Source organism: Antennarius striatus, chromosome 21, assembly GCF_040054535.1.
Source record: "Antennarius striatus isolate MH-2024 chromosome 21, ASM4005453v1, whole genome shotgun sequence".
In the NCBI taxonomy this organism is placed as follows: domain Eukaryota; kingdom Metazoa; phylum Chordata; class Actinopteri; order Lophiiformes; family Antennariidae; genus Antennarius; species Antennarius striatus.
In genome coordinates this window covers 6,698,609-6,984,213 of record NC_090796.1, presented here as the reverse complement: position 1 = coordinate 6,984,213, position 285,605 = coordinate 6,698,609, and the positions used below count along the sequence as shown (strand labels likewise).

Sequence of the window (285,605 nt, the reverse complement as noted above, 5' to 3'; positions counted from 1 at the left end):
CCATTCTTGTTTGCAGTGGGGATAGACAGGGTCAAGGGTGTCCATAGTGTAAAGACGTCTGCGGATGACATAGTGATCTGTGCTGAGAGTAGATAGAAGTCTGAGGAGAACCCGGAGAAGTGGAGGTTTGAATTAGAGAATGAGTGTAATGAAAGTTAGCAGGAGTAAAAAACAGATCATGTGTGTGAATGAGAAGGAGGACAGCGAAATACTGGAGATGCAGGGAGTGGAGGAAGCAAAGAGACAAGAGTTAAAGTATGTGGGGTCAACTGTCTAAAGCAGTGGAGGTGTGAAGAGGGACGGTAGTGACATGCATGAACATGCACATGTATGAAAGAAAGGTGGTCACTGTGCAGGGGATGAAGCTGAGGATGGAGCTGCCAGGCTAGAGGGGAAGAGGAAGACCAGTGAGGAGATTCATGGAGGACATGCAGGTGATTGGTGAGAGGAAGGAGGACACAGGAGAGAGGAGACATAAGGTACGGGAAGAAGATGATCTGCTGTGACAACCCCTAACAGGAAAATGCTGAAAGGGGAAGAAGAGGCAAGGCCATTTTCTCATAAGCTGTTTTTTCCCCCCCACAACCAGTGGATTTTTCAATAATGAAGGTGTAAGGCGTAAAAACAGTTGACTGCGCTCTTCACACCTATTTCAGACTCGAGCGTATTTGTGTTAATGAGGGTGTTTCGAGACCGTCATCTGTCTCTTTGGGGAACAGTTCCCGTACTGTCTTGATAACGTGGCTGTAAATACTACAATGTTTAAGTCAGCAAAACAGGTTAATCTTACCAAATCACTAAAGTAAGAACGACCTAACTAGGTACTTACAATTTGACATACCAGCGTGAATATTTTATAAAATATGTAAATTCTACTAATTGTATCAATAATCTAAAGAGCATTGTGCATTTTAGTATAGTGCAGATTACTGTAGGATTCCTTGATATCTTAGTTTCTGAAAGCTGCTGAATATCGCCCCCCTTATAAACGCCTCAGATATTCCTCTAATTACTCCAAACAAGCCACTTTTACTATATTGAAAATTTAATGTGCGCCGTGAGATTTCAAGTTCCTCAAGCAAGTGTTTCTGGCATCACTGGGACCTTGTTAGAGGAATGTGGTCGCAGGAGTTTCTCTTCCAGGACACTAACATTCAAAGCTAATCCGGTATTTAGTTAAATCTCACACTGCACTGATCTGAGGAAGGTCTGTGTAGCTACAACCAATAGAACTGTCCTTTTTCTTATTCATCCCCTCACTGACATCCTTTTCTTCTGTGGGCTGATTTATCCCATTGGAGTGGAGCGTAGCATAAAGCTGAATGTAAAGATGAGCTAAATTGTTCATTATAGTGACACAGTTTCCCTCATAAATGCAAGAATCCCCCCCCCCATTTTTATGTAAAATAAGAGCCCCCCTGTTGTGAGCTTATTCTGGCTGTGTTACACACAGATGGTGTTTAATGTTTTATGTTGTAATCATATAAGCTATAGACTTCTGTCCTGCAAGATAACGCAAGTCCACTATTCAATGTTCATGATGGCAAAAATAATTCCATTATCATAGTAAAGTCATTAGAGAATGTCGGTCTTCACTTGTAATATTATAATTAACTGGAAACATTCAAATAATCCCACAAATTGTGGAGAAAAAAAACAAGTATAGTGAAAGAATCAAGAATAGAGGAAAAACAATTAAGAGCATAATCAGTGAGACTAGCCTCTGTAATTGCTGTCTGTTCCTACTGACCTTGTTATATCTCACACACACACACACACACACACACACACACACACACACACACACACACACACACACACACACACACACACACACACACACACACACACACACACACACACACACACACACACACACACACACACACACATACACACAAAACTTTTGGGTGGTATACTGATGTCACATTGGAGATATTTCAGTTTGACGTCATATTTCCCATCATGCTGTGGTGAAAAGGGACAACAAACTAATGATCTGGTCTCATGACTTGAGTTTCCAAAAGACAAAAAAAACCCCAAAAACAACAACAACTAAAAACAAACAAAAATAAAACTCCATCAGTAAAGACCAGGGTATACAAATAAGAGCGAGTCGTTTCAACAGATGACAGCAATCTCCTGTTCACACACCACCTCTCAATGTTATTTTGTTCCAACTGAAAAAAACACATTACATGACTTCTATTAGAAAAACACCTTCCTCCAAGCATCCAATTTCCTTGCAGTGGTTGGGCAGGCCGACAGGTTGATAGGTTCAACAGTTACCTTGTGGTAAATTGGTTGCTTTGTACTGGTTAAGTGAGTAATCTGAGTGTCTGATTGCGGCCCGAGCACCTTTCCCTATAATTCCAAGGGTCGCAGCATCAAACAGGCCGGTCACACTGCTGGTCAGGTTTGCAGCTGTCTAATTGAGTAGGTCTGGACTTTGAGGATGAAGATGAGGGATCAAAAAGGCTGAGGAAAAAAAAAAGACAGGTGTAGCATGTACAGAAGTAAAAGAGCATGTGTGGTCAGCAACAAATTCTGAATGTGTTCAATTGCTGATGAGACAACAAAAAATTTTCAAAGTCCTTTATGAGTGAAAATTGACTAATAAGACAATTATTTTAGTTGATGTAAACTTAATTTCTGGTCATTCTCGTATGGAAAATAGTTGTAATAGTAGTTCAAATAACTAACACGGCTCAAATTAGTAGCTAACAAGATATGAACAAATGTGGGACAGAAAGTTTTAGATAAGAGAAGAGAGGCAAACAGTAAGGGGACACTTACGTACAGATGAAATGAGGCAGGCTGTGGGGTCACTCAGTCAACACAAGCAGTATAAAAACCTTTGCGACATCCTACCAAACATTGTTTGTATAACCACTGCCTTCCTTCGCCCAACATGACCCCTGGACTGAAGGTCCAAATATTTATAGAGACAACATGCGGTGGAAGAGGCTCTGCTGCACATTATCCCAGTGAGAAATTCATCTGCTATTCCCTTTTGCAGCAATAAATACTTTACAAGAGATTTCTGACCTAATGGAAAATAATAATGCACCACATGCAATTTTTCCCCAGTGGGAGATCCATGTCAGTGCTCGCTGTGGCCAGTTTGCCTTGCTGTGATTATCGCAGTGGCACCGGGTCTTTCACCTTGACTACCAGTAATCCTCAACAGGTAGGTTTTGTTTTGAAGGGCAAAAAGTTTAAAAAGAAATACTGATGGTAAATTATACAAAAGGTTCTTTGTGGTTGCTTTGTCACACTATAATTTTACAGTTTGTATTTTTATTTTATTTTATTTCATCTGTTCGATTTACTTCCTGGATCATCCAGGCAGAAGGCTGAACAAGAGAGACACGTCGGAGTGATCAAATATTCACGCCTTTGGGGAGTCAAGCCGAGTCGGGCTGACAGGGAGTCGAGCCATCCTTTAGGAAGAAATTCCAACTGCTGGCTTCTGAGACAAAAAGGCAGACTTGTCGGATATTCAACGTAAATGCAGTCGGACGGGCGGTTAGATGCAATCAGGTGTCCAGACAGGTGGTCAGTCAGTCCAGCTGTTAGGCAGCGAGCAAACATTTATGCCAGTCAGAGAGACAGGCGGTTAGACAGGTAGGCAGGACGCTGTGTGGGGAATACTAATAACATTCAGTCAGTGTTGCTGCGGCCTTACAAACACAAACAGCGTGGCAGATTAGCCACTCTCCACTGACCAGAAGCCCCGGACGAGCCAGCAGAGTCATAGAGAATGAATGGATCATTTAACAAAAGCTCCCTGTCCCTGAAATGGGTGTGTGTGTTGGGGTACCAATATGGCTGCCAGAGAGACGAGTGTGTACGCTGGAGGATTGAGCATATCGAGGTTTGTCTAGGCAAGGAACACACACTATATTGCTGAGACTGCGGTCAGCATCTGGTAAATTCATAGTGAATACCTTGAGTTTTTGTTAATATGATGAAGAGCTGGAAGTTTTATTTTATTATGATGTGATCATGATTCAATCTGAGGGCTGAATGCTTGGTTAAATTGTCTGGAATGGTGCTGTTTCAGCCTCATTAATTGTTTGCTGCCCATTAATTCTATTAGAGTCAGCGTTGTGATGCAGAGTTTCTGATACGGACATTATCCACTATCTACTCCTCCGCAGCTCTGGTGAGCAGGATATTCTACAATAGATCACTGTGCTGTCTCCAAACACCTTTGGTTGTCCTGCATTGGGTTTCACTGCAGTGAAGAATGAGGATTTTCTATCTATTGCTTTTAAATTCTCAGACCACAGCTGTCAAAAACCTCACTTTCAGCAGAAAGTGGTGGAAATGTGTATTAATATGAATTTTATCCACCATAAATATGTTCCTCTGCATCCTGGAGCTGCTTGAAGCACTCAAACATTGTTTTTTGTCAGCAGTGCTGATTGGATGTATTATGAAACGCTGCAATAGGTGGAACTTGGCTCAACAGTTTCTTATGTTTAAAATGTGTGCTCTTAATTTCCCTTTGGAGATCAGACTAGGATACAAAATTAAAAATGAATAAATAAATAAACAAAAAAATGCTGCAACCAGTCGTGTGTGTGTGTGTGTGTCTGTTTGCTAGCAGGATTTCACAAAACGTAATGGATAGATTTAAAAAAATAAAAAAATAAATAATGAAAGATGGTCCCTACCGTACCCGGAGATGGTTACATTTTGGTGACGTTCAGGACCTGAATCCAGTTATTCTTTAAGATAAAATAATTATTAAAGAATACATTGTAAAATAAAATTCAGTTGTCAGACTTTATAACTAAATCAAATTGCTCATCCACAAACCATTCTAAATGTTACAACCTTCTTTTTTCAAACACTCTCCAATCCCTTTTATTGCTCACTGGCATAGTTATGTGCAGCGGCTCAGAACACAGCGGGAATACCGTCAGAACAGAAGCAATATATACAAAATAAGGTAAATATACATATAAATAACTTCCCAAAACGTCCTTACCTGGTTCAAGTTCTTCAGCAATCCTTGCGGTGAATAGTGAGAGGGAACTAAACTGGCTCTTGGTCTTGATGAGTCTCTTTTACTGCAGACATTGTGACTTGTTTTGGAAGCAGAACCGCAGGTGCAGCTACTAACATTAATGGTGTCCCAGTAAGCCATGACTGTGTGACAAACCAGACTTCAGCCATTATTAACTTTATTACTACACCTGTTTGTCTGGGAAACGGCTCCTGAAAAAGTAGCATAATTAGGAGAGGCTGGCACAATAACGCTTTGCAGAGTTGGCCAAAGTCTCTGAAATACCCTGAAAACTGGTAGCTGTGCTCTGAATTCTCCTCACACACACACACGCCTCTCTATCAGGTTGTTTATTAAGGTGTGAGGGTTTTTTTTTTTCCTGCTTGCAGCCACTAAATGATAGAGAGCAATTCATTCCAACTCCTGCTCAGGTCAAAAGCCTTGTTTTGCTTCCGGATTCAGTTTAATAAGCCCATAATGAGGGGCTGACGGAGAATTAATATAAATTAAAATGGACCAAAGAGTGCCTGCAAACTTGTCTTCATTAATAGGTAAGTGGCAAGATAATTTTTGTAGGACGCTCTTGCCAAGATGATCGTGCAATAAGCTCCACACAATCTGCCATTCTGTGAGTTATTTCATTGTTTTTGAACATAATTAGTTTATGATAAATCTTTATGGGGAGGCGTAGACAAAGGCAGGACAGAAGGTTAAAATCAAACTTTTTTTTAAACTGGGTATTTGCCCCTGGGGGGGTCTGGGATCTTCACCTTGTATATTAGGTTATAGTCATTTTCAGAGTGGTGTCTCTTGCAGCGACGGACGGCCTTTCTTGGACGGGCTCTCTTTCGCGGTTTCAACCTGAACCATTTCTCATGTACACGCTCCACTTTGTATTGATCAGACTTCATAAATGGTGAAAGAGTATAGGGGCGATGGAGGGGCCTAAAAGCTGCCCTAAATAGGTTACTGCAGGACGACGGGAGTCAGCATGGAGGGGAGTATGAACTATCCAGAGCTCATTTGAAAGCACTGCTGAGACCGTGCATAATCCCCTTATGAAATTAACTAAACGTGCAAGGAGCTCTTTATCCAGCCCATGTCTGCCTTTGTCTCATTGGAATGGAGATTCGTGCACACGGCTGCTGGAAGATTGCTGAGATTGAAACCCTCAGATTTACTGCAGATGGACGTATTATCATCATTTTGAAAAGAGCTGCTGTCTTTCAGCTGCGAGTGGGAATAAACTCATCCAGATAAGACTAATACTTGTTCTCCCTCATCAACTATTCCATCTTCATGTCAATGGTTTGTTCTTATTGTTCTTATAAATTCATAATTTCTCATCTATTTAACATGACACATGCAATGATTGCAGAAAGTATGTGGTACTATTTGGACACCAAGTTTTTTATTTTCCCTTCTTAAATGGGAAATTTTGTACCAATCTACTAAAGCATAGGTACACATATGGGTGTTTGACCCAGAATAACATGTGACAAGCTCAGAAAACAAATGCTTGTTTTACTTTATTTTGGTTTTTGTATTGTATCTGTGATTTTCTCACTTAATTTTGAGGGTTACTTGTTTATTGTGCTTTCAACGGTCTTTTCATTGCTGGTTCTTCTGGATTTTCTTTTGTTGTTTTGATGTTATTCCTTTTCTTTAAATTTTTAAATTATTATTATTGTTATTATTATTTTGATATTGCTTGTACCATTTGCTCCAGGGCCATCTGTTGTTTTTTCCCTCGAGCCACAAAGAACATCAGACACGTCTGGTGCAGCACATCTTTCACAGTTACTCCATCCCAGGGAAAGTGTACTACAGTTCAAATCTTCACTGTCAAATTAGTAGTTTTAATTTTGACAATATTATCATCATTATCATTCTGGGTGGGATATTTCTTCACCATTTTGTATTAGAGTAGTCACATTATAATTTAGAAATCATAATTGTCCCATGAGTGGGTGGAAACCCAATCTTTCCAAGAAATCATTGCAGAGCAGAGAAAATAAATATTTTAAGAACTGCTGGATTTCTTTGTGATTACCAGAGAGACTTATTATTTTTGATGCTATGGGAGTACAGTTCAAACGTAAGAGAAAAAAAAATCAGTTTTAATTATGACAGAAACATCCACATATTTCTTTTCAACAGAATATGCCATAAAAAATTCAGCCTGAAATTGAGTTGTTGTGAAAGAAGTAGCAGCTACACATACAGTATATCTATGCATACATGTACAAAACCAGTCATGTGTAGTTCTGTATATCCCTCTTGTTGTTATCTTGTCTGTCAACAATAAATAAATGCCTGCTGTTACTGACATACTTAGATTTAAACCACCTCCGTTCTTTTTATCACACCAGAGTGCAGGCTGTCACTATGCTGGTGCGAGGAGACAGAAAGATAAATGTGTTATTTCCTTAAAGAATGCAGTATTTCAGTGTATGTGCTTCCTGTGTGTTCATGGTGAATGTTCTGTGTGTGTGTGTGTGTGTTTGTATGTGTGTGTGTGTGTGTGTGTGTGTGTACACGTGAATCCTCCGTCTTGTCCCGCCCATGGAAATATGGCGTGAGTTGTAAAGGTGAAGCAGAGAGCTACAGTCATCTGTCGTAGTTCAACGCTGATGTCCTGTTATATATCAGAGGCAAAGATGAATGCAGTTAATAGACTGTGACACAGCCATTAACTACAGCTGTAATAGAAGCGTAATGGAATCAAACGGCCATTTCTCCCCTCAGCATAGACGGGCACAGGTAAATGTTTGAAGACCGGCCACAGCTGAGGCAGTCATCTCCTCCTTTCTCCATTTCTTTCTTGTTTCTCCTGCTTCTTTTCATTCTTGTCCCTACGCCACACGCCTACCCCAGCCCTTCTCAGCCCCCACCCTCCTGTAGCGTTGCAGACATCCTTGAACCTCCGTCAGCAGCTTCCTTTTCAATATCAATCCCTCATAAAAGTGTCCAGTTGTCCGTTTTCCCGCTGATACTTGGCACCGGCAGGCAGATCCACTGACATCTGCTTTTATCCCATGTATCCTGGGGATAATATGTGACATATCTGCCCACACACCCTCTATGTAACCCCATTTGTAACTCCTTGTATATTCCTGTATGAAATTACTGTATTGATTTTTTGAAATTGTCGTTTATGGTTTGAGCTCTTGAGTTTCAGCGGATAATGGAAGGCGTGTTATGCACCAACATGGGACATAAAATCATTGGAAAATGGAGAGCAGTCTGGACAATAATGATATCTATGTATGAACAATTAGGAGGCTCAGTGTGAGCTGTTTCCCATTATCTGCATCAAATGGTTTTATGATTAATGCTGAAATACTACTTTTATGATTTGAAATTTTTTTTTAATGTCCATATACCGTCTGGAATCTCCATCTAAAGCCAAGTCATTTGCAGTAAACTTTCTAAAAATGCTCACCATAATCAATTTACTAAAATATGAAAAAGCACAAACGTGTCAACCAATTCAGTGAAAACAACAACTAATGCAATGTATGAAAGTAAGTTATTTTTCATTTTGAAAGACAAACAGAAGCCTGATTCATATTCATCACATCACCTGTGTCACAAACTGTAGTCTCCTCTTTTTTCCAGATCTCCAGTCCTGAACCAATTAATGCAAAATAGAGGGATGTGCTTTACATCCTGAGAGGTGAGCTGGTGTCTCATCTCAACATGCCCCCCCCCTTCTATATTCTTCTGTTCAAACACCAATATCCACTACATAAGAAAAGAGACTGTCTGAATACTTTCAGTGTTTCATATGCATTGTATTTAAATCTGCCCACATGGGTGTTTTACGAAGCACTTTGGCATTTTAAAGGTCACTTGGTCGGATTTATGCAAAGCCACCTTTTCAAAACATTTTAATGCACTTTATTTACCTTCATACAACACACTAGACAGATCCAAGCGTGGTTAAAAAAAACCAGGAGAAAATAGATGCTCACCCATCACCATTAAAGCCGGTGGAGCAAGTCTGTACTTCACTCATAACCAAGGACACTCCTAGCACCACTCCCAATCCAGACTCACTAAACCCGTGTGAAATCGCCGTCTGTTTTATCCACATTTAGTTCTTCCTGGATACAAATCTGCTCCACATTTGTAGGATTCCCACCAAATGTGTAGCTTTCAGGATACAGGCCTGTCGATACACGGCAATACAGTGTGCCCTCACGCATTCGCGCATCAACAATTGCGACTCCACCTCATCGCTGATTTTTGGTGGGCAGTCATGTGATACCGTATGCGCATTCTATTGGCTGACGGCATCCGGAAGTGTGCTCGGTTCCGTAAATCTCGGACTTTCATGAGACACAAAAGTGCTTTAAACAGTCGACAAGAGTGTGGGAAAAGGTAATACAGAAGGTGGTTTAATATCAGTATGGGCAGGGTCATGAACGTTTAAATTACCGTAAATAATACGATAAATAAATCGCGATCGTGTGTGGTTCCTGGAATGCATTAACCGCAAAGAACGAGGAGCGCACTCTTTATTGATACTGGTGCTCCGTCCAAACTGCGCCTGATCTGAAAAACCCAGAAAATTGAAGAAGTATTCCACAGTAAAACTTAAAATACGTAGTTGCTTTAAGAGACATCCCAGGTACCAACACACACCCACTACCACGACGGTCTCGACTTTGAATTGCCCTTCAGAGACTTGAGACTTGACTTGGACTTGCGCAAACGGACTTCTGAACACTGCTCTCCAAAGCAGCGCAGAATCGATAAGAAAAAATGCCTCCTAATATACACTATTGATGTTAGCTCTGTAATGAGATATGCCTGACCATTGACCATCGTCTCAGCTCTTGTCTGCTCATGGATAAAACTGAAGAATACTCTTAAAATGAAATAGTGTTGATATGTCGGCTGCCGTCCTTGGAGACACGCTCGGAATGAAAATAACTTCAGGTTGATTCTGAATGTATCCCATTACAATGTCAGAAGAATTGTGCTGCAGAGATAAGATTTGTTGATATTTTATTCCAGGGCCACCGTCCTTGACGGACGGCATTGTTTGTCTTGTGTCTTCTGAAGCAGTTGATGTGATTTTTGCTCAATGGAAAAATATCGCCATAAATTTTCTTAAAGCAGTTAGCTAAGTCTGAAAGATCGCTTTCAGAGCAATGCCTCAAACAAAGTCGCTGCTCACAACAAAAACTCCGGAAAGAGATTTTCATCTCTGCATGTTAACAAGGACATATTTCAGAAATTATTGAGGTGAATAAGCTTCATCCCGTCCAGCTGAGAACAATTACGCAGTGAAATATGAATTGTGTCTGCTCAGTGTTTACCGGAGCTGTGTAGCTGCCTCCTGATTAATCAGACTCACCTGTTTTCCACCCCGTCTGAGACTAGGCAAACCGGGCAGGGCATCATTATGGGGTCTGATTAGACCTGCATGGCTGCAGATGGCCACCTTGGGACTTTACAGCTGCTTCCTTGGCTCACTAAAACTAGCGCTCCTTCATTTAGCTACTGAGCTGACTTGTCAGTCCATTGTTCAATTTCGCCTGATTCCGAAGCAAAATTTAAAATGAAAATAATATTAAAGTACGAATTGCTGTCTGTTAGTGGGTTAACACACTCAGCTTCTCTTGCCACATCCTAGCCCTGCGTCATGTTACGAGTCATTGCCCTCTGGTGCACAATCCACCATTCTTGCTGCTTCTGTGGCTGCCAGCTGAGGATTTAGTAGGTTTGAACATGATGTCATCCATAGTACACATGTCGCCAAGGCCCATGGCTGTTAGACAGATAGATGGAGAATTACATCCCTGAAATTTGTGGGTTACCTGCAATCTGTAGTCATTTGTACCAAAACACACTTCGACCATAGCTCACAGGTGGCATCGACTTAAATCAACAACAAAAAATTCCTTGACTGAGATTCTGTGAAAATATGCCATTATATAAGAAGTGAGCTTTTCTTTGACATGTTGCTCACATTTTCCTATTAAGCAGTCAGTATTTATGTAATATAATTTATTCATGTCTGTTGGGCTTCCTCTAGCTCTATAGGGGCAGGTGCTTTTTTATTCAGAGTGTGCAGTTTGAAGTTGCAGGAAATGTCTGTGTCACGACAGCAGGAGGAAACTTGCTTGCAAAAAAAAAAAGACCAACCTTTAAGGTTATAAAGTAATTTTATTCTAGCAGTTTGGCTGCGAGAGAAACTTTTTACAGTAATTCAGTGCACATAATAAATAAATTAAAGAGATGGTCTATGTAAAGATTCAATATTATACTCTTATTTCCAATTTTATGTATGGGCCTGAACTCAAAATGCATCCTCAAAGATTCTTGCCTCAGACTCCAGTCAGATCATTGATTATTGGATCAACAATCAATGATCTTTCTGGTCATGGACCATTCGTGTGTGTGTGTGTGTGCCTTTAACTTAGAGCTATTCAGTTAGTTAGCCACGCCCCTTTTGGGAGTGGGTGTGGCTTGTTCTCGGTGGGGCTTAGGACTCGTGTGAGTGTGGGCAGAGCAAAGTCTGAGCACCCGTGGTGTCTCTTTCCTTGAGGAGGTACAAAGGCTGTTATTACAAATTTAATCGGCAGCAAATCTAAACGGTGCTTTTAGAGGAAATATTTTCTAATAAGAGGGACAAGCAAGAGAGAGAATTTATGTGTTAAGGTCATTCCTGGGTGTCTGTAGAGGCCAGGGAGTTTTATTGGAAAACCTCATGACTAGGTGTATTGTGTTTATCATAGAATCTTTAAGCAGGCCTTGCGTTGGTTCATTCACACGTCACGGAGAAGAAACAGAAGGAAAAGCAAGCCTGTTCACACACACACACACACACACACACACACACACACACACACACACACACACACACACACACACACACACACACACACACACACACACACACACACACACACACACACACACACACACCAGCTGTTAGGCAGCTTCATCTCTGTACTCTATGAGATGTACCATCCTTTCCACCTCAGGATCCTGGTGATTTAAGAGTTTTCAGGGACACGACAGCCCCACACATTGTGAAAATGCGCTCAGGTGAACATCACTGCAGGTGGAGACGCGATTTTAATTACATCGTGTGAACTATGCATGTGTTTGCGTGTTTTCGGTGACATCGTTTCTATATGTGTGGGTTTGACTCTGTGAACGTTTACATGCATGTTTGCAGGTTAAACGTGTGACTCCAGGGAGGCGATGCTATCAAGGAGGCGGGATCTCTCACAAGCATCTTGTTCTGCAGCCAGATTTTACCTACAAGAGTCCAGACCATAAATACAAAATGCAGCATTCTGGCCCCTCTGACACATTTTGTCAGTGTCCATTGCAAATTTAGTTGAATGTGAAATTTGTGAAATACATCTGACTGGTCATATATTGTACATATATTAGCAACTTTACGTAGGGTTTATCACAAAAAAAGTAAAGGAAATGCCAGAGGACTGAGAGGAAACATAGAGAACTAAGAGAAGGAAAGAGTGAGATCGACACCAAACTCTGCGGTGTCTTGAAGATAGTCAAACAATTTTCAAGACCAGCAACTTTCAAGTCTATAAAAATTGATCTGTTTGTCATGAGAGGAGACCGATTTGGGATTCTTCAGGCATGAAATCTTTGTGAAATGGGTGTATCAATCAGAAAAACAGACAGATTGAAAGATGATAGAGGGAAAGAGAGATGAGAATGATGGTGTGAGTTCAGGAGCCAAAGAGGGAAGGGGCAATCTTGCTATAATTTAGTCATTGCTCCAGTTTTCCAAGTCTTCCATACAGATAGTCAGTCTTCCATCTGCCTCTGTTTGAGCTAGAGCAGCAGAATATTGCTGGGCTTTCAGAGCAGATATGGAAAACATTTGGCTCCTATTACATGGAAGTGAATGGTGTCTTGTATCTCCTTTATGCTTCTGATAACAGCTGTTGGATAAAGGTTTTGTGTTTTACAGTATTGTTGTGTAACAGAAGATTTGGCACGAAATGAACTGTGTACAAAAGCAGCACAGTAAGTATGTTGTCATGTTTGCAAAGCTTCTCAAAAACATTCACCAACACTGTAAATTAGCTGCTTATTTATGTACAAGCTGAGTTGAAAATAGCAAATTTACCCGACGTGTACTTCTTTAAGCAGAATACTGCAGAATTTTTTGGGCGCTGCCACTGGAGTTAGTTCTATGTTCATAGCCAGAATAAGATGAAATGCTAATCCTTCATCTCAGCTGACATTTGAATGTTGAGCTTATTCTTCTTAGAAAATAGGCAGTGAAGGCATCTCAACTCCACGCATGATGAAACACTGAGATGCAGGAGGCTAACATGGCTCAGGTACCCTCTGAAATAGGTGGATGTGTTCAAGGTAGATCAGGCTTTACGAGTAAAATAACATCATTATGCAGGAATTGCATCTGGTGAACAAGTTCCTTCAAACTTCATACTATTTTGTGTGTGGAATAAAAAAAAAACCTGAATTCTTTATTAAGGGAGCTTAAGGACTCTGTCTCAAGAACTCAAACTTGTTTTTGTTTTTTCATTTATCCGTCTAAGAGCCAAGATATATAGTGTTTGTCTTTATTTTTTATTGGGTTATGCATCCATCACCACCTGCCATGTCCACTTAAGATGATTTTCAAGTTGATCCCTGTTCTTCTCAGAAGGTTTTACCATCCACACACCTTGTTTCTATATATTTTGAGGGTTTGAGACTACAAATAACTCCCCTAAATTGTTGAACACAAAAGCAACACTATTTGCTATTGTGTGAGTGTCGGGTTTAGTGTGACCTTGAATGCTGGAAGCATAATTTTATATCAGTATGCCTGCAAATGTCAGACGGATAACCTGCATAGGTTGCTGCGAATCTGTTCAGTTATTTCTTAAAACAATTAGGCTCTAAGACTGATTAAAAGGTTTTATGGGGACAAGTATAACAATTGCTCATAGTTATTACACCCACAGTGCTTTTGGGAGAGATTTTTAGATGATTGGATTTCGCACCCTTGTCCTGTTTGATTAAAATACCGTGTAATATTCCAGTGGATGTCATCATCAACTTGTAGTGCATCTCCCTAACTGAGACTGAGATCAGTCCATCAACATATTGTCATGTAAGGTGGATGATTAAGTCAGAAAAGAAACCAAGATCATTTCTGTCTGATCTGACACTGTAATTGACATGGCCTCACCTCCTTGAATTACTGCCAAGTAGCTCAAGGTTACAAATTCATTGTGGGTTTGATGTCACACCCCAACTCAGTCTCAGAGAGATTTCAGGAGATAAACGGCGTCAATATTTGAAGCTTGAATGATTTGCCATTGAAAAGTAATGACGAACCACAGCTACTCTCTCCAGACAGTAAGGCAACAGAAACCACAGCGATGTCAATGACATTTTGGAATATTTATTGCTCATTTTCATGACGTAGCATTATTTTAAGACATTATTTCTACTATATAGCACTAGTAAAGATATTAGAATATCTTAATTCCTCTTACAAGAAGTGACTAATCTATTCAGTCACATGGAGCTGGCATTTTGACATGAATATCTGGTAAAACAGTCAATTCATTCAAACTTCAGTCACACAGAGAGTTTTGGGTTTAATTTGTTCAGGTTTCAAGAAATGTGTCTGAGAGAATTACCTTTGCCTCAACCTGAATGCAGTGGTGCTGAATGGAATACAACATTTGCATTTAGATGTACACTCACAGACATTTCATTCAGACCAGGGGAAACCAATATTGATACTGCAGTACTGATTTTATATTTATATTTTTTATTTAAAAAAAAAAATAGTATCTCTACCCATGCAGAGTTGGCACACACACCGCCACACATTTGCTCTAGGTCACAAGTGATTATTCTGTTGTACACGACTTAATTTTGCCATAATCGTTATGCTTTTTGAAATATATCCAGATATTTAGGCCAGTGGCTGCTGATCATTTTGGAGTGGTCCATTGTTCTTGGCAGGGCTTCCTGCTCTCTACTGTCATAACAACTTCAGCCAGAGTTACAGATGCTCACAAGCTCAGCCAAGGTGCGAGGCTCTAATCTTTGAAATGTGTGTTTTATCATCTTCTGCATGCAGTCCTGCCCACTTAAAGCACTGCGTAACTGGAACAACAGCTGCACATGAGCTCGTCACGGTGATGTTACTGTTACGTCATCTGTGTCTGAGTGCATCATGTACATAATGATAACAAGGGACGGAAAAGCCTTTAGCTTGTTTGTGCATCTCTTTACGGTTGATGCAACCTCAAAATCAAATTTGCTCTCTAAATCTAATCTGGAGTATTAGGGTGGCTGGAAGTCTGGAGTCACTGTTTTTTAAGAGCGACTGAATCCAAAGTCATGAACTCAGTCATGACTAGAAACCACAAGATGATTCATATTATTGCTTTAACTGTTCTATTAGGTATGAAGGAAACATTTTTGAATGATCAAAGGAACAAGGTTAATTATAAGGAAACGATATCTCCTATTAAAAGAAGATCTTATTGAGGAAGCAGAGTGTGGCTGATCTCTCTGATGTGTGACCTTCATGTCTGATTTGAGTAGCAAAAAGTGGCAGCTTACAGCACTAAAACTGTCATTGCTTGTGGTCAGTGTTGCTCCCCCACCATAACATGAGCTGAAATGAAGCATGATCCCCTCCTCCCTCACCACCACCACCACCATCACCACCTGCAGCTCTACTTTCTTCCTCCATTTGTCATCAGCCTGCAAGAAGAAATGGAGTGGAGGAGAGAAGGATGAGAGAGCAAGAGAGAGAGAGAGAGAGTACCTGAAAAGGAGTGTGGTGGTAGAGATATAATTGCTTTCTTGTCTTTCTCGGTTCCCTCCCAAAAGGAGGAGGCATAGCTGTGAGTGACTGAGGTTATCTCCACTGCACTATCTGCTGAAGAAGCACATTAATGAATAGTGCATTAAAAGTTTGAGTCTGTGCTGCTCAAAAAAAGAAGAAAAAAAAAACCTTGCACCATCCTGCAACTACTGTAATTTAAAAACTACAATAGCCACTATGCAATCTTGAAAATGAAAAATAAAGGCCTTCAGGCACAGTGAGCATTTTTTTAAAATCTCAAATAAAGCATAAAAAGGTAACATTTGTTTGTTTGTGGTTACAGCCTAATTGATTCATTTCACAACTCTTCAGCTACTCACAAGCACACATTTTCATTTAAGCTCACTTATTTTCCTTTGACAAAACACACCGTAAACAAATATGGTTTCTCGCAAACCTGGTGTTTGCAACAGGGAAGCAAAGTTGGAGCAAATAATTCATACCTATATAAGATTGCAGAAGGAATTCCTGTAAAACAAATAAAGACATGATGAATAGAATTACAGTTTAAAGAATGATGAATGAAGATCAGGTGGGGGAGCGTGCAGCGCTTTAACCATGGTTTGAAATGGGTTGGTTTGCTCTCTGAGCTAAAAAAATCTCAATTACTGTAGTGTAAATGTGCGTTTAATTAGCCGTGTATGATGGGTTGCACGTCTATTATGTGGCTAATTTCCATAACATCATCCCAAATATAACACGCCATCACATTCCAGAGTCTACATCACTGCACCAGATGATATCATTTCCTCAAGAATCATCTGGATGGTGAAAAGAGGACAGTGACTGGCAAGTGACTAAGTGCGTGCGTGCATGTGTGTGTGTGTGTGTGTGTGTGTGTGTGTGTGTGTGTGTGTGTGTGTGTGTGTGTAAATTGGACTACACAGGGAAATCCAGAGCTTAGATTAGAATCTTTGCGCTGGAATGACAAAGTAGCCATGGCAACGGCTACAGTAGCAAGAGGTGATCATTTGTCTTAATCAAGGATGGGTTGTGGTTTCAGTAAGTGTGTCAGGACCCCATCAAAAGAACCCCCCCTCCTCATTCTATGATCCCCATGGACGATAGTAAGGGCTTCCAGCTCATCTGAAGAGCATTACTGCACTAACAGTCATATTTAATCTTCTTCTTTTTTTCTCTTTTTTTTACTGCAGCCTACATTAGACTTCAGTCAAGAAAAGTTCTGTTAATTTACCCTCATATAGATACGATCTAAAGTAACCTGCCCTCGATTGCTCAGCCAAAAAACTTCCCCTGCTTAAGCCCTGCAGTAATTTACTCCCTTATTTGCTCTTGCAGGGAGCCGCCACAGTGTATTCTCCTGATGAAATTGAAGAAAAGAGCGTCAATGAGTAGATTTTCACATCGGCCGGCCCATGTGAAGTAGAAGAGACTGTCATTATGCTGTTCACTGGAGCAGCAATATCTCGAGCTGCTTGGGGACATTGGTTGCCTGAGCATGGCAAGCCTGCCCTCCTGCCTGTCTCCCTGCCTGACTCTCTGCACGTCTACCTGTCTTTCTGCATGGTTGCTTATGTGTCTCCCTGCTTGTCAGATTATCTCCCTCTCTCCTCCTTCTGTGTGTACTTGTGTGTTTTCACCTGTGTGTGTGTGTGTGTGTGTGTGTTTGTGTGTGTCCGAAGAGACGCACAAGCCGAACCCCGGGGATTGGGCTCTCAGCTCAGAGACAGGATGGAAGATAATAGGAGCTTCTCTGTAAGATTACCAGGCCTTGTTCTGTCCCATCAGACCTTTAGTTTCCCAGTTGGTAAGGTTGTCGAAGCAATTAAACCATCTCCCTCTCTGTTAGGGTCTGTGTCAACCTCTTTACTTTTTATTCTTTCTTTTCCTCACCTGCCATGATTGTCCTCATCTTCTCTTCCTACTTACTAGTTTTCACGCACAATGCATTAATTAGAAAATGTTTCAGGAGGAGAAAAATTGGACAGAATCACTTTTTCATCCTCATTCTTCTTATTTATCATAACCCTTGTCTCTCGTCCTCATCACCTTCTCTTTTTCATTTATACGGGAACGACATAGAAAACGCTGCAGCTGTAATTATGCGTTTTTGTTGCAAAGATTTACTCTAAAACACCCCCCCCCCCTTGTTGATATATTGGCTTCACTTAGTAAAATATTTCACAGGAAGACTGATGAGACAATATTTATGACTTGACTCCTCAGTCCCAGTCCATTCTACTGCTTCTAAAGCTCTTATGCTGAATTTGTTTCATAAGATGGACGGCGTCTATTGGCAGACAGACAACATTCGTGCATCACCTTGTGTAACAAACATACCGTCCAAAGAGCAGGATAGTTTCTTCAGTAGTTGGCACAGATCAAAGTGGGATTAGAATGAGAATAGATATCATCTGTGTATTAATTTTGTGGCTAGACATACGAAATCAATTTTAATGCCGCTCTGTGTCTGCTGGACGTGTAGACGGAAAACTGTTTGATAGCAAGTCTGTCCATCAACTTAGGAGGTCATATCACTTCCATGTTTACTGTCTATTTTCAAATACTGCTGCTAATTGGCAAATTTAAATTTAATCCTATTCGTGAATTTTGGGAAATGAACTAATTTAATTTTATGTATTTCATCGAGAAATTGAGATCCCTGTCATGTCTGTGTGCAGACTTGAAATGAGCTCAACTGAGGGGGTAAAAGAATAAAAGAGTGAAAGCAAGGAAAACTATTAAACTTTTTCTTGGAGACAAACAATCAAATACAGCAAGTCTCTCCTAAACCACATGCAGGTTTAAAGAATACAAAAGACGAATATGTAATCGTGTGTCTAGTAGGTAGAATCATGTTATGGTCAACTGATTCTCCTTCCTTACTTTTGCTCCAATGCACGAACATGAGAATAACATTGCTCTTCTAATGTAAATGACCATATTTAAAAATGTCCAGTTCTTTGTCACCATGAGAGCTGAGAGCAGCCATAGGGATTTGTGCAAGAAATAACTTTAAAATCAATATATGAGATACTATGTGGCATACTTAAATAAGCAATAAAACATTCTTTAGCTAGAGCTTCAATTCTTCTACTAGCCTCAAGACTTTAAGCAACATATCAAAGATAATTTCACTTATTTCTGTTGCCATCAAACTACATAAATGCACAAATGAACAGCAAAACAGCAATGTCATGAAATATTAGTGAATAAAACTGTGGATCAGTCAAATCAATTAACCTAAAACAGTCCTGATCATCATAATGCACTTGTGGATAATCGGATTACATAACATCCACCCAGACCTGTCAGAGTCCTTTACTGTATATTAAAAGCACTTAGTGAAATGAGGATTAACTAATGAAGCTAAAACTATGGAAAATCTCTGCCAGAGGCCTTCATTAAGTCAAGTCTTGATCCAGCTGGGCTGAACTTACATTTAAACAGATGAAGAGGCTTGAATACGGCTGATGGGAGGTTCCTTTTGTTTAAATTAAACACCCATTTTTAATATAGAGTTAAATCGTAGTGAGTTTCTATTCTTCCTCTTTTGCAGGGCTAATCTGTGTCCAGTGGACATTGTCTTGACAGCCAATGAAATCGAGCCTGACACCCACAGCCCTCCATTATTAGCAGGAAACTCAGCCTTTGCCTGCTGGGTCTGTCTCTCCCTCCATCTTACGATCACTCAAACAAGCAGGGTTAGAATTCCCTGCGACATGTTTTCAGCTCCTGTGTGTGTGTGTGTGTGTGTGTGTGTGTGTGTGTGTGTGTGTGTGTGTGTGTGTGTGTGTGTGTGTGTGTGTGTGTGTGTGTGTGTGTGTGTGTGTGTGTGTGTGTGTGTGTGTGTGTGTGTGTGTGTGTGTGTGTGTGTGTGTGTGAGTGTGTATCTGTGTATGTGTGTGGGAGGGTCTGGGTGTCATGTGTACCACGATACCCAGAGCAGCTCTTTGGCTAATTGCAGCTATTAGGCCTCCAGAGAGCGTCTCAGAGTCTAACGTGGTTAATGAGGAGAACACAGTGAGATAAATGAGACATTGTGTGTCACATGTTGGAACAATGATGGAGTGAATTTACGTGTTCAATGAAAGGACAAGGAGCAGCCATGCCCCTCATGAACTTCATCCTGAAAGCGTTTCAGAGGTGTTACTCCAGATTTCCTCATCATCAAATGGGAGGATGAGATCATACTACACACAGAAATTGCGTGAAATTCCACTCTTCTTTTATTTGTGGAACGGGGGCAGGCTATTTAAAATCACCGACCACATGGGGGTTGTTCAACCCTTCTATTGTTCAGTGTGAACACAGGTGTTGTGGGAAAAGGATTTGAAAAGACAACACACTGCGTGATCTCCGTGCGAAAAGAAGACAAAGACGGACGAGACATCCTCTGGCATGTTGAAGGGCAGCTTTCACTTTCGAATGCCTGCAAATAAACGTTTAGACAAAACCAAAGTTGTGTTGACATATTGCAGTGATGAGCTGTCTATCTGTGTGAAACACAATCCAATAAATGTGGTAGAGCGGAAAGTTCAGCAAGCCTGTGGTGACTAAGCAGAGCAGTCACTCGTAGGATGTAACGTTAGAAACACTGCTGGGTTTGTTCTCCCTACCCCCCTGATGAATCATGAATATAAGGGTCATTGTATGGCAAGAGGGTTTCACTGAGCTCATTCTATGTGGAATTAATAAATGTTACAATAATTATAAATTATTACAACTAAACCATAAGCTAAACCTACAAATCTTATGCAGCTAAATTTAATAAAAAATAAATATACCTATTAATCATGTGGTTCTTTTTTTCCAACACCGCACAATTTTTTATTGCGAAGTTCCCAAACATTCAGTATTTAAATGTTTTTAAATTGTGATTCATCATGATTGATCACAGACACTTTTTAAACTTTTTAATTCAATTGGGACCACTCATATGTAGAGTACTGCATACATCTACATATTTATATTTATACATATTTATATATATTGTACACCTATTCTTTCATTTAATTTAAGAATGATCAGAGATTAATCAAACCTGGATGTTCATCTGGTCTGGAATAGGATAAATCTTCTGAATAAATGTCCATATGCCGTTGCTATCATGAAACATCATCCATAACAGCTGGAAAATTCCACTTAAATCCTCTGTCTAATTATTGTTAAATAAATCTCATGAGCTTGTGTCATAATGTGAAGATTTAAGATAAGACTAGCAGGAACCCAACAATTAGTCAGGGCTTAAGAGGTCCATGAAGTTGAACTCAATCTCATGTAGGTTTACTTGTTCAAAACCGGTTCAGGTTGTCAAGATAATTGTGTTTGCATGCTGTGCTTAAGCAGCCTGAGTGGTTCAAACATAGATCAATTCAATCCACCATGACAAACAACAGAGGTAAAAATAGGGCTGGGATGTTCTCGACCACCGACTTTCTTTTAGAGACGTGAAAAATTCAAAACAACAAAAAAATGAAAGAAACGTTGGAAAAAAAGCTAAAAAATTAGTACAAATAGAAACTTAGATAAAATGTGGAGAAAGACTGGCATGGCTTCACATGTCAAGCTACAGCGACACATGGGGCCATGAATAAAACATCAGCTTTGTTCATCACTGATGTCCACTGGAAAACATGTCCAAAGACTGATTTTTACCAAAAGTAAATCTTTAAATTTGTGGAAACATTTCTGACATCTTAGGGTAGGTCCTTATATTTATGCAAATTGTTGGATGTGTAGAAAAAGCAGAGAAAGAATTTGTGTGTGTGTGTGTGTGTGTGTGTGTGTGTGTGTGTGTGTGTGTGTGTGTGTGTGTGTGTGTGTGTGTGTGTGTGTGTGTGTGTGTGTGTGTGTGTGTGTGTGTGTGTGTGTGTGTGTGTGTGTGTGTGTGTAAGACAGTCTCTGGGGGCCAATTTGCAATTAGCGCTCATATTATGACTATTCAGTGGATAATCTTCAATGATGGTCTCAGTGATGATGATAGTCACATAGTGAGGCATTCTAGAGCCATTCATTCCTGTCGCTACTCTCAGTTATAATGAAGTTATACTCTTCAAATTGTTCCATGGAGATTGGAAACATCAAATGTCTGTCTGCTCCCAACTCTGGATGACTACAATGGTTCCTTCCCTCTCAATCTGTTCCGTCACTGTGTTCGCAGTTCTTCTCTGTTCTGCTTCTCTTTCAAGCATAAATTTCCTTGCAGTCGGTCTATTGTTGCAAAGTTTTTCCCCTAAAACCCATCACCATTGGTGTTTCAAAATCCTCATTTTCGACAAAAGGGCGTCTTCTGTTCCTCTTTTCAGTTCAGTATGTCTTCAATTCTTGGATCAAAATCTGGGATGCAGCTGAAGGTGAGAAACCAATCCCTGGCAGCAACATATTAAACTATCTGTAGCTCCTAATTCAACCGAGAGGTCAACCGCCGGCAGCCTTTATTTGTCATCCTCCTTGCAAACACTCTGGACAAATAAACTGATCATTTTAAAGGCTAGCTTGACAGACAGGGCGCTGTTGATCAAAAGGCCTCATTAACATTTCAATCTGCTACTGCCTAGATAAGACAACCACAACCATATTGGGATGAGTGCCGTCCGTCAGACGTGCAGGGCGGCTAATAATGATGGTGATATTTCATGTATGTTATCACATCTCCACACGTTTATCTTTCAAATAACAGATGGCACAAGCTCCATGAGTCAACCGTCCATTTTAATGAAAACATTGGTATCCCGAGTTTACGTGACTTTGTCAGAAGATAAATTAAATGATCATTGCCTTGAAGTGATGCTAGAAATTCAAACACCGGTTATCGATGGCTTTCACAGTCCTTTCATTTTTGGACTTCTTTCCCACTAAAGGTCAGTAAAATATCCTGAGAATAAAACATCAGCTAGTTCTGCCGACAGGACATATCTCCTGATGATAAAACAAGACCTGGAAGTTCAATTTAGCTGAAGGCCAAAGTCAAATTAGTGAATTGTTTATTTGGTTTGTTTTGCAAATAATCTTTATTACCAATAAGGTATTTATTGCCATAAGGCTTTCCTGTGAAAGTTCCTTAAACTCAGACACTAACCAAATAGCACATCCATGTCGCTGCCCTGTAGTAGTTGGGGAAATATGTTAACAGCTAGATTAACTGAGTTGCTGAGCCTCTTACCCTTTCAACACCAGATCACACTGGCTCTGTGGCGACATTGTACAAGCCGACTGTCTGATGCATGAGCACAATCAGGTGGTACACAATAATGAAACACACAGCTATGTGACGGCGGCTGAAGAGACCCAACAAAATAGGCTGTCATTGCCTTGTAGATCAACAAGCCTGTAGGGGGCAATAAGGGTTGTTAATGATGATCAATACTTGGGTCATAGACCCAAGAATTACTCAATGACAAAAGATGAAATGCTGGTAAAGTGTTTTTACCAACAAAGAATTGATACAGCATTGATATCATATGTTCTTCATGCAAGGAAATGTCCCCCCCACCCATCACATCGTCTTATCCGCTGTCATGGGTCAAGGGGAGCTGAAGCCTATCCCAGCTGTAGGGCGTGAGGCGGGGGAAACTCCGGGCACGACACCAGTGCGCTGCAGAGCTACGCAGACACACAGACATACACGCACACACACACTCACACACTACGGGCAATTTGGAACGGCCAATTAACCTGAAGGGCATGATTTTGGAGGTGGGATAAAGCCGGAGAACCCAGAGAGAACCCAAGCAGACATGGGGAGAACATGCAAACTCCACACAGATCGGGACGCGAACCCGGAAACGCCTTACTGTGAAACGCCTTGCTGGAAACGCATTGCTGTGCGGCGACAACACTACCCACAACGCTACCGTACCGCCAGTGATGTGCCCCCACTGAACTAAATATCTCAGTTGAATTCAGGCTTTAAAAATCTTATTCCTGTCTTCTGTGCTGCTTTGAAATGTTCAATTTGTTGAATTCTTCAGTTTTACTGAGAGGCTTTAGGATTAAATCTGTAAGTCTGTTCATTTTAACATTCTGTATATTTTGTTGTCACAGAAAAATATGGATCGGCACTGTTCAAACTGAAGTGTTTTACAAAGTTTGAAAAAAGAACAAATTATACTTAGAGATGTGGAGAGTCAACCCAGTTCAACCCAGGTGATTTTCAACTAATCTGAATTCACCCGAAGGGGGTGCTACTAAATGGAAATGGCTAAATAGTGACTGGACAACAACATTCAAGCTTTCTAGAACTGTCACAGCCAGTAAGATAACTTCAAGATGCAAATGGACCCTTTTCAGTTTCAAACATTTGCTCTGTCTTTAAATGGGGGTTACATGTGGTTTATGTTTATGTGAGTGAATGTCAAGGTGAAAGGAAGTCAGAGGCACCTCTGTGTTGTGGAAATTGGAAGTGATTGGATGCATCAACTTAATCAGCTCCTGTCTGTCTCATTTTTCCAATCAATCCCACTTTGGAAACTGCAGCAGCCCACCATATATGTCCAGAGGCTGGGGATCAATAGTGGGATTGAATGACTGAAGACTACTAATCCAATCTATCTTATTTTTACCCCTGTTTGACCACAACATTAAAAAGCCCTGAATAGTAATTCCTTGTCTTCCCTAATTTAAAGTGGACTAAACTCCAGACAGAGGCTATTCGTTTCTTTGGGCTTGATTCTGATCAGTGGCACAGAGCACAAGCACACTTGGTTTGAATCTGTCATTGCACAGAGTCTCTGCTTTTCACCGATCACGTGTGCTATCTGTAGGTGAGTGCTTTTGTAATCAACCGGCTTTCCATTGTTTGTACCTTGGCACAGCATCCATTGCTCTGAGATATGCTGGACGCTGCCGGCATTTCCTTTGAATTCAAAACCTCTTTGAAAGTCTGTGACATAAAACACAACAGGGCTCTGACTCCATTATGTTCAACAAACAAGCAGCAAATAGAAGCCCTGCTAAGAATTATTTCAACCTCATCCCCGGTTGTGGGTGACTGTGAGTTTCATTCATATCAGTGCTGGTGGCAAACACGGTGCATCGCAATCATTGCTTTGTGCCATTGCTGTGTCACGTTAGAATTTAAATGGACAATATCAGTTCAATATCAGTTTAATGTCATTTCAGCCACTCCGAATCCAAAAAATGAAGACAAATTTGTGTGTCGCTGAATTCCACAAAATGTAAAACCATGGAGGCTACCTGATCCACCTTCACTTCATCCTCTGCATGTCGGTGTTTCGATTGAGTCTTGTCAGCCATGAACTATCAGTGGAAGGAAATGAGATGTGGGAGGAGGCCTAAGAGAAAGCGTTTTACCGATTTAAGATCAGCCACAGGTATTAAGCTGCTCTTGCGGGACAACAAAGATCGAGCAACAAAAAAAACAAAAAAAAACAAAGCTCAGGCAAGCAAGTGGGAGCTCAAACAAAAGGGAATCAGATAGTAAATCAGCAAGATACTTTGAATCAGTGTAATCTGGGGGAAACAGAAACTGGGGGTCTAATGTTTGTTTGTGTTCTGAGGAAAATTAACTTGATTATGCGTCACCATTACATGCGTAAATAAACAATCAGCATACGCTGATACAGAATCTTGTTTCTGTAGGCTCTGAAATCACTATCGCCGTGTGTATCACTCAGCTACATCTGACTTTACTGTCAGTCTACATCTTTAATCTCACCTCTCTACCGTCACCCATGCTCTCCTGTAGCCCACATACCTCTGAGGTTTTCTCCTTTCCTTGGAAACTGCTGGCAGGTGGTAAAAAACAAACCCTCCACCTTTTTTTCCCCCTTCCTCACTGGCATTTCGACTTCGTCATCAGTCTAATGCAATCGGGGCAGACCACCTGCCCCGTCCGCCACAAAGCACCACCTATTACAACGGTGCCTTTGTCTTGACATAAAAACACACAGAGCCTCTGTTTTAGAGGACATGGGGGGGAAAACTGAAAGGAATGAAAGATAGGAAGGAAATTGGAGTCAGGGGCATTATCCAGTCTAGGTTTTGTGACATTTATGTTGCATTAAATTGATTTAAGTAAAACATCTACATTGTGAACACAGCTAATTCACAAGAGTCTGATTTCAAAGCTTCTTCTTTTTTTTCTACATTGTCCTGTTGCCATATGAAAACACCCCCCTGACGGGTGACATGATTGTTTATATGTTTAAATCCCAGCAACCTCTGCATATATTGGAAACTATTACAGGAGGAAATGAGTGTTATCACATAGAGAAAGAGAGATTCTTTACCTTTGAAGAGATGACACGTCCTGTGGGTTAATAGCGTGACGCCAAAGGTGCTTGTGTGCGTTTGTGTTGATCTATTAAGGGTAACAGCTCAATATCTACAATATCTGCAGTCTTGAGGGAAATAAGACAGGAGTGTTTTTGTGTTAAGCTAAATCAATATGTCCTTTGAATTGCAAAACATAGACGGCAGAGTTTTTTCATGCTCTGTCCATCCGGTATGTGTAACCGTAGGAGTCAGATCTATTGGCTTTGTGCAATACTATTAAGTAAAGACGTATTTTATTCAACTGATCATATCCTCTACTGCCTATACGACGGGAGATGTTGTATAGAAAATACAGTAAGCTGTGGCATAAAATCACAAAACAATGAAATAAAGTGCTGATATAAAACATTATGGAATGCATTGGAACATGTCCCACAACCAGGGAGCTGTATAATTTTAATACACATGCCATGACTAACTGATTTGAACGGTGAGACTATTTAAAAGAATCTATTTTCCATTCAAGGTCAAAAATGCGTCCAATTTTTTTTCTTAGCAGGTTTGCACTATATTCAACAGAGAAAGTTGAGGAGAACCAACCTCCTGCTTTCTTTTCACTCCTCTGTGCGATAAGGCACCCACTGAGGGGCGGAAAACAGCAGACGTGTCTTTTCTTTTTACCCTTAGGGGAAAGTACCTCACATTGAGGCTATCACTGAAAGGTCAAGCCTCTCTCTCATGGAAAGTCCATTCAGGATACACATTTCCTGTGCTTTGCCCAGCTATCTTCTCCCTTACAATAACATTTCCATGACCTGCCAGGGGAATATGAGCCCCAGAGGTGTAGAGAATGTCAGAACAACGCTTTGACCTTTTGATTGTTGTGACTATAGATGGGCAGCTAACACTCTGATGATTTTTTTCTGTTGACTCAGTAATGCAACCTGTGTCTTTCACATTTACAGTGCCCTTTCGCTCTGTCACTTCTCTGTGTGACTTTCTTTTACACGCCCAGATTTAACATTTAATATTTAATGTTTTTATTTGTATAGGACCTTTCAAAAATGGAATTACAAAACAAAAGGAGGAACAGCAATATATATGACATTTAATCAAATCTTGGGAGCAACAATTCACCCACAAGCTTCCTCCTGCTCAGTGTCATTTAAAAATAAATACTAAAAAGCTAAAAAAAAAAAAAAAAAAAAAAGTTTCACCCCTTAAAGAGGGATGCTTGAAGACAGAAAATCTGCAGCTGGAACTGTTGGAACCACTGACAACTACAGGTTTGGAACAGAGACTGGTGTGACCCCTACCAGTTGGAGTCTGAAGCAGTTGTTAGGAGAACCACCACTGAGTGGAGACCAGCAGCTGTGTTGGGCTGGTCCACTGACCACTGAGTAGTTAGGTGCCGTACGATTCCACCAAAGCCCCGGGTCATTGAGCAGATGAAAATGAACCTCTATGATACCTTGCAGAGGAGCCTCCATGTTGCTGTGCAATGAGCCAGCAGTGAAGCAGGAGGGCTGAGACAGGGGGGCTGAGGAGCAGTGAGGCTTGATGGGAGCAACACTTCTGACTGGGAAATGGTCTTATAGCTGAGTGTTCCCCAGAAAGAACACACATGGTAATGGTTGGAGTAATTTCAGGAAGGAAAGTCATGACTAGACACTAACATGAGCCTAGCAGACTGGAATCTAACCAGCTTGGAAAATGGAACTAGCTGGTGGCTAGCTAACACAATGGTAGAAACTGTTGTGGAATTAGCAGGACACAGGTGACAACAAGACACAGGTGAAACTAAACAGATAGTCACAATGAAAATACAAAGGGATATGGGTGAATAAGCATGAATAACAAGAAACATGCAGTCTGTATCGGTACATGAGCGGAGGGAAAACACGAGAACTAAAAAACTCACAGCACTAACTGGGAACCAATGACGCAAAATAGATCAGAAGAAAACCAAGAGACACAAAGTATTTAAAAATAAACTATCACAATACAATAGTGTACGAAACTAAATCCAAAACCACAAGAGACGCTCCCACCAGATTATGCTTAAAAAGAAGTGCTTAGCTTGCAAATTGTGTTGTTTCGCTGCTTTGGAAATGAATAATGTTAAAACCAGTTCTAACTGGTACACTTCAGTAGCAGGAATATTCACACGGCTGCTTTTTTGACATAACCAGTTGAATCCCATAACAGAAAGAAAAGTAAATCCCAGCTTGTTGGCTCACCGAAGACAGCTGGACAAATACCATTTAAAACAGATTTGAATGTAACATTAGGCATTTTGGAAGTTCACCTTCACAACTAACGGTAGTGTTGGAACAGCTGGACTGGGGTCGTGTTTGTAGCTAAATCTGCCTCCACTATCTGGTCACCCCAGTGATCCAGGGAGTTTTATACAAATTATTGTGATAAAGATGGTAACTGTTCCTCCACTCATGCACTGGAGTTTCCTGCTGCAAGACTCAATGTTCATCTTGACAAAAGTGAAACAAGCAAATAATTCAATAAGAATGTCACCAGTAAAATGGACAATTGCATAAATGGAGCATTGTTGGTGAACGAGTCATGAATCATAGTGGCTGTTTGGTTAAACAGCCCCTTAAAACAAATAATAAAAGAACAACAATATAAATTTTGATGTGCTTTTTATGGCTTCATGACATAAAACTACAATAAAAACACTCCTTCACGTTCACTCAAACACCTCTAACTGCTGCTTTGTGGCTCTGAGGTGCCTCACTGTGAGTTAGCAAGAAGCCAGACTGGTACCTCTGTGAGAAAGGTATCTTCTGTCTCCATCATCTTTCAGACAGTCACACACAAGCAACGAACAGAATTGTGTGTGTGTGTGTGTGTGTGTGTGTGTGTGTGTGTGTGTGTGTGTGTGTGTGTGTGTGTGTGTGTGTGTGTGTGTGTGTGTGTATGTGTGTGTGTGAACGAGAGACACCTGCTTCTACATGATGGGACTTTGTGGACATGCCAGAGTACTGTAGATGAAATAAGTGAAAGAAAGGGATGAGGAGAGAAGCCCCGTGACAGGTCTACGGTTCAGACGACAAAAAGAAAAAGATGAAGGAGGAAAACCGGGAGGAGAGAAACACAAGGTGCAAAGTCAGCTGTCAGGAGGCAGGTGTGTGTCAGAGCTCCTGGGTGAAGAAGACTGCTGGTATAAGCAAGTTATCCTCCACATGTGTGTGTGTATGTCCATGTGTGTGTGTGTGTGCATTGTCCACTGTGAGTAAAGATCCTGGGTGGAATAGGTTCATATATCATTCTCTAATGGTGTTGGCCTTGAGTCAAATCTTTGAGTATCTCTTTTTCTATCTCATTATAACTTAACGACTTCAGGATCTTTCTCCATTTAGCTCTATTTTAGCTTGGCTGTCATAATTGTTAAGATTTACTGCAGAGTGATTCCTCCACCCCCGTTGCATTTAGAAACCCAAACATGTCCTAGCCGAGCAGACAGCTGGATTAATAGTGAGATTTCAGAGTTCCAAGCCATCAGGGTGTTAATATGCTTTTCAGGTCCCAACATGAGGCTTTGCTTTCACAGCAAACCCTCTACTTGTGAAGGCTGTCTGCACCAAACCCATTAAGTGTTCTAATATAAATGTTGGTGTTGTGGGAGCATATGCGTGAAAGGGGTCAAGCAAAACCATACAAGGGAACAGGAACGTGTTAGTTAAAAAGTGCATGTCACATGATAAGAATGTTTTGGACTCGAATGGTGGTTACAGTGGTTTATTTGCCTATTTGCATGAAAATTAATATGTGAGAATGTGGGAAAAATCATGTTCAGAGTGTAAACAGTTTAACAGGGATGTGCAAAGGTCTCATATCCTAAAAAATGAAATGCAGCAGTGCTGATCGTTTGCTTACTCTTTAAATGAAATTTCAAATTAAACAGTAGAACTGCAGCAAAAGTTGTCTCAGTTTGACATTGAGACATTTCTTATTTCCACTGTGTTCATTTGAAATAAATTGAGCTCAAAATGATGACGCAGGAAAAACTATTTTAAAGACATTTAGTTGGGTTCCACTTCCTCAGTTCAGTTTATTTTTTACAAAATGGGCTGCATTTATTGACTTTGTTTACTTTAGATGAATTTGCAAGGGTAAAAATGAAAAACTAAAAATGATCCATTAGATTTGACTAAATCAAAGTTGACACCTTCAAGTAGTTTGTTTTGTCCAACAAATGGTTTAAATGGTTTTCATTTTATGATAATATACAATTGAGTAGAAGTGTATTATTTCATTCCAGGAACTGAAATGAATCGGATAATAAATAGTGTTATTAATTAATGGACTGATTAAACTATTAATCATCAGTCATTGATATTGATTACCTTACCAAAGTGATTGAGCATGAACATGTTTATATCTGCACCTTTTTCCATTTTGTTTCTGGCACATTTGTGCCCTTTGGTTTTGGATAACATGCTTCTTTGCTTGCCTAAAGTTACAGGAAATTATCAATATTGTCCTCACACCAATAAAAATACCGTAAACCGTAATAAATATGAGCTACACACAGGAGAATTTAAAGATTTTCATGTCTTCCCTTAAAGCATAAAGATTTCCATGAATTAATTTTATCCGGTGCAGGATCATGTGTCTGTCGGTAAGTGATTCACACTTACCGTCAGTCACCAGTCCTCCTGGATTACATATTACATGTTTTTGGGTGGTAAAAGGCAGCTGAAGACCCCTAAGGGAACCCTCGCAGACGTGGGAAGAGCATCCAAGCTCCACACAGGGGCCCGGTCCTCTGCTGGGTTTAAACCTGATACCCTCCTGCTGTGGGGCAACAATGCCACCCATTATCACATTGATGTGCATAAAGCTTTATTTTGAAAAAAATTAAAAAAGAAAAGAAAAATCCTGAAACTTTTATGTGCATTTGCTCCTCAGCCGTCTCCTGCTGTCAAGAGAACGTCTTGCTTACATCTGTATGCTAAATACAAAAAAGCAGCAGTCAGCCCAGAATCAGAAGTGGAAATGAGGAAAGAAGTGGCCTGAATTCATTTTAATAGTAACTCTAAATCATTTTACATTGTTTAATCCTCCAAATAAATCCTGTTATTTCAGAAAATTTATTGGCCAAAAAACACTAGCAAATTGTTGTTGTTTACAGCCTTCTTTGTTCAAATGAAATAAATGGGACATTTCATCCCATCATCTCCCAGCAAGACAACAGAAGAGTGCATTCAGCACAATGATGAGTCAGTCCTTTGTGCGCTGGTTTCTTCATGATGCAGCATAGTCTTTAAGGTTATTAACGTTGGGGAGTATCTCAGGTAATCAGTAAAAAAATATCACAGATGACTGTTATTTGTTGAGGATGAGGAAGAGCGCTGAGGGTCACTGCTATATCTGGATGTGAGCGGTGAGTACTGGGGAGGCATGGCGGTCAACGAAGACGCACTCAAAAATAAATGCATGCTCCCACCAAAATGATCCATACAGGAGCACTCATCCATCCAAGCCAGCCTTCATTAAAGTGGCCCATCCAACCTCCAATTATAGGATTACAGTGCAGCTAGTTGGACAAACTCAGCAAGGCTTTCTGGTTGGATGCAGCTGCCCCAAAACACACTGATTACTGTTCCTAGAGACCTGGGTATCCACCCACAGACACGCACACACACCCCAAACACTCATTTGCACAAGACTTTATTTTCCCTCTCTGCAGGACAACTGCACACAATCAGAGCTTGAACAAACAAACTAACAACACACGGGCCAAAAAAGACATATACCTTGGTAAGTATAGTGCTAACCGTGTGCCTCCCAAACAGACTTAAAAATAACCCCAAGGTGGAGCAGCACCACAGTCTGATAGCAGAGGGAGGCAGACGGGGTCAGGAGAACTCCTCTCAATAACATCTTATAATAGCCACAGACTGTCTGGGCTTTTAAGATGTTTTAAGAGATGACCCTGGGGAGCCTGGATCACCATTTAAAGAGACCTGATTCTTACGGGAGCGCACATCCTGTTATTCCTTTCTCCTTGCTAGAAAACTGGTATAATGCAGGCACCTTCAGCCCATGTGACGTGCTTCTGCCTCAGTTCCTTCATTCAAGGTTGAGATCAATACATTTCCTTCTAGTTTAATGTTATTACTTATTAAAGGAGGAGGATATGAAGGAAGCAGTTATTAAATGGTTTGGCACGCTGCCGAACTGGAAGTCAAATTTTCTTTCAATGTTAATGAGTTGAGGTTTTCACCCACGCTTGGTTGTCATGGTTAGTTAAACTACTTCAAAACTAAAGATCATTTGACGAATTGCTGTGACATTTTACGCTGACAAATACGGTACCCTGAGAGTGAACCACTCGAGGTGAAACCCTACAGGAGACATTTTTCTCTTCTACTTGACTGACTGGTGCAATTTTTTTTTTTTTTTTAGATTTGTGGTTCCTTAACACTGAATCCTTTTATTCTTCTTTTGTGAAATATCTCAACATTGAATGAACTCCAATTAAATTTCATACCGGTGATTCCTAGAAGAAAAATCTTGATGACAGAAAAGGAAATTTGTCTTTCCGAGAAAAAAAATCTCAACAATATTGATTAAATTAAAAACAAAACAAAGCTGCTTAACCCTCTTACGGATTTTATTATATTTTCTACATCTGGTCTTAATTTTAATGATTCCAACAAAAGCATTCCCTTTAACACCATCTGAACTTGTCTTCTGTTTTATTTTGAATATGTTGGCATGCTAAAATTCTAAGCCAAGATGGTGAATATAGTAAACTCTACGCCTGCTCAGCATCAGTATTGCCATTATTGCTTTGCTCACAGTACCATGTCTAAGTACATCTTTATACACAGTGAGCCACTAGAATCACTGTAGTAGAATTATTTTGTGTTAATTGAGATTTTCGGTATTTCATGAATGCTCACAGTTCCCACCTTTCAATAAAACCTAGGGGTTTCAATATATACTAGTTTCATTTCATTTAATGCGATTTATTCTGCTACAGCTTCTTTATGCATGGAATGTCTGCCATTTGTATCACTCAGGCATAAAACATGTGGTAGACGATCATCATAAACTCAATGATTGTGATAAAACTAATGAGAACAATTCACTCCACTTTAATTTACTGTTTTGTATGATAAGTAATGAAAGGATGTGTTGTAACGTGCTAACACTGCTGTAGAGCTACTAATCTGTAAATAGCTGCTGAGATGTCTTTCAAGCCCTTAGGCCTTGTCTTCGAGCACAATGGTTTTACTATGAATATTACATTTATTCTAAATGAGATGACAATTATTTCATCAACAACTGCCATCCTTCTGTAAGTAAGAACAAAGTAATGATCTGAAAGACAGCAAGCGTCTCCCGTGCTCGTCCTTAATATGCAATCAAGAAGAATGTCAACGTTGCTTTGTGCTGACACACACGAATGATAATTGTGTAAACAAAAGACACATCTTTCCTGCAAACATAATAAGAAACTGTATGAAAAGGAGAAACAAAAGAATACAAAAAAGGATGGAGAAAAGTCAAGCAGTGAAAATCAAAGCAGAGAGAGTTTAGGCGACGGTCATTCAGAAACAAGACTGTGATTTCAAAATGTCACCGGGTCTCCTGTGATTGTTATTGGCTTTTTTTTTTCTAGAAATGATTATCGTGACAGTTTAAATCTGCCAGGCAGTTTAAATCAGGCGGTTTCCAAACAGACCAAATGTAAATGGAGGTGAGGAGGTAGTGGAAGAGGACGAGAAGGGTCGAGGAGCCGAGGGAGGAGCGAGAGAGTCGTGAGGCTTATTGGGGCCAACAGAGGGCATTGTTATCTGTAATATCCATTCAAATGTGCCATATCAGATGCAGTGAGAGCAGCGCTTCTCGGGAATGGAAATTAGTCTTGTTCCCCACTCAGCCCTGGTCACACCAAGGGCAAATTCAGACAAATGAATTTACTCAGACGATGCATATGGATTGTTCACAATATTGAAGGATGCATGAATGGGAGAATGGAACCTGCCCCCCAAACTTCACCTAAAACGCCCTCGCTTGCTTTTCTGAAAATCCTAAACAGCTGTCAGCATTTTATTTCCATTCAGCATCAGGGTGACTTTTAAATTTCAGTTCAACTGGAATTTACAGTACATTTCTATGGTAATTAAGAATTGATAAATTTTAAATCTGCTGAAAAAAAATACAAAAATTTCTTTCATTATATTAATACGCAGATTTTTAATGTCTCCCTTGAATAGATGTTGATTAGCAATGATCACAGCTGACACTAAATCAGAGCTTTTAGCAACAGCCTCAATGAGCATGTACATGTTCACACACCTCCTAGTCTGGGTGGGTTCACTTCAGATTCTTCTTCTGAACACCAAAAACTAGGAGAACGGGAGAACAGTCGACCCTAAATTGACTATAGTTATGAAAGTGAAGGTGATAGGTTGAAGCCCTGGGAAAGACTCCAGACACCCCCTCAACAAAAGTTGAACAGTACAGTGTAAATGTAATACACTCTTTTTCCACAACTTCCTTTTTGTGAAAGGTTATCAGCAACAAATTCCTAACTAGTCGTCATCTGTGGCAAATTTTGTCAAATACCTAATTCTACTCTTTTCTTTGTTTCTCCTTCAGCAGAGTCGTGACGCTGTCGTACGTTAGCGCCACAATGATTCATGTGGCAGTTGCTGACATATATATCCACTGACAGGGAGCCCCCCCCCCCCCCCCCCCCCCTCGGTGACAGAAGTATTGATAGACTTGATGTGTTGACGTGTGAACTGTAGCTTAGCATCAGTTTGACTCAGTGTTTGCGTTTACGTCTGAATGAAGTTAATGTCTGTTAGAGAGTGTATGGATGTGTGTGATAAGAAAGTATTATCAGCTAGCTCCTGACTGGCATAATGAACACACACACACACACACACACACACACACACACACACACACACACACACTTGAAGCTGTATGGTAGGCCAATAAGCCCTCTGATGACTGTTTAAGCATCGCCAAGACTCTGATGGTGAACTACACAGAGACAAGTGATGGCGGTAAGGATAACTAAAACATAAAACATATCAGAGTATGGAAATGATTGCAGAAGTGTTTATTCAAGAGATGGATATTGGTTTTTGAACCATAGAAAAAGCCAAAATGTGGCCTGCAAGAAACTAAGAAAAGCCTTGTCAGGCTTGTCTTTTCCAATGCCATAGTATATATCCTAAGGTGGCTTTGAGATAGACATAAATTGGATTTTAAATAATAATTCACTCTCAAATAAGATTCAAAACTAAAGGTTTTGTTGATAATTTGCAACCCCAACCAGTCAGCTAAGAAACAGTTAAAAACACAGCAGTCAATAAAAGATATTTCAAAAAACCGTGAATCACTACTAACATGAAGGTTTGTTGAGCACACGGTCGTAAAGGTGCACAAAAATATTGTCGGCTGATGGGGCGGGTAGTGTGATATACAGTAGTTATGATGTAGTACCACCTGAAAAAAATAAAGTGTCATTTTTCATTTTGACATGATTCCCCTCTTGCCTGGATCTATGTGGAGGACTTTGCACAGTGGCGAACCTCACCCTTCACCGTGATAGTGCAGATGGGAACACGGATCCCTATCTCGCTATCCCCCGTACTATCTCGCTAAGAGACACTGTGAGGTGTAGGGGACGTAAATCTTGTGTGTATTTACAACCTGTGCTGTAGTCAGCTATCTGTTAGGATGCCCTGCCTTCCTCCTCCTCCTCCTCCTCCTCCTGATCTTGTCTGTTCCAGTTCGGAGTGCGTCCTGTCGTCACATGGGATATCAGAGGATGGTGTTTCTCAATCAGCCTGTTGTGTCAGAGATTGTGATCAGTTGAACCTCCATTGAAACAGCTTGGTCACAGGGAATACCAATGCAGAAGACAGAGGTCCAAATGCGACTCCGGAGAAGTGAATTCTTTCGTCTGTGGATTTATTGTTTTCTTACATCGTTGGGACGGCTTGCATTTCTGCCCAGTGATGAAATAAGATTATTAATTTGGAGTTACAAATTGTCATTTCACAACAGTCCACTTCTATTACCAGATCTGAAGCACTAATTTTATATGACAGCACGTAAAATGAGAGTAAAAAAACCCCCAAACAATTGCCTTGACATATCAGACGACTGAGAGAGAAACTCAACAGTCCATCTGTTGACTCCTGGTGAAAAAGCTGAGCTGCAGCTGCACAAGACAGGCCCTGTGAGAAACCAATGACCCATCGACTGCTGTGATCCCTGTCTGACTGACATCAATACACATTCATCTGTGCTTGTTTCACCCCAGGCTATTGTGGACCACAGGCTACAGTGGCTGGCATGAGATTTGGACAGGATCACTTTGTCTTCGACGATCGCTGACATCAAACACCAGAGGAGATGATCTGTTGGACCTTTCTGAGCTTTCCTGGGAATTAGTCAGCGCTGAAGATTAAAGTGAAATGTCAGTAGTCAGAGTATTTTACGTGGGTAAACCCTTCATTACGCAGTAATATCGGCGAGGGGAAGGGGTTACATGCACGTCTGCCACAATAGACAATGTGGTGGTTAGTCACATTATACCTGATTCTTTTGGAAACAAACCAAGCTTCTGTTCCCACACACTAATGAGCTGTGACACTCAGATTAGCAACAGTCTATATAATGCTATTTCAATTTTGCTCCTATATATCTGCCTCATTAACATTCACAACTAGTGTTTTGTTCCACCGGGTAAATTCACACATAGTCTATCTTGAAGGCTTGTCTCCTATGAATCCATTTGTTTCAATGCAACCTCCAGTCCCCCCCCCCCCCCGGGCTCTTTTTAATTATAAACTAATCTAGGGAGGTAATCACAGGCAGCATGATCAGTCACTCATGCATATGTGCCATACTATTAAATTCAAACAGTTTATTACCGTCTCTCCTGCCTATTTACAGCCACTAGGATGCATGGATGCAGACACAGCCTTGTGCCAATTAGCCCTTACAAAAGAAACATAAATGGACCGACTGAATATTGGACACTCATGCGTTTATGAAGGTGAGAGGTCAGGAAAAAAAAAGAGGAATGAGTCTATTTCTCTGTAGTATGATTTTAAAAACGTGTCGAAAGGTGCTTTGGGGTTTTATATCATGAGGCTTTTTAACATTATTGAAGACGTGATTGCGGCTGAGTGGCAGCAGCAAAGGGTAGAAGTGGATCCTCAGACTGATGAGCAATCTAATAGGCCTATCGATGGATTGTCTGCCGTCTCGGAGGAGACATTTCAGAGGGATTCCAAGAGATGAATTTCAGAAACAGACCCCACTTTACCGTTACGCGTGAGCCCAGGCCAAACGATGGGCTGTGGAGAGACGCCCTCTTCTTGCGCAGCCGGGATGTGCAGGGAGGATTTATTCCAAGTGGAATACGGACGAGCATTTATGCCTCACATGCTCTCTTTCTCTCTCTCTCTCTCTCTCTCTCTCTCTCTCTCTCTCTCTCTCTCTCTCTCTCTCTCTCTCTCTCTCTCTCTCTCTCTCTCTCTCTCTCTCTTCCTCATCCAATCTGCACACAGTGACGCTGCGCAAAGGCTGGATCTCGTCTTGGGCTTCATCATCATATTTAACGCACCCTCCCAGATTCATACATGGCACAAAGAGCGCATTCTCTTGTCTCGCTGTTCTCGTAGGGGTTCCCCCCCCCCCCTGTAACCTGTGCGATTTATTCCACTCGCTCGCATCGCGTAATGGCTCTGGACTCAATGTGGAAGAATAACGCAGCTTGACTCGCAGAGGTGAATGACCGCGCGTTGGTCGATTACTTTTTTTTAAAAAAGACTTTCATTAAAAAAAAAAAAAAGAGAGAGAGAGAACATTCAAATGTGTAGTGCTGGACTTCCCGTAGTTGTTCCGGGACCTCGCTGAGCCTTCGCTGTTCTTCACCTCATTGAACCGGATTGCGCGGATGCGCACCCTCAAACATCTTTGACGCGTCCGCCAGAAGGATCGTAACCCCCCCCCACGTGTCAACGCTGTTTTTGGATCTACTCCTTTATCTGCTGCTCGCCGTTACTTCTGAAATGTTTAGCGGTCGACTGGAGACGGGAAAGCAGCAGCAGCGTGAAGAAAATGTGGCTCCTGATCATCGACCGCTGGTCTGATCCGAAGCGACCTGCTTCACCTGGACGCCGGAGGAAGATTTTGCGCGTCTGAAACCTCACTGTCACATCAGCGCCAATAAAAACAGGACTCAGATGTTGAAAATACAAAAGCCTGAACGCTGAATTCTTTACTCAAAACGGCAAGTGAAGATGGGTCCTACGTGTTTAATGTATATTTCATCAGATTGGCGTCCAGTCTAATAAACATAATCAGCGATGTAGTCAGCTTGGTCATCTGCGTGCTGATTATTTGCAGTAAATACTCTCATCTGCTTAAAAAGGAGACAGTGAAAATGATCCTTTTGCGCAAATTTCGATTTTTGATCCTCATGGTGTTTCTTATTGCGTGCTCGATGCACATAATGATAGACTTGTTACCGAAGCTGGAGAGTCACGGCAACAGCGGCTGCTCTTGCTCCCACTCGCCGAGCGAAGAGCCCCAGAGCTGGGGGAAGCAGGTCTGGCCTAACAAGCACACCCTGCGGATCCTCCAGGATTTCAGCAACGAGCCAAGTTCGAATGTTTCCTCCCCCTCCCTGGAAAGGATTCCCGTTACCCGCGACAAAACACAGACGTTCAAGAGGCTGGAGCATCACGGCCAACGTGGTGACAGGAAGAGGCAGTTCATCCAGGACGCAGCGCTGACCAGGAACACACGGGTGAAGGGTTCAAGGTTGTTGGCTCTCTATGACCATCCGTTATATAAAAGACCCGCACCTCCTCTGACGGACGAGGACACGCTGTTCAACGTCAACACGGACATCAGATTTGACCCCAAAGCAGCAGAGGATCAGTCATGGTAAAGTTTCTTTCTTTTTTTTTAAATAAATGAACACTTAATAATTTTCTAAAGATGTAATTAAATGCTTTACAGTTTAGTTCTCTGTGTGTGCAGTCACATTACTGTAAATCTTCCTCCTTATTTGTGGGTTGTTCCACAACACCTGCCACTCTGGATTTCAAATCCTGACATTAAATCCTTGTTCATCTTCCCCCTTTTCCGTCACTCAGGAACACAGAAGGCAACATGGAAGACTTCAGCCCAACAGGGGAGCTGACCACCGACTCTTACCCCAACTGGCTCCGATTTCATATAGGAATTAATCGATTTGAGCTTTACTCCAGACACAACCCGGTCATCGACGCTCTCCTGAAAGACCTGATCACCCAGAAGATCACTAGTGTTGGTGAGTGACAAGCAAACAGAGATGATGTTAGTGCAGAAACGGAGTCAGGAACACATTTCAGTCGGGAGACATCAAACTTGTTCTGACTCTGGTGCCTTGGCCAAAGACCTTTTTACAGTCTGATTTATTGATGTTCATCATGTTAATGCAATAAAAACATGGCTTTTGAGGTTCAGCACTATGCATGTTTTGCAGAGATCCAATGTCCTCCTATACTGGAAACAAAGCCAGTTAGGTTTCCAGATTCCAGATACAGATCCAGTTCACAAATACATGCATCTAGACAACAGTGAATTTGATTTCAGGAACAACAGACTTTGTAATAATAATGAAGGTATTGGCATTATGATGCGACACGAGATGAATGAAGTCTCTTTGAAATGTTTTGTGTTCTGTAAACTGATGGAAAAGTAGAGAAAAGTTGAGTAGAGTGAACTATAAACTATTGTTGCGTAGTTTACGTCAAACGGACGTCTTTCTCCTGCATGGCCTTGCAACTAATAACAAAACAAAAGTGATTTGTTACCGATCAGTCTGCATTCAAACCATTGATCTCATTGTCATGTCAGTCTGCATCATAACAGATCAAGAGGAAAAAGAGCCAAGTGGATATTCTTTATCAGTCTTTGTTGTTATTAAAAGTTTTACAAATATATTAAAAGTTACCTCAAAATGATCTAATCTACCTGTGTAACCAGTAAGTAGACCAGTTTGGTGGAAATCAGCCCAATCTGGTAACACTGACATTCGTATGCGTAACAGGAAATCAAACGTGAATAATAATGTAATTGGATCTTTTGGATTAGAATAAGAGACAACACCGCTAAACAATGAAGAACTGTGCTACCAAAAGCACTGATGTCGTGAATCAACACACAAGTATGCACAGAGATGGAAGTCAGCTGCAGGCTCTTCTAAGGCAGCACCGAACCTGATCAGTCTGCACACTCGGGCCTCGATGCAGATGACGCCTTGATTCAAATCAAATGATGGAATTTTCTTATTTGATTGACAAGTGTACAAGATATCTACCTATTCAGACGGAAAGCCGGTGAATCTTTCTCTAAATGCAAGTGGATATCTAACAGAGGTGATAATCCATTCTGGCTAGTAACTAGGAGTCTATTTCTGCTTTTCTTTTCCTTTTGGAGGGATTGACTTTCTTTTTGGCTCGATCCGGCTCCAGCATTCCAAGAGTGCTAGTCAATTCAAGGCCTTCCATCTTTTGTTCACCATAAATAGTGATTGCAGATTTTAGGTTTGTCTGCCGAATGATGAAACTGTTAGTGGCCCGTAGCAAAGATGAAACACTTAGAGGGGTCAAATCAAAACAACTCTGTTTGCTTACCAAAAGAAGAGTTTGGTTCTTTTACTCCAGGCTGTTGATTTTTCTCATCTGTTTTGATTTTTGTGTCTAAACTAGGTGGAGAAAGGAAGCAGTTCACATACACAAATATGTGTACAAGTAGAAAAAGTACAAAAGCAGCGAACATGATTACTGATATTACAGATAAATGGGAGTAACTGATCGCTCGAAGGCAAACAGAGGTAAACATTTACAGTTTTACACAACATGAAGCCTCATATACAGCATTCTAACTGTGGGTGGAGGGTTAATAAAACATCGTATTCATGGTCCCTGCATGCAGTTGCTCTGCATGCTTGAGGTTTGTGTCACTTTAATTACAGGTAGATTTTCCTTTATTTAAAATGCCACAAAGACATGCAAGATCACAAAGCAGCAGCGAGGTCAGACCAACATTGATGTTTTCATTTGCAATTCTTTTCTCTCGGAGCATTTTCCTTGTTCCGATGTTTCCCATATGTACAAATAAATGAGAGCATTGATTGAGAAGGTTGTTTATTCTGGCAGAAGGCCACCAAAACACAAGCAGGGTGGCAGCGCCGCTCCTTTTTTGAGTGGATTTCATTGTATTTTAGCCCTGTGGTTCTTGAAGCAGCACCAAGCCTGGTCCCACAAGTTCCTTTAAACAGTGTTATCGTGTGTATGAAAAGGAGAAAACATGAAGGATATGAGAATGGATTGAAACACAAAAGAGACGGAGAGAGAGGGAGACAGGCCCTCCAGAGAATACACACACAGAGAGTAAACAACAGAGGAGCGGAGAGCGTTGGTGAAAAACTGTCTGTCCTTCACCTCCTCGCTCCCCTTTCCCTTCAGACAAACACTCTGGCATCAGCGCTCAAAAAATACTCACACACATGCACACAGACAAATGCACACACACAGTTTCACACACATATGCAAACCCACACACACACACCACAGTGCAACATGGCAGAGGATATTGAATGGTCAGGCTTCAGGTGTGTGACTTGTGTGTGTGAGACGCTCTGCTGATGCTGAACAATAACTAATGTGTTTATGTGAATCCGGTCATTAAGGCCCGACAGAAAAATGCCTGATGTCAATTTTGATCATTAATTATTGCCTTTAATCCAAAGGAGAAGGACTCGACTTCTATAATTCGGCTGTTTATTTTATGTGAATATTTAAAACTGCCAGTGCTGATTTTTCTAGCCCTTAATATCCTTAATATGCAGGACGTGACTGCGCTTGTGAGTTCACTTAGAAGAAGCCATGTTGCCTGGTGAACGCGCCACTTTAAATAGGATCGGAAATGAATTTTTTGGTAAGGGTTACGCTGACTTGTTGTTCCTCCTGTTTGGTTTTTCTGGTTTTGATGGCTGATGAAACAGATTGCATGAAAGTGTGCTTCACTGAGGCCTGACTCACATCCCAACTGCATCACACGCCACACATCACAGTCAATAACCTATCAATAGTTGAAGGCAGATGGACTATCGCGGTATCTGAATTATACATTTTCCAAAACACTGCGCTATATTTTGTATTAAAATGTGAATCTGTAACATAAATATTGACTAAAGTGATCAATGTGGTGGATGTGTAGAATAGCATAAAATAGTTGTTTCTATCTGTGTGTTGTTCTTGAGTGCAGAGCTCAGGTGAATACACTGAATGCCTTCCATCACTGGATCTTTTTAAAAGAAATAAAACCTGGAGTTTCCAGTTTCCAGCATACAGGCAGTTTGACATCATTGGTTTGCAGATGCAGAAAAACATTTAGCATCCATAAAAGGCATTGATAAGCAGAGAGGTGGGTGATTGCAGTGGATCAAACTGGTTCTCCTCAGGAACCGGTTCTTCAATCACGACTTTTGACTGTGATTTCAGTGCTTTAACATGCTTTCAATTTTCCACCATGGCTCATTTGTTTTGAGGAAAAAGTTTTCCTGGTAAACACTTGAAACAGTTTTATTGAAAGAGGAATCAATGGAAGTTTTGGATGTGTCAAGAAGATATTTCCCAGAAGCAGACAGCCTCTCGCTGACAGCATTCTGGCTACTTTTAGTGAACTTTCACAGATTCTTTCAGTTCATCCAACATTCAGCTTTTAACTTACTGCATATTTTATAGTTTATAGGTTTTGGATTGTTGGTTAAATCTAAAATATATTACATACACACATAAATACAGTGACCTTTAACAATTTGTCCTGGTTAATTTTTTATGATTAACAGACACATTATAGTCACTAATACCGTTTTTATATCTGAAGTATTAGATCTGAAGGTCATTCACTAACTAACTTACTTATATTAATTATTATATCTATTTTTGCTATTATGAACTATTATTAACTAAGCCAAGCAGTCAAGTTGGCTAATTATTTATGGGGGAAAATTAGTAACCTGTTTAAGGTTAACAGCTGTGTTGTGTGTTGTGTGTTTTGTGCTGACAGCGATGAAGTCCGGAGGCACTCAGCTCAAACTCATCATGACCTTCCAGAACTACGGCCAGGCTCTCTTCAAACCCATGAAGTAAGTCGTTTTTGCTTAAAGACCTTCTCCCATCATCTCTTCTCATGTACTGTCGAGTTCTTGAGAAAACCATTTTTCACATCACTTAAAATTTTAAGCGTAATTTGAGTATGAAACTGTGATATCTCTTCCTCCTTTCCTGATTTCCTTTTCCCATCGCAACACCTCTTCTTCCTTTCAACACCGGTCTCATTTCCTGATTCTCCTGTCTTGCCGCATCATATTACATTCATTTCAGCAAAAACCTTGATATTCAATTGAAGGCCGACATTATTCTGCTGTGTCAGAGTCAAATGTTGAGTGGAGGTTTCACCTCTCGGAGCTGACGGGTGACAGAGCGACCACCTTGGAGGTTCCGAGGCCTCGGTCGACACCGGTTGTGTCATTTTCTGACAGATTCATCTGCTCTTTGTTTTCATAATGTCAAACCGTCTAGTCAGCTAAATGTCACTGTCTTGTTGTCCACATGGGTGATTGGCGGCGTCGCTCCAGCGATGCTTTTCTAAAGATAGGATGGATTATAATGACTTTTTCCTAAAATGCCACCTTGATGTTAAATTTCAAAAATGTCCCCGCTTGATTGCCGAGACATTTGGCACACACACTTATGTTCCCCTCAGGACCTATTGTGCTAACTTTAATGATGCACTGACTTTTCATATAACGCTATCATTTCATTTGTTCATTACGTTTATTCGGAACCACCTGCAAAATTAATGACACTCGTCAGCCTCTGCCATTCATTGTATTCAATGCTAAATAGCGGATATTGGTATAAAATGAACATGATAAATAAACCTGCTAATCACTAACTGGATAATGTCATCACAATGACTTTATCTCAATGAGCTGAGAGAACAGCTGTGTTAGCACGACCACAACTCTTTCTGTGTAATTATATTTGGAAAGACAAAATATTTGCTGTGGAGTTTATTCCTAATCTTGTTTCCTGACACAAAAATACTGCTGAAAAAGATCTTATCTTCCTGTGTAAGTTCCTGCATTTTCCTGCGTTGTCAGATGTGATGTTTAATTTGACTACAGTTCTCTACCCAAAGCAAGCCGCCCAGGAGTCCCTCTGGCTAACCTGGACGCTACGTGTTTTGTCATTAGATTTCTCTGTTGTGAATGTTTTCAGGCATAATTGCGGGAAGCTTTTTGATCCATCTAACAATCCTTTGTCCCTCGCCTTCCCTCGGAATCCTTTTGGAGTTGTTATTTGAGGACACAAACCCTGTGAGCTTTGGTGTATCAGTAACGTCTTCTACAAAGATTTCAAGAAGAACAAAGCCGCCCTGGCTTTCCTTTTAAGACTTAAGTTACCTCTGCGCTCGCTGCCATACCCTTTGGCTTAACTTGTACCCAGAACTGCCCCATTTGGTAGATCCTGTGTGATATTTTATTAATTCACAGAAGATAATGCAGGCAAGAGAAATGATCTTTTTGCCTAATCCTTCCTGGATTGGTGGATTTAAGCATCACCTGCTCATTGTGATGATGATTGTAATTTAATTGTGGATTTATGCTCTTCTAGTCTGGTCCCTGTGTGTCAGCGCCAAGAGGCAGGGTTAAGCCTGGGATGATAGGAAGCAAGGTTTTCCGTGGGAGGTGTAGAGACTGTTGTAATTACTGCTTCGGTCGTACCACACTAAGTCATGCCAGACGCAACAAGCCTGAAATCATCCTGAATAAAGTCACAGAAGGGAAGGAGTGGAGAGGAAGGGAGTCAGATGGGGGGGGGGGGTTGCCATACATGCGCTGAGTCAAAATCCTCAGATTATTTTGGTGCACATCCTCAAAATTTAACCCAGACTTTTTCTGGGGAAAAAAGCATGAAATTAAGGGTTGGGATGTAAATCTGTTGCTGACAGTGGTGGTTGTCAAATCTGCCTTAATGTTTAATAATCCTGTTGGAGGGGTATATGGGAGGAGGGCGGGGGGGGGGTTCATTTCCTTTTGCTTGAATGAACTTGACTTTAATAAAATCAGGCGACCCATGCTGACATGTGTGTTTGGTCTTTTCGCGTTCAATCGAGGCCCTGACAGCTTTCACAGTCACTCCGACGATACACATCATTTCCTTCAGATATCGCACGCAAACGCATCCACTTAACACTCAGCATCGTCTCTGAATTCCTAAATCTGCTGGTGTGATTCCACGCGGTGCATCAAACAGACAGAAGATGAGAGATCAAACGCTTCCCCGGCTGTGCTCTTCTACTCGTCTCCTCTTAACTTCCATGCAAATGTGTGTCAGGGAATCAGGGGGGCAGGCGTGCATGTTGGCGCATAACGATCGACCCACCAGCCACCCATATCTGCTAAAAAACAAACCACACCGTCGCTGTTCTGCTCCTTCTGCACAGCCCCACTGCCTCTTCCTCATTCTTTGTACTCACATCATCATTCTTCTCCTTTATCGGCAACTCTGTATGCGGTTTGTTTTTCTCTCTGGTGCGTTCTTTAATGAACTGCACACATGAGGAAATCTATTAACGGCCTTGTCGCATCAATCCTCAAAGTATTCTCCTTTTTTCTCCTCTTTCTTTCACAGAGTCAAAGGGAGAAAATAACAGATTGTCAGTGTTTGTGGAGGCAGGTTTGCTCTTCATGTGCAGCTGAAGTAAAATACACCTTAGCAGCGTCTGACAGTTTATAAGACAGAGGTTTAGTATGCTACTATTATGATGAGACACCACAAAATGGCCTCTGTTATAGTACATGCCCACTATGATGTAAGTGAGATGATTCAGCCCACTCAACTGCTGTCTGCGGTAAAGTTTTCCAGACATGGAATAAACCAACTCTTAACTAGTCTGATCTGACTCAAGGCTGTTTTTGAAATATTTTAAGACTGTAGATCTTAAAAAAAAATCCCGGCTGATGACCAGCCCTGTGTTGTTTGAGCAGACATTTGAAAACAACTGCTCTGTGACTCACGTAAAGTTTCATGACTCAAAAAATGATGAAAATAATCAAAATGAATTATCGTTTTAGGTGTTTGCTGCTATCATGTACAGGACTGAAATAACTCCCAAAACGAAAGATGTTACACTCTCATATACATATAATATACAGTATTATATCTATACACACACACACACACACACACACACACACACACACACACACATATATATATATATATATATATATATATATATATATATATATATATGTATATATATATATATATATATATATATATATATATATATATGTATATATAATTTGTCTGTGTGTTTGTATATAAAACCATAAGGTTAAAATATAACATAATGGTAGACTGAATAAATAAAGGCCTCTAAAAGGCAAACATCATTAAGTCACATTAAAAGTTTGAGTCTACATTAAAGCCTGACACACAAAACAATTTGAAAGCTTTTATATTGAATAGATGTCAGATTTTTAGACACCATTACTGGCGCTAAATCAATTTTTTTTATTACCCTACAAGTTATGTGGGACTTGCTAGGAAATAAAATTAAACAAACTGGTCCCATTTTTGGTATTATATTTATTCATATTTATGAAACGGCAATATAGTTGAAAGAGAACTCTGCATTATTTTCAAATTATAAAAGTAAAGTAAAGGACAGTGTGGTGAAATGCTAAATATAAATATGTACAGGGAGATGTTTAAACAATCAGAAAATTTTATGAGGAGGAAAAATTCTTCTTTCTTGTTCTAACTTTTAAGTTAAGTCTTAAAATGTTTGTGACGGAGGAGGTATAGAGAAAATAGAATCTGTCCGATGTGTCCAGCAGGCCCTGACTGCAGATGTACGGAACTAACAATATAATAGCTCTAACTACAATACATCACTGCAATTTCACTTAAAACTATGACAGAGGAATTAGACCAAAATATCTGACATCTGTCTCACAAGTATGAGTGAGTCGAACAATCTGCTCTTTACTGCAATAAAAGAAGAGCTTTCTGTTTGGATTTATCCTCGTGTGCATCTCAGCCTACATTTGGGTATTAAGTTTAGGATAGATAGATGAAGCTCAACAGTATAAAGTTTAAATAAAGAGCAGAATGAAACTAAAACCCCAAGAGATACTGTAGAATTTAGGAAATGATTTAGGAAATGAAGTTTTCTTTAATTCCTGTTGCGTGTCTTTAATTCTGCTGCTGCTTCCTCTGTCTTTACTTTGACAAACAACTTCCATTAATGAGGTAAAAAGAAAACAGCAAACTGATCATGAGGCTTAATATCGTTCTGAAGACATAATGGTTGCTTTTTCTTATCTAAAATGTTTATGATCCAAACAATTTAATTCATAACGGATGAGGGCTAACCTACTACAGGACCGTGCTGACCACCAGCTTTAGCAGTAGAAATTGTCCATAGCGTAGTGGTGTGGAGAAAATTATGGTCTTTGAAAATGTACAGTCCCTGTGGGAGGACTGCTCCAGCAATGAAACATTTTGTACCTTTGGAACCTTGCCTTCAAGTTCAAATAATACTAATACATATACTGTGCCTTTAGCTGTCAGAAACATCCATGTACCTTTTAGTGCAATAAAAAGGTGTGCAGCCACAAGGGACCCTTGCTACAATTACCTCTGTGTCCCGAAATACACCTCCTCTCTTTGGTGCTTTTATTTCTTTGTATTTTCTATTTTACTGTCTATCTCTTTTTCTTTCTAGTTGCAGTGAAACTCATCTCAGAGCGCATGAAGCTCATTAGATCATGAGTGCGGATGATCAGCAAAGGAAGGCGGGTTAAGGGCTGATGATTGATATAATGATGGTCTTCCGTTCCTTTTCCCTTCCAATTAATTGTATTGCTTGTCAATCAGATGACTGTCGGCTTGGGCACACACGCAAATCAATCCCAGTATTCCTAGAAGAGATATGTGCTCGTTCCCACCGCTCCTCCCCCACCGAGCGATCTATGCGGATGCTGAGCTGGGGTCCGTGAGTGAAGTTTGATTGACATGTGGAGGGCCACAAGAGACTACAATCACATAATGTCACTTTGTTTGTGGCGGTTACATATCGACAGCCGCACAAATAACGTACTAGAGAAAATGTCTTTGTTAAACACAAGTATCACAGGGTAATGGGCTGCATATGATAGCTGATGTGGTAGCATCAAGCTGCATCAGCAGAGGGAGGTGAAAGAATGAGATTCAGGGAGCTTTGTCTGGAGAAGCAGAGGGCATGTCCCAACAAAAACCCTTATTATCTTTGTGTAAAGCTGCTTAGATTTGTCCTTAAAAAAGGCAAAAGACCGAACAAGAAGACGCTGATTAGAGATAATTCAGCAATTTTCGCTGTATGATGTCAAACAGACCAACTCCTTTGTGGACCAACCTTTTTTTGTTTTTTGCCCCTCTCTCTCTCTCTCTGTCTCTCTCTCTCTCTGTATTTTGTCAGGCTTGTTATTTATTTGTCATCGCGCAGCCTTATTTACTGCACGATACACAAGGTCTTCTGTGCCTGTGCTCTGACTCTGAGTCAGAAAATAAAGGGATGAACTGCCTCAGGACAAGTCATTCAGAACACAGATGATGAGAGCGGCTCACGGAGGACGTTTACAGTGGCAGCACCAGTGCTGGGAGTTGAGAAGTAACACACTCACCCCAGACACACTTTTATTGCTGTAGTAGATACAATAAAATCCACTGTGAATGTATTTGCATCCATTACATGCTTTTATGTCGAATAACATAGTTTGACCCAAACGTTTTTTATGCATAGCAACTCAAAGAGAAATTTAACGATGAAGGCTTTACTGCAGGACTTGTATATCTTAGAATCTCCCAGATATCACGTTCAAGATCCTCATAATCAGATTACAAGTCTACCTGGGCTGTGAATGCAGCACGTCCTGTTATCCTCCACGTCTTTAATGGAGCGCTAAGGGATTCTGAGTAATGGTGGAATATCATAAACGCTAGTAAATACACCACCTGACCTCAGAAATTTTTTTTTACATTTTACTCATTTCTGCTAAACCGCTGGTTACGTTACTCGAAGAACGTTTAAATAATTAAACTAAAATTACAACCAGTGTGAGATGTGTGCTACAGCAGCACTTAAGGCTCTGTGCTGCTCCCCCCGCTTAATGTTTTGACTGTTCGCGCCGTGTTATAATTGTTTCACCAGAGTATTATTGTACATTGTGCTGAAGTAGAAAGTCAAGTGTTTATTTTTAAATGTTTTTGGTGGAACAAGGGGGAAAAAAATGTTTTTTCAAGAGCTCGGTGTACAATAAATGAAAAGGGTTGCACACGCTGTCCGGTTGTCACATGCAGTGCTGATGAAAATTCTAGTGGTTGAACAACATGTTTGTGCAGCAGAGTGGAACACATGATCAAATGGAGACATCAGATTTAGTAATCTGACCCCCTTACTGTCCTCCCTGCAGGGCAGGGTTCAACAGGGTCGAGCACAGCCACACTCTGTTTGCCTGTTTGCACCTATCTCCATCTGTTCCTAGAACTTGTCAAACATTAGAGGAAACGGTTGCTTGCTTCTGCTTCTGAGTGTCTCAGATATGCACTAATTACTTAAAATGACCCTGGATAATAGAATGAGTCAATGAGGAGAGAAGAAAAGGGTGTGACTGCAGAGCATCACTACTTGAGGATGCCTGAAATAATGTTCTGTTGGGATTTTTTTAAAAATTGCTAATGTGTTTTGTGAGTATGGTTAGGTAACGCTCCTACTAGATCGTATTGACATGATTGCAAATGTGCTGCAAAACTAACCTGACGTGGACAAGGCAGTGTCACATGACACTGTGAACTTTTAGTTCCAATAAATCATTGCCTCTTATTCAAACAGATGGTCAAACCAAACGGGGTGGGATGTTTTTCTGTGACAACAGAGGAGAGTTTTATTAATGGCTTGCATTATTTCGGCCAGTTAAGTTGTTGTGTTAAGTTTTATGTTGTGATGTAAAAACGGTTAAACCTTTTCCCAAACCGGTGTAGCTACAACCATCTCTGCAAATTATGATTAGTGGTCAACTTTTTCTCCTTCATTATGGCTAGTTATTATGGGGCTTGAGTTACCATGGGAATAGACTGTTAGCAGACCTATTGCCCAGCATGCTTTAGAAAAACATGCAGTGAGCGCTTGATAACAGAAGCTTATGCAACTAATCTATGGTCTATAGAGAATGGGGAAAAAGCTGCACATGAGCAAGTAGTTCGTTGTTAATGGGCTGCTGGCATCCTGCCATCTGCAGTAATCAACCATCAAGATTTATGTAGAATGTGGATGTTATTAAACCAGTGATGCCTTATTTGATGATGTGTTCTAACACACAGTGGCAGCTTTAAAGACTGCAGCTAATTAACATAATCACAAACTATGAGACGACTGTTAGATGGATGCTAACATTCACTCTTTTTTCCAGTGTTTTGCACCTTTTATTTTTTTTTTGCATTTCCTGTAAAACTCAGCATCAGCATCCCGACTTTTCACGGACTCCTCGCTCTGCACTCTGATGCTTCGATTGGGCTCTGTGTGTACGTACAGTATGTGTGGGTGTGTGTTTGCGTGTGTGTGTGTGTGTGTGTGTGTGTGTGTGTGTGTGTGTGTGTGTGTGTGTGTGTGTGTGTGTGTGTGTGCAGTTTTTCTGTAACCAATACAGTGTTTTAAACTGTCAAAATATTCTTTACATTACAAAAGTACCTGTGGAGGCAGAAGGTGGTTGTAATTCTTTGTCTTTGTGTTCTGATCTGTGTGTGCGTGTGTGTGTTTGTGTGTGTGTGTGTGTGTGTGTGTGTGTGTGTGTGTGTGTGTGTGTGTGTGTGTGTGTGTGTGTGTGCGTGCACTCCCAGGTCACATGAGCGCTGCTGTACAGAAGCAGCAGTACAGCAAATTCATTGCAGCCTTGGCTCAGGCCTTCCAGGAGCACAAATGTCTTGATGATATTATCAGTCAACTGCCCCCTTCAGGTAAATGTTATCAGCTCTAATGTTGTGCTGAAGGAATGATAACAGAGCGCTGCAAGCCAGCAGAAATGACAAGCCAGCATCCGATCTGCATATCAAAGCCTCGGCTAAATTCCTCTACCATCTGTGTGTGCGCGTGCATATGGATGTTTGTGTGTGTGTTTGTGTGTGTGTGTTTGTGTGTGTGTGTGTGTGTGTGTGTGTGTGTTCAAGCACATGCACGCACACATTGGCACTCACACGCATCTATTTTAATTGCGTGCTGTGCTGCCATTTCTCTGCACTCTCAGAGGCAAGTTGCTCCCAGCCCGTCACAATTGCAGTTCATCCCTGATAAACTCTTGTATTGTTTCTCAGAAATAATTTACGAAAAGATTCTCAATTACCGGTCCTTTAGCATTTCATTAAAAAAAACAACAAAAAAACCCCAGATCCATCACTGTTTCTGTGGGAACGCAGGCTATGATACCATCTGTCACTTTGTCACTTGGCTTTGAGGGAGCTGTCAGTGAAAGGCAGGCGTTACTCTGTCCGGACACAGTACACCTCAACAACTGATGTGACAATCACAGCAGACATTGATCCATCTGGACCGGGCCCAACCCTACGCTCTGCCATTCATATTGAGAACCAGACGCTGAAAGCTGAGGCACAAAGGTTGTTTCATGCCTGGAAATGAGTCTTTTTTTATGTCCTTTATCAAAAAAAAAGAAAAGAAAGAACAAGGGACAGCATCACACGTTTGAGTCAAGTGAAAACCCCGGCGTGCTTAATCGCTCAGAATATTCATAAGCTTAAGAATGAGCAATGATTGTAGATTGATATGAAGCTTGGCTTCTGTACACTATGGTTGTATAATAAAGTTGTTTCTGCGTAGCCAGTCCCCACTCAGGTTACCTGATTGCACAAGACTCTCACAACACTCTTGTTTACTGGACAAGTAAATAGTTTTTAACATGAATGAGTCTCATTTTCTTTGCTCAGCATCACGCTTCTCTGTGTTTTTCCTCTGATCACGTCTGCATCACTCTTCATGTTGAGAGGATCTGCTTTGATTTAGAAAGCGCTGTGGAGAACGGGGTGAACACACCTACAAAAAAGTGAACCGGGGGTGCTGTGTGCTCTCGTTTTTTAATTTATTTATTTATTTTTGATCTGATAGCTGTGAACGCCCGAGGAAACGTACTGTTCTCCTGCCATTGGGATGACACAGCTCAGGTTTAACAGAGATACCCAACATGCAGCAGGGCTTCACTGTGGTCTACAGAGCTCAAGGTTCTTCCACTTATCTTCTTCTTTGTTTTATGCTCTCATCTTCACTCACCGTTAAAGCTTCCCCTCTATTCACACAGTCCCGGCGGCAGAAACGGATCCCTTTTATGAGCTGTAGTTAGTGTCAGGGAAAGCACCTTCGGGGTATCATTAGACTGTAATGAAGCAGGAGGTAAACCGCCATGTTCTCCCCGCCGCTCTCCAACATTCCTGATTGTCAGGTTTAATTATAGCCCAGCGAGGTCTTTTGGGCGTAGCATTTTTACTGCATTTCTCTAATTTCTTCGACCCGACCCTCCACCTTCCTTTTGCAGGAGACGAATGCTTGATCTAATCAGGATTTCCTTCAGCCCTGAAGAGTGGCCCACTCATAGAGGCTAGGAGTGGTGTGGCATTAGGAGGACATGTTGTCATCAGTAATTAGCCAACGGCAAAGCAGCAACTAAGTTACGTTGAGAAAAAGGTCACGTGAGCCGCAGCTGTCATTAGTCTGGAATTGGAGTGGATGTGGATTAAACGGCATCTGTTTCACACTGCTGCATACTGTATGAGTTTGATTAAAGTTGTCATACAATTCATACAATTCAATACCTGCATACCCCCCCCCCCCATCTGTGCAGTAATGCTGACATTCCCCTCCGTGGAGAAGGAGTACGGATAGTCAAAACAAGTGATGCAACCAACCTCAGATGGGAAGATTTAAACCCATCCATAACGTCCAAGTTGCAACATGAATTACTACCACACTCGAAGGGTGGTGTAAAAGGTTTCATATCGAACAGTAAAAGGTGAACGTTGCTGGTTGTCTTTGGAAATGAGCATAATTTCTAAGTGATAACAGGATGTAATTTGCTTCGTTTAGCAGCTAACTCAAGAAGATCAGCCAAAAATGTCTGACTGGAGCGACGGTGTGTGATCAAGGATTTCCTTACCAGATGAACAGGATGAGAACAGCTTGTTTCAGGAAGCTAATGTTTTTTTCTCTAGAAAACAATGTTATTTTGTTTTGTTGGAAGTGCAGCTTGGTGCGATGCAAAGCGCCATATAGGCGGCGACACCGTTGTGTCTTAAGTCAGATCTTGTTTGCGATGCAGAACGTCTACATGGTACTGAAGTACACCCCCCGTTGAGCCACGTATGCAGATAAGGGCTCTTTTGCAGTCTCCATCTTCAATAAAGCTCCTTTAAAGCCTGCTTTGGTCTCCACCAACTCCTGAAGGAAATACGTAGCTATTGAGATCCTGCTGTGTTCATTTATTAATTGTCTGCTTCTTGGTGCTCTGCCAGTAGCGTGCAGAGTCTTCACTTTAAACACGCCAACACTACATTCAAGAACTTGTGATCAAAAATGGTCACTGATTCTGTTAATCACTATAACATTCTATTGGTTTAAGAATGTCAGTTCCAGCTTGAAAAAAAATCCAAAAATGACAAAAGGGATTGTTTGAATTTTTGGGAGTGAGTTTGTGTTGTAGCATCGCCTGAAAGATTATTAAAGACAGTAGAGTGTGGATAAAGTAAGGATAAAGAAAAGACCATATGTTCAGGATCACCGAGGGATTATGACGTATTATTTGCAGACAAAACAAACAAACAAACACACACACATAAAAGCATTGAGAGAGGAGATGGGGAGGAATAATGACTGGAATTGTTACCAGGGAGCAGCTTGGCAAAATGTCCCAGATTAGTTTGTTTTCTCCCACCGACTGTAACGCTGTGTTGAGTTTTCAGTTAAATTAGTGCAGCTTTTGACGGGGGTGCCGGACATTTATGGTGTTTGTCCAGCGCCTGTGCAAATATGAGCTTTGGAGTCTGACTTCACCGTCCCAGTACGGAGGGGCCGTGTCCGCGTCCCCATTCAGAATAACGATCCGGTAAACCTTACAGCCTCGTGTCAGGATTCCGCATGTCCTCTTCTCATTCACTCTCCGTGAGCGACTCGAGCAGATAGACCACTTAAATATGCAGCAAAACACTCCCTCGCCTATATATAAGAGCACAACTCATAATTTATTAGACAGTCTGAAGAAAAGGCTTTCACATCTGTCATGCCATGTTGGGAAACATTAAAAGCGCTTTGTTTGAGCTCTCAGCCAATATTCCTTCCTTTTATTCTGCCGTGCCGTAATGTAAGAGCTGCAGTTGAGTGAACTTTAAGTTGCTGCATATGAAATAAGAAAATTTACTTATTTTTTTCCACCATGCGTGTTTATTGTCTAAATTAAATGGGCGTGCAGATCGTCAGTAACGGTCCTGAGCTGCGTTTCAGTCATTTGCAGTCGAGGCAGATGAGAAGCTGCCGTGTTTTACGAGGATTCATTGCTTTGTTCTCCTGTTTGAAGATGTGTGACAGTACACGAGGAACTGAGCAGCAGTTTGTGTCTCCATGACAAGCTGACTGCTGTTTGTTTCTTCACTGACGTAGATGCATAGAAATACTCTGCTGCATCTCCACATTCAGTCCTCTGGTTGTTTTATTATTGAAGGATCTCTCTCTTTCTGGTCTGAATATTTTCAGGTGGTTCAATACTGATCGTACTGGTTTGAAACAGATGAAAAAAAAAATCTTGTCATGTCTTTGGAGTATTAATCTGTCAGGATGATCTCCCACGGTCAGACTATCCTTATTAAATAGGCACCTTTTATCTTTTTCTTCTCAACCCCCTTCCTTTAGTCTCTTTTTACAGTTTTAATTCCACATTTACAATTTTGTCCTGAGGCCAAATCCTGTTTTTCTCTGTCTGTTTTCTCTCCCTGTCACTCCTTTTCATCATCACTCCATTTTCCTCAGGCCACACCTCTCATTCTATGGTCTAGGGAGGATAGAAACTGAGAGGATAACGCTGCTTCCCCCTCCAACCAACAACTCCTCCATCCTCTCATTTTCCCCTCGTGTGATATGAGTGATTTAACCAGGAGATACAGGCTCACTTTCTGCTGTCCCCTTCGCTCCTCTCTAAAGATTTTCGGCTGCCACACAGCCCTCACATCTGTGGAAAATCCGAATCTGTCATTTACAGCTCTGCGTCTCGCAAAATCTTGTTTCCCCTGCTCATAAAACCTCACAGACAGTCCTTATAAATGCTTAACAAGGTCAGTTTTCTTGTATTTTCCTGCAGCATCCGTCTATTGTGTCTCTCCTGTCTTTGTGGGGTCATGATAGTGGTGACGTTAAAAAAAAACTATGTTGGTTTCACTGAGGTTAGAGGAGTGAGATACGCCTTCTTCCTTCATTCACTGTTACATAATAGAAGAACTGACTCATGGTGTTAGTAAGATCTGATAAAGTTTATTGCGTCTGTGTGTTGTTGGTACATCTCCTGGAGTGTGTGTGTGTGTGTGTGTGTGTGTGTGTGTGTGTGTGTGTGTGTGTGTGTGTGTGTGTGTGTGTGTGTGTGTGTGTGTGTGTGTGTGTGTGTGTGTGTGTGTGTGTGTGTGTATATGTTGTTATTCCTCCAGTCTCTCCCCTGTCAGAGTGTTTCTATACTTCCCTCTGTGTTTTGCTGCAGCAGCGTTCTCCACATCCAGCTCGGAGCCTCCCCTCCTTTCCGCTGCAGCTCTGCCATGTTCGTCCCATTGGCTCCAGGGTTTCCCTATGTGTATTTATAGTGTATTTATAGGCACTGAACCCTGTTTTCTATCTGCTTATCAACAGCCACCGTGTACCCCACCCACCAATTTACCCGACAGCCCTGGGATTTTAGGACACCACAGGTCCTGGCTGCAGTCACTCACAGCTCACCAGACCTTCATGCCTGTCCTCCCCTTTCTCATTCGCTGGCTTTTACTAAAGTGTTCCCAAATCCCTTGATTTGTACCCTGCTGCTTCATTTTTTATTTTTATTTTTATTTTTGCTGCACAGCTTTTAATATTCCTTTCTTTGTGCTGCCTCTCTTTGGTAACCCATTTTCTTTTTCATTGGCTCTGCGATGCTGTTTCATGCCTCACAACTACAGAACACTGGATCGAACGCACCTCCCCTCTGTTATGACCACGTGTGTATTACTTCATCTATGAGGCGTGAACTGTGAGCTGCACGGATTTGCGTGTCGTAAATCCTTTGCCTACTAAGGCGTGTTGCCAAATCATATCAGAACACGACCTCTGAGCTTTTGCAATGACATGTGAGTCAAAAGTGGAGACGCACAGGAGGGCACAAGTTGGATCCTGCATGTCGTCTTTTTATCCACATCGTAAACAGTAGAATAAGGCAATAAACTTTAATCCAGACATGAAAGCATTTCTCTGTTTATGTGGTTGACTTCTCACATAGTTTTCAGCAATGTTCAGTCTGTATGGACAAGACACAGATTCTCGTCTTGTGGCGGACCTGTATCAAACTATTTTTCATAACATTTCACCATTGCAACGATATTTAAAAGATCTTATGGGATTGAAAATGAAAAAGCACCTTTCCTGTGCTATATGACTCAAAGTTTGAGGAACAGGGTGAAGGGAGATGGAACCAGAGTGGGAAGCAGACGGTATGAAGAGCCGTCTGGCAGAATGGGCCACTTAAACTGGGATAATGGGACGTTGCTAAGGGATATATGAATGGTTTATCTTCTCATGTCTGATTTACCTTCACTCTGTTCTCATTGTCATCCCTCCTGAGTGAAGCAATATAATACAGTCAAATGTGCAGAAAAAGTCCTTTCATCCAATCCTTATAACATTTATATATAGGTTAAAGGTAGCCTATTTGAAATATTATATTTTCATCATCAGATTAGAAAAAAAATTTTTTTTAAAACGCTGTCAGACAGAAGAGTGGGAATGTCTTTTTTCACATTTTCTTAATATTCAAGAGCAGGAAAAGATGAATCCCTCATTTTACCTGCGTTTCTTCCTATCCATCATCCATTTACACAAACTTTTTAAAAGGGTTTAATTATTCAACAACTTTCCTCTGTTTGAACCCCCACATTAAGCACTTTCAGCAAATCACTGCTCTTTCATCAACACCATCTTTGTGATTTCTTTTTCTTTCAAGTCTAAACCACATGAAATGAGGAATATCCATTAGCTGGGTATGTTTTAGCTAGCTATTACACACATACACACACACACACGCACGCACGCACACACACACACACACACACACACAATGATACACTCTGTACTTTGGTCCACTGGAAGCCTAGTTCTGCCCAGTGGGTCTGCATGACAAGAGCAGAGGAAATGGCCTGGTGTTAATGGTAGCTTTGATTACCATCCTGTCACTAATGCAGCCAACATGAAAGACTAAGAGAGTGAGAGGAATGACTTCAGCTCCAATCAGAGACAATCTGATGGCATCGACATGCAGCCAGGCCATTTGATGCACGCAGAGAGGCTCTCAGGAGAACCCATCACCTCTCCTCTGTGTGTGTGTGGATGATAAGTTGTGTAGGTTTCAGAGTCTTCGCTCTCATCTCTGCTGTCGTGTCGTCTGCCGTCGGGATGAGATGCTTTTTGAGGAACTTTGTGCTGCAGGCGCTGCTGGACCCACTGGCCGTACACCTTGTGAGAGATGAAACTCAGTTAAAACAGAATTTATTCTGCTTTCTAATCATTGGACTCTCCTAATCCATGAAGGTAGAGCTGCAGTTTATTGATGAATCAATTAATATTGATATTTTTAAAAATAATTTTTTTTCAAGCTAAACAACCAATATTTGATGGTTCCGTGTGAAAATATTTGTATTGAATCATAATGATTTCATTTGTTGATGTTTTGTTGATCCTACACAAATGATGACATCACACTGAGCTCTACCATATAGTGATGTCCATTCTCATTTCAAGGGGTTTTATAGACCAAAATAAAAGAGAGGGAACATTATTTTGCCTCCCTATAATTAATTTATCAACTCAACAAATAGGACTCTGCTCTCTGTGGTTTGTCTCAGCCATCAAGATTAAGTCTGCCTCCACAATATCTCTGGATCCTTTAAGTACATAACCAAATTTCCAATTTACCGTGTGCATGGCCCAAGGGTATTGGTGTGTCAAGTAAAAACGGATCATGTGCTCAGAGTGCAAACATACTGCTATCCATCAGGTTCAAAATGGGAGTGGACCAATCTAGCCTGAGTGCTGTAATGGCAACGATTACTCTACGCATCACATCAGAGGTGCATTTTTACAACATAAAGGATTTTATCCAAAGAAAATGTATGTATTTAAATCCATTTTGAAGTCAGTTTGCCCGACAATATTTGATTCTTTCAGTCTCAAATGTTGCCTGCAGAAGAAAAGACTGTCTCTAATTGAGATGCTGTAATTCTTATTTTCCTGCTGGATCCTGAATGACATCAAAACACAATTGATCTTCTACATAGGAGTGTGAACACTTTGGAAAGAGAAGGATGGACTGACTTTTGTGAATCTTCAATTTACACCAAAGCTCAGATAATTAGACATTTATGGGGTTTTTTTTTGCACATTAATTCCTTGTGCAGGCATTCTGAAGCCATGTATGTCATGTAAATGGCTTTTAAATAACCTTAAGCACTTCATGACAGAGTTAATAATGTGAGACAGGACCCCAGAGCGTTATAAACTACTAAACTACCATGTGTCACGGTTCTGACTTGATTGACCCTGGAGTGAGGTTTAGCGCTGTGCTCTCGCGCTCATTGGCTGCATCCAGCTGTTTCCAGGTTATTCAAACTCTCCCGAGGGAAAGAAACACTCTTCACAAGAAACCACGTACTGCATGAATGTAGAAAGAACTGGTCCCGTCTGCGTGTGTTTTTCATATGATTTCAAAATTCCACTTTTCCACATGCTCACTCAGCAGCCGAGTTGAAGGACCCTGCCTGCAATTCACATCCCTGCCTCTCTTTCTGACTGCTCCCCAGTCACAGATGTGGATGGTGGACTCCTAGTCTGTGCCTGGGAGTTCATTTAGTGTCAGCCCCAGCCTTATCGACTGAAGTCTGCACAATGGCTTCAACACATGTCCACGTGACCGTCTCGCCTCCTCTGGAAATGAATCCGCTCTCGACAGACACATTGTTGCTATTCTACTCTCCTTTCACTCACTCCTCATAATTCTATTAGCGCCTCCTATTCAGTAATGGTCTGATAAGTCTGTGGCACAATGAGCGGCGTGATGGAGAGGTTCCTGCGGGGTTCGGATGGCGCTGGCCTGTGTGATGCTGCTGAGAGCTGTGGCTTTGTTCTCGGTAGTGTCGCCTCTCGCTGCTGCTGGTACAGTAAGCTGCAGCCGATCGGCTCTGAGAAGCGCATGAGAAGCTTAGGGAAGGCCGGTGTCTTTGCTCGGCTTTCATACTACAGCTCTGAAGCTGCAAGTTGCAAATGTACCATCTTAAGTATGTGTGTGTACATGTATGCATGTGTGTATGTGTGTGTCACTAATGTGCAGTTGCATACCCATGAAATGAGAGAACCTGGAGACATGCATGCAAATGTATTAGCATTTCTGTGTGTCTCTGCTCCCCCAGGGAATACGTATGTGCTTACAAGCCTTTGTGTGTGTGTGTGTGTGTGTGTGTGTGTCTGTGTGTCTGTGTGTGTGTGTGTGTGTGTGTGTGTGTGTGTGTGTGTGTGTGTGTGTGTGTCTGTGTGTCTGTGTGTCTGCTTGTCTGTGCGCGCGCACTTGTTTGTCACTGGGCCTCTCTCTCTGAGGAAGATTAATATTGCCGGTGCCCGCCTGCAATCTGTGTTTGTGCCATTAAGCTGTGTCAAACAGAAAACCATAATCTGGATTGAACAGTCCCGGGCATGAAGATATTCTGACTAGGTCATCGTTAATGTTCTGCTTGATTTAGGAAAGTCCGCCATGTCAGCAGCTTTGCAGGATCATTACAAACATAATTGTATCTTGATGTCGGAGTGGAGTATAAAAAATTGGAAAACACGCCTCCTTTTTTTTCTCCCGTCTCCCCTCATGAGTGTTTCTGCTGTGTTACTCTTCTTTTTCTTCCCATGTCTCATCCTCCTCCTCTCCTATTCTTACTGAGGTGTGTCCTTCTGAATGTAAGCATGGTGGCAACAGGGTTTCTTGGTAATACCACCCAATAGGTCCACTGCACGCTGTGGGAGAAAAGGAGAAAGAGAAAGGTCCCCCCAAAGGGGAAGGGCGGTGTAAGAATTATGAAAAGTGTCAGAATCCTCACCATCCCATCAAGCCCGGAGACACCTCAGCATCCTCCTGTGCTGTTTTGGCTACAGCAGGCAGATGAAGGCTGTGTGTCGGGAGGGAGAGGCAGATAGGGCCGGAGAGAACGGCTGACGTGAGGATTGATGTGTGCTACGTGCTTCAGGTGCTAAGAGCGGAAGCTGAGGAGAGCAGAGTAGGTAATAATTAGCAGTAAAGGCTGTTCAAGCAGGGAAAAATGCCAATTGGTTTGACTTTCATCTCAAGAAACATCTCCTGCTCTGATATTTGTTTTCAGCTAATACGATCAGGTGAACCTAGCAGCATGGAGAAAGAATGGTAGGATTTTATTAGGCCTGGGTGGAGGGAAACATCAAAAAGTAAAATATCCTTCAGAAGATCCTTCACCAGAAGAATGTCATCTGATGTCTGTTTACAATAATGTTAACAAATAAGTGCAATTATGTATTACGTTAAAGAGCCCTTGATCATCATGTATTTAACTTTGTACTTTGCACAAAATTAGTGGTAAATCCATCATGAATGATGTAAAAATGAAACCTGTCAACTTTTGACTTGATGTTATGGCTCAAAAGTTACATCACATCCAGTCAAGTCCTGAAAATCATGAGGTAATTCCTTTTAACAGATAAAATGCTGATAACGAATGGGGTGGTAAAGTGAGACCTTAACACACAATACACAATGTTCAAAATGCTTCACAATATCAGGCAAATAAAACCTGAAGAACAAAAGATTTAAGCAAATAAAAAAGAGGCGAGGCATAAAGGAACTCATGAAGAACAAATAAGAGCAACATAGCATTAAAAGCAGATGAAGAGAAAACAAGTGTGAGACATTATCTCAAAGTCTACAGGGTGAGTAATAAAAACTGAGCACAAAGCAGAGATAAATGGGTCCAAACTGCAGAAAGCTAGTGAGGAAAGATGTGGCTTGATTTAGAATTGAACACATAATGCTGTCAGTGACCTGATCTGGAGGTGGAAATGACCCCAAAGTCTAGGGGCGGTGTTAAAGAGCTCTGGTTGGGCTATTGTGAACTAAAACAATATTTGAAAGAGAAGTAAATGAATTGGAATCAATGATTCATTTATAATAAATTGCACTCATCATCATGTTAATGTTGACATTCTAGCTACAAACACACAACCAGTCATGTATGGTTTGATATGTTTACAGCAGCTAGTCTCAAAAATGCCATTTTGATTGGCTGAAGTTTTATATATGTCCAAAAATTCAAAAGGAGTGAATATAACGACCCAGGGTTAAAACGAGTGTGAATTTTATTTCACTAAGACGTGTTTTGGAAACTCCTGAAGGCATCCAGGTAGTTGACTATGCATAATGACATCCTAACAGCCTGCAATGAACTTTGACACTTTTTAAAAGCTCACTAAAGATAATAATTTAAAGCACATTTGATGGACAAAGTCAAATCAGCCTGGGTCTGACCTAAAGAAAAGCATGCCGCATATGTCAGTGATGACCTGTGCTCCTGACACGTGGGCACTGTAACTGTATGGTAGATAAAGCATGCTTCCATTCTGCACAGCTGACTGCCCTGTAGGAGAGGAGCGGGGGAGAGGAGACGGTGAAATGAATGTAAAGGTGAACAGAACAGAACAGAAGAGCCATGACAGGGCTATAAAGGACCATCCTTGTCCATAAGTAGCTGCATACAGGCTGGGGCTGTGAACTGTTCGTTGGCGCACAATGGAGAGGAAAACCCAAGGTAACCCAGTGATCTCGAGAAAAACAGAAGTGTACGTTAAAATTAAAATCTTCAAAAGTCAATAGCATGAGCATCTTATAACATTACATTTTTAGTTTTAATAATTTTTTTTGGCTGCTTGAAGGATTATCCTCCATAACTTACCTTGAACCCTGAGGTGTCAACCTGCATCTCATTATAGTCACTGGCAATTGTTTTCCGCACCCACCTACAGTTACATGGATGAGCCGCTCAATTCCAATTACACCGCTGTGATTGCAACGCTGTCACAAAGCCTACAAAAGCTGTACAACGGTGCGCGCGCACACACACACACACACACACACACAGACACACAGATACAATCGGGGAGGATGGGGAGCAAGAGTGTGTGGATATTGTTGACGCGAGGGGAATTTAGAGAGGCTCCATCTATCTTGTCATCAAAAATCAACATGCTTGTTAGTCTGTGTGCGTGGGCTTTTGCTTGTGTCCATGTGCGCGGTTGTTGTTGTGTGTTTAGAAATGAGATTCACCTTTTGGTCTGAGCGAGGTTTTACTGGACTGTGGGTCGATAGATCAATGCTGAGTGGAAGGCACACACTCAGCAGAGCCAGAATAGCTCTCGAAAGGCCACAGCAATCAGTCTTGGCCAGGCCTGTCCCCTAATCATCCAGTGGAGATTCTCATTCTGAATGGACGCACCTTTTACCAGCTGCCACTTGAAGCCCTCCCAATGAAGTCAAATAAGCAGCAATTACAGGTATGGGTAATTGAAACGAATGATACATTCACTGTGTATCAGTTAATGGTATTTTTGTTGTTGTGTATTTCTGCTACCTGATACGCTTTTTTATTAACCTTGATGTTTTGTCAGAGGTTAGACTTTTTCCTTTTTAAAAAAAATTTTTTTTTAAAAATTTAATCTAACAACGTTCAGAGCAGATATAATCACAGTTAAATGTAAACAGGCAGAGCCAAACAACAGAATCTTCCTGACTCGTACCTGGAAATAAACAGCACTGATCAACCAGCATTCATCAAAAGAACGGTGATTTATAAAATCAATGGAGCTGCTTTCTCTCAACCAGTGAAGGTTACTTCAGAGAAATTCATATTTAACCCATCTGCATTAGAAAATCATCGCAGTCGTGTATCATTTTTACTGCTCAATAAACAAGTTTTTTGTCATTGCCACATGTTAGGTCAGAATAATGTTTGTGATTAGTCATTATACAATCATATGATTCAATGTTTGATTAACAGAAGAAGCTGGATATGTGGAACATATCCAGTTAAAAATATCAGCTGTTCATCTTGGAATAAGCATACAAAGTAAAATAATGTGTAAAATCACCAATTCAATGAAACCATCAGAAGTGAAGACTCCAGATGCAACACATTCAGTCGTGACAATCGTAATGTGTCACAGTAGCCTATATGTTCACGCTCTGCACTATTGTGTACCATAATATGATTATTTGGTCAATATACGACGCCGCGTGAGCGACTCCATGCTGCACTCGTGTCATTTGTTTGTTGAATGGTTCAGATTAAGAATCATCTTTGATGTCATATGGAGAAATTCATCATCTTTCCTTCCCACTCAATTGAAAGCACATGGATTCATAATCCACTACTGCTTCAGGAGAGAGGAGACGAACTTCCTGCACGTTTATACAGTATCTGTCCATCCATCCATCCATCCATCCATCCATCCATCCATCCATCCACCTCCGTATGGAAGGCCTCTTGCTATAATTGCATCCTCAAACTGAATTTATAATCCGAGTCAGTTTAATTAACTCGAAGCCCTTCCTGCTGCCTTTGATGCTTTTGAAATTAAATAAAGAGGGACTGGATTTTCCCTGAAACATTCCAGGGCTAGAAGGATGACTCCTGAAAGCCGTTTGGCATTTGTTCCCACAATAAAACTGGAATAACTCAGACAAACCAAATAGCAACAATGATTGTTTTGTCTGCAGGGTGGATCCACATGGAGAGAAGAGCTGAGCTGACAGTCAGAGGTAGAAGGGTGGATGTTTGGCTTTTTTCTTTTTAATGAGTGCTTCATGGAGGGGCAGAGATGAGCATTGGTGTTGCGTTCGGAGGTGCTCGGTCGGGCAGAGGAGTCCTGCTGTGGGTGTATCTGCCTCAGATGATGTTGGAATGATGGCTTCATCTTCATGGCCTGTTTACCTGTTCAGGATATTTACAGGCTGGCGTGACAGGAGCTGAAGCAACAGAAGAGGAGGTTGGAAGGAGCGGTGTAATTCCTGGGACGTGACTGGGATGTGTGTGCTTACCTGCTTGAATGCATCGCCTTCATGAATGATTCATGCGAAGAGCTGCTGTGGACTAAAACGCACACATTTCGCCTTCCTGTCCCTCCCTCACCTGAACGTCTCCCAAACACAGTCCAGATGAAGATCCTTCTTCTTCCTCATCCTTCCTCTCACAGCTTAACGCTCTTCATGGTGTCTTCACACACTAATAGCTGTGCTTTGCACTGTTATCTTCATTTAATGCTGTTCTTTTCTGATGCAAAGGCCTCTTTGAAGGCACTCCAACACAAGACGTCTCTTGTGTTGTGAAGGAATTGACTATTTGATCGTATCGTTTACGCGACGTTAGTCCCTGAGGAATCAGATGCAGAACTTGAAACACGATCGCTTCCCTTGCATGATTCATTAAACTGACATTATATTTATTCATATGCATTGTGATGTATGTGAATCACGGTTAGGTGTAGAAAGAAGATGCATTTGATGAATATCTGTTTTCCATGGATAATAAGCTGTAAACGCGTTTTGTGTGTTTTCTTGGTGATGTGTGTTAACCTTGTCAGCTACCACAATACCAGTGTGTCTTTTTTGTGTCGCCTATGTGTGGCTTTTCTGTGTGTATGTCGTAATCTGCCTCTGCTAAATCTGGATTTTCACGCTCCCGCCTAAACGTGTGAGTGTGTGTGGGTGTGTGTGTGTGTGTGTGTGTGTGTGTGTGTGTGTGTGCGTGTGTGCGTGTGGCTGTGTGTGTGCACATGCGTGTATCAGAGAGGGAGAGGGAGTGCTTGAGAAAGAGCTCTGCTGGAAGGAAACAGCTGTCTCTCTGTGTGTCAGGCCTGGGATCTGAAGGGCTAACGGAGTAAAGGAGGAGGAGGAGGAGGCAGGAGGAGGAGGAAGAGCATGGCAGTGCCTGGGGAGCTGTGACAGCCATCACACTTCAAAAACTGCAACACACTGAAAGCAGATCACACACTAAGGCGTACCTGGATCACAGCGGGAAGGTTGCTCGGAGTGCCTTTGGGTGTTTGTGGCGTGCTAGTTAAAATTCCTTCAGTGAACCTTTTTACTTCCCGTTTTATTACACCTGAACAAAAATCTGTGTGAGGCTGAGATTTCAAGATCCAACTCAGCTGGTGTTGCTTTGTTTATTTGTTTTCATTTCAAGTAATTAAGTTTTTTCTTGTAAATTTTTTCTTGAACAGATAAATTGAGACTTTCAGACTGGTTGTTGTCTTCAGCGGTGGAGAAGAAGACTTGAATGAACCAGATTAAACTAGGCCACCAGTTTCTTTGTCATCATCAGCGTCCCATGATAGCCTAACCCTCATAATATAACGTTGTTAGAATCACATTGATGTCATGATTGGTTTGACAGTGATTTAAAAAAAACAAAGAACAAAAAAAACCCCAGTACTTTAACAACTTACCACCGAACTGGATCGGAACAGTTTCAGCTAATATGTGATATCAGTTTTCTGTCCCAGTGGGGAATGTTCCAGGATGAAACATCCTTTCAGGTCATTTGTGAATTTGGATGAAAACCAACTAAAAATGGACATTTCTTTGTTTCATATCCTTCCTCTTTTTGTAACCATTGATTTAAATGAATTAGATGCCAACAGATAACAAATAGGTTGACCTACGAATGGAACAAAATAACTTGATCTAAACCAGACATCTCCATTGCTTTACCTTCCATCCTTCCTTCCTTCCATCCTTCCTTCCTCCCTTCCTTCCATCCTTCCTCCCTTCCTTCCTTCCTTCCTTCCTTCCTTCCTTCCTTCCTTCCTCCCTTCCTTCCTTCCTTCCTTCCTTCCTTCCTTCCTTCCTTCCTTCCTTCCTTCCTTCCTTCCTTCCTTCCTTCCTTCCTTCCTTCCTTCCTTCCTTCCTTCCTTCCTCCCTTCCATCCTCCCTCCCTCCCTCCCTCCCTCCCTCAGTGAACCACCCGTCACAGCCTCCACACGTGGGCTAACAGCGATGTTTTTTAGCAGCACCAGTAAACGCTAACACGTACTGCTGGATGTGAACACACAGGTCCGCCTGTCTCATTTGCTGCTGAAAGCTTCCCCCCACCCCCACCCCTCAATTTATCAAATGCCATTGCTCCAAAGGTCAGCCTTCTCGTGCGCTGTGCTTCAGATAAAACCATGTGCAGCCTCCTCCTGTCTCCGCTCCCCTGTGGTGTTGATGATGTTTGACTCTGCTGTTGATCCTTACATGGGATGCACTTTCTTACCTTCCCGTTCACTCATCTGCTTGTAGCTCCACGCCCTCTTGAGGTTTAAGACAACTCCATGTCTGCATGCTTGTGTGAATGTGTGATCCCATATTTGCGTGTAGGTGGGTTAAGGTGTGTCTAAGTGTGTAACTTTTGTGCTCACTCTGGCTTTGATGGATGATGTGTGACAAGTGTGTGGAGTCAGCCCTTTGGTGGGAACCCACTGGGGCCGGGAGATGCCCTTGTCCTTTTATATTTTACTGCGTATCTCTTCACTCCTCCGCTCTGCTTCCCTTCCACGCTGCGGCCTGTGACCATGGCTACAGGCTTATGGTGATCGATTGGCAGCTTGACTTTGAAACAACATAAAACATCCTTTCTGTGATTCGCCCAAATGCACTGTGACACTGTGATACTTTGAGTATGATGCATTACCTCAGATAATAAATATATATTTACTCTTTCTTTCTTTTTGTAATACTGGAGCATGAGCGGGAGGATGATTCTAAAGCAAGGAGGTTGGACTTTGCTGTGTGTTCAGCTCTGTGGTAGGACATCCGAATGTCCTGGTGATGGAAACGTGGATCTGGGATGAGAACACCCTGGCATGCTTCACTAAAGGAGCATTTTTTATGTGGTTTTTTGTAAAGAATTGCATGCAACATTTGTGAAACGTGCATTAAAAGGCACAGTCCTCTGGTTGCCTTTTTACTTGTTTTTAGAGCATTTTTCTACAAATGTAAGTCCAGAGTCTTCACTTCTATATAAATAAGAATCATGTCATAAAAATATAATGTACTGTGGAGGATCGAGGATTTTTGTTTTTACAATATTAAGCTGCTATAGTGACTGAACTGTGATACCAACTGCCCACAGCGGATGACTGCTGCAGGTTTTGTGATGGTTTTATGCCAAAGGGATAAGACCGCTTGTGTTCAGCTCTGTTGTGTAGGAGTGCACTTTTGTTTTCAACCAATCGCCGAAGGCAGGAAAGGGAAAAGCAACATCAGAATTTTATTTTATTTTTTTGGACCAAGCAAATCTGATGAGAGTATTTTTTACTTGCAGCTGAAGGCCAAAAGCTTTTTAAGACCCCATGTCAATAACTGGCCGAAAGCAAAGCCTCTGCTTATTTTCCCATCTCCCTTTTCTTCTTCTTCTCCCCCGCCGGTGTTTCAGAGGTCGGCTGGGTCCTGTGTGCAAATGCAGATTTTCCAGAAGCAGCGCTCTCATTCTCCTTCATGTTCTTGCACTGCTATGTGTTTGCTGCTGAACCTCTGTAGCCCCGATGGCTGCTGGGGCCTCTCCCGAGCGGCGGCCACGGCCAAGAAACTGTCAGGCCACCCAGTGTAAACTATGTGTTTACAGCAAGGCCAGGGTCACACTGGGCACGCTCTGCTCACTACATCTCACCTGCTGCTGCTGATAAAAAATCTGATGCTGGTGTAGACAGGCAGCTTTAATGGAACCAACAGATCCTGCTTTAAAAAAAAACAAAAAAAACTGTACACAGTTACTGCTTCCTCTGCAGCTGTTCTGCTGTGTCTCTCTTTGTAGGAAGAAGAATCCGAGCTTCTTCTGGCAGCTGAGTGAAACATTTCTACTTATCAATCAGCATAAATCTGCACGTCTGTAAATAATTCAAAGGTCAAGTTTGAACCCGGCCGTCCGAACGGAAAGAGATGAGCGGCTCTCGAGCGGCTGACATTTCTGCCCTCTGTGTGTTTTCTCTGGGCTCAGTACATACTGTGTGCTCAAACATTTATAGATTTTATTATGCGGTCATGCATTTATGTATGTTTCTCCCCGCCTATGCTAAGGGCAGAGCTTCCTCAATCAGTGCGCCCCTGATGGTTTGCTTGATCAGAACACACTCAGATTTGCCAGTACACAGGTGCTGCTGTTAGCGTATTCAAACACGGTGTTACGTAACGCCTAACAGCTGCATATCTGTTAGGTGAAAGACTGCTGGAGACGTTCACACACACACAATCCCTGCTCATTTAACTCCTCTGCTGCCTTTGTAATTTCACTATTTCTTCACTTCTTCCTCTCTCCTCACTTCTTTCCCGGTCAAAAGGGGGGCGTCATGCCATCCTCTAAATATCTTTATTGACATTTGAATTGGATCACATTAATTATCCAGCCTTCCTGCTTCCTTGCTGGCGCTCAGTGAGAGGAGAGCGTCGATGCAGCCGCATCTCAAGCCGGGCCACAGGCAGGGAAATGTGGCCTCCAATGGAAACTGGTTTTTATTCATGCGCCGCTTTCTCAGATCACGATTCTGTTTGTGCTGGAAAGGCACCAACACAAAAACACGTGCGCCTCACGGAGCACATTGGAGCTAATGAACAGAAATAGAGCAGTTTATTGTCCCGTCTTCCCCTATAGAGACAGCAATGTAGTAGCACTATGTGAAATATGCTTGTGGATCTCTTAAGGCTTGAACGATCATCAATCATTGCACTCAGCTGTTTGCTCGAGCTTATCCCCCAAGAAAACGCCATCATTCAAGTGCCGTCAGTAAGGTCATGAAATACTGGCAAGAAGTTCAACGTCAGACGTTCTGTCTGTCAGGAAACGCAACTGCAGTCGTTCATCTTGTGAACAGATTATCTTTACTTTAAAGCACATTCTCGTGTCACACAGCTGGAAATTAAATAATCTTGGCAAAATATGAGCAAGAATGTACGTAATTATTTGGAATTGTAACATCAGAGTCTGCCAGAGCGTATTAAGACAGTAACAAAAAGGCTTCTTGTCTGGAAAGGATTTCTGTCAATTGTTTATAAAAACTAATAAATAAAAAGGGAAAGTGTTTTATCATTTATGTAATATGTTGTCTAAAAAGTATGTTGTTATCATGCTTCTTAAGGATTCCAGTAAATCTGAGGCATCAGTGGCGGCATATCAAGCGAAAGCTTCAGTCGCTGGTTAACTGACAGAATCACAACTGCAGCAGTCTTGAATTTTTCCTGCACCAAAAGGAAAATCTTGGCCCCCAAAAAAACCAAACCAACACATGAGCCCTTTGTACATTGTTTTTTCCTCTGAAGAGCGGAACCGGAAAGTTCTTTTAAAATTTCCATCAACCAGTTGTTGTCAGCTCGAAAAACTAAAACAGAGTTCAATATTTCGCAAAATGCATTTAAAAAAAAAAAAAAAAAGATGGGTTTTTGTTGCATTTTGCATTCCACTAAATGTTTTCATAGGATGTCGGTTTAATCGTTCTACTTCCAAAACAAAATTTCATGCTTTAAATTTTTCTGAAGACATGCAAAAACTTTCCTGTTGTGAAATAAATTCCAGCACCTGACTTTGCACAACTGTCCCCATCGATAAAACCGTTTGAGGCGTCCTGTGTGCTGGATTGAGTGATACTTTCCTGTTGCGGAGCTGAGCGCCGCTGGTGTAAATAGACACTGCTCTCTGTTTTCAAAGTCAGTATCATTTTTCCCTGATGTAGAGCGAGAGCCGCGTCCCTGAAACAAGGCTGTGCAGAGGAGGAAAGTGATGCAATCAACAGACGGAGTTTGGCCTTTCCTGGTAGAGAAGCGAGGGATGAAACAGAGTCAGGAAAAGGTTTTTAAAGGATGGTTAGGTCATCGTTACAATCAGCATGTGCTGTTTGATTTCTGTGTGTTCGGGTCCAATTTGTCCGTCCATCTGCACGTGGCGTTCTGACAAATGCTTGGAGGAAGGAGAGGGATGAGAGAAAGACAGCTAAAGCGTGAAGAGAGGAGGAAATTGAGGATTTTTTTTAGCTGATGAGTGTGTTTCACGTTGGGCTAGTTAATGACTGATGCATGTGTCATCCAGGCAGCTGCGGCGTTACAATCAGCCACCCAGCTGAGCGAAAGGGAACGATGGATGGAGCAGAGAGAAAAGGAAGAGGAAGGCAGATAAAAAGAACCGAGCCGCAAATGTTGAGAGAAAAAAAAAGAAACAGAAAAATGGAGAGCAGAGAAGCAAAGATATATATATATATATATATATATATATATTTTTTTTTTTTAGCCAAATAAACAGAGAGCAGCATCCGGAGGGAATAGAGAGAGAGAGAGGAGGTTAGAATGTTGCGGAGATAGTTTCCATTCTTCTCATCCGAGCTGAAAGAGGCTACAAATGGCAGAGACTGCAGTCCAAATCACCGAGCTCAGCGGCCTTCCTGGAAAGTATTAACATTTGTCAATAAAAGTAAAAAGACGGCTGCGTGCATAAAAGGAGAAATAAGTCAAATATGCAGCTCTTTTGTAGAGCGGTTGCAGTATGATGATGGAGTGCACTGCTCTCCTTATATACCTCAAAGACATTAACATACTTTCTATACGGAGCATCTTCCCAGGGAGTCTTTTCACCTCCGCTTTCTTTGACTTCCCCCTTTTTTCTTTTTTTTTTTTTACCCCGACCATTCTGCCCCATCTTGGCTCATGTTCCATCAGCTCTGGGATTTAAGCCTTTAAGAGCCTCTCTCCCCCTCCAGTAAGAGCTTTAATGTAGAATGTGTGCGCAAAGCACTTTTTGGGGAAGGATCAGAGCTGGACAGAAATAGGTACAGATGGAGAGCGTGAGTGGATGCTTCAGGAGGAAGTCTCTGACCTTGAATTGTCCGTGTTTCTTGTTGGCCCCCACTAAACACCACAGCAGCCGCGACGGGGGCCTTTATGTGAGATGTGGACACTGTTGGCACTTTGGTTATCGCTCACAATTGCTGTTCGCAGTGTTACACAGCCACAGCGTACGGATGCTGGAGAGTTTTATCATCGACTGGGCTCCTCTGGAGACATCTTTGGAAATCTGTAGTCGTGTTCAAGATGTCTGGTTCACACACAGAGGGAGCGGAATCCAATGCACCAAAATATACGCACAGTTCAATCTTCTTACGCTGCCACTTTGCATTCCTGGCTTTGTGAAATCCTCCCCTAAATACTGTATATGTGTACTTGTTAAGGTCACCATGAGGTGATTAATGGGATGAAAAAAAAATTGGTTCATCTTTATTTAGATTTGATGAAAGAACGTGACAAGAAATTATTCTTCAATGACAGTAAACTGATTGTTTTCTACTTTTATGACTATTTGCCAGAAACAATTGTTTTCAGATGCACCTTGGATGCTCCAGTGGGCGTTGTTTCCGACATTAACATTTTACAGAGCAAACCTGACAGACAGAGACAAGACGGGTTATTTTTATGTGAATATCCCTGAGCTGAAACCCTGTTTCGTTGTGTCTCTGCAGACAGACCCGGGAACAGGAGACCCCGCCAGACTTTTTTTACTTCTCCGACTTTGAAAGACACAACGCCGAGATCGCTGCCTTTCACCTCGACAGGTAGGTCGACATCAGCCTCAGGGGGGAGTGGGTTTGTGGTACGTCTCATTTGGTGCATCGCGCCGTCACAAATACATCTGTCTTGTCTGCTGTTTGACAGTTGACAAACCTCTACACTATATTTATAATCATGGGTAAGATGGACGGTAGCTTAAGGGCAGAACGGGTGAAACTTTTTTTTTTTTGACAATGAAAATGCAGACTTCCAAGAATTTAAAAATAAATGTGAGTAAATGTGTGTGTGTGTGTGTGTGTGTGTGTGTGTGTGTGTGTGTGTGTGTGTGTGTGTGTGTGTGTGTGTGTGTGTGTGTGTGTGTGTGTGTGTGTGTGTGTGTGTGTAATAGATAGATATTGAAATATTTCTTGTTTTTTTGTGCTTTTGTGTCGACATCCTGCTGTATATTTCCCTCAGTAACTGGTCATTTCATTTAAATAATACAGTAAAATATTTTTGTAGGGCTCTCTTGATTCATAAAAATACAGATCTCTTACCTCCTGTACATGAACACCTTCCATGTCCCCCAGATTTTCCGTCCTCTTCATTATTTTGTTTTTCTAACACAGTGTGTGGCGTTAGCGGTGCTGTATAGTAGATGCTGTTAGAGGCCATGAGTCAGAAAGAATGCAAGCCCCCCTCCCACAGCTAACATCTGACTGAACAACAGCCTCCTTGCTCAGCCAACCACCACGCTGTCTGACTTCATCGTCACTACAAGGTTAAGACTTTACTGGCGGCCTGCCGGAGAGACTTTAATGAAAAGCCAGAAACCTCATGGGGCACAAGGGCCGTGTTTGCTGTTAAATTCCGGCTGACGTCATTGGCTGTTTGTTGTTCTGAGGAGTTGTGGCGTGCGGACGCCGCAGAAAGAAGTTGATACCTACAGTATGTCACACAGACACGTACGTACTCTTCCATGTAGGCACACCATGGGGCCGTCAGAGTGATGTTGAATCTGCTTTTCCTTCAGGCACGATGACACAGTTCAGCAGCGATTGCATTAACAGCAGCGTTTTTTTTTTTCACCAGTCTGCTACACATCTGGTCCATTATACACACACACACACACACACACAAACATACACACTCACGTGAGAATACAGTGAGGCACACACTCCTGGCATGTGTGGGTAAAGGGGAAGAGGAGGAAACCAAAGACATAAAAGGCTCTGTGCCCATTCTAAATATAAGTTGGTAGGGTTTGCCAAAAGCAGTGCTTTATGTTTTCCCCTTATTTTGTCTGTTGTAAATTAGAGCCTTTACAGATATAATTTACATTTTGATCCCCATGCAAAATAAACCAAGATTTTCATATTTAATCAGACATTATACAGTATATACCATTGGTGTTAGTGATGGTGATGGTGGTGCAGTGACTTCAACTACACTGCCTCCCAGGGGGTCCACCGACACACACACAGGCTCTCTTAAAAGCATTAGCACAGGCACGCTTCCACATACACACACACACACACATACACACACACACACACACACTTATCTTATATAGGCTACACTGCTTTAAGCATCATTAATTATAGGATTGGATTTAGATGGAAAGTACACCTGGTATAACTGCATTAGGTGTGCATGTGTGTGGGGGGGGGGGGTGCTAGCAGAAGTGAAGACATATATGTCGGAATTTATTAAGCCGTGAATTATTTAAGTCCGTGTCTTAAACCGTCTGGGTTCTTGTACGTTTTTCAGGTGGGACTTTGTAACCATTGCGATTCCCAACTTCTTCTTCCTTTTTTTCATTGCCTCCCAATCCCCACCCTGACAATAACGAATAATTAAAACGTGCATCATGGGAATAAGGTGTATGAACGGGAAAAGGTGATGGGGAAAATGCGATTGATGAACAGGACTGAAGTCTATTCGTTCCCGTTAACATGGAGCAGCGCTCAGACCCAGCAGGCCCGGCGGCGCCGTGTGACGCTTCACCCTATGAGAAAAGAGATGTGATTGTGTACGCTTGTCTCACTCCACCTGCCAAAGAGCTGTTTGATGGCATCATTTGCGTGACGAGTTCTCAGAAAATAGCTCCCCGTTTCCCTTTTTTTTTTTCCTCCTCCAGGTTCTTTCCTCCTTTCCGTTCTCCTCTCTGCCCTCGGGCCGTAGCCATTAGGCGTTGTCAGGGGTATCAATTTTTTAAGAGGCTGTGCTGATGTTGGAGTCCGGGTGGTCTTCACGACAAGAGCTAAACACTCATGAAATAGACATGTGGCACGCACTGAGGAAACCACGTCACGCCACTCAGCAGTAAAACACAGCTTTATAAGCCTGATGTTCTCCACCTGACAGACGGGCACATTCATTGGTTCAATGATGCAAAGACACAAATCATGATGACCCGATAAATTACAACAGATGTGTAGTTTCATTATATCTTGGTAAAATATTACGTTAGAGAGCTAGATGGAAGTTGTGAAGTATTTTAGATGTCGATTTTTCCATTAAAGGTGTAACTATGAAATTAAAGCTGAGCTTACGCTGCCCCCTGCTGGTACTCATGTTGAATTACACGAGTACCGGGATGTATTTTAACAGCTGCCCCAGTGGCCCAATGGATAAGGCACTGGCCTCCTAAGCCAGGGATTGTGGGTTCGAGTCCCATCTGGGGTGTGTATCTATTGTGGTGCTTTTTGTATGAATATTTAAACATGTTTACAAATGTTTAAAACAAAGAAATTTCAGACATTAATTCAGATCTTATCTTTTCTGACACTTCCTGCTTTTCTTTTTAGTTTAGTTTAGTTTAGTTTAGTTTAGTTTAGTTTAGTTTAGTTTAGTTTAGTTTAGTTTAGTTTAGTTTAGTTGAAGGGGACAATGCAATTTCATGAAACACATGCTTATACATGGTTAAAAAAAGACAGAATTAGCCAGAAGGCTAGTTTTTATCTGTAGGCCCCTAATATGATTTGACAAATTGGTTCTTTTTCACATTTTTAAAGAAGTGTTTTTTTCATTAGCCACACCAGGTCTTATGTTTACCTGTATTTTATGCTATTATGTGTTTGACTATTCTGATTTTACTTTGAACAAAACATAAAAACATGATTTTGGGGTCATGAGTCTTCTTTTCTATGAATTTTAAGTGTTGAGGCACACACTCACATTCTCAGTGAACATCAGTACTAATAATATTTTTGGAAACCATGCTACATCTAAAAATGTTAATCATGTGGAGTGAATTCTGAGAAAGGATGCAGTTTTGTAGCGCGTGATTTTTGACACAAATAGCACCAATTTGGTCAAATCACATGACATCCATCTGTGAGCTTCGTGCCACAGCCGCTTCTACAACTGCTGATCATGTTAGATCCTAGAATTTTATTCATGCTTTTTTCACAGAATATGCATTTGTCCTGTTTGTATCACGCAGTACTTTTTGATTCATGTCGCTTCCTCTGATCCCCCCTTTAGTTACCCCCCTACGGGACCACACAGTCTGAAAACCCCTGCTGTACTCTTAAGGCAGGGTGTCACCCCTCAGAATGTGTCTGTGTTTCAGAGTCCTGGATTTTCGTCGTGTCCCTCCTGTGGCTGGAAGGCTTGTCAACATGACGAAGGAGATCCGAGATGTCACCCGAGACAAAAAACTCTGGAGGACCTTCTTCATTTCTCCAGGTACCCGCTGAGAGGATCTTAGTTTCATTTTGAAGGATAAAGCGTGAGATCCCATGAGATTCTGCCCTTTTTGGTTCCTGATATATTTACCACAGCCCTATTTTGAAAAACACACTGTTTTACAATAACACGTTTTCATTGTGCAAATTCCAATTGCAACAAAAAAATGAAGCATTTCTCTCTCAATTTAAAACTGGGTTTTAAAACGTAACGCTGTAAGAGAATATATTCAACCATCTGTCTTTAACTATTTAAAGAATGTGAGAATGTGATGAATTTTTTTTCACACATTAACAATTTTGTTTTTCCAATCCCCAGCCAACAATGTGTGTTTCTACGGAGAATGTTCGTATTACTGCTCCACAGAGCATGCTCTGTGTGGTAAACCGGACCAGATAGAAGGATCCCTGGCTGCTTTCCTCCCTGACCTCGCCCTCGCCAAACGCAAGACGTGGAGGAACCCGTGGAGACGCTCGTACCACAAACGGAAGAAGGCAGAGTAAGAAATCCACCTGTCCACACACTAGATACAAGCAGGGTCCTGAAATAATGCTGTCAGTAAAGCACAATGTTGATGATGTGATATTGAAACTCGTCAGGTGGGAGGTGGACCCAGACTACTGCGAGGAAGTTAAGCAGACTCCACCTTATGACAGTGGGACACGACTTCTGGACATCATGGACATGACCATCTTTGATTTTCTCATGGGTGAGCTGATGTCTCATTCAGAGGCAAAGTTGTTGTTGTGGTGTGATAAATGCAATAAATGTAAATGTAATGTAAATGTAATCATGTCTTTTATGGTCTGAGATGTTGAGAATGGACGAAACATTCTTGTAGGCGTGTGTTCTAAACAGTATTACATACTGTGGATGTACCAGACAAATGTACTTTCTGATTTCCATTTTACCACTAATGACTCTTGCCTAATGACTTGTATTCCAACACAGGAAACATGGATCGCCATCATTATGAAACGTTTGAAAAATTTGGAAATGAGACGTTTATCATCCATCTGGACAACGGCAGAGGGTAAAGAAAACTCAGAGACATTTCAAAGTTTATATATGCAAATGAGGACTTAAGTCTGTAAGGATTGTATTTCTAAATTAACAAATAATCAATAATCAGTTCATAAAATTACAGTAAACTGCATGAAGTTATTCAAATGAAGGATTTTTTTTGGATAAAAAAGATCATACTAATCTTTTAGTGTTGTTATAGTAAAAGTAATATTTTTAACCACAGCTTTGGAAAACACTCTCATGATGAGATGTCCATCCTGGTGCCGCTGACCCAGTGCTGCAGGTAAGACGTCTTTTCTGGGGCTGTTAAGAATCTTAATGATGGTTTTATTGATTTCGATGCAAAATATAAGCAAGATTTTCATATTTAATCAGACATTATATATACCAGCATTGCCTAACATATTGTTCATGTGATTCTAACTGTACACGGAGCCACGCTGACTCTTTTCCCACCGACTACCCTTTATTACTGCAGAGTAAGGAAGTCGACTCACCTCCGGCTGCAGCTGCTCGCTAAGGAAGAATACAAGCTGTCCGTGCTCATGGCAGAATCCCTGATGAGGGACCACCTCAGTCCCATCCTCATCCAGCCACACCTGGACGCCATGGACAGACGACTCCGTCAGGTCAGTACTCCGTGAAGAGTACTGTAACATACATATGGCTTATTACCCATTTTCAACCTTTATTAAAGCAGCTATTTGTCAGACCTTTATGTATCTGCACTTGATTTCTCATGTTCCATGTTTGGCACCTTTTTTTACGACGCCTGATTGTGTCTGGCGGTGCCTCTTTACCACCAGGTGCTGAATGTTCTGTCCGATTGCATTGAAAAGGAGGGATACAGTTACGTGGTGGAAGACGACCTCCAGGGCCATCCGGGGACAGACCACGGCCACACCGGCCCACGTCGTAGGTAGCTGTCTGGGAGTCCCAGCGGGTGGATTGGACTGAATCCTTGGCTGTAGGGAGATCCAGCCTTTCTTTTCAGAGTGAATTGTCATCCTGTAACACAGACGAACTCCGTCGGTGTTTCTGAATTTCTCAGAGGGTTTGGTGGTTTCTTTTCCTGAACTTACAGGGAAGCCCAAGCAGCCTGAGGTTGATATAATCTGTGCGGAAGTGAATAGGACTGCTGGATAGAACTGGACTTAACAGTGCAATGACTAGACCCTGTGCTGATGCTTGAAATAAGGTGATGTTGAAGACTTCAGGACAGATCTGGGGCCAGGTCACAAACAAAACTGAATCATCCCCAGACTGCCATCACCCAGACTGCTTAAAATAGTCAAACCTGGCTCTAGTGTAGGATAGCGCCACCGCAGCCGACCCAAACACCCCCCCCCCCGACCCACCGCAGCACGACCAAACCATGAAAGTCTTGCAAGAGACGCCTTCTCTCCATCTTCATCCGGACTCGTTTTTGAATTCAGTGAATTCTGAAGGACATGCGAAGAACCTCCCGACCCCCCCAGCACTGCTCTTCACGTGTATCGTCGCTATTGCAGTTATTTGAGTTGAACATTCACAATGGAGGAGAGTGAGTTTACTTCCTACTGTCTTAATTATCCAAACGATGTTTCACTGATTTGCTGGTTTTTGTAGCACCACGTCCCTTTTTCATTTTAAGTCCGCTGAACTGATTCAGCTTCTGTCATTGGTGTTTGAGATGGAGATGTTTGATCGGAGTGCAGGTTTACTCCTGGAGTCTTTTAGTAGTGGTGCCCATAAATGTTACTTGCACTTGGGAGAGTATTTATTCAAATTCGTATTTATTGTTTCAAATGAATTCTTATCAGAAGCATCGCCCTTTCCTTGCAGTGAACCATTGAATTTACAACATCTTGCTGTACTTCCTGGTATTTGACCACAAGAGGGCAAACTGAGCATGTGCAAAAGCAGCTCCAGGACCGTGCCTCTCAGTACAGTCAGAGCCTTTCCATATTCCATCATTCTTGCTATGAAATTGATTTATGCTGCCACAAGTAATGCTTAAATTTAACCGAGCAAATCTCTGCCTGTGTTTACAACATTTAATCCTACTACTGTTTTTATTTCTTTCAATGCAACAGATATGAGGTTAGATTTATGGTACCAAAAGTCAAATGTGACACTGATAGTTTTATATTATTGTTTTCTTTGTAAAATATTTCATGTCCAGATGTTCCTGTTGTGGAGAGATTATTTTTCAGGGTGTATATTTCATTTCTAACCAAGAGTTTATAGCTTAACTGTTGGTGTCAACGATTCAGTCACCGGCTGAAAGTTAATATATACAGTCAGAAAATCTAGTGCCTGTGCAATGATAGAAATACTTGAATGTTTGGTTTAATGGCAGAAAGGTTGAAACTCCTCCCGAGAGTGAGATAAAGAGAATATCCAGAGTTCTACATATACTGTGTGCTCCATCTGTTTCAGAGAGGTTTTATTTTACCGTCTCAGTTTCCATCGCGTCGGGTCAGAGCTGTGTGTGTGTGTGTGTGTGTGTGTGTGTGTGTGTGTGTGTGTGTGTGTGTGTGTGTGTGTGTGTGTGTGTGTGTGTGTGTGTGTGTGTGTACGTATGGGTGGATCCATGGAGGACATTTAGACATGTGTTCTTAAAGTGAAAATGCTTCTTTTTATAATCCAAAGCATCATTTGTGGATTTTTTTTTGTATTTTTATTCTTTGCATCATGGTTAAAGTGCAATAAAACAAAATAGGCAGGATGTGAGGATTGTATTTGTGTGTACATGTATGTATATGAGCTTTTATATGGTCAAACACGCACATACACACATACACACACTACTATCAATACTACTACTATTTATTAAAATAATTACAATAATTAATTAAATATTAATTATGAGCAATGATATTATTTATAATTATTATTAGCAATAAAATAATAATAATAATAATAATAATAATAATAATAATAATAATAATAATAATAATAATAATAATAACAGGGTACACCTGATTGTCACATGCATGTATAATTTTTTGTAAAGTGTTTAAATGTCAGCTGATAATTCAATTTATATGAAGGTAAAACTGTATAAAATATATGTCAGTGCTATAAAGTGAAACGGCAAAGCTGTGAAACAAACCCTTTGCTATTTCAGATCATCACAAAAAGCTCGTCCACCACTGTCAAACTAAATGTCTCCGTAGTTGCATTGCAACTGCATCCTTCTTCCTATACAGATCAGACATATTCAGTGTTTTTTCATTCCTTATAAGTTAAATTGTTTGATTCATTCCAGTTTTTTGCGAGACTTCATTTTTATGTGAAGAACAATTCCACTTTGATCTATAGGTTCCTCTGTTGGGGAGCTGTTAGCGCCTTCTCTGGATGAACCCAGTGACCCTGTAAGTCTGGGTCCTCCCCCAAGAATACCCAGGTGAACACGGGTCTTGAGGTCTTACCGGCAGCTCTCTGCAATTTGCTGGTAATGTGAAGCGGTGGCGGCGAGGGCGACTACACAGTACAGTGCAAAGGAAAATACGGCCCTCAGCCCCAGCCCTGTGCACAAGCTTGTTTACAGTTCCCAGTGCACTGTTGTGTTTTGATAACCTTTCCTCGCGGAACAGCCCCCGGAAAAGCTACTTTGTTGGTTTACAGAAAGGCACGTACACGTACACACAAACACACACTAAGGCAGACAGGGCAATGAATGGAGGAAGCCAAGTGGGAGACAACCATCAGAGGACCAGAGAGTGACCACAGGAGGAGTAAGGGCTGTAATCACGGCGGCCGGCCGCAGACAGGACGCCAGAGGAGGCCTCGTCATGGGAGTGAACTTATCAGATCTCAGTTCAAACCAGCGCAGTTCCCTGACCTTCACATCTCCTCTGAGCTGCTTCTCTCTCTCTGTATATTTACAGTTTTGTATGAACGTGTCTGTTTTTCTTGTCTGGAGCAAACAGGACTCCAGACGGTCCAGCGGTGGCTGCGTGCTTCAGAGCATCGGTTCTGTTGCTTCGGGGTTCAGACCAGGAAGGAAAAACGATGTATTAATCTAGTATAACGTATCAGTACTCAGGAAAGAAAGCTTTTATACCATATTTAAAATAATTAAATGAAGTTTTAATAAAATATATTTTTGTAATGTTTTCTGGATATGTTTGTGAGTTCTAGAGATACGTGAAGACCAAGGATCCAGTGACATTGAAAAAAAACTTTGGGAGGAATAAATTTGAGTAAATATTTAAAGAAATTTCAGAGTTTTATTTGGTGAAGAGTCAGTTGAAGTTTTTGTTTTAATATTATGAATTACATTGAATTAAAAATCTAATTAAAGCCTGATTTGTGATGTCAACTGGTCACACAGCAAAATTTAAACAATAAAATAAAATGGAGGCATCAGTTGTAAAATTGAGAGCTTTTTGAAAAACAAAGTAGTAAATCAGAACACTGAGGTTTAAAACAAATAAAGGAGGAAATCCAGGTGTAAAGAGGCTGTCTTTCTTCAAATCTCAATTCTAACTGTACATCAGACACAAAATAGAAGAACCCTGATGTGCTGAAACCTTTATTTGTGAAATGGTAAAGGATAGGATTTACATCTGAATGAATTTATTTATTAACACAAAGGTAGTCAAATGTAAAGGAAAGCGAATAAAAACGCTGTATTTGTTTTTATTGACATGACAGCACTGGATCAGTACACTGGGTCTTGGGCTGGGGACCGGAAGGTGGCTGATTCAAAACCCATGTGGACTCGATCATTTGGAGAGTGTAATGGTTCTGTCTCTCAATATTTGCGTGTGTGTGTGTGTGTGTGTGTGTGTGTGTGTGTGTGTGTGTGTGTGTGTGTTGTTGTTACGGGCCTGTACCCACATATACAGTATATATATATATATATATATATATATATATATATATATATATATATATATATATATATATATATATATATATATATATATATATATATATATATATATATATATATACACACACCCGTGATAAATAACAAAACAAATACTAGAGTGAAAAAAATTATTTCTCCTTGTAAGGGATCAAAAGAGTTGATTTTTTCTTTTTCTTCTAATCGAATTATAGAAACTCCAGAATAAAATGGAAAAACACATAGCATCACACACATTGTCATGGAAACTATGTTACCTGTATGTCAACACCACATTAATGACGAGAGGTAATAAATCACAGGTCAGTGACTACAGCACTGACCTTTCAGCTGCTTCTGCCGCCGATCAGGAATAGAGACACGCCGGCCGTATCGTCTCTGGAAGGCCGACGGAGCCCCCAAAGGCCTGTCCAGCACCGGCAGGCCACACACAGAGGCCTGCCAGACCCCGGGCTGTTTTCCCGGCCTCTGTCGCCTCACAGGAGACTTCCAATTGCCCCGTTATGAGCCCTTCAAAATACACATACCCCTGTTTTATAGACACGGAAGCAATTTATGGCCATTATAGAGCATTATAGATAGCATCTACAAAACTTCCTGTTGTGGACTAAACGTCTACCAGAGTGGACACACACACACACACACACACACACACACACACACACACACACACACACACACACACACACACACACACACACACACACACACACACACACACACACACACACACTCACACACACAAAGAGTTAGCAGAGAGAAAAAGAAAACAAAGATGTAAAGGATTTTGTTTGTTGGTTTGGGCCTTAGTTGTCTCATGTACAGTTAGAGAGATTAGGCTATAAAAAGAAACAAAATAAAACACGAAGGTAGTTTTCGAGTGTAGCAGACCACCCAGAATCCTGCTGGACGGGGCGAGAGAACCAATTTACAGAGCCCATACTCTCAGGGCTCAGCTGACTGGGCTGCTACTGGGAAACTGGTGCAACTCAGTCCAATTCAAAGTCTCTCCACTGACTGATGTGTCAGAGTTTGACTGCAGGTTTCTGTATTATAAAACAGCAAATAAAACTGGCTCTGGCCCTCCAGGCGCTGACACACTGACTTCAGTGATGTCACACGAGTCTTTTTTTAATTGCAAACATTAATCTGGTTATATTTCCCGCCCCACCTAAGACTGCAATCAGGTGGCACTGTGGGTAATGTAGTTTCCATGTTCTGACAAGGAAGATCTCTGGATCTACTACATTTATCTTAATTTTTATTATTACTCTGCATATTTCATTAGGCCTGTCTCTCTTTTTTTAAAGCTTTTTTTAGACTATTTTCATTCTACACCGCTGAATTTACAGAGCAGCTTCAGTACCAATAATAATACCTCTGTTATTACTGAACTGATATATGGGTTGAGTATAGTGTATATGGAAAAAAAATCTAATGCAACGAGCAACTTTTTGTAAGTAATATTTTATTCAACATCCAAATTCAAATGATGGATTTTCAAGTTCAAGTTAGGATCCTCAGGTTTTGAATATCTAAAGAAAAGGAGTTCAGAGACCTGAGAGAGGAGGTCCTGAATCTGGAGACCTGCAGTCATTCCTGGAGAGCATGTGGGACGGGGACAGGGGTGGGGGTGTGGGGGAGGATATGGGGGAAGAGGGGGGGTCTGGAGGCAGCCGTCATCAGCAGTGCTCAGAGTGTCTGCTGGTTCAGCAGAGCATGGTGGCGCAGCGGAGCAGCAGGACAGGCTGTTGCTGCTGGGCTTTGGCCAGGAGAGTCAGAGGAGCCCCACACTCAGGATCCAGCATCTGAATCCTAAAGGTGTAGATATGTTTGATAACTCTCACTACCCCTTCAACTGCTTCAACTACGATGGAGACGGATACCCTTCCTCTAGCACAGACGAAGAGAAGAAGATGTGTAGACCCGCATACAGGTAAGGGCTCCGTCCTCCTGAAGCCAGTGTGACACACAGAAAGAGAGAAACTTATCCTGGACAATGTTATTGCTTCAATGATGCTGCTGTTTTCAACAGCATCAGTAAATAATACTGTATAATAATTATAAATCACCACTACTTTTACTCCTACTAATAATAATTACTTTTTTTTTATTAATAACTTCTTGAATCGCTCAGTTTAGGTTAAAGGAAATAAAAAGATTTGTTATGCAGCTTAGTTATCGTAGTGTGGAACCAAGACAGGCCTATTCTCAGAATTATACATATTTATACAGAAATTATTATATAGTAGTACGCTAATAGTAATAATAATAATAATAATAATAATAATAATAATAATAATAATGTTTAATATACTTTTAATACACTTGTAGGACTAAATTCTAAAAACTGTTTATTTGGAAACTTTATTTCGTGCTTGAATTTTCTTGTTCAGACTGTCAGTAGATTTTTTGTGCAGGTAGAATTAGAGAACTAGACTCAAACAACTGATTTTATTGTCTGTTTTGGGCTTATGACATTGTGTTACCCTGTGTGTGTGTCTGTGTGTGTGTGTGTGTGTGTGTGTGTGTGTGTGTGTGTGTGTGTATGTGTATGTGTGTGTGTCCATCAGCTACATCGCTCTGATAGCCATGGCCATTCAGCAGAGCCCCGAGCAGCGGGTCACTCTGTCGGGCATCTACGAGTTCATCATGAAGAGGTTCCCCTACTACCGCTCCAACCAGAGAGCCTGGCAGAACTCCATCCGACACAACCTGTCTCTCAACAGCTGCTTCATCAAGGTACACAAACACATCATGTCCATCCAATAAGAGTAAAAAGCGTCTGATAAGAGTTTTTTCTACATTTTTTCTTAGTTTAAATAGTTCCCCTTTCATGCATTTGGTAGCTGAGATCACAAAGATCACAAAACTTCTAGTTTTGTGATCTTTCTGCCCTTCCTCAGTAGTACTTTTCTGCTGTAATTATCAGTGGTTCTGTAATATTTCTAATCATTATGAAGTATTTGTCTCGGTTATGCAGGTTCCTCGGACAGAGGGCAATGAGAAGGGAAAGGGAAACTACTGGACTTTTGCCTCTGGTTGTGAATCCATGCTTGACCTGTTTGAAAACGGTAACTTTCGGCGTCGCCGGCGCAGGAGGAACATGAAAATCGGCTTCCGTGATTCAGGAGAAACTCCTTTTCACCCACTGGAGAGCCACAGCAATCAGCGTATGCGTGCAACTCGCCGTCCTGAAGCGGACTCCACCCTCTGTCCTTTGAACCCTGACAGGCCAAGGTCAGGACCTGGGCAAAACCACCTTATGCCAAACCCCGGGCAGCAGGGGAAACCAGAGCCGGAGATCAAGTTTAGCATTGACTACATCCTGTCCACACCTGATCCACCCTTGCCTGGGTTCAGATCTTCCCACGGTCCTGTTCACATAGGCCCAACGGGGCCACCTTTACATGTCCTGGAGCCCCCACATCTGAACCTGCACTTCTGGACTCTGTAAAAGGAGAGCAAAGAAGGGACTTAATATTCATCAATGTCTCGGTCCAGATCTGGGCGGAAGCGTTCAGACGTTCAAAGACAGAAGAGAAACTCAACAAGAGGAATTTTACTGATTTAAAAATGTAAATGAGGATCAGAGCATAGAGGTAAAGTATAATGGGATAGATTCTGGAAGAATAAGAATCACTTAAAGAAATGTTTATGCCGTCTAAGAATTCATTGAAAACATAAAATGTGAACCGTAAAGTAAAGCATTCATATTGTCATTATACTGTATGTGCAGTGTCCAATGCTGATATAGTTTAGAATTTCAATATTCTCTATATGTATATACACAGGAGCTGTGGGTACAAGTATGATGTGTTCAGAAATCCTTAAAAAAAATTTGGTTCAAAGAAGAGAAAAGAAAATGTTTCCTGGATTTATTGGCTTATGTTCAGACCAGAAGTTAACATGGTTTTCTTCATTCCCCCTGTCGTTTTTGAAGCCAGAACATCAACCCGGGAACTCCTTTTTTCATTTATTGATGGCAGATTTAGTCACGTTACATATAAACTGTTCTAAAATTTTATGATTAAATACTTTCCTTCTCCCTCATATTAAATAAATAACAACATAAATAACAACAAGAGATAAATAGAGTTAACAAAGAGAAGTCAAATTGCTTTCACTGACATGACCAACTACATCCTCGACTGTCTTTAGTTAGGGATGCATAAACTACAGGCTGCACAGTTTTTATTAAAGTATAAAAATTGTGAATTTTTCTGTTTACATGTTGGTATCAGACGTAAGAAGCAGGTAATACATTTTGTATCAGCTAGAAAAAAAATGCATCCCTAAAATGATTCCTACATTTTTGTCAGAAAAATTGTGTTGATGACTCACTCATGTCAAACTTTGCAACGAGAAATCTCCAAATAACAAACAAAAGGTACACAAAATTCTGAGAAGACACTTTAGGATTTGAGTTTTTTTTTTTTTATTTACCCAGTTTTAAACAGCTTTCTGGTGTCTAACTACACAGGATGATTTTGAGTAAAACTACATACAGTAAGAGCATAAATATCCCCAAACCAGTCATGTGTTTATGGATTTCTCCTATATTCCACCTCTCCATGTTTTCTGTAGTGACCTCTATTAATGTTGGCGATGGACCTTTTTAAGAAGGATATTTGTAGGACCTGTGTAGGAAACACAGTTGTGACTTAATTAATCAGCTGATGACGTTCACAGTTTTAGGCTCCTGCGCATGCTGGCACAATGGTATATGCCCCAAACCCAGTAAGTATACTAATTCTATATATATAGTACAGTTCATTATATTCATCAAAATATAAGATTTTAGCTGTTAACACACACAACAATCCAAACACAATTTCAAAACAAACAATGTACAGTATGTGCAATGCCGGGTGTCGAACATATTTTCATTCTAAAGTTCCCAATGCCCTCGATTCCTCCATGATGCAACGCTCAAGGAAATGGGGAAGCTGCTCACTAAAGAGTATAAAGACATGATTATCAATACTGTTTTGTGGTGGGGGTGATACTGCTGCAGGAAAAAAATCTAACAATCAATAAATTTGGAATTGTGGTGCCCATTTTCTATTCTATTTCATTTCCATGTTACTGCTATTCTTTTTTTTATATATATATTATGCATGAGACTTCTGGATATGTGTATTCTAGAATTTCCTGGTGTGTCCATGACTTGTGTGTGTGTGTGTGTGTGTGTGTGTGTGTGTGTGTGTGTGTATTTATATATACAGTATATATTGCATCATCAGAGCCGTTATTAATACGATTAGCTACCTGAGCTTTTGGAGCTTTGCAGTTTCAGACCTTCTGCCTAACAGTTTGCTAATTTTTCACTGACCTTCTGAAATCCTGATTGACTGACAGTTAAATTCTGTTCCCGTCACTCCTCATTAAAACACACTGTATCCCCACGCTTAAAAGAGGCTTAATGAAACAGAGGTCTGACCAACATTTCTTGCCTGAACAAGGGAGATCAATCATGGAGTGTTTCCGTGTCCTTTGAAGGGACATTTTTCAATTTAACCTTTATATTATGTCTTGACTACATCAGAGGAGGGTTTCAACACACTTAACATGAGTGGCATTTAATATAGCATAACACTTGCAAGGTGAGGCCGAGATGTGACCCTATTTAAATATGGAGGCCCCTGCTTCAACAGCAGCACCTCCCCCAACAAACACACACAAACACACACACCATGACGCAATTATAATTAAAACACACCTCGTACCTCCTTTTGCAAATGCCCCTCATCGATCTGTGGGTTTTTAACATTCATATGTGAACTGCCCCCCAGCAAACATCTGCAGCGGCACCAACGTTTATGGATCAGCAAGTTTCCATTAACAAAGTTGTTGATGTTGAATAGCGGGGGCTGCCGCCATGATGCTGTGGATATATTTGGGTAAATTAACTTAGCATAAAGTACTCCGAGGCTCGCGGGGTCTTCTGAAGAGTCTTTAGAGAAAGCCAAGCACCGGTCAAGCCTGAGTAGTCAGCGCACACATTATGTTGTCAACAATATCAGGAAACTGTAGCTGCTGGCATGACGGCACCGCGAATGGCCTCTATTAAATAACAAGTCTAAACGTGTCCCTTTGGTTTCAATTGTAGTTAATCCTTCTGATCTTGACTCAGTTGTTTATAATTACCCCCATATATTATATTTCTCCTTCGCCAGCGTGTGCCAACTTCATTATGTGGATGCTGCCAGGTAAAAATGAGCAGCTCAGGGGCAACAAACAGCAGGATTGCAGGTAGAAGAAATTGGGAAACCATTGATCTGCAACATTAATACAAAAGTAAATCATAAACACAAATAGGTCATTTAATCTTGAGTCTTTGCTTAGTGGATTTCACTCAGGCTGTGGTGAGGATTATAGGGATGAACACAAATACTAGCAGATTGTTTTCTTCATGAACATGTCTTTAGTGCCGTAGAGTAATTTATCTGCTCTTAACTATTTCCTTGCTGCGGTTGGAGGATTTTGAATGAACATCCGTACAAGTTTGAGCTACCAGCTAATGAAGATCGGTGAAATAGCCTGAAGTCTTTGACATGCACACATAGAGATATGACCTTTGCCATTTCAGTGCATGTTGCATCCAGAATGCACTTTAATGCTAGAATATACTATTGTTTTTAAACGGCTTCAAGTGTGTTGGGTCAGTAATGAGAAAATCAACACATAATGTCAGTCAACAGCAGTTGGTAAACGAGTTTACATTTCAAAGGATGTCCCTGCTAGGAATATAGAAGAAGAGGTGGACTAAAGGCCACCAGAGGGATTTTTCCTTCAGAAAGAAAATGGAAAAAAGGAAAAGGACTGATTCAAAATAAAAATATTACCCAGATATCTGTTTGAACTTGCCCACTTTTATTTGATAAACTCTTCACTGGTGGAAAGTGTTAGAAAAGTCCAAATACAAGGTAATGCGGTGAACTTACTTAAATATTCAAGTAAAAGTAAAAACACCAAGTAGAAATAGTCTGTTACAAAAGTACCAGCAATCCAATATTATTTACAGTACATGAAGTGAAATCACTTGAAATTATGATGCAGAATAATACATTACATTATTATCATTATACCTTTGATTAGATTACAATATCTGGTGTATATGTATGAATATCCTTTATATATACCATCAATTTAAGTGGACTTTGGAATTTAACAACATAAATGAATAGTTTCACATTCATCACAAACAAGATTTTCATCATTTAATTTAATCTACACAAAAGCTACAGTCTGAGTCAAAACTAAAGTTTTTAAATACGTATGAAGTGAAAGATTTAATGCTTCCATCTAAATGCAACAAATTCAAGTAACAAACTCCAGAACATAATATCTGCTTGTTTTAGGGACAAGACTACAAATGTGAACATATTTACTTTACAACCACTGAATAGTGGCACCAGGTGTTAGCAGATAGAAAGAAAATGAATGGTGTCAAATACAGAGACACACTATTGCATTTTACTATCACATAAAATGTCCTGAAATGAATTTGATGGTACACAGAAATATTCAAACACTTGAAATGATTCACATCTTTAAGAAATATAAAAACTGCAGAGGTCTAGTAATATCAGCAGGAGAGTCGAACCTCTTCTCTTTACTAATAACGGTTATGAAATGCACTCCAGGCTCCTGACATATCTCTGTTCATACCTTCAATGTGTCCACTAAATAAACTGTGATATACTGAGGGCAGAGTATTACCTCAAATGACATCAGTATCTATAGCGTAATGTTAAGAGAACACGTTTGTAGTTGTGAGCTGTTAAATGACCGAGTTCTGTATTGCAAAGCAGATCCATTGCACAGTGAATCACATAACATGCAATGCAACTACAATGCACCACAGCTCTGGGCAGGTATGTCCGGTCATCTGGTGGATGCTCGATCCAGCTGCTCTGCTTTTATGTGTCCATTCTGTTTTATTGGGTTCCTCCAGGCTCGGCAGTCCCACCAGCAGGATGTGCTAACAGGCTTGCTGGCTGAGATGAAGATTCAGGCGTTTCTCCTCTTCAGCAAACCTCTGCAACGAATGGTAGGTTAGTGTTAATGTTACACATTCAAAATGTAGTGTTTGTTTTCATGTGGACCACTTTTTGTCCAGGTCAGTGATCCACTAGGACACAACAAGGGTTCTGCTGGCACAAGGCCGCACACAGTGACAACACACACACACACACACACACGCATGCAGCACATGGCACTGGACTTCTGCATTACTGCCTCATTGAGTCTATTTCTCCACTTGTAATCTCAAAATACATCGTAAGTAGAACACTGTTCTCGGAAGCAGAGTTTGAAGGAAGTTTAAATCAAAAGTATTTACCTTGCAGAGGAATCAAGACTCATCTAAAAACAGCTCATGTGGAGACGGCCCGGGTTCCTGTGTGCTGGTGCGTTCTAGTCTACTGTCCAACAGACACACCCTTTCTTTTGACCGGGAAAAAAACGCTCCAGTGACTGGGCCAGAATGTGAGGGGCCATGTTTTGGGATGAGGCGATCCCTGACAACCAATGGGGAAGCCCCTGGTGTGGGGCCCACGGACCTCTAGAAGGAGGAAGGGGTGGGGATGAAGGGGGGTAAGGTAGGCTGAGGGTTTACTACAGGTCAGCTCCAGCCATTAGCATCTGAAGAAGGATCCAGGGTGATGATGGTATGCTGAGGAGAGGACTGCAGTGGCAGCTGGGAGCTGCAGAAAAGATTTGAATCCAGACAAAAAAAATAAGACTAAATGAAACAAGGATGCGGACAATCTGCTTATGATTTATTAGAGTTCATGCACAAGTCAAACGACACAAAAAAAGAAACAAGAGATGAGACAACACGGGAAAGTAGCAGTCGCACAGCACGGCCTCCTAACACCATCTCTCGACAACAGTTTATTTTTTTGCTTGCCATTTTGAAATGACTGAGATTTAGTTACCAATCACTGACAGCGCTAACACCGATATAAAGCAGGTTGACCCCGGGTGGCATCAAAAAAGAATATTAACATGATTCTTTTGAACACACATTTGAACTTTTTTTTTTTTTAAAACCAATCAACTGAGACTAAACATATTCGCTTTACACAACAGCTCATACACAAACACAAGTAGATTAAAACAAGGAGATGAAACAGGGAAGTTTCCCTTTCAAAATGTGCAACTTTGATGCTTGGTCTAAAAGTCATCAAAAAAGATGCACCTTTCATGACATAAATGGGAGAAATGGTGCAATTCCCTTCCAGTTACAAATAAAGGATGGACAAAGGAGCTACACACATTCAACCGAAAAAATAAACACCCATGACGAATAAAATACATCAGCCAGTAGCAATGTATAAAAAGGAAAAGCTGAACTCCATAAACAAAAGCCAGAAAAATCACTAAATCCCACACCAACATCTCTCATTCCATTCCTAGATATAGTTCATTTCCCATTTTTAACGTTTGTACAATAAAATGATTCAAAATACTCATCCGAAGAAATAAATTAATTCTACTCAAAAATTTCCCAGCATCTCATTAATTACATCAGGTTAAGTGTTGATTTACAGTGCAAGTGTAAAGGTTACGCAACAGTCACTGTGTAAGCTTGTCGGAGCGCTTTTTTTTTCTTCTTTCTTTTATTGTCAAAGAGTAAAAAGACCTCATTTGTAGCGGTACGTCTGCAGCCGGCTCATTTCCGAAAACAAATGTCGTGTTGAAAGGTCAGGCCTTTTAAGATGTCAGCAGAAAGAAATAAATGAAAAATGCACAACGACAATGTGCAAAAAGCTTCTGTAGTGTGATATTGATATTCTCATTACATCTCAGGATATCAAGCAGTGCATTTTTGGAGGACCGGACTGTGTGCAAACAAATCCAATTAACCAGACTCTTTCCCATCGGGGAGAAAGCTCAGATTTGGTCCTTTGGAACTGATTTAAGAATAGGAATCATACAGCGCAATCAATGCAAAAACAAAGTTAAATCCTACAGAAAGTAAAACAGCACGACTTCGACCAGTTTTGGGAATCTGACCCAGAATTTCGGGACTCAAAGAATCCAGCATGATGACGATCATTTAAAAAATTACATGTTTTTTTTGTTTTTTGTTTTTTAGCAGATGGAATTAAGACAAGAAACCTGCCAAACAAATTCAGAAAGCAGCTTTTGGCTCATAAAACCTCAGCATAATAATCTCTTGAGACCAACAAAAAGCTGCAGTCCAATCTGTCAAAGAATCTTAAACATCTGACTCAAAGGGAGGTAAAACTAGGGTGGGGTGTGCAAATATGTCACTCAGAAAAATAATTTCCCTTCTTCTTCTGTTTAAAATAAGTTTCAGTGAAAAGTTAGATGAATAATTATTCCATTCTTCTTGTGGAAAAAAAAATGCAGTGAGGTACATCCCTGCGTCAGAGCAGATGGAAGATAAAACCCTTTTCAAAAACTACATTAAATCTTTCATACAGATGTTGCTTAAATATACACATGACTAATAAACTTGACATTTGTCATTTACAGATTTACAATTAAACTTAGACAAACTTGCCAAAGGACTAATAGAAACACCAAAACAATATTATTGTATGTATGCTCACTGCCTCTGCATATAATGGTCTTTTTTTCTCAAATAGCAACCTTCGTGTTTTTCTGCTGGGGTTTCTTTAATTGTAAGAAACTAAATCAAATTTGGGGCTGTTAATGCAGGCTTTTTGGTAAGAAAATGATTACGTACAGAATATGAACAGAAGAACGCCTCTTTTACAAAACTCAACATAGCATTTTTAGCTGCGACACAAATCTCTGCAGTCCACAACAAGCAGACGGGGCTTCTTCATGTGTATAGAAGGTAAAAGCAGGCTGCCTCAAAGTCTCTGACACTGATCATCGCCTGTGATCCATTGATAGGTGGCGTTAGTGAAACAGGCCATATGTTTGGTTTCCCTTTCTTTCAGAGAAATTAATATTAATCATTCCCTTTTTACAAGGAGAGCTTGTATTACGCTCTGTACTGTTAAACTAAATAGCGTTTTGATGAGTAAAAAGGGAAGTGGATGTATTTTAGTGTCAGGTCAGTCTGTCTGTGGGTGATGCTACTCGGCTGGTCGGGTCTTAGGCTGAGGATCTCGGGGGCGATGGCGAGAGGTCTACATGGCGATTAAAGAGTCCTCCGGCCTGTCAGGCTTCTTGCGGCCGGGGGTTCCTTGTGCTGGGCCTGGTTCGCCACTAGGGGGTGATGGTAAGCTGGGGGTCATCTCTGCCGCTTTGGCTCTTTCCTCCAGGAATTTGTCAAACTCTGGAAGGAGAACAAGAAGGAATAAGGAATTCTAATTGGGCAAAAATTTAAAAAGAAAAAAAAAGGAGAAAAAAAGAAAGACTGATGTTGCTTTACCTTCACTTGTCACACCTTCCTCACCCTCATCTCCCTTCTGTTGAAAAGCAAAGACAAAGTCACACAAGGGAAATGATGCTGGAAAACCTCATTCACTGTAGACCACCAGAAACCAAGGAGGATTCTAGTCCCTTTGTTTCACACATTTGCTCCAAAGTTAGGTCATATTAAACAACAAGGAGACACTTTCCCATTGTTCCCACGACCCAAAATCATGCAAATAATTATGGAAATCAAAATATTCCCGTTTGCAGAAAATATAATGAATGCCAAAAGACTTAGCACCTTTCTCCCAACCAGTTGGATATCACAACTGTATAACAAAACATGGCTGAACACATTTCTGTAAAATGAGCATGAAAACCTAGAATTTTATAGCATAATTACGTTTTCTTTCCTTCTGTCTGATATTATTTGACGAGTCCTCCATCTTTTGGAAGATTTGTTTAAAAGTTAGATAATGAGATATTTTATCATTGTATGTCAAATAAACATTTACAGAAGTCAGATGTCATTATCATCAATTTATTATTCCCGTTTAGACTGAAGGGAACACGTTATCTCCATAGATAGGCTGTTTCCGTCTCCATAGGCATCAACAGCCTCATGCTCATTTTACTAAATTTTGCCATTAAAACGACAAAATATTTTCCAAAACAATGTTAGTGACAAAGTGAACTATTGATATGTGATTGATCAAAAATGGAGGAAATGTGAGGAAAATGTTATTTTCTGACTTTAAACTCATTTTTTATATTGGATATGGGGAGAGTAGAGGACAGAAGAGGAAAGGTGAAACGGCAAACACTGCAGGCAGAAATAAAAATCATGATGGGCTCACCACATCAGTACACAGCCACTGCTCTATGTCCTCCATGAGAGAGGACTGGCCGCCCATACCCTATGAGGTAGCATCAAGACCGCCACCGGTGGCCAGAGGGTGTGCAGTTGGAAGCAATGCCACAACAGACCAAAAAAAAAAAAAAATCCCAACCCAAACACAACAAGAACATGACTTGAATGAGCTTTAGTGTCAACTTAAATACAAAATAAAATTTTAATGTAAAATAAATGAATGGAAAACAAGGTTTAAGGATGGCAAGACACACCACACGTGGTGATGGAGACGAGGAGTCATGCGTGTATGAGGGAGAACACTGAGCGTAGTGCACGAGCTGAGAAAAGCTGAGGATAAACGCAGTGAGGAACGTTGTGTCTGACAACCCATCAGGTCGCCTCGGCCGCTAACCGCAGTCATCAGAGCACAACCACAGCACACGTGTTAGTGCGGGGTTCTCACTCCGCAGCGAGTAGTTTTATGTTCAAGTGTTAGGAGCAACATCTGACTGCTGTGAGTTCCTTTTCAGCAGTTGGAGAATTATCAAAAAGCTTCACACAAACAAAATAAACAAAAGCAAAGGTGAGATCTGGATGTGTGAACACTTCTAGACTGCCTCAAGAAGACGAATCTTAACTGTCTGTGATTGGACATACAAGATATATAGTAATGGCAGGTCACGTTAGGGTTATGAACCTGCCATCATATGATGCAATCATGGGTGGGGTTTGTTGCATGTTCTCAGCAGGTGACGCGGTAGGAGTCTGGAGGTTTGTGCTTTAGAGTGACTCCTGACCTCAAGTCAAGTCTCAAGTCCATGATTTGTTTTTCTGTGCTTCACTCATTCATGTCTGATATTAGAAAGGAACCCCTTGGATTTATGAACCAATACTACATGTTCCTTGTGCAAATCACATATGTATATAGATAAAGTGCTTTTTATATGGTATCTGTTTTTGCATTGGTTACTTTCGAATGAAGAATTTCATATCTGTTGGATTTTATTACACATCAACCAATATCTAGTTTTTGGAATCAGAAATAACCTTAATAGGGGCCTCCAGATATCAATGTTTCTTCCCATCTGCATTTCTTTTTCTCACAATATTGGCCTATGCAGTTCTTTTTTGCTGAGTATATATGTCAAGCACAACAACAGCCAGAGACAGGTAGCACTACATATACTTCTGTTAAAAACACACACACACACACACACACACACACACACACACACACACACACACACACACACACACACACACACACACACACACACACACACACACACACACACACACACACACACACACACACACACACACACACACACACACACGGCTGTTATAAGCATGCATGGAGAGGAAAAACCAGGTTCATACCCAGTTCAAAACTTGTGTTTTTGTTAATTGAGTGCCTAACATCACACTATATGAGGTACAAAGCATGAGAAAATGTCAGCTTTGTCATGGTTAAGTTCAGCACATGACACACATACAAACACTCTATAATGTTTTTGAGAGGACACCAGAACTGACCATAAACACACAAACACACTAAAGTCTGTGTCACTGGGACTCACCGCTCCTGCAATTGGCTGCAGGACATCCAGAGTGGGAGGAAGGCCACCGGTGGCATTTCTGTCGTCTGCTGCAGGGCTGGACAGGAAGAAAAAAAAATTTAAGTATGAACTTTAGCTAAAGAACATGACAAATACAGCAGGAAACTAGTGCAATAACCCCTTAAAAATGTGGGATCTGAAATACATTAAACTCTAAATGTTTGCTGTGTCCTTACGTTGTGTGTTGTGGCGCAGACAGGGCTCCGGTCCTGGTTTGAGCAAACACGTCAAAGTCGTCCTGCGTAGGCGGAGGCTTACAGCTGGACAGAGAGCTCAAGGTGCTGCTCACGCTGTCTGCACCCAAGTCTGGAGGAAAAACATTTCAATACTCTACACCGCTTAAGCATGGATTTCACTTCATAAATCTTAAAACTAATCCAATAGTGTGTGTGGGGGGATTGTTTGTTTTTCCAAGTTTTCTTAAAGAGGCTTTAGAATTAATTAGGAAAAAAACACTCAAACAGCCACAGCTGCTACTGAATCAGAGGTTGAGGGTAGAATAAATTGTCGGCTAAATTAAGTCTACAACAATCTGCAGTGGCACAGATGCAGCAGTTAAACTAATAGCTCTTTTGGGAATTCATTTAGATGAAAGCTTTATCTATCTGAGCATTAAGACTGGATGCAAGGCAACTTCATAGAGACAACAGGACAAGGCTTGGGATAGCCCCATCTCTGTTCAGTCTTCATAAGAAGTAGGCTAATCGACCAAACCATTTATCTGTTCTTTTGATCTTGGATTATATGAGAATGCAGTAGATATTCAAAACCATTTTCAGTGTGCTGAGGCAGCTGGATCTACCTACCCAGACCAGCTAGGCGGGAGGCTAAAGTGGCTGGGGAGGAGGGCATTGCCCCGGGGGGTGCGATAGCAGGGGAAACACCGGTCGGGGCTGCATTCTGCATGTTGCTGACCACTGCTGGAGAGCCTGGGCCAAGGTCTATGAGGTTGTCATCAGTGGCCTCACTCAGGACCTGGTGGAAAAGAATGGATGAGATGCACTACAGCTCTGGTTCCACAGAGGATCTGAGGACAGGATGTAGGGTTTCTGGCTCATGAGCAGCAAAACAAATCCGTAAGTGGGTGGCTAAGGAGAAGCAGGGTCACAACAGTACATAGATTCTAAACTGCCTGGAAAAATATTTAAAGAAATAATTTGAGGCTGAAATCAAAAATGAAAACATACTCCATTGCAAGTCTTGTAAAAAGTGTCTGTTAGTGTTAAAGAGCATGAAAATGTTGTGGAGATTGGAGGATGGAAGGAAATTAAATAAAAACAGTAGTTCTTAAGAGGATCCAAAGAACGCAGATCAGTTTATTTAAATATTAAATGTTTGACGGTAGGAGATGACAAATTGCATTACCACCATTTTTTTAAAGGTGCAGTCTAGTATAAAAATGCTGATTATTTATAAAGAAAAATCCCCTTAAGAAAGTAGAAATATAGCAGAGAGGGATGATGGGAGACGATCTCAGGGCTTTGGAGGAGTTGGTACTTCGCAAACCTCAAGCCTTTGCTGTTTGAGGTGACCAAACACAAAATGACAGTGGTTCATTTCTTAAGCTCATGTCAATGTTGCTCTACCTCAAGGGTCGTCATAGACAAAACATGCCATATGGGATGACAGGGCCCGTACTATTTATCCATGTTTCTACAGCCACTGTGGGGTGACACAGGGAGGTTGACAATGCTTTCATACTTGCCTGCCTCAGCTAGTTCACAGAAACAGGAAAAAGTAAAGAGCAGAAAGGAAGAGACAGTGAATACCATCAACATGCCAGTGCAGGGACACAATGTAATGTCAGGATAACCATGGAGGATATACCATGTCGAAATAAATTGGAAACCCAATGAAGATGCAAGGCTGTGTGCTCCCTGTCTTACGTCAGATTCTGGTGCTTACGTGAATCGTAAAGCGGATTCAATTAACAGAGATGAGATGGGGACAGAAAGGAACTTGACAAATACGCACGGAAGTCCTCTCTGTTTAGAATCCACAGGTGTGTGATGCTCTAAGATGAAATATCTTGAATCAAGGCAGCAGCTGGTTTTTTTACAAGATACTTCTTTTCTTCAAGAAGGTATTTTTTATTTTAGAGAACTTCACTTGTTTTAAGGTATCTTGTGGACATTACAAAATGTTACTTTGAATTTTTTTTTACCGCTTTCTGAGTAGCCTTAAATTAAAATTAACTAAATTAAAAAAAAAAAACTTTACAATTGCCATAGATTGTATTTTTTTGGACATTACATAAGTTTAATTTCTTTTTTAGCAATGTGATTGAATTTCTGGAAGTCATGCACGGATACTAATCTCAGTCAGGATTAATTATTTTAGGGAAAATGTGCCATTTTGCAGCAGCAGTCTGTACTAGAGATAAGTATGTTCCAGGTTGCGATAGCATTTGGATTATAGATAGCGATGCTTTTGACTGAGGTATTAATAGAACAGTTCACTCACAGCCGTTAGCATCACCTCATAGCAAAAGTGAACAGTAAAACATAACAGCACAGTGGTTAAATGGATATACTTGATTTAGTTGTTATTTTGACAATTTTAAGAAATATAACTTTTGCTTCATCTGTTTTTGTGAGCTTTTTTTTCGGTAGTTTATAAAGGCTCTTTTATTTGAAACATGGCAGGAATGAACCGGACAACAACAAATGGAAGGCAATTAGAAAACTGTCACACTCCCAAATCATAAGGAAATTGTATGAGGAATGGCACTGGGTTCAATGAGACGCTGAAGCATTACCAGTGACAAATATTTTAAGTGCATGTGTTAAATATTTATCCCATAACACCCCACAATGGTTTGTTCTAAAAAAATACCCTCTTATTATTTTGCAATGAGTAGCCATAAATCATTTGGTGGATGTGAGGAGGGTGGGAACACAGAAGCATTCCAGTATGTAGGAGGAGGGAGAGACACTTCTGAGATTAAATTCCACTCTAAGTGATCTGTGCACATTTCTCATGTTAATATCTCAGTGCTATGAAAAACTAACTAGATTTGTTACTTCAAACATTTTATAAATGAACTCCAAACGAGGGTCAGAAAAGTGGCAACAGTGTCAAGGCCTGCCTTAGACAGGGAAGCACGTCATATTCATATTAAAACATTTTGGCAGAAATGTAACCAAATAACCAGATCTTTGCTTCCAATCCTTTTTCTATATGGAAAACATGGGGACTTTAAAAACTTGTAACAGGACCACTTTGACTGTATCAGAACTATAAAAAACAAAATATTAAAAATGAGAACTTTAATATATCGGCGTTACCATGCATTTTAGTAATGAAAGTAAATACATGCATATCCTGTTCGGTTTCTCTTTAAGGAGGCAAGTGCATATGGTAAATCACTGATGGGTAATTGACAGATACACATAAGCCTGACTGCTACTGCTACACATGTATCCACAATGCTTAAATTGAAAAGCAAAAAAGGAGAGAATGACAAACCAGTTTTTACCATCTGAGTTACTGACTCACCCCGTTGTTGACAGTCTGAGCCAACGACCTCCCAGACCTGAACCTCTCATACCTGAAGCAAAAACACAACATGAAAGCAACGCCTAAGGCACTTCAAGTTTACGTAACCAACTGTGCAAACATGCAAAGATGTCCAAGTATAGATGAGTTTGAGTGTGCATATTCTATAAACTTTAAGCTTGCATTTTCATGTTCATTTCGAACCTTTCGTAGCGCAGGAAAATATTATTGAGGTCATCGTTAACATGCAGCAGCTCCTCAGTCACCGCTTCATTGGAAACACAGGAGATGAGCTCCATTATTCGCTGCTGCATGGCTCTACAAGTCCTGTTCAACTCCTGAAGATATCCAAAAATAGAGTACAAACACAGACAAATGTACACATCATTATATTGATGCCAGGTTACAGGCTTAAACTGTACATTTTTGGATACTTTATATCCAAATTTCTGTCAGATTTGTTCTAAGACCATTCATGGCTACATCTTCAGTACATGCTAGGATATATATCGCAGATGATGAGGCCTTTTATCCGTTTCAGGGGCCCTGCTGAAGACTAAAAGCGACAAGGTGAGTGCAGTTAGGACCGAGGATATTTCCATTAAGCCAGTTGAGTGAGACCTCTTTTACATCTCCTCATTAACCATACTTTCTCTGGTGAGCCTTTTTTGTTTCTATGTCTGTTTTTATTGGTGTAAACCTTTCTCTGCCCAAGTCTGAGCACTAGCTTATTCTTGTTGGGCTTGTGAATCCCTTTGTTGGACGGTTTTAAAAAAGTCAATATGAAAATGAAAAAAATAAAGAAAGGGGATCTTTTTTAATGATCAATCCACACACATTAACAAACACACAAGTTTCTTGCCTGTAGTAACTCATAGTCTGAAGTATCCTCTTGTCCCGGGACCATCTCAGTTAACATCTCCGACATCACCTTAGTGTTTCCACGAACAATGTCCAACTCACTGCGCAGTCGGCAAATCTGTACGTAAGAGTTAAATTTAATAACAATTAGTTTGGAATTCTAAAAGTTGTAAAAAATTCAAGAAATAAAATCATTAATTTTGGAGCCACTTTAATGATATAAGACAGTGACTCCGATTCAGGGGTACTATCATATAGCTCGTCTAACAATTTAGCTCAACTAAAGGATAAATGTGTCACCTGTTTACTTCAGCGATGTTTATGGGATTACCTGCTCAGGTGTAGGATTGATGGCTCCAGACGCATGAATGTTGGGGATCTGCGGGGTGGTGTAGGCTGGTGGGACGGGCTGTGAAGTGGGCTGAGTCGTAGTGGTGGCATACTTGTATAAAGTGGAGTCGCCATCTGGAGCAGATGCTGCCTAGAGGCAACAAGAGATATAATATTTAACAGAATGTGTTACTAGGTACACAATCACACTATGGTTGGTCTGTGCAAAGAAAGATCTGAGCTGCTCAGTGTGACGCCTCCTACCCGCTGGGGTGTGTGTATAGGCGACAGAGTCTCCAGGTCAGACATGGGGAACTCAATGCCTTTCCTCTTTAGCTCCTCATAGATTTGGACAACACCTGTAAGATCTGGACTGCTCCTGAATGCATCAGCCCAAGCCTGGAAAATAGTGAGGAAAGAGTTAAAGGAGTGACAGGCTGAACAGAAACACAGAGAGCGTGTTGACAAAGCAAGTGATGTCAAAATACTAAAAGAAGCCAATTCTCTGATCATTTCTGTTCATATGCTTTAGTCAGCGAAACACAAAGCTCCCAGCTTCTTTCTGAGCAGTGGACAGGATACAGCTAAACAGGGTCTTTACAACAGCAGACACATATGCACACTTTTGGAAGACAGATGGACAAGAAGTTCTTTATGTAAAGATAACCCACTGAGCTTTAACCATCTTGCTAAACAATATTCTCCCTGTCACATAAAACGAGTGCAGTTCAGTAGATTTTCACCACAGGTTTCTCAACTCCACCTCCTTTCACAAATATATTTTACAAATGACTAGACAGACAATATAGCATTATGATATTCCCTGCCAGTTATAGTTTATGTATCCCCCTCTCCTGCATTCATCTTGTAAGCTGTGGTCATGTGATTTCCTTGTTAGAAATAAGAGCAGGCCACATGCCCCTATCAGGGTTACCTGAGCTCTGGTAGGTAACTAGAGCTGCCCCTGGATGGAGGTTGGGGGATATTACAATCTACCTGAGGCTCTGCCTGTGTATGACAGGACGACTACTGGATTGGAGTCAACCATACTATTCTAAACACTTTAGCTAAAAACGGGTTGGCAAAAACACAATAAATTTAAACAAAAATTTGCACAACTGTCACTGTAATCTTACCTGAATCAGGGCAAGAACTTTATCTTGAACAATCGTAGGAGGGTTGTTTTTAGGAGAGATGATTTTAACAAGCACACCATCAACAAAGTCCCTGCTAGTGACCAAAGCATGAAAACGGTGGCCGCAGTTTTTCACACACGTCTCCAGGACCTAACAGATAAAGACAAGAAATACAGTTTGGCAAAATGTGAATCACATGCAGTTAAAACTATATTACAACATGAATTTTTATCATATTTTTTTATAATATTCAAGATTATCCTGTTTCATTTTAGTGAAGTCTGTGTCAACTAAGCCTTTGATTATTTTGGTCCAACTCTGATATAAAAAAACAACAACAAGTATTTTATTCTTATTTTAGACAATGAAGTTTCATTTCAGTTTATCTTAACTCACAGAAGACATACCTGAAAATGATCACAAAGGGGTGGAAATAAGAAGAATGCAGCTTTGCAGAAAGTGCATGGATTGGCAATGTAATGCATCATCAATCCAGAAATTAAAAGGGATTCGTAATATTTACTTTCTACCACGCCCAGCTCCAAGATAGTGAGTCAGGGCTTTTTTCCCCTTAATATTTTGAGAATTGGTTATGATTGTGGTTCAAAACCTCTAATCCTATAATTTACCTGGTAAAACTTGCGACGCTGAATACCAGCTATCCTGAGAGAAACTTCTGAGGTAACAGGCTACTACACGGTTAGATTAGTCTCTTGTCTGTTTCCAAACATGCACCCTTGGACCTCTACAGGCCACCATTAGAGATTCCTCCTCTGACTTCATTATGCCCAGGATTAGTTCACTATCTTCTGGGTCCCATCGCACATGCTCACGCTCCACCTTACTGATGGAGGGGAGGGGGGATGGGCTGGCAGTGATCCCACCTCAATGGGCACTGCACAGGAAACTACACTGCTCACACCATCCAGGGAACACAGTCTTTAGTGGACAAATACATTGTGGATGAAAATAAAAAGATTGTGGACATTTGCTCTTTTTAATCTACATTTCAGTCTTGTCTTTTTCATCATGACAGCAGATTTGTCATGTATCTTCGCGAACAAAGTGTGTCAAGGAAAGTCTGTCCTAATAGTTTTTGTTAAAGAACTTATTATATAACAATTTCTTCAGTCTACATAAAATAACACACGGTTTATAAAGTCTAACTCACCGTTAAAGCCAACATCACTTCCCTATAATTTCTGTTGCCATTCAGTCTCTTCTTCACTGCTCTGATAGCATCCTTTGGCCTACACACAAAAGCACAAATTTAAAACAGACAAACACAGTAAAGGATTAAAAGTACAGGAGGTCACCTGCTTGTAAATGGATTATCAAGTGATTCTAAGCGGAACAAAAACATGAGGAAGAAATTTATCAGGACTTTTCAGTGCTACTTTGAATGCCAGTGATGGGGTGATGAACACAACTGTAAACATTGGAAAGAATACCATTTACAGGTAGATGTTAATGATTACCAGAGATCTCACAATCACGGCAGTTCTTCTAGTACAGTAATAATTAACTCCTGAAAACTTTTTAAAGATAAATATCAGTCTACTGGCACTGGATGTATGACACGGTTGCATTCAGCAGATAGAAGTCGATTCACAGCTGACCCAGTAAGACCAAAACCCACCTGAGCCGATTTACAACCAAACAAACAAAACATGAACATCACACAACTGCTTAAACATACAGTGCAAGGTTAATGAAGGGTTGAGATAAGCACTAACACCATGATTAAATCCACCTTTCATAGCCAAACAACTGGAACTCGCAGTGTGACACAAGTTTTTTTTAAAAAAGGGTTGATTCTAAATGTATCTCGTCGAAGAAATAAATACAACCCAAGAACATGTCTGATACTAGAACTAGCCCATATAGAAATGTTAATAAGTAAAAGACGATGATTTTCCTTGGGTACTCACCCATCCTCTGTTTCATTGATGATGTCACATATTTCCATGTTGAGGGTCCAGTCTTCACTTTGCAGAGAGCCATCAGTCGCTCTCTCTGGAAAACATGAGCACTCCGTGAGGAAAACCGCTTAACGTTGAGAAGGAGTCTCAAGAAAATACAGCAAGACACATTTTGACGATGATTGTTGCTAGCTGACTGATGGCTACCTAGGATATTGGCCATTATTTAAGATACAACTACCTGTATTTGTTAATGTTTTAACAATGAGCTGCTACAATGACAGTGACAACAAAATCACGGCTATGGTTTGCTAACAACAGTACTACTCGAATGACAGCAAATATGACCGCTACTACAACTTAGCTAGGCGGCTAACGGGTGCTCCAGCTGTAAATAACCCATTACAGGAAGCTAGCATGCTAAATGTAACACGGTCGTAACAGAAAACCGCACAACGTAAATTATACTGGAAAATTTATACGATAATCCTCATTTAGTGCAGTTCGTACACATGTTTACATACCAATGCAGTGCCCCACTGGGGTACTGTAAGGATTCCCCAAAAGGAACTCCATCTTGCTCGACAAGAAAACAACTCAGTCCATGGGATAAGAAACATCAGGAAACGTCCAGCAGGTTCCGCCCACTGAACAACGTAATTGGTGAGGATATCAAGTCCCGTATCTTGATTGGACAGCTCCGACATTTGTCGTGAGAGTTGGGATATCGTTAAAGACACCAAAGGTAGCATAGAAAAGTAAAATACAGTATGTATTTTATGACTGCAAGACTAAGGAATGCTCATCCAATATTAATAATTTAATTCATAATGACAAAATATTTGCCTTGTTTAAATTTTAATTCACAATAAGTTTTATTTTGCATTGTTAATTTTGTCTTTCATCTATTGGAAGCAATGCAAAATAAAACGTATTGTGAATTAAAATTTAAACAAGGCAAATATTTTCTCATTATAAAAGACACCAAAGGTATCATAGAAAAGTAAAATACAGTATGTATTTTATGACTGCAAGACTAAGGAATGCTCGTCCAATATTAACAATAATTTAATTCATAATGACAAAATAATTTGCCTTGTTTAAATTTAAATTCACAACAAGTTTTATTTTGCATTGCTTCCAATAGATGAAAGAACAGACAAAATTAATGGCATATTTTTTTTAAACTATCTTAAACCATGTCAAATGAAATAGCAACAAGAACCAATGCAGTCAGAGACTGCAACATCCCGCAACACCCTTGAATTCAAAATTTTATGACCTACTTGCATAGGTCAAAGATCAAAGCTAGTGCTCTGACCTGCTTTCATAGATCAAAGCAGTAGTTTTGAACTGTGATCTTACTGACACTATATTATCCGGTTCCTGAGTGTACAAAAGTTAAAATTTGACCTTGACCTACTTTTCTCAAGGTCACCATCTCCTTTTCATCCCCTTTGCCGCCTGAGTAATGCGCTTTTTGTTTCATCTTTCTATCTGCAACGGTTGCGAAGGTGGTCTAATGAATGGACTGACACACAAGAGCTGACAATTACATCACCACTCTGAAGCGGGATGTGATAAAATCTCAGGTTCATACACGAAAATGACATTTGGACAGGGTGCAGTCCATATTTTTACCTAAAACTTCGTTTTTTTGTAAAAACAGAAGCGTGCAGTCAAGATGGGGATAAATATGTATTTGATGTTTTACAGCACAACCACAGAAAACACTTGGCTGCAAGAGTTGCAGTACTACAAATGAATATTTTGATACACAGTACACCACTACTAAATACAGCTGGCACTACAAAATGTGTACTTTTAGAATGGCAAATGCACTTTTCTAGAATAAGGGAATTTTACTCATAAAAGAAAGTGTGAAGAACAACGACTGACTGACAACATGACAAGTAATCATTCTTTGAAAATCTGTGAATTCTCCTGAAGTCACAGATGACTGCGAATGCAAAGGAAACACTAATGTGTCTGCAAAAATACAAACAATATTTTACTGGAGTGAGATGACTCTAAAGTATACCACAGACACAGCAGGCATAATTGTTAAACAGACTGTGTGTTGTGTTTGTCTGCCAGATTGTACAAACCAAAAATAAACAGAGGCGGTTGACATGTATGTCAATTTGAGAGCAGAGTTTGGATAAGAGTTTAACCCTCTCAGTCCTGCATGAGTTTACGTTTGACGGTTGAACTCTCAGATGAGAGGTGAACAAAAAGAGCTCCAGCAGCCGTTCGTGCTCTCAGCTCATACGTGTCGTAGTCATGGGCCCACTCAACGTTTCCCCAGCATCGAATCTGTGTGGAAGAAAAAATAGAGAAGAAAATAAGATTGTCTGCAGGAAAAGCAGCAAGCAAACCTTTGTGTTTCTATGTACAGACAACACTGCATGCAGCAGTGCAAGATAAAGGATTTGTAGAACATCCTTGGTCAAACCAGTGATTCACTCCTTTCCATCGTACACAGACTTGTTCGAGGTTAGGTTATATGTTCCTAAATGCATTAAAAAGCTATAATTTCTGAGTTTTTTGTGACAACTAAGTGCCATAAAATAAAAAGCAGATAAAAGCTTGCTTGAAGAAACAATGATTCCCTATGTAGCGCAAACACAGACCAGACCTTTCTGATAGACATTCTTTTAGAAGCAGCCAAGCAATTCATCACAAAATACAGGATAAATCATCTCCGTTTGGGGTTATTATAGGAAATATTATAAAGCAATACAAAGTAAAAGAGGTGAAGACATATTCGTTTCCCCGCCACTGTCGCTTATGCTTGCTCTGGAGGGTTCAGTTGGGTTTCTCTGTCTGTTAAAGCGCTTTGAAATGTCTGCTGTCATGATTAAGCGCTACATAAATAAAACTTGATTGATTAAACTTGATTGATTCGGCTACTCTTCTACCTGATATTCTTCCTCTAGTCTGGACAGCAGCACAGCCTGTTCCACACTCAGATGTCTGTCAATCAGCCCCAATGACAACACAACAGACTTCAGCTGTGTGATCACATACTCAAGCCCTGCAGAAAAATAAATATATAGGTGCCTTTTTACTATAAAATCACAGATAAAAATGTTTATCCACACAATAGCTTTATTTTTATTTTTACAGTTTACAGCGCATACAATAACCAAATTTAAGACTCTTCTATATGTAATTTCATACCTGTCAGAGACCATAAGTTGTAAGAATACAGATGCTGCCGGAAAGTGTCTTTGGTTGCTTCTGGGATTTCAGGACCCAAAATACTGGATGAAGAACCAATTGTGACATTATATCTGCAAAGAAGTTATAGGAAATTAAAACAATCAGGACAGAGATCTAAAAAAATTTTTAAACCTGGGTAGAAAATCAAGGGGAAGTAGTGAAGGAAATGACATTTATGTTTCATCCAGTTGTTTTTTTATATAGATGAAGAGAACAGTTTCTGACAATCAAATAACTGCATTCAGCCAGTTACGTAATAATTCAGACATGCCTACTAAACATATCAAGTACACCTGTACTAACAGCAGCCGGTCCCACTATTTACACAACAACAACCATTTTTCCTCTCAGAAACAACCAGTTTTACCACCTTCATGGTCTTGTAGCAGCTGAATCCCTCCTCCCTCTCATCTGCTCTGCATCCACATACTCGCCACTTACAAGGGCTCAACCACAATAAACAATCAAAGGTAACAAGAGTCTCCTGGTGAAAATAAAACTTTTTAAGTGGATATACTTCAACTGACACCCCCCAAAAAGTAATCACTAGATTTTCTCAAGTAGAGGTCCAAAATAAATTGTGTGTCTATTGTTCCTTCACACACAAAAGCACGGGATAATAGTGATAGTGAATAGTGAATACAAAAATGTAAAAATACAAAATGTAAATTTCAACACAACAGCTTGTATTATTTGAACCATTTCTGCCATTTGACTGACTTGAAGAACATCACATTTACCATGGCTGTGGTAGAAGCTCATGCTGAGATTACTGTACCTATTTTCAATCCAGTGCAGTACAGGATCCCATTCATTCTTCTGCAGATCAACCAAGCCGTAGGGCTCATCTACTCTGTAACTGCACAAAACACAAACAATTTAAATTTTAAAGATGACAAATTGTCTGTTAAATTCTTCTATTCACACTTGATTTTCTTTTGTCTTGCCAGCAAACATGGATTTTAACTGAAAGGATGCCATTTGGCTCTGAACAGAGACATTTAATATCTACCATGCAGGCTGAGCTCTAACTTTTGCAGTCTTTGAATGAATTTAAATGCCAAAAAATGCGATATTAAGTTAGTGGAGTATTGCAGGAAATGAATTTAGACCATATATGGAAATGCATAATACAGAAAAAGTTGATGCTCATGGCAACTAAAAGGCCCTGTGTTAAGAATGATTCAGTCCCTGAAAAAAGTCTTGTCGTTTATCTTAATTGTAGGAACCATAAAAGATAACTTGACATGTAGTTGCAGTTAGAAATGGATTATATGAAAGGCAAATTATTCTAGATCATGATTAAACCAAAATAAAACCTTGTATCATTCAATGAGATTTATCATTTAATTATCAGAGAAAGGTCAGACTTTGCTTGGACAAAGTCTTCTCATGTTTTTGAATGATTCAACTAGTTAAAGATTAGAGCTTCACCCGTGAAAAATACTGTAAATAAAATATTTCAATGTGTGTATAAAAACAACCCCAGCACACCAGACCTTCATGTGAAGTGCAACCTGACCTCTCACAACATACCAAATCAGGAGCCTGAGGACCAAATCTGCTGCTGAGGTGGAACACATCCTCAGTGTATCCAAAAAATCAGAGAAAGTAAGAAAAAGGTTTGAAGAAACTGGTGAAGTTTATAACAAGTTCAGGTCAGGCAGACTCCATCATATAACTGTTTAAGAGGAACACTTCTTGCTTTGACAGTCCATGGTCAGCCCTGTTTATCAAATTTTCTCATGCAGTGGTGTCCATGGCCAAATTAGTGTTCACAAACCCCTATAAAACAAAAGACACCTAAAGAAATAGGTTGCATTTGTCAAAGCCCAAAGCTTGGAGAAAGGAAGGACAGTGAAAAAGTGGCAGACAGTGAATTTTGATGATGAAATGCATCCTAATCTTCACTAGCAATGCAGAAAACCTGTTGGGATCCGCATGGACCCAAGATTTACCCAGAAAAGTCGATGTTGGAGGAGGAAAAATCATAGTGAAGGGTTACATCCTGTATGGGCTGTGCGAGAGATCTGCAGGGATGGCAAAATCAACAGCCCAAATTATCAGCAAATTCTTGCTGCCTATTATATTCCAAACCACAACACCAAATTCTTCAGCAAGATAGCACTCCTTCTCATACTTCAAGCTCCTCATGAAAGTTCCTGATAGCGAAGGTGGTTAAGGTTCTCCAGGATTGGCCAGGCCAGTCACCAGACATGAACATTATTGAGTACGTCCAGGGTAAGATGAAAAAAAAGAGGCTTGGAAAATGAAACCAAAGAATCTTGAACTTTGGGAGTCCTAGACCACTGTTTTCTTTGTTATTCCACATGGCTTCATTCAAGTTGTTCGAGCCATCGCTGACGGATGAATGCAGTCCTCCAAGCTCACGGGAGTCATACATGATATTATTTTGGCCATGGAAGCTTGACTTTATGTTCTGATGTTATTGTAGCATGCTTGTGCATTCAAAATAAAGTATAATTTCTATTGCACATTATTTTTGTGTGCGATTCAAATTGATCAACTACAAGCCAAGTTATTAATTGTTCTTCCTACAACTTGGATAAACAACAAGACTTTTGTCAGGGACTAAATATAAATTAAGTATATCTTAAAATCAGTAAGGAAGACTATTTTACACAGTAAGGAAGACTATTTCATACCAGACAGTATCTGTCTCCAGGAACTTCAAGGCAGCATTGATCATTTGGTCCTTGTTACGTTGGGAGGGATTGTCCAGTGCTGTGTAGCACAACGTAGTCTGCAAGGAAAGATAAAATAGTCAAATAAAGTAACAGTTTGTTAGTTACATTTTTATTTTATTGACTTTAACTAGCAATATAACGAAGACAAGCCTTTGTGGTAAATTATTACCAATAATATTTCCTCTGAGAATCAGCTGACTTTAAATAAAATCTGTCATTAACCAGTATTTTTCAGTCTCACAAAATCTGCAACTATCATTACAATTAGCATGACGTGTATTTTTCATAGCATGAAGAGATTTCTACATTTAACATATAGAGTACACTTAAAAATATTAAAAAGATATATAATGGCAAAATTATTTAAACAGAATTTTTAGTTTAGACGTTAAAATATACTACAGTATTTATTAGCTGGCATGAACATTCCAGAAGTGGAAACTTTTACCCATGAAGAATGGGTTAAGATTCCTCTGGAATGCTGTCTGAAGCTGGTGTCTGAACATGCATCCCATGTGAATAAGCAAAATGGTTTCTACAACGTTTTTGAGATACCTGTCAGTAAGCGGTTGAATCGTTTAGACTGCTACAGCAAAAACAAGTTGCATTTTCTGTCCTGAGAAAAATTAATAAATTATTCAAATTGTTCTCATGTGATCCGGTTACTCAAACTTCTGATAAACAGTGCCTTTTCCCTGATACTTATTTGAATAGTAGTTAAATGTTTTGCCTCCAGCCATGCATACAGGAACAAACTAGATCTGTCCATAGGATTAGAAACTGTCAACCAAAGGCCATACCAGGTGCATTGAGTAGAACTTCAGGGTGTCCCTTTGAGCATCCCATTCAGTTGCCACAGCGATAGCGAGGGCTTCATTTGGTACTGTGAACAGTTTCCCTGCAGGAGTTTTCAGTTTCCTTCTGTCCAGGTTCACCTCAAATAAGCCACCTACAAGAAAATAAAAATAACAGAAACATGGAGGTACAGAGAGATAAGCCTTTAGTGTCCTAATCAAACACATTACATTTGAACTGTCTATAAATGAGGGGAGCACAGATGAGGGTCACCTTTCACTTGCAGAGTGATAGCATAACTGTCATATTCCAATGACTAGTGACACTTGATGCTTACCTTCACCTTGTGATATACTGACATCTCGATAAAATCGTTTTCGTTCTGGAAACAGCAGGAAACATTGCCTTAACAATAACAGCATGGAAAACTGATAGATATGTATTGATGTTATAAAAATAAACCATACCTGTTGAGGCTGTAGAATATTTCAAACCTAACTCATTGTGCCGACTTCTTTGGTACACTTTACTGAGTGAATGTGTTTGTCTTGAGAGACTCTGGAATCTAACAAGGCTCCTAAACATAGTGAAGGGGTTTAGGAAAGCTAGCTGTCTTAGCTAGGCTATCTGATTAGGACCACACTAAATTAAGTGCATTCTCCCCTATCGGTCTGGCTAGTTATTGTACAGTATTCGTATGAAAACGATGCTCGAAGCGCTGCCACTATAGTCGCGATGTTTCTACTTATTTTCGCATGTTGTGTTCAGTTTTCATTTTGCATCTCCTTCGTTCAAAAGCATGCGTGTGACCTTCTTACGCATGACGAACAGTCTCGTAGAGATTTTAGTATTTGGGAAGTGTAGTTCTATGTGTGCTTCTACGACGCTTTACACAACAGGGAAAAACTACAGGTAGTTGTTCATTTTTTTGGCTTCCGCATGTTCAGCCAATGAGCGTTGAACATGTTAGAAGGCCGAACTTACTTGACCAATGTGAAAGACGGATTCTGATGCCTCACAGCGCTGCGTCGAAGTCCACCGATGCTACTTTTCTGGGAGCTTGTAGCCCGGTTAACTGAACCGTGGAGGAATAGGGGGCGTTGAATGTTGGTGGACCACTTTTGTCTTTCTTCGCAGACGCCATCAGAATCCAGCGCCCAGACGGCAATTCCCCACGTTGGGTGTCGAGCCAGCGAAGCGGGAGCCATGCCTGTCCCCGCTGGATACCTTTGCGACTCAAATGTCGTGGCCTTCACATCCTCGGCCTCGCTTATTCCCTCGCCACCGATAAACACCCACCAGCCTGGTGTTGTCACTTCGCTGCTGTACAGCGGTTCCAAGTTTAGGGGCCATCAGAAGAGCAAAGGGAACTCTTACGACGTGGAGGTTGTTTTGCAGGTGGGACAATGAAGTGAATATTTCTTGATTCAGTCGAGCTGTCAGGGGCTGCTGGTGATCTGTCAAATGTTCGGACTGGTGATTGACAGCTGGAAAATCAATGAGCCCTGGCCTGAAATTGAATATCTCGAATAACTAGATGTGAACGTAGCAATTCCCCTGCGACCCATTCAAATGAAAGTGACAGTTTTGTTCTTGATGTTTACAGAAATAAAACTTAGTGATTTCACAATTTTTGGCAGCATTTGTCAGAAGACTCTAAAAATCCTGGGCGTTTCTTGCCATTTTCTATTAAAAGTTATTAGATAATATTCATTCCATAAATTTATTTCTCAGCATTCCCCACTTGGATGTTCAAAACCCCGCAATTCTTTTCATTAATAGCGTTTACTGTTTCCTTTCTTAAGCATGTCACCATGGAGGATTCCTACCTGTGTGGCTACCTGAAGATAAAAGGATTAACAGAGGTGAATAATTTCTTCATTAAGGCAGAAACATATATAATTGAACATATGTCTGCCCTGTCAAGATACATTGATGGTCTATGGATGTCATGTTATACAACTGTCAAATCAGGCTGTAAATCTCACTTTAACAATGTACATGTTTCTGTGTTGTGATTTGTCACAGGAATATCCAACTCTGACTACGTTCTTCGCTGGAGAGATCATCAGTAGTAAGCGTCCATTTCTCACCCGGAAATGGGATGCAGATGAGGATGTAGACCGTAAGCACTGGGTAAGCATTTTTCATTTAAATCTACCAAAGTGCTCCACTGCAGGCTTCTAAGCGATGACCTAATAATCTTATTTTTTGTGTCAAGGGCAAGTTCCAGGCCTTCTACCAGTATGCCAAAACATTTAACTCTGATGATTTTGACTATGAGGATCTGAAGAACTCTGACTATATTTTTATGAGGTGGAAGGTAAGGGTAGGTTTGTAAATTGAGCCTGACCTCTTGTTGTAGTAAATCACCTCTAAACTGCAGCTGCTGCTATTTCTCATCATGTCTGTTTTCTTCAGGAACAGTTTCTGGTTCCTGATCATACAATTAAAGACATCAGCGGCGCGTCTTTTGCTGGATTCTACTACATTTGCTTCCAGAAATCCACAGCGACGATCGAGGGCTACTATTATCACAGAAGCTCTGAATGGTAACACAGTTAAACATTATTGAATGTGAGGGGAGTTTGAGTTATTATATTACTCATCCGACTTCATCAGACTTGTGAGGGAATGGCTTTAAGAATATCAGGTTTGGGGAGTCAACAGCAAAAATTCTAGCTATTTGCTTCTGTCAAGGTGCCCTCAGTTTTTAATTTCTCCATTAGAGTTGCTGAGATTATTAACAGATGAATGGGACAGCTCTACTTCTAACTAACCTTACATGGATGAAACTACAGTTTGAATTTGATTAATTTGGTTGTACTGCCGGGTTATAAGCTCAGGACTACTTTTACACTGTCGTAAGTGTTTTGATTTTTAGAAATATGTATTAAAACTTAAGGAGATATGAGTTTCTTACAAGTAAAGCAGCTTTTAGTTTAACATTCCATGAACATACAATGAAACAGGCTGGGTAAGGATTAGGTATCCAATGTGCTTTGTAATATCTTGTTGTCTTCTTGTACGTATTCTAATATATACTATATTGTTTAACTGCAGGTACCAGTCACTAAACCTCACCCACGTTCCCGAGCACAGTGCTGCCATCTACGAGTTCCGGTGACATTGGCCAACATCGTGGATCTTTTTTGTGGATGGATAGAGACTTGAAACAAAGAGGAGGTCTGCGGATGCTTAAACAGAGGAAAATGAGAAAGACTAAGGATGAGATCTTTTACTTTATAAAAGTACAAGCTTTCACCTGTTTTCAGTGAATGGACAGACAGCCAGTTGATCAAGCGGTGGGATGTTGGACAAATGAATGTATGTATGGAAGTTACGAAAGGAAAAAACATGCATCTCTGCTCCCGCGTTGGAGTTTGGAAAGTTAGAACCAGCAGAAGAGACTGGGTGTGGCTCTTGTAGTGTTCCCCTTTTCCTCATTTCTTTTTAACATTGATTTTAAAAAGGCTTGGCACAGGATCTGGATACACTTTATAAGCTGATTCAGGAATTCCCCTTCCTGTCTTGCTACTAGGAATATTTTGAGCTGATGTGGAGTGAGTGAAAATGCAAGTGTCTACATGTTGGACAAGGATTCCCCTGAGTCTACTTTTAGAAAGTCTGAGGAGTTAATCTCCAAGTCTGAGTGGAAGAAAATCAAAGGTAAAGTTGGGGCCATGATTAATTGGAGCATTAATCAACCCACAAGATGGAATGACAGTATTTTTTTGTAAAAGCTAAGCCGGTTATTTATTTGCCTGCCAAGAGGATATTTTGTTATTTTTCTCTAAAAGATGATTGCAAAGGCTGCAATGTGTGTGACACAAAAATAAGCTTTTCCCCAGTGTTCATACAACTGCTTTGGAGATTATCACCTGTGATGGCTGTGGATTTTTTTTTCTTTTGAGTTACATTTGCACAAATGAAAATGGACTGTAAATTACAAATGCTTGCAGTCAGGATTCTACCTGCACACACACTTGTACACACACATCTAGCTCGTGAGTCAGGCTTTTTGGCTAGTTTTTAATGGTTTGACTGGGTGGGAGGTGTAGAGCCAAAACAATCACATTAAAGTATTCAAAAAGAGAGTATTTTTACCCTGCATTCTGCATTAAACAAAGCTTTTTACTCACTCATGTTATTTTAAATTATGTCCCTTTGTTTGTCGCCTTGACTATGCAACACTTTCAGAAAAGCACTCTCCCAACATTAAACCTAGAATTTTATTCTATCCATATAGTATATGAAAAAATCTCTATCTTCATTAAAGGAATTATTTTTTTTAAATTGCCTATGAAAAACTGTTTCATGTTCCCTTTCCATGTGATGGTGCCATGTTTGTAAAGCGTATCAGAGTTGTAATAAAACTGATGAGTTTGTTTGAGAATGATTGGATTTCATTAACAGTGTGACTAAAGAATGGATTTAAAAATCAGATCATCAGATGATTTGCTGTGTCCTTGTGTAACCAGTAAACTTCATTATGTTTTCGGCAGCAGTAGCTCAGTCCAAAAGGACTTGGCTTGGGTACCGGAGGGTTGCAGTCCATCATGGACCTAAGTCTGGAGTACGAACTGGTAGCTGGAGAGTGTTGACCTCCTGAGTACTGCTGAGGTGCCCTTTAACAAGGCACCGAACCCCACAAGCTGCTCTTAGGGTGCTGCTATATGGCTGCACTTTATTATACCATCTCTACCTTAATTGCATGCCTACAGACGCTTTTTGTGTGTGTGCGCAGTTGTGTGTGTTTAATATATCAAGTGAAATCCCCACTGGGAATTGATAAAGTAACTTAAACATTTTCAAACAACACCCATATTTATTAACGTGCTATTTTACTTGTTTTAAAGAATAACAGCTGACTTTTTTTTTAGATTCCATTTCCTTATCACTTACCCTGTGCTGCCCTCTGGTGTGTTCAAATGCTTTGTACAGTTTGCTGCTATTTGTAGCACTAACAGCCAACAGATCATGGCAGCAGCTGAAATATGTTTTTTTTTTTTTTTTAAGGAATGGTTCATTTCGGTTGCAGGTTACAGTACAAAATCTGAGCTGTGTGCAGTAAGCATTTTCTTTTCTCTAAAAAAAAATATTTCGAAAGTTTATTTTGCCCATCCTGTACAATCCATGAAATAAACCAGAATATCTAATACCAAGAATGACAAATACAACAGAAACTTTTATCGCACTTATTGCTCTTAACCATTTCACATGTCAGTCATATTACATTGTAATCCTTACTTATTTTAAATTTCAATGTTCTTTTTAACTCAACGAGGATCTACACAATTTTCAAATCATCGCTAAGTCCATAATATAACTCCTAAATATGAACACATCTGTATTTATCATTAGGTTTTCACACTGCCTCTTCCAAAGACAATCCTCTCAAATTATATATTTTTTTAAAGAATTGTATAATAAAGGTTGAAATCACTTATTTTATCAACCCCTAAATAGTATTTCTGATGTTTTTAAGTATACTAATTTGGGTGAAATGTTTGTATTATATTACTGGGAGACAGTATATTTGTGGGAAATGATCAAGCTATTTATGACTGCCTGACCCGAAGAGGAAATTCTCCAAGAACCTTGGAAGTGAAACATCTTAGGCCTGAAATGGTATCAAACCTGAAGAGACCAAAAGTGCAATGACGCTTGTATTAAAGAGATGTGAGTCATCAACACTGAGGCTGAATGTCTTCAGAGAATTAGCAACGATCATTGAACAGGAAGAATTTCCCTGACAAAATATCTATTTTAAAGTGCCAGATGCTATAAATAGTTGATTGGTGGTTTTCAAACAGGAAGCTGTATTGAGTGTTCTTTTAACTCTTTCATGGAGTTTAATTGTAGGGTGTATGTGCAGTATGTTCTGTGTGTATTTCACCAAACCTCAACACAATATAACAAACAGTGTACAGTACGCATTTATCATGAAAAAATAAGGAATCCACAGGCGTAATTCTTTTTTAGGTTAATGGTTGGCCCTATCGCCCTAAATTTTGAACAGTTTAATATACAGTACATGTTTAATACTAACTTTAAAAGACAGAAATGAATCTATAATGTATTTAAGTTCATGGAGATGTTCACCAACATCAAGACTGAAGACAATTTCGTCTGGTTGAAAGTTAGTGCTGGCAATGTAGACTATAGGAAAACTCTGTCACAACCTGCCTGTTATGTCATTCTTTATTATTATTATTATTATTATTATTATTATTATTATTATTATTATTATTATTATTATTATTACTATTATTATTATCATTATTATTATTATTATTATTACTGTTATTAACAGGGTTGTTCTCCTGTAGAAAACAAAGGATGCATTGACCCTCCAAGGGATAATTGGTGCTCAAGTATGAGTAGGAACCAATGTTGGCTGGGTTATGTTTCTACCCAGAAGCATTTACAGTTTTTTGACCAATGAAGTCTGAACTCTGAATGAAAATCAATTTTAACAACTTTGGATAACCATGACTTGTAACCATTGAAGGCAAAATCGGAATTATGTTCTACACTAATTTCCCTTGCTAAATTTTCCCTTGCGAAAAATTACCACAAAAAAAATTTGTGGAAAATTTTTTGTAGAAATTTTCCACAAAATTTCCACATCCTTTACGGATGTCCATAAACATATATTACCTTAACCACGCACACACACACACATACACACACAAACATCACAGAGACATCTTCAACCAGAGCAGTGTTTGTGGCAAAAAACGTCAAAATGTAAACTATAAAATTGTTAATTAGGGCATAATAGTGGCAAACATAAAATGTATGGATAAATCAAAAAAGAATAAATAAATAAAAGAAAAATTGTTGGAATAATCAAATATGCTGAGAATATTCCTTCTGCACATTTAAAGATACCTTGACATATCAAGTCCAGACCAAATACGTTATCTTGAGCCTAATGTTTGGTGAGGATTTAACTACCATTAAATCCACTGGTGAGGTAATATCCGCTCAAACCTCTCTGGTCGACTCTACCTTGTTTACCTTGGGTTAATCTTTAAAGCCAGTCCGATTGCGTGGGTAGGTCGCAGATAAAGACATTAAAGGGATCCTATTATGAAAATCTTATACTGATACACAGCACTAAAGATGTTATTCAGAAGCTTATCTAGCCATCGAACTCATTTTAAGGCACTCTGGGTAATAGACTCAGTAACAGGTGCATGAGCCAACACCTGTAAATCAGTGACAACAACACGAGGAGCGCTATGACACCATATTCCAGTTCAATCGGAAAATTTGCAGCTAACAGCTCTCCTGGACTGCTGAACTTGTCTTGGCCCCTCTGCCCTCTTTGAGATTAAAAACACGGCGATACTCAAAGTCTTTTTCTACATCATCACAAAAAAGTAACCATGTTCAGCACATGCTACTGTACACCTTCAGGGAAAATTTCAAGCAAATCCATTCGTCAAATCCATCAAAATTCTGCTAAAAAACAAACAAACGGAAGTGATCTCATTGTGACTTTGGGAACCTGCAGTAGGGCTTCACCAAGAAGTAACAAGAACATCCATTCATTCATCCATCTTGTTGAAGACGAGACAGTTGTCATCATCTTGTCTTCAGCAGGTCACGAGTTACACTGGAACCTACGGACAATTTGATGAGATCAATTCATCTAAGCTGCATGTTTTTAGAGGTGGGAGGAAGCCAGGGAACCTAGAGAGAACCCATTCACTTATACTCTGCGTTGATTTTGCCTGTTCCTGATCAGATGTGTTTGCCTGTTCTTATTGATCACCTGGTTTGCAGACTTGGTTTGGGATTTAGACTTTCAGATGGACTTCTCTCTACTGTTGTACTCTTAGGTTCTTCCTTCCCTATCTCACACAGATAGAACATACCAACTCTGCACAGAAAGCAATCAAACCTGGAACCTTGTCACAAGAACATTTCTTATGCAAATGTTTTGAATTGAATGTGTTGAGGATCTAGAATGGAACGGCACCGATTCTACAAATGAATGCGAAACTACTCATGAGTAGATCAGAAGGTCAAACATACACACATATACACACACACACATACACACAAATACGCACACACACACACACACACGCACACACACGAACGCACACACACACACACAGACACACACACACACACACACCAGGCTGTCATGCCAGGAATTTAGCTGCCCTGCTACATTAAACTTAACAATCACAAAGCAAATGCCCTGCTGTAAACTAGTCATAGTATAACCCATAATCTTTTCACACAAACATCCTCACACTATTGGTTAGAATCTTGCTCTACTTCTCAGCATGTTAGGAGTAAACAACCGCAGAGGTACAGACACACCCAAAATCAGGGACATAAGCAAAGGAGGACTGAACCAAATCGCACGTCTCCAAACTTTGAGTAATCCCCTGAGACGCGTCCAGACAATAAATATCAATCATCACCCTGTTCACGCAACACATTTATCACCAGCACACAGGCACAGCATTGTGTTCACATCTGTGTACAAAGTAAAAGATGGGAAAGACTTATACCTGCTTTTTGCTTTTTAATTTCCTTCTTCCTTCTGGAGGCAGGAGGAGAGGAGATGAGGATGGGACAGCGAGGCCCGCACAAAATCCTGCACACATATCTGCTTGTACTTCAAAGTCATCTACTGCTGGTTAAAAAATACAGCTTTATGTACAGGTTAGGTCAGAAGAGTTGTGTTTTGCCCATTCTCACACAGACAGCAAGATGTCACAAAAAAAACTGAACTGTGGAACCTGAATTCAGAAGTCTACATTATGAGACCCAGAAAACGTTGTCGTCCCAAATGCAACTAAAGTTTACTGCTTTTGGGGTAAGATGGATGTCAAGGAAATAATATTCAACAGGTTCTAATTCAGATACTGCGCTGTATGAGTCTAATCAGCCTACTAGGTAGGGTTGAGAACACTCGGAAACTTCAAATTACAAAGTACTTTTTATGAGTATCATCCTCGTAAATTGTACTCTGTGGTGCACCCTGGGGTTGGGTAATGATTTTTTTATTTATTTTTTATTTATTACTTCATTTTATTCATAAATCAGTCATCAGACTTGTTTTCATAAGTAGTTAACTTTCTCTTGTAAACAAAGACATAAATCTGAAGTTCAAACACAAAACAGTTCAAATAAATTTAATGTCTGTGAAAGAATTTAAACCTAAATGTAAACAACATCCAGATTATGGAAATCATCCAGATCAATTAATTTTCATTTGAATCTTTTAAACTGAATGCAATAACTTTTTTTTTTTTTTTTTAGCACTGGTGACACACCCTGGAAAATACTTGTATGGGAATTTTTTTTCAGGTTTTTGTGGCAGCTCAAACATTCTTTACCGGCTCCTCAACTGGTCAAATGCAAATAGAATCTCACGGCATTGGAAAACTATTTCTAAAATGCCTCTGCATTAAACCTTAGACATCAAATCACTGCACTTAGAGAATAGTACTTTAGCAGATTATGAAAATGTAATGCAACCCAACATGTAACTTGGACTTGTCAAAAATGTTTCAATCCCTCAGAATGGTTTCTTTAAGGTTTATTCAGTGTTGTATCTCCAAAGCCTTTGCTATCGCATATTGATAACATGTTGTACAAATAGGGTGACTAATTTCTCAAACACCAAATTTTTCCTTGTTAGATTATGTGTTCTACAGTAGTAGGTCATCTCTTATAAACGTGTTAAGATGGCAACTTAATATGCATGATGTGTCATAGAGAAAATCTCATATGTTCTTACTGTACAAAGAAGCCTTTTGGTGGCACAACAATTTTTTTTTGAGTCGTCTGAATCCACTACAATTTCTAAACAAAACAAAGCTTGATAAAATGGGCAGAATTTATACTGCTTAAGTAACATCTGAAGAGATGGAAACCTTTCCTGCAAATGGTTTACAATCCATGATTTAAATTATTATCTTTGCCTACTTATTCTGAGGCTGCATCAGCTTATTTTAATATTGTTTGTCAAGTAAGACTATCCTGCAAGGATGGATATTTCTCTTCATGAAATCATGCTTCTTTTATTTTAATGGCTCTACTGCCTTGGTGAATTAATAACTAGGGGAAGTTATTTCAGGGGAAAATGTATCCTGTTTCTCTCTACAAGGAACAAAAGAAGATTTTCATAGCAGTGAGCAAAATTATATAACACATGAGATATTCCTTCTGTTGTATTTTAAGCATCAGGTGTAATTAACTTAAACGTTTAATTTGCATGTGCTTTTGTGTTGCTGTTGACCAAACATGAGATTGTGTGCCACTGATAATGGATTCACAGTTACTGATTATTATTTTACTGTTGCACAGCTAGTTATTCTCATACTATTATCCCATAGAATCCATTTCCTTCTCTGAATACTGGAAGTCATGTCTGTAAGGAGGATTTCTGTGCCCGGAAAAAAACGAAATGTCGCTTCAAAAAGAACCAAATTGCAGCCATAATAATGTGAATCATTATGTTTACTGGGTCAAATCACATCTACATCTATGTAGGAGTTCTTTAATCACTTTATGACACTATTGTAATGTCAAAAAGGCTTCATCTGAATAACACAGTTGATCTTACCAATATTTACTAGTCCAGAAGTCAACTTATACTACTATTCTTGACTCACTTTAGGAAGGAATACTAATATCTTATTTTAAAATAAAAAGCCATGAATGTCTTCAAGTAGATCAATTAAAATTCTTTCACCTTTTCCTGCTAGCAACGGGTTTGGCTGTGTTTGCCAGGGGTTGCGCCAGCAGACAATCTTTGCTTCATGTCACGTCCGCAGCTCCTTCACGATGCTGGGTTTTCCCTCTTTGTCTTCATCTAACGTGCATGCACAAACACACATACACACACACACACGCACACACGCACACACGCACACACGCACACACACACACACACACACACACACACATGCCAATGACACCTTACTCATTAGAAAAAAATGTTACTTAGCCAAGAATAGTTCTTCCATTTCCTTATTTGTATTTAGAGTCAGAGGGTCACAGTTTACTTGAATGGGGCGTCACCTGTATGACAAAGACACCTGTAAAACTCCTATTCATGTTCATGAAGGTGAAAGGCTGTCTGTCAGGTTAAACCCAAACATTTTGTTGGAGTTCACAAAATGGGTATACTCATTCTCTTGTAAGTGTTCTGTAATGGTGTAGAGACGTGACAGCCATATGAGCAATGCACCAGAACAATTTCTCTGACATTTCTATTGTACATTTCAAGGCGAGCCAAACAAAGAAGTTTTTTTTACTTAAAGCCAAATCAAATAAAATGTTGCTGTGTGGTGCAATTTGTGTTTTTTTCTGAGTCAGGACAGAGTTACAAAAAAAAATTAAAAATTTCAGATTACTGGTGTTTTTAAAACAAATGATCCTCTCAGTGACAGACAACTGACAGAACTGTTATTATCTCTGAGACGACAGTGAATCTTATCAGTTGTCTTCATCGGTGCATCATGGAATTCATTTGAACAAATAATAGAGGAGATAGGGCTTATCGGCAGTTGATTGTCAAGCAAACATTCAACCTTCAGAGATGAGAATGTATTGATGTCCTTTTTCCAAAAACTGAATATTGATTTTTTTGTGTGTTTGTTTTAAGCTTAATTTCTCTTGAGAAATTTAGAAAAATAAAAGCAATAAAATCAATTCATTTATTCACTCATTCATTTTCTAACTGCGTGTTCTGCTGTCGTGGGTCATGGGGAGCTGCTGCCTATCCAGGCTGACTGAGGGCGTGAGGCAGGGGAAACTCCGGGCGCGACGCCAGTGCACTGCAGAGCCAAAATCAATACATCAGTCAAAAAAACAGGTGGGAGAAAATATCCGTTTTCGTGTCGGCTGTCTTCACCGATTTCAAACTTTATACAACATTTTTAAAAACTAACTGATTTCTTGCAGCAGCTTTCTTCTCTCCCAGAACCCTAAGATTGAGCCTTCAGTGCAGATAGAAAACAAGAAGTAGACAATTAGGCAGATCCACAGATTTTTCAGAATGAGGCTTTCTAGTTTTGTTTAATTCATATTCAATGCAGTCACATTGTGTGTTTAGAACTTTTTGATCCATATAATTTGAACATTACATCAAATACGTCTTGCTCGGATACATTTTATTTTGCATAAATATAGTGATGACAAAAAAATATTTTGGTACATTGGTACACGTAAAAGTAAGTTATGAGTACAGTAGTGATAAACGGATGGTATGGATCCAGCTGACTTGGTTCCACGAGGCCTCCCTCGTGACTGCGGATGTGCCATCAGATTCAGATTGCTGCCAAGCCTTTCTTGAATCTTCGTTTTCATCATCCTTTTCTGCATGTGTGACTTTGCGTGTCACGTGCACCTATACAGAGAACCCTGCATTTGCAAAGTCTCGTGCCCTCAACAGATGGCCACAAAAATTCAGAGTCATTGTTTTCATGCCCACTGTGGGAAACGTGATGTGAGGTGATGACACCTCCTCAGGTCACATGCAAAGCTGGACAGTCCTGACCTTTAACACGTGCACGCCTGTGTGTGTGCCTGATAACGTGTTGGCATCACTTCATACAAAGGCTTAACACTCACATTCTGATTCAGGCCTTGGTTTGGATCGCCCCCACCAATTCTGCCCCACTATTCAATCTTCACTTTGAAGAAACACCTGTTCCCCAGAAAAATACCCTACCTTTTCAGACAGTCTACACACACGCGTACACACACACACACACACAAACACATAGACACACACATACACACACACATAGACACACATACCTCTACTTCCTGATAAGAAATATTGCCGCTAGCTGACAAGTGACAGCACATGCAAAAGTTTTAATAGGAGCAGAGAATGTGAGAGATGCTAGGAGGTGATTGAGTAAGAAGAAACATTTCTTTCGTTTCACGTGTGTCATACCTGAAGCTTACAAAAAATGATCCTTCAGGCATTGTATGAGATATGCCAGAATAAGAAATCAGCTCCTATTCAAGGGACTGATGTCCTTTTGAGACGAATGGATGTTTGCTGTCTTGCCAAGAATTACATGCAAAACTCATTTCACTCTATTAAATGTGAATAAACCTTAAACTTATCATAGCATAAATTCTCTAAATGCAAAAACAGAACCTCTGTTGTTAATATGGTACATCTTTTTAATTCTTACAACAGCAGGTGTTACAAAAAAAAAAAACAGTGATAGAAGTCATGACACAAAATGACAAAATGTCTTTGTCAGTTAATTGTTTCCATTTGTTTAACTAAGCTGTAATAAGCTAAAATAAAATAAACTAAGCTAAAACAACATTGTGTCTGGGTTTACGTGATTTTAATAGTTGGTGAATAGATATGAGTTGTCTCATCTAATTCTCAGCAAGGCGAACATATATTATATTATATTATATTATATTATATTATATTATATTATATTGTATTTCACAACTGTCTAACTACTAACTTAAATGTGCTGACTACTGACTACAGGCCTAAAGCTACAGTATGTAACTTACTTAAAAGGATATTTGTTTTTTTTAATTCATTGACCTCCTGGAAGATGAGACGATAGTTATCGTGATTTATCAGAAATATGGGTCACAGATCTGCTGGAACCTATGGTTCCAGCAGATCTGTGACGCATGACCACACCTACACAAACAACAATTTACTGTCATGCTCACACCTATGTAGAATTTCCACCAGTCCATCCATTTTCCTTTGGAGGAGAAGAGATCATAATCATTGGTTATCAGAAATATGGGTCACAAGTCTGCTAGAACTTATCCCACTTAGTTATGGGTGAGAGCTGGGGCACACCCTGCGTGAGACGCCAGCTCATCGGATGGCCACAAAGACAAACAAGATTGTCTCTCACGTTCACACCCATGCATAGTTTCCATCCATCTATCCATTTTCTTGTCGAGGACACGATCATAATCCTTGCTTATCAGAAATACGGGTCACGGATTTGCCGGAGCTTATCCCAGTTCACCACTGACGACAGGCAGGGTTCATCCTGGACGAGATGCCAGGTCATCGCATGGCCACATGAAAGACAAACAATCATTCACTCCAACACTCACACTTTCTGGAATTTTCGGAGAACACAGCATCACTTGCTTATACTGTATAAGCAATTTGCTTCAGCCCAGTCCTTTTTTGGTTACTATTAATACCATTGAAATATGTCTTGTTTTTTAAATGTGAAACAACCAAAATAATTTTCATTCATTCATTCATTCATTCAAGAACACAGCATCACGTCCTCCACCTGGGGTCCACTGTAGAATGCAAAGTCACACTGGGGGGCTACTCTACCAGGTGCTGATGTATTTTCTGGGGGTCACTCAATTAAAATCTGGGCTTGTCTAAATGCAGATGTTAACACTTACTGTCTCACTTGAGCTCCATTCACTGATTCATCTATTTTCAGTACAATAGAATTGACCTGGACTAACAGGAAGACAGAAGAAGAGCTCTGCGTCAACTTGGGGCTCCTCAGTTTTCCTTACCTCCCACACAACCGGAAGCTATGGGAGTAGTCTAAATCTGCTGCGGTGGAACTTTTGCAATGTTGTTCATCCTTCCCTCGTGACTTCAGCGTGCCGGTGTCGCTCCTGACCCCGCCCCCTTTCCGAGTGCGCGGTGCGTATATTTACAGCGGCCGAGTCACGGCCGAGTCAGAGCCAAGCAAACCTTCATCCTCTCACCTGAGACACGCAGACACGAACGATGACCGGAGAGCAGCGCTTTGTGATCAGTGCCCGAATCATCGGAGCGGTCCGGAGGGAGACGCCGAAACTCAAGGTGGGTGAAGACACAGTTTGATTCGACCGATAGCTATGTGGGTGCAAGAAAATATTATCAACTTTTTTATTCATTCATTCATTTAGTTGCATGTTTGTTTGTTTGTTTGTTTATTTATTTATTTATTTATTTGCTCTCTCTTCAGATGTTCATGATATCTGTTTTGTGGTCTGACGAGACGGAAGTGATTGTGTACAGGTCCTTCAGGAACTTCAAGGAATTTCATGTAAATATAAATAAAACCCTGTCAATTGCGCTCTATTTCATTTATTTACAACAACAACAACAACAACAACAACAATAATAATAATAATAATAATAATAATAATTTCTTTTTTCTTTTACAGGGGGAGCTAAAAAAGAAGTTCACACAGTCGAGTACGTTTCAGAAGAAGACCAGAATGATCCCCAAATTTGGAGGTAAGATTTTCTCAGTATGTTCTGACTGATTAGAAATCACATGAATCCATTCAAATTTTCATTCGCTCATCCATTTTCTCTAACCACTTCATCAAAAAACTGTCATGGTTTGAAATATTTAGAGCCATTAATTTAGTTAGTCAACAATATCAGTTTGATATCTAAAAAAAAAAAAGAAAACTTCAAATTATATTACCCACTCCAGAGGGGAATTCTTTTTAATCGTGCCTAAAAATAAATGAGACACATCCTCAATTCATTCTTCCAATCTGCATCTGTGCCATGTAGCCTGTGCTTCCTGTGTTTCTTGAGGAAAAAATGGAAATGAGAGATTTTCTAAAAAACTACATCCTTTGCCCTATCCAGGGAAGGCCGCGATGAGCAGCCTCCCACAGAGGGGATCCAAGAAACCTTTCCAAATCATGAAGACCCTAGAGATCTACTGTGGCAACCTGTTGAAAAGTGATCCGGCTGTGACTCAGAGCTCAGAGGTCACACAGTTCTTCATGCCCAAAGACCACGACCTACAGCCAGACTTCATCAAGAACAGGTAGATCGGTCATTTCATTTACCTCGAATCATTTGAAACATTTGATGGACCTGTTTTAAAACATATCTTGTCTCTGATTTAGTGTCATCATCCTGCTGTCTGACGGCTCTGGTGGAGAAGAAAATGTGACTCAAAGGCCAGCAGGAGTTGTCACCCACCCGTTCGTCACCCAGACCTACTGCTGTGTGGCTGCTTATGAGACAAAGGACACTAAGAATCGTCCTTTTAATGTTGCTCTGAATGAGAAACTGGATGTGCTGATCAAAGATCCTGCAGGTCAGTGCTGAATGTTAAAGCAATAGCATCCTCTCAGAGCTGTGATCTACCCTTTATTTAGTCATTCCATTTATGCTGAAATTATTTTTAATTTCCTCTTCAGGCTGGTGGCTGGTGGAGAAGGACGATAAGCGTTTGGCTTGGTTTCCTGCTCCATACTTGGAGTTACAGGATGGAGAGGAAAGTGATGATGAAGTCCACCTAGGAGGTATGATACTTTTATTCTCAATTGGATTTTATGGTGCATAAAGCAAAGTTACATTTTCCAAGACTGTATAAATAGCTGTATTTAAAATACTAAAGTGGGAATTAGCATCATTTTCAAATAACCTGCAAAATGTTTACATTGATGCGTTTATGAATTGTAGTTACTGCAAGCAGCCACCAGTAGGGGGCACTCTTTAGTTGTTGGAAGTAAATACAATACCATGTTTCAAGAGATGTAAGATGTTTAATGTTGTATTCTTGTGACCTTTAGGTTCCCTTTATTGTGCTGTAAGGAGTTACTCTGCCAAGAGTAGTGACGAGGTGTCAGTACCCATTGGGAGTGTGGTGGAAGTGCTGCAGAAGTCTGACAATGGATGGTGGCTCATCAGGTATCCCAAACTTTACTGATTTCAAATGTCCTTTCATAAACTTCAAAATAAATATCATAAACATCATGTCATGTTATAAAGTAAATAAAGAGCAGATAAAACAAAAATTTTAATGCTGAAGATAGCGTGAAATGTATCTCAACAGAGTGAAACCACATGTAAAAATAGATTCCCATGCTTAATAATGGGTATTAAGATGCTGAATTTTTATTAACAGGTTGAATTAACTCCCTTTCACTTTCAATTCCCCCTCAGATTCAATGACAAGGGAGGTTATATTCCCTCTATGTACCTGCAACCCTACAACAACCCACGGGCAGGCCTTTATAACCTACAGAAGAAGAAGGTGCATGGCTCCACTCTGAACCTGGCCTCCAGCTATGACTCTTCTCATACACTCATCCTCAACAAAGGAATCAAGACACATCCAGAATCTGCAGGCAAGTCCAGAGGGAAACTCGGGAATCTCCACAAGGCTCGATCACTCGATATTCTCGCTGAGACCCAGTCACCAATACAGGCAGTGAAGGATGCCTCAAAGCCAAACCGCTATGCACGCCGCATGACCGACGCAGGCATTGATGGCAGCTTCTCAATCTCAAATTCAAACGAGGAAACAGAGCATCATCGTTCCTTGGCTAATGTCAGCCAGAATGATCACAGCAGCCCTGAGCCTAACCTGTCAGACCGCCGCGGCTCCAGCGCCAGCACTGAGAGCTCTACATCTGCATCATCCAGAGGAAGTGAGACGGCACCAGTTGCTCCCAGGATACCAAGAAGGCCCAAAACCGAGGAGATCATGACCCGCTGCACCACCGTGACCCGCAAGGCAGCCATGGCCACCAAGACCAGACTTCAGATTCAAGCAGAGTCAACTCAAAGCCGCTAGGGGCTGACCCTTGATCAATCATGTGTACTGTATCTGTAAAGTACACAACTTTTTTCAACTCAGTGGATGTTTCGTTGGTCAGTCAGCATTCTGACACTAGATAAATTCTTTCTGAATGTCTTAAAATGTTATCTAGAAATTTTCCATTTGATAACATGGGGCACAGTGTCTTTGGTATGATTCAAGAAATATCATTGTGAGAATTATGTAGCTTCAGTGAAGCACTTTACATGGAAGGAATAACAAAATGTGTAGGTGGCATTTAAAAAAATGTTTTTGCCACTTATGGGAAAATAAAAATGATTTTTGAGTCAAAAATGTAATATTTAATTTTATTGATCTGTTTAATCACATAGGAAAATGTACATTGTCTCATGTTAACCTCTATTAATGTACCATCTGCTGTATTATTCATGGCTGTTATTCACAAAGACAACACAAGTGACATGATTGAGATCTTTTGTGTTTTTCTGTTTTAGACTGACTACTAACACATTACTACTATGAGTACTGCAGTTTGATGGATGTGGTGAACAGGCTATCAGAGTATTCTTATTTAAGAATTAACATATTATTGTTCTCCTGAATATTGTAGGAGTATGTAATTATGCCATTATGTATTAACTCATAACCTGTAAGAATTATTGTATTATTGGTATATTTTACTATCTAAATTTCATATAAACAGATTAATAAAATCCAGTTTGCACCAAATTACCTTTGATTTGTGGTTTGTGATTATACAACGGGAGAGTAGATGTGCATATGGGCACATGTTTTCATGTGTTTTTAGATTTTTATTTTTGCACTTTTTATTATTGCATTTTTATGGCAAATTATAGTATAAAATGCATACAGAACATATATAAAAATGATTTAAATAATAACAGTAAATGCCACAAACCTAGGAACAAATCCATAAGATAAAAGTGAGGTGGTCAGAAAGGGTGACCATTGTTAATGACAGTTACCCTACCATAGGATATTTTTAGACCTCCAGCGTTTCATACAGATCACAACACAGAATGAACTGGTGGTAACAGCCACATACAGTTGAAAAGGATGCAGAATATCTGGAAAAAAATAACTTTTCTTTTACTTGAAGGAGAACAAATCCAGAATTACATCGCTTTTTAGGTGGTTGATCAAAATGTATGGCTTTGTGGCTTATTTGATGTCTGTGTTACAAATATCATAAGAGCTGCAGGAAACGAAACAAAAATGAAAGCACAAATGTTGGATCAAAGAGTCATGAACAACACAAGCAATAGTTAAATCATATCATAAGAATGAAAGTGAGTGGAAAATGCACTTAAAACTTGACTGAAATTATTTAATACTACTTTCTGTTTAAATAATAGTTTTCTGGAGAAAAAGAGATTTAAACCAGGTACAGATTTTCCTATAAGTGATTGTTTATCGGAAGGAAGTATTGTATTCTTGTCTCCAAGGCACTTGTAAGTAATTGTTTCATGTCAGCGTTGAAAGACTGGATGAAGGAGCATTCTGAAGACGAGGCTGTTGCCAGGCTTAAACAGTCTCTTCTGAGAAATACAACCGTTTCCTTCAGTATCACCTGTACAGCATATATATCATCCTCAACAAGATACCACACTCTGATGGTGTGGTTGACACATTTGTTTGAAGTGGGTGTGCATTGATCCCTTTTTACAAAAATGACTCCAAGGTGAGGACACACCGCCCATATTTTGACCCAATTTGAGAAATCCTTACCTGTTTGTACGTCTGTATGCAGGGCTCATTTCCTGGTAATGCCTGCCAAATGTAGATTAATCAGTAGTAATGGAAAAATAGACATAAAGGCTTTATTCATCTAATGGAAAATGACCCCTCCCTTGTTTAACCGATCCATCTTGATCAAAAGCCATAACGCTTGAGGAGAAAATGACATCATTGGAGCAAAACGACTGCGTGCCATTTGTCTGCTGCAGATGGGTTGGTCCACCAAACAGGTAAATGCTCACCTGTTTATGATGGTGCGTCCACACTGTAATAGAAGAACAACAGACGCCCTACACGCCCTAGTCACAACATGCAAGGATCTGCTGTGTCAATCAGAAACAGATTCTGATCACGTACAAACAAACAAACACGTACTGACTGGCCAGAGACTGCTGACATCTGTTACGGGCCTGTAAATGACAGGACCATGACAAATCACCAATACATTTATTCCTGACAAAATGACATGACCAGGCTCGTGTGTGTAACCGTATTTCTGAAGAAGGATGTCTCAGTTCTGGACTGACCAATGACCCACTCTATACTCCTCTGAACATCTCTGGGGTGACAGTATGATCAGACTCCATAGATTCAGCATTCTGTCAAGTGATTAAGAAATATTAACATCTATGTAGCTGTTATACAGGTGCAGAATGTCACAGAAAATACTGAATATTACATAGACATAAAGCATACAGCATGCATACATTTATACTACGTTTAATTTATCTTTAGTGAAATTATCTTAAACCTAGTATAAACTCAGTTGTCTCGTGCTGTTGTGACAGATTTTTGGAGATGATTGAAATAAGTCACATGGAGAGACTCAATGAAACATAATTTTCATACAATGAATAAAAACATTTCTAACCCAAGAACAACTCATCTGTAGGAGTTTCACCAGTGTGAGGTATTAATAAAGAAAAGAAATGCTTGTGTTGTGAAGTAAAGCATAAACAATAGAAACTGAAGTCAAAAATTTCAAAACTGATTTCAAAACATTTTCCAGACCCCTCCCATCGACCACAGCAGCCTCATTGTCTCCCTCTGCCCTAAAAGAAAAGAATGTAGCAAGCCAGTGGCAAAGAATCCAGCATTCCCTATCCACAAGAGGATAGGTATTACGAATATTCTGAATCCATTCTTACACTTTATATCAGAAAGGATGTAGTCACGTAACATTTTCACGTTGTAAAAACTTTATTAATCCCCGCAGGAGGAGAACATGCCAGTCGGTGCTGATGGGTAAGGGTAATGGAGTGGCTGGCTTGATTTTTCTTTTAGTGTTGTTACATAATAAAAACCGAGACAGCAAAACAGAAGTGTCTTTTAAAGTCCACTATCTGTTAGTCGAAAAACAAAGGAGCTGATTGGAAATGTGTTGTCAGGAGGGGATTTTTGAGATTTCAAAAGTCAAACAAAATATCTGAGCCTGAGGGTAAGCCCATCCCTTTTTTTGGTGATGCAAGACTAAGTTACAAAACACACTATGTGAGCATGTAATGTACTATAAGAACATGATAATTCTATTGACAGAAATATTCTGATTTATTTTGTGATTTGTTTGCCTAACCTTGTAGCGAGCACTAATCAAATATAATCTGATTCAAATCAAGGTTTCATTTTGATGAAACAGAATGGTCCCCCACAACAGTTTGAACAAGTTTAGTCAGACAAGATCTTTATGTCACTGTAACGCTGTATTTTCTTGACAAAATGTTGCGAGAAAATTTTTCTCATCAAAATGTGACATCTTAATATAACAAACATGTTGGCAACAGAAATAAATGTTTCCTGTCAAGAGGCACAGTAGCTCCGGTGTTTGCTTTAGGAGGAACGTTTAGGAAAGAATTTATAGTCTTTACAGTCAAAGACAAGGAAATCTGCGGTAAAAAGTAGTCAGATATGTGATGCCTGTGGCCTATTTGTGACCTGCGGCTCAATTCCTGGAATACCAGGCAGGTGTGTGTGTGTGTGTGTGTGTGTGTGTGTGTGTGTGTGTGTGTGTGTGTGTGTGTGTGTGTGTGTGTGTGTGTGTGTGTGTGTGTGTGTGTATGTTCATGTAGCGTTGGACATATTTCCTTAAAGGTATCACATTCAATCTCCAACAGGAGAAAGCCAAAAATAATGAACCCGTTGATGGACTACAACTACAGGAGTTATCAAACCGAAACTATAAATATTTTCCTCATTGTAAATCATGTTGTTGAACGGGTTAGGTGAGGGTAACAAACTCACACTGATTAAAATACAGTATGTGCAGTATGTGTCTGCATTTTGTAGATAAAGTATATTATGATAACCATCTAACTATCCCCATCAAAAAGTATTTATACGATAAGAAATCACACTAAACTGAGTTGAACTTATCAAACATTAAACAATGATTCACTTACTCAAAATGCGTCAATGCAAAAACTTTGTTTCCTCCACTGCAGAGGTTTGCTGCTCACATCTGCTTACTTTTAGTGCAGGTTGTCAACAGGATCATGCGAAAATAACTGTCTGGGTTTGTAGAAAAGTTGTACCTCACACGAAACACATGGCAGAGGTTTTTGTGCACATCCGGTTAAGCAGGCAGATCCAGGACTTCTTGTTTGTACTCTTGTGAATTGTAAATACATTGAGGAGTTGAGGGAGGTGCAAGTATGTCCTCTCATAAATGTCATTTTAGTTTGTTGCTGTGATTGAGTTTTGATTTATACGGGTGCATAGGGCCTACACAGGCCTATAATTGACGACTCCACATATGTTGGGTACATCAACAGCACATAAAGATGAATAACAGCAGCTAATAATACACTTAGTGTAAGCACAAGTATGTCAGTACTGGATAATAACAACAATATCCATAAAGGACAGGAAGAAGGGGCGGCAGTGGCTCAGCAGTAGAGCTGGTCATCCATTGATCACAAAGACGGCGGTTCGCTTTCCGCTCCTGCTCAGCCACCTGGAGTGTGAGCTGACAGTGAGAGGTGTCAGCTCACCTTCCGAGCACTGCCGAGGCATTCTTGAGCAAGGCGCAGTCCTCCTTTACAAATTGCTAATTGGGGTGCACCAAACAGGAGCTGCCTCGCCACTCTACCTCCCATTGCAGGCTTACAGGCCGCTTGTGTGTGTGTGTGTGTGTGTGTGTGTGTGTGTGTGTGTGTGTGTGTGTGTGTGTGTGTGTGTGTGTGTGTGTGTGTGTGTGTGTGTGTGTGTGTGTGTGTGTGTGTTCAGGGCCTGTACACACTAATATACTGCATATATCCATGCAAATGATGGATTACTAGAGTGTACTATTACTTACCCTTCGGGAATTAGAACAGCATATAAAGTTAAAAAAAAGAAAAAGAAGTCTTGCTAAGGCGAGTTCCCAGTGTGGCAGCGAGGTTTGAAGAATGATTAGCAGGTGCTGCCCCCTGCTGTTTGCCTATATACTCCATGTCATGTGTGTGAGGTGTATATGTTTAATAGTTGTTAACTGTCCTTAATTAAATCCCACCATAGAGTTTAAAGGAGGATCCACTCCGGTCAATGAAACAGCACAGTTTAACCTACATCACATCGAAGACTTCAAACATTTTACCTCATTTTAGCTGTGGAATAATTATTTTCATGCAGTTTCATTTTCAGTCCTCAGGCCTTTGTGCAGGCTATTTTCCCACCATTTTTAGGTCATTTTCATTTGAGTCTTTTCATCTTAACTTCTTTATCAATTAATCTTTTCATTTGAAGTTTAATGAATGAGCATTTGCTAACATTATTTTCTTGTACTGTATTACAGCTTCATCAGTTTTGTTGTATATTTATTGCTCTCTGAAACAAATCCTGTGCTGTCAAATTTAACTGTGATTTTTTTTAGTTCCGAGGCAAACCAAGCAATTTCTAACTATAATAAATCCAAATGTTGTCCATTTTTATGAATCCTAGGTGAAATGTTTTGTCTTGTCTCAAGCACTGGGCTATTGATGCTGTCAGCAATGATGTTTAAACTATCCAAAATCATCCTGTTTTTCCAAGTACGGCATATTGTATATTGTATATATGGATAAATATGCTAATTCTAATTATTAGGATGTGTTTAAGTTTTCCATTTGAAGAAATATAAAATAATGAATTGAAGTGAGTCCAGTGTTCTTCCATAAATTAATACAATTCTCTTTTCCTTTGGCATTTACTGATAAAAGAGCAAACAAGAGTGAACAATGTGTTTTCACGAGGATGAGGACTGTACATCACAAACACAAGCAGTTAGTTTTTTATTCATATAATAATATTTATCACGTTATATCCAAAGTTACACTGGGCAACAAAAAAACAAATCCAAAAAAATGGAAAAAAGAAATCACCTGGAAATCTTTCCAAAAGCTTTCACTTGTAGTTGTTTGTATGTTTTCTATTACATTTCACTCTGAATGCTCTGAATAAACCATTTATTCTCTTTATGGTATAAATAAGCCACAGATTCCCCTTCACACCCAACAACAAAACATATCAGACTTTTATAAAATCCTTGCTTTGACATAAATATGGGGTTTATATGTTTGCCTTGGAGCCTCTGAGGTCTATGGGACTTCTGCGTGCGCTCAGACTGAGACGATGTATGCTGTGGTGCTCAAGGACTGTCCAACCCAGAATGCATCAGGGGTAAGTAGATATCATCCATGTTTGGCAGAACAAGCACTTTCTGGAGAATAAAGACACATGGTTGTGAGAGAAATGAAGATAGGTGAGAAAATGACAGCATTGTGTGGACTGTTTCATTTCACAAACCTGGAATTCATCCTGTAGTTTCTTTTCAATCCACTCCGTCACATGACAGAAAGTCACTTCCCTCTCTCCTAGTTTGGGACGGACGTGCAGATCCAATTTGGGTGGAGAACAGAAGCTGTACCTACGGAAGAAGTAATCCCATCATCAAATCTAAAACATCTGCTTTAAACAATTAGGTCATCATCCACATTTCAGTCTCACGTTGTTTCAGTGCTTGGGACTGAACTCAAACGAACCAGCAGAATAAATAAATGATAAACTGTGTTTCAGGAAGCGTGAAAGTCACACCAAGAGTCATACACACGATGTGATGCAGCTGAACATTGAAAACAGAGAATAGCTGAACAATTAACACTGGATATTACCATTTCAATGACTGGAGCCAAACCGTTTCAGTGACAATTTCAACTGAATTTAACTAAATTTATTTAAATACAAAATTTAAAGAAAATCAGTGTATAACAAAGTATCTGTGCTTCTTTATCTACCATATCCTGTCCGTAGGGGGTGGTGGGACATTGATAACCAGCGTCCCTGACACCTCTTGAACCTCGACCGTGAGCAACACGGGCATGTTGGACATTTCCTCAAACTTCTTCTTGATATACTCGTTCTCCGTCGCCTTCTGGAAATACTTGGATTTAGTGATTTTGTCCACAAATCTCAAAATCTTCTTTCCAGTCCTTCCACCCGCTGTCCTGTGAGAGAGGATTAGTGAAGAGGAGAGTGTGCTGATTAGTGAGTGGGTTTGGTATGCAAGCACCAAAAGCAAAATATGAGGAGAGAGTCTAAAATGTAAGTGACATCCATCTGGAGTGTGATGTCCACACAGTTTTTATTTGTGCCCTTCTTGATGCTTTATTCATAAGAGAGAAGAGCAGAAGTGATGCTACATGGTACCATAAAATTATACACTTTCATTTTTAAGTAGCTACTTCCATCCAATTTTTTTTTTAAACTATTTTCTTTATGTTTCACATAATCTGCAGTCAAACAATCCATCTTTCAGCATTTACCCATCAGTAGCTGGCATAGATACTTTCTCCCCAACTGGACACTGGGGCTCTGACACAACTAACTCTTCTTCATCAGATGAAGCAGCACTGGAGGACTCTTCATCACTGTCTGCCAACACACTGAGGATGGGACTGCAGGAATCAGCAGACAATTAGATATGAATGGAATGATGGACTTACTCCATCGTTTATTTTCAGCACTAAAAGGTGTCTTTTAATAGAAAACAATTAAACTCTAATAAATTGTATGTTTTATTTTATTTATTTTTAATCTCCACGGGCCTAAAAAAATTGAATCAATAATCAATTGATATCACTTAATTATCAATTTACTGATTCCTACGGGGATCGGTAAAGTAAAAAAAAAAAAAAATCAAAATTATAATTACAGGATATGCTCAAGAACCTCTCTTGTCTGTATAGCATTGATTTATAATATAAGCCTTTGGTGAGATTCACTGATATTTAAACAAAGTCAATCAATGAAATCTAACATTTTTATTGTCTATGGAAAATAGTACTCTGGTGAAGAACTCTGGTGAATTTAAATGGGCTGTCACAGCCCCACCTCTCAGTAAAAACATGGTGATGGCCAACTTGTTCCAGAAATCGTAAGACAAATCTCTAAAAAAGAAAAAAGAAAAGAAAATAACTTTAAAAGATTAACACGATTAGTTTTCTATCTCGGAGAAAAGCTTTGCATGCTTCATGGCGGCTAATGTAAAGCTTTGCCTGGACTGTAATCCCTCCCGCTGTGGGTCTGTGGCAGACAGTCTATGCTGGTCGATGTCATGTGAGGATTCGTGTGGATCAGAAGCTCCAGGGATCAGGGATAGAAAGACAGATGTTTAGGTGTGTGTAGTTTTATGTGTGCAGTACGCATGTTGAGGACTAAAATAATGTGTGTAGCAGTATTTGGGATGTAACTGCTACCACTGAACTGAAAAACAAAAGTATATATGTGTGTTCCTGAAAAGGGAACTCAGCATTTACTGTAATGCAATATATAAGAGAGAATAGTTCATCTCTTGGTATTAAATGGAACATTATCAGCAGATCAAAAAAATTGCTGAGCTGTATTATGGAGACTGTAGGACCCAGCATTCTTTACTAAATAAATTTGTGAGACAGACAGTTAGCTACACACTGCTACTAGTGGTGAGTGATATCATGAGAAAAAACCATTCCCAGTACTTCACTACTGTCACAGTGTGGCTTTGTATGTTGTACTGACCGTGGATTACCGGTTTCAATCGTACAGTCTGCATTATGGCTGCCCTCTTTACCGAGCTTGGACAGGTTGAACTTGGTCTGCAGGGTCATCTGCAGGGCGCCAGTGTAGACCATCTGCAGCTCCACCCACAGGCCTGCAGGAGAACCGTCAAGAGGGTCGCAACATAAACACAAAACTGGACATAATGTACTTTACTTGGTGCAAATGAAACGCTGGGATTAAGCAGCTTTAATTAAATTAAAATTGCATTATGTTATGATATATATGTTATAATTGGTTATAAATCTGAGTCAGGAGTAGACATAGGAATGGAGAAAAGCAGAAAACAAACTAATTTGGTGATGAGAAGTTATGCAATATGTGAGAAAAATAAAAAATAAAATCATGATGTCACATCTGTAGACTCACTCAAATTCCCCCTGTCTTCAGGAGTTTCATCTGACAGGTTAAAAGGTCAAAGTTTAATGACTGCACCCCTTTGTGTGTTTATAACAGGATAACAACATCTGATCTGTCCTTTTGCAGCAATCAGTTGTAGTCACATCCTGTCACTCATTTTTTACAGTGTTTGTACTCCAGTCTGGACTCACCTCTCTGATCAACCTCTGGTCTGGAGGTGTATGTGATTTGGGGCATAGAGCAGCCCATATCCAGATCAGTCAGCGTCAGCTCATTCATAAAGTAAGGCAGCTGTAAGGAATACAACATATCTGTTTTAAAATGATTTTAAATAATGATTAAACTTAATCAACCTCTTCTGTGAGGTTATCTTTAATTGAAACCATTCACACTCGGATTTTGCTCAGCTTCTTCTGGATTTTGTTGGAAACCATGTTGGTCCAGTACTTCTCCCGCAGGAAGTCCCAGAAGATTCGACCAATGAGAGCATTGGCCAGTGCGGTCTGGCTGGTCACATGGTACTCTGCTGGGTCACAGGTGCACTGTAAAAGAGACACCAGTTTGACTGCTGAGCAATGACAAGAAAAGGGACGGTTTAAAGTCGAAATCGGTGGAAGAGGCGTGGATATAACTTCATTTAAACTGGGAAATTCCATGTTAGCATGACTCACATTCCGTTTGATGGTAGGGCTCGTCTCTGCGTTGTGCGATCCAGGACTGGAGCTGGGGGTCAACTCCTCTGTGGCAACGAGACGAGCCATGTAGTGGTTGTAGTCCAACACAGAAGGACCCCTGGTGATACTGGTAGTCTTGCTGATAGGAGGTGTCGAAGGGGTACCATGGTCACTGCTGGGGGTTTTAACATTCTGTGCCAGTGATGGGTCACCTGGGATACAATAGGATATATGTACCTGTCTGGTAAAGGTTTAAAAACAGTTTTGGAAAATGAATGACTTTTGGCTTCAATTGTGATTTGTGGAGGAACTTGTGTATTATTTTCTAAAATGGTACGAACATCCACTTCACAGGGTGAAGGAAGAAAATTATCCACAAGAGAACCAATAGACGGCGGTTTTCAAGATCGGCAATTCGATTCCTGCTCCCGCCCAAAAAAAATGGTGCCGTCCCCTTTACAAATTGCTCATTTGAGGCGCACCAAGAAGGAGCTGCCTGCCACTTGCATGCCTACAGGCCCCCCTGTGTGGTTGTGTGTGTTACAGGGGCCTGTACACACTAATATGCATGCGTGTGATTGATTGACTAACAAAAACTAGAGTGTGCGTTCTTAATTTCGTTTCGGGGATTATAACGGTGTATTAAATTAAAAAATTAAATATAGAACCAATGCAGTAAAGCAGTGGTCCCCAAACTAAGGCCCGTGGGCCGGATGCAGCACGCCCCCACATTTGGCACGGCCCCCTGAACAGTACCAGCAAAATGGATTTTGGCACCTTGCATTTTTAACAGACGTGACAGAAATGATAAACAGTCTTAACTTGCAGCTACGAGATGAAACCCATTTGCAACATGTGTTTCCACAAAAAAGCCTTTGAGGTAAAAACTAGCGCCGGTTTCGGAACAAGTGAAAAAGCAAAACTTCATCCATCTCTCTGCGTTTCGTGTGCGATTCCGTAAACTACATGCTAATGCAAAAATAAGTTTGTCTTTTCCAGAAGCCCTTTGTTGCCGACATCGATGAAGCCCAGCCTCCTTATCAGTTTGAGTTGGCCGAATTACAGAACTGTGATGTTCTGATAGACACATTCAAGCCCGATAGTCTCAGTGACTTCTATGCCTCCATGTACCCTAACATGACAAAAAAAACCCACGATGAAGATGTCAACACTTTTTGGCAGAAAACCTTTTCACACATGAAACTCCTGAAAATTCAAATGAGATCAAGATTTACAAATGAACATCTGCATTAGTGTTAGAGACTGGCTGTTACTCGCATGGAACCCGACATTCAACGTCTCACCAGCCAGATGCCGGCCCACACTAATGAACATACATAGGTAGGCTCTCTTTTCTGACCTGAGTGAGTCATTCTGAATATAAACAAATATAATCATAATTAAATCTACTGGGATGGAATCCATCTCCACAACCATACTAGTAGATAAATGTATTGTGCTGTGTAGGGTCTGTATCACTTAGTTGGTTTTTCAACTTGCTTGCTTTGTGGTTTTCATGGGGAAGTTTATGAGAGAGCTGTAAACAGCAGTGTCTGCAAGCCTACTGGACCCTACAAAAGGATTATAAGGAAGGAAAACAAGAACTGAGAGACTGCTCATCTGAGTCATTTCAGTAAGAGAGTCTGCTCTGTCAACAAAGCTGAAGTTTTTATCTGTTAAGATTGTGCACAGCACACAGAAAGTTAATGTCCAAGGCCTTTTGTTCTGTGAACATCCCAGAGAGGGTTATTTGGTTTTCATCTATTTCATAAATATGTCAGTATGATTTATTTCATGACTATTTTTCTGTTAAGATCCTGGAAAGGGTTATTAATATTTGGTTTTGTTTGGCTTCATGGAAGACAGTAAGTGTTTAGGTACCCCTGCAGTTGTCACAGTTTTTCTGTTATAAACTGACCCTGGCCCCCATCAGACAAGGGAAAAGTTATGTGGCCCTTACAGGAAAACGTTTGGAGACCCCCACAGTAAAGTATCATGACAGTGCTTCATTTGCATTTTACTCACTAAATTCTATGTAAACTTGTTGATAAGCTGATTTTTAAAATTCATTCTTTACAAGAGCATGAATCCATATACGTACATTCTCCTACAGGGACAGTTATGTAAGTCTTCGTTTACTCTCTTTGGTAATAAAACAGACAACGCTTTCAAAGATTAGATATGCAGACGCCTTTGACTGCCTAAACTGGTCTTGTGACTCTTGATGTGCTGTTCATAGCAGTCCACAGTCAATCCATTTGGATGGAAACAGGCTAACAGGTAGCTGACGCCCAGTTTCAGCTGCCTCCTGTCTTTAGGATGTTGTCAATTCCCTGAAATATCTTAAAAGCTGCGCACTTTCATCGATCAGCAACATTTTACCAGAGAGAAGCAGAATAATTGTTTTTGTGTAGTGACCATGTCTATTTCACTCATCGTTATTTTGTTAAAGAGATGGAAAAAGCAAGTATAACATATGAAAGTCATATATTTGCATTTGCCAGATTTTCCCCAAACCAAATCATATGGCTCTAAGTAGATGTTTTTCTGATGTTTATGTCGACTATGAGATCTGTGTGTTCCCTTGAAAGGGATCAGCTTTGAAATGCAAAGAACTAGAGCATGTAATCCATAATCCACACATATAGCATTTGTATAGATGCTTTCTCTGGAGGCCTTCTCTTCTCTAATGCATTATTAATGTTTTTCATACCCAATCTGGACTCACATCTGCCAGGGTTCTGTTTGTCGCTCATTTCTTCCCTGTCTGCTTCCATTGATGCAAACAGGAAGTGACGAAACCACTCTTCTTTCTCCCGTCCTGTGCGGCCGAAGAGGTAAAGAGTGGTGGGAAGGTCATAGGTGTACTTGGAGGAACTTTGAGGTGGGCTTGCCGGTTCATCCTCTGCCAGCTCTCCCCATTTACCCTCCGACCGTCCTACCTCATCCCCCTGGGGATTTAACCCCACCAGTTGGATGCAGATGGGATACTTTGGGTTCCATTCCCTCTTCCGAGCCAAAACAGATGGCAACAGGAAAACCTTTGAGGAAAAGAACGTTTGGTTTAATCAAAGTGAATGGCACATTTTAATTTGGCGACGCTGGTGTGCCATGAACTTTGTTACAGACATGGATGGTAACAAAAATGAAATGTCACAATTTATGATGATCCTTTGACTTTTTTTTCTTTTCTAGCTGCACCATTGTGATGACATTTGATGTTCTCTGTGGAGTGTCTTGAAAACTGTCTCATAAATTAACATGAGGTTCGGTACATTTGTTCTTGTTTCTTTTTGGATAAAATATAGTTCAGTCCTTTGACTGAATTTACTGCCATCACGAAGTCAAATGGTTGAGATTGTAAAATAGTGGTACTACTGACATAACTGACATAATGGACAATATACATTATTCCCGTTTTCACTCTGAACATAACATGTAGCTCAAGAGACTAATAACAAATGGTTTCGTGGAGTCAGTATTGACTATTGATTAGTCAGAAAGAATCATCACTACCATACATTATCACTGAGAGACAGGAGAAACACAAGCAAGACCCACTATTGTTAAGAGTCTTGCAGCTGCACACATTGCATGCAGTGTATCATATGTGATACACTTGGCCTTTCAAGATTTTGAGACTTATGCAAAATAAGTTTGACATTTCCCCCCCCAAAACAACTGAATACAATTACATACGTGGGAAAATGTTCTGGATTTAGCAAAAATTAGACAAATTAAAGCACAAATGTATGTATATATTTTTATAAATTTGTCAGAAAGTTCCATTAGGACTTTATTTTCCAAAAAACATAGATTTTTCTGGTAATTATTTCAGTAGTAGCTTGTTATAGCAGTGTGGAAAACCACATTGTGGTCAATGGAAAATGTAGACATGATTTCTTGGTCGTGGTGAGGTAAGGTAAGGCAAAGCTGACTGTGTTGAACGGACATTAGTTCAGCTCTGCAGGACCAGAACATTACTAGAATACCAAAAGAGCCTACAGTGGACATGAAATAAAAATCTGTGATGTCATTACTTGGATACTCATCATACTTTGCTGTGAGTAAGCTGAAAGGTGCGTGAACTGACGAAGGTGTCTTCGAGGACTCTCTCATGGTAGGTGGCCCTGCGGCTGACGTTGGTGCGCGGGGTGTCCAGACGGAGCCAAGAGCCCTCCAGGGTGGCAAACACAGAGTGTGTCAAAGATGGATGGTAGGTTTCTGGGTCATAATCATGCAATTCATTCATCCAACCCTGAAAATGTAAGAAATAGAGCACAGATTGAACATGTAATTCACTCAGTGCTACTTACACTGTAATTACAGTTTAAGCAGGTCAAAACAGGGTCAAGTCTTTTCTGCACAAAGATATCATTCAGATATTTTTTGAAGAGGTCTGTGTAATCCATTGCATGCATAGATCAGAAAATATTTTGTCAAACGACATTTTGCCCTGGATTTCACCTCCAATGTAACACAACACTGTGTGTGTTAAGTGCTATCTATACTAACAACATCTATCTACTAACAACACTAGTTAGATGCTTTGGGTTCATGTAAAGTTTAGAGCAAATCACTTCCAGTAAACTGAACTTAAACCTGATTTAAATCTCTGAGTCTATATCTGATATTGTCACTAAAATGAATCAGAAATTGAAGTTTCCCATTTTAGGAAACCTGCCTGTTTGCTTAGTTGTTTATTTACTTAGTTCACTAAGTTGTTCCAGCTAACTGACAATGTTAGATTTAAAGAATAAATATGACAGAGCCATTCTAGCTGTTTCCACCATGTTTCTGAGTCCTAGCACTAGCTGTACATTTAACGTACATCTAGAAACTCAAGAGCGGTATTTGTCTCCTAACTCAAATCCCAAGAATGAAATTAAATAAAAAAGTTATTGGTGTACTTTGATAACTTGATTAACATTAGGGCACAATGAACTCTCAAACTTGAGTTAACATAGTTGATAAGTGAAGCTTAATTAGCATAATTTTTTATAAAATAAAGACTTTTAGGAAGCTTCAGGAATTCAGTGTATTTCTTACTTTGGAATATCTATGAATTCTTCATTAAAACAGCCATATGTGAGCTGAATGTTGCTGAAAAACCCCTTAGGAGATGGAGATTCATTTTTCATGCTCCAATTCATGAATAAACAATGCATTATATGCTGGAAATATTTGTGTAGTTCCAGTTTGCAACCATCAACATCACTCTGCTTCACGACTTGACAACTCACAGCTTCCTCCCGCAACACAAATGGGACATTTTCTTCCCTAATGACACAAACATTTACCTTTAGATTGTTCAGTTCAAAAGTGAGACTTCCATTTTTCAGAATTTCCTCGCTCATCAGATTCTGTGGTGGTCTGTAAAGAGTGTCTAAACAGTTATTCCTGGAGGATCCCATCTTGATGAGCAACAGTCCGATCAAGAATCCTAATGCTAATCCCACAGCCAGGCCAGAGAAATATGGACTGAGAGGTAGGATGAGATAGCCGTAGGACAGCACTGCCACACAGAATAAACTCATGCATGGCAGAGGATGAGAAGGCTGAGAATGAGAAGTCCTACCCAGGAGTGGTCGAATGACCCGAGGACAATGTGGTGATTTCGTAAAAGGAGGTGAATGCCTAGGCCCCTGAGTTTCGGTTACTAATACTTTCATCGTATCTTCGTCGGTACATATTTCCAGTTCTTCATTCCTGTGATGTCGACTGGTGTGATGCACGGGGCAGGGGCTATACTGTCTCCTCCAACTATGCCTGACAGAGGGCCAGTCAAACACAGGCGAACTATCATCTATTTTCCCAGTGTTCTTCACAGGTGACTCAGAAAGAAACATGTCTGGGTTAGTAGCTTCATGTCCCGAACCTCTGGAGCTAATCTGAAGAGTCCCCTGAGTCTTACCCTGGTGTTTGGGGCTGCCTGCGCTCTCTTCCCTCCTGATCTTACTGAACATGCTGCTCAGAGGCTCGTGAACGGCCTCAGACAGCTTCCTCTTGGTGTCCTCTAACTCCATTTTAAAGAATCCACCTCTTAGACCCTCTCCACTTGGGGAATGTGAACAAGGAGATGGCGGAGCAGTGCGAGAGTCCCCATTACTGCGGGTTTTTGTTTGAGTCAGCTGCTTCCAAAGGTGAAGGTTGAGGCGTGAGTCTGATTTTGATTGAGACACCTCAGGCTCTGAGCAGGATAACTCTGAGGAAATTGACTTCACGAGGCCAAGATTAGGTTTAGGTCTGAGGGTGGATTCTTCTTTGAACTCCAGCTCCGTAGAGAGAGACTTGACCAGGCTTGAAAGGGTTTGGTCAGTGGGTGATGAAGGCCCTGGGGAAAGCAAGCTAGGGCCAGTGCTGGAGAAGTTTCCCAAAGAGCCAGGTGATGAGGGAGAAAGAGGGACATGGAAGGCTTGTACCTGCAGACCTCTGTCATCCCCAACAGAGAGGTGTCTTTCCTTGGAGAGAGATATAGAGGGGTAGTTGTCGTCATGGCCAAGGGAGAAAATGATCTCGCTGTCATCCACACTGTCCCATTCTCCCTCTGTACCAGTCAGCTGGATCACAATCCCTCTGGGGAGATGTCTCTTTGTCCCGAGGGAGATGTTACTGACTGGGGAAAGGCCAAGAGCTGGGCTGTGGGGCTCCTGAAGGGGATTGTCACATCCTCTTCCGTTATCCTCACTTCTTTGCACTCCATTTGTTTCAGTCTCTGCCATTTCTTGAGTTTATATTTCATAGCCAAGGCACCTAAAAATCAGAGAAACATAGCAAATAAAGAACAAGGTCAGCTCCGTTACTAAACCTGGGGTGCAGTACAAATGAAAAAATACCAATGAATTAACCATGGAGAAGTATATCTTTTTTGCGGGTCGAACTTTTCACAGGTGAAAAGGTGCTGACCAGGACCAAAATACAAATTAATGTGTGAAAGCTGTGTTGGTCAGCTCTGAAGAGTTTTTGGAAACTAGATTATCCACAAAACTAGTGAGCCTGACTCACTGGTCTTCACTAGTAAACATGTTTATAGCTACTGTGCCACAAAAGATGAGTTTTAGAGGCATGCAAAAAATGAAAGCGATCTGTATGTCATCTTGTGCCTTTTGGCGATAATGAGATATCCACTTAGAATTTAATAAATTGTACGGCCTTTATGCACATCCCTAATCAGGACCAGATTAATGGAATAAAATATTATGTCCATATAAAACAAGAGAAGTGTTTCTTGGCCTTATAAAAATTACATCTCAGAGGAAACATGCCCCCACTGTCTGTCTGTCCCGATGAACCAAATGTCAAGCATTAGAAACCAAGAGTCTCCTCCTGATGCCTCCGCTGGCTGTTTAGAGTTGTTATGTAACCGTTATACAGATACCACTTATTGAGATACACTGACACTTGCAGAAGCTTACACAGAACCCATTGGGTATCATCAGCTATCATTCTGTGGTGAAAGGAAGCAGTTCTTCATGGTTAAATGCAAACAGGGAGGCAGCGTTAAAGCGCGGTAGGGACCTACGTCTGATTTGTCAGATTATGTAATGTGTTCAGCACTGTTTGGCATAATTTCAACTATTTTCACAGCAGCTGGTGGTTTCTGACTAATCTTCTCTCACCCAAAATGGACGATGGGGAGATGAGTCTTGCAGGAAGGCAACATTAAATTTTGCTCATAGCTTTTCACTGGGTGGAAAGTAGAACCAATGCCTGTGAGGTGTTGTTTGACATGCATGAACTCACACACACACATTAGACAGGCTACAGTACTGCTGACCATTTTAATTTTCTGTCAAAACTAATAACAAGACATTCCAGTGTCAGAGTATGAAATTGCTCTAGCATCCACAAATTTCTTTTTTCAAGTCCCCGAATGAATTTTTAGACGATAAGAAATAAAGACCAGATTAATGATGCTCATTTAATGGAAAACAAAAAATGTGATCCACTTCCGTTATATGTTGTTTTATGTTTTATTACAACACAAGTTTAAAAAAAATGAGCAAAGCCATAGCCAATTATTGGTTAAATAATGTAAAGCAAAAACAAAGAGAAAGAAATAGAAGGAAGAATACAGTGAATGTGTTAATTCATACAGATACTCCTGTTATCAATCTGAGGACTTCAGAGGAGCAGTTACTGGAACCAACCAATCAGCAGGTCCGTGACAAGTGTGATGTGTGACACAGACTGGTCATGTGAGGATGCAGCGTGTAACCATCATGTGTTCACCGTGAGAGTATGTGTTTGACTGTGTTTCAATTCAACAGATAAACTTGATGGTGTCTGTGTGTGTGTGTGTGTGTGCGTGCGTGCGTGCGTGCGTGCGTGCGTGCGTGCGTGCGTGCGTGCGTGCGTGCGTGTGTGTGTGTGTGTCTGTGGGGCCACCCTTCGATCAGACACGAATACTAACAATCTCAGATTAACATTAATGCAGGGTTTAGTGTGAAATCTGACAAATCACACAGCCGGATTAGAGCTAAACCAACATTCTGAGGGACGTGTTTCAGAGTGAGCTCATGTCCCAGTGTTGATTGTCATTAACATGACATTAACAGCGAAGGAATAACACCACAGTCCTCCAGAATCCCTCCACTCTGTGCAGTGTTGGTCTCATGTTTAATGCCACATGCATGTTGAATGAATGAATATTGGGAAATGCTGGTGCTTCTGTGCAGGCAGCAGGGCATCACTGAAAACTTTCATTAGCTGAAAAGTGATTTTTACTTATTGAACATTGGCAGTTAAAAATCAGCTGTTTAGAGTTGATGCAAACGGTGTGGTTGAACAAATCTGTTGTGGAGAGGCTGTTTTATGTGTCACAAGTGTAGTATTCAGACCGGTTGGTGATCAGTCCAACTGTGTGCTGTTAGAATATTATTTTAAATATTTTCTTTCACACAGTTCTATTGAACATATATTACCTTTTTATCTACTAAATTTATAATCATTTGCATGTATTCACCAAGACAACAAATCAACAATCTCGCTAATGTCATTCCTTATATTTGTGAGTTAAGACTGCCTGAAACATTTAATCATTTCTAAATTTTTATTTTCGTGTTATTTATTATTGCCTCCTCCTAAAGGCAAGTTATAGTACACACAAACCCACAATCACTTTCTTTTTTATGCAAAGATAGATTAGTTGCCTCCATCAATGATCTCTTGAAACATTTTGTATCATTTCAAGTAAATACTGACCTTGGATCAGCTGCCCACATTGTTGAAATGGTGCAGCAAACAGACATCTTTAAGAATTTTTAAGAGACAAAGACGTATTCAAATTAAACTTTTAAAACAATCAAAACAAAGGAAAACATTTTTTAAGTTCTAGCTTCCCAAATATGAAGATTTTCCACTTTTAAGTTGAGGATTTGCTGCTGTCAATTGTCTTTTTATGAAAAGGAGTTTTTAGTTTATAGTCAAATAAAAAATGTATACTGTACGTTGATTTGGCTTCTGGACAGTTATTATCTGCATTTTTTTCTTCACTGACAATAAATACGCAAAAGAGAAATAAATGTAAACACATGATTTCAACATAATGAAGCAAACCTTTAGTTGTAGCCATAGTTACATTAAAAAAATCAATATGATTGCAAAAAGTTTTGATTGATAAATTGATGTCTGAACTGCTATAGTTATAAAACAGAAATGTACTCAGTAAACCAGTACATAACATGTGCAAAGCTTAATGCATCATTTTCAGTGAAAGCTGCACTCCTTTTTCTCTAGATGACTTAAGAGAAGCATGAAATACGTTAAAGCCACTGAGAAAATTTTACAATGAATGTCTTACACCAAACTAAATGCCAACCAAGTGATATTTTGCAAAAATAAATATATACTAAACAATATAGACTCACCTGAAAGATTGATCTGTGCATTGAGATGTGACCACAACCAGCTGTCATCTACCAGTCACACATCATCTGCTTGTTCCCTCACCGCTTGTGAGCACAAGAAATGAACAGATCGGAGTTCCAATGCCATCACTCTCTCCCTTCTCACTCCCTCCCCGTCTCACTTTCTCTCCGTCTCACTCCCTCTCACACACAGACACACACATCTCCCCTTAACTCACTGCTCGCATCCAGATGTCTCATGCGCTGCAGAGAATCACAGCTCACCAAACTGATTATGAAAAGCATGGCCACACTGCATGATAATCCAGATTAAGAGTCTTGCAGCCCCAACAGATGCACCAACAAATGTCCCACACAATTTTGCTTCCAGTGGAAATGCTGTCTAATTAAAATATGGTTTAGAGTTTAAGATCATCCTGGGGGTTAAATTATGGTTACTGTACACAGACACATTACAATTACATCATGACTAAGTGCAGAAGTATCCAAAGTTTTCCCATATCGCTTTCAATAACGTATCCAGAAGCAAAGCCATTATATTTTCTACTAATCATTAAGTGAGCTATAATAATGACTTCTCTCTCCTGTCCTGGATGACATAAAACAAACTAATTTAGGAGCCTCAGAAAGAACAATATGGAGAATTGGGAATAGTGGCGTGCATGCAGCAGCTGGGGTGAGAGACAGGAACCCAATTCATGATGGCTAAAAACACTTTTCTATTTTTTGTGTGTTTTTTTGATTTGTTTTTTATGTGTAACTTGAGTCCCTTATAAAGGTTTTACCATCCGTCTATCCATCTAAGAGGGTATAGCAAAATCTGGTAAAAACAAAACCCAATGCATTGAAGACAACCAACAGCAGAGGGCACCAAGCCCTCTGCTTGCACAGTGGACTGAGCCCTTAACGTTTGTGTTAACGTTGAAAAGTCTTTCTTTCACTTCTGTTGTGAATTCTTTATTCATTCCATGTTAAGACAAACTTTGCTCTACTGTACATCATTTTCCTTTTGTTTTTAAATATACCTTGTGATGTAGGTATAACATTCATGTGTTCTGCAGTTGTACATTAACAGCAAACAATGGAATAAAACTGTAAAATGTAAGGAGAAAGATTTTTTATGGTATTGGCAACCATCCATAGAGGTAAAAAGTTAGCATTTGTTGTAAAATAGTAATAGTTATAAATAATTTCTATCTTAAGTTTATTGGTTCGGCTAAAGTAATAAAGTAATGCTACTGATCTCATTTTAGGTTAAAGACATGCGTTGTAAATGTATTGCACAGAATGTAGAAATTCTACTTCTCCTGGTTGTTCATGCATTCGGCACCGCAAACAACCAGTGAAGTTATGAAGTACAATGTCACACACAAGGTTTTTGCATTTTAAAAAAAAAGTTCATTCACACTTGGGGAGAAATTTGTATAAATTTGTATCGATTGGTTGTTTCCATGTGATTGACATGCAGGTACAGCAAAACATCAGTGGAAGGCAATAGAAACAAATTTTATGTTATTCTAATAACAGTGGGAAGCTCTATCACCGCGCAGTAAGACGGTTTAAAGAAACTGAGTTCCTTTAATATTTCTTTAGAATAAGAAGTTTATTACTATTTCAAGAAAAAAATATGTGGAAAATGGTACCAACTATCAGTGGTTGTACAAACAAAATACCACCAAGTTCTTGCTCATGGTTGATTGGTGGGTTTCTGTACAATAAAGAGTTGGTCTAGATTTCACTTCATGTAAAGTGTTTGGATATAACTTTTGTTTCATTGATTCGTCATTATATAAATAACCAAACTGAACTGAAATAAATAGGGAATGAGACAACCAGATGACAATTAAATCAAGGATTTAAAAAGAGATTTTATCTCCTAATCTAGTTGTAGTCTGGCAATTATTTAACCCATAGGAAAACAATAAGCGTTCTCTTAAGATCTTAAGCACACAGAGCTGCAGCCCTGTGATTGGTGTTCCTACATTTCTTCAGCATTTTAAACCAGTGACTTCTGCTCATATTTGACTTGTTCTAAGTCTTACTGTAGAAATAACAGGTGTTATCCAACTTGAAAAACATAAACATCTGTGTAAATGTACTTTGCAGTGGTTTCCCTCATAAAAAGTAAGGAAAACTTTTCTCTTCCTGTGCCATGATACAGCAGATCTTCCCCTGTGGAGGTTCTCCATTCGAGAATGGAACTTACACCCTCTGGTGGTGACCCAAATGTTGGACCATTATTTTTCTGAACAGATAATTCGGCACCTCTGGGTGAATGCTCTGTGACACCCATGGTCCGGTTTCCTCCTATGGAGATGACACTGCCTGTAACAGAGAGCCGTCACCTGCCAGCAAAATATTTGTTTATAAAATCTTTATCAAAACTCTCTTCGGGGAAAGGATCAGTATGGTTCAGGTTTAAAAGGCCTGTACAATAAAAACCTATCAAACTTATCTGCTGTGGGGTGAGTCAGTTCTTCCAGCTCCTAAACAGGCTTTGGATGAACCTCACTGAGCAGCAGTGTCATCCAGGGTGGATCCACAAATCTCCACCACACATCCAACAGTGGAGAGTTTAGCTGTGATGAATTTGGATTCCACAGATGCTGCGGTACTTCTTTTAAAAAGTTCTCCTCTGATAAAAGGTTCCTTTAAAATCCAACAGAGTGATTTAAAACCCTCTTGGACAAACGTCCCCAGATTTCAAAAACACTCTGATAAAAACATGGAAGATCTTTTAGTCTGTCGTTTCTCAGGTCCATTAAGAACAACAAGCAATCGAGTCCCAGACCCCAGAGCTGGGCCAGTACTTCCTGCATCGTGGGCCGCCACACCAGGTCCTCAGGGTCAGCCAGGAACCGCTGAATGAATGGCAGCCGGAATGCAGCGCCTCTGCTGATCAGATGAGTCCCTGCCCTCCTTCCTTCTTGGGCAGGACGAGGACACCTTCAGGGACCCAGTGACAGCAGTCCCAAAAAAGGTCCACCATCACCGCCTGCATTCGTTCCAGCAACATTAGTGGGGGTTCAACGCAGGACAGCAGGTGCCACAACATTGATGCAGATAAATTATTTATAATTAGAACTCGACCTCTAAAAGACAGTTTTGATCAAATCCATTCCCAGTTTTTTATCCTCTCTTCCACTTTCTCTAAAACATTTTCCCAGTTCTTTACCATAATAGTCTGGTCTCCCATATACACCCCACGGTATTTTAACTCGTTTATTTTCCAATGGAGTCTATCCGGGAGTCTGATCTCGTCCAGCCTACCTCCCACCATAAGAGCCTCGCTCGTCACCCAGTTGACTTTGGCGGAGGAGATCTCAACAAAAAGTTGTACATTTCCTTCCAAAAAGCCAACATCATGCCAGTCCCTGATTGCAACAAGAATATCCACATGACCCAGGAAAATTAAAACTAGAGGCCTGCTCTCAGCTGGTTTAAAAGAGGTTCCAGTACCAGAGAGCAAAGCATGCCTGACAGGGGGCAGCCCTGTGTCATGCCCCTTTGGACCTTGAAAAGAGCACAAAAGCACCGTTAATGTTAAGTACACTCTCAATGTCTCCATACAGGGTCTGAATCTTGGTAATAAAGTTAGAGCTGAAACCGAAACCTTGTAGCGTGTGCCACAAGTACGAGTGTTCAACTCTATCAAAAGCCTTTTCTTGGTCTATGGAAGTCCTGTGCCCAATAAACCTGACAGTTCCAAAACATTACGAATTAAATGTACTTTATCAGTGATTAGCCTGTCCGATGCACAGTAAGCCAGGTCAACATGAACAACCTGCTCAATTACTTTTCGTAGTCTTTTTGTCAAGACCTTAGAGAGGAGCAAAGAAGAAGAAGCAGAAGATTTTTGATTTTTAAAATCACATTTATTCATAAAAGTCGAAATACAAGATAGTCACGCTGAAGAGGAAGAAGAAGAAGAAGAAGAAGAAGATTTTTTTTTTTGATTTTTGCAAAAACACTTTAATCTCATTCAAACATTTTGCAGTTTTACATTAGATGAAAGCATTTAAGTGCCTCAGAACATCTTTTCCAAACAAACTTCAATCACATTTAGAACATTTAGAACATTTAGAACATTTAGAACATTTTACAAATTTTCATTAGATGAAATTTCAAAAACACTAAACACTCAAAACCATTAAACACCAAGAAACAAAGGGAAATACAATATAAGAAGAAGATTTTTTTGATTTTTGCAAAAACACTTTAATCTCATTCAAACATTTTGCAGTTTTACATTAGATGAAAGCATTTAAGTGCCTCAAAACATCTTTTCCAAACAAACTTCAATCACATTTAACATGTAGAACATTTAGAACATTTAGAACATTTTACAAATTTTCATCAGATGAAATTTCAAAAATACGAAACACTCAAAAACATTAAACACCAAGAAACAAAGGGAAATACAATATAAGAATTAGTGCATTATAACAGGAAGTTTGCAAAAGTGAGGTGGTCATCAACTAAAGTGCATAGGACATTTTTGTAACACCAGATGTTCCTAAAGTTATTCAGGTCTTTCGTCAATTTATAGAAACCAAATTCTAGTTTTAAGCGACATCTGATGTTACAGCAAAAAACAGTAGCTGCTTCTTGAGCGGTATCGTTTTCAATTTTCCTCTTCCTGGTCACATGAATTGCAAGTTTTGCCTCCCCAGAAATAAAATTTAAAAGCTGCCACTTTCTCTGATTCGATCTATTGTACCCAGCACCGTAGATGAATTTCCTGATACTAAAGTTTTCATTGAACAAGTTAAAAACATTTGTTAGAAGAGTGAAGAGTACTGCAAGTCTCCCACACTCACTGAAAGTATGAAAGACTGTCTCCTGAAGAGGACAGAAGGGACACTGGCTGGACACCGCAGGGGCAAAAACAGAGACAAAAGCATTGGAACCGACGGCACCATGTAAAATCCTCCACTGGAGGTCGGCTGTTTTTTTCTTGAGGGGAGGTTTGTACAGAAGTCTCCACTGCGGGTCAGGTCCATTTCCCGTCATCTTGTTGGCCCAGGTAGTAAGAAGAAGAAGAAGAAGAAGAAGAAGAAGAAGAACAAGAACAAGAACAAGAACAAGAACAAGAACAAGAACAAGAACATGAACAACAACAAGAAGAACAAGATTTTTTGATTTTTAAAAGTACATTTATTCATAAAAGCCAAATTACAAGATAATCACGTTGACACAAAATCCAAAAGAGATTCACACAAAAAGGAATTCACATCAAAAACGTTCCTGAATGAAGAAAACTAACATTTATCAAACTAAAAACAGAGGCTCTTGTCTCCATGTTGTGCTTCAAAAGTACTAACAACCAATAAAAAGAAATACAATTTAAAAATCAGTGCATTATATCAGGAAATTTGCAAGAGTGAGTTGATCATCAACTAAAGTGAATAGGACATTTGTGTGAGCAAGAAGAAGAAAAAGAAGAAGAGGAAGAAGAACACCAACAAGAACAAGAAGAAAAAAGAAGAAGATGCATGTTATTAGCCTTTCAGTGGTGTTTTTTTTTAATTAGATGAAGTCCTCATTCACTCATTCATCATGACTTAAAATCACTGATTTTGTCAATAAAAACACCTTAAATCCACACAGATCTATGTACACTACATAATAAATTTACTTGTTGATCTTTCAGTGCAAAATGTCACTGTTAAAAATAGATTCTGATAAATAATTTGTAGAGAATTTCTTCCTGCTGTAACAAATTGAATGAAAATGCATATTTAATATGTCGGATTTTAAATTCCTACAATAACAATATTAACACAGTGATTAATTATTTTCAGAAAAAAAAAGAAAAGAAATATATTCACATTAAAATGCCAGTAATAATGTTTCACCTTATCATTTTAACAGTGAGCAGCCAAACACACTGAGATAAACGTGACTCTGCATTTTTCTTATTTAGAGGACATGAACTCCCCTCAGTATGCTGAGTCATGCTATGGTTTGCCTAAAACACAGCCTAAAAATCCAGACCGGATGAATAATATGGGTCAAAGCAGGTAACTACCCCTGGAGCTCCTGCATGACCTTAAAGTTTCTGAAAGCCATGTTTGCCATGCGGTACTTGGTATGTGATGACATGACTAAGTTTTATCTGATCTAAAGATCAGCTGGCCGAACATCTTCTGGCCTGACAAGCTTTCAGGAGGGTCCTGTTTGTCTGATTTTGAGGATCTGTGTAAGGCTTTCATTATTTCAAGTGATTTTCTGCACATTTTTAAAAGATTATGTATTTATTACTTGACTGTTGTCAGATGTTGCTGTAGAATTATTATAAATGAAAGATACTCTCTACAGTTATTGATTCTTCTTTCAATATTTGCTGACCATGCTTTCTGTCAGCTCCTCTATGACGGTGCCACAAAAAAAAGACCCATACCGCAGAGGTCAGAGGTCATTTAGTGATGGAGCTTCATGGAAGAGAGGCTTAAACTGAAAACATATCTAAACTACTGCATCAGGTCTGCAATGGTGCAGCCTCTGACTTGCCCATTTTTCCCCATATGGTCATCTATACGTTTATTTTGAATCTATTTCTAAGTTTCCCTCATATATGAAATTGATTAATTTATTATTTCTTACACTGCTCGTAACTTTTACTCTTGTGCTTCCTTTGTTTTCCATTTAGTTGATTTAAATCCCTACTTAATTTCTTTTTATGTGTAGCTTTAAATGTCTTTTATTTTCTGTGAAGAAAAAAAAAATTCTTTCCAGAAAATTGGTTTGTCTAAAATAAACAAAGCAAGCAAAACAAATAAATACATAAATAAACCACAAATAAACCGCAAACTGCATATTGAAGTCACTCACATTATCGACGAGGTAGAATAATCCGGCGTGACCCCCATGTGCTGCCACAGATAGCACAGCGTCGTGGACCCCCCACCCTGCCCTGGGTGAAATCCGATAACGAATTGGAAGGAAAACAAACAACAGAAACGCACAGACGTTGACCTTTCCAGCTCTCTTTCTTTTCACAAAGAAGGATTTTTATTTTTATTTTTCATTGTATTTTTCGTGCCATCTGATTCTGCGTTTTGGGGATTAAAATTTTTTTAATGCGGTGACAAAATGTTTGATTTATGCCTTTCAGGCACATGATTTTCCAGTCCGACTCTAACCACCGCCGTCAGGTCGACACACGCTCCGGCTGCAATGCTCTCGCAGAAGGAGAAAGACCTCATTGCAGAAGTATGGACTAGAATGGTTTCAGTGGCGGATGAGATTGGGTCAGATGCGCTCAACAGGTAGGTGCAAAAAACCCTTTTCTACATATAAACCTCATGTTGACTGGAATCGAGCTCAAAAATAGAATAAAGACATACAAAAATTCTGAATAACAATATTCTTCCAGCCAGTATGGTGTGCATTTTCGCGGAGATCTTCATCTTTGCTGTGACAAAACTTTTAATCTTTGACTCTCATTTAATGGATGACGTCACCGTCACGTGCTGCTGAATTATTTATCAGTTAGATATTGATCATTCTAACCTTAAACTTGATCGTTGTTTGAGAAAGTTCACGCTGATGGCATTGGTCATCAGCGTGAATGAGCTGTGTGATGATGATGATGATGATGATGATGATGATGATGATGATGATGATGATGATGATGATGATGATGATGACAGTGAGAGAAATAACAAAAGGTGTAATCAAAACTATCTTGATGTCTTCTTACTCAAGGTTTGTTATAATTTAATTTAAAAAGTACTCAGATCTTAATACTAGTTTTAGTATTAATGCTCTATTGAATTGATACTCATGTCCTGTTGTCAAATTCATCATGCCAAGATGTTCAAAAATGAAACTGTACGTGATCATCTTGTTCCACATCTGTTGTTCTATGTTTCCATTTATAAAAATGTTGTATTTTATTACTTTGAATGATTTGAAATACTTTAATTTCTGTCTATCAAATTCTCTTCTCATCACGTGTATGAACAGGAGGATGAATTGTCCATTTCCTCTAACATGATTTTAAATAATTGATTTCATGGAGTACAATTCATTTTAATGCTTCAGTTTATCACACATTTCCAAACTCAGAAATCCGTGAAATTTGGATAATCATTTTTACACAACTAGAAACTGTCAGTCAGACACTTGTTGTGGAGCAAATCAAGTTTCCTCTGGGATGTAATGGAGCAGAAATAAATTGCATAACCTGAGCTTAATGAAATAACACCAGCGCCTCAATTTCTCACTAAAATACAGAACATGAGTAAAAATATTACCAATCACTCCCGGAAAGATCATGAAGATCCTGAATCCTTCCTTTGAATCCATTTGTCTCTTCCTGATTCTTCCACAGAATGTTTACAACTTATCCCGGTACCAAGACATATTTTTCCCATCTAGACATCAGTCCTGGGTCTGAACACATGCTCTCTCATGGAAAGAAGATTGTCCTGGCCATAGCAGAGGGAGCCCAAGACATCAGCCAGCTGGCTGTCAGCCTGGCTCACCTGCAAACCATTCACGCCTACCAGCTGAGGATACACCCGCCCAACTTCAAGGTGCGGTTGGCATCAGCTCTGATGGGTCACACCGTTAACAACACGTCACACTGTTCTTTAAATTCTGCAACAGAATTCAAACACAGATTTGAGATGATACGATTTGGAAGGATACTTTTAATGATACATTGGTTTTTTTATGGCAGCACATGTGGTTTTCTTGCACATCCATTAATACACACATACATATATCTACACAGTAATCAATTTTGAATATGTGGTATATTATTCTGACCCAACTGAAACACTTTTTTGTTAATATAGTATGTAGATATGAATCTACATCATTTTGATCACTGAAAGGGCTGCAGCTCATGCATGTATAATTGTTTGTTTTGTTTTCTTTTTGGAAACACAATACACTTGTTTAGCTGATGATTTAATTTGATTATTCCAGATGGAGAGAAGGCTGCCCTAAATAACCATTCTCTCCCTCCTCCGCAGCTTTTCTCACACTGTGTACTCGTCGCCCTGGCGTGTTACATGGGTGATGACTTCACGCCTGTTTTACACGCAGCAATGGACAAGTACCTGTCAGCCTTTGCAGCCGTGCTCGCCGAGAAATACAGATGAGATCCAACTATGTGATTTGATGCTGTTTATGAACCATTTACGATGTTACATGACCTGAAATATTAATGCATTATTGATTGTTATGCTGTAGTGTTTTATGATTAAAAATGTGCAATTAACACCTTTCTTTTTGTTGTGTTGTTTCATTAGAGTTGAAATAATTCTTACGTCGTTAAAATGATAAAATCTATACTACTTGCTATTCTAAAAATGAAATCAAATCCATTCACTCAGACTTACAATGTTTATTCATTCTTTTATAAATCAATCTTGTGAGACTTCAATATATTTTGAGACGTGTAATTCACTGAATCCTCATATAACTTTTTATTTTCCTCCAATTTACAACTACAATTTTACTACAATTTACAACTGTAGTAATTAATCTACTACAGTTATAAATTGTGAAACACATTAATGTTAGCTTATTTCACTGATTTGAAGAGAATTATGTGACATTTTGAAGAAACAGTCGCTGAACAGGAATATACTCAACACTAGACACATCTGAGTTCATTTTCCTTCTAGATTAAGTTGTTCACATAGTTCCAATCAGAGATCTCAAATGACTGATATCAATACTACATAAAGGTTCCTGGTTTGAGTCTGTGTGGAGTTTGTATGTTCTCGTCATGTTGGGGTTCTCTCAAGGTTCTCAAGGTTCAACTTCCTCCCTCCTACAAATACATGTACCTCAGGTGAATTGGTAAAAGCAGATTTAGGTGTGAGTATGAGAGGTGCAAGAGAATGGTTGTTTGTCTTTCATGTGGCCCCACAGTTAGCTGGCATCTTGTCTGGGGTGTACCCCGCCTCTCGCCCCTAGCCAGTTGGGATAGATTCAGACCCGTGGCCCGTAAGGCGGATGAGCAGCAGTAGATGAGATGGATGGATGGATGGATGGATAGATGGAAAAATAATAATGCTTTTAAGTATTTTCTTTTCACTGTAGTCATACTTAAACTCCACTTTGACAGATATACTTTTTACTACACTTCAATTATCCAACATCGTTAGCAACTATTTTACAAATTTATATTTTTATGTACAAAAAATGTGAAGTTTATGTATTTTTAATAGTTTTTTATACAAGTGGCCTCTGTGCAAATCAATAATACAGTGAAGACCTGTAAAGATTATTTGATTGATTGATTACCTGAAAATGATTTGTTACTGTGAATGACTATGATTTCTGAAAAACTACAAATTGAGTAACACCCAGGCCTCCAACGCGCTGGTGGCTCTAACCCTCTGACAAGTCTCGCTTTCACCAGTAAATACAATGATAAAGAACCACCACAGAAGAAGAAATCCTACTTTCTTTTCCAAAATGATGATTGTATGCACTACTAACGCTTTGTTACAAATATAACTTGTTTGGTCTTTAGGTGTTAACATGGTCAACTACCTACAGGGTCACTACTTGGCTCACGTATAGCCAGAAGTAAGCAGCTGTAATAAGGATGGCGCAATCCCTGGTGATGTGAAAACCGTGATCTTTGTCTGATTCTGGAATAAACACCAAAATGTGATGCACTGGACATTGACATATAACTTTAGAATCAAGTGCCCTAAACGTTTCGTTAAATTCCATGACCAGTTGCAAAGCAAGTTTACTAAATGGCGTCTTTTCAGTTTGTCATATAGTTTAAAGTCAGTTACTATAAAAGCTATTGCTGATAAATTGTGGTCAGACAATCAGGCTAAGTTTCAGTTGTAGAATCAGAGTTCCTGAAACACTGACTTTATTTTTCCTCTGACTCTCATGTTTGTTTAACATTATGAATTATGATCAGTAAATGTGTAAAATGTCAGATGAAAAAAAATAAAATAAAAACAAATAAATAAATATATACAGTATATATACATATATACTGTGTATATACATATGTATATATAATATGCATATACATTCAATCCTTGTCGGGCTGATTAAATATTCTAACTTCAATATTCTAATTCATTATAAAATCAAAACTATCTAAACTAGTTGAGTCTGGTTACCCTGGTGGAATGATTTAAATGTATTTTTACAGAGCAACGTAAACCTCAGTTGTTTTGTTTGGTTCATTCAAACAAGATGTTTGAATTGAATCCTCCCTGGTCTTCGTCCTTCATGTCCTGCTGTATAATCACCAAAAGAAATGTATTGTTAAACCTCGAATTGTAGTGTGCAGAAACAATGCCAAAGCAAGGACAATATGTGATGACAATCAAATGAAAAGCCATAAAATAATATTACAAAAGGATATGTGAAGTGTGTTAAACACAAACGGTAGGTAATATGGTGAAAGTGGGTTTTAAGGGGGATAAAATTTTATTATTATTATTATTATTATTATTATTATTATTATTATTATTATTATTATTATTATTATTATTATTATTATTATTATTATTATTATTATTATATTCTCTGACGAATCGAAGACCAAATTTTGAATAGGTACAGTACCATCACAAACATAAGTCTTGCAGGCCGCACACAGATTTCACGAACACTGCTGCGGCCTTGTCTCCTGACTGGGACACGAGCTGTGGGGCCTCAAAGGTCCCCCATGAGGGACCCGTCCAGCGAGCAGTGGTTATGTGCCAGTGTCTCTGTCTTTGAGCTAAAAATTTTTTAAAAATAATAAAAGGATTGTTATAGCAAGTAATAACCTTCTCCTTGTGCGCAGTTTACGTGGATTTAGAGGACGCACTGTACACGGAATGCGTCAAGGATTTGCGAGATAGGTTCAGAGCATGAATCCACGACATATATAAGCCAAAAAAACAATTACATCGTGTACGTGACTGACTTCCGAATATGCTAAAATGATATTTATGTATTTGAATAATATTGATTTAGTCATTTTAGTCTTCAATTTTGCTTATATGCCTTCCTAAATCAGTACCTGTCCGGATTTATATGTCATTACGCAAACTTTAAAAAAAATAAATAAAAAAAATCAGAGACCAGAGACGTAAACTACTTCATTGTGCCTTTATTTCTTTCATTGAGGAGACACATATTACATCCAAACAAACTTAAGATCTCATTCATTTGTCCAGGTCAGAAAGCTGCTGGTTTTAGTAGTACTGCGTTCCCAAGGCGGCGATCATCACCGCGAAGAACTTCTGCAAGACAATTTGAATTTCTGGCTTGAAGTTTGCTCCCAATGTACCGGCGATGACGACGGTTATGCAGTCACACAGCAGCTATGGGCAAAGACAAAGAATTAAGTGACATGTCAGATCCTTTAAAAAAAAATAAAAAAATAAAAAATACATCCAGTAATGACGATATTAAAATTTGACACGACTGACAAAACGTCAAACGTGGCATTAAACTGTTTTTTTTTCCACAATAATAATTTACTCATCTTACATTTCAACATGGTTTGTGTTGACACTTTATTTCCTATATGTTTATTAAGTGTATTATTAAGTGTATTATTAAGTGTATTATCATATGTAATAAACGTGGTATATGTGAGTGTGATGAGTGATTTTCATGCATGAACCTAAACATTTACCCTGAAGTTATTTGGGTCCACCTCCAGTGTGGTGGAGTGCAGGGTGCTTAAGGCGGTGAACTCGCTCTTTATGTTGTCCATGTTCTTCAATGCCCGGTTTACACCGCCCATCACTGTGGCGCCGTGTTTTGTGATCTTCTCGTTGGTGTTGATGGAACCGAGGTCCCCGAAGTTGCTGAAGTACCTCTGTGTCCAGGGGTAGACGATCAGGCACCTGCAGGGAAAAGGACAGCTAAGTTGGAGACGATTCTGCACACAGTGAGACAATAAAAAGGAAGTCGGAAATATTCTAGCTGAAACCGTCTAATTTACGCAACACCTGAGGAGTTTCAGGGGCCACGCTCTCCATACCTGCGCAGAGCCTTGGCCCCAACATCTGCAGAGTCGATCTTGCCGAAAACATCCTTGAGGAGGATGCGCTCCTGTGCACTCCACGCAACCATGGCTACTCGTGTAGATTTTGCTTCAGACTTGAGAAATGAAGTTAAATAAGTTACATCTTGACCCCCCACTATTTAATTGAGTCAAGGTCCCCCCGCCCAGAAGGAGAGGTCGGTTGTGATAGGCTGGAGATGACGTGTTGGTGATAAACTCGTTGAATCGTCCAAATGTTTTTGGCATCTTTTCAAATTGAGTTGAAAGTAATTTCAGATTTGACACGACGCCAAAGGGCTGACCTCGATGTGAACCTGATGCTCAAGACTCAGTTACAAAAATGTCAACCTGCTATCAGAAACAGACAGTTTTCAAGTTTGAGGAGATGTAATTTATAAAACAGGAAGTGAGTTGGAATAATATGTCGCTGGTAACTTTAAATCAAATAAATTATTTTCCAATTATTAAGACGTCTTCTTTGAGAAATTGTTAGTGTTGGTTCTGATATTATTAACTCGTGATCGGCCTTATTTCAAACATTCAGGGCAATTATTATCATTTTTCTTACAGTGAAGGAGTTTTTTTGTTGTTGTTTTTTTAAACTGTTAAAGCTGAAGAGTAATTTGCACTGACTCTGACCGTCAGTGGCCGTGTGTGACACCACTGTTATCTGGAGTGACAGTAGTGGTATCTTCTAAACGCAGCCTCTCCACCCAGACACTGCTGCCAACGCGTTCGTGAACTTTGATGAAGACTCATGCGGTGATTAAGATTCTCAATGGACGGAAAATACACAGATCGAAACCATGGTGCACTGATGATGTGATCATTTAATTGGATGAAATGTTTAATCAAATGCACATACAATATCTCCTGCTGGAGCGGCGGGCGGGGGCAGAGATTTGATTACAATCTGTGTTTGTTTTTTAATCAAATTCCAATCGTGTGATTTTTCCTTGAATAAACTTAAATCAATCGTCATTATTTGTGAATTAAAAACCTTTAGAAATTTACGTCAAGTGAGTGAAAACGTCCAAAAAAAACTTGATACTTCGACTGTGTCCCTTCTTCTTCTTCTTCTTCTTCTTCATAGAAGAAATCACACTTTATTATTAGCAGTAGAGGAGTTTTATTCAAACCATTCACTATTTATTATTTACTTATAACCAAATGTTAATAACTAATTGTGTGTGGACAATTACTTTCTCTATTTTGAAGATCAGGTTGATTGAAATTAACCTCCCAGCGCCCCTTCTGAGGCTCCTTCGTGTGACCCGAGATGCCCCCCCCCCCCCTCACCTCAAGCGAGCCTCGACCTCACCCACCCCTGGATTCCGTGCCTATCAAACATTTTGAACACATGTGATAACTTCATGATTTATCTTGTTTTTGCCAGCCGACACACACGATGTGAGCAGCTGATAAAGCCTCTCTGGGTGGCATCTGGCCACTGGACTTTCTATCAGTCTTTGGGGGAAGGGGCCAATCTTCGTGGGGGACGTGTCTTGGCATTCGTACCCGTGGGCGTGATACTCGAGCAAATTGAATTTAAGGAATGACCCAAACATGCCAGACATCACCATCGAATTCAGGTGAAGAGAGAGAGAGCTGAGCCATCATGAGTTTGACCGTTCAAGAGAGGGACGCTGTCGTGAACCTGTGGGGTAAAATCTCCAAGTCCTCAGATGCGATCGGTGCCGAGGCGCTGGGCAGGTGAGTGACTTTAATGTCATCACTAAGTTTATTTTTTCAGTTCAAACTTTATTTTATTTGATGTTTAATCCGAACCTAATATCACCATTACTCCATTACAGCCTGTGATCGCGTCTTGCCCAGGTGCGCTATAAGCGTTTCATTTAAAGTTTGCGCCATTTGTGCGTAATTTATAATCGGGAAATATATAAACCGTGTATATACTGTGTATATATATAGGAATTTTATTATCTAGAACAAGAACAAGAACACACCTGCTCCAGATGAGACTTGAACTCACAACATCTGCATATCTCACTTCTGTACTGTCATTTAAGTGCAGCGCGCTGGGCCGATTGCGCCATTGCAGCGCGTATTACGCACAACATAAAACTCACTGTCTCCGCGTCTGTGCAGGATGCTCGCTGTATATTCGCAAACCAGAAGCTACTTCAAGCACTGGACAGACCTGAACTACGGCTCCGAGCCCGTTAGAATCCACTCAAAGAAGATCATGGGTGGGATAAATCAGGCTGTGAGCAAGATCGATGACCTGAAAGGGGGCCTGTCGGAGCTCAGCCTGTACCACGCCTTCAAGTTGAAAGTCGACCCGGCCAACTTCCCGGTGGGTTGAACGCCTTCAGCAGCTGCTTTGCACACATAAAAATGACTGAAAGCGTTTCAGATTGACTGTAGATGTTTGTCCTTTTGACATCCACAGCTCTTGAGCCACTGCCTCATCGTGGTCATCTCCATGATGTTCCCCAAAGACTTCACCCCAGAGGTCCACCTCGCCTTCGATAAATTCCTCGCCGCCGTCACCGCGGCTCTCTCTGAGAGATACCGCTAAGGTGCGAGCGGGGGGTCTGTGTGGGACGGGGTCTGCCACGCACGACAGAACGTGATTCACGTGAAATATGAAACAATAAACTCCACGCAGCCCAAAACCATGTGTCTTTCTTTGTTTTATTTATCTCTCTCGTGTTTTCATACGTCACTCATACTTCATACATGGACAGGTAACAGTATAAAGTCTACATGCATTTGGTTGCTTTTTTTTTTATGGACAGGTTGTTTTCAGGTTTATTGTCGTCCATGCAGCAATAAACACATAAGGAGGCTATGATTTCATAACGACCCGTAGCTTATCATCGCCGAGAATGAGCCTGGAATAGGGGAGATAGGACATGAGGAAGATGGAGTTATGTCATTCAGTGTCAACAGTTGAGTGTGTCTGATCTCACCTGAGCAGAGCCGCGGCCACCAGACCCCCTCCGATGGGCCCCACCCAGTAAACCCAGTGGTAGCTCCAGTAGTTGGTCATCAGAGCAGGACCGAAGGCCCTGGCAGGGTTCAGGCACGTCCCTGACACGTCGCCCCTGAAATATGATTCAATTATAAAAAAAATATTTTAAAAAAAGTGTTTTTAAAAAAAATAATAGTCAACTACTTAATAAATACTTTAAAAATTGGGAAAAAGTCAGATTTTATTTCATAAAGCACACTTTAGGATCCTTTAGATTTTCAAGTGAAGGTGGCTTTTAAAATAATTCTAGAATTCTGTTTGTACAATGAAAGCTATTAAGTAAAATAAGGTTCAGGGGAAAAAAACCAATATAAATCACACCAATGATAATAAAATATTCTGATATATTACCTGAATAAATATTTTCAAATATGTCAAATTACATTCCATGCAAGCAATTAATAACAACAACTCCTAACTTCTCAGATAAAATAATATAAAATACCTTTAAAAATTATGCTTCTTTACCAAAACATGTCTGACTTAATGCTGACATCTCTCTCTCTCTCTCTCTCTCTCTCTCTCTCTCTCTCTCTCTCTCTCTCTCTCTCTCTCTCTCTCTCTCTCTCTCTCTCTCTCTCTCTCTCTCTCTCTCTCTCTCTCTCTGTCTCTCTCTCTCTCTCTCTCTCTCTCTCTCTCTCTCTCTCTCTCTCTCTCTCTCTCTCTCTATGGATGGATGGATGGATGGATGGATGGATGGATGGATGGATGGATGGATGGATGGATGGATGGATGGATAGATAGATAGATAGATAGATAGATAGATAGATAGATAGATAGATAGATAGATAGATAGATAGATAGATAGATAGATAGATAGATAGATAGATAGATAGATAGATAGATAGATAGATAGATAGATAGATAGATAGATAGAGTCAAAGTGGTGACAGAAACTGTACCTGCGTATGGGGAAGTTCAGCTGGGTGTAAATATTTAACAGCACAGAAACAATAAACTTTATCATCAGTGTCTTTTATCTCACCCTGCTAGGATGTTAATCATGACGGTACAGCCCACTAGGAAAGGAGCCAGTGGTGTTTTTGTCTTGGTATTAACCGCCACCAGCAGCACGACCATCGTGACCAGGCAGGTCATGGCCACCTCCCCAAAGATGGCTTTAGACAGCTGGCTGTCTGACTTGAGAATATCAAACGCTGCACCTGTAGCATTGTAGTAGCGATCCACAGGGGTCATCATCTGTGGAAGGCAGTGTAGAGGGTTTGAGTGGGCAAAAATAGTCGAAACATGCACCCCTTAAACTGATTGTACAGTTCACTTTGACCTGACCTTGGCCATTCCAGCTCCAAGCACTCCTCCGATCAACTGGCTGACCAGGTAGGGTCCCACCATCATGAGCTCCATGCCTCCACACAGGTAGATGGCAATGGTGAAGGGAGGGTTGAAATGGGAGCCACTGGATGAAGAGAAGCAGCAGAGAAAAAAATCAAATCAGGCAGAAACAGAGGGGAGGCAATTTACTGAAAATATATGATCAAAACAGCACATGATATATATGATATTTATGCAGCAGATATAGCAGATGCAACATTTTCATGTGCAGCTATTAAGTGCACATTCACACATAGATGGAACAACCAATAAGGTGCGATATCTAATGTTCGAATGCCAGTCTTCTAATCAGTGAACAACTTGAGCCACCTCATTAACCATAGCCACCCAAACAGGCATTTACACTCCCAAAATCCAAATCAGGCAATAAAAAAAAAAAATTTACAAAGAGTCTGCTTCATTTAATGCTTTATGTAAATTACCTGATGTTATCCATAACAGCCACCATCACCGCCACGGCCAGTCCATGCACCAGAGCTGGCTGCAGTCGTCCAGCTGCTGGTACATTCTCAATGACTGACACACAGCCAATGAAAACAAAGAACATAGTACCCACAATCTCGGCCAGGCATGGCTGGAACAGCTTTTCAAATTTGTTGGGAGGTGGTTTGGACTCAGACGGCTTCTTGCCCTTCTCCATCAGAGTCGTGTCTGTCTCATCCATTTCCATTTTCTCAACTCCCATAGTCGTCTGTTTGATTTTCCACAATCAGACACTTTGTTTTCAGGAGAGCAGCTGATTGCCTCTGCACGAAACCCTGTGGATACAAAGTCAAGTTCATCACAAGGTGTTATGCTTATTTATAATGTTCATCAGCAACCTGAATTGCATCACGGGTAATAAAACATCAAAGGTAACACTGTTGTAAATTATACAATCTCCACCCCCAACAAGGTCTTTGACACCTGTCTGGCGATGCCATCAGTTCCATTCGGTCCAGGTACTCCTGCCCCCTAAGCGCCCTCACAATTTATGACCCACTTGAAATGGTTTCTGTATCTGCACAAACCACACATGTCTGCATTCCTTATTTAACAACATGTACAGTCTGAAACCAGTGTCCATGTTCATTTTAGTGATATCATATAAATACAAGACATATCTAATAATTAAAGATAAAACCATGTTATTTGAAGTGAAATTCCTTCTCAATAAAACAGCATCTCTTGAGTTTGAATGATTAACTCTCAGAGCTACAATGAGAAAAAAATGTGAAACTTTGACAAAACAAGTATGCACGCAATAATTAATTCTGACATTTTTTAATGATGAGATGAGTCCACATTTATGAGGCATTTTGCCCTCATTGTCAGTATTTTTTTTCCTCATTTATAAATTCCACACATTCTGAGGTATATTTTGACAGTTGTGACACTTATTTAATATTACCTCCCTCGTAAATATGACTTTATGATGGGGTTTTTAAAAAAAAAAATTTACAGTATTTCCAAATACTTAAAAATTTAATCTTGTAAGTGTTTGACTATAAAAGTACATACTTATTCATGAAATTCTGTTTTTTGAAATGCCAGATTCTTTTCTCCATATAGTCCTCATTTATTTACCACACGTACTGTATAATAACAGACATCAATCAATCAATAAACTTTTATTTATATAGCGCTTAATCACATCTTACATTTCAAAGCGCTTCACAGATAGAACATGACCAATGAACGCTTATATTGTCACTGCAGACCACTATCCATCTAGTTTGCTGGTACTGAATTTGTGGCTTTTAGCTTGCTGTATCTTTAGTGATGTAACCACAAAGCCTCATGGAAGACTTCTCTACTCATGATTTATTTTATTGTAGCCAATGCAGTTCAATCGCGGACACAGATTTGAAATGACTGATACATCCAGTAGCAAAGGATCTGACACAATATTCCTGTTCTTTTTTTTTAACTCCAACATTATTAATAGAGTTCAAAGTAGATCTCTTTTAACTTTTCAGATGAGAAGACCTCTCTGTCATTCAACAATATTTACAAAAGTTCATAAATATTAAAGATGAATGAAGACAAATTTTTTCATGATTTTTTTCATATCTTTGCTACAGTTGTGTGGTTATCAGATCTGCCTATGACTTTCTGACACGCTACCATGTCATTTGATCCCACTCACCACACACAAACGATTAGCTGATTGCTCTGCTCTTTTCTTCTTTTAAGCTTCCAAGGCAGAACATTTGCAGATCTGATGAGTGCCCAGGTGAGCCTGGAGGTGCCCCAGCGGAATTACCGGGTACAGGGGTAGTATCTCTCAGGATCCTACTCAGTGATATGGAGATCATCTGGTACTTTGCACTGCTGTTCAATGAATAATCCCTAACAAAAGTCAGGTACTTCCTGTCAGCAAAACACATCCAGCACCCCTTATTCTTGGCAGCAGAGTCCAGCTCGGGTTCAGGAGTTTGGTTTCAATGCAATGTGAGCAACAGCTCCAGTTCCAGAATCCTTTAAAACTGTCTGCAATGCCAGGCCTTAACACACCTAAGACCTTGCCTTTACCTGCCATCCAGCTAGAAATTCTCCCTACTGCATTGTTTACAGGTGTGTGTCATGCATGTTGTAGGTTATAGCCTCTATCAAGACAAGGTCCACTGGTCGGTGAATTTTCCTCTCTCGATTTAGACAGGAGCTCCAGTTTTACAGTGCCCAGACAAGCAGTAAGTCTTTTTTAGCCAGAACAAGTTCCATAAGAACTTTTCAATTTGAAATATTTGAAAACTTATTTCTAATGCATTGTAGAAATAAACAAACAAGTGTTAAAATATAAAGGCAGAACAACAGCTCTGAAATCATAGAGGAGTCGGTTTTATTACTGTAAACAATACTGATGGACGGGTTCAAGGACTCAATGTGTCCTCGCGTGTACTGCTGAGGAACTGGGTGAATGGAATAATTAATTAACACGTTCCAACTTCTACCTCGAATTCAATTGAGTGTCGGAATTTCTCCTTTTCTTCTTTATCTCTGCTGTTGATCTGACATAAAGAGCCCCTGATCAGGATCATGTTTATGTGTGACAATCATGTTTTGCACTGGGTTATGTGATGGTGACTAGAACACGTGATGAACACATATTTCTTCTGTCAAGTTCTGCATGCACAGGATTTTGTAAACCGTTTTAGATGCACACTATTTATAACTTTATGCACATGGACACAGAGGTTTTGTCATTATTATGGCTGTGCGTATTTTTGAAATGTAGCAGGTTTTTCATTTTAACTAACTGCTATCTTTAATTTAATGTAAGGGCATTGGTTTATGATTGCCATCTAGAGTTATTATATTATCATGCCTTGTCCTTGTAACAGTCTTTTCAGTAATAAAGTGATCAAAGCCAGGTTTTCCACTGAGGACTTTGACCCAAATAATGAATAAATGCTGTAAAGTTTGGTCATGTAAAATTGTCTCTGTGGACTTTTCTATCATTGTCATTTACATCATCATCATCAAAGAAGTTCAAGTTTGTAGTAGCTATCAGAGCCTTATCATAACCATCAAACACTTTATTGAATATTGAAATACAAACATGTTATTGAGTGGGTGCCAACAATTATATGTGGTTCAAGGACAAATACACTCACACATACATTTTTGTGATGTTGAAACTTAACAGGGTGACTTTGTAGCGCTGTGGGCACATTCAGATGAAATGATATTGTATCTGTTCTGATGTCCCTTGCCTTCTTTAATAAATTCCTCTCATTTCAATATAATCCGAATCTTCTTGTCACCAAAGACAAACCTGCAAAAGAGGAATAGTAAAATTATTGAAAATGACCACAAAGAAACATAAAATGACAAAATAACCATATAAAATAACAGATGCAAAATTACTATGGTTCAACTTAAGACACGAGGTGACAGTAGTTATTTTTGGTCTTAGAGTTGTGGGTTCATACAGGTAAATACTCAGAGATCTTTTCTCATAAAGATAGTTTATCACCATGTATACCTTGATTGAACTAAAGCAGGTCGTATTAAGGCAAAGCTGTTTAGGTGGAGCCACAGGAACACAGTTCTCTCTGTGGGGTTAGAACGAGGTCCAATGAACCAGTAGGACAGAGGTTACTACAGTTACTGCTGAATGACGTCCTGAGAAAATCTAACTAGCTGCTGACCTTTGTGGTTCAAACCAGGTCCTCGTCCATACAGCTGTCTATCTTAACTAGATTATTGTCTTCTGGACTGCTGGCCTGTCGCTATCATGTGTAGGTTATGGATTGATATGAGGTGCCATCACTGCATGCTTTTCTTTGGACCTTTGCACATTCTGTGGTCAATACTTTGCATTCTTCTGCCCATGAATTTCCAGGTCTTACATTCAGAATATAATATAATTGGGGTCTAACAGTTACAGTTCTAATTATTAAATTAATGAAAATAAATGCCTGGTTTCCATTTACTGAAATCTGAAATTCATTCTAATTTTGTTTCTTTTCACCCATGAAAAAGTTTTGCATGTGAGGGAACTGAAACTACTGTAGCTGTATGGAAATTACCCTTCTGCCATCTAGTGACTGCTTTTTATTTTTGTGTTCAAAGAACACTGCTACACTGCTGAACCTTTACATTTTAAACAAATTGTTTAATTTTGGCCAAATGTAGTACATTCACAGTTATATCAATACAGATACAATGTAGCCTGTTTTCTTTAAAGGAAAAACACATTTTGTCTTCAAATTCTAGCCTATTTTCCAAATGTTTTGATTGTAATCATCTTGCCTACGAGAAGATGGATGGATGGATGGATGGATGGATGGATGGATGGATGGATGGATGGGAGCTAACACGCTGACATTTCATCCGTGCTTTGGTCTGCGTAACGTTCTGCTGTCATAATCATTATATTTCAGTCTAGTCACAGACTTAATTGCTCTGATTGGTTGTACATCTGTACAGTGGAATCCAGTTTACCTGATGATGCTGACTGTGATCAGAGCTCCACAAATGGGCCCAACCCAAAAGATCCAGTGATGCCTCCAGTGGTTGGCGACGGCTGCAGGACCAAAGGCTCGGGCAGGGTTCATGCAGGCTCCAGACAGTATCCCTCTGCAACAACACCCAGCACAGACTGACTGTATGCACCCTGATCCATCCATCCATGCATCCATACATGCATACATTCATACACACATACTGTACACGCATACGTACCCAGCAAGTATATTGGCCGTCACAGTGAGGCCTATGCAGAAGGGTGCCAGTGGGGACCTTGTTTGGCTGTTGATGGCCCCCATGCACACCACCAGGGTGAGAAACACGGTCATTATCACCTCTGCTAGTGTAACTGCAGCCAGATTATTGGAAGTCACGCTGAAGGCAGCGCCAAGCGAATCATCATACATGGCAGAGGGGAACACAGCCTGAGAGTAAAACACATGTTCATTTATCTTCACCCTTAATTTCGTTCAACAAACAAACTTGCATGATAAACTAAATTCAGACTTAAAATATCAGTTCTTATGTGTTATATGGAGGTCAAAAAAAGTCCATTTTAATCTCAAAGATATTAAATCAACATTTAGATTGAGTTGAAGTTGATCCATTATTTTCAAAGATATTATAATGAAAGGACAAATTTTTAAATTTCTGTGTAATGTTTTCAGTTATTGTCTCGTACTATTTATTTTTAATTTGGATAAACAAATATGCAGCATTTAAAAGAATTGGATTCTGCAGATTAAATTTTGTCTCTTCATTTGTGATTTATATTTTAATATGAATGTTTATGTTTCCCATACAGAAATTGAACTTCCACAGTTTTCCTTACTTTGGTCAAACCGGCAGCAGCCAACCCTCCCAACATCTGAGCCAGGATATAAGGCACCAGCAGCAGAAGCTCCATCCCTCCACAGAGGTAGGCAGCCAGAGATACAGCAGGATTAAAGTGACCCCCACTACAATAAATACAATGGACTTTACTTTCTGACTCTCAAATTCTAATCTAACAAAGCAATATGATATTAACTTTATAAATTAATCACCTATCCATCTGACAATACAATTTGTGAATGATTGTTTGCTTCTAACAAGTTGTAAAGTGACATAAAGTTAATACAAACATTATATAAGAGCAAAACAAGCTTACGAGAATACCTTAAAATATTTGCAACATATTTTAAATGTCAGTTTATGTTGTCTTTGATTTTACACATATTTTTGGAAAGTATTATTATTTTAACATCGTAAAATAACACCCGATCACTTCACAAACATTGATTATTAAGCATTTCACATGCATAACAAAGGTGTATGTCATCAGTCATTACCTTATCTGTCCAAACACCATGATCATCACCCCCAGCGCCAGTCCGTGTGCCACAGCAGGCTGGATGACACCAGTTGATCCAGCGTTCCCAATAACAGACGCACACCCCGCAAACACAAACAGGCATGTCCCAAACAGCTCAGCCAGGCAGGGCTGCACATACTTCTCAAAGACGTCTGTCTTCTTCTTGCTGCTGCTCATGTCTCCCTCCATAGACTGTCCCAAATCTGTCACTGTGAAGACCCCCACCTTGTTTTCTTCCTCTGACATGCTGAATTGACGTGAAACACTTTATGTTCAACCTGACTTCCTGTGATGGGCAACAGCCTAATATTTGGAGGTCTGACGTCCGGACACTATATGAGCCATTCATGGTGTGATGAAAGAAGGGACTGCACATCCCCATTATTTTTTCTACAATGCCCCACCTTCCTGCAATTGTTCATACTCCCAAGACTTTTCACACTTAATCATAAAGCTCATAAAATTACTAGCACTATAGATAAGAATGAGAGGTGTCTTATCACTTAACAACACAATAACAGGCTCTTCTTTTGGCTTACCTCAGAAAAATAATTCAAAGCAACTGGGGAGAAAAACAAGCTATGAATATGCAGCCTGTCCTATTCTAATTTGATCACTTTCAAGTTTATGTTGCTGCTACTATTTAGCAGCAGATAAACAGGAATTCAGATGTTTTCTTTATTATAGTGAAAAAAAATTAATATCCTAATTTATTAGTTGATTCAAATTTTGTATTTTAATCTTCTAGTAATGTACGACATTAAATGAAAGCCTGAAAGAGCAATATTTAAGCTCCAAAATTTAACTTTAGAACATACCATATACACACACAGACAAACACATACATTCCAGACAGCAGCCCCCACCACACGTGTTTGTTATCAAACACCAGAAGGATCCAAGGATCATCATGGTTAATACCTCTTGTGTCAGTTCAATGTTCAGTAGGTATCTAGAGGCACTTTTGATATAACCCTACTTTCAACCCTTTCAGACAAAGCTTAAGCTAAGAGTGGCGAGATGTGAGATTAGAAATAAATTATTATTTGGGGGTGTTTTGTTCAGTTTTTTGAGCATGTAAACTAAATGTTACCTCGCATGTAACATTTAGTTTACATGCACATATTTCACTTTCTACTGGACTTTTCCACGATATTGTATGTTTTTTAGATTATTATAGTTGGTCTTCTTAATGTAGTACAAGATATGAGACGAAGAATAACACACAATGTAGTGATAAAATAGTATAGGCAGTTAGCCAAAACACCAAAATCAGCAATACGTAATGAGTAAACTGACCATCTCATGACACTGCATTCTGCAGGGAAACCTTTGGTCCTGGTATTGATGGGGTGTCGCTTTTTCTATTTATTCTGGTGCATTCCAAATTCTTATTTGGGTTAAGATAGCACAATCCTCCATTTATAGAACACAACAACTTGATAAATAAACAAGAATCCACAAGTCGGGACACCAATTGCATTTCTCACTGCTGCAGAGAAGCAGCATAATTACATAAATGAACAGACACTTCATCTTACACAGAACAATTATTTTAATTAACTGCATTCAAACAGAATTGATCAAACACAATATATTACAAATTAAACACTCCTGGGTGCACTGTTGCATGAATAGGAAACAATACGGGCAACTGTAAATTAACAGTTATAGGCAAGTACATAATTTCTTGAAGTTTTATTCCAGTTCTATCACACATTATTAGAAGGAAATGAGTCTGGTTTGTACAATCCATTAATAAATAACATCAAATTGACACATTAAAAAAACTTTTAATGTTTATTATTCTCCAACAATGGTGAAAAAATGTTTCTTTATCACATTGTGTAGTCATAAGAAAATATGCCTAGAAGCAGCTGGTGACTCGTAGTGCCAAGGCAGTCCACCGGCCGCGGCCATACCAACCATCATCACTGTCGTCATCACTGCCAGACTTTGATGCAAATGATTCTTAAGAAATCCCTTTTTGCTGATGCACGAGGTTCACCCAGACACAGGCTTGATGGTGAATAAGTGCTTCCTCTTTCCAGATGTCTCCCTCTACACTCTTGTTGATTTTGGCGAATACACATTCAACAGTGGAGCAACTTCACTCTCAGAACGCGAGCCGTGACAGACCTGAGGAAACAGAGCACGACCTGTTTGTGTAAATGACTGGAACAGACATTTAAAGTTGACATATTGGTGGAAATATAAAAACGTAATGCACGGGAGTAACGCTAAGTAAATACACTAAAGGACTGCGTGACGCAGAGCAGTTATAGATGATGCTGGAACTGACAGAATTTACTGCTGAGGTCAGCATGTCAATCAACTGGAACTGTTGCGTAACCATCAATTACCCAAACTGAGTTTGTCCTTGATGGCCCAGCAGATGCTGTAGTGTTGAAGAAGTTGTTGCAGCAGCTCCCTCTCATCAAGGAACTCCAAACGCTCAATTCTGCAAGAAATAAGATAAAATTTTAGGATGTGATATTTCATGTCAGACTACAGAGAAAAGCATTTAGACATGTTTTGTATCTAAATGACCAGTAATTGATGCTAAATTCTTCAATATTCTAAATTACCTTCATAACATGGAAATTAAGCATCACGAGACCCACTGAAGATATCATACAGCAGTTTTCAAAGATTATTCATTTGTTATTCTACTAAATTCAGGTTGTATAAAAAATTGTTCATGGCAGACTGTAGAGGATAGTTGAGTCCCTCAGTGTAACGTGGAAGGAAGGGCTGAGACTGGTGGTCTTGGTGTATTTGTTTGGCTTTGCAGTCACCTCGCCTCAGCGATATAACTAAGGTCAATGCTTAAGGGTGAAGTTTTGGGTGGTTGTAATCACCTGCTGCAGAGCCAAGCAAATTTGTAATGTTTTCTTTCAGGGTGTTCTGTCGCTCCTTCATAATGGCTGATAGAAAATTCACACAGGAATTATGTGTCCTTGTTGAGATTTCTTTACCAGGTTAGAGGTCATTCATTACAAACGTTGTTTCTCAGGACCATAAAATGTTTCTCAGGATAACTTATAAGGATTAAATCACTTTTATTGTGAAAAAAATTCCCTGTCAAGCTCATGAATGACTGAAAATTCCTCGGAATAGTCACAAGGTGAACTAGATTACGCTCCATGTTAATATGTCCTCGGGTATGTTTGTCTATAGCGTAAATTTGAGGACTGCAACGGTTTAGCTTCTAGAATGGTAGAGTCATTCATTGTGACCTTTGAGCTATAAAAAAGGTGGATATACAATAGGACTATTAACTGAAACAGCCACTGAAGCCCCCAAGGGTCCAAGTGATGACAACAGATGGACAGACAGAAGAGAATACCCCAAGGAAATCTGCCAAGGTAAAAACTGGTAAAACTAGGTTTAAACTTAGGTGATACTCACCTTGCCACGTCATCTTGAGGCAGCATACTATAGACTGTCATCATGTCCAGAGCATCAGAATGCTCCCAGCCTGACTTTAAGAAGCGCTCTCTCTGTAAACATCAAAAATATTCATGACTGGATCTTCTAAAAAAAATATACAGGTGTGTGTATATATATATATATATATATATATATATATATATATATATATATATATATATATATATATATATATAAGGTGCAAAAAACAGTAGAGACTTACCTGAGAGTCCAGAGACTGACAGGTCTCCACTCCTGCCAGGGTGCACTGGCGACGCTGCAGGTTCTCGATCATCACTTGGCCAAATCGATCGCACATGTTCACCTGGGTAAACAGATCACGTCGAGTTTAGGCTACATCATTCAACGTCAGCTCAATTTTTAAGTTTAAAACAACAACGATCGAGCTGGAAAATAATATAAAATTCCGATATGTTGTCACATAGATGAAACAGATCAACCAAGTCTTTTGTTTACCTGTTCATAGCTGACAAACATGGCAGTATGGAAGGTTTCTGCTGCCCAGCGGACTAGATTGAAGGACTGGGAGGGCGTCATGTAGACCAGCACACACTCTGACAGGAGCACTGTGGGTAATCTGGGAGTAGGACAGGACAGGACATTTAACACCAACAACACCACCAGCACACAGTCTCTGCTTCTATCACAACCAAACAATTCTTTAAATGAACATATTGTACAGATTGCATTTCTTCCCAAATTTTTTCAGCGTATTAATGGGAGTGAAAACAATAATGGAGTGTTTATCTTTGACCCTCTACGATCATAAAACTAAAATTGCCATGAAATCTTTAATATACACAAGGGGGTATTAAACTTTCACTCCAGCCTTCAGTGGCATTAAGCGTGACACAAAATGTGATGACCTCTGTGTTTTGGACAGTAAAGACTAATCAAAAGCCTTCCATTCACACCCAGCAGCTTCCTGTGAGAGGGTCTTATTATTTGTCAGACATCCCTGGATAATTAAAAGCAGTGTTTTAGTTATGGCCTGAGGTGTCCAGGCCTCCTGGCCTGAGCTCCTTGCTATAGAAAACATCCTATCATAGAAAAGGAATGTCTGTTCCATTCATCATCCCACAATAAAAGCGTGGTGTGTCTTAGTCCCTCTCTGGTGATAAATACAGAGCCAAGACTATAATGGGTTGGCTGAAATTGCCCAATGACAGATATATTTTTCTTCAACAGTACTGACGTACAAGTTTATGTAGAGATATGAAAACTCTTTTATGTAAAGTTGAATTCATATTTAACTGATGTACTCTAGATACTTCAGTGCATGATTTTTTTTGGCAAAGATGATCTTTTTTGTGAATAAATTATAGTCAAAATGTGAGTGTGAGGAGATGGAGAGTGTCTGTAAGCACAACTATACAAAGTGCTATAAATTAACCTTTATTGTTAATGAATGCAATGAACAGAAAAACAGAAGCACCTTGAGGCCTAATGTAATACTACTACACATACAGTATATTATCAACAGAATAGTGACTAAACATTTTCAAAAAATTTAATTAGCATTTTAATCATCAATACTGAAGAGTTTTATTCTTGTCAGTGACTGTTACTTGGAAGAAATAAAGAGGAAATTCTGACTTTTAGTGAGTCATCGACCCTCTGAGTTAAGAGCTCAATACCAAAACATTTTGGGTGGGGTATAGTTTCATATGAGGCTACGGACATCCATTTCAATACAAGCTGTAGAGTGACTATTTAGTGTGTCATCACGAAAAACCCAAAGTTTCAGTTCTTGGACTTTCTAAAGAAAAATAATTGCAACGTCGGTTCAGCTCACCCGAAAAGGAAGAATAAAAAAGATGTTTACGTACTCTGGATTGAGTTGGAACTTCTTCAGTTTTTCATCCAAATTAGAAATATCTCTGAGGTCCGCTCCAATGATACAATAATGGTCTGAGTCAAGGCTTTGGGCATCTGAACAAAGGAAATGCAAATACGTAGTTGTAAAAAAAAAAAAAGTTTAACACACACATAGATTTTCTGACAAGTAGAATACTAGCACCAAACTGAACATATATAATGATTTGTAATGTAGTTGTTACCTAGTGTTAAGGAGTCTGTTGAGTGTGTTTCAATGAGAGCTTTAGAGAGGGGTGGTTTGGTCCTAGTCATAGAAAAGAAAAACCACATTACAGCTTGTAACCAAAAACTACACGGCAATCACGTTTTAAATGCCACATTATTCAAACGCTTCAAAAAGCATCATATATATAATTGAATACATAAACTCAATTGCTCATACATGTGATCCATATATAGAAGTATAAACACAGCTTTCCATTCATAGTAATGTACAAATATTTAAAGAGGTGTGTGTGAAGAAATCCTGTGAAGATTTTTGAAGGAAAAAGGTAGTCGCATCATATATTGGATTTTGAATTATCATCCGTCTGCTTTTTAGTACCTTAAATAAATAATAACATTTTATATTTTTGAAAGCATTCTTACTTTACAGCATTACTTCACAAATGCCAAAAACTTTTTCACAGTAGAAAGAGACCAAAAAAGATAGAGGATGATGCTGACGAAAAGGACACAGTAACTCTTTCACAGTGTGACAGGTTAACCATTGCTCTGTATAATAAGAAGAGCCATCTCAATTTCAGTCTTCATTTTAAAGACAGTGGCCGGTGAAGGTGAGCTATGGTATTAGGTATTTCTCAACATATAAACTTCCTGATGTAAGAGATGTTTAAAACTGCTGACTCTGTCATAATCGACTGCTCAAGGTTCAGGATGGTCTAAAGGTGTGTTAATATTGTGTTCAGCCATTTTAAACCCATTAATGGCTCATAATGGTACAATTACTGTATACAACTTAGGTTATAGCTCACAAACAACAAACAAGTGTAAGTGTACCACTTTAAAGCTATAAGGTTTAGCTTTTGGGTTAATTTTTTCTTATTTACAGGTACTTTCATAACAGTGCACATGAATTTACATTATGATAAATCTAAAACTATAACCCTGAAGACAGCTGGACTGCTGCGCTGATTCTTGCTGCCATTTTAATATTCCTCAAATCATAGGGATATAATTATTGCATGTGGGATTCATGGTAGTAATTGTGCTTAATGCAGTGCACAAGATTATCTGAATTAAATATTCTTATATAGATATTTATGAGGCACTGAATTCTGAACAATAGCGTAGATTTATTTGTTACACACATGCAATGACAACATTACAAGGTGGTATCAGTGACAACAGTATAAGGACACTGGCGTTGTGGAGCATCTTTATCTGTTATTTAGGAGCTGCATTAGGAGCTCTGTCGCCATCTATGGACACTAACCCTATATTACAAAAGGACAGTGAGAGAGGGAAAAGCACTTCACTTGAGCAGCTTGTCCATTTCCTATAATAATAACTACATTAACAATAATAAGTTAAATTAGAAATGATAATTACAATTGTGGCATGGTCCTCTTACTTAATGTTGTGTATTTTCCGGGCCACAACTGTTGGAAAGTCCACTTCAAAGAACTTTTGTGGCATTAGGTTTTCATCCTGGGACACAAACATAAATAGAAATTATCTTTTTACTTCAAGACAAAGCATTTGATGCAACCTACCAATCACAGTAGTAGTAAAAAACATATAGACCAGAGTACTGCATTGCTTCAAACCTTTAGTCTCCAAAATGTGGTGTCCAGTCCAGCACCCACGTTGATTACTTGACAGTTACATTCTGTTTTCCTTATAAATGCATCAAGGAGATGGTTAACTCCCTGAACACGGGCATAGTAACCTGTTGTATCAGATGAGAGGACTGTCAATGAAACTGATATATTCACTGCAGTAGCTAGCATGCAAAAATGAATGTCTCAGATCATTATTGGAATGTGGCTTTGTAATGTACTGTTTATAAAAGAAATAAAATTTAGAAATAACAATGTCAACCAAAACTTTACAGATCTTTCTAATAATTTTGACAATGTTTTATCACAAACCACTCTTCACTAACTACATTATAAAGTAAGATGTCGATGGCTAGCTGTAAAGATAATCACTACTTTGTGCACCTCACACTCCAACTATAATCTAGTATGTTCATTTAATTTAATGTTGATGCTGTAACTTTTACTGTCACTTGTAAATAGTTCAGTGTGTACAAGTTTACATAACTTACCTCTATTGATTTCAGGTGCCTTCCTTTCTCCTACAGATCTTGCAAAGTACTGAATATAGGGGTCTTTCCAGTAGCCTTTACTAGTAGCAAACCTAGAGTAAATGTTGAACAATAAGTCATATACAAATCATACAAGTAAAATAGAAAAGTCAATGAACCTTAAATTTGACATTCACATTGCCTGCACTTATAAAAAAAGATTTTACATTGTAATACTCACAAAGGTAGTCAATATTCACTAATAAAGAGCCAACTTGTTCGATCTACTGTGTTATCGTGATCCATCTTTTCTCTGATCCACTGTAATGAATACAGTAATCCCTACATTTTAAATCCACGCTGTGCAACCGTTGAAAGATTGACCTTTCAACATTTTATTTCAGCATATTAAAAGACCTAAAATAAACTTTTAGGGGATTGGAGGATGTTATTGATCATAGATATTCAAATGTAAGCCAATGTTGAAACTTAAACACGAAAGACGACACACGACCTTTCATATTTAACACCCTTTATTCTTCCACTAAAGTTACCTTGACATGATGCTAACTCTGCTATAGCATGTGCTCTGATTTACCTCTTGCATGTGGTTGCATCGTCACAGGTCGCCCTCACTGCTTCATCAGCAGTGTCTGTGTCTGTCAAGTGTTGCCGTGCTGCCATTATCGATCTGTAGTCAACATTTAAGTTGTACGTGCTGAAAAAACTCCCTCAGCTGTTTGCACGTTTCACTGGCTAGCTGAAGCAAGCTAAGTGGTTAGCTCAATTTAACAGGATAGTTCACTGAAAAAACCGAAAGAAAAATAAAACTATGAACCACATTCGGGTTCTTTTATTGTCTATTCTTAACAAAAATATATAAGTTTGATAAAAGCACGTAGTATTTATGAAGTAATACTATTTTGCAGGCTAAAAACAACTTCCATGGTGCTGTATATGTATGCCAACAATTTCGACCAGCTGATTTCCGGTTAGCATTTTTCAGAATAAAGGTCTCACTTCTAAAGCTTGCATTTGTACAAACGAAACTATTCTAATACAATTTCCTCCTCCGGTAAATGAGTTTCGTGTGGTACATTTTAAGCTTTTTTCTTTGTGGAGTGAAAAAAGAAAAAAAGATTAAAAATATGACGCCTCCGACCTTAAAACTGATAGTCATTTATATCCGGTATTCTCTACGAATGCCAAGGAGCTGCGGCGACAAATGTAGTTTCATACAGATGTTATGGTGGGATCCCAGGTGCCGATGCAGTACCTTGGTGCTTGTCTCTGGCTTGGTCTGTTGTCTCTGACATAGGGCGGTAGTACTATATGATATTTAAAAAATAAGCTAACTGTCTTGATCATTCTCGCTAACATTCTGTTTCTCTTTAACACCCATTGTTTCTTAGCAGCTTTATTAAAAACCAACATTGGAAGAATGTTGCAAAGAAAACTCAAATGAGATGCTAGTTGGTTTGGAGATATTTTTATATTTTTCCTTTTTACAGGACATCATTGAAAATTTTAAATGAAAAAAAAAAAATCCCTGTCCTTTCCTTGAGTCGTCACCTTATCGTGGTGGAGGGGTTTGTGTGTCCCAATGATCCTAGGAGCTAAGTTGTCTGGGGCTTTCTGCCCCTGGTAGGGTCACCCATGGCAAACAGGTCCTAGGTGAGGGACCAGACAAAGGACTGCTCAAAGACCCTAAATGATGATTACAAACAATGGAACATGTTTTCCCTTGCCCGGACGCGGGTCACCGGGGCCCCCCTCTGGAGCCAGGCCTGGAGGTGGGGCTCGAAGGCGAGCGCCTGGTGGCCGGGCCTGCACCCATGGGGCCCGGTCAGGCGCAGCCCGACAGGACAACGTGGGTCCCTCTTCCCATGGGCTCACCACCTGTGGGAGGGGCCATAGGGGTCGGGTGCATTGTGAGCTGGGCGGTGGCCGAAGGCAGGGACCTTGGCGATCCGATCAGAAGCTGGCTCTTGGGACGTGGAATGTCACCTCTCTGGCAGGGAAGGAGCCTGAGCTGGTGTGTGAGGTCGAGAAGTTCCGACTAGATATAGTCAGGCTAACCTCCACACACAGCTTGGGCTCTTGTACCGGTCTTCTCGAGAGGGGTTGGACTCTCTTCCACTCTGGAGTTGCCCATGGTGAGAGACGCTGAGCAGGTGTGGGTATACTTATAGCCCCCCGGCTTGGCGCCTGTACATTGGGGTTCACCCCGGTGGACGAGAGGGTAGCCTCCCTCCGCCTTCGGGTGGGGGGATGGGTCCTGACTGTTGTTTGTGCTTATGCACCAAACAGCAGTTCAGAGTACCCACCCTTTTTGGAGTCCTTGGAGGGGGTGCTGGAGAGCGCTCCCACTGGGGACTCCATCGTTCTGCTGGGGGACTTCAATGTTCAAGTGGGCAATGACAGTGAGACCTGGAAAGGTGTGATTGGGAGGAAGGGCCCCCCTGATCAGAACCCGAGAGGTGTTCAGTTATTGGACTTCTGTGCTTGTCACGGACTGTCCATAACGAACACCATGTTCAGACATAAGGGTGTCCATATGTTCACTTGGCACCAGGACACCCTAGGCCGCAGTTCGATGATCGACTTTGTGGTCGTGTCATCGGACTTGCGGCCGCATGTCTTGGACACTCGGGTGAAGAGAGGGGCGGAGCTGTCAACCGATCACCACCTGGTGGTGTGTTGGCTCCGATGGTGGGGGACGATGCCGGTCCGACCTGGCAGACCCAAATGTATTGTGAGGGTCTGCTGGGAATGCCTGGCGGAATCCCCTGTCAGAAGGAGTTTCACCTCTCACCTCCGGCAGAACTTCACCCACGTTCTGGGGAAGGCGGGGGGCATTGAGTCAGAGTGGACCATGTTCCGCGCCTCCATTGTCGAGGCAGCCGACCGCAGCTGTGGCCGTAAGGTGGTCGGTGCCTGTCGTGGCGGCAACCTCAGAACCCGCTGGTGGACATCAGCGGTAAGGGATGCCGTCAAGCTGAAGAAGGAGTCCTACCAGGCCTTTTTGGCCTGTGGGACTCCTGAGGCAGCTGATAGGTACTGGCTGGCCAAGCAGAATGCAGCTTTGGTGGTTGCTGAGGCAAAAACTCGGGCGTGGGAGGAGTTTGGTGAGGCCTTGGAGGACGACTTCCAGACGGCTTCAAAGAAATTCTGGTGTACCATCAGGCGTCTCAGGAGGGGGAAGCAGTGCAGCATCAACACTGTGTATATTGGGGATGGGGCACTGCTGACCTCAACTCGGGACTTTGTGACTCGGTGGGGAGAATACTTCGAAGACCTCCTCAATCCCGCAGACACGCCTTCCCATGAGGAAGCAGAGTCTGGGTTCTCTGAGGCGGGCTCTCCTATCTCTGGGGTTGAGGTCACTGAGGTAGTTAAAAAGCTCCTCGGTGGCAGGGCCCCGGGGGGTGGATGAGATCTGCCCGGAGTTCCTAAAGGCTCTGGATGTTGTGGGGCTGTCCTGGTTGACACGCATCTGCAACATCGCTTGGACATCGGGGACAGTGCCTCTGGATTGGCAGACTGGGGTGGTGGTCCCCCTTTTTAAGAAGGGGGACCTAAGGGTGTGCTCCAACTACAGGGGGATCACACTCCTTAGCCTCCCTGGCAAGGTCTATTCAGGGGTTCTGGAGATGAGGGTCCGTCGGGAAGTCAAATCTCGGATTCAGGAGGAGCAGTGTGGTTTTCGTCCTGGCTGTGGAACAGTGGACCAGCTCTACACCCTCCGCAGGGTCCTTGAGGGGGCATGGGAGTTCACCCAACCAGTCTACATGTGTTTTGTGGACTTGGAGAAGGCGTTCGACCGTGTTCCTCGGGGGGCTCTGTGGGGGGTGCTTTGGGAGTATGGGGTACCGAACCCCTTGATAAGGGCTGTTTGGTCCCTGTACGACCGATGTCAGAGTTTGGTCCGCATTGCCGGCAGTAAGTCGGATTCGTTTCCAGTGAGGCTGCCCTTTGTCACCAATTCTGTTCATAACTTTTATGGACAGAATTTCTAGGCGCAGCCAAGGCGTTGAGGGTGTCCGGTTTGGTGGCCTCAGTATTGTGTCTCTGCTTTTTGCAGATGACGTGGTGCTGTTGGCTTCATCAAGCCGTGATCTCCAACTCTCTCTGGAGCGGTTCGCAGCCGAGTGTGAAGTGGTTGGGATGAGAATCAGCACCTCCAAATCTGAGACCGTGGTCCTCAGTCGGAAAAGGGTGGAGTGCCCTCTCCGGGTTGGGGATGAGATCCTGCCCCAAGTGGAGGAGTTCAAGTATCTCGGGGTCTCGTTCACGAGTGACGGTACAATGGAACGAGAGATCAACGGGTGGATCGGTGCAGCGTCTGCAGTGATGCGGACTCTGTATCGGTCCGTCGTGGTGAAGGAGCTGAGCCGAAAGGCAAAGCTCTTGATTTACCGGTCGATCTACGTTCCTGCCCTCACCTATGGTCATGAGCTTTGGGTCGTGACCGAAAGAACGAGATCCCGGATACAAGCGGCCAGAATGAGTTTCCTCCGCAGGGTGTCCGGGCTCTCCCTTAGAGATAGGGTGAGAAGTTCGGTCATCCGGGAGGGACTCAGAGTCGAGCCGCTGCTCCTCCGCATCGAGAGGAGCCAGATGAGGTGGCTCGGGCATCTGGTCAGGATGACTCCTGGACGCCTCCCTGGTGAGGTGTTCCGAGCACATCCTACCGGGAGGAGGCCCCGGGGACGACCCAGGACACGCTGGAGAGACTATGTCTCCCGGCTGGCCTGGGAACGCCTTGGGATTCTCCCGGAGGACTCCCAGGGGACTGAGACCTGTTTCTTTTTCTTCAACATGAACGGATAATATGCTTTTCAAAAAATATATTTGACTTCCCGGGGAATAATGTGTGCATCTTTGATGAAAACAATCACATTCATTTATTTAGGATCCTTCAATATCGGCTCAGATTAAAGTAAAAATCTGCATCCATGATTGGCTGCCTCCATTTACGGTTACAAGGCTATGAATTTGAATTTACGCTCATATTGCACCACTTAATTACAAAAACAGTCTTTTTCATAAGTGGGTTATTGCGTGGGTTGGTCCCGTGGGTGTCCAGAAGGGGGTGCTGTCAGACAGATGCTGCGACTCCGCTCCCTTTCCGGCTGCTGCCAGTGGTGGAGGTGAGCGCGCGGCTGCTCGTCACTCGGCTCCCTGCTCCGCTGTGTGAAGAAGCGGAGCCGACGGATTATCCAGCCTGTAACGTTAGCAGCTCGGCTAACGGCAAACGCAGCACGGAAAAGCCATGAAAACCAGCCGGAGCAAGTGAAAGTTAGTCGCGGCTTACTTTGGGACTTGAATGCACGGATATAAAGCAGAAGGGAGGTTCTCGGAGCATGCCCTCATCCGTAACGGGAACTTTTCTTTAATTTTTCCACCTGGGAAAGGCTAGCTTAGAGGCTAGCGAGGCTACAAACTTATTTTTAATTGGCTTTGGTAGCAATGGCTCTCGCTTGTTTTTCCTTGTCATAACGACAGTTTGGAAGTTAAAACGGGACAGAGGCCCTGGGAACTTCATGACATACCAAAGCACGACTTTGAAGTGTAATTTCATCAAGCAAGACTGGCAAGGGAGCGAAAATGAAGAAGCAGTTCAATCGAATGAAACAGCTCGCTAATCAAACTGTGGGCAGGCAAGTATTAAAGTTAGCTCCTCCACTAACTAGCAAACACTTTGTTTTGGTCTACGAAAGATGACATCCTCGGCTTTTAGAAGTGCTTTTAACTGACAGAAACCACTTTCGCTTAGTGTAGTATATGAATTAGTCAGTCAGTGAAGAGGGTTTAATCAGTTGTTTTGCACAAACTACCCGTGTGCGGGTTAACGGCTGGAAGTGGATCTAAAAACTAGACAGGGAAATGCTTCCATTGATATGTGTAAGATTCCACTAACAGCTCTGCCTACCAGATGTCCTCCTCTAAAGACTTCGAAACCTATGCAATGCTATATTTGCCTCATGGGAAATAAACACCAGCAATGATGGTGCATTCTGGTCACCCCAGCTGAGTCACTTAAATTTGCAAAGTCCTGTTCTGATGTCAACATCGGGTAAACAGCAGGCATTGATGACAGGGCAAACAACAAAAAGAGAAGGCCAAGGACAGAGATGCAGCTTTATATGTTTTTGAAGTCACCATGTGTACAGTAACTCTGGTTCTGTCAGCAGATAGCTACATTTTTTTCAAAAATGTAATGATTGTATGGTGGACGTGTTGGGTATGCTGTGTGAAATGTGCAGATGTGGCATAAACTGCATGATCCAATTAACCATCAGTTTGTATTTTAGTTATTGTTATGGAGGAGGTTTTTGAAAGGATAATGTACCATAAAGGAACACGTAACGGAACAGACCTGTTTAAGCTAGTCCAGCCTTATTCAAATTCATACTGGTAGACTATGAAACATCTAGTTCTGGTGCATCTAGAAATTTACTTTTGTCCACATCCAATACACATACAATCACCTTCTTTTTCTGCTACAGAGTTTATTTGGGTCTGTCTGTTGGCCCACCACGTTTCCTGAAAATGATTTAGTTGTTTTTGTGTAATGCTGCTGAATATCAGCCAAGTCTTCAACTAACATATGGACATGGATGAAACCATAAACTCTGTGTTATTAATTATGTATTAGCCGACCCCTTTGCTGCGCAGCAGGCCTATATATTTGGACTCACTTGCCCCTGTGTGTCTGAGCTTTGACATCAATGGGGTAAAGCTGTGAGCTCAGTCCAATAGGCTTAATTTGCAGCAGTGGATGAATATTGTGTGCTCTGCATCATACAGTAAGGTTGATCTGCACTCGGCGCTGTAGCATTAACAGCTTGTCAATGTGTGAGACTCAATATACCCAGATAACACACTTGAACAACATAAAATAGATTAAGTGATTGATAAATATCCATCTGTCTCTATTCTGTCTGAGCTTAAAACACAGTGATATATTGAAGCTCTTGGGTGAATGGATCCACCCTGAGTGTAAACTTGGACAATGACTGTGTTCTGCAGTGTCTTAATGACATTATGATCACGTGTGATGGTACAAAGTGTCACTCTGTAATTGGATATCTCAATTAAAACAGTACAACATTCTATGAACAGGAGAGCAGGAAACAGTTGGAGATGTAATGAGAGCACTTATGATGTGTGGCATTTTGAATTTATGGGTAATTTATTTGTTTTGAAAAAAGTATTTGCAGCTCTATTGAGTGCTCTCAGTAAAAACTGCTGACAGACTGAAAACTGCAATCTGATATCTGATGTGGTATCTGATATAATGCAATGTTGCTGAAGTAAAATATGAAGTTTTAAAATAATTACAAAATACAGTACTACTTTCAAAGTTATGACTTGCTTTTCCTTTCTTTCATTTCATATTATGTACTGTGTAGAGAAAGTATGATGGAGGACAAGTTGCTGGCAGCAAAAAGCAAACCAGGAAGAAAAAAAAGAGGCTTTGCGGAAACATATGACTGTTTATTAACTAAAACAGGATGGTTTGGCTTTGGCCAAGGAATACACATAATAAGGAAATTGTTTTTGGCTCTAATAACTTTTAATGCACTTTGAGTCATTATTTTGTACTGTAGACCACATGATAATTACTCATTCAGAATGGTTATATGGAAATAATTACAGGTAAGCAGACAAAACAAAGATAATTACAAGTAAGCAGACAAAACAAAGGATCTTACTAGCATACTTTGAAATAATGTGTTTGGCAGGGGTACACTATACAGTATTTGCATTGTTGCCATCCTCTTAGTTTAAAAGTAACACCATCTGTGTAGTTCACAGAGAGGGGCTTACAGCAAAGATTCAAGACCAGGAGCACCAAGGCAGCTGGAATACTCATAATTTCCCCTCTGCAGTAAATTAGAGCTGAGAGAATTTAATGCAGAAAACAGACATTTGGAAGTGTGTGTGTATGTGTGTGTGTGTGCGTGCGTGTGTGCGTGCGCGCGTATGCAGCCGCTGTCTGCTCGTTGTATGCAATAGTAGGGTTAATCCTGCATTCAAATACATGCTCTTTTGTGTTGGGGCAGATCAAGCATGACCTCTTATGTCCTTTAATTTTATGCCTGCTTGTGTGTTTCTGCAAAAGTTTGGAGAGCAAAGGCCTTCTCCGCTGCCCCCTGGGTTCCTGTGATTGTACAAGGCAGAACACTGTGTCCAGCAAGCAGCCGCTTTGAGGAAATCTCTACTTCTTCTGCAAACAGGAAACTGCCTCCCAGATTCATGCGAGGTGCTTTCTAGAGAGTAGAGAGACAGCTGGGGAGATTGATGACGAGAGAGGGTGAAACCATGGCGCAAGGGAAAAAACAGCATGTGATTCATGTCAGGGAACAAGGCGAGGATTTGTGACTGGATTGCTATTGAAGTCTGCTATCTTTGAACCCTCTGGCCCTATGGATTCACAATTACTGCAGATCTAAAGGGTTGAATAGTGACACTGTTGAGTGTAGAAGGCTATAAGCAGTATACTGTATACTCAGAGCTTTGCACTGTGCAGGTGGTTTGATGTTGTTGTGCATGATGTTGTTAATTCACGTTTTTTGCAGAGGAGTAGATGCAGATCAATATTTCATAGATGTACAGTACTTGAATTTGAAACTACTTAGCTTCACATAAAGCCTGGAAAATTAGAAGAATCTTGCCTGGCTTCTGTCAAATGGTAGCAGCACCTCCAGGGATGTGGTCTGACAGCCCATACCCTGAATGAGCAAGCCTTCCTGTTCGTTTAAATGAAGCTAGTTTAACACAGGCAGGATGTCAGCGCAGAAGGATTTGGCAAAGGAACATTTTGATGGTGTACAAAAAAAGAGGCTTAAATTTTGGAGCTGTTTATTGTCACATAATTTAGTGTTGGTACCAGTCTGAAAATGCATATATATATTCATTCAATAATCACAACAAAACATGTCCACAAGAATTATTACATAACACATTAGTGGCATTGCTGCTTTACTGAGTAATTGGTAAGGCAGTTGTTTTGCGACACCAGAGCAGCATCAAACAATAAATCAATACAGTCATGAGGTTAAAACACCAGTGAATCTCTTCCAGTGACCGTTTCCCCGTTGTGTTGTTCACTGGTGGACATAACCGGGCCAACAAAATCATTAATAATTCAGGAATAAAAGAATGTGGGTTTCATTATTTGAATCGTTATTTGACAGGGTAAGCAGATCGGCCGTAAAATTGTTCTTCATGTGTTATCAAACAAAGGTCGGATCCTTTCCCTGTGTTCAGGTTTTTTCAACCTAAGGCAATCCTATTTTACTTAGAAGTCCTCGATCCACTTGATCGGTACGCCTTTGAAAAGATACTTTACCCTCGGGTATCGGTGAAATGTCACTGTTGAATTAACAAGGGCCGGTCGCTGGGCGTCTCCTGTGTCTTACCAGGCCAGTTCCTTGAGGACAAAGGTGTGTGTCAGCTGGAACCTCCTTGTGGTGCTGTTAGGTTGACACAGGCTATGATGCTAGAGTGTTGCTTGTTTTTTGTTTGGATGCATATTATAAAAAACTGGTAGTACGGGAAAGTGTGGAATTATTTTAATCAGGAAAATCCAAATACTCTGAAGTGGATAATCATGTGCTGTTGGAAAGTCACGTTCTAAATTTTGGTGAATTTTAAATCACATCAAAATAGAATAATTTTAAAACTTTTTGGAAAATCAACTGAGTCTTACATAGATAAATGCCCTCTAATTCAATATATTATCGTGTAGGATTAAATTTACTTGAGTGCTTGACTACCCACTTATGACTCTTAAGATTTTCTTGAAAACCTGCAAAGAACATTTTATTGTATGAACAAAAGGTTGAATCATGTTACAACATTTGCATGTAAATATCTAAAACATAAATACAGTGGTACCTCTACTTACAAAATTAATTGGTTCTGGAAGAAATTTCGTAAGTAGAAAATCTCGTGAAGAGACGCTAATCTATGCAAATGCCCTAATCCATTCCAAGCCCCCCAAAATTCAGACATAAATGTTTTATAAAGCATAAAAATGCATCAAAACATGTAACAAATACATGGTACAACTAGATTATTACACAATGTTTTTTACATTATGTACAATGAGAGTTGTGCATAATGTAAAAAAACAAAGAAAAGAGTGAAGAATAAAAATGGTCATTTACATTTTAACTGCTGACCTCATTGTTTTTGGCTCTATTTGGTTCATGCGCTCTTGTCTAATCATGCCGAACAACAGAGTGATTTACAGTCCACCTTTTGAACTTCTCGAACCATCGACACAATGTCTTAAACTCCCGGTGTTTTATGGCTTCCTTTTATTTTAATAACGTGGCGATTGTAGATTCATTACGGCCATATTCTTTGGCGAGATCAACCAAACACATCCCTTTTTCATGTTTTTCTGTTATCTCTTGCTTTGTTTATATGGGCAAAAAAAGTCTTTTCTTCGTCCTTTTTTTCCCTCCTTTCTCCGTCACATTCTTGGAGGTCCATACTCAAAAAGGTTTATATTTGTGTAACACTATCGGAACACCTCATGGGTCGAGGGCCGAATGACGAGGATGATGTATAGACACCTATCTAGCTACACACAGAGGTCCCTCTTAGCCAATGGGATGCCAGGATAATGGGTAATAGCCAATGGCAGAGCAGCTATAAGAATGTTGCGTTCAGGAACCTTTGGGAGCTGCGAGTAGCAGCCCATACTGTATTTTTACCTTCCATTAAGCGCTATATAAATAAAAGTTGATTGATTGATTGATTGATTGATTCATAACTCGAAATTTCTTTCATAACTACAGGCAATATTTTCCTTTTGAGGCGTTTCATAAGTAGAAAATTTCGTATGTAGAGACATTCGTAAGTAGAGGTATCACTGTATTCTGCTTTGTTATGATGTTGACACTACAACACTACAAGTGAGGTGAATGTTCCTCAGTTTTACTCATTTTGCACATTCTTTATGATCTAATACCAGCCTGATACATCACATAAGTGGCCCCATTAGAGTAGCTGCATGGGCTGAGTCACTCCTTCATTCTCCTGCTCCTTTCAAAGGGTCCAGTATCCATTACCGTCTACATTAAAGCCTCCAACTGTTGCATCCGCGAGACTCAGACCTTCCCTACTTCTCAACCTGCTGATTGTGCTGCCAGGCTGGTAACAGACGCTCTATTATACTTGGGGTTGCAATTTAAATTTAGTCCACTTCTACTTTGATATTAGATTGCTATGGTTACCATTCTGATGCAGTGGTCATGACTGTGAGGCAAAGATCTCTGTTGTTGAGAAGTCACTTGCAGTGCACGGCGGCACATCTCCTCTGAAGGCTACTGCTTCTGTGGGGCACGATGGAGTCAGTGTCGTTGTTGCCAGTCAGCTGACACCAGCAAAACAATTGTATTTTTGTTTGTTGTCTGCGCTCCACCCAAGCAGCACACAGCCTATTTTTGCCTCTCTGACATGGTGCGTTGACTCACTGGTGTTTGTTTGTCAAGAGCTACTATTAATGTCAGCATTTGCAGATCTTCTGTAAAATCCATCAAAGGTTCAATGAATGCTGGTAGGAAGAACTAAGGTAATGCCAAAGCTCATTATGGTCCATATTTACATTTCTATTATAATCTGATAAAATCAGCCTTTACAATATAATAAGAAGGTTTGTGTTCTTTAGTCCTTCACAGTGTTTGGGGGATAAAGTGTGTTTATACATTATAAAACAATGTAACTTTCACTATGTGACATGATTGTGAAAGACTATCATTCTACATGTCTTCTAATCATATTTTGACATTTAATGATTATACAATTGACATAAAATTGCTTTTTCAAACAAAACATAGGAAATCCAATAGCGGAGAGCAGGTTCCAGGGATAAGGTTTATGTTGTACCGTTTAGCTGCAGTAATGCAAACTTGGTGGTGAGGGTAATGGGGTACCTATACTGCATTAACGCTCACTGTTGCTGTTACTCACCAACAACAAACTGCATCCAGGAACCCTTAAATCAGCAAATCAAACAGCACTCTCTAGTAGATCAGTCTTGGAAAAAAGAAAACCATGATTACTGTACTTTCCTCGTGTATCAAGCAGTAAAAATGTTGTAGCACAATGTGTTGGTATTAGTTTGCCTTATTTGATATTACATGCTCTACAATGTAACTGTTGCACATGTGCGCATTATGGTGCATCTGCTGGAACGATATATGGAGGAGTCATAGTGTCCATCTCAACAAATGAAGGAGTTTGCACAGGAACGATCCAAAGGTGTTTCATTCATGAACCAGGACGTCTGTTTGATGAATACAATGGGTTTACTACCAGGCACATACATGTACTCCAGACCACGGATTGTATTTTGTGGTTTTGTCATCACACTCTATTTTGTGTATTCAAATGTGACATTTTTCTCTGCAGCTAGCTGGAAGTACTATCTGTAGATTTTTTTTGGCTTCTAGATCCTCACTCAGCACACGTGATCTCATCAGCTTGGAGATGGATCTCCTCCAGTCAAAATATTTCCTTTCTTATCCAGCTTCCATATTCTGGTTTGGCAGCTTTAGGGGTCTAAAACCCCCGCACGCCAAAACATTTCTGTATTTATGTTTCTTTCCTGAAAACCCCCAAACTGTCATCCCCTGTCTGTCAGTCTCTTTCTGTCCCCCCTCCTTCCTGCCTCGGTATTGTAATTGAGAGCAGCTGTGACAAGGTTACTACAGTTCAGAGAGCAGTTTTTGGAGGAGGACCCAGGTCTCATTTATAGCTCCAGTTGCTCAAAGTGCAGGCAAACGACTTTCTACAGGTCTTTGTATTCAGAGAGCTGGAAGTTGGCACATCAGTTAGATGCGAAAATACCGGCACAATTTTTATTCTACGTTAATGTAATGACAAAGAAGTTTGGACAATAGTCCTGAAAGAGTGAAGTGGAGTAGAGGCATTTAACTTGAGATTTGCTCATTATCTCTACTGCTAAAGTAGTGTTATGTAATTCACATCAGCTCTGTCGATGTCATTCTTCCGGCTTCATGGATATTCATTTTGACATCGAGTTATACTTTAGAATGAGGTTAGGTCAATTAAAGCTGCCATGCTTTTAAAATAAACCTCGTAGTTGGAGCATTTACTTACACGTGCTGCATATTTTGTAGCTAAATTTTGTTATATTAACACATATATGGATGTTGTCTTAAAAGCAGTAATTTTTTTCACTGCCTGATTTTTTACATTTCATTTACTGTTTTAAACACAAAAATCAACATCCCATATCACACTAAAAAAACTTCAAATAGATCACTTGCAATGCCCATTCTCCATCCATGTTAAAGAAACTTTTTTTTTTAATCCACACTTTATCTGGTTCCACGGTAGCATTTATTTATATGCGTAAGTTTATCCAATAGTTTTTGAGCAAACCAAAAAACAAGTTTTGCTGTATCTTAAAGTGCTGAAGTCAGCTGCTTTGTCACACGGGATCTTACAACAGACCTAGGGCTGGTGTCTGTCGTTACAAAATCAAGTCATGTGTTCCATCAAAATGGGTTCTGCCACTGCTGAAGAAGGTGAAACAGACACCAATGAAAACATAACTTCCCTAGTAAGAGGTATAACAGATCATCCGCATAGAGAAATGCCATAAAGTTAATGTAATTGTTGTATGGAACACTTGACTCTCGCTCAGGGTAATTAAAGTAGGCACATGTTAAATTTGACAGTGAATTAATTGTATTGACATTTAGCATTTCATAGTTGAAGCCATATTGGCTTGTCAGTATTCTGTTGAGCGGGCTGAACATAAGATTTTGTCCTCCTACTTGTTATATACTAGTTGTAGTCAAAGTATCCCTCTTCAAACATACCGTAATTGACACATTGCTTTCTCGTCTTATAGTTGTAAGTGCACCGTGGCATTCACTGGTGTCTGGTTTGGAATCCTTTCCACAGAAGCCTTCAGGTGTTGATGAATCGTCTGAGCTGAGCCCGTGTTTCCCAGCCTTCTACTTTTAAATTAATCTAATCTGTCGGACCCATCCAACTGTTAGTTTACTATTAATAGAGCAGGACTGTATGGTCACACAGGGATTTTCACCACAAGTCTAGCTAGCTGTGACTCATGGAAATAAAACATTACTAGCCTACAGAAACATTCCTTCTCGTTTAGGTAATGGTAGCTGCATTAGTGATCGGTATAATCAGTCATAATCCAAGCTGTTTGGGCCAATTTAAGAGTCAAGCCCACCACCGACATGCATTGTAGGCTTTCTCAGCTCAGTTACTGACTCTGATTTAAAGGATACTGTGGAAACCAGTCTTTCAGGAGCAGTGTGTCATTCACACCATGACTGTACAGTGAGCTACTTACATGCTACTGTTACCTGTCAGTGCTAATCTGTGTGCTCTCTGTTGTCTTTTCTCACCCACAGAGCAGAGAAAACAGAAGTCCTCAGCGATGACCTCTTGCAGGTAAATCATTAATCTGACTGTAGTCCTCTGTTCAGCAGCTGTTAGACAGTCGATGCAGTCACATGGCTAAGCTTTTGTCCATAATGAATCAAATTGTTTTTGTTGTTTTTTGCTAAATTCCGTATCTGGAAAGTGTCAGTTGATATCAGACGTCACAGTCAGCAGTTAGGAAGAACTATTCTTTGACTTGGTTGGCAAAATTAGCAGAATTTAAAATGTAACGTATTAAACATTTTGAAATTGTGTAATGTCATATTTTTGTAATGTCATATTTATTTAGATATCTGTCATGGAGGCACTGATTGGTATGGAATGACAAAATTACAGAGGCTTATCCAAAACAATAGCAGGTACTTTCACTAGTTGGGTGTCGTCACACCCCCCCTCCCCCCGGTCACCAAAGCTTGCCAATCATTAATAAACCTGGGAATGTCACTGCCCTTTCCACATTTTTGTCTTTTTAATCATTTTTAAGTTCTGCCAGATCACTTAACATTTATTTACTACCCTCTGTGGCTGTTTTGTCGAAGGTTTCTCGTAACAGGTAGTTTCCTGGAGAACTGTTACACCTCTGCATTGACCTGTTTTAATAAAGATGACTAATAAATTTTTTGATTGAAAAACAAACATCCAACCAGCTGGATGATGTGCTGGCCAAGCCTCAAAGTATGCAAATTTTCATGCCAACCAAGCAGCAGCTGGCATCACTTAATAGGTCGTCCTCTCTCTTTAAAGTTTGCTAACCAGGAGATTATCTGGTTTTGGAGATAAAGCCTGCAAACACTTTGGGCTGTTGTTTAAACATAGCTGACAAGCTTTTTAATTTTTCCAATAAGGACCTCGGGAACTGCGCAAAATGAAGTGTAGTTTTATTGAGCAAGTGTCACACCGGTAGGGGAATGGACAAAATACTGGCTGCTAAGTGAAGATATTCCAGCAATGAAAATTGTCTTAGCGTTTCAATGGGAGGTGTCATAGATGTTGAATTAAACCCAGCCAGCTCTGCATCACTCTTTGAGAACACCCAAAGCCAAATTCCTGAAGTCTTTCATTGTTATTATTCTTCTCCCCACCTTCTTTTAAGGTAGTGTACAAACAGCACCCTCATGTCTCTCACTCGAGATATGGATAACGAATCTGTGTATTTGAGTCACAGCCAGAGTAACAGAGAGATTTAGAGTTAAAGTTTCTCTAATGCAAATAATTTAATATTTTTGCATTACAAAATGTTCTTAACTTAAAATCTCTGTGCGCCTTAGGCTAAGACAGGCTAAGATGTGGGTTTTATCTGGAACTGTAAAGCTGTCACACTATCAACATGTTTTCCTCACTAGTCTCCATTATATAACTTTACCCATAGAGCAGAAGATTTCATGAGCAAATCAAAAACATGCTAATCCTCTTCTTTTTAGTTTTTTCTTGTAGCTTCATGTGATCGGTTGTTTTATTATTAGCCAATTGGCTAAAATAAACATATTTCCATCACGGGGCGATTTATTTGTATAATGTAGGTCTCCACAATAAATGGTTTCAGTACTGACATCACAACGTGCCCTTGTTTAGTGGTCACATTGCATGACTTGTAATGTCAGATAAGGCAAGTGAATGGAAAGTTTTCCTGCTTGATACAGCAGGAACACAAAAAGCTCCTGTGTAAGAACACCTTATTAAACTACTGCTAACTAAATTCATTATTTTTGTTGCTCCAACATTGTCACTCTATTATTAATGGTAGATTCCATGTAAATAAAACAAGTATAACAAGATATTCTTTACTGTTCTTTACTAGTGTCACATAAGTGAAGCTGAAAGTTGAAGGGCATCAGATAGGTTAACCAACTGTGGTTGAATAATGAGGGTTTGATTGGTTATAAGTGTTTGAGCCTTTAAATTACCCCAGAGGGGGACAACATTTCTGATTGACTGTGTATCTGTACGTGAATGATGCCCTGCTCCTATCTGGTGAAACTTCCTGACACACATCATTAACCCTACTTTTCACAGAAGAGATGATGTTATATTAGGTACGACAATTTCTGTCTTTCCGTGTTCATTCTTTTGCCTTCTCTCTGGAAATCACCTCATTGAGACTGAACGCTTCACTTTTCACTGTAGAGACAGACTGCTGTCTGATAAGGGAGGGAGAGATGGGAATCACTCAATCTACGTGGTTCCTCATAACTCAGGGTCTCTCCTCATTTGAACTCATTGACATCTCAGCTGAGTCTTTGGGATTTGTCTTATTCTTAGCCTCTCTATCTCAAGTCCCTTTTTTAAACATGGTCCTCCAGGGTGCCAGAGGTCCACCCAACATTCTTGTGCCAGCTGTCTGTTCCTTGCTTCTCCTCTGTTTAGCTGTACATCCACACATATTCACCAGGAATATCAAGACTCCTGCATGAACACACCCTTATAGTTGAGTGTAAAGTAGCAACCAAATGTTTTGAATCTTGCTGTCCCGTATCTCTAATATAAAGTCTGCCACCCTTAATGACAGGTATGTTATTTTTGTTCACTCTGGACCTGTCCAGACATGTTACCATCTTTTCTCCTAGGAACCGGTAACCAAACACAGACAGCGACACACTGCCTTTCTCCCCATCTCTCCTCCCAGTATTGGGATTCCCTGCTCAATGACGTGTCGTGGGATTGAGTGTGTGTTGACGTCATCACACAGGAAAAACACACCCTGCCTACTCCTGGACTTTTGGCCTAAGTTCTCCATCTTCACTGTGCATTTTATTTTTTGACTGTATAGCTGTTGTGTTTCCGACCTGAGTTTATTACAATGGAAGGAAGAAGAATACTCCCAGTGCCGTCTTATCCAAACATTTCCAAGACATTCACACAGGAACAGGGAGGGGAATTCCCAGTTTATCTTGTGCCAGTTATGAACTAGAATGTCTCTGAAATCTTCTCATGCCAGTAGATTGTGGGCAACACGTTTTTTTTGTCTGTGTATATGCATGTGTGTTTGTGTTTTATGAAGTTTGAATGTGACCCAGCTGTTTTGGGAATGCCGGGGGCCACCATGGGTCGGGAATGACGTAAGAGCTGGAGAACAGAGGGAGGGAAAGAAGAGGAGGTGGGGGTGTGTGTGCAGAGGCGGAAATCTGCTGTGGAATTCCTGAGTTCGGACTTAGTTCTGTTTTTGGAACACAATTGTCCGCTATTTGGTTGATCCTTCCTCGGCATTTGTCTCTGCTCATTTCTCACTCTGGATCACAATGTTCCCATTTATATTTGGAATATTGTTTGTCCTGACTCTTGAGTACATGTTTGCCCATTTCAGACACACAAATACTTTCTCCCATCGGTTGTGTTTTTCTGACAACACACCTGCTTTGTGTGAAACTGGTGTATGCGTGATTTGTTTTAGACTTTCTCACAACTGCCGCCAACATAAACCAGTTTTTTGCAGTAACACATTCACAAGACTTCTTGGACTGGAATTGTAGCATGCACTTCATTCTAATAATGTTGTGACAGCACTTTCATGTTGATGCTGACTGTTGCTGTCAGGCACCTGGCATGATGAGAACAGTGAGTAGTCATCACGCACAACTTCACTCGGCCTCTGTCCTCAAGCCAAAGTGGCTGTGACTCCAATCAATGATAGTATTATAGCTTGTCAGGCTAAAAGCACAGAGTGGATCAGTGTTTTTAAGCTAGCAGACAGGAGAAAGCCTGTGTAATCAAAAAGCTCTTTAAAGCCCAGCACGCCTCCCTCCCCAACTCAGCCAATCGCTATAGACCCACTTCCGATGAGTCATGTGTTACAAAGATAACATTCAGACATCGTTCCGCTTGAGACTAGTCTCATCAATCATGCGTGAACTTTGACCCCAGAAACCCTCAAGGCAGCATGGAACTGGACCTCATCAGCCAGAGATGCCTCAGACATGCAGTTGGTGCATGGAGGCATTGATGAGATTAAGCAAAAAAACAAAGTGGGATGCATTCAAGTGTACGTTCTGTGCTTTTCCAAAATAAAGTACGTGTCATGTTTTGTGTTAAATTAACTCATTTCAGGAAGGAAAAAATAACAAAAGTATCCGGCTTGTATCTTAAAAATTGTTGCACCCTGTTCTATGATGACTTTTGACATGTTGCTGCATGTCTTTGTCATATGTACAGATTGAACGACGCATGGAGTTGGTGCGTGTGGTGTCCCACAACGCACACAAGAGGATGGTGTCATGTTTACAGGGACACATTGGTGCAGATGCGGAGAAGAGACATGTAAGACATCTAGCTTGTTGCTGCAAAACCTTTGTCACAGCTATAGTTTAGCCATTAAAAATGTGCCACATCAAACAAAAGTTAATTTTTCTTAACAACTATTTCAAAGTCTCCTGAGTAGGCCTACAGTCCATAATTTTTCTTCTGTTTTCTACCCCACATCACTCAAAAAACGCAACACAGTCCGTACCACGCCTCTATACAGGAAATGGTCAGGTAAAAATGCCGATTGCTTACTCCACCTCTGGTCTTCAACACCACTTCCCATTCAGATGTCTGTCATCTTCATTCACTGCGCATGACACTTCTACCTTTGGGATCCACTAGTAAAAACGGAATGTTTAACAGTCAAGGGTTTTCCACGAATGTGAAACTGAGAATATAAACTCCTGTGCTGTCATAGAAATCTCACTTCTTTAGTTTCCTTAATTCCTATTTAACATCTGTGTTTCCTTCTTTGCTAAGAATGCTCTCCTTCTCCCTTCTTATTGAGGTGCTGCTGTGTGGAAAGTCCTGGATAAATTTTCCATTGACTTCAGCATCAAACACTTCACCTGTTGTATAGCAACAGATGCTTTGTGTGTGCATGTGCATAGTTTGAGTTAGTTTGTCTCTATTTGCTATAATTGTCTGCATCTGTTTCCACATGCATTACAGAAAAAGCTTCCTCTGACTTCACTGTCCCAGGTGATGGTGGAGGGTGGAAACCAATTGGGAGAAGACTCTTTGATAGGGTGAGTGTGATTGATGGAAAACCCACAACAAGTGACTCTTAAAAAATCTTTACCAATGGTGTGGATAAGAGGAAGAAGTGCAGAACCATCTATTTGGAGTGAACAATGTGGAAGCAGTTTGCTTTCCTTTTGATAGGACTTTCTGGGTTTCCCTCATATGAGGTTCAGATTTTTCACCGACAGATTGAGGATCTATAAAGTCTCTAAATCTATGCAGCAGTCATGTGTCTGTCTGGAAGTAATGAGGAAGGGAAAGAAGCGTGATGGAACTGCTGGTAAATGAGATGCATTTTTGGTAACTCTGACTTTAGACTGTAAGTGCCCTTTTTTCAGTCTGTGCCCAACACACCTATTCCTGTTTTATGTGCTGCTAGAAATAATAGCATTTTAATAACCTGGATCTGTAGTTAGTAATTGGAAGACAAGAAAGAGCTGGAAGGGTCCTTCTCCTGTGTGTTTTCTGAAAGACATTTGAAGACCTCATGTCCTCACTTAATAGTGCCGTCAGTGGTAGTGAAATATGACCTGGAAATGACACCCTTCTCTCATTGATGCATATGATAACAGGAAGATGATGGAGGTGTGTGGCGAGGCAGAGAACCGTCTGGCGTCAGAATTGATGCAACATGAACTGCAGATAGAGAGGGATGTTCTGGATCCTCTTAGTCAACTCGCAGAGGTAAGAAAAAAGGGAAAATAACACCCTCTGAATGCAAAAGCAACCAAACCCAAGATAAATATTTAAAATACTTCCATATCTGTAGTCACAGAGAATGTATGGCAGTCCTGGTACTGTCGGCTAAACATAAAACCCTTTCTCCTACCTATAGACTGTGTTTTTTCACCTGTTCATTTTGTTGTAACAAACTTTTCTTCCATGATGATATCTGCTATCAGATATCTGTTTCTTTTTATCTGTACACTTGTATTATGAGTTGTTTTTGAACAGCTGCTCCAGATGTTTTTCTCCATGTTTTTTCCATTCACAGCTGTCTTGGTGTAATAAGTTTGTGTCATAGAAGTGTAAATGTTATTGTTGAGACCTATTCAGGCAAACAGAAGTAGACGTTAAATTTTATCTTCCAATTTCAGAATTTGTCTGATCTTTGTCATTTGAATTTGTCTATTTTTCTGATGGATTTTTTGTAGGTGGACATTCCCAACATCCTGAAGCAGAGGAAGCAGCTGGCCAAACTGGTGCTGGACTACGATTCTGCCAGAGCGAGGTCTGTGTACAGCTCAGTCTCTGTAAACACGTGTTAAATGCTGTGTCAGGTGATGCATCCAGATCATTCTGAAACTGCTGAACAGAGAAACAGTTCTGTTTTTCTTTTTTGGTAACTTGACTCAAAGCAACTCCTGATTAAATGCGCATTATTCTGGAACTTTACATCATGTTTCAATGTCACAGAGGTTTTTGTGTCCATTTTTTTCTAATTGTTCCCTTTTCTCTTTAAACTCAGATGGTTGCAGGCAACCAAATCAATAATCTCAGGAACAAACACTCATGCACTGACGGCCAAAGCTGACTTACTCAAGGAGGAGATGGATGAGGCTATGAATAAAGTGGAACTTTGCAAGGTGAAGACTTTTGTCTTTATGTGGAAGCCATTGCTTCATTGTGGACTCTTTTAAATGATGGTTATAGTGAGCCCTGCAGCCAGTCTTTGCTTTTGGGGGTACATTGCAACTCTATCATGTAAGCATGTAATACAAGTGGCTTGAAAGTCATTATATGCAGGGGCCAAGCAAAGGATGACTATGTAATGCTGTTGGTATTCCAGTCCTTCCTCACACTCTAGTTAAACAGTGTCTGTCTTTTATCCTAAGGTCAGAGGTCATTTACAACCTCATTTGCTCAACATTCGTGAAGCTAGACCTTATCAGAAATATAAACTAGGAGAAAAAAAAACAATTATTAGTCTTCACAAGACTCTTGAGCCATCTGTCCCAGTTTCCTGACACACATCATTGACTGAAAGTGTTCTGTCAACACAGTCTGAGCACAAATTTGACCTGAATCAGCGATTTCCAGGAAGTGACATACCAATTTGTGACACAGACCAGCATCTGTCCTTGTACCGTCTGAAATTCATGTTTATTTCTTTCGTAACGCTATGAGGTAGAAACAGGTGGTCTTTAGTATATTACAGTTTCTATCTTATAATGTGTCACTAACAGATGTGTTTTTGTCTGGACGTAGGATCAACTCGCTGCAGACATGTATAATTTTTTCTCCAAAGAAGGCGACTATGCCCGATACTTCGTCACAGTGAGTACAGCTTGTCGAGTTTAACATGTGTTTTTATGCAGTTGTTCACAGTAGCAGAGAAACTGGTGAACATGGGCATTTTATTTACTTTGTCATCATGATTTTGGTGCTTCTCTAATTCAAACCAAGTGCAATTGTTTCTCTTTGTCTTTTAGCTCTTAGAAGCTCAAGCTGATTACCACAGGAAGTCTCTCACTGTTCTGGAAAATGTCTTGCCAACCATTCAGGCACAGCAAGGTAAAACTAGATGCACACATAGCCACTTCACATGTAGCGCTGTACTGATGATAGTGAAAGCTACACTGAAGGAGGTTTTGTGCTGGTTATGGTGCAGGGCCTCCATATGGATTTCCTGGAGAGTTCATGTGCTCCTTTTTCCGAGTGAATGTCCCTATTTTTTGTGGTTGTATGGTGTCCCTTTAAACAGACCTTTTCCTGTTGTACACTGGGAAACTTAAGACGTTGACAAGTAGTTACGAGGAGAAGAAACAGTTTTTTATTCACTTAACCTTCTGGCTGGAGAAGTGAAACCAGCTACTGTACCTTTCACATGTGTTGCTCTGGTTCACGTCGTTCACGTCCACCAGTGAGGCACAGACATTAAAGAAAAGGCCTTTGTTTTCACAGCTTTGCCTTCCACGAGTAATCTAATGATCTATTTTACAAACACAATGTCTCCTTTCCAAGACTTTTTTTTCCACTATGTTTTGCCTTTGTTGCTTTTGTGAAACTGTTTCCTATCCAAGGATCTTTTCTTTCCTCCGTGCTAAACATGTGGTCTAAACCAGACGAGCCTGGTCTCTCAGCATGGGGCGATGACTCAAGAGCTCCACACGCACACCCCCATTTCTTCTCACATTATGCCCACCTGGGCTCTGACACACTTTGGCTTACACAAACATCCACACAGAGAACGAGCTGAGACCATTTGATTATTATAAGGCACCCAGCAGGGGGAGTGAGGTCTAGTTAGGAACTGGCACAGGGGCAAACGGTTGACCCAGAAATCTGCAATCCAGACAAGCAGCAGACTTGTTCACTCCTGTGCCAGTGCTGATTTTTGGGGATTCCTGCATAACAGATGGATGAAACAGACAATCTGTAGCAGCATCATTACTGCACTTGTTTTATGTCTCCTAAAATTTGAAACTATTTGAATGAGATTAAAGGCTTTGTCCCCATTATTAATTTAGACTCATGGACAGAGAAGCCTGCATTTGGCACAGGGTTAGAGGAGCACCTGAAGAGGAGTGGGAGGGAGATCGCCCTGCCGATAGAGGCCTGTGTCATGATGCTTCTGGAGACTGGAATGAAGGAGGAGGTAAGAAAGTTAAAGAAAAGAGTAAACCTGGCCTTCTCATATGTTATTCTGCTGTATGTAGAGGTAGGAGGAGGCATCAAATTTAACTGATTGTCATATTTCTCTGTAAGAAGTATACAGTAACAGCAGAACAAGAGAAAATAAGTGCCAAGGTCACTGTTTATGATTGTAGGTTTTTATTAGTTTTGTATCATTGTGATATGGGTTTATACTCGCAAATGAATGAAAGGATATAATTTTGCCTGCAACCAGAATCCCCGTGCACATTCACAAGATCATTGGCTTTGGTTAGGATGATGGATTGTTCTCCTTCCTCCAGACATGAATAGAAATCTCTTCTGGATCAGAAGAGTGTCTAAAATGTTTTTACTGCCCTATTTTTTTCTTGTGTTCAGAGAGAGTTTGTGAACAGAAGCACCTGTCAGATTTCTCATGTCTGTCTTTTTTCTTTCTATTTTCTTTTCTTTTCTCTGGATTCTAACTGTTGGTCTAATCAAAGTCATTGTGAGGCACTGAGTTAAGCTCTGGGAAATAGTGGTGGAAGTTTTTCTTTACTCTGAGGCCAAAATCATTTATTCAGAGAACAAGCAGTAGATTAAATGTTAAAGAGAAAAATTGATTTTTTTCCCCCAGCCTGAATTTGTTTTGTTTTGCTGCTTGTCATATTTGCTCTACTGAATCTCAGACTCTCCACATGTTTCTGAAGCCAATTGTTGTCAACAAGCAAACACACAACCCAACACCTGTCCAGCACCAAAATCTGACAAACAAACTAAAGACTTGATCAGATTTATAGATCAGTTTCTCTCTGGATTGGAAATGAAGTTTATCAGAGTAAAGTGAATTTTGGATTTCGATTCATATCATGGCAACATGTTACGATGACATGTCTGCCTGTTCATGCAGCTTAGTTCATTAGGTCAGATGGTTTGAGGCTTAGATTAAGTTTTAAATTCTAACCAACAGAGCTCTGCACCTCAGATCAAAATAAAGCCATGTGTATTGTTTATAAGGCAGAAAGAGATTCCACTGTCCTCGCTGTTTTTTACTGCTTTCCTCCTGCATTAACTTTGAAGTGGAAGAAGTGCTGACAGAGCTCGTTAAAATCCCATAGAGCTGTGGCTGCAATTTAGCTCTGCTGGTCAGTGCCGTAACAGAAACAGAGCTGCAGATTGTTTGTTCATGTGAACGTCTTAAAGTCTTAAAGATGGCAAGTGTTCTCAGGAAGCCATCCCATTTTAGGCCATGGAGATGATTTATGAAATTGTGATGTCCTCACCTCAAAACAGACACATGATACAATAGAATCTACTTGTCCTCTGCCCATAAATCAGATTCCATTGTGTGTGTACGTGTCAGTGCAATCAAAGAGTAGAGAGAGTGTAAAACACGTTATTTGTCTTCCTATTCATTCCATGGTAAGTATTGTCTGTGTCATTATGGTGTGAAGACAGCCCTTGTTGATGTGTCAGAGTAAAGATGGCGCTATGCTGTGAGTTGTGGGTGTGTTTGTTCGCTCGTTTTAAGGTTTCATTATGTGCAGCTGGCAGGGGGAGGCTATGTAGTGAACTCACACAGGGTCAGTCTGTAATTTAGCGTTAGGAGAGTGTGTGTTTGTTTCAGTGAAAGCACAGGCTCTCCTTTGCACACTGCCTACACGTATCTTTGTTGTTAATTGGTGATATTGCTGTTGTTTAATTGTTTCTTTTGTGTGTGTATGTTTGTGCATCAGGGTCTTTTTAGAATCGCAGCGGGGGCATCTAAGCTAAAGAAGCTAAAGGCAGCGCTGGATTGTTCCACGTCACAACTGGAGGAGTTTTACTCTGACCCCCATGCCGTTGCTGGTACATTTCTAGCAAAGCCCTTTTTGAATGCCTTTGATTCATGGTATATAATTGGGCCAGATTTGTCATATATGGCAATTGAATCCAAAAACAATGTTTGATGTTCCTAAACATCAACATATTTGTTATCATCTCATCTTTAAATTTTCAAGTCAGATCTGGCACCTACAATAAAAACAGCATTGAGTTTTTTCCCTCTTTTGCAGCACAGCAATATTGATTTTCACAAAATGTAAATGCACGATATACTCAGTGTATTCAATAATTAATCAGCGCTTTGAAATGTCTGCTGCCATGATTAAGCGCTATATAAATAAACTTGATTGATGTTTGGAAAAATTAAGTCAAATTAGGACGTTTGTTTGCCTGCAATATCTCTGTAAGAATTCAACTCATTTGTCAATATGTTTCAGGAGCACTCAAGTCCTACCTGAGGGAGCTCCCCGAGCCTCTAATGACCTACCATCTTTATGACGAATGGATCCAAGCATCCAGGCAAGGCACAAAACACTGTCACAGTGAAATAACGTACAAATGTTGAACAGATGTATCACAGGTACTTATAGACAAATGCATTATCTGTCATTTTCAATGTCTCCTAGTGTGTCGGACCCAGACAAGAGACTCCAGGCCCTGTGGTGTGTTTGTGATAAACTACCAAAGAACAATCGAACCAACCTGAGGTTAGCTGAATCCGAGTGTTCCGATGGTGACGTTTCAGTCTCTGCTGATACTCGACACCAGCTTCACATCCATCTTTACCGAATCCTGTGTTAACACGCAGGTATCTGGTTAAGTTTCTATCCAAACTGGCTCAGGACAGCGAGATGAACAAAATGACTCCTAGCAACATCGCCATAGTCCTAGGACCCAATCTGCTGTGGACCAAAAATGAGGGGTGAGAGGAAGAGACTGTTGCTCTTGAAGCTTAAACCAAGGGAGATAGAAATGTCTTGGAGGCATCATTTTTGGCTAGGGTGGTGAAGACATCTGCTAAGTAATAGCCTGATATTTTCAGTCAGGCTTTGTTATACAATTTTTTTTCTCACTTGTGTGTGTGTGTCTGTCTCCTTCCAGGACTCTAGCTGAGATGGCAGCAGCTACCTCTGTACACGTGGTGGCCATAGTGGAGCCCATCATCCAGCATGCTGACTGGTTCTTTCCTGAGGGTAAGATCTGGGTTTCTTCGACATCTCTGCATCTCCAGTATGACCTTCTCTGTTTTGTGTACCCCGGTGTCTTTGCACCAGGGGTACACAATGTAATCCAATTGTTATTAGGAGAGAAAGAAGTCAGCAAGCTCCCAAGGACCAAGATTAGAATCTGGGTCAAGCTGTAGTTTGTTCAGTGTTTCTATTGCCAAGGTGACGGAGGTCTGTGTGCGCTTGTTACCAACATAAGCTGATTCTTGGTGCCCGTGTAGAGATGATGGTCATCCTGGCATGACACTACATGACTGTGTCTCTCTTGTGATGGATACCCTCCACAGACGTGGAGGGTATTGTGTAATTCAATAAAAAGGACTTAATATTTGCTCTCCTAGATGAAGCCTAGCAGTCCATCGACGCAAATATCTCGTTAAAATACTATTATTATAGTGACTTTTGGTAAGTCTTACCTCCTCTCCTCTGATAGATGTGGACTTCAATGTTTCCGGAATGTTTGCAATGCCCACACCTGCGTCCAACCACAACAACCACCTGGAGTATGACTGTAGCACCATAGAGAGGAAGAGGCCTGTCAGTATGGTGGGACCAGAGGGCGACACAAACCGCAAAGACAAGTAATCAACTTGGACTTTCTCAGTACTGCTACCACCTTTGACCTCCTTGGTCTTCTGACCCACAACCCTCTTTACTTACGACGATTAATTACTTTGAAAGTAATTATGGCTTTAATCCATTTTCCTCTGCTTCTGGACGATTTTGGGTCCTTAACATTGTTGTTCACTGTGTGTGTGTGTGTGTGTGTGTGTGCGTGTGCGTGTGCGTGTGTTTGTATGTATGTGTAACGTCTCTCGGCGCTCTGGGGTTGTGATTCTAATCTGAGGCTCTCTGATCAAAGCTGTGGTTGTTTGTTTTTCCCTCCACTGTCTCTCTGCTCTCCTATAGCACCCCTAACAAGCACCCGGACCACACTACCCGTAGAGGCAGTAACACCTTAGGTAGAAAGCAGCACACGTCACCTGCCTTCCAGCCTCCTTTACCCCCTGTGGAGGCTCCAGGGCAGGGCCAAGGGGCAGGGCAAGTGCCCCAGTCCTCTGCTGACCCTATGCTACAATCCCCGTCAGGGGGTTTAGGCCCTGAGGCTTCACAGCATAGCTTGGCACAGGGGTCGGCTGCTCTAGCAGCCTCTCAGCAGCTTCTAGCCCAGCACACAGAGGAGGTCAGGTAAGGGCTGCCTCTGCATCTCTGCCACCGGTGGAGAATGACACAGCATGCCAGACAGACATTGCTTTTATCATATTAGAGTTGTGGTCACTGGTTCAGCTTGTTGTTTTCCTGTTAAAAACTACAAGCTTTCTGACACCGCCAGCACACCCAGCTATGAAGACTAATCTGAGCTCAGCCCACAGACACAGCACAACAATGGCTGCTGTCATCGTGCTAACAGTCACTCACACCGCCTCTCATCTTCCCATCCTTCTGCTTTCCTCACCAAATCTCTGGAATCAGCAGGACATTCACACTAACTGGCCCAAACTGCTTTGGAAAGCCTGAACATTGGTGCTTGTTATGCAACAGCTGAAGGGTGTCTTTGATTTAGTTGCTGAAAGAACAACATTCATGTAACAGATAACACGATTCAACTCTGCCTTCCATTGTCCTTCAGTTTCTGTTCAAAGGTGCATTTTGATGAGAGGTGATTAGTTTAGGGACTTTCATCAGTGCAACATGTCATTAATGGTGGTGGTATGTGCTAGACTGCTTTGTTTATCATAGTGGTGTGTTTCTTATTGCTTCAATAACAGTCCATAATGGATTCTGGTCTAAAAGCAAAAACCAAAGTTTCAAGAAAGCATTTTTCCTTCCCTTCTTTTATTAAGTAACCAAAAGCTACGTGACTCCACACCAGTCCAGACCCCCCTCCTCCAGAGGAATGGCTCCGGAGGAGGGGGCCAGACTGCAGGGCAGCTGGCCACCGGGATTCCTGGGGCTGGATCCATGGGGCCGAGTCCACATATGATGCGCAGAGGTAAGAGTCTGTCTAATAACCTAGTACAAAGAAGGCTATTCCCATAATATGTAAGTCTGAGAGAACTGGGTATGATGATGTGTTAAAAAATGTTTATTGCTACAGTAATTTTGGAAATGTCTTCAAACTTGTATGAGACCTTTAGAATGTTAATCTTTTAAGCAATTCAAAATCTTCCATCTTTTTCCTTTGTCCTCACAATGAATTCATCATAAAACGGCCAGACGACCACTCAGTTTAATTTCACAGATACATTTAGAACAGAACCTCTGTCTGTCTCTTGAAACAAGTTGTGATTTGTGGCGTACGGCTGAGGTCAGTGGTAAACCAAACTTGCAGGAACAGGTGATTTTGCCATTTATTGGCTTCAAATTTTTTCAATTTTTGGGTTGTTGGACGTTCCGGGAAATAGTCATATAGAAATGGGGAAGTAAAAGTCAGGAGGTACAGTATTTTATGTACTATAAGGCGCACTTGACTATAAGGCACACTTTCAATGAATGGCCCATTTTTAAAACTTTTTTCATATTTAAGGTGCATCTGATTATAAGGTATATTTGATTATAAGGGGCACTGTTGGTTTTTGAGAAAATTAAAGGCTTTTTGTTGTGCCTTATAGTGCGGAAAATACTGTATTTTTTCCTGATGTGTTGCTTGGTGGATTAAAGTCCTGTGGAAAAAGTTAGGTCACTGAAAGGCTAGTTGTTTCCCATGTTTCCTGTATTTCCACTAGGCTAAATTAAAGTAAACCCAGATAAACAGCTGCTAGCAACAGACACTGTTGATACAATCACATTTTTTCCAATTACTTGGAAATTATTATTCAGGTTTTGTTCATATTTTTTAGTATTAGTTTCCCCATCACAGTTTTTCTTTGACAGGTTCATGTCGGCTAACATTAACAGGTGTACGTGGACTGAATGCTTTTGGATAACACTTTTATTTCTTGTACGACTGTAATCACAAGAGTCACTTTTGAATTTCAGGCACCAAGAAGCAAGCCCCAGCCCCGCCCAAACCAACAAACCCCCCACCCAGCCAGCCCTGTAATTCATCCAACCACACCTCCTCTCAACCCCTCAGCCCCACCCCCAGACCCCTGTCCAGCCACTCGCCCACCTCGCCCACCTCTCCCATCTCTCAGCCATGCGCCACGCCTCGACGGCACTCAAGCAACCAGCCACCAATCCAGGCCCCCAGCCATCCCCCCCCAGAGCCCCCGACACAGGCCAGCCTTGCAGCACCTCCAGTCGGCCAGTCAGGTGGGGACCAGCAAAGCGCGGACCCCTCGCCTCCGGCTACCCCGAGCCCTCCAGACACCCCTCCGCCCTCTGCTCCTCACCAGAATGCAGTGGCTCCTCCGTCTCCGTACCAGACGGGCTCCCTCCCCCGGCCGCGGCCCGTCCCCAAACCCCGGAACAGACCCAACGTCCCACCGCCGCCCCAGCCTAGTACCCCGGCCAGCGACACCAACGGCATCTGTGCCCCTGCTTACAAGATGATGGGTGAGCGTCGCCTCTCGTGGCATTACTGCATGTCAAAGTGTTTCAGTGTTAACTCACTGCTGAACGCCCAATCTCTTTCTGATAACGCTGCTCTGGACCCCACAGGGTAAAGGTTCACTGGTGAGAGGTTTGTTGCTGATGGATCTTTTCTCTAGCAGTGCCTGCACATTTTTGTTTGCCCTCGGCATTGTTACCCATCATCATCGTCATTTTCTTCTGACTGGTACCTCTATCAGATATCGTCTACCTCGTCATGATGCACAGCTACCACTCCGTGTATCACAGCCTTTGATGGCTGTTTAATAAAGCAGCTGTTTCTGATCTTTAACACTGCTCACACTTTACATGTGTGGGCTTGAATAAAGCTACAAAACCACAGGAGTCAAATCATCGATCAGTGAAACTCCATAGAGTCATTATTATAATAAACTGATCCTTAACTTCCTATTGTTCCTGATTAACATTTATGAAATTAACCAGATTATGTTATTCTTGTCATCTTTTTTTGTGTTACATATTTCTACATCAGCGTCAAATCTTCTCACATCAGCCAGGAAGTGGCTTCACATTTTGCATCTGATACTGGTCTTAATGGTGCTTCAGTTGCCCAGCAGTAATGTTAAAAGAGATGTTGTCAATGCTGTTATTCTAGTTTTTGTTTTTTTGTTTTTAAAATGCTCCACATTTCATAGTTTGTGTCTGTCGGTTTTGAAATTGTTAAACCAGTTTCCCTGCATAAAGCATGTTGAGCTGCATGATTGTTTCCACTGATGTCTGGCTGAAACTTGTCACAACATGTAGCCATCGTGTGTCTAGTGACATTTCAGCATGTAAAGTTTTTAGTTGAGTGATCTAATTAGTAGATTTTTCTTTTCTCAGCTAATGAATTCAGAAGTAATTAAGCACCATATTTACCGTCCACCTTCCCTGCTTCCCATGTGTGGCTCACATGTCGCTGTTGCTGAATGCTGCCACCTGCTGTCAGTGTGTTCATCCTGACAAGACAGCAGTTTCACTGCTGAGCCGCTGCTGCTCTTTTAGCCTATGGAAAAAATGACACCGCTGCTCAGGATGGCAAAACTGCAACAGCTTGAAATGTTTTCATCTCTGGGACGAGGCTGCATATGTTTGTGATTATGGCCATTGTTCAGATGACGTGGATTTAAATTGTGGATACGTCTTTCACGATGTTTTCTGTGTGATTGCATGCATTATAACATAAATTCATCCCCAGTAAGGGTTTAAAACTTTAATGATCATTATTGTTTCCTCTTCACAGTCTAATCAATCCTTTTTCCTTCCTCTTGTCCCCTAGACCCGGCGCTGGCGTTCAAAGGGCTGAGTCGAGCTTTGGTTCCTGAGCTGTCTGAAGACCATCAAACAGCGGCTGCTTCCTCTTCCTCCTCCTCCTCTTTATCTTCATCCACCCTGGTCCTCCTTAAAGACTGTGACCTGGACACAGAGAGCACTGTCCTATGAGGAGGAGATGACCCCCTGTGGTTCAGTCTCCCACACATCTCCATCACACACACATACACACCTCATTTAGTCTGTTCGCCTTTGGTCCCAGCTGTTAATCTGCAGCCCTGTAGCTGCTGGGGTCTCCCAGCGCCGTCTGCAGGGGCAGCACACTGCTCCATCTGGAAGCCATGATGGAGGTCTGCAGCTCCTGGTAAACATGGCTATAAGAGAAGAATGTGTTTGTGTGGTTGTGGAAACAGAACTAGACATAACTATTTGTTGATCCTTTACTGCCCCCCCCCCAACCACACATACACACATTTAACTGTTTGTTGTTGTAAGCAGAACTGATTTGCGTTACAGCTGATGTGTGCTAGCTAACATACAGCCACTAATATTTGCAGCAGCTGCTGGAAAGAAATCAACAAAAACAACAGACAGTTCATTTTAATCTACAACAGTTCTATTAACCTGAGTTTAGGGAAATTGTGACTTTAATTTTTTTTTTATTTGCCCCAATAATTGATGGAAGAAATAATCAGGAAGTTACTGAGGCAAATTATGACATTGACCTCCTCCCTTTTTTTTTTTTTACATGTAGACATATTTAAACCGACGTCCAGCAACATCAAAAAGCTGTTATGAGCCATTATTTACTCACTTCTCCAGACCTTCATGATGGTTCTGAAAATGGTGAAGAGGAGCAACACAACATCCCCCCCAACCCACAATTTATATAGCACCCTCTACTGATCAACCTCCACACAATCAAGTAAAAGTAATGTGGGCCATGAGCAGAGAAACACCAAAACAGAAACTGTTGTTTGATGTGAGGTGTGTGTGCGTGTTTTAAATGTTGAAGATGGTCTTGTAAATTTAAAAAAAAAAAAAAAAAAAAAGACGATGGGGGTGGGCAGTAAATGTCAGCAGGTAAAAGTAAAAACCAAAACTGTTAACGTGTAGTTGTTGACTGCAGGCTTCCAGTCATCTCCAACACATTGTTTTTTCTTACTGTACAGAACAGCCCTCAACCCATTACTCTTGTATTTATTTACAGATTTCTAAACACATTCCCTGTGGCTTGACATGATTAATGCAGTCTTTAAATGTAAATCATGCCTTATAGGTTCCTCAGAGAACCGTGTTATACACTTACTGTACAGAGGTTATATTCGGCTCCTGTTTCTGCAGTATTTCAAAGAAGCTGTTTTGGCAACAAGTGTGTTTCAGGGATAAAAGGAAGGGGTATCAACCCTCTGATGTTGCCCCACTGAAGTTGTGTATTTTAATGTGTTGTGATTGATGTCTTTGGGATTTCTAAACAGAAGTAGTGTTAACTGCCCTCCCAGTCAATATGTCACCTTTCTGTTATTCTATCAATCTCTGGCAGGGAATTATAACACGCTGAAGGCCGTGTGTGAGTGGTAGAAGGGAAAGGACGATTCTTCACAGCTTCTTCATCCTGATGTTGCACTTGTTCAGTCAGTGGTTTCCTAGTGAATGGGTTTAGAGGATCGTTTCAGTCTGTCCCACTGAGCTGAGAGCACACAGTGCTACTGAATCTCAGTCATGATGTGGTGTCAGATTTGTACAAGGTCAAAAGAGGAATAAAATTTGCTTTTGTTCTGTGTTCTGCATAAGCTTTTCTGACATTAGACCCAATATGGTACCAGTTGAGAAAGCCTCGGATGCTGCAGTTGCCCTGAAAACAGTTTTTGTTTTTCCAGAGACAATCGAGCGATATATTCCTGTTTCTCGCTTTACTCATGTACCTCGCTGCCTTAGCCATGTGCATCAAGTGAGCTTGGTATCTCAGCGCTCTTGAAGATGAATGCCATTAAAATAGAAATGATATTGCTGAGGGTTTTTTAAACACCACAGTTTTGTATGTATTCCGTCTGATGAGCTTAAAAGTATGAAAACATGTATTTTGAATGCTTGGTCATACCCCTTTCCAAAGAAAATAAAGTATATGAAGAATCTATTTAAATCTGGTCATGGTGTTGATGATGTTAATGTGTTTTTAATCCAATGGAAGAAAAGGTCACCATAATTTAATTAAGCTACAGTAAAAAGTTCTAATGGGAAAAAAAATATCCAGTGGTAATGTGTTAATAATGTGTTTAAATAATGTGTTAGATGCCGTCCAGGAGAAATGAAACCCATACTAAATTATTAAGTCACTAATTTAATAAGTATATCAGATGAGGCAAGGATAAGTCAAGTAGTTTTATTTTAGAGCACTTTTTTATAGATGAAAATCATACTTCATTTGAAAACACTGAACAAAACGTGAGCAACTTCCCCTGAATACATAAAACAGGAAAGGAACCTACGATCAACTAATAAATTAACCTAACGATCAGAAATTTATTCATTTTAAACTGGAATATCCAGGGAGGGTAAATGCTACTAGCTGCACATCTTAAAACTGTTAAATGAACCAACATGCGTGATCCGGACAAGAAACACTTTTACCACACGAGCAGCAGCTAGGTGAGCATTTTTACGAGATCACCTCGTAAGCCTGGCTGAAGCTGCGCATAAAGAATAAATAAAATAAACACTCAAAGAAAATCAACCAGGACTGGAAAGACAAGCATCTAATAAAAAAATGAGCAATGCATAGCAGAAAACAGTAAATTTACATCCCAACAATACTTCAACATAAATACAACATGGCTACAGGTACACTGTACTGTAGATGAGTCATGAGGTTGCCATGGTGACCAGAAGAGCAGGAAATGACCATTTACAGTAGCATGCTCCTTTTGCATGCTCTGACATCAATTCAGCAGCGAGTCGTTCGTTAAAACCGGAGCGCACAGCTCAGTTTTCTCCCATCAAACCTGGCTTTTAAGGACAAATAGAACACAAGTTGTTGCTTTTCTACCCATACGTTTGACGAAAAGCAACATTTTTTTGTTGTCATGTTGCAAACCGTTTATGTTGTTGATTTAATTCAGATTTGTCCTTAAGGATAGAAAATTCGTAATGCTGAATAGGTGAGAACTCAAAGGATTCAAATGTGATGTAAACTGACTTGGTTGCAGATTTCAGTGGCAATTTGTGATTGTGATTGAGTGTAGGTCAAATATGATGACCTACAACTAATACATAACTGTGAAATGTATTCAGTAGTGAATACATTGATATTTAAAAATCTCCAAGAAGAATGTGACCTTTTGGTAGGGACCATTAAGGCTAGTTTTCTTACATTAAAAATGTTTGCATTTTTGTTTCTCGCTTTTGAATTTCACTTCATTTTCTGACTTTTTTTGTTGATTCCCACAATAGATACCCCCAAAAAGATTCACAGTAGGTTAAATGAGAATAACAAAATCTATGGATATCTGATGCTTGAAGAAACGCCAACATGTATTGTTTTTAAAGCGTTTCCTGCTGTATGGGAAGCAGGGAGAGTCTGAACGGTTCAGCTTGGCTCCAAACTAAACTCCACTCCAGGTAACCGTCAGTCACTTGCAGCTACGCTTCATCTTTACAACTTTCAAATTCAATCTGATAGAAAATATTAACTTTAGATAGAGATACGTTAAACATAACAAGTAATATGTTCATATTCAGACCAGCTTTCTTCATGTCATTATAATATAGCGTGAAACTACACTGAAGCAATCACACGGACTGATCACATCTCCAGTGCATTTACTGCATGTGATACGATCTGTATCAAAAGGAGACATAAATAATGAGAGGACTCGTCTGAGCCGTCAGTGTGTGGTGAGTTCTTTTCCATAGCTTCAGTGTCTCTGTGGGATCTTGGCACTTTGGTTGTGGACAGCAGAGTGGAAATGGAGCCGTGTGGCCGGATGCTTTGACCCCAGATGTGTTGCTTCTACCAGGCCAGAGGGGAAGACAGTCTGGGGCTTCTGGGGTTTTCTGGAGTCTGTGTCTCACCCAGAGCTCTCTGGAAGACAAAACCCACAGGTTCAACTGTTTTGTGCTTATATTACCACAGTATTTTCAGATTCAGAGCACATTTGGTTTTTCCACTGACAGCAGCACTTTGCAGCTTAATCATTTTATAGCTACAGGCTGCTGCCACTCTTGGTTGAGGGAACCGTCTGAATACCTGACTTTCGCGGGGATTGGAGCCTGCCAGACAGCGGCTGCATATATAGGAGCTGATCCTTCTCAGAAACAGGTCAAATTTATGTTGGTTGGATGCTAAAAAAGCTGAAGAAGCTGACCTCAAACTTTGACATGAACTCTGCAAAGATGCCGAAGAAGATCTCTGTTCTGGTGGACTTGCTGTCCTCTCCAAAATATGAAACCACCTTGGAAAACTCCTCCATGGCTCGGGTCTGCAGAGACTCCAAAGACTGGATCGAAGGGTGGCTGTTCTCCAAAAAGCCCTGCAGGGGGATTTTTAGACACCAAAGTGTAATTACTTGTCATCAGCAACACACTGTGACCTTTTGGGGATACCTATGAGCGGAATTATGGAAAACGTGTGTTTTTGGCTTGTAATTAGTGTTAAAGGTCAGAATGTCTCAGTTTCTCTGATGCTTCACATTATATTCTAAAACCCGTCTCTTCTGGGTCTCTCAACTTTATGGATGTACAGCACTGAATTGTTGAATTCTAACATTGCAACAAAAACTGACAAAATTTTAAAAAACAAAGAATAAAACATGAGAAATTTATCGCTTAGCATAAAGAATGAACAATATTCATGTTTTATCTTATCTCTGTGACATTTGTGGAGGTTTTTCTTTTTGTTTGAATGCGACCTGATGAAAAATTAACCGTAACTTTTAGAGTTGCTGGAAGACAAATCAAACAGAAAGACGTACGCTCATGACGGAAGCAAAGTGGTCCTCAGAGGTGGGTGGGATTTTCAGACAGGCTGTCCGGATGTCCTGGATGGTGGAGTGAATGTCACTTAGCTCCGCTGTGATGGCCTTCTGGTTCACTGGACAAGTTTCAAATCAGATGAGTCACCAACACACTGGTAGTTATTTAAAAAGTGTGTTTTCAACAAACAGCACAAGTGAGATGCTTTTAGTAAAGTCTACATCCTCCACAGGATGTCTACATTCTGACATTGACAGAGGGTCATATGTTCTTACCCTTGGCTGCCAGACACACTGTTGTAAGATCTCTGGAAAAGTTGAGCAGCTCAGGAAAGTGTTGGCAGAGAGATTTGGCCAGGATGTGGAGAAAAGTGGATTTACCATCTACGGTTTTAGTCGTGCTCAGCTGAAAGATAGAAAGTATGAATGAAAGATTAAGAACCAACATCAAAATAAAAAAGTAGTTGAAACACAGGTGCCAATGCTGTACCTCTGTGAGGAAGTTGATCTTAAAGCTGGTTGTCTTGTGGCTCTTGGGCTGGCCGTTGTTCAGGTAATTCCCCATCGCAAGCACAAACTGCAGGAAATAATATCCTTAATGAACATGAATAACACAGAGAATGCGCAGATTTGTCTGCTGTGGATGTTTACCTCCAGGATTTTGGCCAGTTTCTTGCTGCTCCTGAGCTCCACTGAAGCCTTATAGATGTAATCGTAAGCAACCTTCATCTCCTCCGTCCTCTCCTGCAGCGTTGTCTTGAAGTGGAGGCTCCGTAGACGGGTCTTATACTCAGGCACCATCAGCATCTGAAACATGTGAAACACTTATTTATATAAATCATCTTATGTCTCTGTTTAATTTCAAATCTTCTTGTTTTTTTTAACGTGGGTGCACCTGGAAGATGAACTGGTCGGGCTCGCTGAGTTTGGCCGGATCCTGATCGAAGCGCTCGTACTGTTTGACCTCGTCCTCGTCCGGAGCGTAGAGCAGCAGCTGCTTGATGTGGGGGGGCTCCAGCCTGTCAGTGGTCATGTCCATCAGGACCTGACGCAACTCGCTGGTGGAGAGCTTTAGATGGGCGATGAGGATGGCTGCGGGGAGGGACAAGGAAACATGGAGGATATCAATGTCAGTGTTTACATTTCAAAGAGGATCATGATTGCAAATAAAATGTATCCATTCCCCTCTGCAGATGTGTGAGTGTGTGTTTTTTGAAGGACGATGTTTTCTGCTGCAGATTAATTATTAATTTCATATCAGTGTAAATCTGGTAATTGTATCAACAGCAAATTAGTAAAGCTATGAGCATGATAATAGCGGAATAAAATTTCATCTGCAGCATTATGCAGAAATAACAAAGCAGGTAATGCAGTGTTGCGTTTTCAAATGCCCTCATTAACTCCCATATCGGGCCCCGAGGCCCAGTGTTCATACATACATAACCGAGCTGTTTAGATGCGTCTGATGGAACGACTTTGGAGGCTTTGGTTGTTTGAAGAAGCTTAGAAAAGCAGTGAGGAAGACTTGGGGACATAAATTAAAAATAAATTCATTTTTATTTCATCTTTAGTGAATAATCACGCAATTGTGAGAATGGACAACCGAACTTAAAGATGTTTTTTTTCTTTATCGCTAACTATAGACCGTAGACAGCAGCTTCACTAAAACCTACACCTGCTGTATAGTAATATTTATTGACAGATGGATTATTGATTTTTCCTGGTGAAACCCTGCATGTTTCATCAGTCAGTGATCGGTCCTATCATCTCATAATAACTGATCATAGGTGGAAGTTGTTATAAAGATCACTTTATCCAGCATTGACAAATAAATCGTATTGGTTTCTATGTGTTCAGTCGCGTGTGGGACAACATCAGTGTGACTGTGGTACTCACAGGCGTTGTAAGCTTTCTTATGAGACAGAATCTCCACCACGTCTTTCTTTTTAAAGTTCTCTGGCAAGAAGGCTGGCTCTGGAGGAGAGACTGATCATTTCAACAAAGAGGGTAAGGAAGGGTTCTCCAGGCACCAGGGGGTCAACACACACACGCACACACACACACACACACACACACACACACACATACGGAATCTAAACGTCTGTTTTTTGGGGGTGAGGGGGGTGCCTTATGGAGAATGGATTTGATCAACAGGTGAATGATTCAGGTCCAACAAAGTCTATTGAGAACATCACAACTGTGAAGGTACAAACAGAACACATGTCAATACATTCCAACAGAGATTCACTTTTACTGTCAACTCATCCTCTGGTAACAGCGTTACGACTTCGTGACATCACGAACAATGACGATGATTATGATTATGATGCTATACAATAAAGACTAGTAACAACTACTTACTAGATCTGCGTTGAGTCCCAAAGTGCAGATCGAGGTCCAGGCACTTCACCATGTCAGTGAGTTTATCATAGTCTGCATCCTCTCCGAGCTGAACACAGAACAGGACAGTCTGTACTCGCACACAGACGAAGATCCAGCCGTCTAAAAAAAACATCTCTTTACACGCTAATACTTTATTCATGACTGATGGGAAACGAAACACAAAAGCGTTTCAGTACATGTGAGCAGATGAGCTCCACCGTGGATTCTGTTGACAAAAAAAAAAAAAGCCTGATGACTCATCATGAGACACAACAGAGAACATGAGTGGGTCTCTCCAGAACTGTGGGAGGATTGAGAACATTCACAGCCAACGTGGGAAGATTTGCAAGTTAGCCTGTGTTGTTTATTTACTGTACGCTTGATTAATAATGGTTGACATTAAAATAAGATTCAGAGCTGATATCATTAGCAGCGCGCCGCTCACCTGACCCCATATGGTTCCCTCGGAGTTCTCCACCTGCTCCCAGCGTAGCCTCTTCACACTCATGTGGTTGGTGTCTGAGGCGTGGGGGCCGGGCTTTGGCAGTGGAGGTGGGTCACAGGGTGGTGGCAGGGGTGGAGGAGGAGGTGGTGCTGCCTTTTTTTTTTTTTAAAAAGATACTTGAATCAGAAAATTGTTGCAGAGTACATGAAAAGCTTTGAATTTGAATTCTTAGCTTCATGTTTGAAACCTCTCTGCACTCACGAGTCGTTTCAATTCCCTGTCAGAAACCAGACGACTGTCACGGAGGACTCGGATCAAACACAGTCTTACGATGTGCGGTCGCACCAATTTGTGAACAGATGCTGTTGTTTGACTCAAATCCACCTTCTTTTTCTGACACATTTCCATTTCAATACTGCCTTCTTTTCTTTCTTTTTTTTAAATGTGTGACAGAAGCAAAGAGTGGATGAAATACTGAAATATGCAGAATGGATTTGTTTTTCAGTCTCATCGTTTTTCATTTTCATTCACATATTGTGTGACGCCATATATAGCAAGAGAAGGTTAGATCATTTGATTGCTTAACACCAATTCATGATTGTGTGATTGTTCTGTTTAAGCTGGTATTTCATTCCTGACGTAAATTCTAGGCAAGGAAAAAAACCACAAAAGCATGCATCTGAGAAACCGCTGTAAACGCAGATGTTACCTGTTGTGACTGCTGCTCCTGCCGGGGGGCTTCATGGTTCTTGGTGTGATTGGGGAGGGCGGGGTGCGAGGCATGAGGCTGGGAGTGGTGCAAGGGAACTTGGCTCTGAGACTGGGACGGGGCGAGATCCTGCAGGGATGGCGGCATCGGGCCGTGGTAGCTGTGCTGATGGTGGAGCTGGTGGTGTCTCTGCAGGACCAGCTGACTCGGTCTCAGCATCTGGGGGGTGAGTTGGGGGGAAGGCTGGCAGATGGGCTGCGGTTGGCTCAGCTGCCGCGGGAGGTGGCAGGGGCGGGACGACTGGCAGGAGCGCAGGGTGGCAGAGACCATGGTGGTGTGGATGTGTGAGAGGCGGGTGGAGGTGGTCTGGAAGTGCTGGGCGGCTTTTTCTGCTTCTTCTGTGGTGCTGAACACTTTGCGTAAGGGGGAGCGGTGGGACAGGATGGGCCTGGGCGGGGGCGGGGGCGGTGGGATGATGGGGTGGTGGGGCTGGAAGGGCATCCGGCTGCGAGGGACGTGCTCTGGGGAGTAGTGGACCGGCGGCAGGGGGTCAGTGAATTGTACGGGTGGTGGGATCAAACTCTGGAGAAGTGGAGGAGGCGGGGGGCTCTGAGTAGGGGGAGGCGGGATGGGTTCGGATCCTGAGGAGTACGAGGGAGAAGAGGCCTCGTCGCTGCTACTGTGATCCTCACTGCTGCCGCTGCTGATCCGCCTGGACATGAAACCCACATCCTGGTCCTCATGGAAACTCATCTGCAGGGAGACGAGTTCCATTAAAGCTGAGCGCTCCACATTCAAGATCATCAACACTCCCTTTTTGAATTCTGGAATACAATGAATGTCTGCGAAACACAGACAATAATACAAAAAAGTTTCACAAGACGGATGCGGAAATCATGAAAATCTCACAGCCCTGGGTTTAAACGTCAGCCGCCTCATCAAAACGACAAACTTCTACCCAGGAGTAGCAAATAAATTCAATCACTCATGCATAAACTGAATGTCACGTTTTACCTACAAGTGCTTCTTCTATGAAACCATGGCAACCAGCTTTATCAAAGTGTTCCTGCAGCACGAGTGTTGTCAGGAGCTTAAATTAGAGCTGCTGTGTAGTGAACCTGGAGTAAATCAAATGTTTACTTGTTATTTGATCAGGAGGAAATACGCAGCGTGACGACTGATGCTGCAAAGTAAACCACTGAAGTACTAAGTAACGATAGAACGTTCATTAATTTCCATTTCTGAATGCAATTTTAAAATTCAAGCACTTAGTATATCATACACACACACACACACACATGCACGCACGCACGCACACACACACACACGTGTGTAATGTTGGTGTTCTATGTGTGAGCCAACATTTGGCGATTTTGCCATTTTACTGAAATCTGCTTTGACACTTGCTAACTTGCTTGACAACTACTTGAATCCATCAAACAAAAACAGAAAGTAGAAATAAGCTTCAATAGGTCTAATTGAACAAACGTTGAAAACATAAGTCATTTAAGATAACGCCCTAAGCCAGCTGGGATAGGCTCCAGCCCCCACGACCCGCGGCAGCGGATGAAGCGTCCGAAGATGGACGGATGGCAGAAATTGGCCCCAGCGTTCTGATGGGAGGATGGTCTCCCTCACCTCTTCATAATCATTCTCCCCAGGTAGGAAGTCGTCCACCAGAGTGACCCGGTGACCCAGCTGCTCGCTCAGAGCATCCAGGAACTTGTCTGTGTCACGGCTCCGAGGAGGCCGGGAGAAGGTGAACAGCTTTTTGCGCCGATTCAGCGCGCTGGGGCAACCATCAGAGTGCTGGGGGGAGGCGGGGGGGCTTTCCAAACTGACGTAAGGGTTGGACTCCACGCTGCTCTGGTGGTGGATCTCATACACAGGAGTTGGGAGAGGCTCCTTCCACGACAGCGTGAGGCCAGATTTACGGTTCCCTGTGGAAAAGATGGCGGCTGTCAGGACGGGTCATGTGATGCAGAGACGTTTACTTCAGAAACAACTAACTGGACGACTCGACTCGAGATGCTACGCCTTAAATAATTATGTTTTCTCTTGGTCAGAGTGTCACCCTGAAGGTCCCATCTTCTGAGGTAACCATAGTAACAAGAAAAGACAAACTGCAGGCTTATACGCACACAATACCAGTAATTTTAACACAATTTAAAAAAGAGGCTTTCATTTTTTTCTGATTGGATTGATCTGCAGAGGACAAGTGGCTTTGAACGCTATGAAGGCGTGACATTTGTGGCACATAAGTAGATCTAATACCATGTTTGTCACCTGCAATGCAATCCCCCCCCCCCCCCCCCCATGCAGCAGCTTGAATTAACAGGAAGTCTATCATGAAATAAACATGACATCAGTGTCATCCAGACCCCATGGGACATCTGGTTTAAATACCTCTGCGGTGGTGGTCAGTTAACACCACACGTTGAGAACATGTGAACATTGTGTGTGTGTGTGTGTGTGTGTGTGTGTGCGTGCGTGCGTGTGTGTGTGTGTGTGCACTCTTTTGATGTATTTCAGTGCATGTACGCCATCCACAGTACCTTTTAGTGGGGGCAGAGTGAGGGGGGAGAGAGCGCGCCCGAAGGCCTCGGTCGGCCCCGGGCCCTCGGGCTCTGCTGAGGAGCCACCTTGCAGTGGCGACACACTTTTCCCTGCGTACACGTTCTCCAGCTCCGTGTACACACCTGTCATCTACGGGTGGAGGGCATGACCAGCTGGTTAGCACAAAACGATCGCCGCCACACATTTCACTTGAAGGTCAGCTGATTATACGGGTTTTTAGTGTCTGTTTTTACTTCAGCCGTGAATCAAATGCGAAACACGATAAATCTGCATTTTGCGCAGACCTTCAAGTGATGTGAGAACAGGAAGCACACGTGTCATAAGGAGCGTTCATTATGCCAGTGGCTGGAAAGCGCGGCGCTGAGAAGCTGCAGTTATACCTACATGATTGAGGTCAGGGGACTCAGGGAAGGAGGTTCCATCTCCTGATTGTCTCTCCTCTGGGCTCCCAGATTCATCCACATGAATTCCTAAAGCACAATAAGGCATGAACAGTGACACATGGACGTAAGCCTCCTCCTTCTATCCACCCCCCTGCCAAGAAGGGGGAGGACGGGGACGGAGCAGAGCAATGAATAAAAAATGGAAACCATGATGCGTTCAGCAGCCGTAGCTGGAAATGAACGCAGGATGTGTGTTTAATACGGCTGGAGAAATGATCAAAAGCAGAGATAGCTGTGATATGGAGTTAACGCACAAACCGATGACGTACGTTTCAGTCTGTATAGACATGACCTTTTCACCAGCAGTCTTCTGTCTGCTAACAATTACCCACAATCCCATCTGGGAGCTGTTGAGTGTCACACAGTCGTGTAACCGTGGAACCAGGGGTTTGATGAGCTGCTCCAGAGAATGCTAATAGTACAGTAACTTCTGATGGAAACCAATTTAATGTCTCTAAACATATTTTAATTACAAGTCCAAGGATTGGATCCCAAAATGTACTAACTTAATAATGAACAGTAGATTTGAAAAGATACATTGACTTTCATGACAAAGAGCAAACTAAGTATTTAACATTATTGATTATGGACGCTAAATAGAAATCAATGTCTGTTGTTGATGCTCAAAATAAAGACCTACGCATGCTTGTCACGTCATTCTGCTCCAGTTATGTATTTGTATTTGGTAGGAATGACATAATGGGGACATTTTTTTGTTATTGTTCTGTGTATCTTAACAAGCTGACATTGTTGGTTCAGACTGACTTATGGCTATTTGTTTATCTCATTTAACAGAATGTAATTGAAACACTATGTGATATTTGCTTATAATAAATTGGATATCATTAGAGTATTTTTCATACTATAAGGCAAACTGGACTATAAGGCGCACAATGAACGAATGACACATTGTAAAACTTCTTTTATATATAAGGTGCACTGGATTATAAGGCGCTATTGTCAATTTTTGAGAAAATTTAAGGCTTTTAGGTGTGTTTTATAGTGCAGAAAATACTGTAAATGCTTTGTGTTTATTTCCACAGCACATGGAGAGAGAGAAATTTTCTGGGACATTAGAGAGGGGATCAGTAAGAAAGATGAAGTTGAGACAGGAGAGAGCAGCATTTAGGCCACCAAGAACAGCAGGATCTGAAAATGATTATTCTGACTGAGGGAAAAACACACAAGTCCTCAGCAGTTCAACTTCTCAGTATTCGCAAAAACATTTTGGTGTATGAATAAAAGTGGCTTCCAGACAAAATGGTTCCCAAAGTACTCACAGAGAGGAAATAAGTAGCATGAAAAAGATTTTTAAAAAATTGATCCAAATACAGTGTCGATAGATTTATTAAGTGTTCAATATTGTGTCTAGATTTATGTATAGATTTGTGTTGTTTTGTGTGTTGCATCTGAAAATTAAGCTGTTGAGATAAGGAACTAAAAGCCTAAAGTTCTTGTGAAAAAGTTTAACACTGAGCTGAAACTCACTATAAAGCTCTGTCATACAGAGACGGGAGATTCATCACTACCACAAATAACCTTTAACACTGACATGTTGATGCATTGTTGTTAAAGGAGAATAAGGCAGAGATGTTCACAGGTGAACAGATGTACAAAGGTTTTATGGCTCCGTGAACATCACTGCCACCCAGAATGAAATATCTGAACACTGGATGAATCACCATAATATTTTATACACTCATTATCCTAAAGGTTGAACATACTGGACATCAGCGAAGCCCTGACTCTACCAAAAGTATCACCATCAGCTTGATATTTGTGCCTCAGACTAAATGCTGTGAAATTTAGCTCCACACTCCTGATAAAAGTGTGAACCGTGGCAAAAATTCTACGGGCTACAGCAGCGTGCTGTAATTGTGCGTGTGTACCTATACTTGAATTAGTATTTTGTTCAAAGACCTAAATTATCTGGAGACCATTTAGTGTAACATGAATTCACAAATTTGTGCCCTCAGTCATTTCCTTTATAGTTCAGGTGTGAATGAAATCAATTTTGATGCCTAAACAGCAAAGAGTGTTTTCAGTTGAAAGTATCTAAAATGCTCATTTAAGTAAGAATGTTTAGCCTCTGAATGTAACTGCACACATCCAACTCCAGGGAGATCATAGATATATTACACGATAGGGCAATAGATCCTTGTATTTACTGCTGAAATGTGATCATACCCATTCCCAGGTGCGTCCCAATGATGCAGTCATCAGAGCTCCTCTCTCGGATGCAGCTACGGTACGACGTCCCCGACACGCGGACAGAACTGCTCCTCCGGTGGTGCTCTGGACCAGCATCCGACTCCAACACTGCTGCAAAACCAGGCACCGCTTGTTATCCACTGGGGCTACTTTGTGTATGTATTTACCCACACACACAAAAAAGACAGATGTAAAGTAACAGGTCTATTTAAAAAAAAAAAATTCCAGGATGCTGATCATTTCCAGTGTGCTCATTTTGTTTGTGGCTCACCACTGCTCTTGTAACCCAGGAAGCGTGACAGTTTGCTCTGGCAGCGTTCCTGCTCGTCGTAGGTCAGTAGCTGGTGGATAAATTGCCAGATTATCTGTTTGGCTGGAGTGTCCAACACTGGAAACACATCCACAATCAAAGTGTCGACATTCCTGTGGAAAAACAACAACAAAAAAACACAAAACACACACACACACAGAACCATTACATAACCAACCCATTTACGGCTGTGTGACTGAATTTGCTTTGATTTATAATAATCTGTGCTGTAATGACACGTATAAGAATGCAGGAGGTGGGGAGGATAAGTGGAATGCCAGCAATGGAAGCCTCCACATTTTGGGGGGGGGGGGGGTTAACACTGAGTGTATGTCACTTGGCTTCTTGCATCACGCAGCATCATACTGTATGTTTGCATCATCTGCAGATCTGATTCTACAGATATCACCCAAACAACCCTTCGCAGTGCAGACAGGGAGAAATGTCCAGCTTAGTCATACACATTTGGTTATTCTGTGCATTTTGTCTCACCAACCATGATTAATATTTTCCATCTCTCTCTTTTTCTCACATTGAAAATGCTCTGAGAAGCCTGATGTAGGATGTCGACTAGTGTACAAAGGTAGTTCCCCAGGCAACAGGTAATTTCAGTCCAGGCGATTAAAGGCTGATAGCTACATTATTTGTCTTTCCTTCATCTCCACCACTGACCTGTGTTGGAAGAAGGTCTCCAGGGCTTTGCACACTGTGTACCTCTCCTGGATGGTCAGCAGGTGTTCTAGCTGCTGGCCAAAGGTTCTCCCATGGACTTTAATGCTCGGTGGAAGTATCTCAGCTACCCACTGCAGAGAGCTGAGGGCTGGAGACCTGCATGGTGCCAGATTTACATTGTTTGTTTCATACATTTATAATAGTTTACCCCTGAAGAATATGAACTGCTGGAAAATGTCAAACCAAACCATCACGTTTTAGCAATGTGAACCGACCTGGAACGCGGTAGCGTGGTGGGAGGCAGGATTGGTGAGTCCTCCGGGTCGGTTTTGTCTGAGGAGCAGTCAGACGGACCCTCCTCCACCACCAGAGTGGGCATCGCCCCACTGCCCTGCAACATGGACACCACCTTCTCATGAGAGCAGTTCCTGCAAAAGAGACGTCAGACATGACAGGACCCAAAATCAGTAATGGAGAGTTGATGGACTTCTATATGAATAACAGAGACGGGGGAAATGTGTCCAACCAGACAGAATCATCACTGATTTAAGAAAGCAACAAAATGTCTTCTTTTTTTTTTTTACATCTTGTGTATGATTTCTAGAATTCTAAAAAAATTTCCACAGGGTTCCATTTCAAAAGGCAATATTGCAGCTGTTGACTTCATATATGTTTGCAAGGGGGGCTGAGAGTGAATCATTTTTATTCTATGTACATAAATAAATATAAATTGGCAAGATTTCAGAGATGAAACAAACAAATCAGACGGAAGGTAACTTTTACTTTTCAGAAAGAGATTTAAATTGTGTGGGGAAAAAATACCAATCTATAAGAAAAAAACTTTATTTAAGTTTAATTTATCAGTGAAAAAATGATCCAGCACCAATGGTACACTGTGAAATACATTTCTTGGCATTGATTCTCCACAAGTCCTAAAATTACATTATATTAAATAATTAAATGTCGTATAGTTCTGTAGATAATTTGCACCACAGTCTGACTTGATAAAAATAAACTAGAAAACTATTTTGCACTTCATTCTTTTTTCTCTCCTTGTGGTGAACAGTATTGTTTTGCTGATCACCTCCCACTGCCGCAACACCATGTTATCAGGGACAGCTGCAAAATTAAACACTGCTATCAAATTAATGCATTAGGCAGTCGTGTCAGGGGCTCTCTGACTCTTCTTTCACATCACTATCATGGTGATAGACTGAGTAATAATGTTTCTGTACACAGCACTGGATATGCTGCCTCATATACTCGTTGATGTACCGTATTTGCTGAGCTTATAAATTCCAATTCCATTTCATCCACACTGCATCTCCACTCCCACACTCACTGTCCGAAATGCTGAGGCAGGAGGTCAAGAAGTTATGAAGTCCACAAAGTGATGATGACTCCCACAAGGAAAGTTGATTTTACATGAAGGCTGCGTTGACATGCATCACCTCACATGTAAGAGGGTTCTGTACGCTCTAGCTGAGAGGGCTGAAGCAAACTTCTGATGTAGGGTTAAAGAGATGAAACTGTTTCAATTTCAACGTAAGTGTTTAATTAAACTGGCGTTGGGTTTGTTTTGTAATAAAATCTCCCATCCATTTCAGTGTCTAGATAACTGATAATTCCCGAATCAGAAATATTGAAGCAATAAGGCATTTTTGTAAATCTAGATATTTTAATTTCAAAACTGAAACTCATCTTCAACTGAGGATGTCTGACAGGAAACAGATGCAAATCACACCCTGAACCGCCCTGATATCTGGGTTTCTTAATGTATTTTCTGGCAAAGAAACACTTTTATAGCGTTGGCAAATGGCTTCCGCTGGAGAAAAGTAAGCCCTGATAACTATGACAGGAAGCAAAGATAAAACATTTCTACGGAAGCTGCTACTGATGATAATAATTTTATCTATTCAGGACAAACCTCATGTCCAGTCCATTGAGGAAAAGAATACGATCACCTGGTTTCAGTCCACACTCCTCAGCAGGACTGTCTAAGAGGGAGACAAGGATGTCAGAAATCCACACATCATTTAGGGATTTAAATCAGATCCTGACAGCAGCTCACCAGCTAACAAGGTGCAGCGAACAGATGGACACAGCGTGGAAAGAAAAGAAGTAATGCAAGACTGTCACTCTGTGCAATGCATCCAACAAAGCCCGTCAACAGATGAGAGCTCCATGATAAATCTTATTACGTAAGGAAGCAGCGCTGTCAAACACACTCCCCAGAGGAATTGGTTCTGACTGCAGTCTGCCCATCCACCATCGCCTCCACACCTGTCAGCTCAATCTGGATTGTTTTTTTCTTTACGCTGCATGTTATTTCATTTTTTTTACATGAAGTTTGGACGCAATCAAAATTTAATGTGATAATGTAATAATGCAATTTTAGACAGACTTGTCACACCGCTAAATCACATCCATCCTTAGGGAAGGATGTGTGTGTGTGTGTGTGTGTGTGTGTGTGTGTGTGTGTGTGTGTGTGTGTGTGTGTGTGTGTGTGTGTGTGTGTGTGTGTGTGTGTGTGTGTGTGTGTGTGTGTGTGTGTCTGTGTGTGTGTCGATCACGACAAGAGGCGTGCTCTCCGCCCTCACCAGCTCCATATCGGCCCCCATAAGGCCCGCTGCGTCAGTCCACTCTGGCTGCCTCAACGCATGATGGTGGGAGAGGATGGTGGGCGGGAATAGTGCCGTCATCATCAGTACACACACACACACACATACACACACACACACACTCACACACACACACACATACACACACATACGCCTCCTTTTTTTTCTTTTTTTTTACACAGGAACCTGGTGATTTTCAGCAGCAGTAACTTCTTGTTCTCTCTTGTGTTCAGTTATAATGTCACCAGGCAATAACAGATAATTCAGTGACCTTTCTGTGATCATTATTGTTGTGGGAAACAAACAAAATTACCTTATTCACTAAAATATATTTAGCTGCAAGTGTTTCATTTTCATCTGAATGAAACTACCGACAACGAGCTCAACCAAAGAAATGAATTCAGCAGCGGAACTATCCCAACTACTATACGAATTAACAAGTGAAAAGCAGGACGTGGTGTTCTTAGTGAAGAAATAATTGTTTCTTGTTTGAATGTCAACCTCTTTCTACATAATATATGTGATGTACTTGATTAAAAAAAAGGAGTGTAGGATGACTGTATGATAAAACTATGAGATGTTAATGTTTATTATCATTGAATCAAACATGTGACAAAAGCTTCACATAAAAGTCTGGGAAAACTCATTTATGCACCTGGACAGCTTTCAGTTGATATTATAAGTGAGGTTTTGTACATTTCAGCCTGTTTTTGTGCTTTTTTTCCTCTTGACATTTAATTGGTGAGTCACATAAATCCACTTTCTGGTACACTCATAGTCACACAAAAACCTCCTGGTCCCCTTTGATCCCTAGCAGCTGGCACCAACAACAGACTTTCATCCCTCCCTCACCGGAAAAGAAAATAGTATTAAGGCCCAGCCAACACACACACACACACACACACACAGTGGAGGCACCTATTATGGTGTCCTATATTCTTTGTAATGTAGAAGCAGTACCTGCTATTACAGAGTCAATGCAGACGGGAGCGTGACCTCTCAGCGTGAAGCCAAAGTTCTTTTTACCCCTGTATACACGAAGGATCCTGGGAAAAAATCAACAAGAAATAAACAGCAAATTTATACATTAAACAAATGTTGAACTTAGGCTTCTATCACCAGGTGACTTTTTTTTTTTCAAGTAATCCCTGCTTGCAAGTTTTAAACTGGAAAAACACCAAATTATTTTACCAATAACTTCCTCCCATCCCATATACAGTTACAATAATGTGACTGGACTGCAATGAATTCAACATCAATTAAATTGCTGTTTATATTTTCCATCCATTTTTCAAAAATTGATACAAAAAGAGACATGTGATCATCTCTCTGCCTCTGATTTGAAAAGCTGGAACCAAGACACTGTTTTGGTTTTGATTGATTAAAAGATTAATTACTTATTACAACTGCTTTAAATCCATTAATGAGTCGATTGTTTCACTGTGACATCATTTGGTTCTGCTGGTTGATGGGGAGCCTGCCTGTGGATGGGGCGCTCACTCACTGCTGTTTGCAGGACTGTTCTCGTGAATCGCTTCAGATTTGTCACTTCCTGTAGGTGGGAGTCTGAACAACTGGGGATATAATGCTCATCCTTACTGCGATCCAACATTAGCATTCAAGCTGTTGAATTGCTTTTTTTTTTTTTATGCAACAATCCAAAATGGTGAAGTCTTCTTTATTGCCACAGCTTCTCATCAAAATAATAACTCAGCCTCCTCACTGTGGGAAAAGATTTGAGATTTTGCTGATGCTGGGGCTTTGCCTCTTTTCACACCATTGGAGAGTACATGGTGGAACCTCCTGTTACATCAGAAATGAGACACTTCGGCTGTCTATCTGAAGCAGGTTGCTATGGAAACAACTCAAGGCCACACTGCTTCTATATGTAAACAGGGCGGAAGACAAAAAAAGATCAAGATGGGAGAACAGGCAGCTTATTTTTCTTTGATAGCCTCGGTTACTGGTTGTTATGTAACTTGAGCTAAATGCAGAAGTTTTGGTGGCTGTGTGTGTGTGTGTGTGTGTTGTATTGAAAAGACACAGAATCAACCTTGAGCAAACTATGTGTCCATGGCTATCAAGCTGAGTCCTCTCTTTATTTTCACCAATAATTTTTAAAGCAGACCGTCTTCTGGAATTAGAAACCACATGAAGCCCTGAGGTTAACTCAGTTCATAAAAACTAGTGTTTAGCACAAATCTTTGACGGTGCCGCTCATAGTAAATACCACTTTGATTGCATGTGAGATCTTCAGATCCACTTCCACTCCCATGTGAAAGGAGAAAGGTGTTGGGGTTTAAATGAGCTGACGAGGTGTGGGAGTGCGCTGACGTCCTGTGTGGTGTGTGTTATTTATTGAACGGTCGTGTATTTGCGTGTTGGCGGGTGGAGGTTAGAGGGATCAGAGGTTGAATGGTCACAAGCCCTGGGAGAGAGAAGGATTAACATAAAAACAAGATCGCTGAAGAGGTCATTTATTGGTTTTGTTGTTGTGTTGTTTTCATCCCCTCTGAGCAGGAAGATGAAAAAAGAATCTAGCAGTGAGAGGAAATCATCAATAATGGAGAATTATCTACCTTGATGTTCTTCTTCATTCTGACAAAATTCTGTTTGTCTGAATAATAAAGTATATCTTTAAATTATTGCTGTATCAATGCATAAATGTTCATAAGTTGTTATTTTATTGTTGTTGCCTTGTTTCCAGTGGCAACAAATACTCAAAATGAAACCAAAGACACTCTTCATAATGATGTAACGGGTTCATCATTACAGTAAACAACAATAAGGGAGTCTAGCGTTGTGTGCTCACCTCTGATTGGGTCCTATGGGGGGATGAACAGGTATCCCAGAGGAGGACTTCTTTAAGGTTTTATCTTTGTCCGCCTCACCCCTTCCTCCGGGTTCACCATCTCTGGGCACCGAGCTGGCCCGTTTGGACCCGTGATGGCGATCGGAGTGGTCCTCACTACGACTTCGTCGGATCCTGCCTTGCGGCTCGCTGATGCTCTTGCTACGGCACAGCCGGTTGATGACATTCTGGGACACGGCATCATCAAAGCGCTGCCGGTGCTTCTTGGGGATGAAAATTCTGGAAAACATGGTGGCATGTGAGGAAAATAAAGGAGGCAATCTTATGTTTGTTGTCCCCAAAGTTGCCTCTGGAAAAAAAAGAAGAGAAGGAAAGAGGATCCACCTCAATCCATTCTGAAATGAAAGAGTTGACGACTAAAACCCTTCGGTTCTCAATCAAACGACAGCAGCGAGACAAACGTCCTACATGAGCAAAAATAAAAAGTGTTCTTCAACTCAAACAATGTTGAATTTCAAATCAACATGCTTCCGTCTTCAATATCAAGATTCAAAGACCAGAATTATGATGAGGTGATTTCTTTCCTCCACCAGACCCACAGAACAGAAGGAGACAGAAAAGGTGAAGAAGAAGCGTTGAGGAAAAGATCTTCCTCTGAAGAGAGAGACAGCGAAAAAATCTCGGCGTGGCTCTGCTGCTTTCTGAGGTCTCACTGCTGCAGCGTGAGCTACAAGAGCCAGAATACAGAAAGAGAGAAAGGTGTGGGAGTATGCGAACATGGGATTTCTCCTCTGCTCTCCCTTTCTCTCTCTTTCTAGCCACGTTATCTGGTACTAGCTCTCTCCTACACTTCCGTCCACACCTCACAGCAGGAAGTTCTCTTCCTAACACACATGTCTGTATCCTCACCAGGTAAAAGTCAACTTTAGTAAAGGCTGAAGTTAAAAAGAGGCTGAGGTAGGCAGACATTTATTCCATTCCCACAACACAGTTTGACATAACTTCACATTCCGTATCCCTGCTTTTCTTGTGAAGGAATCGCTGCTTAAACCTAAAAAAGTTGGTGGTAATTTGATTTTGTTTTTCTCAGCCAAGCTTTCAAAATGTTCCATTTTTGTCACCTCGGTCCACATATTTATCCAAAAGTCTTGGGGGATTCAAATGTGGCAGTAGCTTTTGTGTTTTTCCTCAGCATCACTTGTCACCAGGGAATTCTCCATGGCTACCATTTTAGTCCAGTCTTTTTCCTTTAGAGGAGCCATGAACACTGAGAGACAAGTGAGTCCAGCAGTTCCTTTGCTCTTGTTCTGGGTTCTTTTGTCTTGGATGAGTCTTTGATGTGCTAATTTTACAATTTTGATGCCCCCCACCCCCACCCGTGACAACATTCACTACTGTTCCGAATATGCTTCATGTATGGATAACGTCTTTCAACGTGGTTCGCTGGAGCCCTCAAACCATACAAATGGCTTTGTGACCCTGTCCAGAAAGATAGTTTTCCCACTGATCTTGATTTTCTACAGCTCACAAGAACGATGTGCTGCTTTTTGAGCCTGGTTCACTTTTTCAGATTCCATTTAAGTGATTTCTTGATTCAACAGGTCTGGATGTAATCAGCCCGTCTAGGGAGACTGAACCAAACCAATGCTTTAAGCAGACTTTGAGAAGCATTTCAAACAAATGAGAGGTCAACTCATTTTAGAGGAATTTACAAAGTGAGTAGACACACAGACACACTCACCAATACGCCCACACACACACACACACATGAGCACCATCTTTTCTTCAATCTTGATGCAAATGAAATCCGGGATATTCAGACTGCACCGGTTAAGGTGAATCAAAGAGGACCAAAGTCCCTGATGACACACCGAGAGTCAGGGAGCAGTTTATTAAATTACTGCAGAGGCATCGAGACCCAACTGAGAGCAGAACTCATTTTCCTTCCTACGCCAGTCTGGCAGGTTCTGGCGAGCTGATTTGCTGATCTGATCAAACAGCCACAAGCAGATTGGACAGAGGCTGGTCTGTGAAAAACAGCACCGGTGGAGTAATTAGCAGCAAACCTGCTGATAGAGATGAAAAGGAGATAACACCTGGAAGTGTACACGTCCACGAGAGCCTCATTAAACTCCATCAAAACAACTCTGACAACTAAATGAAGTAATTAGAACACACTCAGTACACAAAGGAAGCAAAGAGAGAGAGAGGAGAAGCGTCTTCACACCAAACGGAGGCCTGGCCTGTGTTTATGTGATCATCCAGTGTTGTTTAAGCACTTAATTAAAATGCGTTCAGGAAAATGTAGAGCACCTCAACCGGTTTGCCATTCCTGTTGTGTGGTTTATAATAAAATCTCATTTACATGTGGAGGCTAAAGGTCACAGCTTTTCAGTTCAGTGATTTTTTTTTTTTTTTTGCAGTGAGAACCTATTTATGAAGAAGCAGCACAACACATCTCTGGTGGCTGTGGAGAAACAGAACAATCTAATTAGAGCTTCATTTTGTTAAATTTGATGCCAATAATGACGTCAGAATATAAACAAATCTAAAAACAAAGCTTTAAGAAAATCTAATTATGTAAATGTCTCTTTAATCCTTTTGGTGTTTTTTTATTTATTAGTCAAAATAAATGCTGATATGGATATATATAATTGATAATATTGGCTATTAGTCGAGGTTGAATATGTTTTCTCAGAAATTTCACCTGACCGTGCAGCAAATGTAATTTCTGAGCCTGCAAAAATTCATTCATTATGTTTGAATGTTGGCTTTTATTATAAAACAACTGGATGAAACTGAAGTCCTCTTACTTACATTTAATAAGACAAATACTGCATCCTAATACTTTTCCACATATTTAAAGTACCAGGGGAACACGGAAATGTCCATTTTAAGGCATTCTGGTGCAATAATGATGATGTCTGCTTCCACCTCTGTACAGGAGCTCTCCTTTCAGCACCACATCCACACGGGACAAAAGCACCTTCATCATTTGACTTGAATCTGTGTCCTACACCCTACACTATGGTTTTCCATTTTTAATCATTATTAAATAGCCAGTGTGATACTCCTCACAAGGGTCATTTCATCAACTTTACACAACACTGCCAGTAATTCCTGTGAAAGCAGCCGTACAGTGACTCCTAAGGCTTAGTTTAAGAAACATGATGATGGTTACACAGAGATGCCTTTGGGATTATCTTGTTAAGGAATATAATTTTTAACATTTTAGGGACTATTACAAACTCACACTGTGGCAGACGTTGTTGGGATGCTGTCAAAAAAAACATGGCATACTCTACATTTTGGATTTGGCAGCTTGGCTTACTCAGACCAACTGTCCTCTACCAGTCATTTATTATTACTGGATTTGGCATGCTTATTCATCAATAATATTTATGAATAAACATGACTAACTGAATTATTACTTAAATGTTTCATGTTATATGAAACATTTAAGTAATAATTCCGTTAGACAAACATAATAAATTGGTCACTCTAATTTGACATTAATACTGTGAGTGTGATTGGTTGACTGTTTCATGAGGGCTTTAATAGTGAAGTTATAACCCCTCTTTGTGTGCATGTTGCCTTATAGAACTGATGGGTCTCTACTCTTTAGAACAAATACCTTCAGTTAAACCCTTAAAGAGATGTATTCTTAGAGCTGCTGTCACTGTTTGCCACATTGTGAACAGGTTTGAGGTGTTCATGCATCCGACTGATCACAGACTACAATGAGCAGACTCCTGAGATATAAATACACGTTCTTTACTGATGTAGGTGTAGACATCCACGCAGCACCTCACTGTTTGCTGTCTGTGCATCCCTACTATTTGCTATCTATTCATATCACATTGTTAATGTCCCTCTGTCCCCCACACAGTGAACGTTATCATACATGTGTCCACTTTTTACTATTACACTTCAGACGCAGATGTTCACACACCTCAGATTGTATGGCATCTGTTGAAACAGCCACCTCAACACAAAAGATTCCTGTGTCACATCTTGGAAACTAAATGGGTGCTCTGACTTGACCTCATTTACAAGGAACACACATCTATAATTATCAGAGGATGGGATGTGGAGGAGGGAACAAGCAGGATAGAGGGGACGGATGTCTCCAAAGACGGGAATGACAGAAACGTACAAAGAGGAGACTCATAATTGTGTTTTGAGTGTCCAGGTGTAGCTTAACTGTCAAAACACATACTAATGAATACACAATGAAGAATCGGTCTTATATGATCTGCCGTGATAACCAATATGAGCATCATATTGATGCAGGAAATTGTAACAGTCGGTGATTAAAAACTGCAGGTAAAGAGATTAGCACACTGGACAAATGAGGTAAAGACTATATGTGATAAAATTAAAAAAACAAAACAAAACAGAAAAAAAGCTCAGAAAATATTTTAGTTAAAATAAATAAAGGCCGAATCTTAGCTTATAACAGTACACAACGTGTAAATAATATTCTGTTTACAACATTTTCAGATTTCTAATTTTAAGGTTTTTTAAAATGCATTGTCATATTACAAGATATTGATACAACACATGGTGGTTGCTCTTAAATCACCTTTATATATAATATGCATGTTGTAACTATTAATATTCATTGCAAATACGAAGTGATCGATGCCACTTAGTATTTGTGGCATCGAGTTAAATGAAACTACAAAGATTTGTAAAATTACAGTTTTATAAATCCAACTGAAGAAGAAATTGTCATCCTTTAAACAAAGACAGAGATGTTCCAGCTGCTCCAGGAGGATGTGCTCTAGTGTTCTGGAGCTTTGAGCTAAATTCTAATGTCAGAATGGAAATGCACACAAAGTGATGATCCAAACTCTATATTTAGCAGATACAAGTTTTACTAATTCACAATCTTAGTTAGCATTAGCATTACCATCAACAATTTCTAATTGGTACTCAAAACAAAGAACAGATGCAGTGAATGGAGCATGTTTCCTTAGAAACCAAATCAGTGGACAAAATGGGACAAATCTGTTGGTGTTGAATGAAAATTGCAAATGATCAACGACAAGGATTGTCCTGAGGAGGACAATGTGTGTCTTAAGTCTTCATTATACAGTATATGAAGAAAATCCATCCCAGAGTACAAAAGATATTTCAGTCTTGACCACAGCCATGAACCGCTGAACCAAATGGCAAAGGCATCTCTAGTCTGGGTAAAAATGGTCAGGACTGGTGCATTATGGTTAGAGTTGGGGTCAGGGTCATTCATCAGTCATCCTGGTCACGTAAAGCAGCACCGAATCCTGCAGTTCAAGATGTGCGTTCACATCGTAACAAAAACAGACAAGTAATCCTACTTAAGTTATGTACTACTTGGGTTTACAACTGATGCTCAACAATCACTTTAATGAAAACAGTTTGCAAGGCATTCGCCAGCCACTGATATCCCCACTTGTGCAGCATGTAACATCCAGCAGCCGTTACAATCCATCTGCAGCCTCTGCAGCCTGTACTTTAGATTAAACACCATCATTACCAACGCTGCTGCAAGAGGAGAGCCTGAGTACAGCTTTTACTGGAAGTCCAGGGAGGCAGGGAAAATTTAACAGGTAGATCAGATTTAAATGTGTGGAAAGGTATCTGTGCAGCCACAGCTTTAACAGTGGATGACAACGTCTCAAAGGAAAGTTAATGTTAGTAGAAACATCAACTTAAGACACCCACACCCCAAAAAACCCACGACTAATACTGAAAGCACAGTATTACTCATCCTATTGAGAAGAAGACAATAGCCCAACAGTGTGTCTTTGTGTTGCCGTCTCCATCCTACCAACATCAACAGCCTGTCGTTTCACACACATAACTATACTGAGGCTACTTTGTAAAAAAACTGCAGCTGATATGGAAGGTATGAAAGACTTCTAAACGAACAAACAAACACAACCAGGTTAATAAAATCTTAAAGTTCAAATGAAAGAAATGGAAAGATGTACTCACCCCAGACAGTTCATTGTTTTAGTGGACGCCCATAGTCAGGAGTGAGACGCGAAAGCTAAGCATTAAGTCACACCATGTAACAGTGACACCTACTGCTTCCCTGCTGCCTCTCTGGGGGGGGGGGGCATGGTGGGACCGCGGTGTATGAAGGAGAGTGTCCTCACCAAATGTCAAGGAATAATAGTCACCACAGAGATAGATGGATGGATGGATGGATGGATGGATGGATGGATGGATGGATGGATGGATGGATGGATGGATGGATGGATGGATGGATGGATGGATGGATGGATGGATGGGTAGGTTCGGTAGGTAGGTAGGTAGGTAGGTAGGTAGGTAGGTAGGTGGGTGGGTGGATGGATGGATGGATGGATGGATGGATGGATGGATGGATGGATGGATGGATGGATGGATGGATGGATGGATGGATAGATAGATAGATAGATAGATAGATAGATAGATAGATAGATAGATAGATAGATAGATAGATAGATAGATAGATAGATAGATAGATAGATAGATAGATAGATAGATAGATAGATAGATAGAGATAGATAGATAGATAGATAGATAGATAGATAGATAGATAGATAGATAGATAGATAGATAGATAGATAGATAGATAGATAGATAGATAGATAGATAGATAGATAGATAGATAGATAGATAGATAGATAGATAGATAGATAGATAGATAGATAGAGAGCAGCTCTAGCTCTGAGCAGACTAATGAGGAGAGAGAGTTGTGAGGTAGGAGATGAAAAACCAGGAGAAGCAGCATGAACGTTCTTATTGGTGCTCATGGATAAAGCCCAGTCCTTAATTATAAAAATACCAATGAAGTGATTTTGGCTGACTTTGAATTATTCATGACTATTTTGAAGCACATACGTACCTCAGCGCTGCCATCTTAGTGCTGTAAACTGCTCTGACAGACTATTAATACCACTGATGGAGGTTTAGTTGTAGTGGAGGAATCCGGTGTAGTAAGAGAACAAACGGGCTGACTGGCTCCACAGTGGACGGTGTCCAATCTGTGGACAAGCTGCCTCGGGATTTAGGGGGAGGTAGGAGTATTGGTCATTCTGGCTCAGACACAACCAGAAAATTCTGGCGAGCCGACTAGTGTTTCACACTTAGCCAACTGTCGTTATTCCTTTTCCATTTGGTGTCAATACACACCTTTAAAAAACCTATTGGGTGCAGCTCCAGCTCTTTTATCTGTCTTTTTAGACCGTTTGTGGGATACGGAGCATCCTCATGATGAAGTGAGTGGCTGTAGCTCATCGGTTTATGTTGCCAATCTTCATTTACTGCTAGTAACAGTAACCTCAGACCCCTACCATATCAGTACGGCCCCTCAGACCCCCACCATATCAGTAAAGCCCCTCAGACCCCCTCCATATCAGTACGGCCCCTCGGTTTCACTAATAGCGATGAGACTTTATGTAACTTGGAGTGAAAGTGTGGCTTTCGTCCCAGCATGGCAGATAGGATCCACCAAAACACAAACTGTAGCTCAGAAACATCCCCCAGAATCCATCCTGTGGCAAAATGAGCAACAGTAAAAGCTTGTTTATAGAGTCATTATGATTTAAATCCCTGTAGATATTTTACTTTTCACTGCACCTCCAGTGGAAGCTAAATATGGACTTCTCTTTATTGCTCTCAGATTAAAGACTGCCTGTTTAGGATTTAGGGAGTAATTATACTTCAACGGAAACATTTGACAGCACAGAAGGAGAGGAAAAATTGCGGAATGACCAAGGATGATTCAGAAAAGGATGTATGTTACATATACGTACAGTGTACTCAAAATGTGTTGGAGAGGCCATGCTCGTACCCTACATCTTTCTAGTACCATACCGACTCTACAGCGGGAGCTCAAACTCTTACCTGATGCTGGAGATGAGCTGTCGATGGTCCTCGGTGGTGAGGACGTCAGGCAGGACCGAGGCCAACCACTCCACTCTCTTCTCAGCTGCGTACTGCTTCAGCACACTGAACAGCTTCTCTTTCACTTCAGGTTCCTCGCCCAGAATCTGCTCAACCTGATGGGGAACGGACAATAAGTCAATAACAACGAACGCATAAGGGGAGACACAAGAGCTAGTCGAAACTCTTGCATCTTGGAATCCATTTTATATTTGTATATTTTACATCTAATATATTGCGTATATTTAATATTTTTGAAGACATCTTTATCACTATTTCCTTCTAAAATCTGAAAACCTGGTTAAGAAAACACATATTTCTTGGTAACATAATTAACTAAATAAACAATGACTAAATTTATACTTTTTGTGGTTGGAGTTTTTGATTTGATTGACAACATAAAATAAAATTGTGAATGCTGCACTGGAACTTTACAAAATAAGGAGCAGCGCAAAAATAACCAAACCAAACTTTGATTTAACTATAATTGTGAAATAAAACGTACCTTCCTGTTGAACTCCAGAGCTTTATGTTTACGGTCCAGCCTCACCCTGTCTTCTCCCACCTGACTGTCTTCCATGCTGATTCTGTGTTTCTGCCTTGAGCCGAGGCACAGCACCCCCAGACGCAGCGTCCTCCCCTGGGAGGCCTTGATCAGTGCGGCTGCCATCTCATGCTGCCTGACGGGAATACCGTTGACCTCCATGACATAATCCCCAGCCCTCAGACCTGCACGGCCGGCCGGAGAACAGGGAGAGCAGTCCTCCACCAGCAGAGGGCAGTCTCCTACAATGGTGAACCCAAAACGACCATCTGGTCCTGGTACGATGTCCATCTGTAAGACATAAAGAATAAATATCAATTTTGGTTGTAAATACACCAAAAGACTTTTGATCAGTTCTGGATATCTGTCGTGAGACCTGATGAATGCGGGAAACCACTCCGATACTGGGAGGGATGTTTTTCTGGGTCTGGGCGATAGCGACGACAGCTTGGGGACCAAGGGTCGACACGTTGTGGCCCTCGATTTCCAAGACCTGGTCCCCAGCTTGCAGTCCCGCCAGGTGGGCGCTGCTGCCCTCCTCCACAGACAGGATGTAGCTGGGTCCGCTGCCCCCCAGCTGGAAACCAAACTCCTCAGGCCAACCCTGGTTAGATGACGGCATGCTGAGGACTTCAGGTTGGAGATGGACAAAATACGTGAGTTCATAATAGTGGCAGTAAAAAAAAGTGAAGAAAACACACACTTACCCACTCTGGCAAAAACATTCAAGTCTATTGACATGTCAGGAACACCTTGGGATCAAATTGTTCTTTGTGTGCTTTGAAACAGTTCCAGTACAAGTTCCAGCTGTTAACGCATGTCTTGTCCTTCCTGCTACCTGTCTCAAGCCGTACTATCAAGCAGCTCCGTAACCCTGCACACTGAACCATGACACACTCAGTGGTCCCTGACCTAGTTCACAAGCTCCACAGCAGCCAATCAAATCAAGGCGTCAGCAGGGAACAGAAATTTTGACCTTAATTTTTCTGAGAATGTGTTTTTTTTTTTGCAATTATGCAAAAAAAGGAAAAGAGCACAAGATCAACTGTACTGATTATTTATAATCAAGTAAGACATACAAAACTTACAGGCCAAACTTTGGTTATACCACTTTGCAGGCTGGCTTTTGCTAAATAAAATAAACTGTAAAACCTCTGGTGCAAGTATAAACCAATGATGTGCTCCATAGCCTTTAATTCCACAGCAATATTCACATATTAGATGAATAAATTACTTACAGAAATCTTTAGCTGGATACCGAGAGCCCCGCTTGCTCTGGCGAAAAGAATATCGGCCTTTTTTGTTTTGCAAAAACTTCTTCATCTTGGCTCTCAGGTGGCCTGAATGCAGTCTGGAATCCAAGCTAAGTAAAAAATGACAGACTCCCCCTGATCACCCTGACACCAAAGTCAAAAAGCTTGGCCCCATTTCTCCAACCTGTCGCCGCAGCAGCCTCCTCATGGGCACAACAGGATTTTGCATTTGAAGTGGTCTCTGAGAGAGTGTGTCAAGAAGTTAGTCCTGCGTCTCATCCCTGATTCATCCTTAGGCTAGCCTGCTTACACAGTGTTAATCAGAAATCTGGGACGCCAGCGCCCGTGCACCTCTGTTCCTTAATAATTCTCTCTCCAAAAAGGGTATTGTGAGGCCTCATTTTCTATAAATACACCAATCCTTCTCCTCTTCCTCCTCTCTCGGCTAGGTGACTCTCCGAGGGACCGCTGCTGGCCCAGAATCACTCTGCATCGATGCAACAAAGCCTGATGAGTACTAAGTGGAGCGTCTGCTTGCCTGGAATTCTGTGTGTCATTGTGTGTGAATACACTGGACTGCACAGTCCATTGAGGAGGAGCAGAGGCCATTTAAGACTTAAGCCTGTTGGATTAGTTGGATTATGAGCTGAAATCTTCTCCTCCACCTCTAATTATTAATGCTGAAGAAAACATATGCCCCTCCGAGTGACTATATGCAGTCTCTAGTGGAGTCATTCTGACATGTCTCAAAGCACAGGACAAACATCAGTGTGAGAAAACATCACAGTGTGTATAGATGCAGTCTGTATCAGAGACTGCGATTGAATCTAACATATAATAATAAAAAAGACTGAAGTCAACATGATTTTAAGCATTTAGGTGATAATATCCTCCACATTGTTCTGAAGAACTCTGGACTCTCTATCATACTTCATGTGAGTTATAAAATGTTTACACTATAAGAGAAAGAAAGTGTTTCAGTAAAAGGATCAAAACTCTAGATGTGTCACAGAATCCCTGGAGCAGTAAGATAGTCATGAAAAAAAGATTGAGCTAAAAAAAAAAAGGCTTGCATTTGGCGTAGTTGTTAAGGAACATGTCAAAATATCCTTGTCAGTAGGGAACATCGGTAATTTTGTTTACAAAAAAAAATTAATGGAATGAGTGAATGTAGTCAATTTAAAACAGTTTTATTTTTTCACATCAGGTATGGACATATTTTTAAGGTACATAGACTGTAAAAATGATCATCCATAATCAAAAACAGGAAAAACGTCATTTGTTTTCATTCATTTATCTTCACCTCTGTGGATAATTTTTTATCATCTTTTAACTCGTTATTCTCACCATTTTATTACTGACACCTGATGAAACAGCAAAGAAACTCATAAGCCAGACAGTGGGAGGCCAACTTTTTGAAAGCCTACGTCCTTCCATTGAGGTGAAGATTGTGTGAAGATTGAATGTAATGTGGAAAAGGTTACAATCTTTATTGGACGGAAAGCCACAAAATTAGAGTAAAAGTCATTTCTATCTAAATAAATCTAAAAGACGTTAATATGTTATTTAGTTTTATTTCAGAGCCACCCCGGCTACACTTAATAGTGTTGTTAATTTAAAAGTAGGTTTGTCTTCAGGGCAGTAAACAGCCAGTAAACAACTAGGAGCTCATTACAGCTGAAGATAGAAGTCCTGAGGGAGCCTATAGTTTATTTATATATAAACTGTCACGACTGGGAAAGTACCAAATAAGTAATCAGCAATCCAGTATCAACTGAATAATTGAACACAAACAGATGTATAGTTGAACAAATAGCGCCCACTTCAATTAAACTCTCCTTTTACACAATAGTAGTCAGTTACTGTAATGACATGACGATGGACATTAAACTGTCATTATATAGTGAAAAACCACTCTGGAGAGGATCTGCAAAAGCCATGCTTCAATAGTCAACAGAGTCTCACTTAAACCCGTTATGATCTTTTCAGTCCCTCAATAAAAATCTTATAACTCATAGACAACATTTGTACATTAAGGCAAAAACCTGAACCCTAAACTGTGAGGGTGCATTTAGAACATCTTGGATGTGACCAAACACATATCTAAAATAAAATCCACACACAAACACACCAACACAGACAGATGCACCATACCTTTTCAGACAACATCTATGGATGCGTGCAGAGCTCCTGAATAATGTCCTGTCTAACACTGCGAACTGTAATTTGAGTGTTTTGCCAGGTCGGCAACCAGATCCAACAGGTATCTGATGATGCATCGATGCACCATGTGGAGCAGTGGTGCAGGTGAGTTAGTTACTGGCATTAAAAAGTGCTTAATGCATGTAATAAACCAAGTGCACTACATAATTTAATGCACGAAACTAACTGGGTGAGGGCGATATTTATAGCAGAAAGAAATACATTGTTCATGGTGTATTGTTATGGATGTAAAAGAAAAATAAAGCAGATGCAGGAATATGTAGTCGTGATTTAGTTAATATTATCTTTAACTATCAATACAGTATTTGAATAAAGCAGATCGATTAAAAGAGATCACTACCCTCACTGTCCTGCAGAAGCAGCGTCATCATTACAACAACCAATCAGCTGTCAGAACAGAATAGCTACATCCATGCTAAGGAAGTAGCATTGTTTACAACTTGTAGTCCAACATTGAAGCAGGAGCGCACGCTTCCAGACCAAAAAAAAAAAAAACTATGTAGATTTCCGATGTAAAACACTTTTAGGCAGCTATGTGAGACTCAACCAGCAGGTGAGGTGTAAAAAGCGTTAGTAAGTAAAGAAAGCAGGAATAGTAACACGGTTTTGCTTGGAGTTTGTTAGCATGCTAACGTCACTCTTAAAATTGGAAGTTTTAGAAGACACGCCCTGTGTCATTGTATTTTATGTATCAGCTAAACGGAAATAGTTAATATTCGAACTTTTAAATATGTATATGACTTAACCGCCTCTTCTTTAGTTTGTATCACGAACACTTGTTGGTGTTGTGTTATTTTGGTGTCTGATGCTGCAGGTGAACATGGATTTCCTCACTCTGTTTGCTATCTACGTCGTAGTGGTGCTCACATGTATGTTCCTAGTCTGTAAATACTCAGGTCAGCAGCAGACTCCCTTCACTCTTATCTTCAACGCTGTAGGAAAGGTAAGCAGGAAAGATCTGACGTTTGAATTCTGTAAACCATCTCTGCATCGCGATGTTGGATTGACCTGTAATAACAGCTGTCAAATGACATGTACGTATATTTACAGGTAGTCGCACCATTTACCCCAACATGGCTCCAAAAGGCATCACAGTGGACCCTACACAGATTGTTTCATCAAAGGTTTTGTAGTTTAAATGTTCCCAGGAATTGGTATATAAATCTGTTTGTGGTCTAATAAATTTTTGATATTTCATTTTAGTGTCGAACATCTTGCAATCGTGATTATTTCCCTTCATTCTTTGTCATTTCTTTCTAATTGCAGGAACAACATGTTTATCTATTTGCACGTTCTGCTCGAGGTGGCGGTATATGGAGAGTTCACCTATGAGGTGTTTGGCTTCTGCAGGGAGATGGACACCACCCTGACCAGTCTGTCTGTGCCTTACATCCTGCTGGCCATCAAGACCGTCCTTTTCTATCTCTGCATCAAGAGTGATCCAGGTTAGAGTTAGGGTTATATTCATTTATCTTCTTGAAGATGAGGTGATTACAATTGTAACCATCACATAGACACAGGAATAACATACAAACTCCACACATGTGGAATCAAACCCAGAACCTTCTTGCTGCGAGGCAACAGTGCTAACCACTGCACAGCCATTTTGGCTCTAATTATACTGTAATTCATTATAGTTATTATATAATAAAAACAAAAGGCTTGAACTGTTTCTTTTTTTTTGTCATAAATTTAGAATTATAGGATTTGGGTTAGTTTCATTATTTCAGTTAAATCATGGGAAATAAATTATGCATAAATTCCAAATACGTACTAAATTTGAGAAATATTTAGTTTTTTAAGTTACAGTAATTCAAACTAAAATATTTGCTTTAAATTGCAGTGTTTACAGAATAAATCTCATTTAGACCAGACCTGTCTCTATTATGGTCTGTAGTACAAAGTGTGCATTATGTTTTACAGTGTTCTTTCATCTTTCATGCAGGCACGGTCACAAAGAAGAAAGCTGCTGGACAGGTTCACATCTATCCATATGACAGGAGGCTGTTTCAGCCCGGACTCTCCTGTCCAACATGCCAGCTTATCAAACCAGCACGGTCAAAGCACTGTAGTGAGTAATTGTATATAATTATGTTATACCAGCTGGTCTGTTCCCATAGTGATTAGGAAGAAATATTGTACCTGTTACTATTTTCAGTAATCACTGTTAGTCACCTGAAGTGTTGTCTGCATTTCAGGCCTCTGCAACAGGTGTGTCCAACGCTTTGACCACCACTGTGTGTGGGTGAACAACTGCATCGGGGCTAAGAACACGCGTTACTTCCTCCTTTACCTCTACAGTGTGTGTGCCATGGCAGGTAGCATTGCCCTTCTAACAGTAGATATGCTGCTTCATGTCGTACTGAGATCAGGGCTGTTGATGGCCAGTTATGTAGACGAGTACGGACAACAGCAGCCAGCAGGGCCCATGTTTGTCGTACAGGTGAGGCTCAGCACCATTAATTCTAAATGTAAAATCTCATGATGAACTGAAAAAAGTTTCTTTTCCCCCTTCAGCATCTGTTCCTGACGTTTCCTCGAATCATCTTCATGCTGGGGTTTTTGGTCTTTGTCTTCTTCCTGCTGGCGGGTTACACCCTGTTCCATTCCTTCCTGGCTCTCGTCAACCAGACTGCTAACGAGTGGTACAAAAGCCGAGGCTACGTCTGTCAGCACTGCCACCCAACCGCAGCGCCAGACCACCTCTGTAACCCAGCACCAGACCACTCCAAGAGATACTACTACAGCAGAGGAATACTCCAAAATCTGGGAGAGATTTTCTTCCCTCTTCAACTTGTTCAGAAAAAGGCCAAGTGAAAAAACATTCTACCTTTCTGTGTTGCTATGCTGCATTTATTGCAGATCGCCTGACAACTGCTTCCCCTGATAACTACTGCTGACTGAAGAAATAAGGTTTATATCACTTTTCTCGAACAAGATTTCATTATCAACTAAGGAAAAGATAATCCCTGTGGGATTGTTGTCTGTTCAATAAATTATGTAGCTGCAAGGTTAAGGCACCTTACTCAGTCCCTTTTTAATGCTTTGCTCACCATCAGCAAAAGCATGACTGTGTCCAAAGGTGGATAAAACATGTAGCATTTGCTTTGTTATTTCCTTGTGATTTTTTTTAATGTGTAGCCATAGTATCTCGTCTCAGCTTTATACGTTTGTACATTTTTAATCAGGTATCGTTATATTTTGATGGTGCATAAAGGGTTAAATATGTAATTTAATACTTTCTAAAGTTAATTCTGTATTGGGTAAAATAAAAGGCAGCAGTGGAAGCACTACACTAATGTTCATTGAAATGTATACTGTATTAAACTACACATACACTGGATGGCTTTACGGTAATAAAATAAAAGGAAATTAATTTATATACTATTGGAATCCTTGTGGACCTGGGATGACGAAAATACAATGGATAAAAAAATAATACACAAATTGTCAGGAAATAAATGAATGTGATGTGTTTTCAGATATTTCTATTTTATTCAATATGTTCTATTCATGGTTTGTCTATTTCGTTGTGCTTTGTCATTTCATTTATAAAGTTTGCATGCAAATAACATAACAATTCTTTTGCCGTCCACTAGATAGCGCTCTAGTTTAAAGTGACTAACTTGGTGTTACGGTTTAGATCAGGGGTATTCAATTAAAAGTCATGGAGGTCCGGTTAGAAAAATGTCCTCTTAGTAAAAGGTCAAAGTCCAGTTTGTGTCTTATAGCCGGGCACTATATCCACATTATCATTTATTATCAATTTTCAATGTAGGATTTGTTTAAGTGAGTGTACAACTAGCTCTTTTTTTCCTCACTATTAATAAAAGTAGACCCAGGCCAATAAATTTTAAGCCTTTATGTTAGATTGAATAACACACAAAGCTCACAATTAAAAAATAAAGTGCAAAAAGAGCTGAATAATCCTTTTTCTCATAAATTAAAGACATCCCAGCGTAAAGAACTGAAGGCCTAAACTTAAAAAAAACATTAACATGTTCAGAAACCATGAATAAAAACGGACTTTCAGGGGAAAAATGCAAACAGAACTTTTCTTCATGAGAGAAAGGGGCATGTGGCCTGCCAGTAATTGACTTGTACACAAGTAACCTTGTACACAAGGTGTGCCTGTGCACAAGGTGTGGTGGTCACCTGCTGTTGCGTCAGCAGGTGATGGAGGTTTTCATCCTGTCGTCTACTGTGTTCCAGCTGTCGTCCTGGACCAGGTTCTGGATCAGTCTCTCTGGATCCACTCTGACCTTCTATGGAGCCAAAGCCCTGAGGGGCTTCGAGAGGAAACACATGGGTTTGATGCTCAACTTTATGACACAAAGCTCTCCAGCTGTCACAAACACATGTTTTTTTAAGAAGCTGTAGCCTTATTGATTAAAATACACACTAATATGTGATCTAGTGAAATAATGTGAAACCGTTCAGGTGTCCCTGCAGCAACACGACCTAGAAGGAAGCAAGAAGTGGACCGATGGGCAGAGGCACACACACTCAGTGTGACTGTGGGTGTGGTTTTCACGTCTGTGTTGTGATGTTATGTCTCTTGCAGTATAAGCAAGTTGCTGACGTTTCTTTTTCATCTGGTGGTCATGTGATCTATCGATCAGGTGTGTAAAAGCAGCACAACAGACAGGAAGAAGAACGATATTACCAAACATCTCCCATAGCTTCTGTCTTTAGGAGACAGGCGTGGGATCAGATGTTCTCGGTATGGAGGTCATAGTTGTTGGTGAAGTTTAGCGGATTTCTGTCTATTCATACCCCAAGTCTGCTGTTTTAGGCTCCAGCACCCTGTGACTTGCGACAGCGAAAAAAAAGCAGGTAATAAAGATGAATGAATGCATGAATTTGCTTTCTCTTGTGGATCTCGGGTTCCTATTAGTGAGATTATGTTTTCCCCAGATACATTTATTGATCTGGGAAAACATATTTTTTTTTAAAATGAATGAATAATGGAGTTATGTAGGCCAATCTGTTTCCTCAATAATGATACAAACATCTCTTTATTTCATTATCCAGCAGATAATAATTTGTTATTGTCTCATAAACACAACATAAATTCAATATCTCGACTAACCGACAAGTATTTAAAATGTAGCTGTGATTAATTTGCACCACAGGATCACAGATGAGAAATTCAGACAGACATAATGTGTGTGTTTGGAAATGGATTGCTATCCCACTGACTGTGATATCCTGTGGGCGGCGCTATGTTGCTCAGACTTGAGTGCGTCATCCTATTTATATGTTCACATATGACATATATGTTCACACGGTGTTGTGTTCACCATCCTGAAATGAAGCTGACTTCAGAAGTTAACTAGAACCAATGCAGTCACATCCCGCGACACCCCTGAATTCAAAATTTTACCGTGACCTACTTGCATAGGTCAAAAGATTAAAGCTAGTGCTCTGACCTACTGTCATTGATCAAAGCACTAGCTTTGATCTATGGTCTTACTCTCACAGGCCTTCTCCCTCGTCTTTCTATCTTATCTGGTTCCTGAGTGTACGAAAGTTGAAATTTGACCTTGACCAAAGTTAGCATCTCTGCTGTCCCGGCAATGTGGATGACGGTGTTGTCTACAGTACAGTCTGACAGGGTCAGACCACTGATTATAAGGTTAAAAGATGGTTGTTTCATACAGGGACAGCTGCTGCAGAGAGAAGTTCAGGTGTCTTTAGGATCTGGGTGACCAACACATTTAATATAACGACTTGCGTTAGACCGTGATCGTCATTAAATGTCTGAAACTGACCGTGGAGTAATGCTCAAAAGAAGAATATTCATAACTGGAAGGAACTCTGTTGGACGGCTCCATGTCCGACAGGTGGAAGAGTGACGTTATTGAATGTAGCTTCTACCTGGATCTTTCCAGGTAACTGGATCTTTCAGGGAGGAAATGCGAACAGAACTTTCTTCATGAGAGAAAGGGGCATGTGGCCTGCCAGGAATTGACTTGTGCACAAGGTTACTTGTGCAAAAGGTGTGCACAGAGCATTTCTGATTCTCTGGGTGCTGTTGAAGCTGACATTGGGAGTCAGCTTCAACTTTCTGTTTTCCCTCAAACAATGTGTCAACAACAGCGTTTAAGCACTCCTTCACAACTGTCCCACCACTAAAAGATGTTTTAAATTGCCCCAAACTCCACCATGTCTTTAGTGAACATTCGTTTGCATTTTTCTCGGTTATTTTGCCCTCAGCTCGGTCTTCAGGGAATTCTGCTCAAAAGCTGTGCTTTGTTTCGTAGTGGCGCTTCACGTTATTAAATTAATTAGTGCTACGTGTTCAGACTATGTGAGGTAAAATGGTTTTGAACTGCCTGAGGGAAGAATAGACATAAATTTCTCCGTCCACTCATTGTAAACCAGCGGTTTTCCTCATTAACCTCCCTTCGTTTGGAGCTCTGCCGTCCTCCCTGTCCCTTGATCTGTGCTCCTGTAGCGGACGGTAAACTCACAGCGGCAGCGGGTTGTCTCACTTCCTGGTGCGCTGAGAGACGGGGTGCAGAAACGATCTGATTGGCTGAACTGAGTGACGCTACTACCGTATTAACTGGAGGAGCAGCGCCCGCCGTCTGTGGCCGTGACCGTCAGTAAAACTGCGCAAAGAAAATCTACTCTCGTGAATTTATCATGGAGTGGTCACGGGTCCGGACGGAACCATCACGCGGTCCGGATCTGGACCGCGGTCCACCATTTGGTGACCCCTGGTGTAGATTGTTGGTAGTGTAAATATGGGTTATACGCGGTTACCTTTTTTTTTTTTTTTTTTTTTTTAAATTAACTACTTCAAAATTAATAGCCACGAAGAAAGCAGTAAACGATTAAAATAAACAATTTCTGGGGCCTAATATGCAAAAACATTACATTCAAATAATTTATAGATACAAATATTTAAAGTTATTCTACAGCCTTTATGTTCAATGAACCACTGATTAATTTTATGCATGTTTTTTTTGCTTATGTATTTAAACATAAAACTTAAAAATTATTTTAAATATAAACCTTCACCAAAACAATTGAGGGGTTTATTATAATTAAAATAAATCGTACACTGGTATTGTTGGGGTTAACCTGACAGGAAGTCGGGTAGGACCTATAGAGTCCGCAGATTTCGCCTGACGTTTATGCGGAAGTAACCGCAGAATTTACGTAAGGAAGGTTCCGCATTTCATCGGTGAATGTCACACAGACAGACACCCAGAACCGTCTGCGAGCAGGTCGGTCCAACACATTTAAAGCGCAGCTTTAACAGAGTACCGCCGAACTTAATGACAGCATAAGGATTTTATTTAGTTTGGCAAATAACGTCTTGCCTAAAAGTTGTTCTCTGTTTAAGTTAGCGCGAAAAGACCACGTGTAATGTCCGGTCCGAAATGTACTCGGCTGTCCGGAGCGCTGGTCAAGCAGCTGCTGGACTCGGTGGACAGCGTCCTGTTCGACTGTGACGGGGTCATCTGGCGTGGGGACCAGGCCGTCCCCGGCGCCGTGCAAGTCGTCAACCTCCTGAAGAAGAAGGGAAAGCGGGTCGTCTTCATCACCAACAACAGCACCAAGACGAGGAGGATGTACGGCGACAAGCTGACATCGCTCGGCTTCAAGGCGACCGTAGACGAGGTGTTCGGAACCGCGTACTGCTGCGCCATGTACCTGAAGACGGTCTGCAAGCTGGAGGGGAAGGTCTACCTCCTGGGGAGCAACGCGATGAAGGACGAGCTAGCCGAGGTGGGAATCCAGCAGACCGGCGTGGGACCCGATCACATCACCGGGAAGCCCGGCGACTGGGCCAACGTGGCCCTGGATCCGGACGTGAAGGCGGTGGTGGTCGGGTTCGACGAGCATTTCAGCTACATGAAGCTGAACAGAGCCTTCCAGTACCTGACCCGCCCGGACTGTCTGTTCGTGGGGACGAACAGGGACGCCAGGCTGCCCCTGGAGGGGGGCAAGGCCGTCCCAGGTAGGGGCAGTGAGTGGGTTAAATCTGAAGAAACCCTCATGTTAGATCGTGTATTTGTTCATGTAAAGTTAACAGTTCTTGCTTAAAGCATATGTCCTGGTAATAATATAGTAATAATATAATAATAATTCACTTGTTCATTCATTTTCTTTACTCCTTCTACTTTTGCGGGTCTCAGGGTTGCTGGAGGCTATTAATCAATCAGCTGTTATTTGCATGGCACATCATTAAGTGCAATGACTTACTATTTACTTACGTGTGAGAGGCAGGGGACACTCTCGGCACTTTACCAGTGCGCTACGGAGCCACATAGTGACAAAAACAATTACACACGCACACCTACGGGCAAACCTCAGCTGCTGTGTTTTTGAAGAATGAAGGAAGCCGGAGAAAACCCACAGAGAAACAGGGAGAACATAAAAACTCCACACCCAGAACCTTCTAGGTGTGACACGACAGCACTAATAATATAATAATAACACACACATAAAACAGGTCCGTGCCAGTCAGCTGCTTGAATCTACACACTCATCTGCAGCCATTAAAAGTCATCTCAGCTTTTGGGGATTTCACATTCAGAGTTTGGGATGCAGTGATCAACCTTTTTGATTTGTGGGGTAATAAGGTAAAAAGGTGCCCTCTTCTCTTTCCAGGTACGGGTTGCCTGGTGAAGGTCGTCGAGACAGCGGCGCAGCGTGAGGCACAGATGGTGGGCAAGCCCAACCGCTTCATGTTTGACTGTGTAGCCTCCAGGTTTGGCTTGGACCCCGGTCGCTGCCTGATGGTGGGCGACAACCTCTCTACAGACATCATGCTGGGATCCACCTGCGGCCTGAAGACCCTCTTCACCCTCACGGGGGTCAACACTTTGGAGGAGGCCGAGGCCCATCTGAACAGCGGCTGCGAGGACAGGCAGGGAATGGTGCCAGATTATTACGTGGAGAGCATCGCAGAGCTCCTTCCAGCTCTGCAGGGATGAAACCACAGTATAAGTAGAAGAAGCAGTCGAGGAATGTTAAACTTGAGCAGTCTAGTCTGTTCGTCACATGCCAGCCTTCACTGACTTCTCAAAGGGAGTAGTTGTCATTAACCTTAACATTATTAAAGTCCTCTCGGTTACAAAGTCGCTACCAAGCAGCTAGCACAGGTGTGACAGAGGAAACAAAGACTCTATTGATAAACCTCCTGCTGATTTGACACAACACTGATATTTTATTATAATTAATAATAATGTAAGAAAAATTATTTTTGGTTTTGAAATTAATTTCTTATAAAGTCTAAAGGAATAGATTGTGTGCTTATTTTTCTAGTGAGGTGAATGTACTTCTTTTACCCTGTCTGTGATGCAACCCTGTCTTTTGCAACTCCTAACTCAATAAGGGAAATGCGCACACAAAGCAGTTAGGAAATAAGTGTGTCTTAGTTTACAGTTGTGTTCCATTGTCTGTAACAGCCAATGTGTAACAAGGATTTTAACTGAACTGCTCTGACTTGAATTTCCTGTCACCTCAGGAGAAAGTGTGGTCACTCGATCTCATGCTATGGGATGGTGCAATGATCTCTTTTTGGTTATGTCACTGATTAAAACTGACATACATTTAAAAGGCAGTTCAAGCTTCCTGTTACAATCTGTCTTGTGTGACTTGTCTTGGACTCCTTCAGTCGCTGAAAGCAGTTTTCAGCTTCGTAATAAAATGAGCTATCTTCACCAAATCAGTGTCTCTTCTCTGTGGCTCAAGGTTCAAAGTGAACACAGTCAAATTCCTTCTTTGTCTTGTGCTAAAAGTGACCTTGACCTGTCATCGACTGGGTGCAGCAACAGTAAAAAGTGGTTATCGTCTCTCACCCGATGAAGGATGCCTTCCATGCTGCGACTGCCTCACCTCTTTGTCCATTGTGTGGTCAGAGGAGGGTGGCCAAGTCTTCTCATTATGTGTGTTTGAGTGACAGAACAGATGGATAACGTTAGGGAGACATATTAGAAATACCCAAAAAAAGGACAATATGGCAGGAATAATAAAGTGGAAAACTAACAAGGAGAATTTTGTTCGGTTTGGGTAACTATTTGGAAGGGAACAGTGTGGGTGAAGGAGGAGGAGGAAGAAGAAGAAGAAGGGGGGGGTATGTGGGGACAAAGACAAGCTGACCAGGTGTACTGAGCCTCAGTTAGTGCTGGTCATGACCACAGTTCCATGACGACCGCTGAAACGAGAAGGGAGCCTATCGAGTGAGGAGCCGTCAAGGGACACAGGATGTTGAGGTGTTGGAAATGTTCAGACGACCATTTGGAGGAGGCCCGGTGCTCGGTGAGAGGATGACCTTTACTTTAAGGTAGCAAGTACTGCCTGAGGCAAATGCTAATCAAACCAGCATCAATAGCGTGACATGATGCAATTTCCAGATACTTTTTTCATTTTGTAAATATGTTTTATTGTTTTATTTCTAGATACTTTTAGTTGAAATCTTTGCTTGCCTTGATTTGCATCCCATAATAATAAAAAGTACCTTCTAAATATGTGTCTCTGGTTCTTGTGTGTGGAATCATCTCATCAGGGGGATTCTGATGCATCCTCCCAGTTCCACTTCCCACACAAGGCATTCTGGGTCAGCCTACCAGCCTCTCTCCTCCTGGTCATCATCGCCCTTGGCTTGACGGGGCACCTGGGGCCCTTGGAACCTCCCTCTCAGGTATTTATGGCTCCCACCAGAAGTTCACCCTGACGGCGGATATTTCTTACCTCCCTGTGACTGACCTGCTCTTGACAGTCCTCACAGATTGTCCGAATCACAGCTCCAGATCTGGACGGGCTTCTGATCAACCAGTCAGTCGTTGTGGACCGGCAGAATGACCTGGTGACCTATTCACTGATGTCACCGGAGAATAAGACGTCCACTGTTCTCTTTGATATCAAACATGTGCGTCTGGGTGATGTGCATTTGATTTTATCTGTTTCATTCAGTAAAGATCTGAGACACTTCATGTGTCGGACTAAAACAACAACAGTGAACTTCTACATTGAATATCTGACTGAGTGCTGTTGTATCATAGGGTTTGATATGTTACAAACCTGTGGACCAGGACAGCTGCTTCCTGGAACAGATGGGCCAGTCTGACTACGACAATGTTCACGCTCTCCTCCAAGAGCAGCAGGTACCAAGCACTCGTGTCATTGCATTTATGATGTGTGAGACCACAAAGCTCAACGTGCAAAAGGGTTAATGATCGGAATGGTAGTGGTGGTTGCCTTTGACGCTTCTCCAGCTGTTTCTAAAACCACCTGAACCAATGTGTGAACTGGGTTTTCTGCCTGGGACTCATGCCTGACTCCCGAGGCTCCACTCAGCCAGGACACGCCAGACCTCACAGGTTTTTGATGAATTGTTTGCTCTTTGAAAATAAGGGGTGAAATGCACAGAGCGTGGAGGGCAAGTGTAGTCTCCCTCTCCCCCCTCTTCATGGCTGAATTCTTCCGTCCATCTGATCCCTCCAGGACCCCCCCCCCCACCTCTCGGCGTTGCCCAGGATCTTCTTACAGGAGAGCCGGTATCAGGGGAGTGGGCACAATGGTTAGTTTGTGTGAGAGCTCTTTAGCTTTTAAGACTCTCCTGATGAATTAGAATGCAGTCTGCTGCTCTGGTGAGTGACAGAAGACCCGTGTGCGTCTGCTTTTCGGTCAATCTCTGGATTTGTAGTTGTAGTTCGACAATATGAACAGGTGAAAGGCCACAGCTGCGGTTTGAGAATAGGTTGAACAGATACTGAATAGGTATCTTTTTTTTGTTTGCACAATAACCCATTTCCATGGATCACGAGCCAAGCCCCAGAGCATCGTTCTCATCCTGTCTTGCAGTGTCACGTATCTCTTTCACCTATACTTGCCATTGATTGCAGTCACTCAATCTGCAATCAGAGGCTCCGGGCCCCGTATAGATGGAGAGTAGCTGTGGTTTGTCCTTCTCTCCTGCAGCACAATGGTCCTCTTGGTGGGAAGACTGATTCTGTTGCGACCCACTCGAGCATCACGGCGCGTTAAGTGGTTCCCTATCAGAGCCAATCAGAAATGTGAGGGTGCAATTACACACAGCTTTTATGGAGAATAACAGAGCAAATGCAGCCATGTTGACCTCATCAGTGAAAATGTCAGGCTGATCAGTTTTGGGGTCTAAGTTTTTGTCTTTGAGCTAAACATGATACGAAAATGATCTCTCACACTTATTATATGACTTTGCTGATTTAGAGTCCCCATTGATAACCACAGAGGACAAAACTCTTGTGTTGTCACAGCAGAGTCACTTCCACCTGTGTGGGAACGAGACCCAGAGGCAGACAGAGTTTCGGGGGGTGCTGGCAGCCACTCAGGTGGAATTATCCACGCATGTCCAGGATCTGTGTCGGGACAGGCCTGTCCACTGGACAAAGAGGGCAGAGGGTAAGAAAAGTCAGACTCATCAGACACGAGCATCAAATGTCTTTTAAAGAAAATGTTTATACATTTTAGGTAAATCAGAATCTAATGATTATCAGCAGTATTTCTCTCTACAGGTTGTCTGTTCTATAGTGTTCTGTACAAAAAACACTCAAAAGGCATCATTCAGACAATTTGGGTGGCATGCTTCTTTGAGAATTAGGCAACATTTTTGCCAGTTTTGCTTGCAAGAATGACAGAATCAACCAAAGGAGTTTCGTAAATGATCAAAATTTTAAAAAGTAACCTGGTAACAGTAAAGACCTGTAGACCTCCTGTATACCACAAACCTGGAGTGTCAAATTTCGACAACCTCATGTTATAAAACCAGAAGAGTTTGGGATCAACGAGCCGGAATCCACAGACAGACGCTGTAGGAGGGTTTTTAAATGTAGTCAGCTGGCAGCTCAGCAAACTAAGAGTCACCCTGCAACCTGAGATTATTCTGTGACCTTTTTGCTGAGGCAGTAAAATGACAACAAAAGTGTACACATGTACCAGTCGATAGTAGTGTTGCTGTATGTGTTGCTTAAGAGCCTTGATATGAATCAGTGATGAGGCTACTTTAAAACTGTATATAAAACTGTATTTTATAAAACCCTAATGTTAGGAAAAACTACAGATATCAAATTACTGTATTCTAATATGTTAATCCATCCTATGCTGCTGTTTACGCTGCGATTTTGTCATGTTCTCTTGGCCTGTCGGTCAAATCTCTGCTGTCTTCAGGCCCGGGCAAACAGAGGCTGGTCTACTTCTGCATCGACATCTGCTTTCCCAGCAACGTCTGCGTGTCTGTGTGCTTCTACTATCTACCAGAATGAGTGCCTTCTCCTCCTCTCCTCCCAGCAAGTGATCAGGGAACCCGTTGTCTTTTAGGCTGCTCTCCAAAAAGAAAGAAAGAAAAGAACAGACAAAAGCCAGCTTTGACTGTTCGCTTTGTGCCATACAGCCCCCAGAAAACCAGGAAACCCTGGCACTTCATTTCCATGCCACTGAGAGGGAGTGGAGAAGGAGACAAGTTGTCATGTTTATCACCAGTGCTCCATCGTCACTCTCTTCCTGTGTAATTCTCTCTCCCTTTCAGAGACTATAGAAGAAAGATCCTTTTTTGTACACGGCTCCGACTGCATGTCCTATAATCCACCGCTGCAATGTCCATTATGTGTAACCATTGTGTTTTGGTCTGTCCAATAAAAGACCTGTGCATTATTTGAATAGTTTCAGATTAAAAGGACAAAGTTGAAAGGCTTGACCACCTCAAATAAAATCACTTCAAACCTCTAAAACATGGGATGAAGGGTTGATGGTTTGGTCGACTATGGTTTTGAATTGATAGGAAAACAAAATCTCAGTAAATTAAGAGAATTAAAGGAATTATACGTGGAAAATATAACATCCATGTTAGTACAAATAATGTCCTTTTGATTAAATGTTCAAAATTTAAACAAAAGTTGATAAATGATGTAGAGTTGTGCTCAGAGCAATCAGGTTTATCTGATGAATATCTTACTTTAATCAGATTGATTTTCCCTGCACACCTCAATGTGGTACAAATGGTTGGATGTTCATCTGTAGTGGAATTTTTTACTTTGTAAATTCTGTCTTTACAGTGATGCTGAAATATTTAGACAAATCTGGAAAAAAGAGAAAACTATAAACAAAACAAAGATTCCATCTTCCGTCTCAACATGATCATGTCTGGAACTTAACGACCACACTTCTTCCATCACAGCCCATTGTTCTTGCGGTGGTATAAAGAAGTTTGGGCACTCCTGACAATTTCCAATATTTCCATTTAAAAATCATTGGGTGTTTGCATCAACAACTTCATTTTGATCTATCAAAAAACTGATGGATGCAGTATTATATCTGAAGTCAACAGAAGATGTGCAATATGCATCAAAACAAATTACACAGGTGCAAAAATTTGGGCACCCTTGTAAGCAAAGAAAAAAAAAGAAAACAAACCAAGTCTGATATTATTGTTTTATCGTGGAATGTCCACGGGTTCCCGATAGTTTTGTTGATTTGAACACCCGTAACTTCTTAGCACTGGTTAACTGGAACACAACATTGGCTTGGTGAGCTCATCAAGCCTTGAAACTCATCAACACGTTTAATTATGAGAAAATGTATTTAAGTTGGCCAATTGCATTTTGTGTTTCTTCAACCACATGGTTTAGGGGAAGGCTACAAAAAGCTAGCTGAGACTCTTCAGCTGTCATTTTCCACTTTGAGGAACACAGTGATGAAATGAATAGACCACAAACACAAATCTTGTTAAGATCAGAAGTGGCAGCCCACAAAATATATTACAGAGACAAAAGTGAAGGTGAGAATGGTCACATACATATCAAAGACCACCAAGAAACTACAAAATGATGGTGTACATCGTTCAGCACAAGGTGAAGCTGTACAGGAGATACAGGAGAAGGCTTTCTTGCACACATCCCAAACAGAGTCGCTCGAGGTATACAAAAGCAAATTTGGACAAGCCAGCTTCATTTTGGAAAAAGGTGCTGTGACCCAATGAAACAAAGATTGAGTTATTTGGTCATAACAAAGGGGGTTTTGCATGGTGGCAAAAGAGCACAGCAGTCCAAGCAAAACACTTACCACCCACAGTAAAATTTGGTGGAAGATCCATCATCATTCCCAGTACCAGCCAGTGCAGGTACTGGGAATCCTGTTGAAGTTGAGGATTGCATGGATTACGCTTAGTATCAGCAGATTCTTGAGAATAATGAAGTCACGCCAGAGCTTAGTGTGTATCAGTTTTTGATAAAGAAAAGTTGCTGATCCAAACGGCCCATGATTTATTAAAGAAAATAATGGAAATTGCCAGGGTGTCCAAACTTTTTCGTACCAATGTATAACTGTCCTTTCTTTAGAACTTTTCTTGGTCCCCCATCTCCTCTTCATGACTTCACTCTTCCTCAGCCCAACACACTGTCATTAAAAGCCAAACACACCACAGCTTTCTGGTGGCCACTGTATTCCCTCTTGATCTCTCCAGTCTCCACACACCACAGTCGAGCCAGGTTGTCTGAAGAAGCTGTTGGATAGGAACGAATGTCATGACACATTTACACCGATGATATCAACAACTAATCATCTTCTCTCTGAAACAATGCTTTATCTCAACTTAAAAGTTACAAAGAGAGAAGTTAGGCCTGGATTTGCTTTATTTATCTGTTAAAATGTGATTCATAAGATAACACAAACTTTATAACTGAATACTACAGAACTGTGCTCCAAAACCAGAACAAGTGTGGATCGTTGTGTCAAAATGTGAAAGCGCTTCATTAATGACTTTGTGTTGAAGTGACTCTCTGAGCTCATACACTGACCAGTGACAATATACTGGGAGTCTCCAGAGAAAGCACAGTCCCACATCCAGCCTCTAGACGTCTCTCCAGGATTGTTGCTCTTGATGCTCAACTCCGTCATCAAAGAGAAGTTGGACGTCCTCCAGATCTTACAGGTCTGGTCTGCTGAGCAGGTGGCCAACAAGCTAGAGATGAATACAAAAAGAAAGAGCTCGAAATCATCAGCAAATTAATTCTCTCGTGTTTTAACTATTTTGCCAGTGCAGCACTGTGGTTAGACCAGTGGGTGAAACGTCCTAACAATCAGCTTAAGTTCTCCTACAGTAATATTTGTTATTTGCACCGTAAGCATAGAAAGAAGATGTCACTCACGTCGAATCAGGGCTGAACTTGCAGCGGAGCGAGTAGCGTTTGTGTGCAGGGATCTTAGTTTTAGGAATGAGCTGAGTCACTTCATCTCCAATGCCTCCAGCCAGGTTCCACACATAACAGTTTCCCTGATAAAGGAGGACAAAAGGGCCAAAGGAGGCCCTTTCAATCATTTAACTTGAGTTTGTGTAGTGAAAAAAAGCACAAGTGGGCTGTCTGGGGACTGACCGAGCTGTTGACCGCCGCCATGTAACTAGCATCTGGGTCAATGTGAACAGAGTTGACTGAGACCTCTGGCTCTGGGATGAGCTGTTCATTGTGGTCGGTTTTCAGATCCCAGACATGGATCACTCCACTCTGGTCTCCAACAATCAGCTCCGCCTAAAAAATGTACAATGAAACATGCAAATAGTCTAAAAGATTTAACATTACAAACAAAAATGTTCCAATAAGTAAAACAACGAGTAAAAACAAAACAAAACACACACACACACATACTGTCAATTTATAAATTGTTGTGCTTTGTCTTACCTGGTTGGGATGCAGGCAAACACAGTTGATCGGAGCATTGACCTGGAAAATCCTCTGGCACTGGAGATTTCTCGACCTGGGGACGGCATTAGGTCCCAAAGTCAGGCTGGTTGACAACAGACCAAACATGTTCTTCCACAGAAAGCTTCTTTTATTGTACCTCAGGTCCCAGATGCGTGCCATGCAGTCTTCTCCTCCTGTATACATCCAGCGTCCATCTTCATGGAAGCCCACAGATGTGATATTCTTGCTAACACCATCGTAGTTGATCACTGGGTTGGGATTGTTGGAGTTCAGGTCATACATGCGGATGTGCTGATAACCTAAAAGAACAAATTATTGTGAATTTGTCATGCTTTTAATTGTGTATGAAGCATGGCACTATAGCAAGAATTTAGAAGATTAATTTTGAAAAATATTGTTAACAAACCTGCAGCTGCAATCATACTCCTGTCTGGCGTGACTTCAAGAGAATTTACTTGCTGGAGGCCATTGTTAAAGATGCAGATTGTTATGGATCAGGTTATTTCAGGTTTATTTGACAACTCAATTACCTGTCAGCGTGATCTAATCTCTCATCACTGAAACAACAATACATAAATAATGGAGATGATCTTAGGGCAATATACAAAAACTTCTGTTATCACAGAGATAATAAATGGACTGAGTGTCATTCAGGGTCAGTGGATATTTCTGCTACCTAAACAAATGTAACATCCCAGTGCTGTCCGCCAGTCACAGTAAGGATACAGAGTCCTGGTGCTGGACGGTCCTGGTGCAGATCCCGCTGTGGGCCTGCCAGAATCGGACGGTGTGGTCATACCCAGCTGTGGCCAGAATGACCGGGTCGCTGCCCACCGTCCCCTGGTTCACATTCATGTCTGACTGCTGCTCGTCACTGCTCGGTCAGAGACATGGGTGACAATGCTGAAAAACACAGGAAGTCAGATACTGGGGTTTACGGGTGGCACCTGAATGCAGCTTTAACAGGGGCGCAGTTTATTAGTACAGAAATAACTAGCATCAGGCTAGTTTAGGGTTAGCAATACAACCGCGTCATGTTAAAAATTACACTGGCATTAGAGAGTAAGATGTTAAAGTCAACAAAAATGTTGATTAATGCTGTTATTTATGAAAGCGTCGACAACTGCAGTTGAACTCTTAACAGGATGTTATTACCTTTGGGTTGTTCTTGTTGAAGACAAATAAGTACATCACGCTAATACGTCCGCTGGAAATACGACAAGTAAAAGTTCCGCTTTACGTTTAAAGGGCAGCTTTGCTTCCACCTACTGATCGAGTTTGTTTTTGCAAGAAAAATTGACACAGGGCGCAGAATATTTCTTTGCAGTTTGTCAAGATACAATCTGATCAGTTTTAAAACACGACCGACTTCAATTATTTATTTATTGCATGATATTTCCAAGCCAGTAGCCGAGCTTCGGGAACTATAGCTGTTTTTTTATTTTTTGAAACCATGATACTTTTAGTGCATAATGGTCTACAGCAACTTCACTCTTAAATAGTTATTTATTCATTCATTCATTTTGTCAACCCGCTTCATCCGCTTGGCACACACACTGTCATTCCTATGGTCAATTTGGCTGATTAACCTGAAGTGCATGTTTTTGGAGGTGGGAGGAAGCCGGAGAACCCGGAGAAAACCCACGCAGACACGGGGAGAACATGCAAACTCAGCACAGACCGGGACTCGAACCCACAACTTCCTTGTGCGGCGACAGCGCTACCCACTGCGCCACCATGCCACCCTCTTCGAGTTAAAATGATCAAATTGTACTAAATGTGAGGATCCATCCATTTTCTTCTGCTTTATCTGCCGCAGCGGGTCACGGGGAGCTGCAGCCCATCCCAGCTGGCATAGGGCGTGAGGCGGGGGACACTTCGGGCAAGACACCAGTGCGCCGCAGAAGCTACACACAAAGACAACCACGCACACACACTCACTCCTACGGGCAATTTGGGTCCGGCCAATTAACCTGAAGCGCATGTTTTTGGAGTTGGGAGGAAGCTGGAGAACAGGCAGACACGGGGAGAACACGGGGAGAACATGCGAACTCCGCACAGAGCAGGACTCGAACCCACACCCACTGTGTGCGCCACCGTGCAAAGTAAATGTAAATAGTATGACAACATACTAGTACGACTACTACAACTAATACTACTGCATGTAATTTTAAATCAATGTTAGTTTATTCATCAAATAAGAAATCAGTAAAACTAACAGAATATTAAATAAATTAATTTAATAAATACATAAGTAACACAGAAAACCTATTGTACTCATAAACACAAGACCCCTTAGTCTGTCACTCATGTTAACATGTCAGTGAGAACAGCAACACCCAGCAGGTCAGGCAGCCAACAACAGCATGTGCTGAACTGCTCAGTGAGCGTGTTGTGATGACAGTTGCTCCAGCAGACCAGACATGTGTTGCTTCACCTCTCCTGGGTCAGCAAGTGAGCAGGCCAGGACAATCCCCTTGATTCCAGTCTTCAGTTTAGTGGAGGGGAGTATCTGTAACATATTAGAAGAATATATAATCATACTGTATGCTATAGTGGAAAACTCAAACAGTATAGAGATGAAAGTCACTGTACCTTCAGGTATACTTTGAATCTCTCCAATAGAAACTTCCACTTCAGTGCAGTTTGTTGGCCATCATCCAGACTGGTGAACTCCTCTATCTGCCTCGTATGAATAGAAATAGCAAAGTCGCTACATCTGCCATGTGTTGAAATTATTATGAGAGTTTATTTAAATTATTGACTACAGAAGATAAAATCTAACGTGATTTTTCTATACCCAGACAGAATAAAAAAGCTCTTCAGAACAGTTTAGTCTAAAGGTAAACATAAAACAGTGTAGTTGCTTGTATTATTTTATTATTATACATTTTATATATTACATTAATTTGGTCTGGGATGATCCCACATCACAGTTGCTCCTGAATGCTGAATTGAGGCTGGATAATAATCACTCCTTCCGTGGTACTGACCGTGAAGCCAAGCATCTGCTCTGCCACTGGGCTCCTGAGGCTGCAGGCCTGCACAGTACCAGTGTGATCAGTGAAATCCACCAGCAGGTCAAAGCCTGTGGTGACCGAAAGGGCCTGATCCCTCGCTGGACATAACGGGTTAGCGCAGCTCTGTGCATCCTCAGTCACTTGAAACTTACAGGTGGCGCTGAGACGAGAGAGACGATCAACAGATTGTTTATGGAACTAGAACGTCTTACACAGCTGCTCTGTGCACCAGAGTGAACTCACCACCGCGTCCTGATGACTTTTGAAATGGAAGAGTCAAGATCCAGCTTGGAGATGAAGCTGTATGAGATGCCAAAGAAAGCCTGAGGATTGTCACGGGCCTTCTGCTTCATCTGGCTCATGGTGAACACATCAGTGATGGAGTCCACTGGAGACACAGAAAGAGAAACACGCATTCATGTCTGCAGTCTGATTGCTTGAAGGGGTTGAGACAGGGGTTATGATAATAAGAATTATACATCTTTCTTTCTGTGGACAAATCCACCAAAAAACACCAAAACCAACAGTGTGTTAGACCTGTTGTGAGCTACTGGCTACATGATGATTGTGTACATGAAACTGAGTCAGAATCAACTACTTGTTTTAACTTTCATTCTGTATTTTCATGTTAATCAGTGTAAACTCATTCTAAAAATGTCTTCACTGTCTAAGTGTCCTCTCTGGAAGCTACCGGTCATATCCTCTGGTTCCTCATCCTGATCCAGAGCCCCAGACTTGGATGCTTCTGTAGCATAGCTGTACAACTGGCTAGCCTCTCTGGTGTCTGAAGCAAACAAATGATTAGCACAACAGCAAACTGACTTCACATTGTCAACCAAAGCTGGTTAGTTGGTTTCCCAGCATCGCATTACAGTTAATTCTGAAGAGTTACTCAGTTGATACTTCCTGCCAGACAACTGTCTGTCATGTCTCACCAGGATTGACAGTGACGATGGTCTTTGAATTGACAGCTGCTGTCATGCAGTTGCGAAAGCTGTCAAAGTTAATCTTCACATCTGCTATGAAGAGCACTTTGAAGAATAAAAGTTTAAACGACAGTAAGTTCATTCAAACACAAACACAGATTTTCTTCAGATATCAGCATCCACATGTCTCTTCAGTACAGTGTGTTAATGGAATGTGACAGGCAGGAATAACAGTGCAGTAAAGATTGATTTTATGGCTGCTTGACCTACCCGTCTCCTTCGGTACCAGAGTTTGGGCAAGCTGAATGGTTTCTCTGTCCCAGCTGTGAGTGAACCAGAGGTCAGGGAGTTACTTTGGAGAGCACAGTGAAAATCAAACAAGCATACAGGATAATTTAAAGCCTCATGTCACTGAAGATATACAGGGGTGATCCAAGGGGCCAATGAAATGCAATATGGCAAGAAAGCAACACCAGTACTAAATCTTTTGATTTTCCAAATGAAGAAATGAGCGTGACGCACCAAAGGAGAGGAAAGGAAGAAACAGAGTCATCAAAAAGCTTCAGTTCCAGCCTCTGCCCTTTGCGATTGTCTGAAGTGGTGAAGAACTTTGGTTCTCCGATCTGTAAAATGTAAACAGAGTCATCCTATAAGAAATGTGGTGACACTGGCTGCGGGGTCTGGCCTGTCACTGAAGTCTGACTCATGTCTTTGTAGACTTTACTGTAAGACATTATATTCCAGAAAAACACACAGGATGGCACCAAACAAAGACACACACACAAAATTTAAAAAAATAAAAAAATAGTGGGTGGCCTATTAACAACTTGTTAAGTATGGATGGAGTCAAATCACAACTTTCTGATAAACTTCATTCTCCAGCTCACTTTCACTCAATAAACCCTTGCTCAGCATCCACTTCATGCTCCTCAGCCCTCCAACTCCTGCTTCACTGGAATTCCAAGACTGGCTTCCATACCATATACAGGACATTTTTTAAACAGCTCATTTCTTCTTATTACTGTTGTCTTGATTCTCAGGAAAATTTAGCAACCCATTTTCCCCCATAGCTGAATGCACTTGGGTGAAAATGACAGCTAAGAAACCACAATCTAATGCAATCAGTGTGTGAAGAATTTGGAAAATGAATTTTGGTTTTTCTTTGAGATTATTTGTTCCCCCTCACATTCCTTGCTTGAAAACACCTAAAACAAAGCAATTGAAGCCAAAAAATTTCATTACCATCTGGAACTCCTACTGATTCAATGACCAACACTGTGATTAGAAACCATGACTCCTGGCTCCCTAGAAACCTCTCAGCTGGATTCACTCTTCAAATCGTATGCATGTAGACATACTGCGAACAAAAGCAACTGAAACAAACTTATGGCCCAAACCACACACACGCACACACACACACACACCCTTCAAATCAAAACATCCATTGTCAAACACTGTGATGATCATATTTTATTAAACATGGGCATGACTGGGTTGTGATGTGAATATTTCTACTTAATGCATTCAAAGGTGAACTCCTTCAATAGTGCTTTGGGCTGTAGCTTTAGAACACCCTACCGACTTCACTGCAGCCAGTACATTTATCACTGTGTTATTCAGACTCTTCCCATTGGCCACAATGTCTCCCAGAGAATAGAAATCTCTGGAGTCTTTCACAGGCAGGTGGATCAGTGGCAGCAGCTTGTCAATGGTGTCCATGTCAGCACACAGGTACACCTTGGAATGAGCCTCTGACAACAACAACCTGTAGAGACTGTGATGACAAATTCAGGGCTTTAAACCAGCAACATATTTAACATATTTAGGGGATTTAAACATATTTTACTCAGAATAATTCTGTGTTGATCTCAATATCATTCTGTTGTAGAACACAGTGCAGAGTGAGGGTGAAGTTTAAATTACCTGGTTGTTGTGGGACAAAATTTTTCCTCTTTCTCTGGATCTTTGCCAGTTACTAAAGGATTGTCAACAATGACTACAAAAAAATAATATGAATAAATGTTGTGCATTAAGATTGAAGTATAATTTAAGATTACTGACATTTTTCTTAATTATCTTACTTTCTTACTGTCGCAATTACTTTCAGATTGTTTTTAATTCTACACTACATAATAAATATTTAATAAGATGCTCACTGTAGTATAGTTACACTTAGATATTTAAAATTGTATCTAAATCAACAAGTTATCAAGGATTTTTAAGATTCGTAAAAATACGCTTGTGATAGCATCCTCCTCACCACATTCTCCAATAGTGAAAGTGTTGGCGAGCCCATTGATGTATCCGTCACTTCCCCACCCTGTCACATTAATGAAGAAGTCCGGTGAGTCCTTAATGGTGAAGCTAAGAGTGAATCTGTCCACACCGAAATCTGAAATCAGAGATGAGTGAAATGTATGCACACCCTTGTCCAGTAGAGGGCGCTACAGCCCAACAGACTGAGGTGCAGCGCTGTCTGAAAAGAATAGATATTGCGGTATAAAAACATACTGACTTTTCCTGTCGGGGAAGCTTTTGACATCAGTTTTCGCAATGACGATGCCCACCACCTTCTGAAATAGAAAAAAAAATTCAAATAACATTTTAGATGATCATCTCTGGCTATTGTTGCTTGTTTTATTATACAGCTGTTGTAAGGAGAAGGGTGTTACAGTAGATCATTTCATTCTGTTTAACTAGCTGAAAGTCACCTGAACTCACCGGATGGGAGAATTTGGGATGAAGCTCAGCGATGTCAATGCACATAGAAGAATCCATTTTACTTATTGGTTACTTAGCAGATTTAATTGCGAGCCCTGTCCACGTTTTATTACACGTACAAACCCTGTAAATTGAGAAGAGTTAACAATTCCCTTTGAATTCACTTGGATAAAATGTAAAGGCACCAGTTCAGTTGTTAGCAAAATAGCTAACAGTGAATTAAGACTAATGCTATCCAACCTGCTGCGTCATTATTACATTAAAACACCCTACATATATCATTAACGCCATGAGGTTACTCTGAGGATGTTTTATCTAATTTGTGTTGGACGGAGTTGCATTACATTATCCTATTTTCAGCCATAAGTAACTGTTTTATCCGTATTTTACCGTCATAAACAGACTAGTTCGGATTTCACCTGGACTTGATTCCTGTTGAGTTTCCTCAAGGCAAAGTTGAGGCGCGCGACGGCATCGTGGAGACGGGTGATGCCTTCGGGTTCAGTCGGAAATACGAAACACGAAACGCCAAGAGGTGAAGAGAATCCAAGTGAATACTGTATGTTAGAGTTAACTTTTGTTACTCACAGATTGATAAATTCCCGTGATGAGTTTGTGACCTACCTAACAGACAGAAACTAATACTCACTCATCACAACCATCTTGATGCTGTCATGTGAAACAATATCTTAAAATTACCAATATTTCACTTCAGTACCATTTTAAACAAGGCCGCCATAAAGAGCCCCGTGCATCTAATATTCTGGTAGTTTTATGAGACATGGCCGCTGTGGGATCCTATAATTTCAGCATACATTCAGTAAACATCTATTCAGCTGAATAAACATGCAGGAAACAGAACAATGATACAGCTACCACCGATGGCCCTGCTGTTAAGGAGGTGTCAATTACATGCACATGCACTTTACACAGGCATACAATAACAATGTGAAACATTCTTTAAAAGTCTGCTCTGTGAAAAGAATCCCTGCACCACAAACCTGGTATGACCTTGATGATAACCCATCATCGTCATCATTCAAAAGACAGGATTGGACATCTTTGCTAAGATGATAATTTACTGGTTTGTTTCAATGGTACAGAGCTTCTTTTTTTTGACATATAAAACTTTTTTATAGGTGTAACAATAAGTATTAATTCAGCTTTACACAGCCTTGTTCTTCTTGCACCGTGACTACTCCTTGCAGTTAGGGGTTTGGCTCCAACGGCTTATCTTGGTGACTAAAGCTGAATTTTCATGGCATAAAAGGTCTGTCAATGTGCTTGTATAATCATTTTCTTTATAATCACTGATAAAACTGTACAAAATAGTAAAAACAAAAATACAAAAAACAAAAAAAACCAAGGAAAAGCCCCAAAGAAAAACCAACAAACAAAATGCCAACCTAAAGGTATTTCTTAACGCAAAAACAAAAAGTCAGTGTAGCGGCATATGTCCTCATCAGAAAAGCTGGTGTGTAACATTCCGTCAGTGTCTAGATGGATTGAGTAATGTTTTAATGTAAAACTGGATGGATTAAATACATTTGCACAGAGGAATCAATTTGTTATTTACCTCGGTGCCTTACCATTCAAATGAAACACAATTTTAAATTCTAATTTCATTAGGTTTTTCTGACTATAGTTTGCGGGTCCATTAATCACGGTAGCGCTGTAAAGAATTATCACATAAATCAAGGGAAACTTACTTTTGCTCGAGTGATTGATCCACAATGAATTCATGGCCTGTTTGCTAATATTTGATATGTCATAAATCATACTTTGATCCACTAATCACCCATTTATTTTGAATAAATATGAGCAATCGATGTCAATTTCTCTATGATAAGCAGTGATAAAGTCTTCATTGTTGCCACTGATGGTGTAACTAACTGAAGCCAAGCAGAATGTATCTCAAGAGTGTTGTAGCTGCAAACACAGTCACTGCAGGAGCAAGCTGTGATTGGGTGGCCTCTTTGTTGCAGGTCAGCTCCCTGGAGGGCCTGCAGCCGTCTGATCTCTCCTTGGCAATTAAACCATCATCTCTTTGAATGCATGTGTGATTGTGTGGGTTTTCTGCCATGCATGTGAGTGCATACAGTTGGGTAATATGTGGTATGTACATATCATGTTGAAATACTTTGGCAATGAATGCAGGGCTGTTTATAGTGCAAAAAAATTGGTTTCCATTGAAAATGAGGCATGATAAGTGCAATTGGGGGTGAATGTTGTGTGGTTTAAATGTTAAATATCTAGGCTGCCTCCATGTCTTCATGCTCATCAGCTACTGGTTGAACTGTTGCTTCATTTGGCTCCTGTCATTGTTGACTAAAGAACCACAATTGTAACCGAAAGTGAAATAAAAGTTATTGCTTTGGCAGGTCACTCTAAAATGTGAACAACTGCTCAACAATAAAATACTCCCATTTTCTTGACATTATTATTTATACTGATTTATTGTAGTATAGCGAGACAGTGTAATGAAAAATACAAGCTCATCGCTTTATTAACACTTAGTATTTTTATTGGATGATACTGGACATCATTTCTTTGCAGAAAATGTGAAGCATGGTTAAGTTTTATATTAAACTACCGGATGCATAAATTAGTGATACAACCAGCACCTGGAAACATCAACACTAACATCAGAAAGCATTAACACCACCCCTAAAAATATTCTATAAACAAGGCATGGCAACACAGAGAATGCACAAAGCCAAGACCAAATACCTTTAGCGTTGTACGGATGGAAAGGATGTGACGGCTGTAGTCCAACAAAACAACTTGCCAGATGGGCAGTTTGACCTAAATGCTTAAGAACTAAGATTTACTCTACAAGAGCAATAAAAGAGAATGAGATCATTTGAAAGTGGGGTGCCACAGTGTGCTGTTGCCCCACTGCAAGAAGGTTCCAGGTTTGATTCCTGTCTGTGTATGTTCTCCCCATGTCTGTGTGGGCTCTATATGGGTTCTCTGGCTTTCTCCCACCTCCAAAAACATGCAGCTTAGGTGAACTGGTCACACCAAATTGCCCGTAAATGTGAGTGTGAGTTTAAGGTTGTTTCTCTTTCATCTCGCCCTACGATGAGCTGGCGTCTAATCCAGGGTGTACCCCTCCTCTTGCCCGTAGCCGGCTGGGATAGGCTCCTGCATAACCCATGACAAACAAAGCAGGTAAGTGGCCATAGACAAGATAAGTGTGATTGTCTCATCTAGAAGAAAATAGATGGACAATTTGAAAGACAACTTTATTTTGAATAGAAAGAGAATACATTGATGCATAAATCCCTGCAGAAAGGTCAACATGGGAAGCATTTCAACAAAATGTGTTTCTGTTGATGTGCCAAAGACTATACTTGGTGGGAGGATTTGATAGAGGGAGGGCATCTAGTTTTGAGGTAGTGCATATTGCAGGTGGGACTAATATTATGAATCAAAAACAGGTCATTGCAAGTACTATTTTCAAATTCAAATCATTCAGTTTATTCAGTTATAACGTATAATTTAATAATTTTTGGATCTTTTTGGATCTTTTAATAACATTTGGATCTTTTCATGTTCAGGTTGGTTATGGTTCATAGCAGGAGCAGAACTTAATTAACTCAGGTCCAAAAAATGGACCACATACCACAGAAAGGGACAGTGTTTACCAAGTATTTACCCTGCACATTTCTTTTTTTCAGAATGGTTTATATACATTTTATTCATTGTTAATTTATAGGCCATTTATTATGTGTCAAAAAGACACAAATAATAAGAATGCTCATTGTTAAATGTTCATTGTTATCTCAGTATTCTTTAGTTGTTATTAGAGTTCTGATTGTAATCTGAGATTATTCACACACACGCACACGCACACACACACACACACACACACACACACACACACACACACACACACACACACACACACACACACACACACACACACACACACACACACACACACACACTATAAGAATGAAATAAATTTTGTCAGGACACCTTTTGTAAGGTCCTGATATAATCAGTTCTTCATTTAGTGAATTTGGTGAGTAATATCTTGGCATGGCCCAATATTCTACCTCCAAGTATAACTTCTGCAGTTGTTGGCAGCAACCTGTACAGTCTTTATAGGCTTCCCGAAGTGGAAGACTTCCAGACTACAAGTATGTATGCACTGTAATTTCCCTGCCAGCTGTGTGACTAACTGTACCGTAGTTGCTGCACCATTGGATCAACTCACAGCCGTTGAATCAAGTTCTGGTAGAACAATGCAGTCTGCCTCCTGATTCCTGAGCATGTTCACGGGTGATGGTGATGGTGGTGGTGGTGGTGGTGGTGGTGTGTGGGGATTGAAATGGCTGTGGAGGAAACCTCAAATGATGTTAATAACATGTTGTTGAAAAGGAGCACAAAGGCAGAGACCAGGGTTGTGTATGATGCCAGATGTCATTATTATGCCATCATACTGAGGTAATGAGGGGAATACTGTGGCAGTCATGCTACTATGAGTCTTTGTATTCTGCATGAACACATGAGATGTTAGCTGAACAGGAAACATTATCTTACCTGAGAAAGAAAACTAAATGAAGGTGAAGCCTTAAGTGACATTTCTGTAAAAAAAAAAAAAAATCAACAACAACAAAACAACCAAACTCAAAACCTCTTGTGATGTTTTGTTTTGACTCAACATATCTGAGTGGCTAGCTAATAAAAAAAAAAAGATTTAAAAAATGAAGCCACATTGATGCAGCTGTGATTTTGAAATGTTAGGATTTACTCAAAACAGATATTACCACCCACGCACACACTTCAGGCATAGTAACGGTCTCCTGACTGTCTGGCTTGTATACTTACAGCCCTAATCTGAAAATACCGTGTCCTCAGGCACAGAAATGTCCCAGGTTGTGGTGGATGGGCAGACAATTTAGTCTGTGGCATTTCTTCACAAACCTCTCAACAACCACTTTTACTGTCATCATGGGAGTTGAGTCAAGAACTGACTGTGGGATTAATGCCAAACAAATGTTGAAAATGAAAAACCTTAAATCCAAGCAGCTTCCAGACTAATGTGTGTCCCAAACACAAACCCATTTTCATTCCCAATGGTTTATCATGCCCCCTGCATCCCAACCTATTAGGATTGATATGAGACTCAAAACTCATCTGACAGCCTTCATAAGATTGTTAAAGTTGTCATAATATGGTTTGGTTGGAGTCGGTCAAGGTTTTAGGCATTTCCTGCTCATATTTTTAATATTTGACAAAAACTGATTGGAGAAGGCCAGTGTCCATTCTGAGATGCCAGGGGCATATGGTCATCAGAGGAGAGGCCCTCACATCATCACTGTCATGACTGTTGTTGGAAGAGCTGTTGGGAGGAGGTTGGTGTAGTGCTGATGGAACTCCTCAATGAGGCTAATGACCCTTAATTACCTTAACTCTAACCCACACAAGCTGTAGAGAGTGTTGAGAGGTCATGTAGTGGAGGGTACTCTTGATTTCCTGGTATTACGCTCGGTCTGACCACTGGACTTGGGGTGGCACAGGGTGGACAGTCTGGAATTGGCTCCCGGGAGTGAGCACAATTGTCTTCAGAAGACGGAGGCAAACTGGGGGCTACAATTGAAGATCACATCCACAGAAATACTGTGGAGATGGACGAGGTGGTTCAACAGCAGCCAAGCAGTTTTGGCAGTGGAAAGTTTGGGCAAAAGCAGGAAGTGAGCCATTTGAGAAATCAGGTCAATGATTCCGTTGAGAAAGGTAGGTAGGTCATAGGACACCAACTCATCCGTCACATAGTCGGCAAGGCCCGTCAGGATGGCATCACAATTGGCAGCTTCTTGCCAATCTCTCAAATGGGTATGGATACAGTTGAAAATGTAGTTGATCATGGAGATGGACCCTAAGCTCAGACTCCAACGACCACCAGAAGTGTCGGGACTTTGTGACATCACCCCGAAAACCTTTTGAAGCTCAGGGGCAAAGAAAAGAATGGAGCGTAGCATTCCCAATCAGCCATTCCCCAAACAAGATGGGACCTGTCACGTGATTAATGGTGAAGGTCACTTTGGCATCCTCTAGGGTGGAGGTGTGGGGCTGCAGAGCAAAATGGATCAAACAGACCATGATGAAGGAACTACAACCCTCAGTGTCCCTGGCAAACCCCGCCTGAGGCTCCAGAGGAGACACAAGCAATGGCTGGCAGAGCCTGGGCTGGAGCTAAAGTAGAAGGTTGAGCAATGGGTCACGTCAGGACAGCGGTGAGCTGCAGATCCTGGGAGGCTGGTCCAGAAACCTGTTCCTGTTCAGCCACTGCTGTTCAGATGTCAGCTGTAGTGGAGGCCAGCAGAGCCTTACGTAGCTGGTGCTGAACTTTTACTCACTCCCCTGCAGCGAGGAGCAGGACTGAAATGCAGCACATAGGCAGGCAGAGAGTTGGTAATCCCATTTATTAGATGGAAAGCGTGGCTTCCATTGAGTCCATGACATTCAAGGATGGCAGGAAAGTCATTGGGCTGGCAGAGAAGCAGGCAGGTGAGTAGGGCAAAAACAGACAACCAGCAGTCTGACAGAATAAATACAGCACTTACATGACATTAGAATTTTGGCTGCCATGAAGGATTGGACTTAGGCACCAAAACTACTTGGCTTGCTTCAGAAAATGATCTAACACTTGTTAGATCATTCAAAAGCATCATTCAATCCAAGAACGTAATGGATTCCTGACTGATATACTGCCCCCAGCAATTTAATAATACCCAGAGCCATTTTCCTCATAGTAACTGTATAAGAGAGCAGAGCTTATTTTCAGATACACTATAGCCCATCCTATGTTTCAGTGTACCACAAACATCTTCACAATATCCACCATTTTGATAGATCTCTGCTGACAAGCGCTAATAAGAATATCTTTTCCAGATTTGACCCTCTGACTCATTTTTTTCAAAATCTGAAAAACAAAATCTTTGAAATTCTTCCCCCAATGACGAGAGAAACACATTTCTTCAATTATCACTGGGAAATATATGAAACAGGAGCTTTCTTGAACCACATTTGTTCTAGAGAACAATGAAGTTATTATGTTCTGCAGGCTTTTCTCTAAACATGGTTCAAAACAGGACACAATTTCACGCTCTGCTGGTATTTATGAGCTGATTGTTAAATGATGTCAATTTAAATTTAGTTTAGGTACTGAATAACATGAAAGACTGACGTCCTGTTTATCATCTGTGAGACTTCAACACATGCTGACAAACTGCTTGTCTGTTATTTGTAATGGAATCTTTTGTCCTGAACATTTCATGAGAGAGTGAATTATGGAAAATATGAAGGTCACATCAAAGTCGAGTAAATAATTTATTCCATGAGGTATAAAATAATATATATCATATTGGTGGACTTACTAATAATATTCCAGCAGAGAAACAGATTTTGACTTCAGTCATTTCCAAAATGTGAACACACTGAATTCTTTGATTGTAATTTACTGGTTTCAAAGTTACTGATGTTGGATATGAACCCGTTCATTTGTATATATTTTTTATCTTCATTGTGTGGTTGTGTCTCTTTATTCATCTCCCCATAAATTTCCTTTTTCTATGTGTAGTTTTGATTTTCTTATGGAAGATTTAACGTGTAGAATAACGAGGACATCGATCTTTACATGAAGATCACTCATTAAGTTCTTCTTTCCATTAGCAGGACACCTCTGATGTTTGTGTAGCACAGCTTCTCTTTTAGGCAGCAAAGTCAGAGAATGTCTGTCCTTGATCCCAGGGTTTAATAATTTAGCAAAATGCTGCATGTAATGTGTATAATACTCACCATTAAAACAGTGGCTGGCTAGCAATAGTGTGATATAAAGCCCATGGTATTTTTCTAAATTTCCACCATGTGTTTATTACATTACGGTTTGTTTTTAAGGGGATGTTATTGGTGCTACAAGGATTTACTTTGTCACAGCAGGGCTTTTGGTTATAAATGTACTTCTCACCTCACCTCATTTCCATTTCCCAAGTCCTATGTCTGAGAGTCCCTTTTGATTGGTTAGTGAAAACTGAATAAATATGTAGAGTAATAGATATGACATCCGTAGACATGATGGTTTCTGGTATATTATAAGGCTTTCTGTTTGTTGTGATTCATCCATTCATCCATTATCTTGAAGACAAGACAACTGTCCCATCTAAAGCTGATTTCCTGCCTTGCACGGGTCTGCTGGAGTCTATCCAAGCTGGCTACGGGCGAGAGGCGGGGTGTGCCCTGGACACATAGCCAACGTATCGCAGGGCCACATGAAAGACAAACAACCACTGACACACACACCTACATTCAATTCAGAGTGATTACTTCTTCTATAGCGCTTGTTTTTGGAGGTGGGAGGAAGCCACAGAACCCGGAGAAAACCCATGCAGACGTAAATATACGAACAGAAAGGATTCAAACCCTGAACCTTGTTGCTTTGTGATGACAGCTCTACTCACTGCGCCACTGTGCGGCTCTATTGTGATTCAGTTCAAGTCAATTCAATTCTGTCACAGTTCAGTTTCAGCTACATTATAACTGTAATTCAAAAAAGTTTGTGACCAGGCCACTTTTTTTTTTTGAAAAAGCAAACTCTCAAATTGGGCAGTACCAACCGAATATGGATCAAAACTCTGTTATTGCTCTGTCTTTAGGTCATTCCTCACCACAAATGTTGTATTTTATTGAATAGTTTAGCTGTAATATGAGAAAGTTTGTGACTAATCCACAGTTCTTTCGTGCTTGAAAAGGAAAAAGCCAAAACCGAGCTCAGTACCACCCATCTCGCAGTGTCACCCGCCAGCCAGAGTATTATGTGGTCTGGTGCTGCCAAATGTACTCTGGCCTGTGCTCACGGATGACTTCTAGTTTCTGAATGACCAGTGCGTCAGTTACCTTTCTCTTTGTCTAGTATGGAATTTCAAAATGTGTTCAATACTATCCTAACACATGCAAGACAAATGCACTGTAGATTCACTGCGCATGTGTAGAAATGGTCATAATGAGCCTTCCATTGCAGTGCTGCATTAGGTCTCTGTGACTTCACGCCAAGCCGCTCCAAACCCATATCCTTTGGGATATCACTTTGGACTTCTTTAAACCAAATGGTCCCATTAGAGAGAAAAGACTTCATCTCATTTGTCTCTCCCAGGCTTCTCTACTTGGGATGCTACTAAAATCACATATGGAAGACATCATGCTGTTATAAAGCTGCTTTTCTCACCAAGCATGAATAACAGTGTGGCCATGGGTTTAATAAAGAGGAATGGAATGAATTAGGGCCCCATTCCAGCTAGGGCCATCATGCACTGCAGCGCATTATCATGGCCTCAGTAACCAGTACAGACCAGAAGAATGAGAGTTGGGGGGGTTACTGGGAAGAGCGAAGCTTCCCTGCAATAACTAGACAGAAGGTTAGATGCTCTAGTGTGAGGAAACATACAGAGGAGGCCAATGGGCATCAAAAGGCAAGTCTCCAGACGAAGATAAGAAGTCACCTGGATATAACAGAGAATTCTATGCAGTTTTGATTAAGATGAAAATCAGAGTATACCACACTCAGCTAAAGTAACTGGGACCCTCTGAGAATTTAAGGGTCAAGGACCCACAGAAAATGAGAGGAGAACATGAAGATGTAGAGCTGCAGGAATGTAAGACTGAAGGCAAGAGAAATAAAATTTAAATGATTCACTGTTTAAATTAATGACTTCCAATAATAGTCAATCTTAGGGAAGGAACGTGCTCCACTTGTCCCTTTGGGGCTTCCATACAGAGTATTGAACCTCAATAGAAATTAAAAAAAGAAGGAAGTAAAGAGAGGGGAAAATATTTCCAGAAATGAAGTCATATTTTAAATATTTAAATTGGGTTTTCTTTTAATAAAAGTAATGATTTAATTATTGGATTAATGTTTGGAACTTTTATTCTCCTATTTTAACTTATTATTTCTTATTGTAATTACATACAAATTATTTTTCTTGTGTTATTCTTTTTGATAAACATAATAATAGACCACTCACACATGAGGAGAATACACAAGAAAAACATTTCCACCTATTTATTCGCAAATTAAAATAATGAAGTAGAAGTAGTGAAACTGCCAAATAAACAGAAATACTTCATCACATCCTTTGATTCCTATCAAAAATAGCAGATTAGTCATTGTAATTTGTCTTATTAAATGTAATAATCGTGTTTTGTTTGGTATAAATGGGAGACTATATGAAACTATTCTGACTCATTTTAGAGAGTTTTCTACAGGTTGTCTGGCACATGTTGTCAGATGTCCATTTTTTCCTCAATGCACCACTGAAATTAACAGAAATATTACAACAGACCCTGAAATCTTGAAAAGATGATTTTCTGACACCTGTTATGAAAAACGTGGGTTTTTTTTTTTAGGGTTCTACCTGACCAACTCCTAGAAAACAAATGCTTCATGTATCAACTGTCTACCTACAAATTCATCCAAGAGTCCAAAGAAGGGATCCAGACCCCAGATTGGTCACCCCGGATAAGAGTCCTCTCCTATGTGAAGTTTGTGCCCAGCGGTAAGGTAGCAGTGTATGAAAATGTCCTTGCTCAGATATGAAAGCTTCTCTGTTGTTGAAGTCAGCTTGTTTTTGGCTAACTAGCACACACACACACACACACACACACACACACACACACACACACACACACACATACACACACACACACACGGCATGTTTTTCTTTGATGTATGTACAGTTATTTATGACTATGGTGAAGTCAACAATAGGTAGATGAGTGATGGAGATGTGCGCATGGATCGTGGGTTGCTGCAGGAAGGAACTAGTCAGATGTGGTGTGCGATTCAAAATATGAACTAGCAAATGCAATGCAGTATTCTGTGCACCTGCCTCGTCAATCAAAATCAGAACCAGAATCAGCATAATTTATTGATCCCGAGGAGGAAATAGCTTTTTGTGATAGTTGCTCCAGAAAAAACCCATAGAGAATGTCAGTGTAAGGGGAATTTATAAATGAAGAGCTAAAAAGAAATCATAATTAATTGAGACAAGAGACTAAAAATTCAAATGTAACTAACAGTAATGTATTGAAAAATAAGAGAAAAAATATGAAGAAAAATAAGAGAGAAATAAGTACTAACAAAGTACACATGCACGATGGTGCATTCACATTATGTGGATCCGCATCAACAGGGGTGTGTACCAGGCGTTGACAGAAGGGGCCCATTAACATTTAATGATCAACCCAGAAAAACAGCGTGTTTTCAAGAGAGCTCATTTCAGCTACTTTATGAAAATTCTGGACCACGAATCAGTTTGGGGCAATACTTTTCAATTACAAGGCAGTTGGAGGTCTGGGAGCTGTGAGAAAATTGATTAAAAACAGTATAATATGGGACCTTAAACTGTCATTATGCGGCATTCAACATAATATACTCAATAGCTCTTTTTCAAAGTAGGCAGGTCTAAGCATTATTTCCATCTGGAAAAAAATCTTTTTATTAAAATGACTTGACATTTCCATAGATGTCCCCAATGGGGGACTCAATCCCATCATCTTAATGAACACATTGCCACTCATCTTTTTGTGTAAATGTGAAAATTCATTAAAGCCTCAATACCATATTGACAGAGCAGATGAATTCATAGCAGTTGGCAGGAAAAGTAGACATTGGTGCTTCATGGGTGGGCAGACGTGTCTGTTCTCCGGTCAGCTGCCAGTGCAGGAGATGACAGGTTAATTCAGACCTACAGCAGCGCACGGAATCACATTGTTCCATCAAGACGAATGCACTGTCTGTTTGGTTATATTCCATCTTTGATTTGAAGTCCCAGCAGCCTCTGTGAAGGCAGCAGATGTGTATTTAGACTCTGTCTGATTGGATTATTTCAGAGTTTACCTTCAACGGTTTTACTGGTCTCCTTCACCTTTTTGCTGTGATCACTACAGACCTCCATAGCGGTTCAGTCTTTCTTTAAAACGGGTCTGGTTAGCTGAGCCTAGGATGTTATATTTGGATAAGAAGTCACCAACTCAGCTGGTTTGTGCTCCCACCTACGTTTTGGGGCATTTATTTTGACCTGTAAGCTGTTTCACCCTTCACTGTCAGTGACGCTACACTTTGGACCACCAGAGTTAGACCTCTGGTTTTTCAATTTGGCCTTAGGATTACTCTACATCCCTATGTAGGAATAATTACATCAAAAGGGACTTTTTTCCTACTTGGTCCTGCCAGATGATTTTGTTAACTTAAATGCTACTTTACTCTGTTTTGCTGATCATTTTTGTTGTCATATAAGCGGGTATTTCATATTAATGACCAGAAAGCTGCAGTCATTCAGCTTGAAATCCTGCAGACTGTTTATTTTTTTTGACTGATGTATATTTAAATGGCGTTCTTATTCATGAATGAGTGCCAGCAACATATTTGCTGCCTAATTTGATTTCCATTAAGCGTTCAGCCTACTCCAACGTATCAGACGGACCGATCAGCCCTGGCGTACTCCAGCCTGAAGAGTGGCGTCAACGAATGCAATGAAAAGTTGGCCAAAGATACATTTGTGTTTTCAAAAGATATATTGAGCCTGACACGAATGCATGCATGGGTAGAAGCAGAGATGCAATGCACAGACACAGACACACACACATACGCACACACACACAAACAAAATTGCATACAGCTGCTCAGCATCATTGTAATTGTCGGTCCATCAATATCATATTACCTGTTCCTTTAGCTGCCTATTGATCATGCCGATACTGGCTCTTCGTGTGCTGGTTACGATGTGCTCTATTACCTGTGAGGTGGAAGGATTGACTGTGCACAGAGAGAGGGCTGGACAGAGGGGGGATTATGTTTTATCCAGGCTTCCACTCATTGATCTCTGGGGGTGTGAAGTGTCTTTGGTACAGATGGACAGCGTATGGTGTTATGGAGCATTTTATGGTGGCCTGCATTGGATGTATGGATTAGGTTTTGATTGGTATAGATCTCTAAAGGCTGACTCTGAAAGCAGGGGTTTCATATCGAAGGTGCCGTCAATTATTGTCAATTTCTTTTTATGTTTCAAGTTGGACACCGCCACATAAAAAACAAAAAAGATTGAAGATATTCTCAGATGACCTCCTTGTTCGGTATTCAGACCATAATAAAACTGCCTATTGTTCATTCTCTATCACATAGCTTTCTCAACAGTAATTAGTATACTGTAGTTTGCATAGACTGTCAGTGGAAATTGTCATGGTGACACAATCCACTGATTTTTTGATTACAGGATTTTAAGCAACAAGTTTGAAATTGTGACCAACGCGTTTTATTTTATTATTTGGAATCTGAAGAGACCACATGTGAATAAGAGGGTGGGGAACGATCTAAGGTGTAAGCAGGTGTAACCACATAGCCACAGTTAGCTGGGATCTATGTTTTAATTAAACATCAATTTAACTGGTAAGTCTGGTAAGTGAAAAAAGTCTATTAAAATTAATAAAAATTATTGCTTTTACTTTGTCTCCTTCAAATTCAGCATGAGGCAGTGAAATCTGATTTTGAATATGTATTTTTGACTGGTTTAGGTTTGCATTGTAGTTCATACATTTACACAAAGTTGAAGAATTGCATTATCGGTTTTTTAAGGGAAAGTAATTAGTACTATGAGGATTCCAGTAGTAACATTTTCTCAGTCCTAACATTTTGTGAGACAGATATGTTCACATTCTTAATTTTATTTTTAGCATGCTAGTCTGATGTTGAATGCCTTGTGATTGGGCCAAACCTGGCCAAATGGTTGGCTTTAATTTTAAGTATTTCAAACCAATCAATATTGATGCATTCTCTGTGGATCATGCATGTTTGCTACAGGTTTCAAAGCAAATTATTCGATTGTTGAGATATTTAAATCTGGACCAACATGGCAGAAACATTGTCATTAGTAGCACCACACTGATAGTTTGGATTCATATACTTGCACCTATACACACTTATGATTACAATGTCCAGATTAAATAAAATACAATCTCTGAACAGGACATTAGACGAATATATGTCCTCTGAAACCAGGGTAGAAGGACTTCTCATGACCTCCTCCTGAAACCCAAACCAGCAGCATTAATTCAGAACTAATTTTATATCAGAGAAGAGATCCTACATTGGTCTGGTATTTACGTCTATCCTTGAAAAGCCTATTTGTGTCCGTTTCCAAGAAGGGAAGGTTGACCACAATACCAGACTTCAAGATCTATAGCATACAGTATCTATTAGTATGACAATGATTGTGGAACATGTGTAGCAGTACTTTTATTACCTCTATTACATTTCTAGACAGTCCGATGGGCTCACTGATGAATTACATGCCTGGGTTTACCATGAGGCCAGTGAAATCACTGGGAAAATGGTCATTTAATGCATATGTGATTTCTCCTCTTTTTCATTTTCTGGTTTGTCTTATCCCACAAACCAAAACATGTCAGTCTCATATCTGAATATCTGTCTTAAAGTTGCAGTGACTTAAAAAAAAAATATATATATATATATATATATAGCTGGAAAACAATATAGTATCTAGGAGTAGATGACGAGCCATTATGACTACGTACATTGTCAGGAACCTTGATATCATACAGTGATTATTGATGATTTAAATTGTAAATGATAACTACATCTGCACATAGTTTAGTTGGTGATTTTCTTCATGTTTCCTTCATGGTGGGAAAGAAAAAGAAAGATGGAAAATGTGTGTGGCCCGCAATTTTTATTTTTTTCAGACCTGTCGTCTCATTTCTCTTGTCCGTGGACTCATTCCCTCTTTCTCCACCCTTGCTTAATCTCCCTCATCTCATCTTTTTTTTTTTTTTGCTCTCATGCCCCGTCTTCTCAGTAATCACATTTTACCCATCTGTGCAGTTGGAATCTGCATCAATTTGTGTCTCTCCCTCTGTATCTCTGGAACAAAACCTATGTCTGTAAATCAAGAGTTGGTGTGTACGTATTTGTGTTTTCTCGTGTGTGTGTGTGTGTGTGTGTGTGTGTGTGTGTGTGTGTGTGTGTGTGTCTGTGTGTGTGTGTGTCTGTGTCTGTGTCTGTGTGTGACAAGCTTCTTATTGAACACTAGCCACAAATCTCTGAACTCCTTGCAACTTCTGAGTAAAGCACCCTGATATTAAATAATGAGACTCAGGGAGATGATCTGGTCCCCTGTCAGGCCCCCGAGGAACGAGATGCTATATTGTTCCCACCTACGGCTCCAAAGGGGAATTAACTGTATCCTGGCTGCCAGCAGTACACAGGAAGTGGACACCATCTCCAGTTAGCCGGGGTAATCAGACAATAAACATGGATGATTTTTGGAGGGGAAAATATTTGCTTAAGCCTTGTAGATCTTTTATATCTTTTTCAACTATAGAATGGAAATGGAAATTTAGAAAAATAATGGAAAATTTGGAAATGGAAGCCGGGTATCTGATATAAGTACATAACTAATATAAGCCCAAGTGCCACACTTTTTCATGTAGGTGTCAATGTTTCCAGTCAACTGTTTGCTCAATTGATTCCCTGATATTAAACACACACACACACACACACACACACACACACACACACACACACACACACACACACACACACACACACACACACACACACACACACACACACACACACACACACACACACACACACACACACACACACACACACAATTTCTCCAGAAATGTATTTACTATTACTATAATTATTTTCAAGTATTTGCTCATCTATCAGCTTTTGTATCCCGCATTAGTTTATGTGAATATGTGAACCGTTGTTTCTTTAGCCATGAAGAGAACAACCTCAGTCATCCCACACTTTATAATTCTATTGTTTGTGTTTACACTGTAATTTAATGAGTCAATGAAAATATGTACAAATGTCTTGTTTTATTTTTTACTTTTTTAAAATTTTCTTTGATTGGCTTACAGCATAGCTTTTGAAAACAATGGAAAATAGTAAAAACAGTAAAATAAATAGTGAAGACTATTATAATATTTTGAATTCTAAAATAATAAAGTCATATACTGTATATCTTTGTGGTTATCTGCTATTTCAAACAGACTGCACACAGTATCACACATATTGATTGCATTTAACAATTACAAATGTTAAGTATTTCCTCAATAATGAAAATATGCAAACATACTGAGTATTTTTCCATTTAATCTAATAAATGATATAAATTTATTTGAAGCTTTAGGTTTTTCTTAGATAGGACTCTAAAAAACGATAATTTAGTCCAAGTTTAAAACTTAACCTTTAATATAGGACACACATCTTGACTTGGACCCCCTTACACTCTGCTTAATCTCATAAAGGAAGTTATGAATCATGGACTAGTAACCTCAAAACTGTAACTGAAAATACTAACAACAAAATGAACAGCTAGACCAGATGATTTTTTTTTTATTAAATAAGAGTGAGAGTTTCTGCTTTGCTCTCTGCATCATCATCTATGCTCCTGAAAGATGATCGGGTGCCTGAAGACTCTCAGCGGGAGTGAGAGGAAACTCCATCTGACCCAAGAGAGCCTCCAGAGAGAGACCCCAGTGAAAAAGAGACGACCTTACTCCCCAGACATCTGTTAAGTAGAGCGGCATCTAATTTACCTTTTGCTGCACAGGGAAAAACAAAGGAAAGCGGAGAAGGGAAGGTAGCAGAGTGGAAATCTAGTTCCAAGTAGAAATATGTGTCTCTGCTATCGGATAATACACAAAATCAATCTACCTGTGACATGTTTTATAATTTTTTATGCACCATCAATTGTGGCTCAATAATAAAGTCATCACTATGTTTATTGAGAAAGGACAAACGTCAGAGATGTATGAGCTGAATGCAGCCCACACAGGTTCAATTACAGCCCAAAGACTGGATGTAAGAAAATAACCAGCAATGTATCACAGATTAGGCTTGAATGCACTGTACACTGAGGATAAATGAGCAGCCCTTTGAATTGTTAGAGAGTAGGACCAGATACAGATGCATGAAGGCAGGTCCATCATCCACAAGGCTGGGAGTCTCACACTCACTCAGCTCCTCTATTAGCGTTGATATGTTTGAACAGTAACTAAATTAAACAACAGATGAAAATGAACTGAATTATGCTTCATCTAAAAATTATAATAACTAATTTTTTAACTAGTTTTTTTAAATATAATTTTTCACTGTTTTTTATTATCCTTTCTTTAGACAGCAAGAGACAAGATCTCCTCTTGTAGGACAACCTGATAGATTTTATTTTATGAATGTTAGGGATACATCACACTGGTTTGATCTGCTTGGCTTAAAGTCTGACTTTGTTTAAATTACTATTTATGAGAATATATTTAAAATATAACATTTGCCTGATTATGCCAAGAACGTTATGTAGATTGAAAGCTTTAATTTTTTACACGGTTATGCTAGAATTTAAGTAAACTGACACCCATACTTGTAGCTGTAGACAGTTTACTCGTTTCAAGAGTTTGACTTGTATGTTAAAGGTAAATGATCATCCACATCACCTAAGGCAGTGTCTAATTTGGCGTTAATGTCCCTCCCTAAAATGAAGTTGTCACCTTTTTTTCGATTGAAAGACAACCACTTTCCTGACATAACAAAGCTGTTAAATCCAGCTCTTTTAACTCGATCATCAGGCTGCTTCTCTACCTTTTATGTCTCCTGTAATTTCTGAGACTTTAAGTGACTGAACCACTAAACATCTTGGATGTGAAACAGTGCAAAACCTCATTGAACCGGCTCTGGTGAACATATGGTGAAATCAATGAGTGGGTCCATTCATTAAACAAACTGTCATCAGGAGACTTCTCAAATGGAAAACAAGGTATACTAGTATATAACACAGGAACTTGAATTCATTCCCAGTGATTTGTAATAAATGTGATGTGATTCGTGCCTTTGTTCTTCCCTTGACTTGCTAATTAGAGAGGAAACTTTGGTGCAAATCCTCCTCGCTTCACTAGAGGAATGCAGGTCTTGCAGCCAAAACCAAGTGTTTTCTCCTAATTTGAAGCTTGCTTGTCAAAGCAAAGATGGTCTCATATAAGACCAATCACAGGCTGCATGATTTGGCATACATTCAGACAATTATGATAAACAGACAACAGCATGTCTGAGAGTTTGACGGGTGCCTTTGATTCCAGGCCTTGATTCCAGGTCCTTGTCGAGGTAACAGAGCCGTTGTTCAGGGGGTTCAAATAACACTGGACAGATTTATTGGACTTTAGAAGAGGCCTCTGTCCTGAGAATTCTGGTTTTGAGGTGGGCAACTGGTTTGAGTGTGTGTGTGTGTGTGTGTGTGTGTGTGTGTGTGTGTGTGTGTGTGTGTGTGTGTGTGTGTGTGTGTGTGTGTGTGTGTGTGTGTGTGTGTGTGTGTGTGTGTGTGTGTGTGTGTGTGTTTTATTTCAATATTTAGTTAGTATCTTGTGAGACCAGAGACACTTAGCTTGTGTGAGATCTGTTTCAGCCTTCGTCTAGTCATTAACATTTATCAAGAAAACTTCCCCTCTTGACTGTAAACAGCAACAAATTATTATCAATAAGTTGTAAAAATATCACACAAGGCAGTTTATACACATCAAACAAATGTCATAAAGAGTGTGGTGGATCTTTGCGTTAAGAATGATGCTGTTATAGAGTCAGACGTGGGTAACCTTGAGGAACAGAAGACCGTCTTCCTCATGGGTCCAAAGGGCAACAGATGACCCTTCTATCAAATGACCACCAGGGCACACCCCACCCACAAAGAAATCACTCTGGCAACCAGTTGGTTCATGAAACTGAAGCTCCTTTCTGGGTTATGTTGCACAGAGCAATCACATTTCAGACAGTGTACTCACCCCCAATCTAACCAGTCTTATAACACATAAAGATGTCAGATGAAAGGGGTTCACCCTGAATAATACACTCACTAATGACCAGTTTAGACGGATCATTCATTGAGAATGGGTCCATTACAGGGGACAGCAACAGATCCTTCAGCTCCCTTCATCAGTCTGAGAATAACTCTGAAAACGAGTCTCAAATGTCCATATAGGTGACCCTGATGGTGGAATGTACTTTGAACTCTGACCTATGGTCAGGCCAGAGGGTTGATCCTGACCTCCGTATAGAAGAGCAAGCTGTGAAGCGGCGCGCTGCCCAGTTGCTCGGTGCATTTCAGGAGTGAAAGATGACGGTTGTTTCATTGAAGGAGATGTGGAGGCAGTCTGGTGACAGGAACCAAACTTCATGTGTGTTCAACATCTTTTTAGAGCAATAACAGTTTGTTTGTGACTGTTTAGCATAATTAGATATCTAATGTGATATTTACATGGACTTGGTTTCATATTGTTGTTTTGCGTTCACAAACAGCATGATCGATTGTCTATAATAAAGAAGCCTCGAGGTTCATGTTGAGAAAGATGTGAGTTTTCATTTGCTGGTGGCATTTTGTCAAACTGACAGCTAAAAAAATGTATGTCTGTTTTGGACACAGAGGCATTTCCATAAACTGTGTAACCAACTGATGAGTGTTCTGTTCATTGCTGTTCTCCATGCCTGATTAAACTCAAGTAGTCGCAGGGAGACTGACTGGTTGGCAGTTCCAAAGCTGTCATTCCTCACCCACTGAGAGGATACTTGACCTCCTGCAAAAGGGTCACAAGTCATTTCCATTTGAGGTGTAAAGATCTGAAGGGGTCATATTTGTCCATTCATCCCGAGCTCTGGGTTCTGGTTTAATCCCTATGTTTGGATCCTATGTGCCTTCACTGGGGCCAGACGCTCGCATGGACCATTGAGAGTGGGATCTTTATGTGGGCGAGACAGAAATGTATCGGGAACGGAGCCAGGGCTTTTGGATAAAGGCCTTTTCTGCAGACCTGCAGCTGAACCATCTTGTTTGCATATCAATGCCTTCAGGCCTGAATAACTTCAGTCGACTAATGAATGAGAGATTTGCTGCTGCCCCAAGTCTCAGGGTCCATCGGTGCAGAGAGACATAAAGGATACTCCAGTGGGAAACTCAACATCATCAGATGATTTCCAATGCGTACTTCTCACTCGTGAAAGGAGTTGCGTGACTTGTGGATATTCTATACCTGGAGAGTACACAGACTGGAAAATGAACACCACACACCAGCTGGACAGTCCCAGTAAAATTTCCTGGACCAATTGTCTACTGGTCTATGATGCAAATCTGAAAGTACAGCCCCGATATGTATGGATGTATTTCCAGAATTATGCAGCATCATTATTACCAGTCAGTCAATGTTTATGGAACAACATTCAGCAATCCCACATCCACCCATCCTACAAACTTTCTTTTTTTTCATAAAGTGAAGCCCAACAGTTTTTCTGTAATGAAGCTGAAAATCAGAAGAATCAGAAACACCCAACAGGTTATCAAAGATAAGATGCCACACCTTATTCTAATGGAAAAAGCCGACCGACCCAGTATGGTTCTGCTATCAGCATGACCTGGTAAACCTGCCAGCAGAAATTACCACAGTGACTGCTCAGCCCAGGACAGACTGCACATAGCTTCCTCTAGCATTAATGCATGCATCTTTATTTATGTGCGTTTAGGACCTGCTTCGATTCCTGATGTACAGAAGATATATCAGGTATTAAATAATATTTTACAAACGTATAATAGCGACCTGTTCTCGACCCCTGAAGTAAATCAAAGTGACGGTGGGACATGGTAAATATAAGCACATATCCCCACTGCCAATAAACTAAGTTAT

The 285,605-nt window shown here is 40.6% G+C and overlaps 20 protein-coding genes and 1 non-coding gene across 35 annotated transcripts; 11 read left to right on the top strand and 10 right to left on the bottom strand.

Moving 5' to 3' along the window:
- Window positions 1-37,749: 37,749 nt before the first annotated feature.
- fam20cb (FAM20C golgi associated secretory pathway kinase b) lies at window positions 37,750-79,525 on the top strand. Its single transcript, XM_068305969.1, has 11 exons — window positions 37,750-39,041; window positions 39,254-39,429; window positions 43,218-43,296; window positions 72,075-72,167; window positions 75,680-75,795; window positions 76,114-76,294; window positions 76,395-76,504; window positions 76,747-76,828; window positions 77,045-77,104; window positions 77,300-77,450; window positions 77,628-79,525. Exons 1-11 carry the CDS (start codon window positions 38,536-38,538, stop codon window positions 77,742-77,744), a joined length of 1,671 nt encoding a protein of 556 aa, XP_068162070.1. The 5' UTR covers window positions 37,750-38,535; the 3' UTR covers window positions 77,745-79,525.
- On the top strand, window positions 74,718-74,790 carry trnar-ccu (transfer RNA arginine (anticodon CCU)). Its single transcript has one exon. It is a non-coding gene; the product is annotated as a tRNA-Arg (tRNA).
- A 3,855-nt stretch (window positions 79,526-83,380) lies between the features above and the next one.
- foxl3 (forkhead box L3) lies at window positions 83,381-86,736 on the top strand. The gene is made up of 3 exons (XM_068305827.1): window positions 83,381-83,618; window positions 84,256-84,424; window positions 84,666-86,736. Exons 1-3 carry the CDS (start codon window positions 83,512-83,514, stop codon window positions 85,137-85,139), a joined length of 750 nt encoding a protein of 249 aa, XP_068161928.1. The 5' UTR covers window positions 83,381-83,511; the 3' UTR covers window positions 85,140-86,736.
- A 3,719-nt stretch (window positions 86,737-90,455) lies between these two features.
- Window positions 90,456-103,898, bottom strand: LOC137588547 (target of myb1 like 2 membrane trafficking protein). Of its 2 annotated transcripts, XM_068305684.1 has the most exons (15): window positions 103,793-103,898; window positions 103,278-103,362; window positions 102,518-102,596; window positions 101,347-101,496; window positions 100,475-100,609; window positions 100,212-100,361; window positions 99,882-99,998; window positions 99,224-99,357; window positions 99,020-99,071; window positions 96,328-96,496; window positions 95,698-95,827; window positions 95,483-95,558; window positions 93,907-93,966; window positions 93,066-93,102; window positions 90,456-92,969 (listed from the first exon to the last, which is right to left on the bottom strand). In XM_068305684.1, exons 1-15 carry the CDS (start codon window positions 103,842-103,844, stop codon window positions 92,821-92,823), a joined length of 1,575 nt encoding a protein of 524 aa, XP_068161785.1. In that variant the 5' UTR covers window positions 103,845-103,898; the 3' UTR covers window positions 90,456-92,820. The 2 variants fall into 2 exon arrangements, with proteins under 2 accessions (XP_068161785.1, XP_068161786.1); XM_068305685.1 differs by lacking the exon at window positions 93,907-93,966.
- A 732-nt stretch (window positions 103,899-104,630) lies between these two features.
- Window positions 104,631-110,814, bottom strand: atpaf2 (ATP synthase mitochondrial F1 complex assembly factor 2). The gene is made up of 8 exons (XM_068305585.1): window positions 110,464-110,814; window positions 110,334-110,378; window positions 110,002-110,150; window positions 109,160-109,257; window positions 107,272-107,352; window positions 106,452-106,564; window positions 106,190-106,305; window positions 104,631-105,584 (listed from the first exon to the last, which is right to left on the bottom strand). Exons 1-8 carry the CDS (start codon window positions 110,579-110,581, stop codon window positions 105,447-105,449), a joined length of 858 nt encoding a protein of 285 aa, XP_068161686.1. The 5' UTR covers window positions 110,582-110,814; the 3' UTR covers window positions 104,631-105,446.
- A 195-nt stretch (window positions 110,815-111,009) lies between these two features.
- Window positions 111,010-114,365, top strand: LOC137588240 (glucose-induced degradation protein 4 homolog). Its single transcript, XM_068305189.1, has 6 exons — window positions 111,010-111,394; window positions 111,802-111,861; window positions 112,025-112,132; window positions 112,218-112,319; window positions 112,418-112,548; window positions 113,060-114,365. The coding sequence occupies exons 1-6, from the start codon at window positions 111,101-111,103 to the stop codon at window positions 113,121-113,123; spliced, it is 759 nt and encodes a 252-aa protein (XP_068161290.1). The 5' UTR covers window positions 111,010-111,100; the 3' UTR covers window positions 113,124-114,365.
- Window positions 114,366-124,698: 10,333 nt separating this feature from the next.
- On the top strand, window positions 124,699-128,260 carry noxo1b (NADPH oxidase organizer 1b). Its single transcript, XM_068305188.1, has 8 exons — window positions 124,699-124,826; window positions 124,972-125,052; window positions 125,174-125,246; window positions 125,613-125,796; window positions 125,879-126,072; window positions 126,176-126,280; window positions 126,551-126,668; window positions 126,924-128,260. Exons 1-8 carry the CDS (start codon window positions 124,752-124,754, stop codon window positions 127,555-127,557), a joined length of 1,464 nt encoding a protein of 487 aa, XP_068161289.1. The 5' UTR covers window positions 124,699-124,751; the 3' UTR covers window positions 127,558-128,260.
- Window positions 128,261-133,542: 5,282 nt separating this feature from the next.
- On the bottom strand, window positions 133,543-147,397 carry tex2l (testis expressed 2, like). Its single transcript, XM_068305620.1, has 12 exons — window positions 147,251-147,397; window positions 142,682-144,134; window positions 141,439-141,639; window positions 140,095-140,422; window positions 137,379-137,593; window positions 137,100-137,249; window positions 136,899-136,998; window positions 136,309-136,441; window positions 135,075-135,206; window positions 134,547-134,756; window positions 134,059-134,179; window positions 133,543-133,972 (listed from the first exon to the last, which is right to left on the bottom strand). Exons 2-12 carry the CDS (start codon window positions 144,101-144,103, stop codon window positions 133,901-133,903), a joined length of 3,084 nt encoding a protein of 1,027 aa, XP_068161721.1. The 5' UTR covers window positions 144,104-144,134; window positions 147,251-147,397; the 3' UTR covers window positions 133,543-133,900.
- Window positions 147,398-153,317: 5,920 nt separating this feature from the next.
- Window positions 153,318-156,487, top strand: hbae4 (hemoglobin alpha embryonic-4). Of its 2 annotated transcripts, XM_068305623.1 has the most exons (4): window positions 153,318-153,452; window positions 154,368-154,521; window positions 155,589-155,793; window positions 156,238-156,487. In XM_068305623.1, the coding sequence occupies exons 2-4, from the start codon at window positions 154,430-154,432 to the stop codon at window positions 156,364-156,366; spliced, it is 426 nt and encodes a 141-aa protein (XP_068161724.1). In that variant the 5' UTR covers window positions 153,318-153,452; window positions 154,368-154,429; the 3' UTR covers window positions 156,367-156,487. The 2 variants fall into 2 exon arrangements, with proteins under 2 accessions (XP_068161724.1, XP_068161723.1); XM_068305622.1 differs by lacking the exon at window positions 153,318-153,452 and having other exon boundaries at window positions 154,213-154,521.
- Window positions 156,488-159,334: 2,847 nt separating this feature from the next.
- On the bottom strand, window positions 159,335-160,391 carry LOC137588023 (hemoglobin subunit beta-2-like). The gene is made up of 3 exons (XM_068304738.1): window positions 160,233-160,391; window positions 159,882-160,095; window positions 159,335-159,564 (listed from the first exon to the last, which is right to left on the bottom strand). Exons 1-3 carry the CDS (start codon window positions 160,322-160,324, stop codon window positions 159,436-159,438), a joined length of 435 nt encoding a protein of 144 aa, XP_068160839.1. The 5' UTR covers window positions 160,325-160,391; the 3' UTR covers window positions 159,335-159,435.
- Window positions 160,392-161,809: 1,418 nt separating this feature from the next.
- Window positions 161,810-162,895, top strand: hbae5 (hemoglobin, alpha embryonic 5). The gene is made up of 3 exons (XM_068304739.1): window positions 161,810-161,969; window positions 162,366-162,573; window positions 162,670-162,895. The coding sequence occupies exons 1-3, from the start codon at window positions 161,875-161,877 to the stop codon at window positions 162,796-162,798; spliced, it is 432 nt and encodes a 143-aa protein (XP_068160840.1). The 5' UTR covers window positions 161,810-161,874; the 3' UTR covers window positions 162,799-162,895.
- A 105-nt stretch (window positions 162,896-163,000) lies between these two features.
- aqp8a.2 (aquaporin 8a, tandem duplicate 2) lies at window positions 163,001-165,292 on the bottom strand. Its single transcript, XM_068304737.1, has 5 exons — window positions 165,030-165,292; window positions 164,545-164,671; window positions 164,240-164,454; window positions 163,193-163,327; window positions 163,001-163,114 (listed from the first exon to the last, which is right to left on the bottom strand). The coding sequence occupies exons 1-5, from the start codon at window positions 165,290-165,292 to the stop codon at window positions 163,069-163,071; spliced, it is 786 nt and encodes a 261-aa protein (XP_068160838.1). The 3' UTR covers window positions 163,001-163,068.
- A 2,872-nt stretch (window positions 165,293-168,164) lies between these two features.
- Window positions 168,165-171,186, bottom strand: aqp8a.1 (aquaporin 8a, tandem duplicate 1). Of its 2 annotated transcripts, XM_068305576.1 has the most exons (5): window positions 170,892-171,186; window positions 170,393-170,519; window positions 169,777-169,985; window positions 169,537-169,671; window positions 168,165-168,364 (listed from the first exon to the last, which is right to left on the bottom strand). In XM_068305576.1, exons 1-5 carry the CDS (start codon window positions 171,158-171,160, stop codon window positions 168,322-168,324), a joined length of 783 nt encoding a protein of 260 aa, XP_068161677.1. In that variant the 5' UTR covers window positions 171,161-171,186; the 3' UTR covers window positions 168,165-168,321. The 2 variants fall into 2 exon arrangements, with proteins under 2 accessions (XP_068161677.1, XP_068161678.1); XM_068305577.1 differs by lacking the exon at window positions 169,537-169,671.
- Window positions 171,187-172,474: 1,288 nt separating this feature from the next.
- On the bottom strand, window positions 172,475-179,460 carry lcmt1 (leucine carboxyl methyltransferase 1). The gene is made up of 11 exons (XM_068305610.1): window positions 179,095-179,460; window positions 178,518-178,609; window positions 178,015-178,136; window positions 177,819-177,895; window positions 176,428-176,489; window positions 176,197-176,299; window positions 174,824-174,944; window positions 174,570-174,671; window positions 174,326-174,417; window positions 173,278-173,375; window positions 172,475-173,053 (listed from the first exon to the last, which is right to left on the bottom strand). Exons 1-11 carry the CDS (start codon window positions 179,178-179,180, stop codon window positions 173,031-173,033), a joined length of 978 nt encoding a protein of 325 aa, XP_068161711.1. The 5' UTR covers window positions 179,181-179,460; the 3' UTR covers window positions 172,475-173,030.
- Window positions 179,461-183,685: 4,225 nt separating this feature from the next.
- Window positions 183,686-209,577, top strand: arhgap17a (Rho GTPase activating protein 17a). Of its 4 annotated transcripts, XM_068306290.1 has the most exons (21): window positions 183,686-184,159; window positions 192,935-192,974; window positions 197,112-197,216; window positions 197,400-197,432; window positions 197,874-197,950; window positions 198,518-198,629; window positions 199,100-199,176; window positions 199,414-199,531; window positions 200,154-200,222; window positions 200,378-200,459; window positions 201,416-201,543; window positions 203,276-203,387; window positions 203,801-203,882; window positions 203,990-204,070; window positions 204,172-204,285; window positions 204,465-204,556; window positions 205,023-205,170; window positions 205,499-205,777; window positions 206,434-206,582; window positions 207,569-208,087; window positions 209,403-209,577. In XM_068306290.1, exons 1-21 carry the CDS (start codon window positions 184,107-184,109, stop codon window positions 209,564-209,566), a joined length of 2,634 nt encoding a protein of 877 aa, XP_068162391.1. In that variant the 5' UTR covers window positions 183,686-184,106; the 3' UTR covers window positions 209,567-209,577. The 4 variants fall into 4 exon arrangements, with proteins under 4 accessions (XP_068162391.1, XP_068162392.1, XP_068162393.1 ...); XM_068306291.1 differs by lacking the exon at window positions 197,400-197,432; XM_068306292.1 differs by lacking the exon at window positions 205,499-205,777.
- A 2,117-nt stretch (window positions 209,578-211,694) lies between these two features.
- Window positions 211,695-239,799, bottom strand: grid2ipb (glutamate receptor, ionotropic, delta 2 (Grid2) interacting protein, b). Of its 5 annotated transcripts, none has more exons than XM_068306288.1 (25): window positions 239,247-239,799; window positions 238,385-238,638; window positions 237,970-238,299; window positions 237,426-237,580; window positions 229,548-229,826; window positions 227,696-227,781; window positions 226,042-226,111; window positions 224,390-224,542; window positions 224,115-224,270; window positions 223,404-223,555; window positions 223,109-223,243; window positions 220,863-220,948; window positions 220,457-220,607; window positions 219,540-219,841; window positions 217,902-218,654; window positions 217,193-217,345; window positions 216,727-216,814; window positions 216,262-216,351; window positions 215,261-215,457; window positions 215,017-215,172; window positions 214,856-214,942; window positions 214,642-214,771; window positions 214,366-214,484; window positions 213,760-213,924; window positions 211,695-213,476 (listed from the first exon to the last, which is right to left on the bottom strand). In XM_068306288.1, the coding sequence occupies exons 1-25, from the start codon at window positions 239,329-239,331 to the stop codon at window positions 213,405-213,407; spliced, it is 4,404 nt and encodes a 1,467-aa protein (XP_068162389.1). In that variant the 5' UTR covers window positions 239,332-239,799; the 3' UTR covers window positions 211,695-213,404. The 5 variants fall into 5 exon arrangements, with proteins under 5 accessions (XP_068162389.1, XP_068162390.1, XP_068162385.1 ...); XM_068306289.1 differs by having other exon boundaries at window positions 216,262-216,339; XM_068306284.1 differs by having other exon boundaries at window positions 214,642-214,942.
- Window positions 239,800-241,899: 2,100 nt separating this feature from the next.
- zdhhc4 (zinc finger DHHC-type palmitoyltransferase 4) lies at window positions 241,900-245,024 on the top strand. The gene is made up of 7 exons (XM_068305598.1): window positions 241,900-242,037; window positions 242,299-242,427; window positions 242,535-242,608; window positions 242,751-242,929; window positions 243,430-243,555; window positions 243,683-243,927; window positions 244,002-245,024. The coding sequence occupies exons 2-7, from the start codon at window positions 242,305-242,307 to the stop codon at window positions 244,299-244,301; spliced, it is 1,047 nt and encodes a 348-aa protein (XP_068161699.1). The 5' UTR covers window positions 241,900-242,037; window positions 242,299-242,304; the 3' UTR covers window positions 244,302-245,024.
- Window positions 245,025-248,663: 3,639 nt separating this feature from the next.
- On the top strand, window positions 248,664-251,158 carry pgp (phosphoglycolate phosphatase). Its single transcript, XM_068306087.1, has 2 exons — window positions 248,664-249,459; window positions 250,113-251,158. Exons 1-2 carry the CDS (start codon window positions 248,865-248,867, stop codon window positions 250,436-250,438), a joined length of 921 nt encoding a protein of 306 aa, XP_068162188.1. The 5' UTR covers window positions 248,664-248,864; the 3' UTR covers window positions 250,439-251,158.
- A 190-nt stretch (window positions 251,159-251,348) lies between these two features.
- bricd5 (BRICHOS domain containing 5) lies at window positions 251,349-255,228 on the top strand. 2 transcript variants are annotated; one of them, XM_068306089.1, is made up of 6 exons: window positions 251,349-251,765; window positions 252,013-252,147; window positions 252,226-252,375; window positions 252,509-252,610; window positions 253,748-253,889; window positions 254,655-255,228. In XM_068306089.1, the coding sequence occupies exons 1-6, from the start codon at window positions 251,712-251,714 to the stop codon at window positions 254,747-254,749; spliced, it is 678 nt and encodes a 225-aa protein (XP_068162190.1). In that variant the 5' UTR covers window positions 251,349-251,711; the 3' UTR covers window positions 254,750-255,228. The 2 variants fall into 2 exon arrangements, with proteins under 2 accessions (XP_068162190.1, XP_068162189.1); XM_068306088.1 differs by having other exon boundaries at window positions 253,745-253,889.
- A 975-nt stretch (window positions 255,229-256,203) lies between these two features.
- mlst8 (MTOR associated protein, LST8 homolog (S. cerevisiae)) lies at window positions 256,204-259,429 on the bottom strand. Its single transcript, XM_068305390.1, has 9 exons — window positions 259,337-259,429; window positions 258,908-259,084; window positions 258,588-258,639; window positions 258,318-258,480; window positions 258,158-258,233; window positions 257,855-258,007; window positions 257,630-257,754; window positions 257,279-257,442; window positions 256,204-256,983 (listed from the first exon to the last, which is right to left on the bottom strand). The coding sequence occupies exons 2-9, from the start codon at window positions 259,034-259,036 to the stop codon at window positions 256,865-256,867; spliced, it is 981 nt and encodes a 326-aa protein (XP_068161491.1). The 5' UTR covers window positions 259,037-259,084; window positions 259,337-259,429; the 3' UTR covers window positions 256,204-256,864.
- A 972-nt stretch (window positions 259,430-260,401) lies between these two features.
- Window positions 260,402-265,355, bottom strand: meiob (meiosis specific with OB-fold). 4 transcript variants are annotated; one of them, XM_068305472.1, is made up of 14 exons: window positions 265,268-265,355; window positions 264,849-264,972; window positions 264,643-264,700; window positions 264,388-264,519; window positions 264,051-264,123; window positions 263,706-263,901; window positions 262,650-262,750; window positions 262,398-262,450; window positions 262,137-262,232; window positions 261,893-261,985; window positions 261,445-261,589; window positions 261,175-261,361; window positions 260,777-260,863; window positions 260,402-260,693 (listed from the first exon to the last, which is right to left on the bottom strand). In XM_068305472.1, exons 2-14 carry the CDS (start codon window positions 264,903-264,905, stop codon window positions 260,562-260,564), a joined length of 1,410 nt encoding a protein of 469 aa, XP_068161573.1. In that variant the 5' UTR covers window positions 264,906-264,972; window positions 265,268-265,355; the 3' UTR covers window positions 260,402-260,561. The 4 variants fall into 4 exon arrangements, with proteins under 4 accessions (XP_068161573.1, XP_068161574.1, XP_068161575.1 ...); XM_068305473.1 differs by having other exon boundaries at window positions 265,239-265,288; XM_068305474.1 differs by lacking the exon at window positions 261,893-261,985.
- Between the last annotated feature and the right edge of the window lie 20,250 nt (window positions 265,356-285,605).

Bases quoted from the DNA above. Each gene is read 5' to 3' on its own strand.
- foxl3 (XM_068305827.1), top strand. From the start codon at position 83,512: ATGTTTGATAACTCTCACTACCCCTTCAACTGCTTCAACTACGATGGA. The intron at 83,619-84,255 runs GTAAGGGCTCCG...TGTGTCCATCAG, and splicing joins ATGTGTAGACCCGCATACAG to CTACATCGCTCTGATAGCCA. The intron at 84,425-84,665 runs GTACACAAACAC...TCGGTTATGCAG, and splicing joins TCAACAGCTGCTTCATCAAG to GTTCCTCGGACAGAGGGCAA.
- tex2l (XM_068305620.1), bottom strand. From the start codon at position 144,103: ATGGCAGAGACTGAAACAAATGGAGTGCAAAGAAGTGAGGATAACGGA. The intron at 140,423-141,438 runs GTATGATGAGTA...TTTTCCTCAAAG, and splicing joins TTCAGCTTACTCACAGCAAA to GTTTTCCTGTTGCCATCTGT. The intron at 134,757-135,074 runs GTAAATGCTGAA...CCTCTCTCACAG, and splicing joins TCTATGCCAGCTACTGATGG to GACAGCGGGTGGAAGGACTG.
- fam20cb (XM_068305969.1), top strand. From the start codon at position 38,536: ATGATCCTTTTGCGCAAATTTCGATTTTTGATCCTCATGGTGTTTCTT. The intron at 72,168-75,679 runs GTAGGTCGACAT...TCTGTGTTTCAG, and splicing joins GCTGCCTTTCACCTCGACAG to AGTCCTGGATTTTCGTCGTG. The intron at 77,451-77,627 runs GTCAGTACTCCG...CTTTACCACCAG, and splicing joins TGGACAGACGACTCCGTCAG to GTGCTGAATGTTCTGTCCGA.
- noxo1b (XM_068305188.1), top strand. From the start codon at position 124,752: ATGACCGGAGAGCAGCGCTTTGTGATCAGTGCCCGAATCATCGGAGCG. The intron at 125,053-125,173 runs GTAAATATAAAT...TTTCTTTTACAG, and splicing joins GGAACTTCAAGGAATTTCAT to GGGGAGCTAAAAAAGAAGTT. The intron at 126,281-126,550 runs GTATGATACTTT...TGTGACCTTTAG, and splicing joins TGATGAAGTCCACCTAGGAG to GTTCCCTTTATTGTGCTGTA.
- bricd5 (XM_068306088.1), top strand. From the start codon at position 251,712: ATGTTGAGGTGTTGGAAATGTTCAGACGACCATTTGGAGGAGGCCCGG. The intron at 252,611-253,744 runs GTACCAAGCACT...GTGTTGTCACAG, and splicing joins CTCTCCTCCAAGAGCAGCAG to CAGAGTCACTTCCACCTGTG. The intron at 253,890-254,654 runs GTAAGAAAAGTC...TGCTGTCTTCAG, and splicing joins CTGGACAAAGAGGGCAGAGG to GCCCGGGCAAACAGAGGCTG.
- mlst8 (XM_068305390.1), bottom strand. From the start codon at position 259,036: ATGAATGTGAACCAGGGGACGGTGGGCAGCGACCCGGTCATTCTGGCC. The intron at 258,234-258,317 runs GTACAATAAAAG...TGCCGTCCCCAG, and splicing joins GCACGCATCTGGGACCTGAG to GTCGAGAAATCTCCAGTGCC. The intron at 258,008-258,157 runs GTAAGACAAAGC...TACATTTTTTAG, and splicing joins TTTGCCTGCATCCCAACCAG to GCGGAGCTGATTGTTGGAGA.
- zdhhc4 (XM_068305598.1), top strand. From the start codon at position 242,305: ATGGATTTCCTCACTCTGTTTGCTATCTACGTCGTAGTGGTGCTCACA. The intron at 242,428-242,534 runs GTAAGCAGGAAA...GTATATTTACAG, and splicing joins TCTTCAACGCTGTAGGAAAG to GTAGTCGCACCATTTACCCC. The intron at 242,609-242,750 runs GTTTTGTAGTTT...TTCTAATTGCAG, and splicing joins CACAGATTGTTTCATCAAAG to GAACAACATGTTTATCTATT.
- LOC137588023 (XM_068304738.1), bottom strand. From the start codon at position 160,324: ATGGTTGCGTGGAGTGCACAGGAGCGCATCCTCCTCAAGGATGTTTTC. The intron at 160,096-160,232 runs GTATGGAGAGCG...TTTTCCCTGCAG, and splicing joins GGGGCCAAGGCTCTGCGCAG to GTGCCTGATCGTCTACCCCT. The intron at 159,565-159,881 runs GTAAATGTTTAG...CTTTGCCCATAG, and splicing joins TGGACCCAAATAACTTCAGG to CTGCTGTGTGACTGCATAAC.
- grid2ipb (XM_068306284.1), bottom strand. From the start codon at position 239,331: ATGAAGAAGTTTTTGCAAAACAAAAAAGGCCGATATTCTTTTCGCCAG. The intron at 226,112-227,695 runs GTACTGCTTCTA...TCTCCCTCTTAG, and splicing joins CATTGACTCTGTAATAGCAG to ACAGTCCTGCTGAGGAGTGT. The intron at 215,173-215,260 runs GTGCACCCACGT...CACATGTTTCAG, and splicing joins CCGACCAGTTCATCTTCCAG to ATGCTGATGGTGCCTGAGTA.
- atpaf2 (XM_068305585.1), bottom strand. From the start codon at position 110,581: ATGTTTAGGAGCCTTGTTAGATTCCAGAGTCTCTCAAGACAAACACAT. The intron at 109,258-110,001 runs GTATGGCCTTTG...CTTTCCTTGCAG, and splicing joins AGTTCTACTCAATGCACCTG to ACTACGTTGTGCTACACAGC. The intron at 106,565-107,271 runs GTACAGTAATCT...ACTTCTTTGCAG, and splicing joins CTGCACTGGATTGAAAATAG to ATATAATGTCACAATTGGTT.
- LOC137588240 (XM_068305189.1), top strand. From the start codon at position 111,101: ATGTTGGTGGACCACTTTTGTCTTTCTTCGCAGACGCCATCAGAATCC. The intron at 111,395-111,801 runs GTGGGACAATGA...TCCTTTCTTAAG, and splicing joins ACGTGGAGGTTGTTTTGCAG to CATGTCACCATGGAGGATTC. The intron at 111,862-112,024 runs GTGAATAATTTC...GATTTGTCACAG, and splicing joins AGATAAAAGGATTAACAGAG to GAATATCCAACTCTGACTAC.
- pgp (XM_068306087.1), top strand. From the start codon at position 248,865: ATGTCCGGTCCGAAATGTACTCGGCTGTCCGGAGCGCTGGTCAAGCAG. The intron at 249,460-250,112 runs GTAGGGGCAGTG...TTCTCTTTCCAG, and splicing joins GGGGGGCAAGGCCGTCCCAG to GTACGGGTTGCCTGGTGAAG.
- lcmt1 (XM_068305610.1), bottom strand. From the start codon at position 179,180: ATGGCAGCACGGCAACACTTGACAGACACAGACACTGCTGATGAAGCA. The intron at 174,945-176,196 runs GTACGTAAACAT...TCCTACTCCCAG, and splicing joins AAGTTCCAACTCAATCCAGA to ATTACCCACAGTGCTCCTGT. The intron at 173,376-174,325 runs GTGAGTATCACC...TATTTCTTGCAG, and splicing joins CCTCAAGATGACGTGGCAAG to AATTGAGCGTTTGGAGTTCC.
- hbae4 (XM_068305623.1), top strand. From the start codon at position 154,430: ATGCTCTCGCAGAAGGAGAAAGACCTCATTGCAGAAGTATGGACTAGA. The intron at 154,522-155,588 runs GTAGGTGCAAAA...ATTCTTCCACAG, and splicing joins GGGTCAGATGCGCTCAACAG to AATGTTTACAACTTATCCCG. The intron at 155,794-156,237 runs GTGCGGTTGGCA...CCTCCTCCGCAG, and splicing joins TACACCCGCCCAACTTCAAG to CTTTTCTCACACTGTGTACT.
- aqp8a.1 (XM_068305576.1), bottom strand. From the start codon at position 171,160: ATGTCAGAGGAAGAAAACAAGGTGGGGGTCTTCACAGTGACAGATTTG. The intron at 169,672-169,776 runs GTACGTATGCGT...GTGTTGTTGCAG, and splicing joins ACGGCCAATATACTTGCTGG to AGGGATACTGTCTGGAGCCT. The intron at 168,365-169,536 runs GTAAACTGGATT...CCTCTTTTGCAG, and splicing joins ATCACAGTCAGCATCATCAG to GTTTGTCTTTGGTGACAAGA.
- meiob (XM_068305472.1), bottom strand. From the start codon at position 264,905: ATGGATTCTTCTATGTGCATTGACATCGCTGAGCTTCATCCCAAATTC. The intron at 264,124-264,387 runs GTGAGGAGGATG...ATTTTTTTGTAG, and splicing joins TTTCACTATTGGAGAATGTG to TCATTGTTGACAATCCTTTA. The intron at 262,233-262,397 runs GTAGGTCAAGCA...TATTCTTCAAAG, and splicing joins TCTGGTACCGAAGGAGACGG to TGCTCTTCATAGCAGATGTG.
- LOC137588547 (XM_068305684.1), bottom strand. From the start codon at position 103,844: ATGGAGTTCCTTTTGGGGAATCCTTACAGTACCCCAGTGGGGCACTGC. The intron at 99,072-99,223 runs GTTCGAAATGAA...TTTTTGCTTCAG, and splicing joins ATTTTCCTGCGCTACGAAAG to GTATGAGAGGTTCAGGTCTG. The intron at 96,497-99,019 runs GTGAGTCAGTAA...CTTTTCCACCAG, and splicing joins CTCAGACTGTCAACAACGGG to GTCCTGAGTGAGGCCACTGA.
- aqp8a.2 (XM_068304737.1), bottom strand. From the start codon at position 165,292: ATGGGAGTTGAGAAAATGGAAATGGATGAGACAGACACGACTCTGATG. The intron at 164,672-165,029 runs GTAATTTACATA...CTCTTCATCCAG, and splicing joins GCTGTTATGGATAACATCAG to TGGCTCCCATTTCAACCCTC. The intron at 164,455-164,544 runs GTCAGGTCAAAG...TGCCTTCCACAG, and splicing joins TTGGAGCTGGAATGGCCAAG to ATGATGACCCCTGTGGATCG.
- arhgap17a (XM_068306290.1), top strand. From the start codon at position 184,107: ATGAAGAAGCAGTTCAATCGAATGAAACAGCTCGCTAATCAAACTGTG. The intron at 200,223-200,377 runs GTGAGTACAGCT...TTTGTCTTTTAG, and splicing joins ATGCCCGATACTTCGTCACA to CTCTTAGAAGCTCAAGCTGA. The intron at 205,778-206,433 runs GTAAGGGCTGCC...TCTTTTATTAAG, and splicing joins CAGCACACAGAGGAGGTCAG to TAACCAAAAGCTACGTGACT.
- hbae5 (XM_068304739.1), top strand. From the start codon at position 161,875: ATGAGTTTGACCGTTCAAGAGAGGGACGCTGTCGTGAACCTGTGGGGT. The intron at 161,970-162,365 runs GTGAGTGACTTT...GCGTCTGTGCAG, and splicing joins GGTGCCGAGGCGCTGGGCAG to GATGCTCGCTGTATATTCGC. The intron at 162,574-162,669 runs GTGGGTTGAACG...TGACATCCACAG, and splicing joins TCGACCCGGCCAACTTCCCG to CTCTTGAGCCACTGCCTCAT.